Raw genomic sequence first — 288,358 nt, 5'->3', positions numbered from 1 at the left:
GATCAGATTTGCACCCAGAACCTCCCATCTTCAAGGTAGCCTCTTTATCTGCTAAGCCACCTAGCTGCCTTTGTAGTGATCATTCTTTAAAAGTTTGGTAATTTTTTTCTGAGAAAACATCAGGATCAGGAGTTATTTTTTCCTTTCACAACTGTTTTTTTTTCTTCTGAGGTTCAGTTACTTAAGATCCCTAGTTGGTCTTTTGCCAGTGTGAGTATTTTATATTTTAAAAGATATTTCTCTATTTCCTTTGTTTTATCAGTTCCATTACCATGTAACTATGCATAATAGGTTCTCATTATGTTTTTGATTTCTTCTGATTTTGCTATAATTTCATGTTGCTCATATTTTTATTTGATTTTCTACCCTCTTCTTTTTAATCAAATTGCTAAATGTTTAAAATTTTTGAAATTCATTTCCAAAGAACCCACATTTAGTTTTATTTATCACTTTTATGGTTTTTAAACATTTTCATTTTTTTTAGTTTTAAATATTTCTTCTCATGATTACTTTAGGTCTTTTTAATTTTTTTCTTCCAATTAAAAAAATCCATATCCAGTTCATTAGTTCTTTCCTTTTCTATTTCTTAATATATTATGTTTGTGGGTATATGAGCTTTAGCTGCATCTTAGAAATTTTGGTATATGGTTTCATTATTATCATTTTCTTTATATAATTATTACTTATTTCTATGAATGGTTCTTTGACCTACTCATTATTTAGAATTTTATTAAGTTTCCATTTATATCTTTTTTTTGTTTGTGATTCCAGAATTGATGCTTATTTTTAAAAATTGTATTATGATCTATAAAAGAATTATAATTTCTGCCTTTCAACATTTGTTTGCAATATCTCTGTGCTATAATACATGGTCATATTTTGAGTCAAACTTCCATAGGGTGATAAAAAATTTGTTCTTTAGCAGTATCGTTTAAAATATGCCATGAATCTTTTAGATTTGGTTTCTTCATCAATTTTTCATTTTATACTTTCTCTTTTTTTTCATCTTCCTGAGACATCCAAAAAAAAAGGGTGACATTGAAATATCCTGTCACAATTGTGGGTTACTATTTCTTTCTTCTTGTAGTTCAGTTTGCTTTATGAATTTAGATGTTTTTGGTATTTGGAAAGCATAAGTTTAATATTAATAGTGGCTTCTTATCTATGGTTCTTTTCAGTATAATGTAGTTTGCTTGCTTACCAAGTTTATATTTTAATGTTTTTCCTTGTTTTATGACATGATTATAATCCCTGCTTTTCTGAATTCATTTGATGCTTACTAAATTTTATCACAGGCCTTCATTTTTATTCAGTGTATCTTTGTTTTTATAATTAATTTCTTGTAAGCAGGTGGTGGAGTTTTGTTTTCTTATGCAATCTCTCTATTTCATTTTATTGGATTGTTGAATCCATTTGAATTTAAAGGCATGAAAATTAATTTTATATTTTCTTACTTTTGCCTTTAATATTGCTTTTTTCCCCAAATAGGATTTTTCTTATCTTTTTTTTTACATAGACAATCTGTTATTTCTATTTAGTTATTTTAGTTTAACCAATTTTAAGACAATTGTATTCCCACTTGACACTCTTCTCCATATCCTCAAGCCCCATCCCCATCTTATTTGTTATTCCTTTTCTAGTTTTGTGTCTTCTCTTCCCTTATTAGATTGCAAGCTCCTTAAAGTCAAGACCTTCTTATTTTTTGGTATTCATATCCACAGTGTTTATCATAGTATCTAACTTTAGAAGGCACTTAATGCATGTTTATTAACTGGATAATGACTAATTTGGGAGTTTTGCTTATTAGTTCCTTTCTATTGCTTGCTTTTATCCAGTTATTTAATTTTGCTCCATTTCCTCCTTCTTAGTTAAATAGCTGAGTAGAATCCCCTTTTCTTCTCCTCCCCTTCAACTTCCTTTTTTTGGTTATTTCCTATTTCATTTTCTGTGCATTTTTCTAAAAAGGATTCCTTTCCCTCATTCTCTTCACTATTTAGTTTCCATTTCTGTCTATTCTAGACTGTTATTCTTAAATTCATAATGTATGTACTTATTTCAGCATTTATCCTCTTTATTTCTCATAGAATTAAAACTTTTGAAATATCTATTTTGGGTTTCTTCTTCTAAAGAGTTTCTATTGTTGTCTTTTGAATCTTGTGACTTCTTTTTCACTTTGTACTTCCCTCTTGGAAATAACAAATTGGGGCACTGGGTGGCTCAGTGGATTGAAAACCGGGCCTGGAGAGGGGAGGTTCTGGATTCAAATGTGGCTTCAGATACATCTTAGCTGGGTGATCCTGGGCAAGTCATTTAACCGCTATTGCCTAGCCATTACCATTCTTCTATCTTGATAGAAGGTAAAGGTTTTTTTGTTTGTTTGTTTTGTTTTTAAAGAAATGACAAACCACTAGTTGATAGAGAGGATATTGCCCCATCCTAGACATTTTTAATGCCCCGAATGTGAGGCTCATCACTTACCTTTAGTCTTCTTTCTTGGTCGTTATTTTTCCTAGTTTAGTGACTTGCTCAAGGTCATGCAGTTAGCAAGTTGAAGAATGGAGTTTAGAATTCAGATCCTTAGATTCCAAATTCAGTGTTCTTGATGCACTTAGTACAAGAGAGCTGTTCCCAAGGAGACGTGGTATTTAAGAATTAAATGGGGAAGTAAAGGCTTGCTAGTGGTTATAAAGTCACAGATTAAGATCTTTGGCATCATCTCATCTAAGCTCCCTTTTGTTACAATTGAGGAAGCTGATAGGCTGGCTAAGGTCACTCTGATGATAAGTATCAGAACTGGGATGTGAGCCCAGAATAGCTAAATTCGAAACCAGAACTCACTGTCACACTGCTATTAGGGTTCAAAGCAGGTAACAGAAAGTGGTTTTCAGAGGACCATCTTTCCCCATCTGTAAAATGGGTGGTCATTATCAGAGGACCAAATTTCCTATTAATCGATTAACGTTGTCCTCATGTTCAAGCGAGGTTATCTACACAAAGCAATTTATACATCTCAGAATACTGTATTAATGCCAGCTATCACCACCATCATCATCGGTCAACCAACTGACCAATCAAAATGTATCATTTTGGGCTCTGAAATTCTATTCTGAAATCTGTACAAGGAATGGAAACATAACCAGATGATGATACAGACTGACTCACATGCAATCAATAATCATCACTTAAATGTCTACTGTATGTTGGTACTAGGCTAGGAATACCAGGGATTCAGAGCCAAAGTGACACAATTGGGGGTGGCTCAGTGGATAGAGGATCAGGACTAGAGACAGGTTCAAATCTGGCCTCAGACACTTCCCAGCTGTGTGACCCTGGGCAAGTCACTTAACCCCCATTGACTAACCCTTACTACTCTTCTGTCTTAGAACCAATACACAGTATTGATTCTAAATGGAAGATAAGGGGGTTATACAAAAAAGTGATGCAGTCCCTGCCCTTGAGGAGCTTACATTCTATTTGATGAAGAGTAATCTGTAAAATGAGACTCTTGGGGTGGAATTTGATCAAACTCTGCAAAGAGAGGAGGGAATTGCATTAAGCCTCAAAGACCAGTCCAAGGAGGGGATTCTGGGATCTGGCACTAACCCAGAGTTAGTGTGACCAATGGACTGAGATGCTGGAGCTAGAGTGATCAGAGCACACTGATCCTGACAGTGTCACTGTGGAAAGAGATTCCTTAGAAAGTCCCAGCTTGTCTCTATAAAGCAATTCCTTGTGACTCCTAAAGGAGCTCATCTGGACCAGGCTCTAAAACAAGATTTTATTTTATTTATTTTTTTCACCCCACACCTTCAGTCTTGGAATCAGTACTGTGCATTGGAAAGTGTAAGGACTAGGCAATGAGGATTAAGTGACTTGCCCAGGGTCACCTAGCTAGGAAGTATCTGAGGCCAGATTTGACTCTAGGACTTTTTGTCTCCAAGCCTGCCTCTCTTTCCACTGAGCCATCTAGCTGTACCTGAAACAAGACTTTAAATAGGACTTCTTTTTTTTAAGTTTGATTAATTAATTAAGAATATTTTTCTATGGTTACATGATCCATGTTCTTTCCCTTCCCTCCTTCCACCCCCTCCTATAGCCAATGTGCTATTCCATTGGGTTTTACATGTGTCATTGATCAAGACCTATTTCTATATTATTGATATTTGGACTAGGATGGTCATGTAGAGTCTACATCCCCAATCATATCCCCATTGACCCATGTGATCAAGCAGTTTTTTTTTTCTGCATTTCTGCTCCCACAGTTCTTTCTCTGAATGTGGATTTTGTTCTTTCTTATAAGTCCCTCAGAATTATCCTGGATCACTGCATTGCTGCTAGTAGAGAAGTTCATTACATTTGATTGTGCCACAGTATATCTGTCTCTGTGTACAACATTCTCTTGGTTCTCCTCCTCTCACTCTGCATCACTTGCTGGAGGTTGTTCCAGTTCACAAGGAGTTCCTCCAGTTCATTGTTCCTTTTAGCACAATAGTATTCCATCACCAGCGTATACCACAATTTGTTCAGCCATTCCCCAATTGGAGGGCATCCCCTCATTTCCAATTTTTTGTCACCACAAACAGCACATTAACCAGAACTTCTAAGGGAAGTCCAAGTGGGAGGAGTAGAAATTCACAGACTCCCTATCATCATATTTAATAGAAGTCCTTCACTTTTGTAACAGTTCTTGCCTTGGGATGTTGGCTGTGCTGATTTCTGTCATCATCCTGGGGCTTCCAATTTGTTCTTGTAAACAATCTGGTGATGCTCATAGAGCTAACTAGCTGTTTTGGTGTTTGGTGTTGGGTACAATCAAAATTGTGTAGCACAAAGAAAAACTATATGAATCAAGATGAGAAAATAATATAAGAAGTAGTCAAGACAAATTCTTAATAATAGAGTGGAGTGAAATTACTATTGTGCTTGCTAGCTTCCTCTTTCAACTGATCATTTTCACTAACTAGATGCTAAGCTCAGTTGTAAATTTTTTTGTTCATTAAATTTTAGTGCCCTGGAGCAAAGCTCAGATGCTCTGCCTTAGTTAAGCCTCTGGACATGTATCCTTGGCCTTAGGGATTTCTCCTTTCCTAGTTCCTACAACTCATTGATTTTTAATTCTGGCTTTAGACACCAGGTCCCTTTTGCCTTTTTGGTTCCTGAGATTGGTTGTCTTTCTAATTTAGAGATTTGTAGCAACAAATGCTTCATTATATATTTCTAATGCTGCCACAACATCCTACAACTTGAATCTAGTGGGCATTTCCTCTAGTCTTCACTATGTCCAGATGAAAAGACCATACAAGAGAAAAGAATGATAATGCATGGATAGTGGAAAGAATCTGGGTCACAGAAGAATCTTTTGTGGTTGTTGTTCAGTCATGTCTGACTCTTCATGAACCCCTTTGGAGTTTTCTTGGCAAGATACTGGAGTGAGGTTTGCCATTTCATTCTCCAGCTCATTTTACAGATGAGGAAACTGAGGCAAACATGGTAAAGTGACTTGCTCAAGGGTTGCACAATAGGTAGGTATCTGAGGATGGATTTGAACTCATCTTCCTGACTCCAAGCCTGCCACGCAATCTATTGTGCCACCGAACTGTCTGAGTCCTGACTCTAACATTTACTAATTTTGTGAGCACAGGTAAGTGACTTCACCTTCTTTATTAATTGCTTTAGAGCTAGAATGGTGCTTTGAAATCATCTAGTCCAATCTCCTAATTTTACATAGGAGGAAACTGAGATGTAAAGGGATTAAGGGACTTGTCCAGGGTCATACAGGTAGTAAGTGATAGTAGCAAGGCTTGAACCCAGGTCTTTTGAATCCAAAGCTAGTGATTTTCTCATGGTGCTCTAACACACTCTTCACTGAACCTCAGTCTTCCAAGCTGTATATAGGGATGTAATACTTTCTGTATCTCCCATAATCACTACATTAAGACATCCTGATGTTTTTGATAGAAGCGTCTTGGCTTCATGAAGACCTTTGTTCAAATCTTATCTCTGACACTAACTGTGCTGCTATGGGAAAAATCACCTAACTTCTCTGTGCCTCTGGTTCCTCATCCACAAAATGGGAATAATAATACCTGTGCCACCTCACTGGGTTGTTGTGAGGTTCAAGTGAGATGATGTGCATGAATAATAAATGGCTACTGTTATATTGAAGAGACCTATAAGCATTAAAGCTCTTTACAAATCTCCGAATGCTATATAACTGTCAGTTATCACCATCACCATCAATCAACCAACCTAATTAATTAGCAGTAATTAAGATACCATAGAAAGACGAGTAATTTAAAAATTATTGGTATCATTTTGACAGCATCGTCATTTCCAAATATACGCCTCCCCTTCCTCTACCCAGAGAGCCTTCCCTTATAGCAAACAATAAAAAATAGAGAGGAAAAAGAACCAATAAAAAGAACCAGCTCCTCAAAATATTATTTTTAATTAACAAGAAGAGTGCTGTAGGTAATGGGATGTCAGTAGTCTACCTAGCCCAGACTGAGTGGTGGCTGAGATTTACAGGTAATTTAATCTTTCATTAAAGTTGCTCAGTCATAGATTGGCCCTCGGGAGCTTCCCAGAAGCCCATCCCATAACTTCTAGCTCCTTCATGGTCTCCCCAAAGAGTGATGCTTTTTGCTATTAAGTTCATTGTTCCCCCAAGACAATATGGACTTTGCCCACTTGAGAGCTGGGCACTCCATCTCCTGTCTCCGGCATTTTCAACGTCCATCCTCTATAGGAGGAATTCTATGACTTCTCTGGTTTCCTTCACATCCCAGCTAAAACTCTGACCTCCTGGAGAACAGAGACACTCTTTTGTCTTTCTTTCTAGACCTGGGGCTTAGTGCAATCCATGACACACATGAGGAGAGAGAGCATTCGAGGCTCTGAGAACAGCCAGAGAAAATGCCCAGAGTTGGGAGATGGAGTGACTTGTTGGGGAAACAGCAGAGCAGTGTCTCTGGATCGAAGAGTATATATTGGGGAAACAGATGAAAGAAGACCTGGAAAGATAGGAGGGAGTTGCGTTATGAAGGGCTTTGAATACCAAACTGCAGATTTTATATGTGATCTTGGAGGTGATGGGCAACCCCTGGAGTTTAGTGGGTCACGTGGTCAGATCTAGGCTTTAGGAAAGTCACTTTGATGGCTGAGTGGAGAATGGATTGGAGTGGGGAGAGACTAGAGGAAGGCAGACTGACCAGTAGCTATTGCAATAATCCAGGTGTGAAATGATGGGGGCCAGGACCAGAGCGTGGTCATGTCAGAGTTGAGAATGGGGGATGTTCAAGAGACGTTGCAATGACTGCAAGCCTTGGTGACGGAGTGGATATGGTGGGGTGAGAGCTAGGGAGGAGCTAAGGAAGTCTAGATTGTGAGCTGGCATGACTTGACGGATGATGTTGCTCTGGACAATATTATGGAAGTGAGGAAGTGGGGAGGGCTTAGGGGTAAAGAGAATGAGATCGATTTTGAATGCGTCTATCAGATTAAGTGTTCCGTACTTATTGGCTATGTACTGAATTTCTTCATTGGGTTACAATCCTAAAATCAATCTCAGCTAAACAGGAAGCCTCTTAACTGGCTTATGGAGAAATAGGGAGGAAGTAGCATACAACGGGTTTATAGATGGAAAAATGTTGACCTGGTTTTCAAAAGAAGGGATGAGAATGGAGTCCATAAACTCTAGGCCAGTGAGTCAGACCTCAGGCCCTGGCAACATTCTCAAAGGGGTTGTTAAAGAGGTGGTTAATGAACATCTAGAAGATGGAATTGTCATCCCAAATAGCCAGCATCAGGAAGGGTTTAGCTTCATTTCCTTTTTGGATAGGATTTTGGGTCTGCTAGATGAGGGAAACACTAGTGACAGACAGTAGCTTACTTCTGTTTTCCGAAAACATTCTCTAACATTTCTCAGGCTATTCTTGTGGGGAGAAATAGGGCTAGATGATTGCACATGAAGGTGGATTTGTGGCAGGCTGAATGACTAGACCCAAAGAACCGTCAGTGTTGACATGGAAGGGAGTTCTCCAGCTGAGTACCTCAGAGACCTGTCCTTGAGGCTGAGCTCCTTCACATTCCATCAGTGAACTGGATAAAAGCACTTGTCAAATATGCAGATGACACAAAGTTGAAAGGGAAAGGAGAGAATGCTAACCCAGTGGATGGCAACATCTGGCTAGGTCACTGGATCATGAATGTAGTTTGAAAGGACCTTAGAGGTCATCAAATCCCACCTTCTCATTTTATGGAAGAGGAATGAGATTTAGAGAGTTTAAGTAACCTGCTCACAGTCACATGGGGAGTTTCTAAGGATGGTATATGAATGCAGGCCTTCCTGATTTCAAGTTTGGCGCTCTATCGATTATATTATACTGCCTCTAGACTGCTGAGTGAAAGCTCATTGGATAAAATTGAATAGGAAGAAGAACTAATTCTTATACTTGGGTTAAACAAACAAACAAAGAACATTTAAGATATGTAAGATGTGGGAGCCAGCAGTCTGCCTGTCGGTTGGTCTATCTATCCATCTATCTATCTATCTATCTATCTATCTATCTATCTATCTATCTATCTATCTCTCTCTCTCTCTCTATGTCTCTATCTATCTATCTATCTATCTATCTATCTATCTATCTATCTATCTATCCAACTCTATCTCTCTCTCTCTCTCTCTCTATGTCTCTATCTATCTATCTATCCATCTCTCTCTCTCTCTCTCTATGCCTCTATGTCTCTATCTATCCATCTCTATCTATCTATCTATCTATCTATCTATCTATCTATCTATCTATCTATCTATGTCTCTATCTATCTATGTCTCTATCTATGTCTCTATCTATGTCTCTATCTATCTATCTATCTCTATCTATGTCTCTATCTATCTCTCTCTCTCTCTCTCTATGCCTCTATGTCTCTATCTATCCATCTCTATCTATCTATCTATCTATCTATCTATCTATCTATCTATCTATCTATCTATCTATCTATCTATCCACCCATCCATCTATCTATCCATCCATCTATCTATCCATCCATCTATATATCTATCCATCTATCTATCTATCTATCTATCTATCTATCTATCTATCTATCTATCTATCTATCCATCCATCTAGCTATGTTTGTCTTAGTAGATCAGAAACACAATATGTCAATATTATTACACCAAAGTTAAGAAAACAAATGTAATCTAGGAGCATTAAGCAATGTAATATCTAGAACTAGCAACGTGATTTTTTTTTTGTGTGTGTGTGTGCTCAGCTCTAGTCACCACATTTTGGGAAGGACATTGATAATTTGGTGATTGTCCAAATGACACAATCAAGGCAGAGAATGATTGCTACATGAGAATCAATTAAACCTACTAGGGATGCTTAATCTGGAGAAGAGATGATTGTTGGGTTCTGATTGACTTTGAGTATTTAAATGACTATGAAATTGAAGAAGGAATAGACATGATCTGCTTGGCTCCAGAAAGCAGAAATTGGAGCAATGGGTTAAAAAATATGTAAAGAGGGAGAGTAGGGTCTGGTGTCCTCCACTGGTAACCATCAATACTGGGATAAAAACAGGAAATGTCTTCTTCATGTTAGATAGGAGACCTATGGTAAATTTTTGGAAGAACTTGGACAAGAGTTATATAGGATGGGCAGGCATGGATGGCTTAAGACTTGGGTCACTTGGGAAAGGGAACTCCTGAATAAATGACATCCCAGATTCATTTGAGTATCCCATAAGAATAGGAAGAAAAAAATTTCTGAAGAATTAGTATGGTCCAAAATTAAGGCGTGCTGCCTCTGAGTTAGACTGGATGGCCCCTGAGATCACCTATAGCTTTGAGGCTTGGTAAGGCTGTGATTCTGAGGGTAGAATTGGTCAACATGAACTTGGTTAGAGTGATTTCACGAATATATTCAGGGGAAAGTGCTTATCCAAAAGGGGGTGATCTCAAAAATGTGGGTTTGAAACAATGGCTTGGCTGCTTCATACCTAAGTGTTTTTGAGCAAGTCCCTTTGTAGGTTTGCTCCTCAGTTTCCCCAGCATGGCTTTGATGACCTGTAAGTCCCCTTCTGGCATAGAATTCTATTACTGTATGATTTGCTCAATTTTCTGCTTGTGTCTTGGTGCTCGACATTCAGCCTTCAGCTCAGATTTTGGCTTGATCCTAGAGTTACACTTTCTTGCTGCACTGGCCACAGCTGTGGTCATACAACAGCAGAGAGTGACAAAATGGGGGAATCCCCTGAAGAAGGCTTTGTTGGCTTGGCCTTACTTTTGGAAGGGAGGAACTGGATGTCTGGACATGTGGTTTCCCTAGAAGCTGTCTGAGTTCCTTAGGAACTCAGAATAACCTCATGGTTTCTGCTCTGCTGGATTCTCATACATTTCGATTGGCATCCTGGCTGGCCTCCTCTGGACACTCCCCAGAAGGACCTTCCTAAAAGGCACCACCTGGAAAGAAACATACTTCTCCACATGAACTTCCCAAGATTGAGGAAAGCAGGGGGGTTTCCTTTTTCTGAAAGCAGTCTAATATCTTGGCCTGATAGTGCTGGGCAAATGAGAAACATGCATGAGAAGCTCAGACAGGATCACAGCTTAAGAGTTGGAGGGATGTTAAAGGTCATTCATCATCACCAGTCTCATTCATTTGGACACTGGCTTCTGCTTCTAGCCCAAGGTCTCGAACACAGCAAGGGATTGATACATACTGGTTTAATTTGGATAGGCAGAACTTTTGGCTTGCCCTAGTCAGTGCTTAGTAGAGTGCCTGGCACTTAGTAGGTGCTTACTACTTTGGTACTACATTATATTGTGGTGTGTATTGTAAATATCAATTTCTTTGAAGACCAAAAAGGGGGATGGATGGGAATGATCAAATTGTAAAGAAATCAGTTGGTTTGTCCTAGGCTGGACCTGACATAAACAAGCAAAGAAATGAATGAATGAATGACTAAATTAATTAGGTAATGCTTGTTGATTTGCTATAATGGTTCAGGCTCAGGATTGATGCTCATAGATGCTCATAGACCCTCCATATATAACAGAAAACATTAACTTAATGACAGCATGAAGAAGACCCCCATAGAAGTGGATTTTTCTACAGAGATATATTTAACACACACATAAACACACATCATCTCTGTATATATGTGGTGTGATAAGGTCAGGTCTTGTAAAAAGCCAAGCCATTGAGTCATTCACTCAAACACAGCTGAAGGAAGTCATTCGTTGGCTAACAAGGGGAGGAAGACCACACTTCCAGTGCCAAAGGGCAGTCCAGGAGCTCAGAGCAGACTTGTTCCAGTGGAGGAACAAAAAAAGGAGGATGATTTGTGCCAGAAAGGGAGGAGATGGGCCTTAACCCCACTGAAGAGGTTTTGCTCAGTGGGAATAACTTCAGATTTTGTCAGAAAGAGGGGACACTGATCGGGGGAGAAGAACAGAAGCAGAATAATGATCGGCGGTTCTGAAAACCAAGAAGGAGCTGACTTGGTGAAACTGCAACCCTTAGCAAAATTAATCGGCATTAAAGCAATCCAGGAGCCTCTCCCATTTGTGGGGTATGTTCAGGAGATCCCTGCCAACAGAGAGTTGCAAATACCGTAGTGTACCAATAATAAAAGTTTATGGTGGAAGAGGGATTTGTCCACAATGCAAAATGTCATGGGTTGTTGCCCATGAGTCTCTTTAAACTCTCCCCCTTTTCAATGCTTTGTTAATTTTCCTGCTTTAATCAGGATGAAAACTTTTAGATGATTTTCTTTCTCTCTATCTGTCTCTCTGTCTCTGTCTCTGTCTGTCTGCCTCTCCCTCTCCCCCCTCCAATCTCTGTTTTGAAATTTCTGCAGGCATACTTTAAGGGCAAGCTCTGAAGGCTCGTGCCCTCCTTAGAGTTACGGCCAGCAGCTGCTGCTTTTTTCTGCTCAGCTGTTCTGCCTCCTTGGTTGTGATCATCAGTTAACTTAGCATTTAACACTGAACCCAGGAAACTGCAGGTTGCTGCCAAGTGAGGCAGGCCCACTTCAGCAGTCGAGGAGACACACTAGGGAGGACAGTTGATGTTTGAACCTCTGATGCTTTATTAGGCCCACAGTGGATATCCAGACCTTTAAACTGCAAACTAAGGGCATGGGAGGTTTTCTTGCAGTAAGTCCAGGACCCTGACTTCTTCAGAACATTCCTAGACTGCAAGCCCCATGAGGCCAGGGGCCCTGTTTCATCTAAACTCTAGCTTAATCAGTATGTGCCTGAATGCACCCTTTTCCTTCAGATTGGGTTGACACAACTCCCTACAGCTGTTGAAAGCAGAGACAAACACACTTAAAACTTTCGCTGTCTTGGGGGAAACATTCTCTGCCCCCAGAAGCACTCACTGAAATCTTTAGGCTCAAAGCACTCATCAACTGTTTTTTTTTTTTTCTCTGTGAGAGTCAGTTCTTGACTCAAAGGAGTCATAGCCCATTTCCTTCTCATAGGAAAAAACAAAGTTAGAAGCACAAGCTCTGGGGTCTGCGATGGAAGGGCAGAGGATGGAGAAGAGAAAGAGGCTGGGGAACTCAGTCTACAGAGAGGAAAAACAGGGTTCTCTCCCTAAAGAATCTCAAGATGGAGGCGATGCCAGTAACTGAGGATACCTAAAACCATTTCAACCCAAATCAATACACGAAGAAATGGAGGAAGCAATAATTCACTCCAAATACATATTAAACACATATTATGCATGTAATGAATGAAACAACATTTACTGAGCATTTCTTCTGTGTATTTTCAGCTCAGCACAATGCTTGGCACATAGTAAGCATTTCATTAATATTTCTTGATTTATTTCTTGATTGCCACACCTTGTGCTAAGATCCAGGGTACCAACACAGAATCTAGATGGTCTCTGCTCTTGAGGAACCTTCATTATAATAGTTGAGGCAATGACAGCAAAAGGAGTGGTGGATAGGAAGGTGCTAAGTCATGTGGATGGAGAGAGGAGCCATGGGGCATTGCACTGGCACCCCCTTTCCAGAAGCAATGGGATGGCTGATTTCTGAGCAATAGGTGGAAAGGGGAAAGGCAGAAAATAGCCCAGTACAGAGGATAACTATGGTTTCAGGAAGGAGATAGCCAAGGGCTGGAGGGGTTTAGCTCTTGCAAGACATGGTGTCTACAAGGCTTATTGGGAGGATGGAACAGCAACAGATGGCAGAGTGCTTGACATCGAGGGCACAAAGACAAAAATGGGAAGAGTCCCTGTCCTCAAGGAGATTACAGTTTCCAGGAATATCATTATACAGGGATAGATCTCTTTCATAATCATTCCCTGATTGATTGAATTGAGAATTAATTTAAATGGAAAACCCTAAATTAAGAAAATCCAATTCTTCCAGTTGTTGAGCCACATCTAACCCACCCTTGAAGATTGAGTGTGAATACAATCTCTCTTTTTGGGGGGTACCATTAGACATAAAAGGTAGTAGTGGATTCAGAGCCAGCCTCCAAGGTAGAAAGACCCAAGTTCAAATCCCATTTCTGATCCATAACATTGTTATTATACTGTTGGATAAATCTAACTTTTCAGTGTTCTAGGATGTCTCTTTCAGTCTAAAAATGGCAGAGAAATCCTTAGCTAGCACTAGTTGAAGGAAGGTCTTCTTTTGAGAGTTCCCCTCTACAAAGGAAATCATATATCTAGTCTTTAATCTCCATTGCCAGTCATCTGAATCCCTCATTGTTTCCCTCTCCCTCCATACCATTCTTGCTCTTTGTTTTCTTTTTCCTATCTTTTTAAAACTCTTACCTTCTGTCTTTGAATCAATTCTAGGTATCAGTTCCAAGGCACTTGGGGTTAAGTGACTTGCTTAGGGTCATGCATCTAGAAAGTATCTGAAGTCAAATTTGAACCTAGGACTTTCCTAGGTGCTCTGTCTCTCTAGGTCTGACTCTCTGTCCCACTCTCTTTTTTCTATAACTTGATTCAACAACCAGATACTAGTCAAGTAGCTAGAATGTGTTCATCTTTCTTCTGACCCCTACTCTTTGACATTTTTGGTTGTGGGTGGTCTTCAGGGTCCAACATGAGAGTTGCCAAATGTCTAATGATAATTGAAATGGTTGACAACAAGGGTCTGAATTTTGAGGGGAAGACCAAGAATGTCTCAATTATTTATCGGGATAGAAACCAGAGTTGTGATTTCATGGCTCAAGGGAACTCCCAGGGGAGGAGAATTCCTCTACTATTATAGGGTGGCACCTTCTATGCAATTGATAGCCCTAGAAAATTGCCTCTAGCACTGGATGCTACTTGTCCAGGGTCCCCCACGTGATATGCGTCAGAAATGGCACCCAAATCCTTTTTGGCTTTGAGGCTGGTTCTTTATCCAATCCACCATGCTTCTCTCAGTAGAATGCTCTTAAATCTGCCTGGGTTGAGTTGCTCATATACCATGTTGGTTGGGTGCTAAATGAGGCGCCACAAAAGACATTGGGCTTTGTTGATTGGATGGTGGTGGTGGGGCTTTGGGGGGGAAAAGAGGCCCATTGCCATTCTTAAGAGGAAGACAAGTATTCTCCAGAGCTCAGTACTTGGAAAAATCTCATCCTTTGGCAGTAAATGTGCTCTTGGTTTTCCTAATATGTTTGTTTTTAAAATTGATCTCTCCCTGCTCAGGGTAATTAAAACCCTACCGTGCTTCCATTCCCCAGATAAACAGAGGCGGGCACATTCACCATCTCCCGCAGCTGGGCATGAAGTTTTGTTTATGGATGGTACCTAAGATAAAATCACATCGATAGAGGGAGGCGGGAAGCTCTAAGCTAATGGAGGAGTGAATGTGTGTACACCTCTGTCTTCGGTCTGCTTTATTTACTGAAAACACTAAGAGTTGACCCGATCCAGGGCCCTCATAAACAATCTCAGATGTTCCATTGGTAAACAGCACTTTACATTCATGCTGAATATGCAGGAGAATTGTGGGTCCAGAGAATGCAGAATATTATTCAGTGGCTTGCAATTCAGGTAACCATTTATTATGACCATAATAACTGAATTAATAATATGTGGAAAAAAATTCTACAAGTCTTCTGGATTAATGTACTATCTCGGTGGAGTGTTTGCTGCATAGGATTGGAGAATTAAGCAGCGTGATTCCCATGGTAACAGGTTTTCTAGCTTTCTGGAGCATGTGTGTGTGTGTTTACTGGTTGTGTAAGGACACACCTATCACTTTTCTCATGTCTAGACAGAGCCAGTAAGTCCTTGGGGCCTTACCAGTCAGAAGTGGGCTAAGTACGGCTGGTCAGCATCGGCATGGATGTGACTGGTTGGTTTTGTAATCAACACACGAAACCAAGACCAGAAGATGTTCAGTATGGCAAGGACGATGGGATCGATATGGAAACTGACATGGCCTGGAGGTCATCAGGACATTTGGAGGCCAAGTAGCCGGTCAGTCAGATTAGGAGGATATTATAGGCTCACAGATTGTAGGATGGATCAATCAATGAATGTAAACCATTTAAGGCCTTATTATATGCTAATTTTGGGGATACAAATAGAAAGTGGGACTATTGTTTTTTTTTTCTCTCTCTCTGAGAGTCAGTTTATGACTCAAAGGAATTGTAGCCCATTTCTTTTCCAAAGGGGGTGGGGGAACAAAGTTAGAAGCATAAGCTCTGGGGTCTCCAGTGGAAGGGTAGAAGGATAGGAAGAAAAAGAGACCAGGGAATTCCATCTGCAGAGAGGATATAAGGCGTTCTCTCCCCAAAGAATTTCAAGAAGGAGGGGATGCCAATAACCAAGGATACCGAAAAACATTCCAATTCAAATCAAGGCAACAGGAAATGGAGGAATCCTTAATTCAATCCAATCCAGCAAACTCTTATTACACATATGCTAGGTCTGATATGAATGAAACAGTATTTATCGAGCATCTCTTCTAGATAAGTATCTGCTGGGCACAATGCCAGGCACATAGTAGGCATTTTGTGAATGCTTCTTGAGTTATTGATGGCCACACCGTGGTAAGAGCTGGTCCCTGTTTCCAATGATCTCCCATTCTAATCATGGGGCACAGTATATAGATAAGGGAGAAAGGAAAGGCTCAGGGCTCCTTTGGGAGCAGTAGTGGACCCAGTGGAAACCCAGGAGTCCTATGGGTGAATCCCCAGAGGAAGATGAAGATGTCAGTCCTGCATCTCACTATATGTATTAACATTGGTGACTTACACAGCTGGATGACTCTTCCCACCTGACGACCCAGTGGGGTCTGAGGATAAGAGAAGGGGCAAATGGAATGAATCAGGATCACTTAGGACAATTCTTTGGCCTATTTAGGGTCATGGATCAACAGGTAGAAGGAATTTCCAAGACCAATTGCCTCTTTTGGAGTTAAAGAAACGGAGGCAGGGACAGCTAGATAGCAGGACCTGGGTTCAAATGTGACCTCAGATATTTCCTAGCTGTGTGACCACAACCCAAATTGCCTAGCCCTTACTACCCTTCTGCCTTGGAACGGATATTTAGTATTGATTTTAATACAGAAGGTAAAGGTTAAAAAAAAGAAACTGAGGCAATGGAGGTTAAGTGCTTTGTCCAAGGCCTCATAGCAGCAAAGGTGGGATTTCAGCCCTGAGCATTGAACACCAGAACCAGCACACTTTCCATTCTGACACAATGTCTTTATTGAAGGTCAGAAGCAGGCAGAGGATCAGATGTTGAGGTCAGCAGACCCCAGGGAGAAGAGGCCCAGGCAGAAGGTTTGAGGCTGGGCAGCTGGGCAGGGAACTGGACAAGGAGACTGGACAAGCCTTGTGGGGCATAGAGCAAAGGAAGGGGCTTCATGGTGTGCTAGGGGTGCCCAAGCCTGGGTCTCATTGCTCAGCCAGACACCGATTTCAGGTGAAAACAAGCCCGGGACTGCCAAAGTGATACCTGATAATCACTGTGTGTTGAAATTGCATTCTTGGGAGCAGGGTCAGCCTTGCATGCCAATCTACGTGGTTTGATTGCAGACGCTCCAGGTCGGCTCCACGTCTCGTAAAATTCCTGTCTTTCCCTGCTGGCTGATGTCTGAGAAATGTTATAGTTAGAACACGATGCCTTTAGCTGGAGGCGAGCCTGAGGCTTGGAGGTGGAATGCCTGGACTCCGGTGCCAGTTCTGACACTTATCAGATGAGTGGCCATGGGCAAGTCACTGCATGCTTCTGACCATAAGTTTGTTCATCAGTAAAATGGAGATGGTCATGGTAAGCAGATGGAGAGCCAACCTTCTAGCAGGTTATGTGTTGGCTATATCACCCTGAGGAAGTTACTTAGTCTTTCAATGTCCTAATGTAGCATTATGAGGGGGCTAGATGACATGGTGGATAGAATACTGGACTTGGAGTCAGGAAGACCTGAATTCAAATCCTGATTCAGACTCTCACTAGTTGAGGCATCTCAGTAAATCTCATGACTTCTCTAAGACTCTTGACTTCCTCCTTTGTAAAATGGGGATGATGGTAGCCACTCCCTCATAAGACTATTGTGAGGATAAAGCAAGAGAATATATAGAAAGTGGTCTTCAAACCATGAAACAACAAACAAGTGCTAGTTATTATTATTCTTATCTAAGACTTTAAGTTATAGATAAATTCTCTAACTACGTTGGTAAAGGGAGGCTCCATACTGGGAGTTCCCCATGCCAATAAAATCATAGGATTCAAATTCAAGTCCTTCTGATTTCAAGTCCAGCATGATCTTCTGAGCCAGCTAGCTGCCTGGGAATTCCCATAGCCAATGCATATGTTGTAGAGCACCTGCTTTGGGGATAAAAATAGCACCTACCTCCTAGGGGTGCTAATAGGACCATATGAGACAACTTAGATAAAATGATTTATCAGTCATAAAGTGCTATCTAAATGTCAGCCATTACCATTATTCTTACTCTTGTCATCATCATCATTGAAAGTCCTTTTCAACTCTACGAGAAGTTCCCCTTCGTTTCCGCCATACATTCAGGCAGGCCTGGGAAACATCACGTATGTCTCTGTGTGCTTCAGCTTTGTCCGAGCTGTCATGCTGAAGGATGGCATATTCAGGCATTTGGACATAGATATGATTTGGGCTTTGGACGGGGTCTGCAGTTAGATATCCAGCTCCCTCTGAATGCCTCTGCTCCAGCCAAACAAGGCCTCCCCCAGCTTTTCCATCAGTAAATCTTTTTCTTGAGTTACATGTTTTTCTTGCTTGGCTTGGAAGCCTGCCATTGCTTCTAGGCTGGGACACAGTGGGCAGGCAGACCCTAGGATTCCATGCCCAAAGGGACCCTCAAAATCAAGGAAACTTTGGCATTCGGCTGGACCTTGAGGTCTCCTCAGCCTGATCCGTAGCAGAATCTGAATCCCAAAGCTCTGCAATAAGAGAGAGAGACTCCAGTGCCTTCCGTGACAGCCCATTCCATTTTTAATTGTTTAGAGGTTTATTCTAATGCCAAGCCTAAATTTATCTCTCTGTGCCTTCCACCAACATTTCTGCTACTACAGTCAGGGACCAAAGAGAACCAGTTTCATTAACTTCCATGGGATAATCATCCAGACACTAAAGACAATAATCCTCTCCTTTCTGAATTGTCTTTTCCCTGGGCTAAGCATCCCTGATTCTTTCAACAAATCATCCTGTGGAATAAACTCAAGCTCTTTCACCAATTTGACTATTTCTCCTCTGGACTATCTTTGGCTTTTCAATATCTTTTCTGAAATATGGTGCCCAGAAGTAGCCCCAGACACTTTGTTTTTCCTAATGCAGACTAATATCTCATTAACTTTTTCAGCTGCCATCACTCACCATTGACTTATATTGAGCTTTAGCCCTACTTCTCCTATCTTTGACTTGTGAAGTTGATTTTTTGAACCCAAGTAGAAGACTTTACATTTATCACTATTAAATTTTATCTTCTTTAGATTCAGCCCATTGCTATAACCTAACTGGATCTCTTTTTCTGATCCCAATGCTGTCAAAATATTATCTAAGCCTCACAGCGTTGCCACCAGCAAATCTGGCAAGCCTGGAAAATTTTGCTTTCATCCAAATCACTCATGAAAATATTAAACAGCAGCTCACTTTATCTCTCGGTGCCTCCTTTTATTATTCTGTAAAGTCAGATCGTGGGAAAGGGTGGGATTGAAGGGCTACTCCAACTCTCTCATTCCACGACAGAGCCAACAACTTACAGTAAGACCCAAAGTTGTTGTTTAGAGCCAGAGCACAGCCTAGAGATATCCGGGCAAGACTGTTTCAGGGCTGTGTTGTGCAGGGCATCAGAGGGAGATGCTCATTGGAGGTTGAGGGACTAGATTCTATCAGGTCCTGAGTTCTTTCCCTATAAGGAAGAAGTGCTCTTATTTGGATGTTTTGTTCAATTGTTTCAATTGTGTCCAACTCTGTGACCCCACTTGGGTTTTTTTTGGCAAAGATATTGTCATCATTTGCCGTTTCCTGCTCCAGCTCATTTTATGTATGAGGAAACTAAGGCAAACAGGTTGCAAAGGTTACACAATGAGTAAACATCTGAGGATGGATTTGAACTCAAGTTTTCCTGATTCCAAGCCTGGTACTCTATCCGCTGTGCCACTGAGCTGCCTGAGTCCTGACTCTAACAAACATTTATTAAAGTGACTTTACTCCTTTATTAACTGCTTTAGAATCAAAATGGAGCTTTAATGTTGTAAATGTCTGAGGCTGGATTTCAACTCAGATCTTCCTGACTTTAGTCCCAATACTCGGTCCACTGTATCACCCAATACCTTCTTCTTTGGGTGTTGCATTAAAGCTTTTAAGTTATCATGGTATCATTTGCCAGGTGTCCCACAAGTCTTAGTGCAGATTTAAATGATCAAAGCTTAAAACCATTATTAAAAACAAAGTATTTGAACTCTGTAAACTATTAAAGCTAAAGACTGTATAAGGAGTTTTGGGACAACCTGTGTACACAGACAGGGATTTGAAAAAAAATAATCCTAACAGGATGAGATTCAAAACATTCTGAACTTGAATCTGGGGTATGGTCTCCACATGGCAGCCTTGGGGTCCAAAGGGAAGTAAATGGCTTGAGAACAGCTCTGGATTTCACGAATGGAGACACACAGGGTACTTTAGCTAAGTGGAAGGCCGTGGAAACTGTGTCGTTATAATAGTCCATCTTGACCTGGGAGAAGAGACAGCTAAATGTACTTTGCTCCTTTTGTCGTCAAGGTGGGGGACTCTCAGTATGGGATTGTCTGTCTTTTGTACTTCCATCTCCTGGGCCTAGCACAGTGTTTGACCCACAGGAGGTGCTCACCAAATACGAATGGATTGATTGTTGAGATTCTGACAAACACTCAAGGGATCTATGGGACAGGACAGTCCACCTCAGGTCTGTCTGGTGTTCCACGAGTCCTGGGCTTACGGAAATTTATAAGTGAATTTGCAGACAAGAGCAGGATTATATGTCACCTTCCCAGAACTTGTTATGGATTTTTTTAGTAGAAACAATGATATTGATGGAGGATTGGTCCCCATATGAGGACACAGGAACTTATTTACTCTAGAATAAATCTAGATACTCCTCAAAAGTCCTCCGTAGTCTGCCTCTAATCTTCTTGGAACTCATATTAGTCTTCTTCAGATACTATGTTCTAGCCTAATAAAATTGGAAATTATTGCTTGGTTCCATGATTTAGCCTAAGCTGTGTTCTCTGTCTAAAATTTGTTCCCTCCTCATTTTCCCCTCTTAGAATCTTTAGCTTCCTTCCATTGCTGCTCAGGGATCGACTTCCTACAAGAATACTTTCCCTTTCCTGATTGCTCTCGTTATTAGTACTCTTGTCCCTTCTTGAAATAGCTTTGTATAATTTTGCATTTTCTCGTCTATGACGGTGTTAATAGGGATCCTTGACCTAGAGCTGATGGAAAAGATCTCAGAGGCCATCTGGCACAGCTCTCTCATTTCACAGTTGAAAAAATTGGAGTACCCAAAGGGGAAATGGTTTAGCCATGATCAAACTGGTAGTTGACACTCAGAGGCAGGATCTGAACCCAGGTTCTCTGGCTCATGAATCAATGTTCTTCTTTTTGTGATACCATGCAGCTTCCCAGCAGTATTATAATAATAATGCTTGTTGATGATGGTGATATCTAACATTTATCTAGCACTTGAAAGTTAGTAAAGTATTTTCTACATCTGCTCTCATTTGATCCTCACAACAACCCTGGGAAATAGGTATTTTTTATTATCCTTTATTATTTATATATTGTTTCATTTATTTTTTTATTTACCTCATTTTACAGATAAGGAAAATAAGGCCCAGAGAGTTAGTCAGTCAGTCAATAAGCATTTAGAGAGTGCCTACCATGTTTTAGGCACTGTGTTAAGCTCTAGGGATTAAAGGTCAGAAACAATCCCTGCCCTCAAGAAACTCACATTCTGGTGGGAACAAACCATGCAAACAACTAGATACAAATAAACTCTGGAAAGGATCCCTTGGAGATAGTCAATAGAGGGAAGGCACTGACTTTAGGAGGAGGTTGGAAAAAACTCTTTGTAGAAGGTGGACTTCTAACTACAACTTGAAGAAAGCCAGCAGATCGAGGAGATAGAAATGAGAAAGGGGCAAATTCTAGGCTTGGGGGACAGCCAGGGAAAATGGCGGAAATGGGTGATGAGGTGTTGTATTCAAGGAACAATCACAAATCACTGGCTCATAAGCCTCAGTTTCCTTATCTGTAGAACCAAAGGGTTAGCTTGGCCCTTCCATCTCTAAGTCTCTGAAGCTACTCTCCTATGATGTGGTTCTAATCATAACTCTTTTACTCCCTGTGTGACCTTGGACAAATCCTTTCCCAATTGTGGGCTTGAGTTTCCTTCTCTATAAAATGAGTAGGACTGGAGGGAGGGTCAGATTAGATGTCCTCCATGATTTTGGGGGGCTCTAAGTTACAGGAACCTGACTGTGACATTTCTCCCAAGGCTTTGTCTCCATCCTTTAGTCCTCAAAGACCGAATCTTTGGGGGTCTCTTCAGAGAAAGTTGACGTCTCAAAATTTGTGGTTTACAGTGAGATCAAATGCTGAAACTGTGACCTGAGCCCAGAGAAAGATTACGCCATGTTAGGTCATATCAGAGAGACGATGCCCAGAGTGTCTATGTATGTCTATGTAGGGGAGTGGCAGGCAGGCAGGCAGGCAGGCAGGCAGGCACACACTCATCAGCAAAAACTACTCTAATGGGATGTTCTTTCTGTAATTCGATGTGAGGACTTGGGGTCCTGAGAACTGGCGGCTCAAAGGAGCCCGTCCTTCAATAAGACTTCAGTGCGGGCAAGTTGAACGCATCTCTGTGCCCAGGCTTCAGGGGAGCAAGCTCAGAGCTGGCCATACAGGGTGGGCAGGGACTCCCCTGACAAGCCATTTGGGCTGCCTCAGTGATCCATTGCAGCTGGCAAAGGAGTCCAAGAACCAGAGGAGAGAGGATGGAGTTAAGGATTGCAAAATAGAAGGAAGGGCCATAAGAGATTGACCCTAATGAGGACACGGGATTCTTTTGGAAACCACTGAGCTGTCTTGCAAAATCCTCATTACGAAGAATGAGCTCCTTCAGATTGGAGGGGGGATGTGGGGTGGCCTGGGGGGCAGGAGCTCAGGGACCATAGCAGGGAGAGAAGGAAGCAATGTTGCAGGGGCTGGAACTCAGGGAAGAGGAGGGACAGAGGTGGGGTAGTATGGTGGGCAAGGAGCTCAGGGACCATTGCAGGAAAAGAAGGAAGCAATGATGGAAGGGCTGAATCGCAGGGGGGAAGAGGGATAGGGATGAGGTGACTTGATGGGCAGGAGCTCAGGGACCGTAGTGGGAGAGAGGAGGAAGCAATGTTGGAAGGACTGGAATTCAAATGGTGCAAGCTGGGGGGAGTCACACCAAATGCTCCTCTTAAAAATGATCAAACCTTTTCATGAGATGGAGCTTCCATCATGGTATAGACAAAGGAACTGTTTTTCAGGGTTCTGGTGGAGATGGCCTAATTGACATCGATAAGGAAAAGGGCAATTTAATTGGCATTGAAGGGCAGCATGGCTTCCAAGAATGGGCATGGTAGAGCTCATTTGAGGTGGGGAAATTTAAGGGTAGGGAATATTCTTTTTGACTTTGTGTGCATGTCCGGGATTACTTGGAGTGAGACTCTACTTGGGGTGACCCAAACAATTCAGAAGTAGGAAGGGACGGAAAGGAGAGGAGGATGAACCTGAGAATTGTTGACTGAGGCAATCACATGAGAAGGATACCATGAGAGAGGGGAGATTGGGGTAGTGATGGTAATGGGGGGAATATGCTGGCTAGCAGGGAGTGAAGAAAGCTCCGAACTCTAATTAGAGGTTCAAATCTCAGCGCTATCACTTGCTAGCTAGCTGGACGATCTTATTGATCTCTGGGAATCTTTTCTGGTTCTCGAATTATGCTCTTATATTCCCATGAAATAACATAACATAGAAGAAGAAACAGGAAAGCAAAGAGGGTGGAGAGAGAAGGTACCACCTGGCTCAGGAGCATGATGGAGAAATGCAGAGAAGTACAGCTGGTTTGGAAATGAAAAGCTGACCTTCCTGGGCTATCTCCTTAAATGGAGGTTCTGGATGAAGAGGTTTCTTCCTTCTAAGCAGAGACAGGGAGGGGATCTGGGTGTGTGTGGGGGTAATGATGGGATATGAATTTTATTGGTTTATTGGCCCATTTTACAGTTGAAGAAACTGAGGCCCTTGAGACAAGCAATTTGTCCCAAATACTCTAGCTAGTTATTGGCAGAGATAGGACTGGGACTTGGGATCCTGGGATCTATAGTGGAAAGGGGCTGTAGAGATTGTTGGAGGTATAATGAGCAATTCTGATCCCTGGGGTGTCTAGCATGAATATTGTCATCAAGTCATCTTTTAAGAGACAAATTCAGTGGGTGAAGGTCTTAGGGAGAGATGTTGGCCCTTGGGAACCTTTCAGGGGCTTAGACCCAAGGACAGAGAGGAAACCTCTGGCACCAGAGGGAAGAACAGGTAGGAGAATGACAACGACGTGAAACTGTGCAGAGTGAAATGGGCAGAAGCAAGAGGACTTTACATTCAGCCACAGAAATGTTGTTTGAAGAATGACTTGTGTATGTCCACCTCCAGGCAAAGAAATGAGAAATAGAAATAAGTAAGACACAGTTTTTGTTGTATATTCCTCCTCTAACAGTGGGAGGGGAATGAGTAAACTGAGTCTTGTAATGTAACAAACAAATAAGTGAGTTAATGAAAAAATAAAGCAATATCTATTTCCATGTTGTCACTTTGTGAAAGAGGACACATCACTTACACTAGAGAAAAATCATGGAGGGGGAAAAAAAGTTAAGAATTTGTACTTTAAAAAAAAAGGAAAGAAAGAAAGAAAAAGAGCAGCTAGAAGCCAGCCCAGATAGCTTAAGGGATAGAACAGGAGGGGCAGGAAAAAAAAGCTTCCTATCCTGACTAATTTTTGCTCATTAGGGGATAAGATAAATTGTTTTTAACCTGTCAAAAGAGCCTAAGTGCTATCAATCCCTTCTAAAATTTAGCGTCCTGGGACAAATTCCTAGTTGTCTCACCCTAGTTGTGTCTCTAAAGAACACCTAGCTTAACCCTGTCATTTCACAGATGAATAAACCATAAAGCCAGGAGGAGAAAAAACCCTTGCCCAAGGTCCTTGCCACATATTCTTCCCTACAATGCCTGCTCTAACTCCCAGCCTGGTGCTTGGACCACTCTGGAAGGCACCTTCCCTAAATCCTGGCTCTGCTTTCATGATGGCCCCCCAAGAAGGCACGAGAGCCAACAATCATCAGGTCAGGGACCACATTCGTCCTTCCAGACAAATAACATCCTCTCTGCTTCTGCCAGCCAGATAGCACAGCCTCAGATCCCGCTTGGCTGATTCATCTCTGAGAGTTGCTGTTGCTACATGCTGCTATTTTTGCAATTAACCTTTTAAACTAAAACTTCATTATTTTCTAGGCAAATCTAGTATTTAAATTTCTCAAGCTTTTCAAGCGTGTCATTGAAACAATTTATTCTGTTACATCGTTATCCTTTGGACTACTGAATCTTGTCTGATGGGGTGGAAAGAACTTTGGCCCTGGGACCAGAAGACCTGAATTCGCATCCTGATTCTTCACTGTGACTCAACTTTTGGGTTCCTCATCTGTAAAATGGGGATTGTTGATTCCTTCAGTGTACCTCCCTTATAGCATTATTTGAGATACATGAGAGTTCACAAAAGCATTTTGCAAACTTTTAAATATTATATTCTCATTCTCACCTTCCTTGTTATTAGCACTCCAAAAGCCTTTCTTTGATATTAACTTTAGGTTTTGATAAAATAGTGATTTTTTACAATATATTTCTTTAAGTATCCCCCCCTCTATTTCCTGCAGTATTCTTCCCCTCCCATTCCCACAGTGCCCTTCTTTATAACAAAAATTAAAAACAAACAAAAAAAAGTTTAGCAAAATGGACTAATATGTGAAAAAAAAGTCTGACATTCAATACTATGTTCCACACGCCTAGACCCTTCCCTCTGCCGTTCCAGCTGCTTCTCTGGCCCCACTCCTTGGCCAACCCTAAGCCTTGCCACCAATCTCTTCCCTGGGCAGCTTCCTTACCAGAAACCGAAATCTGCTTTCCGGTGACATCACCCGTCTCCACTTGGCACTGCTCCGCAATGGGAACTGGCCTCCCAATTGGGCGGCCTCTCCTCCGAGGCTCCCAAGGAATTTATGAGCCGAGGTTATCCTGGTGCACCCCATTTGGTGTCTGCCAGCCCATTTGGGCTCACTTTTAATTGAAGCATGTTGTTGGATAAATTGTACTTAACTTCGCCTTGTAATTGTGCCGAGCCTCTGGTGAGCCCTGAGTTTATATTTAATAGGACATTTTATTAGGCCTGATACCGTTGGCTGAATCCATTCTGTCCTGCAGCTGGTGCCGGGCACTGGAGATAATGAAGTCCATTAGAGACTCTTCGGGAGCATCCCTGCCTCGGCCGCCAAAATGGACCGCCCATTTGTTGAGGGGATGCCACGGTGGCGCGGACCGTTGGGGCTGGGACTGAGTCCTGCAGATTCTCAGCTCTTAAGATGGGGCTGCTTTCTGGTGTGAATATCTTTTTAAGGGTACAAGGGCATTTTCACCCCAAAGCCACGTCTGAAGGAAGAGGGGAAGCCTCCATCTTTTCTCCTTCTTCCTTGGAAATGACCATCAGCTTCTCCCTGGCTCTGTTATAAAGCGGGCTATCTAGCCTCCTAATTGTATGTGTGTATAGTGCCCATTAGTGCTCCTGAGACTTATTCATTGATCAAGAGACAATTACCAGGAGCTTGCAAATCAAGATCCCCCTCCTGGTCCTCCAGTGTTTCCCAAGATTTGCGTCATGGGCCACATACGGTATTTATTCACCTCCTGACGCGGCTCTAAAAAATGTCTATTATGAGTCTTAATCATCAATTTCTTTTTTTTTTTTGTACTCTGCTTAAAAAAATGAATGAAGGCTGCCCCCCGCCCTCATTTTTTGGTTAAAAAACTTTTAAAAAACACAACAGCCTCCTTTCGCTGGGTCACACACTGGACTGCCATTTTAATAGTCCTTTTTGGGGGATGGAGGAATTGCCACTTTTGAACTGTGCCATAAAGTCATTTTTTGCCTTCTGTCCTTGTGAATATGTATTTTATTCTCTTGTATATTAAATATAGTTGTAGAATTATTATAAATATGATATATTATTATAATTAAATATATTATATTACATTACTTATAATCTAACTTGTGTTAAAATTATATTGATTTAATTTATATTTTAAAAATATATTTATATTTATAAATTTATATCATTTCAAATTTCTCTTATTATATTAAAAATTCAAGCAGATTTCCCATTCACTTTAGATATATTTATATGTGTGCCTGTAGTCTACCTCGATGGAATGTAAGCTCTCTGAGGGCAGGGCTTATTTCATTATTGGTATGGTAGCCTTATTATTTGCACATTAGCAGGCACTTGTAATAAATGGTGGTTGATCAACTGGGGCCTGGGAACTGGAGCAATCGTGTTTGAAAAAAGCTTCCCTTTTGTTTTAAATGAAACGGTATGATCGAGGTATGTTCGTGCCTTCATCTTCTTTATTTTTAAATTGAACGTACATTCTTCATATACCTGGTATTTATATTTTTTCTTTTATTCTCTCACCTCTCCATGGAACAATAAAGAAAAAAATAAGATTCTCACAATAAATATGCAGAATCAAGCAAAACACGTTCCCACATGGACTCTATCCAAAACGCCATACCGTGGCTTCAACGCGGGGCAGCTAAACATTCAATTGAACCCAATGTTTGAAAAGCATTTTTTTCTTACTTTAATATTTCTTATTTTAAGAGAATCTAGTCTAAGGGGTAGACTCATAGGATTATAGACTCTAAAGCTGGAGGGGACCTTAGAGATCATGTAGTCTGCCTAGCCCATTTTATAGATGAGGTAAATGAGGTTTGATGAGATGAGGCGAGATGAGTTGTCCAAACTAGAAGGTACCTTGAATTGAATTCAGTTTGATTCAGTTCATTTCAATAATCATTTGTTAAATATCTACTATGAACAAGGCAAGAATTGGCATTTGCATAGTCATAGAAAGCCTACCTTGAAGACAGACATCTGTCAATCAATTATGTTTATATCAAATTATATAAATTACGTAAAATAGATTTAATATATAACCCATTAATATTTTCATTATCTTATTTGTTAAATATTGCTATTTTTATTATTATAATAATTACAATAAGTATTTAGTATTATTCATTCATATATTTATTTTATTCATTTATTCTATTATGAATTAATAAAATAATAAATAAATAATACTATATCATTATTATATTTATTTATTATATTGTATTTATTTATATATAATATAATATATAATAGTTATTATTATAATTAAATCTCTCCTCTTTTCTAGGCACTCTGCCAGGGGCTGGAGATATACAGATTAAAAATATAGTCCCTGTCCTCAAGGAGTTTACTGAAGAAATGAGCAAAGACAAAATGACTTCAGGGAATGAAGAGGTAAAGGAAGATTGGAACTGAAAGAACATTGCTTTGGCACCTGAAGTCTTGGGTTTGAATCCCAGCCCTACCTCTAGCTGCATGGCTTTGGGGAATTTCCCCCCCAAAGAAGAGGCTGGGCCGCAGGACCTTGAGCACATATTCCACTGGGGGTCTGGTCTATTGTCATTACATGGTAGAAAGCAGCTTCTTTGACTGGCAAAAATGGTGGAGCTGGAATGGGAGAGGCAGGTGCCTTCAAAAAGTCCCGAGTTGGCTTGGGATTAGGTGGGTTCAAACTTTGCTTTGGATTTGACTTCTTATTTTATGCTATCATGTGAGAGATGATGCTGTAGGAGAAGAGGCTGTGGGCTCTCACCCTCCAAGGCCAACACCTGGCCTCAATTCTTGGTCATAATGGTGTTCTTTTTCGCTTGGATGAAGGAAATCAGGAGCCTACAGCCTTGGGAGTTTCAAAAGGTCAGGAGATCCGCTACCCGAGGGCTGGGTTCACAGATGTTAAGTCCAAACTGGGCTTTGTAGCTGGACCAGCATCAACACCAATGGAAGCTGAGCCAAGGACTCACCTGGCCTTGATACAACATTTGGACATCAACTTTATGAAACTAATACTATGCAGAGAGTGTGCTAAGTGTGAGCCCACTTTCCCCAGGGACTGAGAGAGTATAGGTGAAAGTGTGCCCCTGAGTGGTTGGGGGGGGTGCTGGAAATATTAATCCTTCTGTTATTTATTCATCTTCAAAGTAGATTGAGATTAATTGGCAATGTGGACCCGGAGTGCAAGTTACTTACTGATGGCTAACAATGGAAAGAGCACAATCTATGGGAGCTTAAGCCAGTGGCACCAGAGAAGAGGCACTCCAGCCCCTCAGGGCATCTTCTATCTCTGAAGGATATATATGAGATGATGAGTACAGAAACTCTGCTACAAATCCATTCTCAGAAAATCACACCAGGCTAAAAACCCTCTTCCTATATTTGGAAGATTCCATAACTCCCTGCCAACCCTCTTCTCCCCCTCCCCATATTCAGGCAACCAACGAAAGTTAGTTGAAGCTCCTAGAGTAAGACGAAGTTATGTCCCTCATTAGACTATAAACTCCTTGAGGGAAGGGACTGACTTTTGCCTTTTTTTTGTAACTTCAGCACTTAGCATGGTGTCTGGCACGCAGGAAATACTTAATAAATGTTTATTTTATTTTATTTTATTTTATTTTTTATTAAAAAACCTTTTCCTTCTGTCATAAAATCAATACTAAACATTGGTTCCAAGGCAGAAGAGTGGTAAAGGCTAGGCATTTGGGATACAGTAATTTGCCCAGGGTCATACAGCTAGGAAGTATTTGAGGTCAGATTTGAATCCAGGACCTCCCATCTCTAGACCTGGCTCTCTGTCCACTGAGCCACCTAGCTGACCCATAAATGTTTATTGATTGATGATTTATATTTAAACATTTAACTAACTCTCTTATATGGCACTAACCATAGGGTATTGGGTCCAGATAACTACCTGACATGGGGTCAAAAATTTTTGTTGACTCCACAATTGTGAATCTGTAGTCTGCAAATTCATTATGGGGATTCTTCCCCCATTTACCTCTCCAAAAATTAAAAATGAAAATGAAAAATAAGCACTAAGTGGGGGATAAGCAGACGAAGCTCCCTTTATTCCCTAAATGCTCCCTTTTCAAATGAACAAAAGATTAGAGGAAATAGGCATGATCTTCATTTGCTTAATTTATATTAATTCATCAATAAATATATCAAAAAGTTTTATTAAGCATTTACTATATCCCAGGCTGGTCTTAATAGTGGAGTTACAAAGAAAGAGGAAAAACATACTTTTTTGAACCTTTAAGTTTCATCAGGGCAGAGGAGTGGTAAGGGTTGGGTTAAGTGACTTACCCAGGATCACACTGCTAGAAAGTATCCAAGGTGAGATTTGATCCCAGGACCTCTCATCTCTAGTTCTGGCTATGAATCCATTGAACCACTTAGACATCCAGGGAAAAACAGATCTTGCCCTCAAACAGCTTACATGGGAATGAACTAGACAACATATATAAATAAGACGCCTGCAAAATAATGTGCAGAGTAGATGGAAGGCAACCTTAGAGGGCAGAGTTCTAATTTCTGGGGAGAAATGGGAGAGGCTCTTCCCTTGGTGGTGTTTGATCTGAATCTGGAAGGAAGCCTGCCTTGATTGGACATCCCTGCCAGTGGCTTTTATGTAGCCTTTTGGCTTTCACTTATAGCTTTGTTCTCTTTAAATTTGATTAGCAGGGGTATGGGCGAAGTCTGCAGCTAGGATATTGGTGGTTTTGTTGTTGTTGGAAAGTTCAGAAAGGATGAATGAATGGGGAGCTTTCAGGGTTTGTGCTTGGGAGAAGGGAGAAGGCATATTAGATTCATGTTATATTTTCATGTTGGGGAGCAAAGGGGTACACATGCAGCAGTCCTGGGTGCGGGGAGGGAGTGTGTGTCTGTATCTGGGGTTATGTAGCTATGTACATGGGGGCAGTATAGGGAGCAGGGTAGAAAACAAGTTCAGTTCAGTCTGGAAGGTCTGCATAGGAATATGATTGGTGTCTCTACTTATCCTTCCCTCTGGGTACACAATCCAGTTCAGATATGGTGTACCATGCTGGGCTTCAAGATCTTTTGCCATGTCTTTGAGAGACTCCCAGTTCCACTGACTTTGTCTCATGTGAATGACTCTATTCAGCCCATCTCAGGAGGCTTTTCTGGGTTTCCCCAATCTGAATGAGCTAAATAGTTTTATATTATTTCCTCAGTATATTGAAAAAGAAAAAAACAAACAGGGCAGTAACAAGGGCAAGGCAAGAGGGGCTGTTTCCTAGGGTGCCAAAATTTAGAGGGCACTGATAAAACACCTGTATTTGAAAAGGTAGAAATACTGAAATTAACACCCAGTTTTCAGGAATAATTGCTTAAATAGGAAGTGATCAGATGACATACTTCCCCCTAATCAATCAATCAATCAATCAATCATCAATCAATCAATTAATAAACATTTAGTACGTTCCTTCTATAGGCTAGGAACTAGTAATGCGATAAATACAACAAATTACAATATAAAATAAATGTACAATAAAGTACAAATAAAATACAAAAAAATACAAAAATAGTACTACAAAGAGAGAAATAAAATAGTCATTGCCCTTAAGGGATAGGATTATTAGATCATAGATCTAGAGCTGGGAGGGACCTTACACATGTTCTGGACCATAGGAGGAAAGTGATGCCTGGAGGGGTGGCATAACTTACCAATGCCACATAGGTAGTAAAAAGTGGGTGGGCTAGGATCTGAATGGAGGTCATGAATATAAGTTCAGCAATCTTTCCAATGGATCATGCTGCTTTCATTCTATTGATGGCAAGTAAGTAATTATATAAATTATACACAAGTTAAATTGAAGGCAGTGGAGAAGGAGGGATGTACTAGCATCTGGAGGATCAGGGAGGGCTTCATGGAGAAGGTGACTTTTGAGATGCTCTCTGGTGGCCACCAATGGCTGTTTTGTCACCTAGCCAGGCAGGCAGGTCACTAAAATATTTACGTAACCAATTATCTCAGGGATGACTGGAGATTTCCATCAACCAAGGGAGATTTTATTTGAAGCCATTTGCCTTGATTCTGCCCTGATCCTTTTACTGAGAGAGTCCAGAATAGTTTGACAGCTTCAACTTTTCAAATTAAATTTTTAATATCTTTTGGCATCTTGTTTTTGATTTCAGCTCAGCACAGGCTGTTTTCTTAGAGTCACACAAACACCAGAAATGAGCTTTTGTTATGTAGATGCAGCTGAGCTGGAGCTTTTCCAACATTCCCCCATTCCTTCTTTCCCCTTTCTTTCTTGGAACAAGAATGTTCCTTATGGGTGATTTTTGTCAGAGTTCTCACCTTGCTTTGTAGGACTGTGTATTTGCAATATGGCACAGTAGAAAAGCATTGGCTTTCGAGTGGAAAATCCTGGATTCAAATCCAGGATCTGTTGTTTAGTGTCAGTACCATCTTGAACAGGCGACTTGGCTTTTCTGAGACTTAAGTTACCCAGCTTTAAAATGAAGACACCTATCTAGATGGCCTACCAGTTTCCATCGAAACATTTCGAGGGTCTCCGAATCTTGATTTTTAGGCCTGATGGTGCTTAGCAAGGTCTCAGGGCTTAGGGTGATTCCTAGAAGTTATACATCTGATCATTGTCTTTCTCCTCACCAATCTGGATTATATGAAAACGAAGCTCAAGGACACCCCTGAAGGGGGACAATGAGACCCCAAAGAGAAGTCAGATCAGGATGGAAATAGGGAAGAGCCAGCTCCATGGGAGAGGGGAGACGGAATCATAAAAACTCAGAGCTAGTTGGTGGCCATCTGCTCAAACTCATACCTGAATTAGAGCGCACTGACTATGGGCCATTTTGTTTTTTAGTACCCACTGGTTGGAAGATATTGCCATTTGGGGGGTCAATTCCAGTGGGAGAGGGTTGGAAAGAGATAGGAAACAACACATAGGAATTGAGTGATTTTCCCACCCCAAGGAGAGAGTTTCCGTGTCCTCTTTTGTTTAATACAAGAATTAAGTTAGGCTCTTATGACCCTCTTGGACCACTGATATTTTTCCCTAGCATTTAATGCCTGATTTAAGGGTAACATCATTTAATTCACTCCACTAAAGCACACACACACAAATCCTTCCATTTTCTAAGTGAATCTTAAAGGAGGAATGGTTTTATTTTGAGCTCGTCCCTCTGTGATCAGAGATTATTCCGAAAGGCTCCATAGCTTACTTTAATTGGGTAATTGGGATGTTTCCAGATGAAATTCAACTTGTATTTTTGAAATGCTTTGAAGTTGGGGTTGCCATGGTGCCCGGAGCCCTCTCTCCCTCCCACTAAACATTAATAATGGACTTCTGTTTATTTGGAGTTTCAGGTTACCCCACCCAACATCCTGGGGAAAGGAAGGTGTGAACGTGAGTGTGCTGGTGCGGGGGTTGGTGTCATTGAAGAGGAGACTGGTCTTGGCTGCCATGAAGGCCCCAGACTCAACTGACCAGAAGTTCAGTCAGCACTGATGGGGCTCATCATTGAAGAGGAGACTGGTCTTGGCCACTGTGAAGTCCCCAGACTCAACTGACCAGAAGTTCAGCCAGCACTGATGGGGGCTCATCATTGAAGAGGAGACTGGTCTTGGCTGCCCTGAAGACCCCACGCTCAACTCACCAGAAGTTCAGCCAGCACTGATGGGGGCTCATCATTGAAGAGGAGACTGATCTTGGCCGCTGTGAAGTCCCCAGACTCAACTGACCAGAAGTTCAGCCAGCACTGATGGGGGCTCATCATTGAAGAGGAGACTGGTCTTGGCTGCCCTGAAGACCCCACGCTCAACTGACCAGAAGTTCAGCCAACACTGATGGGGGCTCATGGGCCAGCGGTTTGAATAAGTGCTGATCAAAAGGTGGGCTTCAGCCTGAGGCCAGCTTCCAGGGACCCAAGCTCCAGGGAACCCAGGCTCCATTGGTTTTCTCCATCCAGTCCTTGGAATTAGTGGTACCGTTTGATGACAATCTCATTGATTTCGAGCTAGATGAGATGTCAGAAGTCATTTTGTCCAAACTATATATTTTCCAGTTGAGGAAACCAAGGCCAGGGACAGTTACTTGTCCAAGCACACATTTATGTAGCACTTTCCCAGCAACAAAGTATTTTATATTTGAGCCTCTAAACAACCCAGTGAAGGACAATTATGATGGTAGCCATCTTATAGGAAGAGAAACAGAGAATTTAAGTGACTTGCCTAAGGTCGCACATTTGTTTGAAGTAGGATTTGAACTCAGGCCTTCCTGATTCCCAACTGAATGCTCTCTCACAGATCCCAGCTATCCCCTTGATGGGCCACCCATCTCCTTAGGCTATTAGGCCCAATCTTCTCCTGGTAGTGGGTAAATATGTGTTTGGCAGGGAGAATTTTCCTTGTTTCAAGAAATAACAAGGCCTGTAATTGTTGTTATTATTGCTGGTATCATTAATTCTTACATGAGCTCCCTCTTCCAAATCAGTTTTCAAGAGAATGAGCATTATTTTTCTCCGACATTGTCTGTAAACATTTGGGTACACAACGTTTGTTATAAAATGTGAACCGTCTCCCCCACATGCAATAGATCTGGCTCCATTAAAAGCTTTTCTAGCTCCTCTTTAGTCGTGTCAATATTTACCTTGGACCAGTCTTTATGTCCCTTTGTTTATAAGACTAGAATTCTCCAAGACAAACTGATTATTCCTGGCTTTGGGGTCCGGATTGCAATTTAAACACACTGAATATTAATGGCAAGAGGACGAAGTCGACCAGACCACTTCCTGTGGGCCACTTTCTGATGGATTCAAAATCCTTCTCTGTTCTTATCAGGCTTCCCGTGTGCTTCTAGCCAGAGAGGTTTCCCTGCCCCACTCCCAACCTCCCCTAATATTTTTGCTGGATATTTTTTAAAGGGGGAGAGGCGATATTGAAGATCTTTATTATTATTATTTTTTAAACCTTCACCTTCCATCTTGGAATCAATACTGGGTATTGGTTCCAAGGCAGATGAGTGGTCAGGGCTAGATAATGGGGCTTAAATGACCTGCCCAAGGTCACACAACTGGGAAGTGTCCAAGGTCAGATTTGAACCCAGGACCTCCCATCTTTGGTCGTGACTCTCCATCCACCGAGCCACCCAGCTGCCCCCTGAAGATTTTTAAAACTTCACAGATCCAGAGTCGAGTGAGAGCTGCTGGCCTTGGAGTCAAGAGGTCCTGGGTTCATAATCTGCTGGAGAAATTTACTGCATGGATTATAGCTACATCATGGAACATCTTTGGGTCTTCCTTTCTTTACCTGTAAAATGAGTGGGTGTGGGAAGGAGCTTCAAATAGCACATATGATCATTGATGAAGCTTGAAAGGACCTTAGAGCTTGTCACATCCAGCCCTTGAAGAAGCGAGTCATTACTCCATATTTGTGCCCCTACATAGGCATGGGCACAGACACACACACACACACAAAGACTGAGATTGATCATGAGAAAAGATTTCAGAGATCACCTTGTCCTGTCCCTTCATTTTACAGATGGAGAAACTGAGGCTTAGAAATCTGTTGAGGATTGACTCTCGCTCATGCAGGTACCAAGTGGTAGAGTCAAGATTTGGACCTGGATCCTCTCCGCGCCTCCTCTCTACCCTGCTGGCTCTCACGTTCTCAGGGATCTAGCCTTGCCTCTTTTTGCCTTATTAAGTCCCCCAGTCCCCCCAGGCTTTGGCAAGGCTCCGTTCCATTGTCTCTGGCCTCAGATGCCTTCTGCCATGAGACTTTTTTTCCTCCCTCCAAGTCCTTACCCACATTCTTTCAACATCTTAATTGTTTCATCTCCAGGGGGGAGGGTGCCTCGTGGAATTCCTCCATACTGCTAGACTCCCTCTGCTGGAGTCTTCGGTCCTAAGTTTCTGATCTTTGGATCTACCAGTTAGCTGAGGCAGTGGAAAGAAGGCTAGATTAAAGTCAGAGGATGTGGCTCTGCTACTAATGACCTCCATGATCTTGAGGAAAACCACTCACCCTTTATGGATCACGGTTTTCTCATCTATAAAATGGGAGGAGTTGGACCCGATAATCTTGGAAATCTCTTCTAAATCTCATGATCTTGGGGTGCGTGTGTGTGTGTGTGTGTGTGTGTGTGTGTGTGTGTGTGTGTGTGTGGGCACAGAGCCATGGCTCACTTCCTATAAGGTCTCTTATCCAACAATTCCAAGCACTGGAACCAAGCCAGATGGAGGCAAAAGAGACTCGAGCATCCTAAAAAGTGGTCACCAAAGCACATGTATTTTACTCAGGATCCTTGCCCAGGAATGGGGAGGATTTGCATTCAGCCATTGGCACTGTCCAGCCCAGTTTCCTGGCACCCATTGGCATAAGAACTGGTCAGAAGCCACAGTTCTGCCCTGTTATCATGGGACAAAAGGAGGAAAATTGATCTGTGTCAGGTTACTGACTACAAGACTTGAAGATATCAGAGGGCAGAGATTGTCATTGATGAATTATAAATCTGACAGGTCTGCACATCAGTCTAACAGCTAACTTGGCCAACTTCCTTTTCCCTGGATGTGATATTCTATTTCCTGCCTCGGTGCTTTTGCAAAGGCTGTGCTCCTTGCCTGGAACATCCTCTCTACTTCACTGTGCCTCTTAGAACTTTCCAGGGCCATCTCCTAGGTGGATGAGAACCCTTTCCTGATTGCCCCAATTGGGAATGCTTCCCCTCAGCCTAACAATTTCATATTTATTTTGTATATTGTGATATTTACTGTTTATTGTATTTCTTTTTTACATGTTGTTTCATTCTAGCAGTCCTTGAGAGCTAGGATTGTTTCATGTTTGTTTTCATATCCCCAACAACTATTAGAGTTCTTATTGAATGAATGAATTAATGGTTAGCATTTTAAATTTAAATAAAATTTATTTATTTTAAAAAAATTAAAAAAATTAAATTTAAATAAAAAATACATTATTATATTTTAATCTAAAAGTAGGACTTGCAGGTGGAATCATTCTCATTTTATTATTTTTATTTTTTAAACCCCTACCTTCCATCTTGGAGGAGTCAATACTGTATATTGGCTCCAAGGTAGAAGAGTGGTAAGGTTTAGGCAATGGGGGTTAAGTGACTTGACCAGGGTCACACAGCTGGGAAGTGCCTGAGGCCAGATTTGAACCTAGGACCTTCCTTCTCTAGGTTTGGCTCTCAATCCACTGAGCTACCCAGCTGCCCCCAAATCATTCTAATTTTAAAGATGAGGGAATAGGTTCAGATGGTATCAGTGATTACCCAGGGTTCTGTAGCCTAAAGGTGTCAGAGACAGGGTTCAAAACCGAGTCTCCCTGACTCCAAGTCCACATATTTGTAAAATCAATAAATGAGTGAATAACCATAGCCTCGTAGCCGAGTTAACCAGTCTAGACACACGTGCATGTGAGTGCTTCCCAAATGTTCTTTGGTGGTCATTGTCTGCTCCTTTCCCAAGTAAGGTCTCCGTAGAAGAAAAGCCAAGGTACCATGCTGGGCACCAAAGCATAACCAAAGGACATATCCCTTTACCAAGTTCTGTGAGGGCTTGAGCTTCCCAACTCCAGTCTACCATCCAATCCAATCTAGTCCAACAAGGATCTAAAAAATCATTTTCTATGTGCCAGGTGCTATGCTTTAGAGATAAAGTCAAAAACCCAAACCCAGTCCTGATCCTGCCCTCAAGGTGCTCCCATTATTGAAGGGATACAACATATAACATGAAGAGAAATATAGAACTAATCCATTGATAAAAAGGGAGAGAACACTACCACCAGGGGGATGAAGAAAGGCCCCACGTAGGAGGTGGCATTGATTTGAACCGTGAAGGAAACAGAGTTCTGAGGAGCTGAGGTGAGGTAGGGGGCATTCTGGTCCTCCCGCCATGTGCAGAGGAAGGATGGTGGCATGTCAGTTTCCCAGTGGGCACATCAGTTAACTGCTAAATGAAGCTCCCCATTGAGTTTGTTTATGGCAATCAATCAGATCATCAATTTCTTGCCTGCACTCTAAGAATGGCACTTCTGTTAATAATGGAAGGAGGTGGTAGAAATTCACAGCTGTGGAGTCTGAGAATAGAGGGCATCTCTATTTTTCAACAGTGCCGTCTTAGAAACCCCATCATAAGTAGATCAAATAAATTGGATTACATTTTTTCATAGGAACAATGTTATAATTAGTCTTGCATTTCTGATCAAAGGCTTATTAGCATGACATAAATCATGGCTATGATGAATGATTAGAGAGAGAGTTAGTGTAGCATAGTAGACAGCATGCTGAACTTGGAGTCAAGAAGACCTGAGATCAAATCCTTCTTCTGAAACCAATTAGTCATGTGACGTTGGGCCAATCATCTCTCCAAGCCTTAGTTTTCTCATCTGTAAAATGGAGGGTTAGACGTGATGACCTCTAAGGTCCCTTCCAACTCTATCTCTATGATCCTAGGAATCAAGATCTAGAAATCTCAGTCATCAGCTAAAATACTAATATTTTTCAATACTTGTAAAATGAATGCAAAAGTGCTATATCCACTGATTGTTTGGAGAAGCTAAAAAGACTCTAAAAAGTGGAGATGGCACCTAATATGTCAGTGAATCCATGATTGAACCAGATACGGATATTCCAACCATCGGGATAGACTTTCTCATCCTGTGTGGTCCTCCTCTCTGGCTGCCCATGGATCCATCGTGGATGATGCACCAATGTGAGGCCGCCTGGGTACCTCTAAGCACTTTATACCTTTGAGAGCTGTCTGGGGTGTACAGAGGTTAAGTGACTTCCTCAGCATCTCATAGCCTGAAAATGTGGGAGGGGAGACTCAAATCCAGGTCTTTCTGACTCCAAGATCACTTCTTTCTTCACTGTGTCACATTGTCTCTCCTACACTTTGCTTCTTCATAGTCCATATTTACTTATCTTTGCCAGCAGTTATAACAATGGTCTTTTTGGGTGCAGAGTTTTAAAGCCTGCCCCCCACCCCCTTTTTAAAAAAAAAAAGCCCTCACCTTCCATCTTGGAATCAATATTGTGTATTGGTTCCAAGGCAGAAGAGAGGTAAGGGCTAGGCGATGGGGGTCAAGTGACTTGCCCAGGGTCACCCAGCTGGGAAGTGTCTGAGGCCAGATTTGAATCCAGGACCTCCCGTCTCTAGGCTTGGCTCTCCATCCACTGAGCCACCCAGCTGCCTCTAAAGCCTGCCTTTTTAAAGAACCAGAAAGAGAGAATGAGTTCTAAAGTTACTTGATTGACTTTTTTTTTAAACCTTTACTTTCTGTTTTAGAATACTAAATATCTGTTCTAAGGCAGAAGATCAATAAGAGCTACACAACTGAGATTAAATTACTGGCACAAGATCACACAGTCTGGAAGTGTCAGAGATCACAATTGAACCCAAGTCCTCCCAACTTCAGGCCTGGAGCTCTCTACACTGTACAATCTGCCTGTCCCCTTCATTGCCTTTTGAACTGGACAGAGCCCTGGATTTGACAAGAAGACCTGACTTTAAATTCCTTCTCTGCTCCTTGTCTAACTTTGGGCAAATCAATTCACTTTTCCAAACCTCAGTTTCCTTATTTGTCAAATGAGGGTATTCAATTCAACTGGTTGATCTTGAAGGTCCCTTTTAATTCTAGATCCGAAGTGGTTTCTTTTTGCTTTTTTTTTTTGTGGGAGTGAGTGGAAGAGCTACGCTTGTCTGATTTGCCTGAAGTTGAATGCATTCGGGAGTAGAGTGTCAGCTCCCAGAGGGCAAGGGAGCCCTTCCATCTTTGTTTTTGCCTCTCATCTCCTAGTGCATAAACTCGCTTACCCAGAGTGGATGATTGCTCACTATTTGTGGACTTTACTGAATTGATACTCAAAGCATGCACAGCTAGCAACCTTCCAATGAATAACTTCTGCTTGCAATTGAAAATTCCACGTCCTTCACTCCCTTCTTGCAGCGGCCCTTCACATTCCTTTAATGCTATTTTTCTCCGCTGCAGGTTGGCCTTACCTAATGTACAAAGAAATTGTGCTGTATATTTTCATGTAATTTGATTTTGGAATTCAGCCTGAAACAGGCGAAGCCAGTGAGAAGTAGCTCTTGCTGATACAGCATCAAGGGAGAGGAGGCATGAAAATGCAAGGTTGCGGAAGGCAGACACCGGCTTACATGAAAACTGCAATGAGGCAGAATTGAACCAAACTGGCCATTAACGAGTTGGTTTTTTTTTAATCGAGAGAGGGAGGGATGCAGATTACTTCAATAATGTAGAAGTCCACAAAGCTTGCTCTTGCAGTTTCCTCTATGATAATTCAGTAGATATCTTATTTTCTTATTTCCTGCCTCAGTTTACCCCACTTAATGACCCCTGCCCTCCCATTTCCTAGAATTGTTCCAGTTGATTGTAAACTCCTTGAGGACAGGGTCTCTTTCCTATTGTACTCATCTTCTCAGTATCTGGAATATTTTGGTCCTGACATGATTTGACTGGTGTAGTGAATTCCCAGCACCCAAATTCCCTCTACTATTCAATCAATCAAAAATAATTTGTTGTCCTTGCTCAATCTTATCGTACTCTCTGTGACTATTTGGGGTTTTCATGGCAAAGATACTGGAGTGGTTGACTGCTTCCTTCTCTAGGTCATTTACAGATGAAGAAACTAAAGCAAATAGGGTTAAGTGACTTGCCCAAGGTCATCCAACTAGTAAGTGGCTTAGGCTAGATTTGAACTCAGGAAGATGAGTCTTCCTGACTCTGGCCAGGTGCTCCATTGCACCACCTAGCTGCTCTTAAAAAAAAAAAAAAACTACTAAGGGGGGCAGCTGGGTGGCTCAGTGGATTGAGAGCCAGTCCTAGAGACAGGAGGTTCTAGGTTCAAATCTGGCCTCAGACACTTCCCAGCTGTGTGACCCAATGGGAAAGTCACTTGACCCCCATTGCCTAGCCCTTACCACTCTTCTGCCTTGGAGCCAATACACAGTATTGACTCCAAGACGGAAGGTAAGGGTTTAAAAAAAAAAACAAAACTACTAAATACTTATTATGTTCCAAATGTTCAATGGATATAAGGAAAGATAAACACAGTCTCTGCCCTCAAGGAACTCATATTTGAACCCTATGGAAACAACAGGCAAATAGCTGTGTACTTACTTATTAGCTAGATGCAGAATCAGTGAGAGAGAAGCTTAGTAGGGAAGGCACCGAAGAAGGTCAGATTGGAGTTTGAGGCTTAAAAGAAGGCAGCTGCAGATTGGCTACTATTCTAGGATTTGTAGGTTTAGAGGATTCTGGGAGACATTGAGAAGTGGAGTGACTTGTCCAAAGTCACACAGTCAGCAGGTCTTGGCATTAGGTCTCTCTTGGTTTGAGGTTGGACCTTTTTCTACTCTATCTGATGTCTTTTGACTTTGTACAAAGCAAGTGCTTAATAAAATGCTTCTTGGATTGGAGTGGATGCATAAGCATGTAATCTTGACCTGTTCCAGATCAGACGTTCCGTCAAGGCAGATACTATCTGCCCTAATGACTATCCTAACCCTGTTTGGCCCGAGTGCCTGCTGTATAAAGGTTCAGCTTTGGAGACTCTCATTGGAGACACCCCATTGGAGAATTCTTTAGTGTTGACCCCTTTAGTGAATCCTTCTATGTCGTTTTGTTTAGAATTGAATTGAAGTGGGAAAAGCTGATCGTTTCAAGCTTGTAACTCTTGCTCTTTTGGAGCACTAGGAACTGCATCAATTTGGCAAGTTAATTGAACTTATCCTTTTACTTCCTCTTGGATAGCGGGTCCTCCAGTTGGATTAAAGTCAAAGAAGTGAGTGGCAGATTCCAGGTTGGGCCATACCACTGGAAGCTGTCACACTACCCTGAGAGTTGTCAGACTGCCTGGAATGGCTAGCTACCACTGACCCTTTCACCATTCCATGGAAGACAACTAGCTCCCATATGGTGCAGGTAAGAGCCACGATGAGGATTTGGAAAGTTGAGCTGAGAAGAGCGAAGATCCCTAGTGAATGCCTTTCTCGCCAACGGAATTGGCCAACCTAGCTCTGAGTAAGACTCCTTCCTTGGATCAGAGTTGGTCCTAGAACAAGAGTCCTGTTCTGTGGACCTAGCTCATACAGGTCGCACTCAGTGGTTAGAATTGCACGTCTAGGAGAATGAGAAAACCAGTTGGTGACCAGGAGTTAACAACTATGACAAGAAACCTTCCCGGAAATGTCTGAAAGTCATTAAGGAGTAAATGCAATTTCATTTGAGGAGATTATTTAAAAAATTAAATGTTATTGTGTTTTCATCTTCTAAAGTAAAACAGACTTCCTCATTAGGCATGTCAAAAACTTTCAACATTTCCTCAGAAGCAGCCATCCACCAGGAGGTGGCTGGCAGGTCTTATGAGTTCACAGGAGTCACAGTTGATCATTGTGTTGATCAGAGTTCCCATGTCTTTTACAGTTGTCTTTACGATATTGTCGTGATGATATAAATTGTTCTCCTGGTTCTGCTCATCTGGCTATGCATCAGTTCATACAAATCCAACTATGTTTCTCTGAAACTATCCCTTTCGCCAGAGTGAACACAATAGTCTTCATCATATTTATAAACCATAACTTGCTCAGCCGTTTCCCCATTAAGAAACATTCTTCCCCCCCTTAATTTCCATTTTTTTTTTGCCACTGCAGAAAAAGCCATAACTACTTTTGTTCATATGAGTCCTTCCGTCTTTCTTTGGAATTCTTTGGACTTCTCTCAGAATTCTTTTGAACTTTGGAGGGATAGACCCAGTTATTGGTTTCTCTGGATCAAATGGTAGGCCCAGTTTGATAGTTTTGGGGGCAGAATTCCAAACTGCTTTCCAGAATGGTTGGACCAGTTCCCAACTTCACCAACCATGCATTCATATTTTATTGCATTTTATTTAGATTGTTTTTCTACAGACTCTCCAGCATTTGCCATTTTCCTTTTCGGTTAAGTTTGTTCTAATGGGTGTGAGGTGAAACTGGAGAAATTCATTTAGATCCTCCATATTTTTAAGTGTCTACACTTATTAACGTTATGCTAAGGATCGGCAGAAATAAAGAAAAACTAACGACATTGGTTCCTGCCTTCAGGGAGCTTACATTTTGCTGAAAGAAAGAATGGGTGCAAGGTTAAGTGAGTACAAAATCTATCGAAAGTGAGTGCAAAATAACGTTGGGTGTTTGATATCTGACATTGATAACCATGTCAGAAACGTCCTCCTCTAGAGGGTGGCACCTGAGCTGGGCACTGACCAGGGCTAGAGTATCCAAGACATGAGGAGCAGGAGGGAAAGAGGGGCAACTCTGAGATTTTGCACAAACACAAAGCAAGAATGGAAATGCCGGGCACAGGGAATCTAACGACAACATCTGGAAGGCATGGACTATGTTTGCCTGCATTTAGAGTAGGAAAGTGGAATCCTCCAAGGAAGTTTCAGTGATGCTCCCTGTATGAACAGACTGTAGCTTAGAGGACTGACACATGTCAGAAGGCATTTCCTACATAAAATGAAATTGGGATGGACGAGGGCCGTTCTCTACTTCCCACTGAGACAGGCATTAATCTGTCTGATAAAAACTACATTTCCTATGAAGTGGGTCAAGATTTCCAGTTCCCTTGAGACGCCATGTTGGCAGAGCAGGAATTGTCATAGGATCATAGTTTTAGAGTTTGAAGAGAACTCAGAAGTCATCTTGTTCTTCCCCTTTCGTTTTACAGATGAGGAAACGGAGCCCAAGGGAGGTGATGGACTTGGCCACGATCAAGTAGGAGTAAGTGTTGGACTGAGATTTGAGCCAGATGACGAGAGATGGACTCCTTGTGGCCAAGAGCAGGTGAGCAGAGAGAGTGTCAGCAGAGCTGGGAGGAACTGAGGTAGCCGAACCTGAAGGGAAGACAGATCTAAAGCCCACAGAGGGCTTTAAATGCCATTGATTTATCCCTAATGGCAGGAATGAACCAATGACAATTCTTGGACAAGGGTGACATAATTGGATGTATGCCATAGGAAGAGTAAATTGTCAACTGTGTGGAGGAGGTGGGATAGGAAAGGAGACATGTGGCAAGCATGGAGACCAATTAGAAGATTTCTGCAATAGCCCAGGGGTAAAGCAAGGAGGGCTTGAAATAGAGAAGTGGCCATGTAGGTGAAAAGAAAGAGTGTAATAGTATTAAGAGACAGTGAAAGTAGAATGACAAGAATTAATAACTGATTAGAGATGGGGGATTTGAACACAAAGCCTGGGATACTCATGTCCTATTGCTTCAGACAGAGGAAGCATATTGTGGAAGGGAATGATAGGTGAAGGTAGGATGAATTGTCTGCAATTTGTCTAACATAATGTTCTGTCCTGCTAGCTCTTTAATTGTTTTGCCTCCTTCTCACTGTTATATATATCCAGGTTGCTATGAACTCTACCCAGCCCACCAGTCTCATATTTTGCAGCCGACTTTAATACATCTCCTCCTGGTCATTGCAGAGTCTCAGAAGAACCAAATGATATGGAGTCTTAGTCGAATTAGTAGGTGCCGCCCTTCCTCCTTTCCCTTCCTATATTGATAGCTAGCTGAAAGAGCAGATTACATGAAGATGCTGCAGACCCACTATACAAGAGCAGTGGGTTTGGGGACACCCCATCAGGCATGAGAAGGACCCTGAAAACCACTTGGCTGAATTGGGCCAACGTCTCCGAATCCTGGTTCCATCACTCTTCCTGTGGTATCATATTGCCTCCACTTAGTTTCAGTGTCTTAAATTTCTGGGACACTGGAAAGTGGCCATGAGGAGTTACCCTACTCTTGGCTTTTCTCAAGAAGTGTGGTATGGTGTACCTGGCTAGGATGAAGTCCTTGAGGCAAAGTATTTGTTTCAGTTCCCCTCTTTGCATCTCTATTTCCTCCTCTTTGAGAGGGTTGGACACGATCATCTTTAAGGGAGGCAGTGCAACTCAGTGGAAGAGGTTGGGTTTGGTTTTGAGGATCTTTGAGCATGCACCAAAGAGTGAGATCACGGATGTAGAAGTGGAAGCAGCCCTATGTGTATTCTGGTCCAATCCCTTCATTCAGTAGATGAGCCCCGAGGCCCCAAGATCTTGGGGAACTTGCTCAGGGTATAATCAACCTCAGAGGCAGAATTTGGCTTTAAGTCTCTGACTTCAGAGCCAATAACCTTTCCACTGTTCCACATGCTAGTTCAAATACTGGCTTTGGCACTTACTGCCTTTGTGGCCTTAGATAACTCACTTCCTCATTCTAGAATTCTATTTCCCATCTGTAAAAAGGAGGTGAGGGTGAACTGGAGGGTTTCCAAGGTTCATTCTAGTGCCAATCCTTTGATCCTATGGTCTTTTCCAATTCTAACATTAGCATCATAGATGAGAGCTAAAAAGTCCATTTCATTGATGAAGAAACTAAGGCTCCCAGAGATTAAATGACTTTTCTTTTTTACCATTTTTGACTCTACTTCTTCCAATTCTGTCAAGGTAATGGGACACCTCAGGGATGGAGTAAGAATCTGAACAGAGAAGCCCCTGGGCTTTGGGAGGCTGTTTCATCTTCAGTCTAACATCCCCTTTGTAAACAATGTCAGCTTTAATAAACATCTTTACCTTCAGTCGTGTTGGCTTCAGGATAATAAGACAACCCTCAAATGTGGTGGAGGTAAATTGCTCATTAACAATTCATTTCAGTTGGTTAAAGAGAGTCATTTTAACTTCCTTTAATTGACTCTGCAGCCATAAAGATGCCTCTTTTACATTATGTCCCTTCTCCCCTCCAGGATATTAATCAACCCCCAGGAAAGGCAAAAACAAAAACAACCCCCCCCCCCCAACTCTTCTTAGCCAATAGCGTGGAAGAATTCCAGCCTGAATATAGTCTTCTGCCCCCACAATGGAAATCCTAAATCTTGGCTGGAATCATCCAATAGGTATTTATTTTGGGCCCCACATGACACAGGATCAAGAATTCCACTGGCCACAGAGACAAATTTCTTACATTGGACCCTTGAAAAAATAGGCTTGGGTGACTTGATCGATTTTTCCTTCCTCTCCTTTTTTTTAGCATCTTTTTGTGGCAGGATATGGGTGACAGAAGGTACTGTGGGTGGATTTTTAAACAGATAATCCCTAGTAGAATATAATCTGTCCCTTAGAAGATAGATTATATTTATTCAGCTTGGCCCCAGAGGTCCGAAAAAGGAACAATGGGGGAAAAATTGCAAGAAGGTAAATTTGGGGTTGATGCCAGGAGAAATTTCATTAACAACAACTGGTGCCAGCTACCCTGAAGTGGTGTGGACTGCTTCGGGAAATAAGGCCTCACTGGAGGTCTTTGAAGGAAGTCCAGTGGAACCCTTGTTGGGGACACTTCTGGTTATAGGTTAGACCAAACGAGGTCTCCTTTAACAGTGAAATCCTGTGATTCCTTGGGGACAGGAGATGTGTCATTTCTGCCTGTGTATTCCCAACGTTCGGTGCATAGTAGACCCTTAATAAAGGTTGGACTGAATTGTAGTGTTAATTCCAGTTCTTGCCCTCTGTTAATTATCTCCACTTTTTCTGTACGGTGATGTATGGGTATTCCAGGAGCTCTAGAACCTCTGGTGTGAGGGCTTGTTAAGCCCCTTTTGGGGCTGTTCATTCTTTGGTGTCCACCTTTCACCCAATTCTCACTAGTGGCTCCAAGAAGATGTAGCCTGAACAGTGGCCACATCCCAATATCCATCTTGGCAGATGGGCTAAACCATGCCGAGGGTCACTGACAGGCCTCAAACGCAGTGACTTGGGGAGATGTCTACTCCACGAATAGAAAGACTTGCCTTGGCAGATGAGGATAATTCTTTCCAATGGCCTTGAAGGCAGCTGAAACAGGTGCTGTAGAGCACTTGGAACTTGGTCAGACACTGAAGAAGCCAATACCAGGCCATCAGCAGCCATCCTGACTTCTGTCTCATCACTAGATTTTGATGACTCTGGAAGAGAGAGTGAGGCTGATGACTGAGCAACTCTGGCTCATGTAAATCCATTTCACGAACTAGTCAAGACATCATCCTGTGATGGCAAAGTCCTCTTCAAAAACCATCGACAAACAACAATTTATCCTTTAGGTAGTTTGCCTGATATATATTTGTTTTCTCATTGTCTCCTCCGTTAGACTGTAAGCTCCTTGTGGGACTGTCTTTCACTCCTTTGGTATTCCCAGTTTAGCACAGTGTTTGGCACTTAGTGGGTGCTTAATAAAGTTGATCCATTGGAAATTTTGACTGTGCTCAAGAAGCTCTGTTTCCCCTACCTCCTCGGTGGTTGCGATTTAATGGTTTAAAAGGAAAGGCTTCAGATGTAGGACCTAGACCCAAGCAGCCTAGGAACAGATTGGGAGGGATGGAAGGAGTCTTGAACTTCTCGGCTTTCTTCTGGATTGCCTTCTCCAAGCCTGACTCAGTGAGTATGTTTATCTAAGTTGATTTTTCCCATTCTTTATCTTAAATTTTTAAATCTACCTATTTGTCAAGAGTTATAAAATCGATTTGTGTTGGATGTTTTTTCTCTAATTCATTTCTTCTGCTGTCCAGCTACACCAATCAGCCATCTTTGAAATGGAAGATCTTTCCTGACAATAACCATGTTGGAAGTTTTTGATATATTGAAATTACAAATTGAGCCTGATTCTTACCTCATTACTTTACCTTTCCTTAAAATTCCCTCCAATTAAATGGAAGCCAAAGAAAACGGACATTTCTAAATAAATGTCTGGGGCTGTTTAATTGGGGAAAAGAATGGATGGATGGGAAAAAGGGATCCTCCTTCTTCTGGTAGTGAGCACAATAGGCTGGTCAGAAGACCTGGTTTCAAATCTTGATTCTGTGTAAGCTTGGGCAAACCACTTTAATCTCTTTTCCTTTCTGGGACTTGGTCTTCTTATCTACAAAATAGAAGGCTGTAAGGGATGCTCTCTAAAGTTGTGTGCTAGCCCGGAGTCAAATGAAACAATGTGTTTCTTGCATGGATCCAATGGATGGATGGCTCAAAGAAGACAGTGTTAGGACTAGAGTCCAGAAGATGAGTTCAAATTCAGCTTCAGATACTTCCTAGTTGTGTGACCTTGGGAAAATCCCTTAATGTTTCTCTGACTTGGTTTCTTCATTTGTAAAATGTGGGACTCAATGGCCCTTAAGATCCTTTCAGGCTCCAATTCTTTGATACTACTATAGTCCTGCTACATTTGTGTCACTCTAGAGGGCTCCCTGTATGTACACATATAGTAATGACCCTATAATAGCTAGCATTTAAATAAAGACTTAGGTTTACTTTGCATGTGTTGTCTCATTTGATTTAACAACCATGGGAGGTAGGGTACTATTATTAGTCTCATCTTATAGTTGAGGAAAGAGACAGAGAACCACTAAGTGCCTTGCCTAGTGTCACACTGCTAGTATGTGTCTGAGGCAGAATTCAAACTCAGATCTTCCTGACTCCAAATTCATTGCATCCTAGCCACCTGTAGAAGAGTTGGTTTGGAACCTGAACAAGGGGCATGAAGGGAGACGAGAATGCATCCTGGCCTCTTCCAGGACCATTGCTAGAGATCACGAGCAGCCAAAGGCTTCTGGGTACTCCTCCTTCATAGCTTCCCTGTTAGTACCACTGTGAGGATTGGGACAAAGGGGATTGGCCATTGATCCAGGAAGAATCTGCTCAATAGAAGCCTTTTGGAGCTCTCTTTCCATCTGCCAGGCATGGACTGATTTCAAGACTCTCCTTACTTTGGACTTTCCGTGAGAGTAGGGAAGCAAGTCAGCAACCAGAAGAGTTCAGAAGAGGAACAAGGGTGGCTACCACTTCCTCTTGGCGCAGTCACCGATGATTTCCTGAAGCAGAGGGGAGAAAAAGGATCAGAACATCTGTAGGAAAGATGGGTCCATCGAAGCAAGCAGAGCAGAGACAAAACCCAGAGTCGATACTCTTTTTGCTGTCTCATGGACCTTCTCATTGGATGTCTTCAAGCAAATGCCAGATAGCCACCAGGTAGGAAAGTGGATTTCTTTTGGGGTGGTAGTGGTAGTGGACGTGGTCGTGGTAATGGGCTAGGTTTGATGGCTACTGAGATTCTTTCAGACTGCAGATTCTGTGAAAGATCAGTGTGCCTTCTAGAGCCTGGGAATGAATAGTACCTGGATTTGCCCTTTCCCTTCTCCCACTCTTGATGACAGGATTAAAAACATTTGTCGCATTTTTCAAAACTACCGTCTCCCAATTAAGTTCGGAAAATACTGTGAGTTGGTTGTACCTGTCTTCACGTTCCACTGAAGTGGGAGAATAGTGCAAATAACCTCCCAGGGGCATGTTTTCTTTCAGGCAAAGGAAGTGAGTATGCAATTTCATAAATGAATAACGTGCTGTACTAACATTTATTATTACATTTGTTAACCCCTTTTTAATTTCTTCCATCTTAGAATCAATGCTGTGTATTGGTTCCAAGGCAGAAGAGTGGTAAGGGCTAGGCAATGGGGGTGAAGTGACTTGCCCAGGTTCACACAGCTAGGAAGTATCTGGGGCCAGATTTGAACCCAGGACCTCCCATCTCTAGGCCTGGCTCTCAATCCACTGTTGCCCCAACTTGTTTTAATTTTGATGGATTGGAGGAAGGTTGTAGAAGAGGAAATGAATCTGGTTCACCGTGTACCATTTAAGGCACATTTTGGACAGAAGAAAGAGAGAGAAGATTCTGTGAAGGACAACCTTTGAGAAGAAATAATCCATATTTAGTTGTCAGAAAGGAGAGAATTGAAAAAAGAAGTCCCTTTTTCTCCTGCTGGTGGAAAACAGTTCAAGTTATTTCTCAATGTCATTTAATTCATTTTCAGATGCTATACATTATGCATTGAGACTGCACAAGATGAACCAGAGAACTCCTTGGGTATCAAAATACTTCAATAAAGGAAATGCGCTCTTTAGCACATCTGGCGTCTTGATTCTTTAATGAGATCGCTTTATACTTGAGTTAAGTAACCTGTTTGGAGTGGAGTGTAGCAGAAATTGCCAGGTCTGCAGCTAGAGGACCTGGGTTTGAATCACAGCTCTGAAACTCACTAGCTGTATGATCTTAGGCTAGTCACATCCTTTCTGAGACTTGAGTTCTCTTCTGTAAAATGATGGAACTTGTTTATTTGGCTTCTGAGATACTTTTGGATCTACATCTAGATATGTTATTCTATGATCCCAAGTCACATAATTTCCCTGGCCTCAGTTTACTCACCTGTAAAATGAGGAGGATGGAATAAATAACCTGTACAGTCTCCTTTTGCTCTAAACTTGGGATCTCATGATCTCATGATTTTGTATAAGAAGACCCAGGTGGGGGAGTTCCTAGGTGGTTCAGTGGATTGGAAGCCAGGCCCAGAGATGGTAGGTCCTGGGTTCAAATCTTGATTCAGACACTTCCCAGCTGTGTGACCCTGGTGAAGTCACTTAATCCCTATTGCCTATCCCTTGCTACTCTTCTGCTTTGGAACCAACACACAGTATTGATTCTAAGATGGAAGGTAAGGTAAGGTGGTGTTGCAGGAGATGGTCTGTATTTGTTGTCTCAAAATGATAGAAGGCTATAGATGGGAAAAGTCTGGAGTCATACTGTTCTCATTCAATCATTACGAACCTCATGGCTGAGAACTCTGTTAGCCCAAGTGAGGAAGCAAATTCCCAAGCTTTAAGAGGAGGCACTTAAATGCCAGTGAAACCAAATGAATGAGCAAAGCCTTTATCACTTTGTACAAAAACTCTATGCTAATCCGAGGGATCCAACTAGGAAAGTGAGGTGTTTCCTGCCCGCAAGGAGCTTCCCTTCTATTGGGGAAGAGAACTGAAGTGAAATCAACAAGTGATCAAGAGCCATAGGACTCAACAGAGTGTTGGATCTGGAAGTAGAAGGGCTCTTAGTGGGCATCACACCCAACTCCCTTATTTTCCAGATGAGGAAACTGAAGTGTAGACAAAGGAAATGGTTTGCTTTAAGTCACACAGGTAGCAAAGAAGAGGCCTGGAATCTACGCCAGGTCTTTGGAATCCCTTTCTAGCATGTATTCAACTCCATAATATTATTGCCTCTTTCCACAATAGTTATTCAAAGGAATTACTCCAGGTTCTGACTGTGAAACACCACTCAGCAGTATGTGGTCTGTGGCTGATGTTCCACATGCCAAAACATCTGGTTGAAAAAAATTCAACTGGTTGTCCAGATGTTTTCATCTGGCTCATGCCAGTCCTCTGTAGACTAAACATCTGGTGGGTTGGCTAGGATGCTTCTTCCTTTTCATCTTCTATTTTTCATTCATTGGGTAGAGACAAGAGGAATGGATTATTGTTCATTTCTCTTATGTAACAGCTCAGAAATCATGCCTATCTGGGGAAATATCCTTTGGTCTTGCCTGGGCATGGTACAGGTAGAATGAAAAAAAATGATGATAACTCATATTTTGCCAGTGTTTGACAGTTTATGGAAACCTTTCTATGGAGCAGCCCAATGAGGTAGACATTACATGGACAAACCCCATTTTAGAGATGAGGAAAATGAGTCTTATGGATAGGAAGTCATTTGCCTTTATTCATTATGAGTTAGTAAATGGCCGCCCAACAAGTTTTAATGGAAAGAGCCTTGTGTTTAGAGGCAGAGGGCTCAGATTTGAACCTCAATTCTGCTATATATTCCATGTGTGACCTCAGGCCTCAGTTTCCCCATTCATAAAATGAAATGGTTAGAACTGGATAACCTCGAAGTCCCCTTCCATTTCTAAATCCAAAGATCCTGATTCACTAAATTCAGCATCTTCATCAGTATTTGTCACTTCAAATTTTCCAACCTCATATTAGACATCTACTATGTGCCCATGGCATGAGATAGAAAGAGCAAGAGCAAGAAGAGTTCCCATGACTTATATTCTATGGGGTGAATAGCAGGCCCACATAATAGAGACTAATAATTTTTCTAGGCAGGGCACGAAGGACTCTTATGGGAAGTGGCATTTGAAGTGAACTTGAAGGGAGTTAGGGGTCTCAAGAATTAGCTACTGGGCCTGGGGTCAAGGAAAACTTGAGTTCAAATCCAGCCTCCAGCACTTAGAAGCTCTATGACTTGGGGCAAACCTCTCTCAGGCTCAGATTCCTCATCTATAAAATGGGGAAAATAATAGCTCCTACCTGATAGGGTGGTTGTGAGGAGCAAAAGAAACGAAGCAACATAGATGCAGTGCTTTACAAATCTTAAAAGATTATATATTTGCTAGCAGAGAGGCAGAGGGGAGGATGAAGAGCATTCCAGGCATGGGGGAAGAGTCTGGACAAAGACACGGATGTGGGAAATGGAACACTGAGTGTGGGGGAATAGCAGATGAACTTCAAAATGAATGTCTGAAGAGGAGTCAGGTGTAATCAAACTAACTATGGAGCCACCATTACTGTTATCAGCCATGGAAGACCATCTAAGCTTCTCCATTATTCAATTCTTTTCAAGTGTTGAAAAGTCCTGAGTGTGGCCGCTGGTTGCCTGGCCAACCACAAAGCTGAGTCCCAGCCCCCACATTCCTCAGGGTTGGGGTTCATTCGGCGATTCATGCTTTATGAGGGTGAATTCAGCGTAATATCACTATCGAGGTGTCTACATCCCCAACAACTGTGTTGCATTAACTTTATGGTGTGGTTGGATGTCTGAATCATGGCGGCTGGGATGGGAATTTGTAGATATGGAGCTCCTGAAGGCTGGCTGCTTCCTCCTTCCCCCTCCTTCCCCTCAACTGTAATTTGAGGCTAGGCTGGCGTGTGTATGCCTGAGGTGAACATGACCCCAAGCAGAACAGGATCTGGAGACTCAAGTGTGTATTGGGGGAGGGAGGAAGGAGAAAAGGAAGTAACAATAACAAAGATAAAAACAACTGTTACAGTAATAGCTGACCTTGGGAGAGTGCTGTAAGATTTATAAAGATGAATGTATCAGCCAATAGAATTTCCAAATAATCTGCAAATGTAAAGAGGACAAGTTAGAAGCCTTTCCGAAGAGATCAGGAGTGAAACAAGGATGCCTGTTATCACCAATGGTATTCGATATTGTATTAGAAATGCCAGCAATAGCCATAAGAGGAGAAAAAGGAATCAGAACGGGCAAAGAGGTAATAAAACCATCTCTTTTCACAGAGGATATGATGGTATATATGGAAAATCTGGAAATTCAACTAAAAAAATTAGCTGAAACTATCAATGATTTTGGCAAAGTAGCAGGACATAAAACAAACCAATAGAAATCATCACACTTTCTATATATTTTATATATTCTATGTATTTTGTATATTACCAACAATATAATTATATACCAACAATATAAGTATATACCAGTATACCAATAATATAATTACAATATAATTATACATATTACCAACAAAAGCCTGCAAGAAGAGATAGTAAGAGATAATTTATTTAAAATAACCATAGATAGAATAGAATGCCTAGGAGTATACCTGCCAAAATAAATCCAGGAACTACATTAACATAAATTATGAAACCCTTTTTATGCAAATAAAATCAGATTTAAATAATTGAAAAATATTAATTCATTATGGGTGGGCAGAGCCAATATAATTAAAATGATGATCCTACCCAATCTACTTATTCAGTGACATCCCAATTAAATTACCAGAAAATTATTTTATTGAACTAGAAAAAATAATAAAATTCATTTGGAAGAACAAAAAGTCAAGAATATCAAAGGAATTAATGAAAAAAATAAAGAAAGGAGGTATAGCAGAACCAAATAATCTGGTAACAGCTAAGAAATAGAAAAGTAGATACCCAACAAACAATAGTAAAAGATTATAGCAGCTATGTGTTTAACAAATGTAAAGATTCAAGTTTTTTGGGGACATAGCTAGGTGACTCAGTGGTTTGAGAGCCAGGCCTAAAAATGGGAGGTCCAGAGTTCAAATCTGATCTCAGACAGTTCCTAGTTGCATGACCCTGGGCAAGTCACTTAACCCTCATTGCCTAGCCCTTAACACTTTTCTGCCTTGGAACCAACACACAGTATTGATGCTAAAGTGGAAGGTAAGGGTTGAAAAAAAAAGATTCAAGCTTTTGGGATAATTAAATTGTTGGGGAAACTGGAAAGTAGTCTGACAGAAACTTGGTATAGACAAATATCTTACACCATTTACCAAGATATTATAAAATATATATATACATGACCTAGACATGAAGGGTGATATTATAGACAAATTAAAAGAATAGGGCATACAATATCTGTCAGACATATGGATAGGGGAAGAATTTAAACATAAACAAGAGATAGAAAGCATTGTGAGATGTAAAATTTATAATTTTGATTACATTAAAGTAAAAAAAAAAGATTTTGTAAAGGTAAAATGAATGTAGCCACAATTAGAAGAAAAGCATACAATTGGGAAAAATTTTATAAACAGTTTCTTGGATAGAGATTTTATATCTAAAATATATAGATAATTTTGTCAAATTTATAAGAATATGGGCCATCCCCCAACTGATAAATGGTTAAAGGATATGAAAAGAGAGTTTTTGGATGAAAAAAATCAAAGCCAAATATAATTACATGAAAAAATGCTCTAAATCATTATTGAATAGAGAAATACAACCCAAAACAACTCTGAGCCCACCTACCAGATTGGCTAAAATGATAAAAAGCTGAAATGACAAATGTTGGCGAGGATGTGGAAAAATGGGGAAACCAATACATTGTTGTTGGAATTGCAAACTATTCCAACTATTTTGGAGATCAATCAGGAATTATGCTCAAAACATTACCATTCTGTTTATATATACCCTTTGACCTTATAATTCCACTGTCAGGTCCATTTCCTAAGGTGATCAGGGAAAAAGAAAAAATTGCTATATATCCTGAAAATATTCATAGCAGTTCTCTTTGGGTGGCAAAGAACTAGAACCTGGGGGATGCTCATCAAATGGGGAATGGCTAAAAAAGTTGTGGCATATGGTTGTGATGGAATAGTACTATGCTGTGAGAAATGACCAGCAGGTTAATCTTAAACAAACAATAAAAAAAAAACAAAGAAAAACAAAAAATGGAAAGATCTACATGAAATTATGAAGACTGAAATGAGCAGAACCAAGAGAATGTTAAATACCTCAATAGAAATATTGTTCGAAAAGTGACTTGTGTATATCCATCTCCAGAGATAGAACTGAGAAATAGAAACAAGCAAGAAATAGTTTTATATATACACGTATATCTTTTGGTCAAATGATGCCTTCTTTAGTGTGGGTGGGGAGGGGAGGGATGTACCTGAAGCTTTTAATGTAACAAAGAAATTAATTAATTCATTAAAAAAGACATATGAAGTGATGCAAAACAAAGTGAGCAGAATTAGGATAATGTTGTACACAGTGACACAATAATGAATGATGATCATTTATGAATGACTTAACTATTATCAGCAATGCAAGGATCCAAGACAACTCCAAGTGTTTCATGATTAAAAAAGCTATCCATCCATCACAGAAGGAACTGATGGAGTCTGAATGCAGACTGAAGCATACCATTCTTCATTTTATTTCCTTCATGAATTTTTTCTTGTATAAGAGATATGTGCCTTTTACAACATGATGAACATGGAATTATGTATTGGCTGATAGCACATGCATAACCTCGATCATATTGGCCGCTCCTTGGGGAGAGGGGAGTGGAGGGAGGGAGAGAGAGAACTTGGATCTCCAAATGTCAGAAAACGATTATTAAAAATTGTATCAGCATGTAACCTGGAAAAACAAAATTAAAAAAATTAAAAAACCAAACCAAACCATTCCTCCTCCTCAGTCTTCTTACTTTGGATCCTGACTCTCTTTAGTCTTCTCACTCTGGAAATTTCTCCCCTCCTTCCCTGACTTTGGCTTTCTTTTATGGGTTGTCATCCCTATAGATGGGGATTTAAGCTCCTGGAGGGCAGTAATTGTCATTCTTTCTGCTTGTATTCGTATTGCCAGGGCTCAGCACAATCCAAGGAACATAGTAGGTGCTTTATAAAAGCTTGCTGACTTGGCTTGTTTCTGCATACTCTGATTCTATGACATTTTGATTTTCTAAGCTGGATCAGCGGTGTTTATGGATATTGACCAACGTGGACTCATGGCTATATTTATTGTTGACATCAATCATCCAATATCTGTGCTCACAACAAAGTACATCTACGAAAGAGTCTCTTTCTCTTTCCCCTACTGTGCTGGTTTTGAATGGACTTGGGATTTTGTAAGTATAAGGAGGTCCGTGGAAGGGGGCCATTTCTTTCTCCATCTGCCATGTTCTCTCTCCAAATGTACTTATTGAAAATAAAGACTGGGGGCAGCTGGGAGGCTCAGTGGATGGAGAGCCAGGTCTAGAGATGGGAGGTCCTGGGTTCAAATTTGACTTCAGACACTTCCTAGTTATGTGACCCTGATCAAGTCACTTAACCCCCATTGCCTAGCCCTCACCACTCTTCTGCCTTGGAACCAATATATAGTATTAATTCTAAGACAGAAGGTAAGGGTTTAAAAAAAAGAAAAGAAAGACTAAATTTGAGTTAAAATTCTCAAATAGAGAACAACTATTGTTTACGTCTCTGTTGTCAATTATAATAATTTTTTTTTTACTTGAGGTCTCTCTTTTTAAACACTGACAAAACTAGGAGAGAATGGCCCTGGGAATCGCTTACTCTCATTTTCTGCAAGGGGTGCATCTTTGTCAGTATAGCCAGAGAGGTCAGGATGGCTTTGGGGCTTCAGGTAAGCCCTGGCTGTCTTTATTAGAAAGCTGTAAGCAGGTCCCTAATGAATGAATTTGTAAATATAAACATGTGTAGGTCTATATGTATATAATATCTGATTTGGGCAGCGAGGTAGTGCAGTGGATAGAGAACTGAGTCTGGAGTCAGGAAAACTCATCTTCTTGGGTTCAAATCCAGCTTCGGACACTTACTAGGTACAATACCCTGGGCATACCATTTAGCCCCACTTGCCTCAGTTTCCTCATCTGTAAAATGAGCTGGAGAAGGAAATGACAAACCAATCTGATATCTTTATAAAGAAAATTCCAAATGGGGTCACAAAGAGTCAGACATCACTGAAAAATGACTCAACGAGAACATCTCATGTGGGGGGTTTTGCATTTAAGTACGACCCACTGTTAGGTTTTTTTAGGAGCTGGAATAGTAGATAGTATATTGGAACCAGTGGATCAATGACCAAAGTTTGACCATTACTCGCTATATGACTATGAGCAAGTCACTTAACCTTCTTCATCTTCCCTTATCTGTTAAAATAGAGCTATTGTAGAGCTTCAGATCTTCCAATTTAGAAAATAGACATTAATGCCAGCTTCAGACAGGGATGACAGCATCACAGATTTTGAGCCAGAAGGGAGTGTGGAAGCCACTGGCTATAGAGCATTTTCTGAACTTCTCTGAGCCTCAGTTTCCTCACTGTAAAATGGGTACGGTGATGCTTGCAGCCCCTGCCCCACCGAGCTGTTACCAGGATTCAATGAGATCACGTCTATCAGGGGCTCAGAAAACTTGAGAGGGCCATATACCTGCCAGCTCTTATTATCAAAATCCGGGATTCTAATTGGAAAATAAATCTGGCACCACTTACGGGAAGGCAACCACTCTGAGTTATATTTCTTGAGTAGGTCTGGATGTCATAGTCTTGGATCCAGTTGGGGGAGCTAAGGACAAGTCATGTTCCTTCATTCCAAATGTCTTGGCTATAACAAGTTCAATCCAAGTTCTTGCTTTATCCTAATCCATCAAGTTGAATAAAGATTTCAAAGGGACCCACAAACTTAATGAAAAATAATAGCATTCACTATTCCGGCAGATAAGATAAGATAAGAGGAGAGACATCACCTGCTTCCTTCCAGATGCCTGGGAAGGGGATCAAATGGAGGTACTAGAATGGCAGGTGCCCTTATTCCTTGCTCCGAAGATGTTCATTCTTTGTCTAGTTTTCACGAAGACCATTTATATCCTTTCTGTAATCTAATAGGGCAAGAACAGAGGGTTTTTAAGATTCATTTGAGGTTGAGCTGGATTGTTGTTCTGCCCATTTTTACTGTTCGTGCCTCTTTTTTTTTAACCCTCACCTTCTGTCTTAGAATCAATCCTGTGTATTCATTCCAAGGTAGAAGAGTGGCAAGAGAGGGGTCAAGTGACTCGCCCAGGGTCACACAGCTAGAAAGTGTCTGAGGCCAGCTTTGAACCTAGAACATCTGGTCTCTAGGCTTGGCGCTCAATCCACTGAGCCACCAAACTGCCCCCTAACTGTTTGTGTCTTGAATGGTGCCATGGAATGAATACTAGGCTTGGTGCCAGAGATCTTGACTTGTTTGACCATTGAACAAACCATTTCCCTTCTGACCACCTCAGTGTCAATATCTCTAAAAAGGGAGATTGGATCAGATGACTTCTTAGGCTATTTCCAGATCTTGATTGACCAGAGGGAGACAGGAAAACAGACGGCTAGTCCCAAGCTGCTGTGACTTTCTTGCATGTTTTCTCTGCACTTTGGGATTTCTTTGCCGAGGTGAATTTCCTGGTATGGAAAACTCTTCCACCAACATGAATTAATTGCTTTTCGAGAGTGGCCTCATTTGCTGAGAAGTTGGGAATTGCTCAGGGTCAAGAAAGCAATCAAATGTCAAAGGCAGGAATTGAACCCAGGTCTTTGTGACTCTAAGACCTACCCTTTATCCATTACTCTGATGCTCATAGCCCTATCTGGACAACCTTTAATGATTCCCCCCTCCCTTGATGTGCCGTGCGAGTGCTATTCACTTGGGGAACACTTAGCAGAGCCCTAGAGGAGCTCCCTCCATTGTTACAGTTTGATAGTCGACGTTGCTCCCCCCAAAGATTCCGTCTTTCTTTAGGGTTAGTTGTTAGGCCTTGTTAAGCTGCAGAATGTTCGGTGCTTGTGGAAATCAATTACACCTTTTTCAATTACTCCCTTCTCTTGCGGAAGCGGCATGTTTATAGAAAGATGCAAATTCCTCGTCCGGGAGATTGATTCTGGTGAGGAACTGGGGGAACGATGGAGAGAGCCAGAGCACAAGATGGAAGGCAATTTGCTCTTTAAAATTAAATTTGTTCATCATTTCCACTTCCTATCGAAGAGCACTTTCCCAAGTCTGTAGAACAGCTATATTCTCTTTTCTGAGTTCGTTAGATATTTGTATCTCTTTCTAATACAATTCAGCTCCACTGAGTGAGTGCCTACCTACTGTGTGCTAAGCACTGGCAGATGGTTTTTGCTTGTGATGATTTTTTTCTCTACAAAATATATTAAAAAATAAACAATTGGGTATAAATACATAACAATTTTTGTTGTTATTCAATTGTGGCTGATGCTTTGTGACCCCATTTGGGGTTTCCTTGGTAAAGATATTGGAATGGTTTGTCATTTCCTTTTCCAGCTCATTTTACAGGTGAGAAAACTGAGGCAAAAATTGCCCAGGGTCATGGAGCTAGGAAATGTTTTGAGGTCAGATTTGAACTTAGGACCTTCCATCTCTAGGCCTGACTCTCATTCTATTGAACCACCTAGCTGCCCCCTTCCCATTCAGTTTCAAATCCAATGCATCTCATCCCCTCTTTTCCAACTTAGAAACTGATTTCTGTAGGCTCTCTCAAGTCTGTTTGTTTGGACTGATCTCAGTTTAGTGAGAGCTCTGGGTTGAGGTGAATTCCCTCCATTAATGCAAATGGACACCATCTGGGTAATATCTGGCCTTAAGAGAGTTGCCTGGGGACAGTTGTCCAGTTTCACTCACCTGATAGACATTGGAGGTGGGTCTTGAACTCAGGACTCTAAATTTTACTCTGTCTACTACTGTGCTGTCCATCTTGGGCATCTTTACATTTGTGGGTTATATGGCGACCATGAATGGGCCCTGCCTTTTCATCCTCAGCAAATCGATGTTTGAAGATGGAATGGTTTATTATCCAATGAAAGATCAATTTCTCCATAGTTCTTGAAAAATTAAGTTGTTGGGAGGGGGAATCAATAAGAGATCCTATCACTATGGAGTTTAAGGAAACATCTTGAGCTGCACTCTGCATTCTTGAAATGTTCAGAGAGCATGGAAGTGCTCTACCAAGATGACCAAATGGTTTCAACCAAAGGTATCAGGAACATGAGGAACAGGCTCTATTTTGGCAGGACCCCCCAGCAATCACTACAAGCTGGAAGGACACACAGAAGCACATCTTCCAGGGCCATTAGGCACAAAGTCACAGAATGGAAGAATATCAGAGTTAGAAGGTCATCTAGTCCCATCTACAACCAAAGAAGGGTACTCTAGGGAATCATCAATGTGAGGTTTCCTTTCAGCTGACACAACTGACATTTCCAGCCTTTATTAGAAGACCTCTCACAAAGAGGGAGGGATCCATTCCTCCCCAAGTGACCTATTTCACTTGGAGACAGTTTTGATTATTTTATTTCATTATTTACTTTTTAAAAATGCTCACCTTCCATCTTGGAATCAATATTGTGCATTGCTTCTAAGGCAGAAGAGTAGTAAGGGCTAGGCAATGGGGGTTAAATGATTTGCCCAGGGTCACATAGCTGGGAAGTGCCTGAGACCAGATTTGAACCCAGGACCTCTCATATCTGGGCCTGGCTCTCAATCCCCTGAGTTACCCAGCTTCCCCCAGATTTTATTATTTTAATAACCCTTACTATCTGTCTTGAGTTTATACTAAGAATAAATGTTAAGACAGAAGAGTGGTAAGGGCTAGGCAATTTGGGTTAAATTCCTTGCCCAGGGTCACACAGCTAGCTGAGGCCACATTTGAACTCAGGTCCTCCCAACTTGATCCATTGTGATACCTAATGGTCTTATTTTTATTTAATGTTAATGTGGTTGTGTGGAGGAGAATTCTGTCCTATGCCTAGGTTAGTTGATGACGTCAGAGAAAGGCGGAAGAGTTGTTAATGTGTTATATAAAATGCAAAGAAGTGTTAATGCCTGTCACTTCTTTTTACTAGTTATGAAGTTTTCCCGGATGTAATTAGAAGGGCGGATTGCTATAGACCAGTTGAATATTGGACACTTCCCTGGTGGCCTTTAAAATGCTAAACTTGCCAATTCTGGAGACAGTTGTAGAAGGAAGCACCTTTGTGGAGTTCGACCACTGCCCCCGTGATGGCAAGAGGAGGGAATTTTTCCTTCTCTGCCATAATGCCTTGCTGTGGTGTCTTATAGTGGTGCTAATTTCCTTATAGAAGACATCTTATGGGGGGAGGTAGTGGGAGACAGAGAGAGAAAGTGAGATATTACGATACACATAGAGAGAAAGAGAGACACACAGAGACAGAGGTAGTGATAGGAAGAGAAGAATGTGGTTTCAAAGAGCATGACTTCCAGCGGTAGAGAAGAAAGTCAATGAATAAGAAGACATCTGCACTCTATAGTAATTCCAAAGGCATGAATTTCAATGGCCCCATGAACTCTTTATGTGTATGCCTCTCCACTGATGAATTCTCTACATGAGCCTGCTCTTCCCATAAACACTGTGTATATTGGTAAGAGATTATATTTGAGGTTTATGTGGCGCCATTTTGGAAGTGATATTGTGAGTTTGCCATCTTAGTAAATGCCTTTGTGTTGAGCTAATTGTGTCTGTTGGCTGATTATTAAATGTAAGTGTATCAGTGAGGGCTCATAAACTATCATTTTAGGGGCATTGACTCCTAAAGTATCTTTGTACCTAAGAGTGGTCACCTCAACGGGGACGCATCCTTCTGCGTTATTGCAAATTGGTGGGGAAACACTTGTGGAGAGCTTCATTAGGAAGTTTTTTCCGACACTGAGCTTTTTGCAACAACCACCTATGGCATATTGTCCTGCTCTTGGCAGCAAGTCAAGTAAGTCAAATAATTCCTATGCTACCTGACAGCCCTTCAATTATTTGAAGACAGGTGTCATGTCACCCCTAAAGTGAAGGGGTTAGACTTGACTTTTCTGGTACTTTTCCATTTTGACAGTTTGGAATTGTTGATATTGTTTTTTTTTCTTCATAAAACTAGAACTCTTTTATTTTGAATATTTTTAACTGAAATCTTTCTTTTTTCAATTTAATTTAAATTGTATTTTTTCCAATTACATGTAAACACACATTTTTAACAGTTGTTTTTTTTTAATTTGAGTTCCAAATTCTCTCTCTCCCTTCTTCCATCATGTCATTTGCAAAGAGTGGTGGTTTTCTTTCTTCATTGCCTATTTTTACTCCTCCAATTTCTTTTTCTCATCTTATTGCAATGGTTGGCATTTCTAGAATAATATTGAATGATAGAGGTGATAATGGGTGTCCTTACTTCACCCCTGATCTTATTGGAAAGGCTTCTAGCTTATCTCCAATACAGATAATGCCTGATGATGGTTTTAGATAGATACTACTCATCATTTTAAGGAAAGATCCATTCATACCTTTGCTTTTCAATGTGTTTTAATAGGAATAAGTGTTGTATTTTGCCAAAAGCTTTTTCTGCATCTATTGAGATAATCTTGAATTTTGTTAGTTTTGTTATTGATATGGTCAATTAAAAAGTTTTCTTTCTTTTTTTTTTTTAACCCTTACCTTCTGTCTTGGAGTCAATACTGTGTATTGGCTCCAAGGCAGAAGAGTGGTAAGGGCTAGGCAATGGGGGTCAAGTGACTTGCCCAGGGTCACACAACTGGGTAGTGTCTGAGGTCAGATTTGAACCTAGGACCTCCCGTCTCTAGGCCTGGCTCTTGATCCACTGAGCTACCCAGCTGTCCCCCATTCTAAAGATTTTAAAGCAAATGCTTGCTGAGAAATGGCTGGTCCCCTATAGTACCTGTGTCTTATCTCCCCAATGGATCTACAAGTCCTTTGAGGGAGGTGACTATGTTTAATGCTTTTGCTGTTTCCTCCCAGGGCAAAGAGCATGCCCTACCTGGATGTTTCTGGGGAAAATCTTTTGTAGACATAGGACAAGGAGGTCTTATCATTTATTGTGGAATGTCAGCACTGGAGTCCCTTAGAAGTCATCTGGTCCAATGCCTTTATTTTACAGATGAAAAAACTAAAGTAGCTTATTCTTGAGGTCATATGTCTAGTAAATAGTTCACGGAGAACTTGAACCCAGGTTTCCCAAATATTTCCATTTGACTTTAAAGTGTTGCTATTTTTTAAGAAGTACCTTCATGATGGTGATGATGATGTAGGCTTATGAGCATGACTGAAAAGGACAGTTATTGATAGTTACCAATTACACCTTCAGTCCCCAAGGAAGGACAAGGTCACACAGTCCACCCATGGGCCATCTCTGGACTTTTGAAAATATTGTTCCATTTGTCTTTTGCCCTCCCATTGAGAGACGTGCACATTTAAGTCAGGAAAACTTACATGTCTGGATCTATAGTATTCTCATATGCATCATCTTGCTTTTTGGAAAAGGCAATCATCTGATAAGTTATGCCCATTAAATCCTCACTCTAAGCCATCTACAGCCCTAATATGCAGGTTCCAGCTCATCCTTGTTGTTGTGGTCGCCATTGTTTTTGATGAAGATGGCTCAGGTGAGGCTCTCACTATAAACACACAAGGTTCTCCAACAAGGCCAGAACAATCAGTGAGTGTAGGAAGCACATCAATTCAGTTGCTAGGGAGGTCATGAGGTAAAGATCCCTCCTATGATTTTAGATGTTGAAGTTGCAGTTTAGTAGATGTACCAGAAGAAAGCATGAATGATTCAGCATAGAATCCAGCAGAGAGAATGAATAGCAATGAAGTCCAGCTCTTCTGAGGAAGCAACTGACTGTTTAGTGACACCCCTAGAAGGCAGACTGGGCTCTGGGTGGCAGAGCAAATATCAGTGGTGAAGGTGTTTCCGTGTGAGGTCAGCTTAGAAGAATGGACTTTCTTGGCTATGTTCCCAAGCTAAGTCTAGCCCTGAGACATGTTCCCTCTTAAAACTTGGAGTGTGGTAAGTGGAAGTGCCGATGGAGACGGGAGGCAGGGAAGGGAATCTTTTTGCCTTTTTTTTTTTATTGAGCTATCTAATTATAGTTCTTTTACTCTGAACTAATATATTCAGACTAGTCACTGGAAAGTCAAATCCTGAAGTGGAAGCTTAAATCCACTGGCCTCATAATGAGAAGGCAGGACTCATGGGAAAAGACCCTGATGTTGGGAAAGATTGAAGACAAAAGGAGAAGAGGACAGCAGGGGCTGAGATGGACAGAGTGTCATGGAAACAATGAATGTGAATTTGGACTGCCTTTAGGGGACAGTGAATAGAAGGGCTTGGCTTGCTATGGTCCATGGAGTGACAAAGAGTTGGACATGACTGAACCACAACCGCAATAATATATCATCTGTTTGGCTGGTAAAAGGAACATATCAATGGGGGCTTCAGAGATCCGCTTTTAGTAGCTCCTGTCCCACAATGAGCCTCACCTGGAGGGAGGTAGGGCCTGGCACTCTATTTGCAACAACATCAATGCTTTTCCTTTTAAGTACTACCCAGAGGTTGGTATTATTTGAACCAGAAAGTTGCTGCTGCTGAAGCCGGGGCCCCCTTCTGGCTATCTTTCCAGTTCCCTGGAATAAATAGAGTCAAGGCTATCTTAAGAGAAACCCAGAGACAAAGAGCCCAATTAGGAAAGAATCTAATCTGTAAAACCAGGGGCTAATCAGCTTGCCAGAGGACTCTTTTTTCCTCGAAAATTCCATTTTAATTAAACTATTTTAAATTATGTTCGACATTTCAATTATTCCATGGCACTAATGGTTAATTTTCACAGCTCCACAAAGCAGAATTTGTATTTAAGACTTCTCTCATCTCTATTGAGGTTGGCCTTCAATAACCACTTACGTATTGCTTCCTCTTATGTGTATACATTTCTCTATATATAGGTCATGTATTCTCTGGAGAGGGTAACAAGATTAGAAATAACAAACACAGTGCAGAAGGCATTAGACTGCGCAGAAATGCATTATATAATTTCAGGAAATGGGCTTCATACATGTAAGGTCTAAACAAGACAACTCAGTGGCTCAGAATGGGGGAAGAGTTCACGAAGAGTTGGTGGTCCGGTTTCAGTGATGGGTTCAAAATTCATTGAAGAAGTCAATAGAGAGAAAATTATTTTTGTTTTCTATCTTTTTTTTTAGTTTTAAAAAAAAGTTTCTGCTCTGGATTGTCAAAAACATACCCTCCAATATTTATATTTGACATAATTTCCTGCAATCTCCTATATAAAGGTTTCTACTTTAGCCGCCCACGTGAACCAGGAGAGCGACCAATTGGGACTAATGCTCACAACAATAATAAAATAAAAGGGACAAGGGCAAGAGTTTTCCATTAAACAAAGAGCATGGGCTGCTCTCAAGATGGTCTTTTTTCTGGGCTTTTGATGCTTTCTCTGAAGTTTAGCTGGCTCCCAGACCTGGGCATCCTCAGGCTTGTTTTAGTTTCTCGATTCGTACGTTGAAGGTCTCTTCCTGCAACTGTAGCTTCTCGTTTATCTCCGTCTGTGAAGACAATCAGAGAAAAATGGGGTGATGATGGAGCTATCACTGCCTGCACATTGTCTCTGTGGCCAGGACATGCTCTAGCGCCGAAAGACAGACATTAGCGCAGGCACACCTTCCTGTTTTGCAGACATTACGGTGTTTCAGCCTGGAGTGATGTGATAAAGCTTTATCATCGTTCTATGCCCGGTCCTGATGTAGAGTGTGTTTGCTAGCAACAGGAAGTGGCATTTGGACGGCCATTTTTCATATCACCTTCGGTTGGGAGATAGGATAATTTATCTATGTTTTCAGACGGACTTTACCAATAAACACCCAATCAGGATAACTGCACCAGCCTTTATTAATGTGACCCCTTCATCCCACCCCGCCGCCCCAATAGCACTGGATTATTATTATTGGGGAAGTTTTTGGTGGTGCTTGTTTTCAAGGCAATGCTTTTTTCATCTGGATCCCAGAAAGTCAGGGCTACCTGGGAATGGGCTGTGCCAATAAGTCTAGGGATTTCCTTGTAATGGTCACAATTAAGAATATTCCTTCTCTGCTGGGGCTCTGGGAATTCTGCCACTTTTCTGTACATGATTAGTTAGGGAACGATGAGTGAATGCCAACAGGTTTTAGTGGATGGCTAGATGGCTGGGTTTGTGGTTGCTTCTGGCTCCTGGTGGTGGCGAGGTGAGTACACACATCCCCCAAACACTTCTACCTCTGGAGCATCCTGAAAAACACTTTTTTATTAGTAGAAATATATAATTGTGGCCACACCAGTCTTGGTCTGGGGGAAGAGATGAGAAGGCACAACTTCCTCCTTTCTTTGAAGAGGGGAGGAACTATGGGTAAAGCATTTTGCCCACATTGTGAGAAGCATTCTGCAGGATGTTTTTGCTTAACTATTATTAATTGATACAGGGGATGATGCATTGGGTATGTGTGTGTGGGGAAATATCAGGTGGTTTGTCTGTGATATAAAACCAAAAAGTACCAACAAAGCAAATTTCAAAATGCATTATTTATCCCAAACCATAAAAACCATTTGTTGCATATTTATTATTAATAATAAATAATGTGGTCAAAATAGGTAAATCTGTGTAGAGAGGCAAGCCTGAACCAATGTGGTGCACCAACATGGCTCCCTCAGAACAGCGCATAGGTTTCCCTCCATCTTCAAATAGAAAATAAAATAAAACCGTCAATGACCTGAGAAATGCTTTTAAAACTTGGTATGTTAATATCTGGCAGGTCGCTTGGGCTTTCCAGAGTCACTGATGTCTTGTAAGACTTTTATTGGGTCAATTTCAACGGGAGGAATGCTCGTGTCAGATATTGGATTCGCTTTTATAAGTTTGGCAGAATCCTTTGGGTTTCTCGTCCCATCACATTCCAGTTTGCCCCCAAGACAAGATTTCAAGTTTTGTTCATGATTAGATGAGATATGGATAGCTTTATTTGAATCTCATGAAATTTTGTTTTTGTCTTTGAACCATTCCTACTTCCTACTTTCCGTGTTTTGTTTTGTTTTTAATTTTTTTTGATAGGGATTAAGAGAGGGGAGAAGGGACATGAGTTCAGGGGAAGAGATGTGAAATGTAGAAGAATCGACAAGTAGCCCGTCAAAGGAAAATAACCCACCTGCCCTCCCATGGAACAATGACTTTTCTTTCTCAGAGACTCCCAACACTGGTGGCCAACTGAGATGCTCAGGGCACTTACTACCTTTTGAGATATTTATATTGTAATTTACTTGGGATGTAGTTAAAGGAATTGGGGGTGAACCCGTAATGAACTAATGAATGCAAAGTGTTTAGCTAACTTAATGTACTGTATAAACACTGGATATTTTGTAATTATTGTTTTTATTTAAAGTAACTTCAGTTTGAAAGAGTAATATATCTCGATGACTTATATGGACCCTTAGAGCAGTTACTGTGAAATTGACCCTCCAAAGGGCTTCCCCATCCCAATTCCGGCTATGATCGATTTCCCTCTTCACATTTAATTAACTTCTTCCAGTTTACCCCACAATCTCATATCCCTTCCACTAATGAAAATCCTATTGTCCCAAACCCTATTTCAATCAGTTTGCTAATGCTCCCACGTCACCTGGGAGAGGATGCATTTCTTACTCAGCGTTATTTTGGAGGAACACAGCTGTGAATAAGGATGTTATCTGCCTTGGAGAAGAGGCTATGAAGTTGCCTAGAACACTGTTGTGTGTGCTTACAAGACTCCATGGCAATGTGCTTTTTTAGAGAGGTAATATTTCTAGTCTCTGGGACGAGCTTATCATAGGATTAGAAATGTAGAACTGGAAGGGACTTCTAGGACTGTCTAGCCCTCATTTTATAGACAAGGAAACTGATGACTAGATAGTTTGGTTAAGTGGACTTGCCCAAGGTCACACAGAGAGGAAGTGGCAGAGTTGGGTTTGGAACCAGGGTCCTCTGGCCCCATATCAAAGTGAGAAGGGAAGAGAAGGGAAGGGAAGAAAAGGAAAGGGAAGGGAAGGGAAGGGAAGGGAAAGGAAGGGAAGGGAAGGGAAGGGAAAGGAAGGGAAGGGAAGGGAAGGGAAGGGAAAGGAAGGGAAGGGAAGGGAAGGGAAGGAAAGGGAAGGGAAGGGAAGGAAAGGGAAGGGAAGGGAAGGGAAGGGAAGGGAAGGGAAGGGAAGGGAAGGAAAGGGAAGGGAAGGGAAGGAAAGGGAAGGGAAGGGAAGGGAAGGGAAGGGAAGGGAAGGGAAGGGAAGGGAAGGGAAGGGAAGGGAAGGGAAGGGAAGGGAAGGAAAGGGAAGGGAAGGGAAGGGAAGGGAAAGGGAAAGGAAGGGGGAAAAGTGAAGGGAAGGAACTGATTTATAAAGGAAGCATATTGAGAAAGATAGAAGAGCTGGAACTAGAATCTGTGAATCCTGGGTCTAATTTAACTACTTTTGAGGCTATGGGTGGTAAGTTATCAAGTTCTTCTCCTGAGTCAAAACCAGGACTTTTGATGCCTGGGTAAGTTTTAGGAAATGCTTCTATGACACACTTAAAGAATAAGATGGCGCAGGACTCATGACAAGTGCCCTCAAATCAATATTTTTAAAACCAATTCATTTGGAGTGGGAGGTGGGAGGGACACCAAGAATCCAAAGCACAGGCCAGTGTGTTGTGAAGGAGGCAAGGGTTTGGAGAACTCTTCTGGGATGTGGCTGAGGAGAAGCCATCATGATTTGGTAGCTTCTCATTTTCAGTTTTCTTCCTAAGTATGCATTTTTTCTACTGACATTTTTGAAGGAGTGCAAGGATGAGGGCGGATTGTGCCCTGAGACAAAGACCCAGTCACCCCACCCAAGTTATGGCTCTATTCCTCTTGAAGTTATTCCGAGTGAATATTTCACTAATAGGTAATACAAAGACATCTAGGTCAGAGTGTAGATATTGTACAAGTGAAGAGAGTTATGAAAATTGAAGTCAGAGGATGTGAGTTCAATTCTTCACTCTATCATCTCCAACCTTATGACTGTAGGCAAACTTTTTAAAAATCTGTTTCCTAATAACAGGGACCATCACTTTCTAAGAACTACGCCACAAGCAGCATGACTGGGCTTTGTTTTAGAGGCTCTTCTTATTTTAGGAAGAGAAAGAGAAAGCTTTGTCTTACATAACTGAGAAACCTGCAGCATTTCTTTCCCAGGGACTGTGGGTGAGTGAAGGTGCTAATGACATTGGGATTTATTTCTTAGCCTAGAAATGAGAATAGAGCTGAAAAGACCCATGGTCTTCAAATTACTGGCTTCCCTTAAGCTTTTCAAGTTTGCCTGGGCCAACAGTCAAAATGCATACAAGATTAGAGAATCATTATTAATATTGTCTCAGAAATGGAATTTCCTTTTAAATGTGAGCTAAAAAAGGTTTTCTCTATTAAGTGTGGCTTTTATTATGCATCCTGGAGCCAAAAATAATTCCTGTGGGAAGGATCATCTAAAATTAAAGTGCAAGTCAATGAGAAAATAATTTAATTTGCTTAAAAAAAAGATTTACACTAAATTTTCAAGACTTCACCGATTGTATAAAGTAAGGTATGCCAATAATTAATTCTAAGGGCTTTGAAAAAGGACACTTTAAAGAATATTGCCAGTGGTGATTGCTGGGAGAACCATTCAGACATAAGGGTAAATAATACTGCCAATGCTACCAGTAACAATAAGTTTTTCCTGAGTGCTCTTTTTCTTTGAGATCTATAAATATCCTCTATAGAATAAGATGGGACTAGTTTCCATTGGTCCCCCAGGAGGTGGATTAATGTGTTCAAGAAGTATCCTGTGCTGACCACTGACACGTGGCTCCTGCTTGGTAGAGTTATTTGATATTAAGATGATCAGAAGATTTTTTAAAACTTTTAATTATCTTCCATCTTAGAATCAGTACGATATATTGGTTCTAAGGCAGAAGAGTAGTAAGGAATAGGCAAGGCAGTTAAAGTGACTTGCCCAAGACCACACAGCTAGGAAATGTCTTAGGCCACATTTGAACCCAGGACCTCCCCTCGTCAGGCCTTGTTCTTTATCTACTGAGTCACCTGGCTGCCTCCTGGAAGATGGGTTTTAGGAGGAAGAAATAGCATCCATCTGAAGCAACCAAGGAGATTTCAGTAGGCAGACTGGAATGACCCATCTTGGAACTCAACCAAAACATAAGAGTAAATATTGAAAAAATGCCATGCCATGAGAGAATCCAAACTCCAAAGTTATTTGGGAATGAATCTGGGGGGCTTAGGGGATTTGTGGAGAGAGTTTAGGAAGGGGAATGGTGAACTCATTTGCAGTGATTGAATCAAGGGATTCCCTCTTGGGGTCTTCATTTCTCCTGCTTTTAACTGGATTGCATGCTAGTTGCCTCCTAGTTCCATAGAAATTTGCAACTAACAAGAAGATGAAGGCAGAGGGAACCTGTGGACCATGATATCTCAGCATCATAGATTTCAAGCTTGAAGGGACTTCATAGGCCATCTAGCCCAATTCCTTATTTTAAAGATGAGGAAACTGAGGCCCAGGGAGGTTAAGACTTGCTCAAGAACACATAGTAAAGGTCTAACAAAAGATTGGAACCCTGGCCTTCCAGGTTTGGAGTCCCATTTCCTTTATCGCTGCTGTCCCTGGAGGTGTTTGTTATGTCAATAGCTCATTCAATCTTCTTTTTACTGTTCTCATTTTATATTTAATGGAGTGCAGAAAGAAATACTCTAAGGACGATCTGTTAGTCTGCTTCCATGTTTAATGTTCAGTGTACTTTGTAAAGATGGGAAAATGGCGCCCTTTGGTTGTTGAGTAAAGTACTGAGATGTAAGCTCATACTATTATTATTATGATTACCATCATTATCTGGAAGTTGGCAGTTTGCTTGGTCATACTCAGTGCCCAGGACATATAGAAATTAGTCTGTTCCCCCCAAAGATCATCTTCGTTCACCTCTAGTCCCACTCCTTACTCAGCTTAATTATCTTTGACCCATTGACTAGATGGCGCAGCCAAGGGATGTTGGCTTTGGGCCAAAGAGGCGACAACATCTAAGAGCTGAACAAGAGCCCTCATTTTCCTCTGTGGCTCAGTGTGGCAAAGGTATCGGGCTCCTCTCTTGTCACCAAAGGACCACTAAAGATGTCTGGCTAACTCCTGGTAGTGCAGCCTTGGCAGATGTGTGTTTTCATTTTGGGGGGCCTCACAAACAATTCCATTAATGTCTAGGATCAGCCCTGGTGATAATTCCAGAGGATTGAGAGGAGCCTCCAGGGGCCAGGGTTATACATAAACTATATTTAGAAGAAATGTTATCAAATCTAAAGAGGAGATACGTTCTGAACCCCTGGCTTCATGCAGCTGCCCTCTGCCCTCCAACCTAGTAACTGCTTATTACATTCATCAGATGGCTCACAATAAAGGGCTTTGTATAAAAACATGTTCTTCCACTATTTCTGGTAAACACTAAACACCCCTTATTAAGCTGAGGACTTTGGCTCCTTCTGCTGGCACGGAATCACTGCCTGCTCGTGTAAATAGTGCAATAACATCTGATGATTGAATAAGTCACAAAGAGAGCTTATGCCAGGCTGATCTCCGACTTGTCCCAAATTAGTTGTTTGTTCAGGGTGCCTTTTACATACCGGCTCTCGTGTTCTGATGATTAACTAAGGCTCCCCCTGCAATGCATTCATGTCTTTTCTGCATGCACCATTTAGTAGGACCAGCTTCTAGGAGAATCTTGAATGTGGTCAAAGTAGCCAATGGAGTGAATCTGTAGCCTTCAAGGCTACAGATTGCTACAAAGCCCGGTGGGAGAGGCGTTCCATAAGATGAAGTGAGGCCACTTGTCACTTGGGAAAGTGGGGGAAATATGAGAAGCTGTAACTGTGCGGATGAATCTGCAGCAGAGGTAACGTGAGCGCCTGCCTGCCTCCTTGTTGCTTTGAATTCTTCTTCTGAGATCCTCCTGATAATGGAGAATGAGAAGGAAACCAACTTTCTGGGAACGAGTGGGTGTCTCGTGACAAACACAGCCTGAGTTTCATCTGGCTTCTTTGGCATTCAGTATTTTTTTGGAATGACCCTGGGAGTGTGGGGAGCTCCTGATGAAGAAAGCTACTTCTACCAGGTCAGCCTTTTAAATGCCATTTACAGTCTTGGACTTGACTGCAGACACTGAGAAATGAAAAGACTTGACCTTGGCCATTCATGTCTTCTGGTCTCCAAATTTGGCTCTCTTGCCATTAAAACAAGCTACCTTTTTTAGATCTTTGGATAACACTTAAATTATACTACGTGGCTCATCAGTGTAATGGGAAAAGGGACAAGGACCTTGCTGTGTTATGTGTTTTAGAGCCTCAACTGTAAATAAGTCATACCACACTTGGAACTATTAGGGAATCTATTTTTGTGATCTTTCTGAGTCTTAGATGACTAATCGCAGAGCTATGTAGAGCTGTGGGTCTGAATTCCACGGCCATCCTGGCCGCAATTGTCGGTAGGGTTAATACTCATTCAGGCTGAAGCTGGTCAATTGATAAATAGAAATGCATGCACTGCCCCGGCTAAGTACCTGAATGCTGCTTATGACTTCATCCGTGATCTGGCCCAACATCGTCTTGACCTCTTCGATGGTGAAATTGCTCAATGGATCCACTTCTGTGCTTTCACTTTCTGCCTGGGATTCTTCTGAGGCGTCTTGTTCCATTTCCTAGGACATGCAAAGTAAATAGCACTGAGACAAGCCTTGTTGGAACTCTCCAGGACACACAGGCAACTCCAATGTAATTTTTGGTACATTTCTGCAAGAAATCATGCCAACCAATTCACTAGATTCTGTGAAGATAAAGACGGAGGCAAAGAGAGTACAGATATCTTAAAGGGATAGAATAGGAATGGAGATTGAATCACTGACAAACCGATCCTGTGGGGCTCCCTGCTGTCCAATCTATGCTGGTCCCAGTCCCAATGACATCTATCATTACAGCATGGAGAACTTAGAGGTGAGAGTGACTTGTGAAGATAGCTTATTCAACCTTCTCCATTTTCATTTTCATGGAAGAGACAACCAAGTCTGTGGAATGACTCCTTTCTCTCTCTCTCTCTCTCTCTCTCTCTCTCTCTCTCTCTCTCTCTCTCTCTCTCTCTCTCTCTCTCTCTCTCAATGTGTTTTTCTCTGCCTCTGTCTCTGACTGTCTATCTAACAATATCAGTGGTCAGATTGTTCCTCTGGTGTTTACACTGCTATATCCTCTCCTTCTCTGCTTGCCTTCTATGCTGCTCCCATTTTCAGCCACCTCTAAAGGTTTTCCCCCAACTGGCAGAATTTCTAGTCTGTTTAGTCCCTATAATCAGTCCTCTATTGATCATAGTTGGTTCTTACCCCCCAATTTCCCATCCCACCTTTGGACTTGCTCATCTCATGACTGGAATGCTGTCCCTTTTGAACTTCCAAATCTTCCCTCCAGACTCAGTGTATGCTTCATTTTCTACGAGACGGTTTTCCTAGTCCCTCCCCACAAAAGTCACTTCCCCTCTCAGATGACCTTCCCCATAAATCTTGTTGTATATGGTTATTTGCATGTTGTCTTCTCAATTAGAATGTGAGCTCCTTGAGGTCAGAGAGCTGGTTTATGCCTTTCTTTGTATCTTCAGTGCCTAGCAGAATGGCTGGTATATAGGAAGTGCACAATACATTTTCCTTTGCTAATTTGTACCCCATTCTAAAGAAGGCTGAGGATAGGTGAGTGTCAGATAACAAAAAGAACTTAAAAGGTTTACCTCAAATTTGAGATCTGGTTTTGCTGATGGCACTATGAATGCTGAATATATCTCACATTCTATGCCTTCTTCAAGAGGACATGGGTATTGGATCTCTGTTGACTTGACAAGTTCAACCACTTTCTGTAAGAAGAAAAGGAGGCATCATGAGACAGTCTTTGATAATGGACCTCAGTGTCCCCAGGATATCAGAATTTCTTGTCTATCATTCTTTCAATCCCACTTCTTTTGGAAAATCTTTCCTAATGACTCTCTTCTTTTTCTAGTTCCATTTACATGCACTATTTGTGCTCCTCAAAGGAATTTGGCCTGATTATCCACACAAGAAAGACCAAGTGGATGAATAAGGTCTAATGCCTGAATTTTGAGATGCATTTGGATAGTTGCCTTAAGGAGCTCCTCCATCAATATGGGACATTGGGCTTTGAGTTGAACAGGAGGGAAAGAGTAGGATGGACTATTTTTAGGAAATTCAGAGCTCCTAATGGACCTTAAGTTTACCTAGAAACAAAAGTCCATCTTAAATAAATGAAATTTAAATTAAATTAAAAACATTAAATATGTTACTACTCTCCTGGATACTATGTCCACCTTTGTCAATGGCAAGCAACTTTATGCTATATTCCAGACTTCCTTATTTGCTTAATGTTCTTTATGGACTAGCCTCCTCTTCCCTGCAGTTGTTGGCTCCTCATGGGCAGAGATCGGGTTTCAGACTCCTAGAGCTCCTACAGGGTTTACTTAGCACTAAGTTAGACAGAATTCAGGAGCTGGTTAACAATGTCCTAAATCAAAGTCTGTGTTATGGGTTGAGTGATCCTGCCAAGCAGGCATTGACTTTTCCCCTTGGAGCTCACACCAGGCTTGGATTTGCACTCTCTAATATACTCATCATTTAATACTGTGCATTATGGCTGTCTTCACCGGAATTTTATCTTCCTATAAGCTCCCTTTGTGTCTAAGAGGTTTCTGTCTCCCTCAGCATTGCTCGTGGTGTTCTGAGTACAGCAAGTGCTTAAAAATACTGTTGAAAAAAATGAATTCTAGATATTGAACTAAATTCGATTGAACTTGTCTTCATGAAGCAGCCACTACGATGGGCATTGTGCTAAGTCTTGGGGCTACAAAAACAGAACCCAAACAGCCCCTGCATTCGGGGACTTTAATTTTCTGGACAGAAATGAATGCGGGTGTTATCAATTGAGAGCGATGTTCTTTCAGGGTGTGTCTAAAGGGAGGCAGATTATATATGGCGCCCAATCGCTTTTTTGGTACACTTTATACTAGGCACAAACTATACATTGAAACTGCACAATAATGGCTGACATAATAGCTGGTCTTTATAACACACTTTAAGATTGCCAAAGCATTTAGAAACATTCTCTCATCTGATCCTCACAACAACCCGGGGAGGTAGGTGCTAGGATGAACCCCATTTTACAGATGAAGAGACTCAGGCAAGAAGACTTGCCCAGGAACACACAGCGAATAAGTGTCTGAGGACAAATTGGAACTCCGGTCTTCCAGGTGGCATCTCTGTCACTGTAGCCGCTGTGCCACCCAGATGCCAAAGAGCCCTTGAAGGTTCACTGAGCTCTCCATTCATGAACTCACTTTCTTGTCACAACAGCTCAGGATAGGAAAGGCTCCAAGTCTTGCTGTTCCCATTCTCTGGATGAGGCAACTGGAGCTGAGAGAAGCAGATGACTGGTTGGTGCTCCCATAGCTAGCCAGGGGCCAAATCCTGATCTTACTGGGTTTACGTGCATTTATGGCTTCATTCAACATATGCTACAGTGTTGTAGATCATCCACAGAAGACCCAGAGCTCAACAGAGATGATTCCAGCTCCTGATATTCATCTCCATGAATACGTGTATTTGTTGTGTATATACACTCACGTACACATACTACATATAATTATATGTAAATATATATATATTACTTATAATATGTATATACGGTGTATTTGCAATATAAAATACATATGATATGGGTATACTATTTATATGAAATATACATATGTTATATTTAATAATTATATATAAAATGCTTATATAATGCTAATATGTAACATTTATGTACTATGTATATGACAGAATATATAATTGATATAATATATAATCAGTATCTAGAAAATATTTATATATAATTATAAGCATATATGTAATATGCAATTCATATACATACATGTAATGTATGTATATAAATAATATGTAATACATATATGTATATAAATATTATATAATACATATACTATTATACATATAATATGTGTATAAATACTATGTAATATATAATATATAGTAATTATATATAAGAGCTTATATATAATTACTATATATGATATTTATGTACTGAATATGTATACATATTTATGTACACAGTATACAATATACATATTAGATATAATTATGTATAAAATAGAATCATTACACAGATAATTATAATATAATATTTAAATACTGTATATTATAGGAATGTGTATATTATACAACATATTCATATGTTTAATTATTACATATAATATACATACCACATGTGTATATATGTTGATATACATAATATATAATATACGCATAATAATTACACAGAAAATATTTATATTTAATACTTATATAAATATTTATATACCATATGTCTTTATAGATCCATATATACAATAAATAATATATAATGCTATATATAAAATAATTATATATAATATGCATGTGTGTGTAGAAGGTCACACAGGTAGTGATAGAGCTGAGATGATTAATAATGATAACAACAGCTGGCCCTGATATAGGGCTAATTTAAGGCTTGCAAAGTACTTGACTTCTCATCTAATTTGACTCTCACAACAATCCTGCCAGGAAGATGCTATTATTTTCACCATTTTATAGCTGAGGAAACTGAGGCAAATAGAGGCAAAATGGTTCGCGCAGAGTCATAGAGGGAGTAAGTGTCTGAGGCAGGATTTGAATTCTGACTCTAAGACTACCTCTCTGATCCTAAATCATTTAGGTTCCAAGTGTGATAACTCTAAGTTAAGTACTCTTTCCTTGGAAAATGGAGGCTTAGAGAGATTGACTTGTCCAAGATCACAAGTTCACTTCTTAGATGAGATTAGAACTCCAGGGAAATGAGCTTTTCTGTATACCACAGGATATCAGTATATATCTATATATCTATATATCTATATCTATATCTATATCTATATCTATATCTATATCTATCATCCTAGAGACAACAGAAATGACAAATAAAAAGGAAATAATTCCTTTAGTCCTTACCGTTCTTCTACCTTGGAACTAATGTACAGTATTGATTCCAAGATGGAAAGTAAGGGTTTTTAATATATATATATTTGAATTGTATCATTGATTCTATCATATGAGGGCAGGAGACAAAATAAGGTCTGAACGTTTTATAAAAAATATTTTAAATGATTATCTTATTGATTTTTTTTTTAGTCAGTCAGTTAGCATTTTTTAAGTGCCAAGCATTGATTAAAGAAAAATACTCCTGGTCATATGATTGCCCCAAACTTTCCTTGTAATTAAGAAATCCAGTTTAGCAAAGCCTTGCCTGCCTGACAATGCATGTCTGATTCTGCCCCTAAAGTCACCACTTTCACCCTCTCAGTGTCCCAAAGTCAAGAAGCCTCTCTGCCGTGATCAGAATTCTAATTCAGTCCATTCCATCTCCCCATCCTCCTTGATATTACTGCAGCCTGTGGGTATCTGGTGTCTTAGCTGAGATTTAGGAAGAAGTTGATGGATTTGTGCTGATCGTGCATGAGGCATGAGCTCATAAAGGTCTTCCCTAACTTCTCCGGATTCTTCGGTCTTCCTTTCTGGGGCACAAAAATGCATCACAACCTTCACAGGCCACTTTGTTCAGCTCCTTCCTGAACTCTGCCTCTAGGCTTTGATCTGCAAGCTTTTCAGCACACTCTATAAAGCCTTTATTTCCATTTACCTATGGCAACTCTGACCCTTGTCTCCCCTTCTTTCCTTTCTTTAACTACTACAGAAAAAGAGGTGGTTAGACAGTCTGGTCACCTGGAAATGCCTATGAAACCTTAGGAAGTGTTTTTATGAGGGAGCATGCTGGGGAAAGGAAAACCGTGTGTGCCTAACATGGTAGGTACTTGTCTATAAAGAAGGTACGAGAGAAGAGAAGGGGAAGGATTGAGAGAGAAAAAGGCATTGAGTTGGGTTGGAAAAGAGCAGCTTATTGTGTTTTCTGCAAGCTCTGAAAACAAAGTGCAAAAGATAAATGGAGAAGTAGAGTTTGGGGCTTGTCTGCCTTCTAGCTGGGAGACCACAGGCGAGTCCATTGATCTAGTCTGAAAACTGGCCATAATGATGTCTATGACACATGCCTCCAGGTTGTCATGAGGCTCAGATGGGATCGTGTGTCAAAACACTTTGCAAATGTTAAGATGTGATTCAGGTCAACAGTGATTAGAATTATTCAATAAACTAGGTCATGCTCTTGGGGAATGTTTCCTGTTTGTAGCCCACTTTTATTTCCTATATTATTTACTTATCAATTTTGTATTTATTACATATTAGCATGAAATTAAACATATTGTCCCTTGGAGGTGATCTTGGAAAGCCTGGAGGAAGAGGCCTGCCATTCAAGTTATCCTTCAAGATGGCGGGATGTTTCATCATCGAGTCCCCTAATCTATCTCTTCAATAGGTGGGAGTTCTGCCATTGTATTGGAAGACATACTGCTGGTGATCTGATTCTACCATCTCCTTTTCCTACTCTTTGTCTGCTGAGGCACCAGCAAATGCTTTGGGCAAATTCGTGCTTGCCCTCACACTCTTAGTTCTTTGATGATGATGAGTCTAAGTGAATCCATTCATCTTAACTAGTCCAGGTGAGCCCCTTTCCACAAGGTTTCCAAGGTCTCTGGGTTAGTGGGTGAGCACATAAACAGTGGATTATTTGCTAGATGGGTGCATTTTTTAGACAAGAGAAATGAGGCTCTCTAAGAGATGAAATAATTTACTTTTGGTCACCCAGCTAGGAGTCAGGAGAACCCAGGTTAGGAAGAGATCTTGAGGGAAAGATACTGAGTTCTACTTTGGACATAATGTTGAGTTTGGCATGCCCATGGGGTAGCAGTTTGAAATGCCCAAAAAGTTAGTTGGTGATTAGAGATTGGAGGTCAGGAGAGAGGTTAGGGCTGGATAAATAGACTTGAGAATCATCTTCATAGAAAGGAAAGAATCTAGGAAAGAAGGAAGGAAAATAATAAGCATTTGTTAAGGACTATGTGCCAGGCACTATGCTAAGTGCTGAAGATAGAAATACAGTCAAAACGAAAGACCACTCCTGACCTCAAAGAGCTTACATTTTAATGGGTGAAGACTACATGTAAATAGGAGCTGAAAGTGGAGGTGGAGAAGCAGGTACTCATGAGGTATGGGGAGGTGGACAGGTCATGGTTTTGAAAGGCCAGAGAAGGCAGGAACCAGGGAGGGATGGGAAGAAGGTAAGCTGGCTTGTGCCCTTCCACAAAGTAGTGGTTCCAGTAGGAACTCACCAAATGGTGAAGGTGGGGTGGAAGTCCATGGGGAATGGAATGGGGGAGTTCCATGGCGAGAGTGTCCTAGGTGCTAAGGAAAATTCCAGCTATAAGAGGGCATAATTTTAAGGTCCAAGTGAGACTTTATAGAGGGAGAAGAAGGCTCAAGATGGAGGCCTGAAAGATATCCACAGTAATTGGGTAAGACCTAGAAGATGATCCAGCAAAAGAGAGTTAAAAAGAGCCTTCAGGTAGGAGGGAAACCAGGGAAGAGCAGAGTCTTGAAAAACTGGAGAGATGAGATGATCAAGAAGAAGGTGCTGCACAGTATCAAAGGCTGTAGAGAGGTCAAGGAAAAAGGCCATTGGATCTGGTGATTAAAGGATCACCTTGGAAAAAAGTTTTGGTGAAATGAAGAGGTTGGAAGCTAAATTGAAGAGCATGAATGGAAGAGCAGGAGGAAAGGAAATCAAGGCAGTCAGTGTAGACCCCTTTCTCAAGGAGTTTAGCCTTTTATGGGAAACAAGATGTGGGATGACAACTAGCAGGGATGATCAGATTAAATCGTTTTTGTTTGTTTTTAAGAACAAAGAAAATGTGGACATGTTTATAGGCAGCCAATAGAGAAGGAGAGATTCAAGGTGGGTAAAATAGTGGCGATGCAGAGAGGGGCAATCTGCTGGAGAAGATGGGTTGGAATGGGATCCCAATGGCATGTAGAGAGATTTGCCTTCACAAGAAGGGCTCCCTCCTCATCTCAACTTCTCGGGGTAGGGGTGGAGGAGGAGCCAGTGGAGGAAAAACATCTGAGTAATGTATGAGATGAGACAGGAGGGAGAAGGAGGAAGGGAGAGCTCTTGGCAAACGGCCTTATTTTTCTTTCTTTTTTTGGTGACATGTGAAAGCAAAGTCCATAGCTGAGAGTGGGGGCAGAAGACACCCATGGAAGGTCTGAGGAGAAAAAAAAAGGTTTGGAAATGATGCCTCATTGGAAGTGATTCAATTATTGTTTGGTCATTTTCAGTTGTGTCTGACTCTTTGTGACCCCATCTGGAGTTTTCTTGGCAAAGATACTGGAGTCATTTGCCGCTTCCTTCTTTGAATCATTTTCCAGATTAAACAACTGAGACCAAGAGGGTTAAGTGACTTGCCCAGGGTCACACACTAGTAAGTATGTGAGGCTGAATATGAACTCAGGAAGCTGAGTCTTTCTGACTCCAGACCTGGCCCTCTAGGCATCATGGCACCACGTAGCTATCTAGTGATTTAATGAGGAAAGATGTCCAAGGACAGACTTGCCACAGTGAGAGTCCAGTTGAGATTATGCTGCGTGAATTCATAGTGGATCCCATTATTAACACAGTTTCATGATTTTCAGTAGCCTGTGAAGATTGGCAAAAGCCAATGAATAATGGAAATAATCCAAGGTTGGGTCTTGGAAAGGCACAATCAGTGATACAATAAAGGGGAAGACAGGGGGATTGCCCCAGTCCTCCAATGGGTATCCAGTGCTGTTACAGGAATAGATGGTAGTTGCCTAATAGGCCATTAGATTTCGGTCTCTGTGCTTTTATGTGTCTGGGGATTTCCCACGGTGGCCAAGCCCACATGAATGGGCAGCCTGGATCTTCCTGAATCAATATGGCTGACATATCTGCAAGGGAGAACCCTACCGTCCCCGAGTGGCTTGGAGATGTCCCTTCTAGGTAGGCTCTGAGAACCCAGGGCCACTGCAGAGGAGTTTTCTAGGTCCATTAGTTACATTATACTGATTTCCCATGAACCATTGCATTGACCAAATTAAGGTTTAAACAACAATAATAACAACAATAAAACACTAAAGGAAAATTGTGCCTTAATTATAAACTAGTCTTCCCATGGATTCTTTTCATTAATACTTTACATGACATGTATTTTAAAGGCCAACAAAATATCTCCCAAGTGTTATTATGAATTGTTAAAAGCTGCATTAAAAAAATTCAGAGAAAATTAGAACCAATGAATTGTGGTGAGAGCCCAAAGCCAGCAAATGTCTTTAAATGAAGCTGTCTGATGCAATACTTTCCTTTCAAAAATACAATTAGGCCTTTGTATTTTTTTTTAACAAAACCTCATGTTTTATAATATCATTGGTTCTGTAATAAAACCTATTTAAAACAGAGACAAAGGAGGAGGGGAGGAGAGGAGAAGGGACAAAGAGGGGAAAGAGAGAAGGGGGTGGAAGGGGGGAGAGAGGGGGGAGTGGGGGAGCATTATTGAGTTTCTTTCCCTGAAAGAAAAGTTTTCACTTCCTCAAGTCAGAGCAGTGGAAAACAAATAAAACTATTTCTATAACTATTTTCGAGCCCTACTGTTGGATTCTCATTGTTTCAAAGATTTTCCTCTAAAATATTGTAACGTGTTCAAAGGATTTGGCTGCATCTTTTTTCTTTTGGTATAAGAGAGAGGAAAAAAAATGCAAACCAAAGAAAGAAAGGCTAAAACACGTTCATAAAACCCCCAACATGTGCTGGCCCATATACTTCGCACCACGGTCGGGCGCCCCAGCCCCCACCCTTCTGGGCTAGGTCCCCTTCTGGCCCCCCCTCCAATTTCCAGAGGAGAAAACAGAGGGAGGGAATTTAAGTCACTTGCCTGAGGCCTAATGCGGAGATTAAAAATCAGAAGTTCCTGATTAGGTACATCCATTTGGCCCAGTGATTTGCTTTTCTGCCTGACTTTCAAATACCCTCGAAATATGACTTTGAACAAAAAGCAATAAAATGTGTTTCTCCCCTTCCCCCCTTTCGATTTTTTTTTTGCTTGTGCATGCATGCACACAAATGGATATAATAAAAACAATCGCCCCGGTTCCTGGGCCTCCTGTCCCCCCACTTTTTTTTGGGGTGGGGGGAGAGGGATTGATCATGAGCAGGCCATTTTGACCAAGGTGAGCCCATTAAAAAAAAAAAGCTCTCATAAAGAAAAGAATAGATTTATAAACAGAATAATGGACTGCTAAGTGGGCATATAATAAATAACAGCTACAGATGTGGTCAGTGGAAAATTAGTTTTGCATAATATGCCCACGTACCCTCCCCCAGATGTTATCTGTTACTTGAAAACAAACTCTCTCCCATTTGGTTCCATCAAAGTCATCTGTTATGGGCACATTTATTGGGGGGGGAGGGGATATTTTTAAGGGCCAAAATGGCGACCGTAGCGTTGGCCCAATGGTATTATGACATTAAAAAAAAAGAACCAAATCCAGTTAGAGGTTTCAAGTGTCAAATAAATGCCTCTTTGGCATATCTTAATATTCCTGGTACCAAATGTCACAGCTCCAAATAGGATGGAGATGAAAAAATGAAATATTTACTCAGGCTTCCTCTCAAGGCTGCCTTTCTGTAGGTAGCAGGAAATGGACTTCTTTCCTAAAGGGGACCATGCCAGGGTCTTTGAATTCAGCTGAGGCCAAGGGCCGGGTCAGTATGGGCTGCCCCACTCGTCTGCGGACCTTCGAGGCTGCCCTGGTCTTGTTTCCGATGTTGGGGGGCCTAAAAAGTGGAATGGAAGCAGGTTTGGCCCTTCTTCCATCCTGCTTTGCTTTTCCTTTTCAGCGTTCGTCTCTTCCTTGGCATCTGCAGCAGAGACCTTCATCCCCATGAATCCTGCCTGGGATTTTTGGGGAGAGGACAAGAGGAGCTCTTTGGGGATAGCAATCGCCCCGGTAAATTCTGTAATGAAGACAACTACATGGCTTGCATGATCATCCCATAAATGGTCCATCCTTTGGCTGAGGGGATTGGGGGGAGGAATTTCTTTGGAATGACAACTTTCCCCATTTAGGGCCTTCTCCAAAGGTGAGTATTTTTGGAAGTGAGCTAAATCTGTTTGGCTGTCTTTATGATTTGGGCTCAGGAACAAAATAGAACCGAGGCTTAAAAAGGAAATGGAGCGGGCCTTGGGAGTTTGAACAACTGAAAAATTCTAGCTCGGAGGAGACAGAGGCTTCCGATGTAAGAGCTCAGGAATGGGAGATAAATGCAGAAAGAGAAAGAAAGATGAGAAAAGAAGGCGGGGATCACGTTTTTCTTCTTAATCTCTTCCCAGCAAGTCTGGATGTCTTTTTTTTCCTTTTTTTGGAAGGAAGACTGTGTCCACTCAGAAGCATAATGGAAGGAATTATTTATTTGGTCCTGAAAGATGCTTTTTCCCCCCTTTGGAACCCTAAGAAATCCTTTTAGCGAGTATATTCGTGGTACCGAGGGACCCCAATGTGTGCAATAGCCAATGGTACCGGCATCTGAATGCCACCTGCAACCGACCATAAGGTCTGTTAATGCCACATTGAGGCCATAAATTTAAAATGAAAAGAGGAAACGTAAAAGGGAAGGTTATCAGAACCACTTGCACAAGGCGGGCCAGCCCACGCCGAGGAGTTTTCTTTGGGGCTCAGCTATTAAATTTGTTGTGCTGAACGTGTGCAATATTAAATGTGCTCGAGACACCACTTTTTTTGCATTTCTCTACTTGAAAATTAATCTGAAACGGCAACATATTAGAAAAAAAAAACCCTTCTTGCTTCCTAGGCAGTGTTTACATTTTCAAAGAGTTCAGAACGTTGCCAGGTTCCTGCACTGTACGAAGAAGAGAAGGAATAAATAGCCGACTTCTATTTTTATCTCGAGCCCTTTGGTGGAGTTTGGACATTTCTGACTTAATAGGCCTTTGAGAGGATCACACACACACACACACACACACACACACACACACACACACACACACACAGCACCTGAACAACGTACAATAACACTGAAGAACAAGTTTAGGCAGGAAATGAAGGACACCCATTCCAGCTGAAACTGCAGAAGGAATTTATGTTGGCAGCCAATGGTGAACCAATTTAGAGTCTGGCGAGGACACCTGGGTTAACACCTTTTACACACACACACACACACACACACACACACACACACACACACACACACACACACACACAACCCCAAGTCTTTATGGGGCCAATCCTCTGAATCAGCAGCTTAACTTTTCCATTTCCAGTCCACGTCCAAAGACGTTCTCTTTCTTCTCTTCCGTGTTTTGTTTCCTCCTTTCTGAAATTAAAGTAGCTGAGCTCCCTCGCTAGAACCCAAGACGAAGTCCCCGAGAGAGCCAAGAAGAAGCTCTTTTAAAGGTCCAGGGCGTCCTGCAGGCTCTGGGGCACTGCGGAGCCATGAATGATGGAAGAGACACTGAAGAGACGTCAACGTGTGTCCTCTTCCTATGACTTGATTTCTGTTTGTTTCCCCATTAGAGGGAGGCTTGGACCGAAGGAGAGCAGATCTTCATGGCTTTGGAGCGGAAAGCTTCCAATGGTGAATCATGGAGAAAGATCACACTTTTGTCTTTAACAAAGAAGGTTTTATTGATGCCTTTTTATACCATCAAGATGTTTCCAGATAGGAGCCACCCCCACGCTCCCACCCTCGCCTCATGAACTCTTTGTAACAAAGAAAACCACTTAAGCAAAACCAGTTGACAAAATAAACACCCCTGTGACATTTAATCAATCCACGTGAATTTATTAAGCCCTTACTATGTGCCAGGCAGAGCCCTGGCTATGGAATCAGGAAGCCTCATCTTCTGGAGTTTATATACAATCTCAGATACCTAATAGCTGTGTGAGCCTGGCGAAGTCACTTTGCCCTGGTTGCCTCAGTTTCCTTCTCTGTCAAATGAGCTGGAGAAGGAAATGGCAAATTAGTTGTGTGACCCTGAGCGAGTCACTTCACCCTGGTTGCCTCAATTTTCTCCTCTGTCAAATGAGCTGGAGAAGGAAATGTTAAACTAGCTGTATGAGTCTGGCCAAGCCACTTTGCCCTGGTTGCCTCAGTTTCCTCCTCTGTCAAATGAGCTGGAGAAGGAAATGACAAACTAGCTGTGTGACCCTGAGCAAGTCACTTCACTCTGGTTGCCTCAGTTTCCTTCTCTGTCAAATGAGCTGGAGAAGGAAATGGCAAATTAGTTGTGTGACCCTGAGCAAGTCACTTCACCCTGGTTGCCTCAATTTTCTCCTTTGTCAAATGAGCTGGAGAAGGAAATGTTAAACTAGCTGTGTGAGTCTGGCCAAGTCACTTTGCCCTGGTTGCCTCAGTTTCCTCATCTGTAAAATGAACCAGAGAAGGAAGTGGTGAACTCATCCAGGATCTTTGCCAAGAAAATAGCAAAGAGCAGGATACAACTGAAGAATAACCAATGCTTTGTGCCACATATCGTGCTAGGTGCTAGGGATACGAAGCCCAAACCAAATCAGTTCCTTCTGTCAAGAGCTTATTATCTGAGGAATCAACATGTACACATAGAAGTAGATATAGAGCACATATAAAGTAACATAAAGCTGAAGCATATATATTGGGTGTCCCAACAGGAGTGGGACAGCTTTAGGATGAAAACTGCCCTAAGACTTTTGGAACAGTATATGTGGGTGTGTGTATGATAATTATACATATGCATGTATGTGTGTGCATAGATAGTCTACGTATAAATAGTATATATATTCTTGTAATTGAGAAAATGAAATGTAGAAAATAGTTATATATTTATATCAATAAATACAAAGTATAGATAGATAGTCTACATATAAATTCACAGTATATATAGTCTATGGATAGTGTAGTCTATATAAAATATACCTAAATACTATTTATGTTCTACACAGAAGAATCTTTATATTCAATGCATAATACTATATATAGACTATTGAAATATATTTGAATTGTATATATGTAAATTATACATACTCTATAATATATAAATGTCTATGAACAGAATATAAATTTAATGTTAAATATGTTTATAATTTGTATAAATATGCTATAATATGCAATATATAAACCATTTAAATAGTATAATGTTTAAACAGCGTATATACAAACCCTCCAACTTTGTTACTTTGTTTTCTTTTATATTTAAATATATATTTGCTGTGCCCTTTAAATATTTATTTATTAAGTATATAAAGTACATATACTTTATAAACATATATAAATATCTGTTAATTCAATCTATATTTACTCTAGCCTATATATATAACAAATAAGCATATATATCCCATATATATATACACATAAAATATTTAAAATATTCATTACATAGCCATGTGTCACATACATAGTACATATACATATTTATTACATAAAGTAAGATATTTATTACATAGTCATAATGTATCACATAGATAGTACATATACATATTTATTACATAAAATAAAATATTTATTGCATAGTCATAATGTGTCACATACATAGTACATTACATAAAACAAAATATTTATTACAGTCATAATATGTCACATGCATAGTAGATCTACATATTTATTACATAAAATAAAATATTTATTGGATAGTCATAATGTGTCACATACATAGTACATTACATAAAACAAAATATTTATGACATAATCATAATGTGTCACATACATAGTACATTACATAAAACAAAATATTTATTACAGTCATAATGTGTCATATACATAGTACATATACATATTTATTACATAAAGTAAAATATTTATTGCATAGTCATAATGTGTCATATTCATAGTACATATACATATTTATTACATAAAATAAAATATTTATTACATAGTCATCATGTGTCACATACATAGTACATTACATAAAACAAAATATTTATGACATAATCATAATGTATCACATACATAGTACATATACATATTTATTACATAAAGTAAAATATTTATTACATAGTCATAATATATCACATAGATAGTACATATACATATTTATTACATAAAATAAAATATTTATTGCATAGTCATAATGGGTCACATACATAGTACATATACATATTTATTACATAAAATAAAACATTTATTGCATAGTCATAATGTGTCATATACATAGTACATATACATATTTATTACATAAAGTAAAATATTTATTACATAGTCATAATGTATCACATAGATAGTACATATACATATTTATTACATAAAATAAAATATTTATTGCATAGTCATAATGTGTCATATACATAGTACATATACATATTTATTACATAAAGTAAAATATTTATTACATAGTCATAATGTATCACATAGATAGTACATATACATATTTATTACATAAAATAAAATATTGTATAGTCATCATGTGTCACATACATAGTACATTACATAAAACAAAATATTTATTAGTCACAATATGTCACATGCATAGTATATATACATATTTATTACATAAAATAAAATATTTATTGCATAGTCATAATGTGTCATACATAGTACATTACATAAAACAAAATATTTATTATAGTCATAATATGCCACATGCATAGTAGATATACATATTTATCACATAAAATATTCATTACATATTACATATATTTATTTCTATAGACATGAAGAGATAATTTATACAGAGAAAAGTGTGGGAGATGATATGGATTCAAATATGCAAGAAGACAAAGTCTCCACCAGTTCATTTCTTCCTTGACATGGGATATGAGATGATCCATGATTGTTTTCTCTGCTGGACCAATACTTGAGCCTCCCGTTGGTTCTGATGGGATCCAGGGAATGGGGTGGATGATCAGCACCAATTCTGTGGCCACTCCAAATCTCTAGCCCTCTAGTGTATTTCATGTCTGGGCTCTGGTTCCCAAACTGGTCCTTGTTGCCTTTCATCTGGGTGCCACGACCTGCCAGGTTGGGTGCTATTTGACTTACTGTAGTCATTGGGCGCCATGCTCCGCTGGTTCTGCCGACTCCGCTTTGCCTCAGTTCGTACCAGATGTCACTTTCTTACGCTTCTTATCCGCCTGGAACCAGAAGATGAACTCGCAGATTTTGTACGTATTCTGAACGTCCCTCTGTGCGCTCGTGCTGTCTCTCGTGTTAAAAGGTAAGATCCTCGAGGGCAGGACTAGGTCTGCATCGATCTGTGTATGTCTAGCTGCTCGTCAATGTCCTGGACTCAGTCACTGCTTCCTTATTGATAATATTGATTCTCCGAGGGTCAGGCATCTGGAGGCTGTAACGGGAGCCTGTGAGGCAGAACATGAGAGCCACACGGAGCAATCCCTATGCAGAGTGACCTGCAGGAAGCAGGATCTCAGCTGATAGCCACGTGGAGTGGACAGGCCACCCCCCAGGACAACGTGAGGCTCTCTTGGGGGGTAGCCTCTAAGGGAACAGTCCAGAGACTGGGGCAGGAGCCTGCTTTGTCCTTTCAGGGTAGCTTCCTTTTGCTAACTAATTATTCATGCTAACTGGATGATAAGTGGCATCATTCCTCTTACTACTAGAGCCCACCGAATTTCTTGCCTTGGAGCGAAGCCCCTGCTTTCCCACTCTAATTATATGGCTCTAGGGAAAGTTCAGGTTTTAGTTCTAAATTCTAAAACTAAATTAACCATTTAGTTTAGAAACTAAATGGTTAATATTAAAACAAACAAACAAAAACAGTTAAGAAAACTGAGGCTCAGAAGTATTGCCTTTAATATGAGTTTCTGTGGTTGAATGTAAGAGCTTTGATGACAGAGATGGTTTCATTTTTGTCTTTTTTTGTTCTAGACAGACAATGTGATATGGTGGATCAGGGAGCTGGCTTTAGAGTTTGGAAGGCCTGAGTTCAAGTCCTGATAATGACATCTGCAAGCTGTGGCAAGTCATTTGGCATCTCAGTTTCTAGGCCACTCTGATGATAAATTGTGGAGAATCATGGGGCAGCTAAGGAGCTCCATAGTGTCGGAATCGGGAAGACTCATCTGCATGGGTGCAAATCTCGCTTGGACACATAGTGGCTGTGTGACCCTGGGCAAGTCACTTAACTCTGTTTGCCTCAGTTTCATCATCATGAATGATTGGAGTGGAGGAAGGAAATGGCAAACCATTCCTGGATCTTTGCCAAGAAAACCTGAAACAGGGTCATGAAGAGTCAGACACAACTGACTTAATGGTGGCTTAATAACCACCACATCCAGGAAACTAAATCACAGAGAAAATACCAACTAGCATTGAATGGTGGAAGGAATTTCTTCATTCAGGAGTTCCATATGCAGTAGGAATGAAAGCACAGTTCTTATCCCTATCCTATGTTTGCCCATGGTATTGGGCACATAGTAGGTGCTTAATGAATAACTGTTGGATCGAGTTAAATCTAGAAGCAGAAAACATAGTTGTTGTTATGAGGTAAAGAGCACAATGAGAACCACTTAGAAAATCCTGGTTGCTTTGGAAAGACTATTCCATCGAGTCAGTAGGTTTATACTTCCAATGGTGGACCAGAGTATGAAATTAAAGGCATTTCAAAGAACTTTAAGTACAGAACTCTCGGCATGAAATAGAACCCAAGTCTATTTAAGTGAGCACTTATGAAAATTTGAACCCTGAGTAAATGCTCCATGGGGTTTCTTTTTAAGGACTAGGAAATCAATTATTGGTACATTATATTAGTTGAGTTGGACAAAGATTTGCTCGTGGCATTTCTGATTTCAGACATCATCAGATTGCTTCATTCCCCCTGGATGTTTGTCAAGTAAAACTTTTCAAATGTTTAATTTGTCTTTTTTCACAGAATCTCAGAGTTGGAAGGGAGCGCAATGGCGATCTCATCCAACCCACACCTGAAAAAGAATCCACATTACAAATGCTCATATAACCCTGGCTCGTGGACCCCCTCCCCTACCATGGGTAGAATCTCTTCCAAGGCAGCCCATTCCACTTTTGGATAACTCTAATGGCTATGACCTTTTCCCTTCATATCAAGCTCAAATCAGTCTCACTGAAAATTCCATTCGCTGTTCCTAGTTCTCCCTTCTGAGGACAAACAGATTAAACTTCATTCGCCTTTGGGAAGGTGACAGCCCTTCCAATATATGAACCCAACTCTTGCACTCACCATAGTTTTTGTGGCTGCCATATTGCATTGTTGGGTCATGTTGAGTTTGCAGACCTTCAAGAGAACTAACTTCTAGTAATGCTTTCCTTCTTATTTCTTAATCATAGCCTATTACCAGTATAAGAAATGAAACGACTTGCTCAGGGGACAGTTTTAAGCTTTGAAAAAGAGTCTCCAAGGTCTTGAGAAAGAAGCATGAGAAATCACGGTCACTCAGCACAAAAAGTTGGGATCGGAAAGTCTTGGGTTTCCTTCTCTGTTCTTCTTCTGACTTGCTAATCCTTTTAGTGACTCAATTTTGCAGGATGTAATACGGGAAAGCAGTGAACCACACATGTCATTAGCCTGACTTCAAAGTATGACATCTGGAGTGCATTTCTTGCACTGTTTACACGGCAGAGAGGGGTTAACCTGCAAGGAAGGAAAGAGAAAAGGGGGAAGGAAAAGTATCCTGGCTCTGGCTACTTGGAGACTGGTTCTGTTTACAAATAAAAACCCTTTTAGTGATGAGCCCAAGCATTTTTCATGGGCTAGCAGATCTTCAGAGAAGTCAAGGCAATATTATGTGGCCTGTTCTTTTGGACCCCTGGTGCCTATTTTAAGGAATGAGACATAAAAATTGTGCTGACAAATATAGATTCTTGAAAAAAAATCCAGGAAATGATAAATCAGTCAGTAACCCTTAGCATCAAGGACATCATCGACCACTGAAATGCAGCCATTTACTTTACTAAACCTCAATCCTAATTTTTAACGGGAGAGTGAGTTTGTAGAAGCCATGATGTTTACATATTGGCTATTTTATTCATCATTTGTGTGTTTCCTTTTTCTGCAGTTAGCCCATAAATTATTACAAGGAAACTTGCTGTCACGCCTATAAATATTTTCCCTCAGCGCTGTGCGTTTTTAATATCCTCTAACTGCTTCTGCAGCCGGTGTCCAACTCTGAGTCTTTCTTTACTGGGTGGACAGGGCAGCATTCTGGGGCTCCTTCATCAACTGTCGCCAGTTCCCTCATCTGCGCTCCTTCCAACAGCTCCCACAGGAAGTAGCCAAGCCCTTCCTCCCAAGGGACAGTGCCAAGCACCTTCTCGTCCCACGCACTGTACGTGTCATTGCTTTCAGGGACCTCCCAAGCTCACAGGGGCCTCCATTTGCCAAGATGGAGCCCAGCTGGCTGAAGGCAAGTTTTTGAACTTCGAACTTATTGTGAACACAATGAGGTTCCCTTGCTTGAGATGGGCTACAAAGATACTTAGAGAGAGACTAATAAATATTCCAAGTTTGTGGTCATCTATGCTGCCAACCCAATTTTAAAGCTTCCATACAAAAGAATTCCAGGTTGTCCCAAATCTACCATCATCCTAGGACCATGCCAAACAGCTCTACAGTTCCAGTTTTATTTAACCCGATTTCTAGTCACCTTTTCTCCTAAGCAATCAAACTCACCTACCAGTTACTCTGCCCTTGTATAATATTTCACTTCCTAATTCCATGCTTTTACATTCCTTTGTTCTCTGCTTCCCAGAATCCCCAGCTTCGGTCAAAGACCAGTTGAGATGCTATCTCTTCTATCTATGAAGCTTTTTTGGAGCCTCCAAGTGGTCAGGGCTCTCTCATTCTTGAAATTAGTCTGTAACACCTTCTACATAATTTATGTTTACTTATCATTATTCCTGTGGCAACAGGGCATTGTGGAAAGAGCTCTGGATCATGTCAAGGGACTGGTTCCAGTGGCGGCTCTGAGGTTTGTTGCCTTTGTGATCTGGGGCAGCTTCTTGACTTCTCTGAGCTCTGAGCTTCCTCATCTGAAAAATGAATGTTAGTTGGACTATACAATGCTTGAAGACCCTTTCACATATGTTCCTCTGTTATATTATGGTGTAAGAGGGAAGTAAGCACTTGGAGGGCAGGAACAGTTTGAGTCTTTTGTGTCATAAGAGCATAAGGAATATTGGTTGGCTCAAATTGGTGTGAATCATGAGGGGATTCTAATTTCCTTTGGCCCAAAATTCCTTTTGTTTTTAAAAGTAAAAAATGCAAGGAAGCACACTAGAAGAAACATCTAAATAATAAACACAATGTTTTGGAAAGAATTAAAATAATTATGGAAAGAGCTTTGGACTGCAAATCAAGAGAGATGACTTTTAGCCCTGGTTGTGCCTTAGTTTCCTCATTTGTCAAATAAAGAGTTATGACTTTATGGTTTCAAGGGTCCCTTCTGGCGCTAAAATTGTTCATGAGCATTAAAATGGATTTTTCTCTTTACTAAATGATCTGACATTCAGAGGATTATAATTTAGAACTGGGTAGTGCCTCAAAGGTGATTTAGTGTAACTTCTTTATTTAAAGATGAGGAAACAAGGGCCCACAGAGGTGAAGAGATTTGCTCAAGGTCCCATAGGTAGCAAATGGTGCCCAGGGTCTTTGACTTCCAATTAATTACTCTTAACTATAGTATCAGTGTCTACCTCCTGATAGTTACAGGTTAATATAGATGATGACGACAATAATAATAGCTAGCATTTAGACTGTAAGCTCCTTGAGGACAGGGACTGTTTTTTGCTTCTTCCTGTATGCCCAGTGCTTAGCACAGTGCAGGCACATAGTAGGTTCTTAATACATGTTAAATGAGTTGTATTTATTGATTGAATTCCAAAAGAATTTATAAGTTATCTGTTTTGTTTCTCACAACAACCCTGTGAGAGGGAATTATTTATCTAGATTACAGATGAGGAAAAGGAGGCAGAAAGAGGTTAAATGATTTTCTCAGTCACACAGCTTGCTAGAAAGTATCAGAACTAAGATTAGAACTCAGATCTTCCTAATTCCAAGGCCAATGAGCCACCAAGATGCCTAAATCCAAATGACTAGAATTCACTCTTAATAGCAATTTCAGTTCTAGGTAAGCTTAAGGTTTGTAAAAGTCATTCTTCACAAAGACACTGTGAAATCGGTAGTGTGAGGATCACTGTAGTCATTTGACCATCAGATCCTCCTCATTGATGGAGAGAATAATGCTGTCACTCTAGGCTCCTGTTTGAGGGACAGAAGTGGTTCCAGAGTTTGGACAGATATTTTTCCCTTCCTACTATAAGAGAGGCCATGCATGATTCCAGCCTCTCCTTGCGATCAAATCCAGGGAGAGAGAAAAGACTTTGGAAGCAGCGACATGTAAGGGAGAGCTGGGTCCTCCGTCCCTCTCGGACATATAGCTCGTCTCCTTAGATTTAGGGGGAGCCTGGAGAGTCTTTCTCTCTGTTGGTTGAATGAGGTCTCAGTTTGTTTCCAGCTAAAGGATGCTGGAATCTTTTAATTTGGGTGACTTCTCTGTTTTCTCTTTGCTATTGCTTGGATAAATGAGGTTATTGCTAATAACTATTTGTGATAGTCTCATATATAAATGGCATTTGGTGAGGTTTCAAGTCTTCAAATATAAACTTGGAGTATTCATTCTTCTTTAAGGGAAAGAGATTAAAGGTGCAGCTTGAACCTAAGGGGGAAAATGCACTCCTATAGACTAGCAATATTTAAGCGAGCCAGTGGTACAATTCTAGTCAGGTACCCCATTCCAGAGGAGAATAGTGTGTTCTGTCTTGGGGCCCCTTCTGCTCCCCTCCAGGAAAGAATCAAAATTCTCTTGGGAGGTATTATCTATGAAAGCTTCTCCATGAGCCCCATTTAGACCAAGCCAGGTAGGTAGACATACACATGACATTGGCAGCATACTTCCTACAGAGATAAGAAAACTTAAGACATATTGTGGCTGAGTGACTTCTTCAGGGTCCTAAGTAGGATTTGAATGCAGTCTTTTGACCTTCTCTTTGGCACCCTATCCACTGGACAATGGCTGCCTTGGGCACCTCAAGATAAATCTAGAAGACACATCTCCATCATCATTTGACAATTCCTTCTAGGGCCAAGTACAACTGGGGATTCTACTTGCATCATATGTCTTGTTTACAGTGTATGAAATTGAAACTTTAAGAGTTTGGGTGATTGATCCTTGCTCAGAATCAATGGTGTAACAGGTGGGATTTGAACCTAAGTCCTTCCAAGTGCATCTCCAACATTATATGCCCAAAGTCCCCATGACTCCCACCCTAGACTTAGGGATCGATCCAATCTTTGATGGGGATAGAGAAAAGGATGGAATAAAGACTCTCAGATCCAGAGGGCAGGTTACCCCTATTGAGTTAACTTGACCATCAATTCCTTTATTCCTTGTCATGGAAGACCTTGTCTTGATTCTGAGTCTTAGTAAGTTTAGAATTTCTAGATTTGGGAGTTGAAATGGATGGTGGAAACCAGTGATTCATTCCCTCAAGAGGAATCTTGAGATTTGAAGAGGTCACAAATGATTGAGCTGGATCAAGCTAAGTCTGCCTCCTTGACTTATTCCTCCATTTTGCAGCTTTGACTTGGATACCCTGCCTATATCCAGATTCTGGGTGACTGGAGCCCAGGGCTGAATCACAACCTTTGGGGTTAGGTCTCCTGAGGAAGTCAGAGCTGCTAGGCACCAAATATACGTCTTCCTGGCCCTCTGCCTGCCGCTCACTGCCAGACTGATCCTAGAGGGGCCAACAGAGAAAATAATTATGTGCCTACAAGATACATACATGTATGTGTATGCATACATATATACACATATATGCACAAACATACGTGCATACATATATACACATATCTGTCTGTCTTATTCCCTTCTGATATCTCCCATCTATTTTAGCAGCTTAAGGGGACCAGGAAAGTCCTTCTGCAGGTGATATTTGACCTCCCTGAAGGAAGCCTTAGACACCAAGACTTGGAGATGACAAATGGAGTATCGGACTTGGTGAACTGCAAGTAGAGCAGTGTCAAAGAGTTTATGGGGGCTAGTAGAGTGCAAGATGGTTAGGAAAGTAGGAAGGGATCAGTTTAAAGACTTTTAAATAGCCAATAGAGGACTTTGTATTTGATGTTAGAGGTTATCAGGAGCCTTGAGTAGGGGAGCCAGGTGACATATTTAGACCTGAGCCTTAGGAAAATCACTTTGTTGTCTTAAGTAGAGGATGGATCGGAGTGGGAGAATACTTGAGGCAGAGAGAATAACTGAAGGACCTACAAAAAAGGGGGAAAGTGCTGTATATGGAGTCCTGGAACTAGATTCCATTCCCAGTTCTGACAATTTCTGCATTCATCCACTCATTTTTTCTTTTGAAAAAAAAAATTTAACATTCATTTCTTAAAAATTTGAGTTCAAAATTCTCCCACCCACCAGCCCCTTCCCAACACACTGAGCAGGCAAGCAATATGGTATCAATTAAAAAGGTCAAGTCATGCAAGCATTTCCATATTAACCATATTTCAAGAAAAAATGCAAGACAAATAAAGAATATGAAAGAAGCCTGCTTCAATCTGCACTCAGAGTTCATCAGTTCTCTCTGTAGAAGTGAAAAACATTTCCCATCCCGAGTCCTTTGGATCATTGTCTTGATTAGAGTCCTTCACATTTGATGCCCATGGCAACATTGCTATTACTAATGCATATAGTTCTCCTGGTTTTGCTCACTCCATTTTGCATCAGCGCATATATGTCTTCCAAAGTTTTTCTAAACCATCCCTGTCATTTCTTACAGCAGAATAGTACTCCATTACAATCATATACCCCAGCATGCTTAGCCGTTCCCCAATTTAGGATCATCCCTTCAAATCTCAATTCTTTGATGCCCCAAAATGTTGCTATAAATATTTTTTATTTTCCTTCGATAGCTTTGGGGTACAGACCTAGTAGTAGTGGTATTACCAGATCAAAAAGCATTCACAGTTTTGTACCCCTTTCAGCATAGTTCCAAATTGTTTCCCAGCATGATTAGACCAAAATGGACAATTCTACCAATAAGTATCCCTATTTTTGGTATCCCTATTTTTCCACATCCCTTCCAGCATTTACCTTGTTTTTTTTTTACTATCATCTTCATCAATCTTAAGGGTGGGAAGTGGCCCCCGAGAGTTGTTTTAATTTATATTTCTCAACTTATTAGTGATTTAGAGCATTTTTCCATATGACTATTGACAGCCTTGATTTCTTCTTTTGAAAACTGCCTGTTTATGGCCTTTGACCATTTATCAATTGGGAAATTGCTCTTATTTTCATAAATTTGTCTCAGTTCCCCCAGAAACCTGCTTTCCATTTAATTTTGGGTTGAATTCATAATAGAGAGTTCTTTCATTCTTTTGTGTATGAACCCACAATTTGTGATCCCAGATCTTCAATGCAATGAGAGCTTCAACTAGCATCATGTGTACTTGAAGCACAAAACCTACTTAAGGTTAAGTGGTGATGGGATTTGCCGTCAGTTCAGTTGGTTTGGTGCTAGAGGAAAGAGAAGCAGTGAGAATTTGGGGTTGAGGAAGAACTCTACTAGGGGTATGTATGGCTGCCAAGAAGAAGTAGTTAACATTTAGCAGCTTCCTGTTTAATCAGTTATTCATTGCTAAGAGTGGGGGAGGGAGTAGCTCTAAATTTAGTTTTTCCTATGCTTCTAAAGGCCAAGAAATGTGCCAAGTGCCTTCCTTAACTCCCTAAATTTCATCATCGTGGGGCAAAACTCAGTTTCTTAACCTGTCACTGTTGGGGTGAAGGACTCCTGAGGGACCAAAATATTGCATTTTCTGTCCCCTGTTTCCTATTCCAAATTGCTCAAGGAAGGAGATTCATGGAATGCTGAGCTTTTTTTGAATATGGATATTATCAAAACACTTGGTTTAGTGCAAATCAGAAGAGGGTCCTTGGTTTTTTTAATGGGGGCAGAAACAGGACACAAAAACAGGCCTGGTTTTGGTGACCCAAATTGCCAGTATTGCCTAAATTTGATGCTGTCCTGTTTGTTGCAGTCACAATCACGAATTTTGCTGGAATCATAGTTTTCTTTTGAGGGCAGCATGTACAAAAACAATTAGCAAGTTAGATTTTGATTAAAATGCATCAAGAAAAGGGCCTGTTTGTGTGAACAGATCTCTGGTGATCATCTTTCCATTGTGGGCTGGTCTATGGTTTTCCAAATCCATTTCCATATTTTTAATTAACACACAGTTTTAAAAAATCACACTCTGGGCCATTTAAATCACAAATAGAGATGGGGGGAGCAAATTTACTTTATCAGAAAATTGCTAGAGACCATTTTGGTTCATTTTTATTATTTTTACATTATAATCATTAACATTAAATTATTAACATGCCCATTTGGGACAGAAGCCTGAGGGTAATTTCTCCTAGAATTCCACGACTGCCATCATCTTTGGATCATGTCTGTGGGAAGGAGATACTGGCCTTGCATTTGGCCTTTCTCATTGTCCATCCCACTCCTAGGACTTCTGATGAAGCCGATCCTTTATTTTACATAAAAGAAAAGTGCAGCTATGCAGAATTTCCTCATTGAAGAAAGACATGTCAGCATAAAAGTGACTTATCCTGACCACAGTAGAACATGACTGTTCTGGCCTCATGAATTCCAAGCTGGGACCTTTTGGGTGTTTCTTTTTGAAATGTTTTGTTTTGCATCTTTGTTTTCTAGAATGGGCAAAGAGGGAGTGCTGAATATATTCTGTTTGACTCTAATCATTGCTAAAATAAGATATTATCTGTAAAGCACCCTGGGCTAAGTGCTGCAGATACAAATGAACCAGCAAAAGTGAAAACAGTCCCTGTTCTCAGGGAGCTTACATTCTAAAAGAGAGACAAGATATGGACTTGGAAATATCGAGGGAACAATGCCAGATGCTCTCATATTTTCCAGATGTGATAAGGAAAGGGAACATTCCAATTGTAGGAGGGAGCCCTTGTGGCAACTCGGTGTGGTCCAAGGTCCCGCCATATAACTTTCTGTGAAAGCACAGAACTAAGAGAGTCCAGGAGAGAGGATATGATCATGAAGCCCAGAGAAATTAAATTATTTAGCTCATGTCAGGCAGCAAGTTAACTTAGGTCTCATTAACATTGAAATGGTAATCACAGGATTGATCATTGATAGGGGATTTAAAGATAATTGGAACCAACCATCTTGCTTTGATAGCAACTAAGTGGCACAGTGGAGAGCCCTCTGGGCATGGAGTCAGGAAGACCTGAGTTCAAATTTCATCTCAGACATTGGCTAGTCAATGTCATTTCTGGTACATCACTTAACCTTTCTTGATCTCAAATTTCTCATCTGTAAAATGGGAGCAATAAGAGATGAAGCACTTACTTCATGGGACTGTGAGAATCAAATGAAATGGTGTATGTCAAGCACTTCACAAGCCTTAAAGTGATGTAATAATTGCACTTATTACTTCAGATGGGAAGACTGAGGCCCAGAGAAAGGAAGCAACATGTTCACGGTTATACCATTTGTCAGGCAAAGCACCAGGATTAGAACCCAGCTCTGGCTAATTCTCCTTCCATGACACCATGTTGCTTCCTTGATGTAACAGAAGCAATCAGTGTGGGTTGATGTAGTCACATGATTAATTTTAAGTCTTTTTTCTATCAAATACTTCTCTTGACATATGGAGGATTCAGATCTTAATTTCACTTTCCCTTTGCTCTATTCTGTTTATAACCAAGAGCTCTTTTATTTATGAATTGCTCGTTCTCCTCAATAACAGATTTTTATAAGCATTCATTGTGTTAGGTCTTAAGAAAGAAACACAATCCAGATAAGACACTGTCCCTCTTTTTAAGGGGCTTGAAGGAGCCAATTCTATTCAATTCAGTTAACATCTATTAAGTCCTTTTTTATATTTAAGGCATCAAGTTACAGTTTGATGAATACATAGACAAAATGAAAAAATGATCCCTGCCCTCCTAGAGCTTATGTTCTACTGGGGACGAAGCCAAAATAGAAAACTATTCTATACAAAGATGACATGATCAGGGCATTAGGCATGGAAAAGAATAAAGTGCATGGAGAGAGAGCACCATTGAGAGGAGTTCATTGGCCTCTTCCTCTCTTTTTAGCTGCAAATATCGACACCAGGATTGTGGGACCCATGGCTTTAGCTGTAACACGTAACTGTTGTTGTTGAGTTATGTCTGATTCTGTGACTCTTCTGTCCTCTGCTAACTCTCAAAGTTGGCCCAAACTCATGCTCCTTGTTTCCATGACACTGTACATCTCATCTTCTGCTGTTCCCTTCTCCTTTGGCCTTTGATCTTTCCCAACATCACGATCTTCTCCAATGAGTCCTCCCTTCTCATTCTCTGGCCAAGGTACTTAAGCTTCATATCATAGTATGTAATATATATTAGCCCAAAGGGCTTGGTGGGAATGTAGAAATCTGACTCAATCCAAGTAGTTACATTACTGTTATAACTCTAGTCCTCATGACTCAAATAGTCTACTAGCTTCAAAGAATCACAGCTTCCAAATTGTGTTGGGCACTTTGACCATCACTCCTTATGGCAAAGGCAAGATGTCTATATCTGGGACTTAAGCTCATTAGTCTAAGGAGTAATAATCAATCCTGATCATGGAGATCTCAGGAATGAGTGGCTCAGTCACCCTTATCTGGTCTTGGCACAACTAGAAACTGATAAGTGGCCAAGCAAATAGGAGAACTGGTCCAGGCTAACTTGGCCAAGGGCACTTAGAAGTGTTTGGAAATGGAATCTGGCCATTAGCTAACCAAGGGAGAGATGAGAAAAGCAGAAAAGACAAATATTTAAGTATAGTTGGGTAGTGGAATATAAAATAAATTGATGCTAAGCAAAACGAATATAACATCCATATATCACTCATATTTGAATTCCTTTGGGTGACTGGATCCAGTGTAGGGGTATTATAGGAGAGGACTCAAGTTCCTAGGTAGATTCCACTAACAGATTGGGCAGGATCCCTAAATTATAAGATCAGAGGTCCATTGATTTAGGGCCATCAGGGCCATCAAACTCTACACTCTCATTTTCACAGGACATTGAGTATGGGAGAAGTTAGGGTCCCACAGCTAATAAGTGTCTAAGGCAATATTTGAGCTCAGTTCTCCTAGTCTTCAAGCCTAGCACTCAATCCTTTGCTTTGCCTCCCTGCCAAAGCAAATATACAGCATTTAATTGGAGTAGAACAGCAAGTTAATAATAGGAAAAAGCTTGTAACAGAGTAATTTTACACGTGCTTACCATACCCAACTGGATACAAGTATCCACAAGTCTTTTCTTTGAGCAACACCCCACAGAATTCTTGCTATCCAAGCAAAGTTTATGGCCCCCTTATCCTAATCTAATTTTAAGAGATAATAGCACATCCATGATTAGTGAAAAGGAGCTGGGAGTTGAGACATGTTTTGAGTCCTACACCTTCCATTGATTAATTCTGTGAACTTTATGAACTGATATTTATCAGATTTTAGGTGCCCCTCACCCTTTCCTCATCCCTTTTCTACTTTGTTTCCTTATCTAAAGAATGTAGAAGTGACCCAAGATGACCTCTAAAGGACCTTCCATACTCTTGGTCTAATTTTAGAGTACTTCAAAGTTCACCATAACTCATCAAAATCTGTTAAGCACATGCAAGATACAAATAATGTATAAAACATCCCTGTCCTCAAGAAGCTTACATGATAGAGTAGGCAGAGATCTTCCCTCAAAACTATGTGTTGTAAATTCATTTTACTGATAAGTCCGCTGAAACCAAAGGGATTGCTTTCAAGTAAAGAATACCATCGAAAGGATCTTTTCCCAATTGATAGGCACCCTGTCAATTCAATTTCCTATTCTTTGCCATCAAAAAAAAAAGAACTGCTATTTCCAAGTGTTTTATGTTTTCTACAATTATTATTTTGTACATGCATGTCCTTTTCCTTTTTCATTGGTCTCTTTTAGGGTACAGACCTGGTAGTATTGCTGGATCAAAGAGCATGCAGTTTTATATCCCTTTCCTCATAAATCAAAGTCACTTTGCAGAATGGTTGCATCAGTTCACAATTAGTATCCCAATTTTTCCATATTCCTTTCAACATTTGTAAGGCCCCTTTTCTATAATATTAGTCAATTTGATCATTGTGAGGTTGCACCTCAAAGGGATTTTAATTTAGATTTCTCTAATCAATAGTTACTTAGAGCATCTTTTTACGTAACTATAAATAACTTTGATTTCTTCTTCTTAAAACTGCATCCTTTGATCATATCAATTGGAGAATAACTTATACAAATACATTTGGCTCAGTTCTCTACATGTTTGAAAAATGGAAACCATTATCAGAGAGACTTACTATAAAACATTTCCCCCCACCTTTTCTTTCTAAATCATGTATATTTTTTTTACTTTATCTTGGTACATGGTGTGAGATGCTGGTTTATACTTAGTTCCTGCCAAACTGCTTTCCAGTTTGCCCTGCAATTTTTATTAAATAGGAAGTTTTTGTTACAAAAACCCAGATCTTTGCATTTATCAATCACTAGACTATTATGGTCATTACTACTATGTATTGTGAATCTAAACTATTCCACTCATCCAACGCTATTTTTTAGCCAGTTCAAGATTGTTTTGATGATTATAATTTTGTAATATAATTTGAAATCTATAATTGTTAGGCACTTTCCTTTACTCTTTTCTCCATAGATTCCTTTGATATTCTTGACTTTTTTCTCCAGATGAATTTTATTATTATTTTTTCTAGTTATACAAAAATATCTGTAGTTTCAGTGGCATGGCACTGAATAAGTAAATTAAATTAGGTAGAACTGTCATTCTTATTATATTGGCATGGCCTACTCACGAGCAATTACCATTTTCTCAATTGTTTTTATCTGACTTTGTATGAAAAGTGTTTTGTAATTATGTTCATATAGTTCCTTGGTTTTTCTTAGCAAGTGGACTCCCAAGTGTTTTATGTTGTCTACAATTATTATAAATGGATTTCTCTGTCTATCTCTCACTGTTGGATTTTATTGGTAATATATAGAAATACTGATGATTTAGGTGCCCTTATTTAATAGCCTGCAACTTTGCTGAAGTTGTTAATTACTTCAGCTAGTTTTTTAGTTGACTCTGTAGGCTTCTCTGAGTAAACTCTCAGGTCATACGCAGAGTGATAGTTTTGTTTCCTCATTGCTCATTTTAATTCCTTTAAGGTCTTTTACATCTCTTATTGCTAAAGCTACCATTTCTGATATAATGTTGAATTTTGGCAGTGATAATGGGTGTTCTTATTTCACCCCTGATCTTATTGGAAAGACTTTTAGCTTATTCAAATCATTACAGATAATGTTTGATGATGGCTTTAGATAGGTACTACTTATCATTTTAAGGAAAGCTCTATTTATTCCTATGCTTTCTAGAGTTTAATTGGAATGAAGGTTGTATTTTGTTAAAAGCTTTTTCTGCATCTACTGAGACAACCATGTGATTTTTTTGATTTTGTCATTAGTATGATCAATTAATCAACCCTGGATAAATTCCACCTGTTCATAGTGTATAATTCTTGTGATATATTGCTGTAGTCTCCTTGCAATTATCATATTTCAAATTCTTGCATCAATATTCATTAGGGCAATTGACCTATAGTTTCCTTTCTCTGTCTTTGTTCTTTTTGGTGAAGGGATCAGCACCATACTCATGAATCCTGATCCTGGAGTTTTTTTCTTAGTGAGTTCAGTGATGGACTTTTCCATTTATTTTCTAAGATCACGTTATTTAAATATTCTATTTCCTCTTCTATTATCTGAGTAATTCATATATATGTATATATTTGTAAATATACATTCATTTCACTTAGATTGTCAAGTTTTTTGGATATAACGGCAAAACAGCTCTTAGTAATTGTTTTAATTTCTTCTTTATTGGTGGTGAATTTCCCCTTTCACTTTGATACAGGCAATTTGGTTTTCCTCTTTTTAAAAATCAAATTCACCAATGGTTTATCTGTTTCATTTGTAAAAACATAACTAGTTCCTAGTTTTATTTGTTAGTTTATTGATTTTCTTGCTTTTAGTTTTACTAATCTCACCTTTGATTTTCAAGATTTCCAATTTGGTGCTTAATTAAGGATTTTTATTTTGCTTTCTTCCTATTTTTTTAGTTGTATGCCCAATGTATTCATTTGTTTTTTCTCTTTTTATATCTTTAATTGATGTAAACATTTAGAGACATAAATCTTCCCTTAAGTACTGCTTTGGCTCTATCCACAAATTTTGGTATGTTATATCATTGTTGTTCTCTTTAATTAAATGATTGTTTCTATGATCTGTTCTTTTCACCCACTCATTCCTTAGGATTAGATTATATAGTTTCCAGTTAATTTTAATTTGTTTCTATGACTCTTTACAATGTAATTTTTATTGTATTATGATATGAAAATGATACATTTCATATTTTTGCCTTTCTGTATTTGGTTGTGAGGATTTTGTACCTTCGTTCATGGTTAATTTTTGTATAGGTGCCATTGACTGCTGAGAAAAACATACATTCCTTTCTTTTCCCATTCAGTTTTCTCCAGAAGCCTATCATTTCTAACTTTTCTAAAATTCTATTTGTCTCCTTAAATTCTTTCTAGTTTATTTTTTTGGTTAGATTTATGTAGTTCTGAGGAGAAAGTTGAAGTCTCTCACTATTATAGTTTTATTTTCTGTTTCCTTCTAAATAACTTTATCTTAAAATATTCTCTGCTTCTTCAATTGAGGGGATACCATCCCAAGCTTCAGACTCCAACATTAGACTTGAGGTATTATTTTAAAGGAGTTTGGAGAAGAATTTGAGAGAGTTCGGGTGAGTTGTTGCTTTTATTCTATCATCTTGGCACCATCTCCCCTCAAGGAAGCCCCAATCTGATTGTTGATCATACCCACAGTGCACATAGGTGTGGTTAGGAAACTTCTTGCTCTCCCTCAGTGTCTCTTGTCCCATAGCAACCTGAGGTTTGGAGCAGTCACTCTTCAGAGGATAGGCACTGTGCTGTGACCAATAAATAACACAACAGTCTCCCCTCTTTGGGTTTGGTTGGGGTAGAGTGATTGGCACAGGGTGAACAGGCGTGGGTGGGCTATGAGATTCCTCTCAAGTCTCATTACATTATCTTTTCCCTTTGAACCTGGTCCTCTTCCAATCTTCCGTATTATCGCAATTCTTCCAGTCACCTCGGCTTGCAATCTCTATGCCAACTTTGATTCTTCATTCTCCCTCATCCCACACATCCAATCAGTTGCCAACTCTTGTCATTTTTATTCCTACAACATTTTTCAATCTGTCACCATCTTTCTATTGAGACTAGTTCAACACATTCTTACCACTCATCTGGTCTAGGGTGATAGCTCTCTAATTGGAATCTCTTCCCTCCAGTCTCTTCCTACTCCAATTCGTCCTAAGCTCAACTGCCAGAAGGATTTTCCTAAACTACAAGTCTGATCACATCCCACTTCTGCTCTATAAACTCCTGTGGCTCCCTATGGATTCTATGATCAAATATTATTTCATACTGATGAATTCCTTTGTTGATTTTAATTTTATATAATTGATATAATATGTACAATTATTAGTATAGAAGTACATATATAATTTATAAATGTAAAGTTAGATGTGTGTAGTAGTACACTTATAAATATATAGAAGGGTTGGTGCTCAAAACAACCACAGGTCTAGAGACATGATGTGAGTTGCTTAACTAATGTTACCTGTCTAGTAAGTGGTCAAGGCATGACTTAAGATCAGTGAAAAATCAAAGATATTGAGCTGTTATTTAGAATTTCTATTGCTACAAGTGAGAAGAAGCATGCTCATATGGATAGTGGGTTGATCTAAAAGTCAAGAAGTCCTGGGTTCAAATTCTGATTCCGTCACACTAATTATTTGTTCTTAATCAATTCATTGCACCTTGTAGTGACCCAAGGAACTCTCAAAACTGTAATAATAGGCTGTAATTGAAAGGAAGGAACCATTAAAATATTAGGTTTATGGAGCAATAACACTTTGAGGTACTAATTAGATTTATGAAGGTTCTATGATCATTACCCTTTTATAATATGTAAACAACAGAATATTTATTATTGCTAGCAGTTTTTAAAAATCCTTCTATTAACATGATAATAGTAATAACAGCTATTACTTACATAATTCTTACTATATGCTAGGCACTGTGCTAAGTGCTTTACAATTATCATCTCATTTGAACCTTACAAGAACCCTGGGAAGAAGGTGCTATTACTGCCTCCATTCTGCAGATGAGAAAACTGAGGTAGGTAGAGAGGGAAAGTGACTTGCTTAAGATCACAAAGCTAGTAAGTGTCTGAGGCTGGATTTGAACTTGTGTCTCCCTTGTTCCAGAGCCAGAGCTTGTGCACTACAGTGCCACCTAGCTGCCCTATGAATGTCTTTGTAGATCACCCAGGTTTTCTTTCTGAATGAAGGAGTGCAATCATGGCCTCTGATAATAAACATAGATAATGCATCTTTGCACAGCATTTTGATACTCTGGTCTTTGTCTCACATGCACATCAATGACTAATATGGAAGCACGTTTCAAATGTTCAACCCTGATCAAATTGTTTACCATCTCCAGGAGGGGGAGGGAAGGAGACAATCTGTATTTCATAATTTCATAAAATATATTGAAAATGGTTATTGTATGAAATTGGAGAAATAAAATATCTGTAAAGAAAAAAAACAGTCTAGGACAGTATGTTAAAATAGAAATGGGGGCCATTAAATGGTACAAAGGGGCAGCTAGGTGACTCATCTTCATGAGTTCAAATCAGCCCTCAGCTATACTAACTAACTGCATGACTGTGGACAAGTCACTTAACCCTGTTTGCCTTAGTCTCTCATCTGTAAAATGAGCTGAAGAAGGACATGGCAAACCACTCCAGTACCTTTGCCAAGTAAACCCCAAATGGGGTCATGGAAGGTTGGATATGATTGGAAAACAATTGAACAAAGTGATTCATAAAGATACCCATGGGCCCCGCATCAACTCAGAAAGCCACATATATTTGCATATTTCTTTTTTATGCATTCATTAAAATCAGATAGGAATCTGGTTCAGACTACTCTCTGGAGGGGTAGGGGCTACATGAAGCCCTAGAGGCGTCTCTAGTCTAGGTTGTGGGGCTGGCTGGCGAGCTAGCTTACACTCCCTTCATCACCAGTTAGGACAACTCATCCCAGAGCAGGAGTACCAAAGCTGATTGGCGTAAGCCCCCATGGCTTGCTCGCTGGAGGTCTAATGATTCAGAGAGTTCACTAGCAGGGTGTAAGTTAAGGAGATGGTTGATGACTGCGTAGAGGAGAGACTGAAGGCAAGGAGGATGTTTGGGAGACGACTTTGATCGTCTAGACCAGAACTACTAAGTATCTGTATGAGGGAGTGAGGGTTTTAAAAATTAATAATCAATAACTAAGAATTATATTTTAAAAGCTTTATTAATAATAACTAAAATAAAAAAGCTACCTGAACTCAGCCTCGTTGCAAGTTAAAGAAAGGGAGAGGGAGGAGTTACAGCCAATTATATAATGATGATGTGATCACACAAATGTGGAGTTGCAGAAGAGACTAAAGGGAATTTTGGGAAATACTAGGGGATTCCTGGGGGATGAAGTCCAAAGGTTCAAAATTTCCATTCATACAGGAGGTTGTTTTTTAAATACAGGGAAAATTCAAGAGATGTTAGGGGGCTGGCAATGATAAGAATGCGCAATCCAGTGGACATAAAATCATAGGATTATAGATTTAGAACTAAAAAGGACCTTAGAAGCCATCTAGTTTGTCCCTCTTCTCATTTTACAGATGAGGAAACTGAGGCCTAAGGAGGTTCAGTGACTTAATATGTAATAGGTGGCAGAGTCGGGATTGGAACCATAGTCCACCAACTCCAATTCTAATACTCTCTCCATTGTGCCTTAGGGGTGGAGGGAGAAGGAAGAGTCAAAGCTGACTATGGGAGGTTGAGAGACCCAGTGACTGGAAGGATGGAGATGCCATCATCAGACCAACATCAGCAACACCAGACAATAGTTTAGAAGTCCAGCAATAAAAACGACAATAGTCATGCTTTCCTCCTCTTCCCAGAAGCTCTCTTTTTTCTCGAGGAGTTTTTCTTCTGCCTGATTTATTTTGTTTTGGGTAAGTAATGTTAGTTTTGTCGGGGACCCAGAAATGCATTCCTGGAACCAATTCATTCTCTTATCAGATCCCTCTTCCACTGGTGCCCTGGACGTGATTTCCTTCTTTTCCCCCTGGAATCCTTTGGTTATGCTTGTTCTCTCCGTGAACCTCTCCCCACTGCACCAGCATCTGTCAGATCTAATCACCTGCACAAGCACCTTATAAAGATTACCTTATCAGAAAAAAAGTGTCATCCAGTAAGCTGAGGTGTGAGAACCGCAAAGTAAAGGCATGGCGCGCTCACAACTGCTGTGTTAATTTATTATAAATTATGGTTTTTGTTTGCAGAGATAAGGCTCGAGAAGTGTTTCTATTTAAATTCATTTCCTATTATTCAAACATAAATACCCAAGAGCGATGTAGACAGAAGGTTTACAGAATGGGCCTTAAATAGGCCCTGCTCGTGACAGTGGAATTTATTGCCCAGGCTATCGGGACTGGTCATGTCCCACTGTCCTGGGTGCAGGACTAGACAGCACAATTAAGACCAAACATGGGCGCCTTCGAACAGTAGATGGAAACTGCTGATTGTCTGCCCAAGAGCCATGATTTATAGTCTGGGAACGGTGGGAATAATTGCAGAGTATGCTGAGCTGCAACAAAGCTCTAATTCACAGGCCTGACACTGGGAAGGCATAATCTGCCGATCTTGCCTCCGCCATGATGGATGGGAGCTACTTGGGACACATGAGCATGTCCGTTCGATGAGCATGTGCTCTGGATGGCCCTAGCAAAAAATACAAGAGCCCGAGCTTCTCCACCAGGTCCGCCCATGAAGGAAAAGACAAATATTGATAGAATATTGGATCATGGGAGGCAGCTGGGTGGCTCAGTGGACTGAGAGCCAGACCTAGACAGGAGGTCCTGGGTTCCAATCTGGCCTCAGCCACTTACTAGGTGTGTGACCCTGGGCAAGTCACTTGACCCCCATTGCCTAGCCCTTACCACTCTTCTGCCTTGGAGCCAATACACAGTATTGACTCCAAGATGGAAGGTGAGTGTTAAAAAAAAAAAAAGAATATTGGATCATGAAAAATCTAGAAGTGGGTGGGTGGTCAGTTTCCTGGAATGCTCACCCTTCTATCATCAGGCTCCATAAAGTGCGAACACTCTAAATTTAGTTAAAAAAGAAGGTCACCCTCATCTAAAGAGAATTTAAAAATATTAAAACCAATGGGAAGTTTCATAAAATGAAAGACTAACATTCCCACTTGAGCCAAGGGACACGTGGGCAAGGATGATCTGGCTTTTTTCCCAACAGAATCCAGAATGATGGGGTCAGAGGTAGAAGGGGCCCCAGAAGTCATCATTGGGGCCATTTTCTCCTTTACCAGAAGGAGGAGATCTAGAGAGTTGAAATGAACACGGGGGCACAGATTTAGAGCTGGAAGGGACCCTGGAGGTCATTTAATCTGGTCCTCTCATTTTACAGAGGAGAAGTGAAGTGATTTACCCAATGTCCCACAGTGGCAAAGTCAGGGTTTGAACTAGGTCCTCTAACTCCAAGTCCCAAGCTCTTTCTGTAACACCAGAGTGCCTCCCAATGGTGCCATTTTGATATTGTTTTTCTAAGCCCAATGCCAAGGCAAGTAAGCTTGGCTAATATTTTTTTCCCGATGCACAAATAGGTAGGAGGTATCTGGAGGAGACCATCAAAACGATTTCAAGTTGTAATGGAAACTCAGATTTGAACTCTGGTCCCCCCAACTCAGGAGGAAATCAGTCTTTCCATCTCATCCCCTCATAAGTCTTTGATCAGTAAAAACTCAGTAAAAAGGAAGGAGCTGACTCCTATTTTTAAGCAAGAACTTAAAAAAAACCCAACCCACCAATGGACGTGCTATTGCTGTTTCCTGAGATTTCTCCGTGCGCATGTGCAAACGCACTCTAGCACACTTGTTTATTGGGCTGCATTGGGTGAGGGTATTCTCGTGAGCTGGTACAAGGTAGAACCCATGGGCAGGTGCGGCGGGCAGGTACGGCTGGCCAGTCATCCTGGCGGGGAGCCGCCTCACCAGAGAGTCCCGCTTGTAAGAGAGAGGTCTGGGCTCAAGAAGAAGCTGAAAGCGAGGCTTCATTATCTCCAAGATAATGTTTATCAGAAATTATGAACAGTAGAAATACTGTTCCCGGTCAACGGTTATTTTTACTGAAAATGTTTACAGTTGGAGGGACAGAAATAGACCTTTAGTCACCGATTATGGAAAGCGCCCTTGATAGCTAAATATAAAAAGGCCAAATATTAATAACCACTGACATTTAGATGCTGCCTTTCCTCCCAGTGGACCCAGCCAATCGCCCTCATTATGCACACACATATACATCCACGCAGATGAACCCAACAGGATACATAGAAATATCAATGAATATAAAAACATATAAACATACAACATAGACACAACACATGCATGTACACATACCAGAGGTGAAGCACGTATGTTATATCTAGAACATCCCATGTTTACATACCAGCAATACATACATACCACATAAAATGGACATGTAAACACATGCACACAGAATATGGCAGTTATTTCTAGCCCAGTCTGAAAGGAAGGAGCCCCTGGCTTCTCTGCCTAAGGATGGGGTCTGGAGGGAGCAATGTTGCAATTGGGGGTTCTAGGAGGTTCTAGGCTCCTAGCCCTTCTTGCTAGATTTTCACACAGTGTTTGCTGTTTCAGGCTTACATGCTGCTCTTTGATGAGGATTACTTGGTCCCTTACTTAAGTTTTCTTTAGAAGAGGCATAAAGAGAGTGGGGAAAGAGAGATGTGAGTTCTAATTGTGGCAGTCCAGAATGGGGAAGAAAGGGGGCGCTCACTGACCGACGAGTAGCTGAACAGATCCTGAACTGGGAACATCATGGGAGGCTATGGTTCCATGAGAAATGACAAGTACGAGGAATTCAGGGCGACTAGGGAAGCTTCATGTTTCTACATTATTGCTTTGTGAAAAAGCAGAAGATGGTAGAGAATAGTTCCACAGTGCCAACTGGACAATGGGTGGTACAGAGAATAGAATTTGAGGGTGGGATGATGGGTCAGGAAGTCCTGAGTTCAAATCCTGCCTCAGATACTTACTAGTGCTATGGCTGTGGGCATATTATTCAGTTGTATTTGGCAAGGGTATCTTACTGCCTCACTTTTCTCATCTGTCAAATGGGATCAATAACCAAAGCTTTAGTTAAAGGATCAAGTAAGATAACATGTCAAGTGTTGTGTAAATTACAAAGTTTTCTATCAGTGATAACTATTGTATAATAAATAAAAGGAAAATAACACTAAAAGGCAGCTGATCTCCGGTTAAAAGCTGACCTTTAATCCCTTATCAGCTCCTGGTGTTAAATGATAAAATATTCTCCTCCCAGCTTTTCTTGGGAGAATGGCGGGAGATCATGGGCGCCCAGTGTGCTGCATACATTGTTTACCCTTGAAATAAGGGAGGGGGGTTCATTGAGGTGGATCTGTCAAGAAATGTGTGTAGACAGAAGGTAGTAAAAAAATACTAAAACCAACCAAAGGAAGAGAGAGAAGAGGTGAACGTCTGGTGTGCTGGGGAGTCACCCTGTGAGGAATGGGGGCAATTCCAGCTGTTCCCCAGCTTCCGGTACTCGGAGGGCTCCAGGAAGCCCAGGGTGCTGATGGTCCAACGATCATCTCTGCTTTGAGATGAGCCTTTCTTTCTCCAATCTTTTTGGAGCTGGACAGCTGCTGCTGGAGCCATTTATGAAATCCGAGATTGAGGTAACTTGCCTGTGGCCTGCTTAATGGCAATGATTAAAGAAATGTTCTGCTCATTAAAATTTAAGCAATGTGTAAAGGACTTGGTCAGGATAATTTTTAAACGCCTGCGGGTCCACACTGTGCAATGTCCATACTCCGAGACTACAATCAGAACCCTCAATACAGGCTATTCTGAATCTGATTAGGATAATCAGCAAAAATGGAAAAAGACAAAAATTATAAGGAGGAGGAGGAAGAGGAAGACAAGAGCAAGGCAGATGTGCAAAAGATTGGAACCCAAGGCTTGACTCTGCTACTTACTACCTATGAGATCCTGTGCAAGCCACTCCCATTTTCTTCTTCTAAACTATAGCGGTTAAGTGACTTGCCCAGGGTCACATAGCTAGGAAGTGTCTGAGGCCAAATTTGAATCTAGGACCTCCTGTCTCTAGGCATGGTTCTCAAACCACTCTGCTACTGTTAAAATTAAATTAGTATCTCTACTAAAAGTATTATATTTTTAAAGGTTTATTAAAGATTATTAGAAATCAAAGATATAAATCAATAAGCCACGTTTCTAGGGCTGATAAGCCTGTTCAATTTCACTTATTACATCCTGAGAGACGGGTGTGCTTAGAAGCGGAAGCAGAGAGACCCATGTAGGCGTTACAGTCAGTTTAAATACAAATGCTGATCTCACACTCAGGTGAGGACTCAGGTGAGATTATAGGGCATTCTGGGAAGTGACAAGGACTTCTGGGGATTGAAGTCTGGGGTTCAAATCTCCATTTTTACACTACCCAGCTGCCCCCACTCCCATTTTTTTGACACTTGGTCTTCATAACATAGTGGATAGAATGGTAGACATAGAGCCAGAAAGACCTGGATTCAAATGTGGCTGCATTCACTAGTTATGAGAACCTGGGAAAGTCAACCTCTTTGGGACTCAGTTTCCCCATCTATAAAGAATGAAGATAACACCTGTAGCTCCTATCTAATAGGATTGCCCAAAGAACCTTTCCAGCTCTGACATCCAGTCAGTCTACCGTTCATCTAACCTTCTTCCTATCCAAGCTGACCCATCCTTCTAGGGGCAACGAAAGTCCATCTTTCCCATAAAACCTTTCCCTGCTGTTGGATGATGCATGGACCTTTCCATTTTCTAATTTCCTAGTGGTCTTCCTTGAGGGCAGAGCCTATGTCTTACACTAATTCAATACACCTCTTGATTTCTCATTGCACTATTTCCACTGGACTGGAACCAATGACCATATGTTACATTATTATAACTTTGAATAATGTGAATTTGAATACATGCAGCCACTTCAGGGGATCCATTACTCATACTAATTGGGACCTGGTTGCATTGTTGTGAGTATCAAACGAGAGACGGTAAAGCCTAGAAACAATTCTGACAATGACGACGACGGCGGTGGTGGTGGTGGTGGTGTGGGTCATGATGACGGCAATTTCCAGACTTTTCTGGAACAACAAAAGTTCTGTCTGACTTTTTAAATCCCTACTAGAAGAAATGGCGGCGATGAAAAAAAAATCCACCCTACCCTTAGCGTTTTCTTTTAATAATATCTAAATATATTCTATTACATCTGCTTTGCAAAATTTGGCTTGCCGCTTCTGATTCATCCTTCTTGCCCTTGTGGAAACTGACTTGATTAATGTAATTAAACTATTGCTTGTTACTCAAGGCTCCACTAAAAAAATCAGAAATGTGGCCTTATTACTTGACTTCCAACTGGTGGTTTTCCTAGTGTGATTTCTGAGCTGAAATATTCACTGACTTTGTTCCTGAGACAGAAATTGTTTTAGCACATTCTTTTCTCCTGCTGTGCATATGATTAGAGAAGCAAAGGTTAACCAGAGCACTAAATTTTTTCTTTTTGTAAATTTAGTCCATTTTTGTTACTAATATCTTTTAGCTTCTCCCTTTTATTTTTTACCCCAGTTTTATAAGAGATTAGGGGGACTATTTTCCTGGAAATCATCTGAGAATCTGATTCAGAAAAAGATAAGAGCATCTTCTCTGTATCTTCACATTTCTTGTCATGCTGTTGGCTTGTGGCGTCTTTCAAATAGTTGGTGTGTCTACACTGACAGGGCAATCTGATGCAAATCTGACTGTATGGATGCCTCTTCCATGCCCTTGGCTGGCTTTGTCCCATGCCAACAAATTGGAATCTTGGCCGACTGTGGCCGTGAGATAGGAAAATTTTAACATGGAACCATCATTAGCCCTGCTAGAGTGGAACTGAATTTAAATACATTCAGCTATGTTACAAGCATTTATCAAAAGCCTACCAGGGCCAGACACTGTGCAGATATCTGAAATCGCTCTCTGAAGTACAGAGAGAAAAAAAAGGAAGCAGTGCTTGCCCTCGGGGGGCTTCTGTCATGGTGGGAAGAAAGAGCAACACACTCGTGTAAGTAGATACTAAATATTAATTAATTCGCTCAACAAACATTTTTGAAGTATCTTCCGTGTTCCAGATACTGTGACGAGGCACCAAAGATACAGACAAAAATGTAACAATCCCTGTTCTCCCCTAAAAGGGCTGATGTTTTGTGGGGCTGCCCCTTTTGCCCCAAACCACCCCCCTGCCTTATCTCTGGCTTCCTTCAAGTCTTAGCTAAAATCCCATCTTGAACAAGTGGCCTTTCCCTGTCCTCCTTAAAGTCTGAGATGACCTCCACTCCATCTTGCTCTATCTTGTTTGTACAAAGTTTTCTGTCCCATTAGGATGTGAGCTTGTTGAGTTGGTTTCCCTTAAATTCCCAATGCTAGTTCTGTGCCTGGCACATAATAGGCACTTTAATGAATGTTTGATGACTGACTGATTAAATATACTAAGGGAAATTTTGAATAAAGACAGATGAATACAAAGTGTTACAAAGAGATATTTATGGAGATGTGATGGTAGACACCAGGAGTAGGGGACTTGGATTAGGTTTCAGGTATAGGAGGCACTTGAGCATTGAAGGAAGCAAAGGATTCATCAAGTCAGAGGTGAAGAGGGAGGACACTCCAGGAAGGGAGCTCTGTTGGTACAAAGTCATAGACATGGGTCTAGAACAGAAAAGTGGGGCATTTTCTGTAGAATATAATTTGCAATAAGCCTAGAAAGGTGGCCTGGAGGCAGGTCATGAAGACTTTGGATACCTTCAAAGAGAGTTTGTATTTTATCCTAGAGGTATTTGGAGCTTCTTGAGTGAGAGAGCTCTGTAGTTAGATTTTAACTTTTTGTTGTTGTTTATAGTTATTTAGTCATGTCTGATTCTTTGTGATCCCATTTGGGTTTTTCTTGGTAAAGATCCTGGAATGGCTTGCCATTTCCTTCTCCAGCTCATTTTACAGATGAGGAAACGAAGGCATACAGGGTAAGTGATTTGCTCAGGATCATGTGGCTAGTATCTGAGGTTGGATTTTAACGCAGGTCCTCTTGATTACAGGGTTGGCACTCTATCCACTATATACCCTAGTTGTGTGCTTTCAGAACATCATTTGTGGGGAGATGAATTGAAAAGGAGACCAGAGGTAGAGACGTCAAAGAGAGAGCACATCCAATGCTTACACACTTATTTTGTCTGTCCAGAACTGGATGTTTTTGTTGTGCATGGTGCCTGGCATGCAGGAAGTACTGCCTTGTCAATGTGATATGGGCAGTCCTTCCACCCATGTGCCCAGAGGCACTTCTACCTCAGACAAGATGGCTTTGGAGAGTTATGGTCAAGGCTAAGTTCATGAACATCTCCACATCTTGTGAGGCTGGTCCTTGATCATATTCTTCACAGGACCCGAAACTGACTCTGTTTCAGCTTTGTGGGAATGATCAATGCTTCTGTTTGACTGAAACCACACACAAAATGTAGGGTCACCCCCCAAGGCCACTGAGGAATCAGGACTTCTTTAGTATTTGCCCATACCACTCAAAAAAAAAATGGCTGCAATCATCTTGGCTGTTTTCTTCTAGTTTGTACATAGTACTTGAAGGTTGACAAAGTACATTTATTCATTTGAACCTTGAAACCATCTTTTGAGATAGGCTGTAGGCATTATTGGGGCAGCTAGGTGGTGCAGTTGATGGTGCCGGGACTGGAGTCAGGAAGACTAATCTTCATGAGTTCAAATCCAGCCTCAGAGCTGGGTGACCCTGAGAAAGTCACTACATCCTGTCTACCTCAGTTTCTCATCTGAAAAATGAGCTGGAGAAGAAAATGGCAAACCATTCTAATTTCTGTGCCAAGAAAACTCCAAATACGGTCACAAAAAAGTCATACAACTGAAAAATGACGGAACAACAACATACGCCTTATTATCCCATTTTTTTGGTAAGAAGACTAAGGCTAAAGGTTAAGCGACGGATCCTGGCACACAACTGCTAAGTGGCAGCGGTGGCTTTCCTGATTGCAAAGTCAGTTCTCTCTCTCTCCCCTGTATCTGATAGTGTTTACTCAAAACCAACCAACCAACCAAAATCTGCATCTCCTACCCTTTGGTCTTCTGTTCCACCACCTCCCTGTACCTTCCTTTCAATTATTCTCAGCTGTGATGATCAACGCTATTACGGTGGCTTTGGATCAGTACCAGCAGCCCTAACCTTGGGCTTTGGCTTCAAAGGAAGCACAGAACATGGAAGCTGGAAGAGATCTATATTAGAGGTCATCGAGGCCGAGTTCAATTCACAGATGAGGCGACAGAGGATCAGAGAGGTCAGCGCAGGTGTGGATGGTCCTACAGCTAGTTAGTGGCCAGGCTGGGTGGAGAATCTAATACTCCTGACAACATGGGACCAAAACCATCTCTACGATGCTGTACTGTTCTGTCCCTCAGAGTCCAGGATCTCACACTGATACAACAGTGGGACAAATTGGTAGACACGTCCAATAGGCAAACTGAATCTCCCTGTGACATGTTAGATTTATAGACCATAAACTCCGGGAGAGTAGAGGTCAAGCCTTAAATCTTTTCTGTTCTAGATACTGCTTAGTGAACATAGTTTTGGCTGTGTGCCTGGTACACAGTAGGCACTTAATACACGGACATACTTAATATGTATTTATTTCATTAAATTATTATTGAATAAGTGAATGATGAATGAATTGAATATGACTGAATTCTTTCCGATATCTGCTAACTTTTTAACTTCCTGACATATCATTGGTTAATCCTTAGGGCATCTAGATGGCACAGTGGCTAGAGAGCCAGGCCTGCAGTCAGCAAGACTTGAGTTCAAATCTCATGAGATTTTGTGAGGTTTAAACTCAATAATGTGTAGAAAACATTTTGCAACCATTCAAACATAATATAAATGTCAGTTACCATTATTATTCCAGGAAGCAACAGCTTCTTGGGCACATGAATGACAGAAGCGTAGAAGTGGTGCAAACTCGCGGTCCTTTCTTATCGATTTGAGGAAGTATTGGATGGGCCAGGTATAGTAAAAGGCAGCCTCGAATGTTCCCCTGAGGGGAGATGTCACCCTTGTGTGTATCAAAGTCATCCGAGGCTCCATGATAGACGGGACTTTGGAGAGTGCCATGATGGAGACACATCAAGCCCAGTGTTAAACAGGAAGAGAGATTGATAGGTTCAGTGGAGGTGTTTGCCACTAACTTGGGAGAGGGACCATGCAAAGGCCAAAGAAGGGAATGGCATGAGGCTCTTCCCATGCTCCTATGGGTAAGTGATAGTATAGTCATTACCAGCAATCAAATGGAGCACAACAAGTGTTTATTGATCACTGCTTACACACAAGGCCCTGGGTTAGGTGTTGGAGAGATGGAGCATGAACTAATCCCACCCCTCAAGTAGCTTACATTCTACTTGGGAGGAAAAGAACAAAACACAAAGTCCACACACGGGTCTAAATGAACACATATGTGCAATGCATGTATATGTATGCACTATACATGTATTTGCTTTTCTTATATTTACGTAGAGGTCTATATGTGATATAGATCAATATATTATGTTTGGGCAGTTAGGTGGTACAGTGCTGTGCCTGGAGTAAGGAAGACCAGAGTTTAAATCCAGTCTCAGAGACTTCCTAGCTATGTGACCCTGAGCAAGTCAATTAATCCTGCCTGCCTCAGTTTACTCATTTGTAAAATGAGCTGGAGAAGGAACTGGCAAGCCACTGCAGTATCTCTGCCAAACAGAGTTGGATATGCCTGAACAACAACAACATATGTATAAACTGAGTCTTTGTGGCTCCATGATGAGTCAGACATGGTAAAACAACTGAACAATAACAATAAAATACATTATGAATACTACAGATAAGTATTGATGAAGTATTGGCATGCGTGCCTGGCTGGCACTGGGGAAGCTGTGTCATTCCCCCTCTTCCCAGCACCCCAGGACATTTTTTGCATGTCCCACCCCTCTGAATAGCTGTCCAAAGCTTCCCTCTACTCTCTCTGGGGTGATGCGGGGGGGCTCATAGGCAGCTTAAAGTTGCAGTTTGGGCACGTGAACTTGAAAACCTTTGCCAATGCTGATATAGATCAGTATGTTACATGTTATATGTTATTTACATAATATCACATATCATATTATACAATACATGCATTATATTACATAATATATGTTACACATTATATCATACAATACATATATTACATTAGACAATATGCAATCTTACATATTATACAATATGTGATATTACATATTATATAGATCCATATAGATTGATATGGATTGACAGCTCTACATCCTTTCTATATGTCTGTGTAGATACACACAAATACTATATATAGTATAAAGTAATAAAGATGGTACTAATAGCTCATGAAATCAAACATATAGGGAGAGAGGATTGAGCTGTGATATGAAGGAAGCTAGAGATAAAATGAGATTATATGAGAGGCAGTGAGGTGGCTCAGTGGGTAGAGCCCTGGACTTGGGGTTATGAAGACCTGAGTTCAAATCTGCCTTTTAGACTTCCATTTGCCTTAATCTGCAGGAGAAGGAAGAAGAAAACCCCTCCAGTGTCTTTGCCAAGATGCCATTGGTCCGAGGGGTCATGAAGAATTGGACATGACCCAATGACCAGACAACAAGAGCTTACATGAGTCATAGATTATAAATGAACACGGGGAAGCCACTTGTGTGAAGGGGAAGATGGTCCAGCAGGTATAGAAAATGAAGAGTAGAAATAGGTCACTTTGACTCTCCCAGTGTGTGTGTGCGAAGGGGATTCATATAAAAGATATCTGAAAACTGAAGTGGGACTCCATTTGGGAAATGCCAGGAAATACTCTGCAATACTAGCCCGAGGAGTTTATATTTTATCCTTGAGGCAGCTGGGAGTCATTTGAGCAAAAGACGGACATTGACATTTGTTTCAGGATAATAAGAGTAATGAATAATAACAGCTAGCATGTATATGGTGCTTTAAAGTTTACAAAACACTTTACCAATGTTGTATCAATTTATCTCCCAAATAGGTGCTATTATTCCCACCATTTTACAGATGAGGAAACTGAAGCCCACAGAGGTTAAGTGACTTACACAGGGTCACACAGCCAGGAAGCAAAATCAGTTCATCAGCTCAGTAAAATATGTCTTGGAGTGGGAGAAAAATGGAAGCAAGAAGACCAGTTGAGGTAGGGCAGCTGTCCTTTGTGAGGTGGTGATGGCCTGCGGTTTGGTTTTGGCTGTGTGAGTGGGGAGAAGTCCATAGATGTGAGAGGCACAGTGAGGAACATCATTGGACGTTGTACTTGTTGATCCTGGGGCTGAGCCAGAGTGAAGAGCTGGAGATGACTCTACTCAGGCATTGATTGTGAATCTGGGCGAATGGAAAAATGGTGGAATCATCAGCAGAAATTGGCAAGTTTATAGACAAGACAGATTTTCGAGGCTGCGTTGAATATATTGCGGTTGGGATGCCTGTGGGACATCCAGTCGGTGGTATTCAGGAGTCAGTTGGTAATGCAAGATTGGATCTTAGGCTAGAGCTCAGGGCTATATAGATTTGAAATCTATTATCTGCATAGAAATAGTAATTGAATCATTGGAAGTTAATGAGCCAAAAAGGGGGGGGGGAGTATAGAGAGAAGAGAAGAGGGCACCTAATAACAATTAATGTTCTTTAGGGACACACTCAGAGCAAAGTGAAGCAGATTAATCCAACAAGGTGTCAGCCACATTGGGGATTTCATGGAGTCGAAGAAGGTAGTGAAGGGGCAGGGAACATTCCTTTTTTTTTTAATCTTACCTTCTGTCTTAGAACCAGTACTGTGTGTTGTTTCCAAGGCAGAAGAGTGGTAAGGGCTAGGCAATGGGGGTGCAAAGCTGGGAAGTATATGAGACCAGATTTGAACCCACGACCATAATGGAGTTCTGATGAGGCCAGAGGGCACTGGATTGGACTTGGGAAAACTCCCATGCATTGTAAAGTCTCTGAACACCACAAATGGACCCCTGTCTCTTCAACTCCTTGTCTATTACTAGGTATTCAAGAATTATCCACTTACATTGGCCTGCTAAGTGTTATACACCATGCTCTGTCTCCCGATTCCATTAATTTGCACTGGCTGTCCTCCATGCCTGGAAAGCTCTCCTTCCTCATCTCTCACATCTAACTTCTCAGGTTCCCTTCAAGACTCAGTTTAAATCTCACCTTTTGCAGGATACCTTTCCTGATCTCTTTTACCTGAAATTCCTTAAATATTGTGCATATCCATCTATTTTCTCTCTCTCTGCCTCTGTCTCTGTCCCTCCCTCTCTGTCTTTGTTTCTTGCTCTGTCTATGTCTGTCTGTCTCTCTTTTCTCCCTTCCATCTCTTCTACTCTTTTCCCTCCTCCTCCTCCTTCTCCTCTCTCTCTCCCTCCCATCCTCCCATCATTCTACATAGTTATATTTACACATTGCTTGACCTAACAGAATGTGAGGGCAAAGACTAAGGTTTTGCCTTTCCTTGCATCCCCAGTACTGAGCACAGTGCCTGGTACATAAGAAATGCTTGTTGACCTTGGAATTCATTTCTCACTTTTCTTCTAGTTCACACCAATCCTCATTTTGACTGTTTCTACATCAGATTCTGCCTCTCTCTTCTGACCCATGTCCCTGCCTCAGTTTGTCTACTTGATTCCTGACAGATTAAGGCAAGCAGAGGTTAATTGACTTGCCTAAGGTCACACTGTTAGTGAGTGTCTGAAATCCTTTATTTCTCTTCACTATGCAATAAAGACTCCCGTTCTGTATTTCTGACCATAATAAACTGTGCTGAGATTCCTTGGCTACTTCTTTTAGAAGAGCAGAGACTCTCTAAGCAGGGACAAGTTGACTCAGTACAATGGACATTATTAAGCTATGGTCCTCCCATGCCTAGGGGCAGGGCTGCATGGAACAGTATGCTCTCCACAATTGAAAAACAAATGTATGGCAAACATATGCTGCCCTGAATAGACCATACAAATGGATGGGTCAATCATCTATTTATCCCCTAGACATCACTTTGGTGCCGGGATAGACTATAGATGGAATATGAGCAATTGGTCCTTCTCCCTTCCTCTTTGATAACTGCCCCCCCAATATTCAAAATTGATGCAGTTGGGGGCAGCTGGGTAGCTCAGTGGATTAAGAGTCAGCCCTAGAGACGGGAGGTCCTAGGTTCAAATCTGGCCTCAGACACTTCCCAGCTGGGTGACCCTGGGCAAGTCACTTGAGCCCCATTGCCTAGCCCTTACCACTCTTCTGCCTTGGAGCCAATACACAGTATTGACTCCAAGATGGAAGGTGAGCGTTAAAAAAAAAAAATTGATGCAGTCACAGGAAGTAAGGACTTAGAGGTGGTGAGCTAGCTTAAACATGAGGCCACCCTTGGTTGTCTCTTTACAAGTATTAACAAGTTTCTCTAATAAAATTGCAAAACCACTGGCTAGGTGAGATAAGTGGCCATGCTTAGATAGCATTTTATTTTATTTTATTTTATTTCTTTCAACCCTGACCTTCTGACTTAGAATCAATACTATGTATTGGTTCCAAGGCAGAAGAGTGGTAAGGACTAGGCAATAGGAGTTAAGTGACTTGCCCAGGGTCACCCAGCTAGGAAGTGTCTGAGGCCAAATTTGAACCCAGGACCTTCCATCTCTAGGCCTAGTTCTCAATTCACTGAGCTACCCAGCTGCTCCACAGATAACATTTTAAAAGGTGAAGTTTAACTGTTCTGAGATGGTTCAGGCTGGGGATAGCTTTGTGGAAGAATTGTCTAGCTAGTAATATTTTAGGAAGCTTGATTTTGACATGTATTCAGAGATCAGTGGACCTGGGAAGAAACAACTTGTTCCTCCTCCAAGTTAGCCATGGCAATCTGAGGTAGAGGGACTTGCTCAGTAAAAGGCAATCATTTGGCAGCTCTAGTATTCATCAGTTTGGATGAGTTTGGGCTGGAGTCAGCAGCCTACCAAGAGATGTAAACTCTTCAGGCAGTCTGAGATGCAGAGAGGCAATCACTCAAGGTTGGAAGCATCTTTTAGGAGAAGGATCCCTGGCAGCAGAGAAGAGAGCTGACTTTCGATCTAGAGAGAGCCAGCCCCAGTAACTGATAGTAGGGTTGTAGAGGAGAGTCCACCAGGAGAGGGAGGATATAAAGGCTCCCCAGGATAGGAGGTGCCTGAACAAATTGTGGTATACAAATGTGATGGAATGCTTTTATACTGTGTAGGAAATGAGAAAGAAGAGGATTTCAAAGACAATGATGAAATAGATAATTTAAATGATGAAATGGATAATTTCAAAGAGACACGGAAAGACTAGTCTGAATTGATGAAGAATGAAATAAGCAGAATTGGGGAAATAATTTATACAACAATAATACAGTGAAGACAAATAATTTTTAAGGCTATAAGAACAAGGAACAGCATGATAATCACCAATGATTACAAAGGACCAATGAGAAAGCTTGCTATCCTACCTTCACCTTCTGACAGAAAAGTCATCGATTTGGGAGGCAGAATGAAACATATAAAAGAAGGGTGACCATTGAGGGAATTTATTCCCCTTTACTATCCAAAGAAGTTGTTTTTATTATTTTCTTCCATGAGGTTGGGAGTACAGGAAGGAGAGAAAATAGATTTCTGTGAATTAAAAAATAAATAGAATTTTAACTAAACAAGAATTTTCTTGGTCACGTGTATTCTTAGCCTTTGTGCCTCACTACCATTGTAGTGCCTATTCTTTCTACAGAAACTGCATAGATTTGTGAGAGAGGGAGCCATACTTTTTCTACACAGATATACAGATTAGACAGAGTCCTTCTGTGTCACTTGCCAAGTCTGTCCATCTGTCTATCTGTACGCCAGACTTAGGTGCAAGAGAGAGACGACGAACCAGGCCCTCCGCTGAAGAGCAGGCTTTGAAGTTGAGTGGGAAGGTGGGCTGCTTTCTCGGTTTCTGAACTGCCGTTGCTCCCAAAGTCCAACCCTTGAGCATCAATATTTTCTCAGGAATTCCACATGGTAGTGAAACATGGAGTACCTCAGTCTGTGAAGAATTAAAATGAGGGATGGAAAGACACATGGTGGGTCAGAAGCTGGCTATAGCACGCCATTGGTTCTTATCCACATGTGAGTAACATAAGAGACACCCGTGTGATGGACTCTAAAAGGGTGGCTGGACACAAGATGGGAGACAAGAAGACGGGAGATGGCCAGAAGGAGCGGAGCTGTGTTCCATAGTCCTCAGGGCCTAGTTATCATCCTAGGATGGCCCACCTAGTTTTCAAGTGATAGGCTGGGATGGATATATAGTATATAGCCCTACATCAGTGGAAGACTTGAGTAATAGCTCTCCCCCAGACCTGGCTACCAAGAATGCGATCAAGGTGCTTCTCACTCTTCTTCACAACAGTAAGAGTCAATCCTGAGGGTCAAAGATGGTGATATTCCACTGATGCCAAGAGGAAGTTTTGGGGAGGGAAGAACAATTCAGTAGCCCAGATACCTCAATGATGGTGAACCAGGAAGACTGAACTTTGGAATGTCCAAGGACCCAAAGAGAACCTTGCAGTTAGAAGATCACTTCCTTTAGAGCAAGGATCATACATTGACCTTTCTTTGCATCCTGGTGCCTGGCCCATAGCAGGCCTTTAGTAAATGCTTCTTCTTGCTGCTGATAGTGATACCAACATGGGAGAGGATGGGAAAATTAAGAAAAGGCTGCTTCTGTTTTTCAGTAGCAGTTGGAGGAGATACAAGAAGAGAACTGGACTTAACGTGATGGGGTATTAGGGGATCTGCTGGAGAAGCAAGAGGTAGAGGCAGAAAGAAGTCAATTAGAAGATGGGAAGGCAGTGTGGTCCAGGGAAAGAGTACTGAATCAAAGGTTGGTGGTTTTTGTTCAGCCATGCCCAAAATTTTGTGGCCCCATTTGGAGTTTTCTTGGCAAAGATACTGGAGTGGTTTGCCATTGCTTTCTCTGGCTCATTTTACAGATGAGGAAATTGAGAAATATAGGATTGGGTGACTTGCTCATTATTCCACAGCTAGTAAATGTCTGAGACTAGATTTGAATTCATATCTAAAAAAAATTAACCTTCACTTTCCATCTCAGAATCAATACTGTGCATTGGTTCTAAGGCAGAAGAGCAGTAAGAGTTAGGCAATGGGAGTTAAGTGATTTGCCCAGGGTCACAAAGCTAAGAAATGTCTGAGGTCAGATTTGAACCCAGGACCTCCTGTCTCCATGCCTGGCCCTCTATCCACTAAGCGACAGAGATGCCCTTTGGACTCAGGGCTTGACTTTAGGCCTGTAGGGTTTGACTTTATTCACTGTACCATTTAGCTGCCTCATCTCACCTCTCTCCCTTCCAATCTCTATGACCTTGGGGAAGTCACTTTACCTCCACGGGCCTCAGTTTTTCTCCTCTATAAATTGAGGGGGTCAGAGCAGGTGGCTCTGGGGCCCTACATCCTATGCTTTCAGGAAAGGAGAAAGAGCCAGAAAGAAGCCTTTGGCCCCAAGGCTAGAGAAAATCAGGCTCAAAGGAAGCAGAAGAAAAGTCTAAACAGATCAACACAAAGAGTCAGCAGAGCACATACAGTACCATGGATGCTGTGGGAAAAGGAGAAACTGAGTCAGAATGGACAGATTCACCATAGGAGGTGAAAGTGATAGCCTAATCCTGTGTGAGGACTCCAGGGGGCATCGCTCTCAGAGCTGAGGGTCAGCAGGAAGAAGAAGAAGGCAAAAATGGTGTGGGGGTGTGAGGAGAGTGTGTGGACTGTGGAGTCCATACTTGGACTGAAGGTGAGCAAAGAATTAACAGCAGCAGCACAAAGGCCAATGAAGATTTTTGGGAAGGAAGCCCCCCTCATGGACTTGAAACTCCGTTCCCTAGATGCAATGGGAGCAGGGGACGGGAGAAGGCAGGGAAGGGACCCGAGCATGGTAGATCTAGGGCTGGAGTGAGTGAATGTGAGGAGACTTCTACTTCAACTGCCCCATAGCACAGATGAGGAAACTGAGGCTGAGAGAGGTGGGGCGACTTGTCTAAGGAGAGAATATATGTTAAGTAGCTTGCAAAGCTTAAAGCAAGTGCTATATAAATGTGAGCTACTCTTGTCTGGAGATAAATTATTATGAAATCAGGAAAGACTGGGCATTTTATTACATTAAACACAGGAAATATACAAGTGGCGGTTGCTCTTCTTTAATTAGAATGGACGGCCCATCTGAAGGAAAGAAAGTCTGATTGGTGTGTCTATACCTCTCTATGCACTCCTCTGGACACATACACATACCTGTTTCTAAAAACCATATATGTATTTTCCTTATACGAGGCTTTACTCATATATAAAATTCAATTTTATTACTTTCAAGGACACAGAGTAACTGGAACTAATTACTAGCAAAAGGTTACCAAACAGAGGTTCCCCTAGGTCTGCTTTAATGAATTAGAAAATTAATTTGCCATCAACAGTGTCCATTTGAATAAAAACCAGTGGACTAGGAGAACAAACTTGGTTTAAAACAGGCTCTGTATTCTTGTCTATTCTCTTAATTTTCTCAATAGGCCCTTTCCCTTCGGATGGAAAAAGTAAGCAATTAATATCACCCAAATTCTCCATAACTCTAATTCCAAATGACTGTATTTTTAATTAAGCATTAGTAAGAAAATTAACACTAATTGCAATACTGATTGTCTCTCTCTGAAACCTCTTGTGTGCGTGTGTGTGTGTGTGTGAGTGTGAGTGTGTTTGAGCACAAACATTTACAGTTTCTAAAAAGTCAGAAAAGTTTTGAGCTCAAAATTGTACTAAGATTTTAGGACATCATGTATGCATTATGAAATGATATATGTGCACACATACATATATATGCACACAAAATAGTTTTGGGGAAAAGTACTAGATTTTTTACTTATTTAAATAATATTTTATTTCTCCCAAATTACATGGAGAAACAAATTCAATTCATTAAGAATTTTTTTTAGTTCAAATTCTCTCCCTCCCTTTACACCTTCTCTCTCATTCCCTCCCTCATCTCCCCCTACCTCGCCATTTCAGTGGTATATGGTCAGGTGCTTCTTGCACCAGTGTAGACTGGTACTCTCCAATTAAAGGTATCCAAGAGCTGTTTGGTGTATTCAGAGTTTGAGTGACTTGCCCAGAGCTAGGTCACCAGAGCTAGGATTTGAATTTAGAGCTTCTTATTTCTGGTCAACTCTCTAGCCATTACACCAGGATGTCTTCTTTGTTATATTAAGTGGTCACACTTTTATTAATTTTTAAAATAAAATTAAAATTAAATTTAAAAATACTAGTCAATACCCTTGATATACTCATGGTACCATGAGTGAGGATAAGAAAATCTAGAGATATCAAAAAAAAGTCTATCTATCTATCTATCTATCTATCTATCTATCTATCTATCTATCTATCTACTATCCATCTGTTCGTCCGTCTGTCTGTCCGACTGTGTCTGTCTATACACCTTTCCATCTATCTATCTATCTATCTATCTATCTATCTATCTATCTATCTATCTATCTATCTGTCCGTCCGTCCGTCCATCTGTCTGTCCATCTGTCTGACTGTGTCTGTCTGTCTATACACCCTTCTATCTATCTATCTATCTATCTATCTATCTATCTATCTATCTGTCCGTCCGTCCATCTGTCTGTCCATCTGTCTGACTGTGTCTGTCTGTCTATACACCCTTCTATCTATCCATCTATCCATCCATCTATCTATCTATCTATCTATCTATCTATCTATCTATCTATCTATCTATCATCTATCCATCTATCTATCTATCTGTCTGCCTGTCTATCCATCCCTTCCTTTGTCTATACACACACACACACACACACACACACACACACACACACACACACACACACACACACACGAGTGTATAGACAGATAGACATGGCAACTTTCTAGAAACATTTACGTTCCATGACTCTACATTGGGAACTTTCTTGCCCTAACCTCAACTATCTCCCTGCCTGAGCCCAATTAGTACCACTTGCGTGAGAAGCTGTCCCCTCCTTTGAAATCTTGCCATTGACTATGTCCTGTGTTATCCCCTCTCTGGTAGGCTTTGGAGGCATTGGCGAGCTGCCCCCATGTAGCACTGTCAGCCAGGTGCCTGTGCTGCCAATACCCTCCTCCCCACTTAATGACGACTGTAACAAAGGGCTAAGGCTTTCATCATTCAATGGTCTGGCTGATTCTTTTGTGAAACTTCCTGTAAGTCTCTAAATGACTGAAAGCAGCCTGGAACAGGGATTTATAAAGTTAAAAGTGTTTGGATGTTGAAATGTGTCCAAATTTTAAAAAATGCTGGCTTCTGCTTTTCAAGTACTATAAACGTACAATGTATAGTAATGTAAAGTTACAGTGTAACATGAAGCTTTTAAGGATGAAAGTTAATAGGTATAAATGCATGGTCCTACACTTGTATTTTGATGGATCTATGATAACATAAGCCAGCACTTATACTTTTGCGTATGCTATCCCCCTTGATTCTCATAATAATTCTGGGTTGTTATTGTTCTGTTGTGTCTGACTCTATGAACTTGTATAAAGTATTCTTGGCAAAGATACTCGGGTGATTTGCCATTTCCTTCTCTAGTGGATTAAGACAAACAGAGGTTAAGTGACTTGCCCAGGATCCCACAGCTACTCCACTCCTTTAACCCAGAAAATCTACTACTTAGCTTATACTCCAAGAAGCTCAAAGAAAGAAACCAATAGTATAGTTCCTTATCTTCTGTTTTAGAGTCAGTACTATGTATTGGTTCCAAGGCAGAAGAGTGGTAAGAGCTAGGCAATTGGGGTGAAGTGACTTGTCCAGGGTCACATAGCTAGGAAGTGTCTGAGGCAGATTTGAACCCAGGACCTCCTCTTTCTGGGTCTGGCTCTCAACCCACTGAACCACCTAGCTGCCTCTCCCCTACTATATTAATTAAGTAGCATGTTTTGTGACTTGGCAAAGAACTATAGTAGAGAAGATCCCCACCAATTGGAAAATGATTAATGTAATGGAATATTAAAGAGCTGTAAGAAATAAGAAACCTGGTAAGCAAATGAACTGATGCAAAATACAGGAAGCAGAACCATGGGAGAAACATACCCAATGACAGCAACAATGTAAATGGAAAGAATAACAACCAAACACAAAATGAATTGTTATTAAATATAACTGACCAGGCTTGGCTAGGAAGGAGAGATAGGAAGACTTTCCTCCCAATGGAGGTGGGGGACTATGGATAAAACATCTTCCTCCTCCTCTTCCTCCTCCTCTTTTCCTCTTCCTTCTTTTCTCCTCCTTCTCCTCCCCCTTCTCCCACCTCCTCTTTCTTCTCCCCTTCTTCTTCTTCACTTAGAAACTGTAACTCAAAGAGAAACATTCTCTTCTACATTTTTAAATTTTCTGATGTCACTTCAGTTTCTTGAATATTTTCACTTGACATCTAACATAATTTACATTGAAATCATCAGTTATGCCAAAGGAAACGACTTTTAAGAAAATCTGCAACTTTTAAGTTGGGAAGAGCATTTGCCAGGAAGACAGGCGGTCTGAGCAGTAGTCCTGGCTGTGCTACTACCTCAGTAGGAGGCTGGCAGGCTGCCCATCCATTGTGGACCCTGAACTCTACTGTACTTCGACTGCAGAGTACTTCAGTAGGATTAAAGATCATGGAAGGGACTCCAGAGGCCATCATTTTGCAGTGTGGGAAAGTGAGCCCCAAGGAAAGGAAGAGGTTCAAGCAAATTCACACAGGTAGCAAGTAGTAGAGACAGGATTCGAACCCAGGGCCTCCGACTCCAGAACTAGTGCTCTAGCCCCCTCCATATTTCATTGAGATACAAAGGGGGGGGGGAATGTAAGGCATATTCTACGTCTTTCATCAAGGATTTGTAGCCCAGGAGGTCTGTAAGATATTGTACAACTAAAATAAAAGGCAGCAGAATATGTTCCCAGTATGCCTTATGGAGGAACCAAAGGTGATGCTGTAGGAATTCTGGGGAAGGAAAGATCACTTCCACCTGCTATTATTAGAGAAGACTTCCTGGAGGAGGTGACCTTTGAGTTGGGTTTTGAAAGATGATAGGGGATCTAAGCACATATGTGTGAGTATACATACAGACACAGATATGGGGGTATATGTATTTATATGTGTTTGTGAGAGCATGTGTATACACACAGACACATAGAACCCTATGCGTGTATATGGCATGCATACATGTACACACTGGCATGCACTTATATGTACAGCTATCCCTTCCCTATTGCACCCTGAAATCAGGAAAATGTGGGTAAAATTTTTGGACCCTCCCTTTATACTAGAGAAGCCTGCATTTCCCCCTTTTTCTTAATGGGGTGTTTACAGTACCTTATTGTGAAATTGGAGTTAAGTATTTGGCCCAAGGCTCTATGGAGGCCAACGGTAACATTTCTCATTTTGGTGGGTCAGTTCCTGGCTTTCTGGCTCTCTTTGCAAATTTGAACTTTTTACTTATTTTAACTAAAAGAAAAAGAAATTGTATAAACTTGTGGTACTAAGAGATAAAATATGTTGATATTACCTAATACTATTCACATATTTTATGTGTTTCTGAACTTTTCCCCCCGTGTCCTCAGCCAGATAGACATTAGACAGTAATTGTGTTACTGTAAACAAGCCATTTTGCCTCTGGCTTGCCTCAGTTTCCTCAATTATAAAATAGAGATAAGAGCACCTTCATCACAGATTTGTTTCCAGGATCAAATGAGACAAAACACCTAATACAGTCTTTGGCACACAGTAGGCACTATAGACATGCTTATTCCCTTGCTATACACCTATATATGTAAAGATATTTAATGGCATTGTTTTTATTCTATATAGATATCAACATACATGTCTGTGCGTGTTTTTAATGACATCATGGTTTCATTAGATATATACATCTGTGCCTTGGCGGAACAATTCAGAACGTAAGCTTAAGAGGACGAGGAATGTTTTGCTTTTGGCTTTGTACCTCCAGGACTTCACACAATGTCTGATGCATAGTAGGTGCTTAATTAAATGCCTATTAATTGATTTTCCCCCTCTAGATTTGGCTGTACCTTTTGCCTTTTTTGAGGCACTTGTGCAAGCAGAGATGAATAGACAATCCTGTTTCTTTCACAGGAAAAGAGAGTTCAGAACACGGAAGAGCCGACGGTAGCTCCATCTTATGGGACTGGTAATGGATGGCTCCAGACTCTTGTGAAGTGTGTGAAAGCTTTACTCCTCCAGATGTAGTTGTGATTCTCGTAATAACGATTCTCATTCTTCGTAACTGAGGGATGACCCAGTGGGAGCTTTCTTGACTTACTTGGTCTTGATCGAGCTGAGCCTTTACACAATAAATGAATAGAAATATGTAGGCTTCATGGACCGTCTGATCAACCTCTCCCATTCCTGGCTACGCAGACTCTTTTGCCTCTTTATCTGTTCATTTTCTCCAGCAAGAAAACGAAACGAAAAGAAAAAAAAACAACTAGAAAATTAAATAAAATCCACCAACCAACCAACCAAAGAAATGAATGAATGAACAAATAAATAAACAAATGGTGGAATGAATAAATGAATACATATGTAAATAGGAACTTTTAATCCAACCTCCACAGGAGGGCACTGTGGGGTGCCTCTGTTCTAGGTTGTAACTGGAGCTAGGATCAGCTGGATGTCTGGAAGTGTTGAGACCTTTCCCTAGATTAAAAAATCGCAGTCTCTTCAACTCAGATGGGCAGACTTCGTACAGGCTATTCCCTTTGGGGAAGAGTTATGAGAGGTAATTTGGTCTCTCTTCAGGGCCCCCAAACATGGGCATGAATGATCATTCCTTGACCAGTAAATCTGATGAAATGTTGGACTTGAATATCACAAAACCTCCAACGGGGGAAGCTTAAGAGTTCAGAGTCAGCATGAAAAGTCCCTGGAACCTTTTAAGGATGGTGGACCAACAGGAAAAAAGATGGTGGCCCGCCTGACACTAAGAAATACTTTTCTTTCATAGAGGGATACACAAGTCTAGTTTGGTAAGTGCATGGATATAATGAAAGGATATCCACACAAGGACATTTCTCAGGCTGCCTAAATGAGGCAGAGAAGAAGGCAGTTCCAAATTCACTCTTTCCAGAGTGGAAGAGGCAGAGATTTGGGCAAAATGAAGATGAAACTTAGACCCCATGCCCTGATATCCAGGAACATGGAACTAGCTTGGGAATTTCCAAGGAATCAAGATAGTCAACATTTTACATGGCGGGTCAATTGGATGTTTACTGAAATGGATGGATGTAGAGAATTGATTTATTCATTAGTTGTATAATTCTGAACTGCCCTCATTATTCAGCTCTCCTAGTGGATGTCAAAGGCTTTTCTAGAAATTATATCTATGCCTATCTATATCTGTATTATTTAAATCATTTAAATATTATTTTTTAATTAATTAATTAAATTAAATTAAATTAATTAAAATTATTTAAATTATTTAAATAAATAAAAATTATTTAAATTGGTTAAATGAACCAATCACGCACTACTTCCTTTCATGCACTGTACAGTCCAGACAACAGATCTCCTTCTGTTCTCCATACCCCAAAGTCCATTTCCCATCTGTGTGCCTTTGCATAAGCTGCCCCCTATGCCCGGAATCTTCTCTCTTCATCTCCACCTCTTGGAGACCCAGCCTCGTTTGAGGTCTCAGCTCAGGTACCACCTCCTACAAAAGACCTTTCCAAATTCCCTCATTTGTTGGTACTCCTATGCACATATGAACACATATTTAAATATATATAACTGTATATCTTTCTGTCTCTGTCTCTCGTCTTTCCTCCTTCTCTGAGAACATCTTGCATACTGTAATCTCCTGAGGGCAGGGGCAGTCTCTCTTCTGTATTTTTAGCCCTAGTGCCCAGGCTTGGTATATAGTAGATGCTTAATAAGTGCTTTTGGATGATTCCCTGATGAACATTCAATACTGAAATAGTGAAGATGGATATTTAACCAATTTATCTCAATGATCATTGGCTATTTCTCTCCTTTTAACCTCAAAGTCATCAACATACTCCGGACTTTTTAGTCATACTTTGCCAACCTGGATAAGTCACCAATTCTTGGAAGGGTAAATCTTTCCTCTCCAGAGAGGTGTTTGGTGCCATATAAATAGCCCTGGGTTGGGAGCTGGAGATCCTGGGTTTAAGTCTAGCTCTGCTACTCATATGACTTTGGATAAGTCATTTCTTCTCTCTAGACCTCAGATTTTTTTCATCTATAAAAAAGGGTGGTTCAACTTAATGCTATTAAAGGTCCCTAAAAGTTCTAAATCCAGAATTGTATTATAGATATTATGACTATTGTATATAAGCTATGAAGAGAGATAGAGTATGCCCATGTGGGTTTTCTAAGTGTATAGACATGACGAGTAGGTGTCATGGTGCCTACTCATCTCCTTGGGATTTAGGAGGAGAAAGATCATGGGTAGGCTGTTAATTCTTTCCCCTGCCTATCTTCAAGAGAGCCACTGAACTTGAATTGTAGCTTTTCACCCTGTTAAATGGGCAGGAAGGTGGGGGCCCTTGAGTCAGGAGGACCTGGGTTCAAATCCAATCTCAGACACTAACTAGCTGTGTGATTCTGGGCAAGACACTTAACCCCATTAGCCTCAGTTTCTCCATTTATAAAGTGATCTGGAAAAGGAAATGGCAAAGCGTTCTAGTATCTTTGTCAAGAAAACTCCAAATGGCATCATGAAGAGTCAGCCATGGCTCATCAACTAAAGGAGTCCCCTTAAATACTTAAATACTGGTAGTATAGGAGTAAAAGCTCCCAGGGCCATTCTCAAGCACAAGGGTAGCCTTTTGCTACCAGCTAATCCAGCTCAAAGGCTCGGGGGCTGGAGCTGAGGGACTTGTCCCAAATGGCACTGCTGGATCTCGTTCTCAGGGCTGCCGACTCTCTCAGAGCAATGCTCTTTCTTGCTGCCTCCTAGTCCCACTCAATCCTTGGGAGAAAACCCAAATTAGATGAGGTAATAATTATTGGCAATTCCATGTCAGTGAGACAAGTATCTAATTATACATGGGTCTCTATCGTTCATGAGATCTTGCTCTGATTGCATACCCTGTACAAATATACCATTTATGCTAATATTAATTAATGTTTATGCGTACTTGTCTTAATGAAGAGTTGTATTGCTCTACCAAAAACAAAAAAATAAAAGGGGGTGGGGTGGGATCTGTGGCTTGGAAGGCTCCATCTAGCTCAAATGCTTTTGGGGTGGAGGTGTGGTTTTTGGAAAGAGCCCTGGATTTTGAGCTAAAGGATTTAGGTTTCAGCGGTGCTTCTGCCCCTTATTGACCTTGGGCAAGTCATTTAACTTCTTTTGGCTTGCTTTTCACTTTTTGTACTTCAGTCCCAGTGCCTGGGATATGCTTAATGAGTGCTTGATGGGGTGACTGACGGGGTCTGCTTCTAGGGTGGTTCCCTTCCAGCTTTCAATTCGGTGTAGCAAATAGAGGGTTGGTCTTGGAATCAAGAAGACCTGTGGTCAAATCCTGCCTCAGATACTTTCCACCTCTGGGGTTGTGGATACATTTACCCTCCCTGTGGCTTAGTTTACTCATTTGTAAAATGGAGGATGAGGCTGACTCAATGATCTCTAAGGTTCCTTCTAGCTAGAAATCTACCATTCCATGAATAGGTAACCACAATCATCTTTGAACTCTAGCATTGTTATGTCTGGCTCTTGAAAGATATCTTTTACATTGTCTGGGTGCCTTGTAATTCTTATAGGGTAGTTAGGTGGCCCAGTGGATGCAGCAGTGTGAGTCTGGGGCAGGAAGACCAGAATCCAAATACAGCTGTGTGACCTTGGGCAAGTCCCTTCACCTTTGTCTGCTTTACTTTCCTTATCTGCAAAATGGAGGCAATAATAATGGCACCTACCATCAGGAATTGTTTTGAGGGTCAAATGAGATAAGATTTTTAAAGCACTTTGTGCAATGCCTGGCACCTACCATATAAATGTTATTTTATTGTTCAATCATTTCAGTCGTATCTGATTCTTTATGACCCCATCTGGAGTTTTCTTGGCAAAGAGAAGAGAGTGGTTTGCCATTCCCTTCTCCAGCTCATTTTACAAATGAGGAAACTGAGGCAAACTGGGTTACATGACTTGTCCTAGGTCACACAGCTAATAAGTGTCTGAAGCTAGATTTGAACTCAGAAGATGAGTCTTCTTGACCCCAGGCCCACTCTATCTATTGTGCCACGATAACCTTTAAATGTTAGTTATTATTTTTGACAATAATACTAATGTTTAATTTAGATAAAATATAGCTAAATGATTATGTAAAATGTATATGAAAATAATTTGTTTATTACAAAGTTACTGGCCTTGAGAGTTCAGCCTCACACAATCTAAACCACGATGCCATGATCCACCATTTTCAAGGCTCTAGAATTAATATTTAGAACTCTTTTTGGGTAACAGATGCTAATGCAAATTATGCTTACAGGGATTGATAAAACACTTTTCCTTCTTTCTATTAACATTCTCTAATTATACTGTGATTTAAGTAGTTTATATATAGAGAAATGAATGTGGGATAGGAGAAAAGTCGTCGTCCATTAGCATTCCGAGGAAGTGCTCCAACCATCTAATTTTTGCAGCCCAAGAGGCTATTTTTAAATATTACCTGTCAGATATGCAGAATGACTCGGGCTTATTTTGCATCGAGTCATGCTCATGAGGAGCCGGCTTCGAGAGTGTCCCTGATCAACCCAGACGAACGTTATAGAAAATACAGACCAGAAATGGAATGCCAGTTGAATGGGAAAAGCCATGTCTGCTCTCCTTTCTGTCCTCTCCAAATTATTCTCCATCCATGTGAAAATCATTTTATAGAGCTGCTATTTGGAGCGAGCCATGGATGAAAACAGACTTCACTAGCTATTTTCTTTCCCTAGAGAGAAATGCTCTGACTCGGGCTTGCTTGTACTTTCTTTGAACTCGGGGCCTCTTGGAGATGCATTTCAATTAACTTAAAACAATTTTAAATTTGTTTCCTTGGAATATGGAAGGGGAAAAAAGGGTGGAAATAATACTATTGGAATAATTATCTTGCGGAGAAATATGTGATGGCAATCTAGAAGCCTTGTCAGGCAGGCTGTTTGATTCCATTCATCGATTCAACAAATATTTCCTCCCTGTCCCGGCTCTCTGGAACCAGCGTCATCTGAAAGTTTACCGTCTTTGCAAACTCAAAGGAATGGAGCCCCCCCCCACTTCCCCCCACTTCCCTTTCATATCTGTGGGCTCTTTCTTCCCTCAGGAATTTTACGCCGGTAATTTGATAGTCTATGTGTGGGTGCAAATAGCTTTGTTTTTCCCCAGGACCCAGAGGTTCAATCAAGATTCATTAATATAATAATTATAAGTCTACAGGAGAGATAGTGGTGCCTGGCATACAGATTTTCTTTCTGAAATTATCTGATATTTGCATTGTGAAATGTTGTCTATATACTTATATGTTCATGCCGTTTCTCCTGAGAAAATGTAAGCCCTTTGAGGGCAAGTAGTGCTTCATGTTTTTCCTTTCTATTGGCACATTTAATCAATGATTAAAAACAAACAGCCCTTACTCTCTGTCTTAGTAAACACTCTAAGACAGAAGACAAGGGTTAGACAATTGGGGTTAAGGGACTTGACCAGGGTCACACAGCTAGGAAATGTGTGAGGTCATTTTTGAACCCAGGTCCACCTGACTCCAGACCTGGCACTCTCTCTGCTGTGCCACCTAGCTGCCCACATCCAATGCTTACTCATCAACTGATTGATAAGAGAGCTGGTTTTGGAGACAGGAAGTCCTGGGTTTAGATGTGACCCAGTGTCACTTCATCTCTCAATTATTTTCAGTTACAGAGGAATTGTTGATCTGCATTGAGGGAGGGCATTTCCATACCAGGAGCTTCCTACGTCAATAGCGTCACAAGTCTGCACCCCACACCACACACACATTTTTTTCAAAAAATCCACCTACCATAGCACTTTCCCTTCCAAAGTGACCAACGTATCAGCCATCATCATTTTTATGATTACTCTTCTGGTGCTGAGTAGCAGTAACGTACTGACAGTATCGAGTGTCTTAGGTGAGATGGCAGTCAGTCAGCTCCCAAGACTTATGATGACTGGGACGTTCAGAAGTAAATTAACTATTTGAACTATATTTTTTTCTTTTTGGCCCTGCCTCTCCAGAGGTCATTTTTATGACCAGATGACTTTCTGTAAACATAACAAAATGGTCAGAAAGCAGAGATAGATGAACAAAGTAATTACTGTGAATTTTTTTTCTCCATTTGGCAGTTTTGTTTGACTGTTTATAATGAATTGGAAATCAATTTTTGAGCTCCTCGAACATCAGGAGGCGAGAGGTAGAAATTAACATGCTTTGTGAGGAATGGAATCCCATCAGCCTAATCTAATTTATTTTTGTGACAGGTGACAAGGCTGGGAGAGATGGCGAAACAATACATGTACTGTATCTTGACTTTAGAAAGACTTCTGATTTCAAATCATATTATATGTACAACACAAAACTGGAAAAGTATTTTCATTCTAATTTGGGGTTGTGATTCCTTCCCGTTCTCCCCTCTTCCCCCCACCAACCAATTCTTGGTCTAGAATGTGAAAACAGGCTCTCCCACTTCTTATTCTGAAGCCGGGGGAGAAACTCAGACCTTTGCAGAAAGCACAAAGTATTTTTTCCTAATGAATATATTAAATCATTTCCTCTTTAATGAAATGAGAATAACTTGAAGAGTCCGTGAAGCTTGTAATGGGCTTCTTGAATCCTGTAACCCGGGATTGTTGGTCACTGGCTGGAGTAAGAGACCGTAGACAGCACCTAATCGCCTAAGGTTCTTGTATCCTAAATCACTAATTTGCTTGGGCTATTTGTTCACTCCTTGGAAAGCTTTTTCCCTTTCTTTGAACCTCTATGAAATCTCCTTTCCCAAGAAAGCCCAGGGCAAGTCCTACTTCCCCCCCAAGTCTAACTTGAATCGATCAGCCTATGATCATCTCTGACTTCCTATTATCTTGAGGGCAAGCATCATCATGCTTGTTGTGAATCAGTCATTTTTCAGTCTTGTCTGACACCCCATGACTCAATTTGGGGTTTTCTTGGAAGAAATATTGGAGTGGTTCACCATTTCCTTCTCCAGATCATTTTACAGTTGAGAAAACAGAGGCAAATAGGGTTAAGTGACTTGCCCAGGGTCACGCATCTAGTAAATGTCTGAGGCCAGATTTGAACTCGGGAAGATGAGTCTTCTTGATTCTAGGTCCAGTGCTTCCTAGCCACCACCATAGTGCTTTGCATTGAAGCTTTTGCTCATTGCCTTACTTGGGTTATATTTTCTCAACTAGATTATAAATCCCTTGCAGATGCGAATGACATCATACCCATCTTCTTTATCCCTCACCAACCATATAAGAGTGTTTGCCAAGCTTTTTTTAAGCTGTTGCTACCATGTACTGTGCTCAGGATCCAAAGGAAAACCAGGGACTAATAAGGTCTCTTTGGGGGATTCCTTCATCTGTAAGACTCACCTGACCTCAGAAAGGTTTGGAAAATCTTTCCTAAATTTTCTGATCCTGAATTCTAATTGTGCTATGTTGGAAGATAGCTAGACCTACCGGGAGGGGGAGTATTCATTCTACCAGGTTTGACATGAGCACCCTAGATGACGATCTCAAACAAAAGAGAATCTCTGGCATCTGGAGACATCCAGCGTAGGGAAGAAAGGAATTTTGTCGATGGGGAGGTAGGAGAGAAGACATGGTATATGCCTTTAAGTTTGTGAAAAGCTGCACCAAAGCAGAGAGATTAGTCTTGTTTTCCCTTGGACCTACAGCTTTGAACTAGGCACAATGGCAGGCTGTGAGGGAAGAGAGTTAGATCTAGCATCAGAGGCTCTGGGTTCAAATTCTGATATCATCACTGTGTGTGAACTCAGAAAAATCACTTGACATCTTTGGACTTTGGTTTTCTTATCTTATATTAAAATGAAGAGGGTGGTCTCCAATCTCCACTCTAGACACCCTTTGAACTCTCTTCCATCTTTAATCTATGATCCAAATTGGGCCAGAGAAGTAATCAGCTTCCCTAATTTGTGAAGTGCTTAGTAGGTGGTTAATAAATGCTTATTTCTGGGGGCAGCTGGCTAGCTCAGTGGATTGAGAGCCAGGCCTAGAGATGGGAGGTCCTGGGTTCAAATCTGAGTTCAGACACTTCCCAGCTGGGTGATCCTGGGCAAGTCACTTGACCCCCATTGCCTAGCCCTTACCACTCTTCTGCCTTGGAACCAATACACAGTATTGATTCCAAGATGGAAGGTAAGGATTTAAAAAAAAAATGCTTATTTCTCCCTACTTTCTTCTTCTTCCCTGATTGGAATCCTTCAAGCCAAGGCTGAGCATCTTCTTGTTGGGTACCTACTCAATGACCTCTGAAGTCCCGCCCAACCCTTTAAGCCCATGATTTTAAAGAAGTAAGAAGGGACAAAGAGAAGCAACAAAGAATCTTCTCAAGCCATTTTTCTTCCAATTAGACCCAAAACAGAGCGGAGACTTGTATGGACTACAAGACTGAAGGAAGCAGAGTTTCTAAAAATTCTGAATAATGCAGAAAACGATGTTTGGTTTTCAAAAAGAAGATGCATGAAATGCCCGCCCAGAGCAACCAACACAGAGAAGCAGATCCTATTTCTGAGCGAGGCCGCCCTTTCTCTAAAGTTCATTCATTTCCGGAGTCTGTATTTAGGGTCTGGCTTCCCTCACATAAAATCACGTTCTGTCAGAACTTGGAGAAGGCTGGGAGGTTTCTAACTCCTTCAACACCTTGTAGATTATATTCCCATCTGCCTTGTGCTCTGGTTTCTCTTATTCTTCCCCCCTGCTCCCCCCAACTCCCAATTCCATTTTCCCTTGTGTTTCCCTGTCCTGGGCTATATCTAGGCAAAAGATTATTAGTGAATGAGTGACATTGTTGTTTTTCCAAACCGATTAGAGTTGTGTGTGTTTTCAGCCAGAGAAGTCGGAGTGCGAAAACATCGGAGGTCTCTTATGTTCATAAAAGTATCTCGTAAGCATCCGTAGGCAGGGAGTGATGCAGCAAACAGACCTGAGTTCATATCCTGCCTTAGAGACTCAGCTGGGTAACCCCCAGGGCTGTTTGAGGGTCCAAAGTTCTGCTAAGATCTTTAAAAAACATATGAAATGCTATAAAATACCATTTTTATCATCAACATAAATAGTAACAATTTTGTTAATAAGAGAGGGACCACGGTATAGTGAATAGAAAATCTGATCTTAGATTAGGAAGACCCGAGTTCAAGTCTGTCTCTTATATATACTGGCTGTAGGCAAGTGACTATGTCTCAATGTTCTGGACAACTCTCTCTAAGATTGTAAATTTTTTCTTTTAAGTTCTGAACTTTCCTTTAAAAATTTTATTATTTTTTATTTTTAAATTTTATTTTTTATGTATTTTTTCTTTAAGCTTTTTTAATATACATTTTTATATATTTTATTTTTATATATTTTTATATATTATATATATATATATTTAATATATTTTATTTCTTTAAGCTCTTATCTTCTATCTTAGAATTAGTACTGAGTATTGGCTCCTAGGCAAAAAAGTATTAAGGGTTGGGGAATTGAGGTTAAGTGACTTGCTCAGGATCACACAGCTAAGAAGTGTTTTGAGGCCAGATCTGAACCCAGATCGTCCTGACTCCAGATCTGGCTCTCTATCCACTGATCCATGTAGCTGCCCCCAAGACTGCAATTTTTCAGGGCAGGTGCCCATCTGTCCCTGCCAGGGAGCTCCTTCCAATGATAAATTCCTGGGTCTGGTCAAACAAGGATTATAGTAATGAAAGCACCTGGCCAATTTACGTTTCCTTTTGTAAAGAGGAAGAGAAATCAAAACATTATTTTAGGCCATTTTTATTACCTTATAGTCATTCACTGTTTATACTCAACGATGGCAAGTACATAAAGTAGATCAGTGGTCTGCTCAGTAAGATGGATTGTGGTCCATTTACTCTTGGAATCAAGTTTCGTACTCATAGACTCGAACTGATCAGTGACAACTCAGTGCTCCTGATATCGAGGTCATTTATTTGCTGAAAATCAAATAAAGTTTATAGTATTTTTTCTAACAGCATCCTGAGGAGCCTGAATAAGCAGCATCTTGCAGTCACATCTTGATCAAAGGTGGAGCTATCTTATGGGTCTCATTCAATCCGAAGAGGGCCAGCTATTTGGAATCGAATCAGTTAATGGCTAATCCAATTCTAAATTTGTGTTCCGTATAAATTCAAACAGTATGTGTGTTTGTTGGAAATGATCTCTGGGCAGAAGACCTCCAGCACTTGAAAGCTGTATTCCCCTGGAAAAGATTCTGGGGATTTCTTCTGGCTGACTGTCCCAACTGTCTTCTTCCGTAACAATTTGTAGGGATAAAGGGAATGAAAGCAACCATAAATCCGTCCAATTCCAAGTTAACTGTTGCATGTTAAAACATTTGCAACATCTAGCCATTCTGAATTTATGGAAACAAATTTCCAACCCTGAGCCCCATCCAAATTCCTAGAGCACACCAACCATAAAAGGTATACAAATCTTTTGCAAACCCATGTGGAGAAATCTGATAGTCAGAACTCTGAATCCTAACCTCTGCGTGTGGAAGTTCTGGCATTACGGAGGGGATGGTGTAATCAAGGATGAAAAGACGATCAGCCTGGGAAACAGAAGACCTTGGTTCTGTTGCCAGTGAAGCACATGAAAGAGATTTCATAATAAAATAGGGGTTTTCATAACGATAATTCATTTTCGAAGATAAGGAAGTCAGAGGAGTATAACAATAGTAATATATATTTGTGCGGGACTAGAGAAATCCTCCTGGAAGTCAAGTAGATAAAAATTGAAATAGTAATGCTATTGGAGCCTGAGCAAAAAACATTTTGATAGTGAACATTGCTGAGTGCTATCATTCACCTGTCTGTCTGTATCAGGAAAAGGGTTTCATTAAAACGGGGGGGGGGGGGCCGGCTCTGTAGATGAACACTTCCATTAAGTGTGATTTCCTAATCACATTTAGAAATTTATTTGTATTCTCTTTGGGGATAGACCAAACTCCCCGAGTGGGAGCCATTTATGAGCAGGCAATCCACATCAAGACAGTCTCAAGATAATTTCTTTGTGCTTCGGAATCATGGGGTAGTAGGATGAGAAGGGACTGTCAGGCACCAAAGTCCTTGGTCTCACGTAGCAGAGAGAGCCATAGTTTAGATGGTTTCTGTTCTTGTTTCAACTAGGACCTTAAGTTAACATCTTATGAAAAACAATACGACGGGCTGCTCTTATAAGCTTTTAGGCTTATTATTCTTGCTAGAACCTCTGTTGACTTTCCCAAATGGCTGTACCAGGTCTGAATTCTCAACAAGGTGAGATTAAAGATAAAGGAAAATGTTCCAAGCAGATAGAAGACCATATTAAATTATGCTTGTTTTAGCTAGAATTTCACAGAGGCGAAACAAGTAGCTTGAAAAAGTGATGTTCGATGTATGAAAGTGGGGCTGTGATCCATATTCAGATCTTTAACTTAATAGTTCATCTTTAGAACATTCATTCTTTCCTTTGCTTCCCTGAGAGAGAAGGTGGAATTGAAGACTCGTCAGATGCATGAATCCTGACTTGGGTTGACCTCAGTTGATATTGAGCCAGTTGCCTGCTTCTTAGTTGCCGTAGCTTCAGCGTACCTCTTAGCATGGCTTCCTCAAGGGCTCCCCAACGCATCGGTGGTTTTCCTGCTCACCAGCTTTTAAAGAAACGCAAGGTTTTCCCTTCCTGTTTTGTCCTACTTGGGAAATCGTTGTGTGGAGTCTACTATTGCAGCAGCTCTTCTCCGAAGAAAATGCCGCTTCATGAGGTGGTTACAAACCCCCCAAAGTCATCCATTCTTTCCTCCTTCTTTCTGGAGGTTTCCTCATCAACACACAGCCGGCAAACTGACACATGTGAAATCTGGTTTTTGTTCTTCTTTAAAGACTGCTTGAGCTCCGAGCCCAGGCATCCTGAGAAATGTAGTCTTTTTCCTGTCATTCATCCCCATTTTATGCTTTCCCAGGGCTGAAAAAAATCATGGTCCCTACATGTTACACTATATGCTTATGCTCAGCCTTTGGGTTCAGGTAAGAAAGCATGTATTCACTTATGCTTAGGAGAATCTCATGAAAATTAACCTAGATTTATAGCTAAGGTAGTATGAGAACAAAGAAAAGATGCTGGACGCGGATCTAAGAGACACCAGAGTTTAATTCCCACCTCTGGTGCTTATTAGAATTTATAAGCATTACATGTACATTAGAATGTATAACCATGGGAAAGTCTTTCTTGTTCTTTTGAGCTTTAGATTCTTCATTTGAGATAATTTTTGTCTATAGTTTATCCTCACAGGATTATCATGAGGGTCAAGTGATATATTTATATATATATATGTACATATATAATATAGACATCTGATTACTTGTATTTATTTTATTAATATGTTTTCCATTTTTGGTATATATGTAACTTGACTTCCTTACTAGAATGGAAGTCCCTTGAGGGTAGGGACTTATACATATGTTGCTTATTCATTGTATTTTTATTAAATATATATATATATGTATAATATATATAAATTATTATATTCATTATTATATTCATTGTATTTTTATTAAATATATATATGTATAATATATATAAATTATTTTTCAAACTTTATCTAAATTATGATTTTTTACTCTCAGGACACATGCAGTTAGAGTTGATTGAATCTTTTACTAAATGTCTCCTATTTATAAGGAATTGGTGTCATGTGCTTGTACACTGCAAAAAAAAATGGAGAGGCAACATGAGGGTACATAGTTTATAACAAGGGAGAAAAGGGAAGGGGCAATACATTTATTAAGCACCTACTATATGCTAGGCACTTTATGGTATCTCATTTGATCCTCACATCAACCCTGAGAGCTCGTGCAGTCATTATTCCCATCCTCATAGTTGGGGAAACTGAGGCAGACAAAGGCTGAATTACTCAGCTAAGAAGTGTATCAAATAGGATCTGAACTCAGGTCTTCCTAACTTCAGGACTAGTACTCTGCGATCCTGCTGATCAAATATCAGAGCAACATATGTATAATATTTGTATTCTTTCTACTCTTTAATGTGACCCATCTGTCCCCCTGTCTAATGACTTCTCTTCTGGTCCTAGGAGTGTCCAATTTCAGGATAATCACTGACTGAAGAGCTTCGGTACTTTTTTGGTGACCAGTCGTTATTGCCATATCTTCATTCTTTGAACCCCTGAGGATTGGGTTGGGATCCTCAGATCCAGCTGGTCTTCAGCGCCATTTCTGGGTCTGTAGATGACACAGGATGAATGATGCTCTCTTGTCAGGCTTTCTCAATCCCAAAGAGACTCCAGGGCTGGTAAGATGAGACGAATGCTTCTTACATGCCTCTACTGCGCCCTCCCTCCCAAATCACTTCACATTTAATTACTCTGTATTTATTTTATTTATGTTTTCCATTTTTTTGTGCATATGTAACTTGACTTCCTTACTAGAATGGAAGTCCTTTGAGGATAGGGACTATTATATGCATTGTATTTGCGACTCTATAGTATATATTATTTCCTAAATGGTTGTGGATTAGTGATTGGGACAGTGGGACCTTCTCCATCACCTCTAGAGCCTTCTCTTTGCCCAAGTGTAGAGTCATCACGGAGGCCATTTGTTGCTGCAGATTGGCTTTACTTTTTAAAACTTATTTCATGAGGCAGTTAGGTGGCTCAGCAGATAGTCAGCCAGGTCTAGAGATGGAAGGTCCTGGGTTCAAATCTGGATTCAGACACTTCCTAGCTGTGTGACCCTGGGTGCAAGTCACTGAACCCCCATCGCCTAGCCCTGTGTGCTCTTCTGCCTTAGAAGAGATGCTCAGCATTGATTCTTAGACAGAAGGTAAGGGTTTGAAAAACAATGACCAAAAAGCTTATTTCACGCTGCTCTCCATCAGATACTTTCTATTCCATTTCTATTCTCTGACCTGCTGATTTTCCCCCATACAAGCCATTCCAGCGTGCACCTTGTTGTCCGTACGAGGGGTCCCCTATGTCCGGAATGTGCTCTCTTGCCTCCTAGGACTCTTAGCTTTCTTCCAAGCCCAGCTTAGGCACCACCCCATAGATCTGGCCCTTCCTGACTCCTCCAGAACTAGCACTATCTTCTCCTGACACTACCTCGTATGACGTCTTTATTTCGTTTGTATTTGCTTCTCTGATTGCACGGTGTAAACTCGAGTAAAGCACGAGCGTCTGGAGGGCAGGAACCATTTCGTATTTGTCTTTGGATGTCTAGAGCCATACATGGTGCTTTGCAGAGAGAACATTTTCAATACATTTTTTGTTCAGTCATTCGAATCATTCCACAAGATTTATTAAGCCTCTTTTATGCGCCAGACAATGTCCTACGCACTGGGGACACGGAGGCAAACAGGAAATAATTCCTGTCCTCAAGGAGCTTACTGTCTAAGGGTGGAGGCAACATGCACTCATCTAGAGAGAATAGAGCCAAAATACTTAGCGGGCAATTTGAGGAAGAAAGGCGCTACCTTGCCCAAGCTTCTGCTTTTTGTTGAAGGCCATACTCTCCCTAACCTGGCGGGTGTATAACTTTAGTTCCCTTGTCCTCCCTCATCCCACAATATCAAATCAGCTGTCCAGTTGTGCTGTCTCTGCCTTCAGAGCTGTTTCTCCCTCCTTTTAGATTCTTTATGACCCCATTGGGGGTTGTCTGGGCAAAGATCCTGGAATGATTGGCCATTTCTTTCGCCAGCTCATTTTACAGATAAGGAAACAGAGGCAAACAGGGTGAAGTGACTTGCCCAGAGTCACACAGCTAGTAAGTGTGTGGCTGGATTTGAACTCAGGAAGAGGTGTCTTCTTGATGCTAGGTCCAGGTCCTCTGTTGCTCTACCTTGACAGCTTCTCTTCTCTCCAAGCTCCAAGCCTCCACACATGGCTCCAACCTTAATCTGGCTCTTCCAGGTCATCACTTGACTCGATTACTTCAGCTGCCTCCCATTCCCGCTCCCTCCCTCGTGTCTCTTCCCACTCCTTTGCATTCCTGCCAAAGTAATTTTTCCTCAACACAGATGTGACCTGGTGACTTTCCATCTGAATGAACTCCAGTGCCTTCCTGTGATTAAATACAAACCCAGGTTGGCTTAAAGCAAACAAACAAACAAACAACTCTTATCTTCTGTCTTGGAATCAATACTGTGTATTGGTTCCAAGGCAGAAGAGTGGTAAGGGCTAGGCAATGAGGGTTAAGTGACTTGTCCAGGGTCACACAGCTAGGAAGTATCTGAGGCCAGATTGGAACCCAGGACCTTCCATCTCTGGGCATGGCTCTCTGTCCACTGAGCCACCCAGCTGCTCCTGATTCTGTTTCCTTTTCTGTAAAACCTGGTGCCAACCTATCTCTTCAGCATGACTTCCTCTCCTTTACTTAATGATCCAGACAAATTGGCCTCTTTGCTCTCTGGTCCAACTCCCTGCCCTCAAAAGGATTATAATTGGGGGGCAAAAATTAAAACCCTCAGAGCCAATGAGAGATTTCCTTAGAGGGCAGGGCTCTAGCCCTCCAAATATTCTACCCCCCATCCTTTGGCCACATCCACAGAGGAAGAGTCGTTCAAGGCAGAGGGGGTTGTTTCCCATCTCCCTGGTACAGCTAGTCCCCATTTCTGGGATGGTGTGTTCAGCAGTCGTGCAAATCCTTAACTAAGGAAGAGTTGGTAGTTGGTGCCCTCTCCATGCTGACTACCTTGTAAACCCTGCTCGGGGAGCTCTGCCACTCCATATTCATTCGTTCCGCTCCAGCACGGTGAGCGTCATTAGGACCCGGGGCCAGGAGAAGCATGGCGGAGCTCTGAAGGAAATCACTGGCCCTCATCTGCTCCCACGTGCTTCCCTTGGGCTGGCGCACACTTTGGACTTTTGTCCATGGCGCCCATGTGGCCCGTGTAGTTCTCCGGGAAAGCCCGAGTCCCAATCGGGAGGCTTCCTTCTCGGCATGTTGGGTCTCTCTTAATGGACTCTTCACTTCCATGCCTTTCTGTACAATGCGCTTGGCTTGCAAATTCCTGGCCATCTGTCCAACACTCAATGGCCCTTAAGGCTCTGCTCCAATCAGCCCTGAACACTTCGGAAACTTCAGCATGTGGTTGGGGAGCGAAGAGCTCTGGCCAACATCTCCACAAAGCGCTGGGGGTGGGGAGAGCAGAAGGACAGGAGAACAGCAGCTCACAAAATCTGGCTGGAGCCGGCACCTGGGTTGCCTTGTTTGGGACCAGCAAGGGGGTCTTGTAATTTCCCCCCCTAAAAAAGACCTGCTGATCATGTGTTTGTACAACTCTTGTGTCCTCTCCATTGCCAATTATGACAGTATGATTACTCTTTGTTTTTTAAGCCCTTACCTTCTGACTTAATCACTATGGCATATGGGTACCAAGGGGAAGAGTGGTAGGGGGTTAAGTGACTTGCCCAGGGTCACATAGATAGAAGTGTTTAAGGTCAGATTTGAACCCAGGACCTTCCATCTCCAGGCTTAGTTCTCTATCCACTAAGCCACCTAGCTGCTCCAGGACAGTTACTCTTTAAATTGGTGAGTGTTGAGCCTCTAAGAATTCAATTTAGCTTCATTCAAGAAGCACCTATTAAGCATTTATTATGTGCCCAACTCTGGGCTAGATGCTGAGAACAGAGTTCAAAACTGATTGACCTTGGTCCTCAGCTTTTTTCTGCTCAGGAGAAACTACATGTACAGAAGTAGGGGAAAATGCATAGTAATTTGAATTGGGGGGAGTGTGAAAGATTAGGGGAATCACTCAAGGTCTCCTATCTGAGCTACTATTCAAGCTGAGCCTTGAAATGGGGTAGGGGTTCCAAGAGACAGCATTTCAGGTATGGGGCACAGCGTACACAAAAGCGTGGAGGAAGGAGATGGATGCTGCAGGAATCCTAAGCAGGGATCAAAAGAACAGTAAGGAGGCTAAAAGGAAGTGTATGGAGAACATCAAGTGGGCCATCAAGATGGCAGCTCATATTTTAGAGACGAATCATTTCCTCTTCTGATCACATTGCTATTCAATAAATCATCCTCTCCAGGGTGATATTGGCTCAGGATTGGCTGGAGCCCAAGCCAACTGGCTCACAAGCTGATTGTTAAATTCTCAGGATGAACATTTCACCTCCGAAGTTGGCACATGCTACCAGTCAGGACTAGGTTTATTGTTACGTTGATTTTCTAGACTTAAGAAAATGATGGAGAAAATGATAGTTCTGCAGATTAAACTGAAATGTGTGCGGTACAACTTGTTTTGGTTTTACTTACTGTTTGTTGTGATTTTTTGCCGAGAGCCAGTTGTTAAACATTTACCAGAATATCCCTAGAACAGCCCCTGTCTCTGCAGGGTGAGTGGCTGGGAGATCAGTCTGTCGATGACTTGGGAGTTAAGAGGAGTTCAAGCAGGACCAGGGGAATCGCCGGAGGAAAGGCTTGTAGCTGGAGAGGTGATCTTATGCTCGTGCCAGTCTACTATTTCGCTCTACCTCTTGGTACACATTAAGGAGAGATGGGAGGGACACTTTTCTGTTCATCCACATTAAAGAGTTGAGGACATCTCTTTGGTGGGAAGCTTAGTGTGGCGCAGAACGCCCAGGGCCAAGGCTTGGGATGATGCTGATTATAACCCCAGACGTTGCTTTATTTCTGGTCGGTTTGCTTGAAGGGAACAAACGTGAGACTTGCCCTATCCTTAAGTCACCTGACCGATAATGGTGATGATGATGATGATGGGGGTGATGCTGATGGTAGTGGGGAGCGCCCACATTTTTATGTCACTTTATGCTTTGCAAAGCCCTTTCATGGAAACCCTGTGAAGAGTTTATGCTATAATAATTCCCTATTTGATGGACGACAAAATTGGCACTGGGATAAGTCAAGTGACTTGCCCAGGCTCACACAACTAAAAAACGTGTGAGTTGGGATGGAAGCCTTTGTCTTCTAGACATATAGCAATGCGTTTGTGACTTGCATTTCCTCCAAACCTAATGAGCCTGGAATCTCCCCAGTCTCTCAGAGGGCCACCAAACAAAGGACACCTTAGGGTGCTGTGTATCTTTTTCCAAACCCCACCCCAGCACCCCGACCTTTAGTCTAGAATCTCGTCCCATCCCCTAGCCTCAAATCCTACTGAGCTCTGAGAGAGAGGGGTGCAGATTCTATTTGGTGTCAGCTTATTCCTATTGAACTCTGCCTTTTACTACTACCCAATGCCAAGGTTTCTGGGACGTTTCCCACTAGAGGAAATAACTGTTTTGTTTTGTTTTGTCCCCCCATCAGTAAACGTGTCAGACGTTGCCAGTTGCATTGACAACTCCCAACACCACTGGCTTTGCAGATTGTGCAAAGAGAGTTTTGTGGTTGGGAGGGAAATGTCGATTTGGGGAGAGGACCACCTTCTTTCTCCCACCATCTTCTTCTCACTATTTACCACCATCTTCAGACTTATTGGATTCTTCCCTCCCAGAAAGCACAGGCTGAGCTTTCTCCGTCATCCTGAGAGCACAAGGGACGTTTTTAGGAGTTCTGTAAGTCATGAATAATATGATTCTTATCCTGGAGTAACAATTAAATCTTCATTTGTAACAGAACCTTTTGTTTCAGGGGGAAGAACATTGCCTAATCAGATAAACATGAAAGGCATCTCTCCAGAAGCAGCTTGGCATTTTCATAATTCCAGGCAAACTTTTCAAGCTAGCATCAGCAAGGGGAAGAAATCATGCTGAATAAGGAGAGACAAGGGAAAGGAGTGAAACCGTGCGAGGCTGAGCTTCCCCTTTTCAGTGGCAGGAAGTCTACTCGCTGGGGAGGGGAGAGTTGGCCCATATTCTCCCTCTCTCTCATTGGTCGACGGATTTATCCATCTACCGTGCCTCGTACGTATTAATCATTAATACATTGTCTGTCTAATTAGAGAAGTCCCCTCCATCCACATAGATCTCGGAGCATCTATGACCAATCTTACACAGGTTCCTGGGGCTCAGAGAGATTGTGACTTGTCTAAGGTCAAACAGCTAGTAAATATCAAAGCAGAGATTCGAACTCATGAAATCACATCGTCTTTGACTCTGGGTCCGCTGCTCTAACTATGATATTAAATTGTCTCTTATGCATTAGGTGTCTGAGCATTCCTTCATGCCTTCCTTCACTAAATATCTGTAACCTGTATCCAGGCTATGCCTTCTTATGTTCAAATTATGATTCCCTTTGAAAACCAGAGGTAAATAATTATGGCTTGTCTATTTATTGAATATCTTCATAAACATTACAACAAGACACAGGAAGCTTCCTGAGGACAAAGAATGTACCAGCTAATTGGAGGGACAACTTATTCATAAATGAAGCTGCTAAAGGCCATGGTACAGTGCCAAGAACAGAGTCAGAGGATCTGGGTTCCAATCCTAACTTGTGCTTTCTACCTATGTGGCCTTGGGTGAGTCACCGCATTTGGGTTTGATTTGTATTAGAATTTCAGTTTTTTCTTCTCCAAATTAAGGAAGATGAATTAGATTACCTTTAAGGTCTCTTCCTGAATGAAAGACAAAACGTATTAAGCCTTTATTATTTGCAATTCCTTGTGCTTGGGATACAGAAAGAAAAGCAGAGTCAGTTCTTACTTTTCAAGAGCAAATAGTTTACTATGAGGATACCACAGAAAGAGGAAAGGAAGCATCAGCTGCATTTCAGATGGAAACATCCTGTTGTCCTTAGGACAGAGCAGGAAATAGATGGTGCTGTAAAGCCTCTTCCATGAATAAAACTCTCTCAGTTTCTGATGCTAAGCCATTTAACAGTGCCAGGGACTTTGGTGGGGAGAAGTTTCTTAGGAGGGCTGACACACCTACAGAAGCAGTTGTGCTAAGTCCCATCTGCACAAGGGATGCTTCCCTGGATGATGGCAGTGGAGGCTGGGCTGAGAGCAGTCCAGGTCCTCTGGGAGGTATTTCTATTTCTGAGAGGGTCAGGGGCCTGGGCTATTCCTCAGGGCTCCGAGGGGAGGTGGTGGTGGTGATTTGGCTTGCCAGGCACATGTGGCCTCCTGCTCCCCCCTTAGGAAGCCTTGTTGCTTCAGCCTGGCTGCTTTGTCTGCTCCAAATTATCCTGAGCTGACTTGGAAGCAAGTACATGAATGGGCAGTGCAGGCTGTCTACAACCTTGGTGCCCAGTAGAGAGAATGGAAGAAGATGATCAGCATGGATGCAAGTTAGCCATTGGGGCTGAGACCACCTGATGGAAAGACTCTGAGAAGCAATAAAGGCTTGGGGGGGGTGAAGAGGGAGGTCAATGCTCTTTAAAATACTCCGTGCGCCATTTTCTCGGCTGTTTTCTTGGGAAGACATGTGTTTGCCCTTCTGTGACAAGATTTATTCCTGTGGAAGATCATTATTTTTCCTATACTTTGGGGAAGCAGGACCAGAGCAAGGTGTGATAAATGACTAAGCCATCTCCCCCATCCTTTAAATGACAGATCCTAAGGTTGGTGAGTTTCATGTGGCAGGGGGCGCAGGCAGAATGATTTTACCCGAGCAATTTGGGATGTATTTTCCCTGGTAACACCCAGAGAGAGCAAATCAAACTCTCAATTCGCCTTCTTTAATTTTTCCTTCCAGCAGTTTACTAATAGGGTGATCCAACATTTATGGAGCCTTTTGGAGATTTTAGAATAATAATAAAAAAATCATGTTGGGTAAGTTTCCGTTCTTTTGATAAGCACAAAGCTCAAGGGTAAACCGAAGGGAAGAAAGCTATCTTTCTAGTTTCACTTCAATGGTTTGTTCTTTTCCAAAATGTGATCAGACATGCCAATGTGATTTTTTTTTGCTTTTTTCCTCTAAAGGGGCGAGTGTTGACATAAGGCTCATATTCTGCTTACTCAATGACACTGTAGCTTTGCAGTTTCAAGGAGGAAAATAAGATTCATTTATCTATATGGTAATTTTTTTTCTCCAAAGGAACTCAGAGAATGAATACTTTGTCATTAACCCCTATAATCTGTGTGGCATTTGAAATGAAAGAGAAAAAGAAAATGGCCCTTTCTTTTATTTTGCTTTTGGGATAAATGCTCAGAAAATGAACAATTCTATCTGGCTGAATCTTGCTGATTTGGATACACTGGGGATTCTGTAGTTTTTGCTGGACTTAGGGATGACTATCCCTGGCTAGGATGGGTTGCCAAAATATGTTGCTAGGCAAAGTACACACTGTTTAAGCTTCCATGTGTCACTGCATTTCAACTTAATTTAAAATACATGGCGTGGATCATAATCGGATCCCCCTGGGAGCTTGCTAGAGGAAACATGCAGACAGAGAGGTAAACTTCTGAATAAATGAGGTGTGCCGAGCTGGAGACCCAGGAGTGATGCTTTCCCCACCCATCACCTCCTTTCAGTTAAGGAAAGTTTCCAACAAGACTTCATCACATCAGATTGTTTTTCCATCCCAACACAAAAGGTATGCTTGTGGGGGGTTGGGGTTGGTGATGTAGCTACGTAGGATGGGGGAGCAGTGTCAGCATTGTTTGGAGATTTGTGAGGATGCCATTTTATCGATTTAAGATGAACGTGTTAGAGAAAGCAAATGATGGAACTGCACATGGACCAGAATCCTACTGGATTCTAACCCTCAAGAGGATTCTTCCTTTAGGGATGAGTTCTTGGACCTTCATTCCTGTTCTCCAACAGGCATCAACATCTCCTTTGCAGGGCAAAGAATCACCATGGGTTGAGCAGGTAGTCAGTTCTGCTCCTGCCTCTGCATCTGCTACACTGGTGACATGGTAGTGGTGGTGGTGGTGGTGGTGGTCCCTCATTTGTATGTGTGCCATGCCTGCAAAATGGCACATGGCTTCTTACCACCTTGAAGATCAAATCTAGGTTCTATTGTTTGACATTGCCTTCACAGCTTGCCTCTTACGTACCATTCTAACCTTCTTATGCATTACTATTCTTCCTTTTTTGAGGAGGTCCAATGATATCATCAGCCTTGTTCTCTCTTCCACAGTCATTGAAGTCCAGTGGCAAGACGAAATTTGTAATGGTTGGTGATGGTCTTTGTGACTTTCTATGGCCCAGTTAACCTGAGTTTCTTGCTGTTTCTCACCCTTTCTCCCCCATCTCTATTCCTTTTAACTCTATATCCACTATGCCTAGAATGCATTTTCTCTTGACTTTCCTCTCTTTGATTTATTTCCTTCAAAACTCTGCCTGAAGGGATATAATAGTAGTATAGTAGACAGAGTGCCAGGCCGGGAGTTGGGAGAACATGGGTCAAATCTGGCCATGGATACTTCCTAGCTGTGTGACCTTGGGTAAGTCACTTAACTCCAATTGCCTAACCCTTGTCACTCTTCTGTTTTAGAATTGATACCAAGACAGAAGTTAAGGGTTTAAAAAGAGATGAAAAATTGCCTAAGTAGCACCTTCCCATATCACTCCAAGTCCTAGCATCCCCCCTTCCCCCCCCCCCCCCCGATTTACCTTGGATCTATTTAATAGGCAATTTAGGCATGTGCTACCTTCATGGAAGCTCACTGAGGGTAACAATTGCTTCATTTTGGTCTTTTTTTTATCCCCACCACAGACCCTGGAACACAGAAGCATTTAATAATGCTTGTTGACTAATTGATTGATTGCTACAATGAAGCTGCTTAATAGAATTCTTGTGGGTACAGAATAAAGCTAAAATAAAGTCTCCAGATGGGATGTCCAGGGGGCAGTATGTTTGGAGTGGAAGAACACCGGACTTCCTTTGTATAGATTCTGTGCTTTCCTGTTCAAAGTGTCCCAAAAAGCTTGGTGCAATAAGACTTTGGGGACATCCCGTATATGTTCATGTTCTCTCCTGCTCCTTGAAGGCAGAGATAGTCTCATTTTTTTTTTCCTTTGTGCAGTTAGGTCCCAATTAGTGTGAATAATAAATGCCAGGAAGTGGTTACATGTATTCAAATTTGCACTATTTGAAGTTATAATGATGTAAAAATATGATAATTATTTTGAGCCCAATGGAAATCCGCTGTGTGAATTGGAACGATATGCCTGCTTCAGGGAAATTCCTCACTCACATTAATTGGCACCTAACTGTATTCCCATATCGTAGTACATGGCAAAAAGGAGATGCCTAGTAAAACTTTTTGGGTGACTGACTGAAGAAACAGGGTAGCGTTTCTCTAAGCCCTCACTGATCGCATCCCTAAATCCAAACAAAATCTTCTAAGTCTTTTTTGATTATATCTCTGCATGAGTAAGCTGGAAATTTGGAGCATGTGGGAAGGGGTAGAGAATTGGGGGAAGGGATGGGAACAAGCATTTATTAAGCACCAACTGTGTACCAAGCACTGTGCTAAGTCCTTTACAAATATTATCTCATTTGAGATCATTCAATTTCATATGTCTTCCATCTCAAAAAGCTAGAAAGGAGCTAGAAATGGACAAGAAAATACTAGAGAAAGAAGATAGACTTTTTGAGAGATTCCGCCTGTAAATTATCAAGTGACTGAAGACCCTACTTCTCCTTTATTCTACCTTCCTTCTTCCCTATGGAAACATCACAAGATGTCTGACTTTTGGTGGATGGATTAGAAGAGGACCAAAAAAATGAATAATTATCACTTTTGTCACATTTTAGTGTTTACAATGTTCTCTTGAAGCACTAACTCATTTTACCTTTACAACAACTCTGGAAGGTAAATATTATCATCCCCATTTTATGGATGTGGAGCTTGAGGTTCAGAGAAGTTACATTATTTTCCCTGAGTAACACAGTTAATAAATGTTTGAGGAAGGATCTGAACTGAGGTCTTTCTTCCTGATACAGAATTCAGCACTCTACCCACCATAACATCTAGCATTTTGGACCCTGAGGGAAGGAATGAGATCCTCGTTGGAAAGAATGAAGGGAATATAAAAATATTATGTTTAAAATTTTTTCCCTTAGGAACTGGATCCTGGAGACTCTAGGGCCTCTAGAACATTTTGCTTGGGCACCTAGCTCCTAAAAGTTTACAAGTCCCTGATAATTGTCAAAGAGAACTCTCACTGGGTGTCCTTATTATTATTATTATTATTATTATTATTATTATTATTATTATTATTTTAGGAATGGCTAAAGACTTCCAAGGCAGATAGTCTAAACTCAAGCAAGGAGTCTAGACAGGTAACTTCCTTTCACTCTCATTTATGGATGTCTAATCTTAAGGAAACACTGCTTGGCTGTGAGGGATGGGACTGTGTCTTTTTCTTTTCTGTGTCCAGCCACATGGTTTGTACTAGGGTTAGTTCTGACGAGCCTGGACTCTTGAAGAAGAAGGTAGTGGATCTTCGCTGATCTCCCATTCTTTGCCTTGATCAAATCTCCCCCCTGACATCCCAGGGATATTTTACTTCAGATTATACCTAACATCTAGAGTTTTGCCCTAACAGAGAAATTATGAAGCTACTTGGTAGACAATACAAAGCAGGTACGGCACAAGTAATTTAATCCTACACACACAAGAAGCGCTAACCATAAAAGACGTCCAACACACAGGATTCTAAAACCAATGCCAAAATCTGCAAGGAGGCTGATACTTAAATCTCATCAAAACATGAAGTCATTTAAAGGACTTCAAAGTAGGCATTTTGCATTTGGTCTCCCTCGTAGATCATCCAAATAGTCTGCAATAGCCATTTGCCAATAAAATGGCCAGGCTTAAGGCATCCTCTTGGGGGTGGCCATCTTTTTCAATGAAGTCATCGGTCAATGTCCCTCACTGGACCTGGGCTCTTCGAACCTTTTGAACTTTGAAATGCTACTCCAATCTTGGGCAAGCTTCAAGGTATCAAAATCCACCTTGAAGAACCATGACCAGGAAAAGGAGGCACAAAGCCTAAAAGACAACAGAGAACAGGAGAAAGCCTGCCTCGTTGAGTCCCTGATCCTCCTGGGAGTGGGAGGTTAGGGTATGTGTGTAAGGAGAAAGTCGAGCTCCTCCTCTTACCACCCTCGATTTCCATCCTCAGTGAGTCTAGAGGCAGAGCACACCTCTTTCACTCATGGAGATGTTGAAGACAAAGAGACCCAAGCTGAAGCCGTCTCTTCTTTTAATTGGCACAGTCCCTTTCCCTTCTGTTGCTGTCATGACCCAGGGGAAGGACCTGGGAGACATTCAGGGTTTGCCATATCATTCTCAAGCACCAAGTCCTTTCAGTGCTGGGTCACCATGTATCTGAAGGCAACGAGGATGCCCATCATCTCCGAAGGACTCCGATATCCTTGGAGTCCCCACAAGCTCTCTGGAACATCCCTAATGGATCAATTCAGCCTCCATCACAAATACAGACACTTTTGGTGAATGTTCATTATTAGGATTTGTATTAGAATTAAAATTCCATGCAAGGAACTTTCTTGGTAAACAGAAATTTCTCCTCAAACCAAACAGGCAAAAATAACGAGTCTCTATTTTAACACTGCATCTGATAAATGGAGACCTCAGTTTTCAAGAATAAATCTGCGTGTGTGATTTATTAGGTACGCCGTGCCAAGACACATTTTGTCCAGGCCAAAAGAAATTTAGAAAACTCTAGTTCTGTTGGCAAATCCCCGTGAAGAGTTTCATTAGCACTCATGGGAAGGAATTGGGAATTAATTGAGCTGGGCTGGCAAGTCTTAGAGAGCCACAGCATGGTCCTTTGAGAAGGAAAGCTCCGTCCCTTCTCTAGGAAGGTTTGGAAACGCATCAAGCTTCCAATAAGATACAGATCGCTCTCAGAGTAGAGCCATGGACAGAGACTCCCTTCCCCTCGTGCAGTTCAGGACAGGGTAGACATACTCCTCTTACAGAGGGATGAGAGGGAACCTCGGGAAGCTACGGCCACTGACCGAGCATGTCTAGAACACGGAGAATACATTGCTGGGTAATGATAGTATTTGTAAAGCACGGAAGGGGGAAAAGCTGTCTGGGTTGTTTCCTTCCATATGATCCTCATGCAATCCTGAGGGTAGATGCTATTTTCACCTCAGTTTCACAGTTGAAACTGAAGCAGATAGTGGTTAGGACACATTTGAACCCAGGTCTTCCTGACTCTAGACTCAGAGCTCTAGCTACTAAACCACTGAGGTGCTTTTATCTAGAGCTAAAAGGGAAATTAAAGATCATCTAATCCCACATTGTCTGTTTTACAGATGGGGAAACTAAGGCCAAGAGAGATGAAATAAGATGACTTAAAGCCATATGAGTAGAATGAGTTGGATTTGAACCCATGTCTTTGGCTTATGAATATAACATTCTTTCGACTAAAGGCTGCTGATTTTCCTAACTGTTATATCAGCTCATTTTCCCATATAGATACAAATAAGGAAGTCATGTGTGTGTGATGTGTATCAACAATGTGGACTAAAGATTCAAATGTCCTGAGATTTCCTAGATCATCGTTTTATCCAATTTAAATAGACAGAATGCTGTGACCGCATGTGCAACTCACAGAAATCAGGTGGGTTTGCTCTATAGGCATTGCCTTGTAGTACCCCACTGCACCTCCTGGGTTCTGATTCTCCCGGGAGCTCTTAATAGTGCATTTAGACCCAGGCTCCTTGCTGTTAGCACCTCAGAGCCTAAGGATTGCAGGGCGTTGCTTCTGACATCACAAAAGTGTGGAGAGCACAGAAAACATAACTTTGTGGGAATAACTTGGTCATGTAAAATTGAGATTTGAACTCTGGACTTCAATCCCCACAAGTCCTTGCTCCACTTCCCCAAAATGCTTTGTAATCTCATGGAATTTTGAGGTGGGCGAGATGGAGAAGGTACTTAAGCTGATTGCAAAGGCTTTTGAGGCTCTCTTTTGGACTTCCGTTTTGGAGCAGAGGCGTCTCTTCCGTGATGTGAGATTATCTTGTCTAGACTTCTCTGGCCTAGGCACATGTTTTTCCTTATTCTGTATTTTCTTTAATCTTTAATCTTTAATAAACCTCTAAAAATATAATACTCCTTGCAGAGAGAAACTAATTTCTACCTGCCTCAGTCTCCCCCACACAGTCAGCAAACGTTTGTCAAACAATGACCAAGTGCCAGGTGCGATGCTAAGTCTGAGGAATATGAAGAAAGACAAAAACATGCTGCGCTCTCCCCCAGACCTTATATTCTAATTCTATGCAAGCAAGGTACAGTGTAAATGGGAGGTAATCTCAGAAGGAGAAAGGATCAGCAGTGGGGAAAGATGACCTTTTGCAGAAGGTGAGATTTGAGTTGAGTCTTGAAGGATGCCAAGGAAGTCAAGAGGTTCTGGGAGACCGTGCCAAGTGTGCAAGATGGTGGGTGAAATAGTCCAGGGTTGGGAAAGGAGTGCTGTGTGCAAGGAATAGTCAGAGGCCAGTGTCATTGGATCATGGAGAATGTGGAAGAGAGTCAGATAGAAGAAGACTGCTAAGGTAGGAATGGACTAGGTTCTTAAAAGTCAAATAGATGACTTTTTATTGGATCTTAGAGGAGCCAATGTAATTATGGAGTAGCAGGGAGATCATGAATGTCATCTAATCCAACACCACTTATTTTAGAGATGAGGGATCTGTGGTTCAGGTAGAAAGTGGCAGGATTTGAACTTGGGTCCTCCAACTCCATATCCAACATTCTTTCTATTGCACTATGAGAAGCTTGTACAGCAGGAGGAAACATCATTGATGGAAGACTAGCCTGAACTGTGGAGATCCAAAGGCATTATTATAGACCTCTCATCACTGCTGGTATCAGAGAAGATGTCCAGGAATGTAGCTCTTGGAATCCTTGTTGCTGACTTGATAAATCATCATCTACATTCCTACTTCAACAGTTCTTTCTCTGGAGGTGGATAGCATTCCTTTTCATGAGTCCTTGAGAACTGCCCTGACTCATTGTATGCTATTAGTAGCAAAATCTATCACATTTGATCCTTCCCCAGTATTGCAGTTACTATATATATTGATTTCCTGGTTCTACTTATTTCACTCTGCATCAGTTCACGTAAGTCTTTCCAGCTTCTTCTGAAATCATCCTGCTCATCATTCCTTATAGTACAATAAGGTTCTATGATCTCCTTTTGGTTTCTAATTCTTTGCCACCACAAAATAGAGTGGTTATAAATATTGTTGTACGAACAGGTTATTTCCCATTTTTTATCTTTTTGGGATACAGATGCAGTATGGGTATTTCTGGCTATGTATTTTTTAGCCCTTTGGGCATAATTCCAAATTGTCCTCCAGAATGGTTGGACCAGTCCACAATTCTACCAGCAATGCATTAGTGTCCCAATTTTGCCACATCCCTTTCAACATTTATTGTTTTTCTTTATTGTTATATTGGCCAGTCTGATAGGTGGTACCCCAGAGTTGCTTCAATTTGCATCTCCTAATCTCTAAGAGGGATTTAGAGCATTTTTCCATATGATTATTGATAGCTTTGATTTCTTGATCTGAAACCTGCCTATTCATATAATTTGACTTTTATCAATTGGGGAAATGATTATCTTTTTAACTACACATTTCACTATGATGATATCTTTTACTTTGGTCTCTCTTAATTGTTTCTTTTTTTCTAAACCCTTACCTTCTGTCTTAGAGTTAATATGGTATATTGTTTCTAATGCAGAAGAGAAGTAGGAGCTAGGCAATGAGGGCTAAGTGACTTTCCCAGGGTCACACAGCTAGGAAGTGTCTGAGGCCATATTTGAACCCAGGACCTCCCATTTCTGGGCCTGGCTCTCAATCCACTGATCCACCCAACTGCTCCCTTTCTCATTGTTTCTTAGGGACAGCTAGGTCCTGAGTTCAAATCTAGACTTAGACGCTTTTAGAGGGGAAATTGCTCCTTAATATTATATTACAAACCGGCCATTTCTAATGTCAGAAGGCACCACATCAGCTCTGATGATAAAAATCCAAGACTCCTTCTCTGACAGAAGTGGATAATGGGAATATCTTTCTCCTGTTCAGATGGACACCATACTTCTAAACTAACCTCTATTCTTTCCATCCTGCTGCCCAGCTTAATCTCTAGGCTGCCCTTCTTTATAGCATGTGTGACTCTTCTGACTTCCTGTGAACCACAAACCCCCTCTTTCTCTAGGCACCCAATCTATTGGTTAGATCACCAGACTATGCAAATCTCTAGCCATGAATAATGAAAGACATTCCCTCAAAAAGCATTTCTTTGATCTTAACAAAAATTTCTTGGAAAACTCAAGTAGAAATAGTAAAAAAAAAAACAAACACTTGCAAAACACACACAAGAAAGACACATTGCTGTATAAGGAAAAATGATGGAGACAGGTCTCATTTATGTGTCCTCCATTAATATTTACAAGGCAATATTCCTAAATGCTCTTTGGTTAAAGATTTCTTCTTTTGGTCTTCCTTGAATCTTGAATCAACAGGCAGGAAGAGATTTGTCAACTTCATTGAACTTCAGGATTATGCAAGAGATGGATCTCAGTCTCTTGTTACAGAGGACCTACTCCTATAGCCTAAGCTGGGTACCTGGAGGTATAAAGAATCATTGTAGTCCCAAAGCATAGGATCACTGTTGGAAAGGATACCAGAGGTCATTTAATTCATCTTCCTGACAACAGCCTCAATGAATGGGGATGATAAGAGTAAGAGGGCCTGAGTATTTGTTAATGGGATGATTTTTTGGCTTCCATGGTACACTGTAGCCTCAGAAGAAGGCATTGATCTTCTTTCTTTGTTATCTACTCATACTTCTGCCACCCTAAACTTATGCAATTGATTTTTTGAATCCAAGTAATCAGCTTTACATTGTTTCCCTGAAGAAGTTGCACCTTAATAGATTAAATGCAATATTCTATGCAATCAAATTCTGTTTGGCTTCTGACTCTGTCATTTATTATATGAGTTATTCCTCTTGCGTTTATGTCATCTTCATAAATGTGCCATCTCTGCAGTTGTCCAAGTCATTAATAAAAAATGTCTAAGAGCATAGGGTTAAGGACAGATCCCTGGAAAAAGCTACTCCACTCTTGATCTCTCTCGATGTCCATAGAAACCCATTAATGACTTCCCTTTAGAAGTCATTTGACCTCACACAAATTCACTTACCTGTCATTCAGTGTAGCTTACATCCCTCAATCCTAATGATTGAGATGGTATTACAGTCTTTTTAGAGGCACTTTTGACATGAGAACAACCCCAAAAATCATAATAATTAAAGAACCTCCCCCTACTGAAATCTTCTTTAAGCAATAATCATTATCCAAGCATGATCAGAGACTTGCAAGGCTCCATTGGAATATTTCACTTCTCTATGGTATCCTTTTCAGTTAAATCCTCTAAACTTCAGAGAAATGTGCACTTGCTAAAGATCAGTCACCTTGATTTTCAAGGGTTACTTTTATAGTTCTGTGCAGCTTGGAGAAAGTACAAATCTCCTCTTGGTTTCCATTTTAACTATAGTGATAAGATTCTAGAATTATAGATTTAGATCTGTAAGGGACATTGGAGGCCATCTAGTTCAACCCTATAATTTTACAGATGAGGAAACTGAGGTCTATAGAGCAGCTTATACTTCTTTTTAAAAAACCCTCACCTTCCATCTTGGAGTCAATACTCTGTAAGGGCTATGCAATGGGGGTCAAGTGACTTGCCCAGGGTCACATAGCTGGGAAGTACCTGAGGCCAGATTTGAACCTAGCTCCTCCCATCTCTAAGCCTGGCTCTCAATCCACTAAGCTACCCAGTTGCCTCCCTTATACTTTTAAATATCACTTAAGTTGGTTCCCCAGCAATAAAGGCAGGAAGATAGAAGGAAGAAGAGTAAGGAGGGAAGAAAAGGAAGAAAAAGGAAGAAGTAAAAGTATAGTTTGGTACAGGAGATCTCTGTTCAAGTCCAGCTTTGGACATTTATGAGTTATGTGACCACAGATAAATCTCTTCTCTTTGAGACTCAGCTTTCTCTTGCACAAAATGGGGATAATTACACTCATTGTACCCACATGAAACTCACAAGATTATTATGGGGTTCAACTGAGCTAATGTACAACAATATATCTACAAACTGTCAGATATTATTATCATGCAATTAAGCTTTATCTTCATAATGCCCAATTTCTATCTAGACCAGCACTGCTACTACCATCATTTCAGTTAAACAGATGTGATAAAAATGACCATCAAAATGGTGAATGACTATAGCTCTGGAAGGAAATCCATTGTAATTTTGAAACATCTTTTTTTAAAAACGCAGCCTTTCTTTCTGTACCAGGCAACTGCTGATATAAACTACAGTGTACATGACTTTAAAGTAATTGGAACAAACAAAACCAATAGAACTATGATTAGAAGGGAAACAACCAACTGGGAAATATTTTTATATAAAATTTCTCTGATAAAGGTCTAATTTCTCAAATTTATTGAGAACTAAGTCAAACTTAAAAGAATACAAGTCGTCCCCCAATGGACAAATGGTCAAAGGATATGAATAAGCAATTTGTAGATGAAGAAATCCAACCTATCAATAATCATGAAAAAATGTTCTAAGTAACCTTAATTAGAAAAATGTAAATTGAGAACAATTATGAAGTACCACCTCGTATTTATCAGATTTGACAATAAAGAAAAGTAGCGAGTGGTGGAAGGCATGTGGCAAAATTGGACTCCACAACAATGCATTATTGTTGGGGTTGTGAACTGATCCAACCATTCTAGAACTATGCCCAAAGGGCTATAAAACTGTGCATACCCTTTGATCCTGTAATACTACTAAGGTTTGTACACCAAAGAGATTGTAGAAAAGGGAGAAAGGACCTACTTGTCCAAAAATATTTCTAGCAGCTCTTCTTGTGGTGGCAAAGAATAGGGAATTGACGGGATGTCCCTCAGTTGGGAAATGGCTGAACAAATTGTGGTATAAGTTGGTGATGGAATACTACTGTGCTATAAGAAATGATAAGCAGGATGGTTTCAGAAAAAAATTGGAAAAATCTATATGAACTGATGCAGAGCAAAACAGAACCAGGAGAATATTGTACACAATAATGGCAATACTGTATGATGTCAGCTGTGAAAGGCTTAGATGTCCTCAGCAATACCATGATCCAGGTCAATTCTGAAGGATTTGTGACAAAGAATGCTATCCACCTCCAGAGAAAGAATTGCTGGAGTCAGATGCAGATCAAAGCATATTATCATCCACATTAGTTTACTTATGGTTTTGTTTGGGCTTCTGGGTGAGTATTATCTTACAACAATGACCAATATGTAAGTATGTTTTGTATGAAAATACATGGGAGGCAGAATCAAGATGGTGGTGTAGAGGCAGAGAAAGTTCAGACCTCTGAAAACCCTTCCTTACTGATTACAAACTAAATGCTCCTAAGGGACTGAAAATCAAACCTAAAAACAGGACAGAGCCAAGGAACCCTCATGCTGGACTCAACTTAAAAGGCACTCTCCCCAAAAGCCTGAATTCAAGAACATTCGAGTTTAAGGGGAAAGAAGAAGGAAGGTCCCAGGGCCCCTCCCCCACCTAGAGCACTGGGTGGTCAAGGGTGCTGGTCTGGAGGGAGTACATTGCAGGCAAAGCTGTGCCAGGTTCAGAGCATCAAACACAGGCAGTGGGGAAGCAGTTGGAGAAGGAGTATAGAGTAGGCAGCCTAGTTACTGCAGGGGAAACACTCCATATTGCTGTCCCCCTTCCCAAGGTGTTGGCCTCAGGGCACATCCAGTTTTGCAACTCAGCTGGGCTTAATCTCATCAAAGGCCTTCAGACAGCAGGGAAGCTCAATCTCCAACACCTCTCCCCCACAGACTGCCCTGAGAGATTTGCTGACCAAGCTCTAAGGGTTTGAAGGCTGACAGAAAAGCCCCAAACCAGTGATCCAACACAAAATGAGGGGAGCAAAAGCACAGGCAACTATAGGAAGTAAAGAAGGGGTAAATATGAGCAAATAACAAAAAAGAAATTACAATTGACAGCTTCTATCCAGGCAATGAACAAAGAGCAAATGGAACAGAGGAGGCTGAAGGAACAGCAAGCAAAAAAACAGAAACTCCAGCAAATTGTATACAAGCTTTGGAAGAACTCAAAATACAATTCAAAACACAATTAAGGGAGGCTGAGACAACTGGGAAAAGAACTTAAAAAGCAAGACAAGTAATCTGGAAACAGAAAACATCGTCTTGAAAGCCAAAATTAATCAGCTTGAAAATGAGGCAAAGAAGATGAAAGATCAGAAGGAGAAGGATGATTAATAAGCCAGGGATGAAATCCAGTCTTTAAAAACCAAAATAAAACAACTAGAACCAAGTGACTTCACAAGGTAACAGGACACTATAAAACAAAATCAAAAGAATGAAAAAATTGAGGAAAATATGAAGCATCTCATAACATCAATATAAGATTTAGAAAAATGTTCTAGGATAGACAACTTAAGAATCATTGGTCTATTGGAAGAGCATGACAAAAGAAAAAGCCTGGACATCATACAACAGGAAATTATCCAAGAAAATTGCCCTAAAATTCTATAATAAGAGGGAAAAGTGGAGATTGAAAGAATCCACAGATCATTTCCTGTACTTAATCCCCAACTGACAACACCCAGGAATGTTATAGCCAAATTCAAGAACTATGAGACCAAGTAAAAAATATTACAACCTGCTAAGAAGTCATTCAGATACCATGGAACTACAGTGAGTATAACACTGGCTGCATCTATACTAAAGGACCGAAAGGCATGTTATATGATATTCCAGAAAGCAAGGGGACTAGGTCTACAACCAAGAATCAACTACCCAGCAAAACTGACTATATTCTTGCAGGGGAAAGTATGGTCATTTAACAAAATAGAAGAATTCCAAGTATTTGTAAAGAATAGATCTGAACAGAAAATGTGATGCCCAAACACAGAACTCAAGAGAATCATCAAAAGGTAATTAAGAAAGAGAGAAAAAAGAAAAACAAAATGAGACAAACAAAAAAAATTCCACCTTTTTAAAAAAGAGACCCAATAAGTTAAAATGATATGTATCCTTATAAGAAAAGAGGTCATTGGTAACTCCTAAAAATTGTTATTATTACCTGGGTAGCTAGAAGAATTATACTTAGAGGGAACAGTGGCAAACTGTATATGTATATATACAGACATACATATATATATATATATATATATATGCAACTAGAGCTAAAAAGGTTGATACTAAAAGAAATGGGAAAAGAAACAAAATGGAGTAATTTATATGTCACAAAGAAGCACATGGTGGGAGGGGGGGAGAACATTAATACACTGGAAGGGTAAAGAGGTTGAAGATAGGAAATACTCAATTCTTATGTGCATTGAAATTGACTCAAAGAGGGAAGAACAATCAAATACATTGGGGAAGAGAATTGATTTGTGCCCTATAGGGATGTAGAAGTATAACAAATGGACTGGTGGGGAGGGAAGCAGTAAAAGGGAGGGAAAGGATGGGGGTAGTTTAAAAAGACTGTAAAGAAATCAAGAAGGGAATAAGAAGGGAGAGGGGTAGAAAGGGAAGTAAAATAAGGGTGGGAATTAGGGGGACTGATTAAAAACAAAACATTGCTGTAGAAGGAAATAGTGAAAGAAGAAAAGGTAGGTCTAGGAGTGGAAATAAAAATGCTGGGAAATACACAGCTGATAATCATAACTCTGAATGTGAATGGAATGAACTCACCCATAAAATGCAAGCAAATAGCATTGTGGAAACCCTACCCCATACTGTCTACAAGAAACACACGTGAGGAAGGTGGACACACATACGGTAAAAGTAAGAGGATGGAGCCAAATCTACTGGGCATCAATGGATAAAAAGAAGGCAGGAGTTGCAATCATGATATCCGACAAAGCCAAAGTAAAAATAAATCTAGTCAAAAGAGATAGGGAAGGTAATTACATCCTGATAAAAGGCAATATAGACAATGAGGAAATATCAGTACTCAACATGTATGCATCAAATGGCATAGCATCCAAATTTCTAAAGGAGAAACCAGTAGAGCTCAAGGATGAGATCAATAGAAAAACTATACTAGTGCGAGACTTGACCCTTCCTCTATCAGAACTAGATGAATAAAACAAAAAAAATGAGAAAGAGGTAAGAGAAGTGAATGAAATCTTAGAAAAATTAGAGTTAGTATATATGTGGAGAGAAATAAATAGGGACAAAAAGGAATACATCTTCTTTTCAGCAGCACATGGTACATTCACAAAGATTGACCATGTATTAGGACATAAAAACACTTCAAACAAATGCAAAAGAGTAGAACTAATAAATGCAACCTTCTCAGATCACAATGCAATGAAAATAATAATTAGTAAGGGTACATGGAAAGGCAAATAAAAAATTAATTGGAAATTAAACAATACAATTCTCCAAAGAAGGTTAAAGAACAAATTATAGAAACAATTAATAATTTCATTGACAAAAAAAGAAAAAAAATAGACATCTTTTCAAAATCTATGGGATGCATCCAAAGCAGTACTCAGGGGGAAATTTATATCCTTGAGTTCATATATTAAAAAATTAGGAAGGGCAGAGGGCAATGAATTGGGCATGCAAATTAAAAAAACTAGAAAGTGAATAAATTAAAAATCCTCAGATGAAGACTATTAGAGATCCTAAAAATCAAAGGAGAAATTAATAAAATTGAAAGTCAAAGAACTATTGATTTAATGAATAAGACCAAAAGCTGGTACTTTGAAAAAACAAACAAAATATACAAAGTACTGGTTAATCTAATTAAAAAAAGGAAAGCACAAAGCCAAATTGACAGTATCCAAGATGAAAAGGCAGACCTCACCTTTAATGAAGGGGAAATTAAAGCAATCATTAAAAATTATTATGCCCAATTATATGACAATAAATATGACAATCTAGGTGATATGGATGAATATTTACAAAAATATAAATTGCCTAGACTAATAGAAGAAATAGACTACCTAAACAACCCCTTATCAGAAAAGAAATTGAACAATCCATCAAAGAACTCTCTAAGAAAAAATTCCCAGGTTCAGATGGATTCACAAATGAATTCTATCAAATGATCGAAGAACAACTAATCCCAATCTATTTGACAGAATAAGCAAAGAAATAGTTCTACCAAATTCCTTTTACGAAACAAATATAGTACTGATTCCAAAGCCATACAGGTCAAAAACAGAGAAAGAAAACTACAGACCAATATCCTTAATGAATTTAGATGCAAAAATCTTAAATAGGATACTAGCAAAAAGACTCCAGCAAGTCATCACAAGGGTTATTCACTATGACCAGGTAGGATTCCAATGAGGAATGCAAGTATTGTTCAATATTAGGAAAACCATCCACATAATTGACCATATTAACAAGCAAACGAACAAAAATCACATGATTATCTCAATAAATGCAGAAAATCTTTTGACAAAATACAACACTCATTCCTGCTGAAAACACTATAAAGTATAAAAATAGAAGGGCCTTTCCTAAAAATAATAAACAATATTTATCTAAAACTATCAGCCAACATCATCTGCAATGGGGATAAACTAGAAGTCTTCCCAATAAGATCAGGAGTGAAAGAAGGATTCCCATTATCACCTCTATTATTTAACATTGTACTAGAAACACTAGCAGTAGCAATTAGAGAAGAAAAAGAAATTGAAGGTATTAACATTGGCAATGAGGAGACCAAGTTATCACTCTTTGCAGATGGTTTACTTAAAGAATCCTAGAGAATCAACCAAAAAGCTACTCGAAAAAACTCAACAACTTTACAAAGTTGCAGGATACAAAATAAACCCACATAAGTCATCAGCATTTCTATATATCTCCAACACATATCAGCAGCAAGAATTAGAAAGAGAAATTCCATTTGAAATCACCCTAGACAATATAAAATACTTAGGAATCTATCTGCCGAGACAAACACAGTAACTATATGAACACAACTACAAAACACTCTCCACATAATTAAAACTAGATCTAAACAATTAGAAAAACATCGATTGCTCATGGGTAGGATGAGCTAACATAATAAAAATGACAATCCTACACAAATTAATTTACTTATTTACTGCCATACCCATTGAAAAAACTATAACAAAGTTTATTTGGAAGAACAAAAGATCAATGATATCCAGGGAAATAATGAAAAAAAAAGAGATGGAAGGAGACTTTGCAGTCCCAGATCTAAAAATATACTATAAAGCAGTGGTCATCAAATAATTTGGTATTGGCTAAGAGACAGAAAGGAAGATCAGTGGAATAGACCAGGGGTAAGTGACCTCAGCAAGACAGTCTATGATAAAACCAAAGATACCAGTTTTGGGGACCAAAATCCACTATTTGATAAAAACTGCTGGGAAAATTGGAAGATAGTATGGAAGAGATTAGGTTAAGATCAACATTTCATACCCTACACCAAGATGTTAAACTCAGAATGGGTGAATGAATTGAATAAAAAGAAGGAAACTATAAGTAAATTAGGTGAATAGAGAATAGTATACGTGTCAGATCTTTGGGAAAGGATAGATTTTTAAACCAAGCAAGAGCTAGAAAATATCACAAATTGTAAAATAAATAATTTTGATTACATCAAATTAAAAAGATTTTGTACAAAAAAACCCAATGCAACCAAAATTAGAAGGGAAGCAACAAATTGGGAAACAATCTTTATAACAAAAGCCTTTGACAAAGGTCTAATTACTCAAATTTATAAAGAGCTAAATTAATTGTACAAAAATATCAAGCCATTCTCCAATTGGTAATTGGGCAAGGGACATGAATAGGCAATTTTCAGCTAAAGAAATCAAAACTATTAATAAGCACATGAAAAAATGTTCTAAATCTCTTATAATCAGAGAGATTCAAATCGAAACAACTCCGAGGTATCACCTCACACCTAGCAGATTGAGTAACATGACAGCAATGGAAAGAAATGGAGGGGGTGTGGCAATTTGGGACATTAATGCATTGCTGGTGGAGTTGTGAATTGATCCAACCATTCTGGAAGGTAATTTGGAACTATGCCCAAAGTGTACTAAAAGGCTGTCTGCCCTTTGATTCAGCCATACCACTGCTGGGTTTGTACCCCAAAGAGATAATAAGGAAAAAGACTTGTACAAGAACATTCATAGCTGCGCTCTTTGTGGTGGCAAAAAAAAAAAAGAAAAATGAGGGGATGCCCTTCAATTGGGGAATGGCTGAACAAGTTGTGGTATATGTTGGTGATGGAATACTATTGTACTCAAAGGAATAATGAACTGGAGGAATTCCATTGGAACTGGAACAACCTCCAGGAAGTGATGCAGAGTGATAGGAGTAGAACCAGGAGGACATTGTACACAGAGACTGATTCACTGTGGTACAATCAAATGTAATGGACTTCTCCATTAGTGTCAATACAGTGATCATGAACAACTAGGAGGAATCTATGAGAAAGAACACTATACACATTCAGAGGAAAAACTGTGGGAGTAGAAACACAGAAGAAAAACAACTGCTTGAATACATGGGTTGAAGAGATATGGTTGGGAATGTAGACTCTAAATGAACATCCTAATGCAAATACCAACAATATGGAAATAGGTTTTGATTAAGGACACATGTAATGCCCAGTGGAATTACGTGTCATCTACGGGAAGGATGAGGGAAGGGAAGGGAAGGAAAGAATATGACTGTTGTAACCAAGAATAATGTTCTAAATTGACTAAATAAATAACTTACAAAGAAAAAAAAACAAAAGGAAATATATGTATAACCCAGATCAAATTGCTTACCATCTCTGAGAGGGAAGAGAGAAGGTATAGAAGGAGATAATTTGAATCTTATAATTTCAGAAAAATGTATGTTGAAAATTATCATTACATGTAATTGGAAAATAAAATATATTTGAATGAAAAAATAAATTGGAAAAACTTCTGAGCACATACTGGAGAAGAGATAGATTTGTGGGACTGGAGATTTAGAGCTAAAAGGGACCTCAGTAGTCAGCTAGGTCAAACTTATGTTTTAGAGCAAGAAACACTCCTAGAGGGAGGTGACTTATCCAAAGTCATTCAGTAAATGGAAGGACTATAATTAGAATCCAGGACTCTGATAGCAGATGCATCCTGTCTTTCCTCATACCTCACTGTCCCTCCCTCATTTCTAGGAATATGAAAGATGTATGTGTTGTACCTCCCCACCATGTTTTATGTTCCTGCCAAACCAGATTCTTCACTGTTTCCCAGAGATCACACATCGTCTTTTATTGCCATGCCTTTGTACAGGAAGTGAGGTGGTACAGTAGATATAGTAGATAGTCAGGCTTGGCATTAGATGCTTACTAGATAGTCGAATGACCCCAGAGCATCACTTATCCTCTCTCAGTCTTAGTTGCCCCATCTGAAATATAGGGACAATTCTAGCATCCACCTCATAGAGTCATTATAAATATCAAATGAGATAGTTAAGTCCTTTGCAAACCTTAAAATATGATATAAACACTTTGAGGCTTGAATTACTTGCTACTTCCTATGAAAGGCTTTCCTGCCAGTTCTTAGTGCCCTCCAGGATTTTAATTATTTTTTTGGTACATTATTCACATTTGTACATACATGTCCATTCTCCCTCAGGAGAATGCAAGTTTCTTGAGGTTAGGGACTATTTCCAGTTTCTCTCCTTTGGTCTTTGTATGTCTAGCACAGTTCCTGGCATCTCATAAACACTTAATGAATGATGAGTTGGGTTGAATTACAAATGCAAAGGTGGAAGGTAAGCAATGTTAAGCAAGGGAAACAAGCAAGAACATCCCAAAGAAGAGAAGGGCCTTCCGTTACGTGCCCTAGAATTAAGAAAATCTAAATGAAGAGAAGGTCATCTCCATTGAAAAAAAAATCTTCTGTATGTTCAGCCATTTGCCCAGTCCTTGCTCTCATCCATCGGACACGGAGTCACAGAACATTCCAGCTGTAAGGGTCCTCCTCAGAGACTGGTGATCCATCCCATTAATCACGCCTTCCACAATATATCTGACCAGTTTTATTATTCAAACCTAGCACCTTCTATGGCAGCCAATTCCAAACCTTGGACAGCTCTCCTTGGTCAGAAATTCCCCTTGAAGTCAAGTGAATGGTGGTTCTTCTAATATTCCCAGACCTTCCATTTTCATAGAGGAGATGTAGATGTATGAGAGCATCTTCGATTGTCCCTGGGAATCTTGATCATATTCATAGATCTCTCTGCCAGGAACCTGAGTGACTTGTCATTTTTTTATGGGAAGATGGAAGGTGAATGAAATCATCACATTATTTGCAATTCTTCAGGGAGATCGTGTTTCAGAATAGGGCAATAACAATACGTGAAATACATTGCTAATTAAAAGAAGCCCCAAATTCAATGGAGTCTGCCCAGTAGAGAAGTTAGGACAGGGCTGTCAAATTCCAAGAGAAACGAGGTCACTAATCTGTACATAAAGATCCCTGTAGCCAGCATATTGACAGCTTTAAAATGTAACATTATCTAGGTTTTATTAGGTTTGTATTTATTTTGTCAAACATTTCCTGGTAAAAATTTAATCTGCTTTGGGCAGCATTCTAGAGGGTTGTAGGCTTCATTAGCCTGCGGTCATCATGTCTGACACATTTGAGGTAGGAGAGACAAGAGAAAAAAGTCATAGAAACATAGCCCCTGCCCTTAAGGCATTCCCTATCTAGGTTGATTGTTAGAGGAGTCTGCATCACCTACGAACCCCATATATGCACTTAGAGAGAATAGCATGTGATGGCCCAGAAGTGCATGCTACAGGACTTGGGGACATGACCCCAGAGTAAGATATAATCGGTAAGAGTTAGAGTAGACTCGTAGAATGCTACAGATTAAGCAGCCATTAGGGATTGTCTTGTCCAATCAGAATTAACATGAGGTGTTTTGGTTCTGGGTGCCAATACCAAGGAGGATATGTTTCTCCTGGGGGGTGGGTGTGAGAGAGTAAAGAAGGTGATTCCTGTGCTTGAATCCATGCCAATCCCTTGGAGATCTTGGACTGGACAGGATCAGAAGTGGAAGGAAAGGATGCAATGGAAGATGAGCAGAGACAGTGGTATACACCAGCCCATGCCACCCCCCCAACCTCATTGTTAACTGGTTGAGGGCAGGGTCTGTGCCTCATTTCCTGCCCCCCCCACTGCCCTTTGGTCTCTGAGAACTAGGAACAGCACCAAGTATAAACACTCATTATATACTTGTGACTGATTGTGATTATGGTTGATATAGTTCCTGCCAAACAAACAATTCTTTCCCATGCCTCTATCACCCACTCCCACCCTAACCTTGAGCTCTCCCCCTGGAGCCTGGGCTCATAATTCTTATGAGATCTTTAAGCCAATTTCATTTTCCCTTCCTTGGCCATGCCCACTCTCCACGGAAAGTAAGTTCCTACCTCTTGTCTCTTGAATCTCTGATGAGAGCCCATTTCCCTTGTTCCCTGCAGGCTCATCCATCCTCAGCTCAGCCCTGGTCCTCCCTAGTCCTTATCTTTTCTGTGCCTTTCCTGTCTAATCTCCCCTTTGGGAACCTTCCTCTCTAGCTAACCAATCACCATTAAGCCTTGTTTTCTTCCTCTCCCATTCCTTCCATTGTCTGATACTTACTAAAATGTGGCTTTCCACAATTCCAATACTCTCTCTGAGGCTGGCTCCTGACAGAAGTGGCTTCTCAAAGACTCCATCAGAGCCTCCCATTCCCACCATCCCAGCAACTCTGACTCCTTTAAAGTTGACTTCATCCTTTCCAGAGCTTTGTTGCTTTTATCTATGGACTTCCAGATCACTCTGCCCTAAAAGCTGCATCTAGGTGGGACCGTGGATTGCTTGCTTGCTGGAACTAGAGTCAAGAGGACTGAAATTCAAATCCTGCCTCAGACACATCCTGGGCAAGTAACTTCACAAGTCTTTCTTGGCTCATCTGTGAAATGAAGCTAGTAACAGCCCCTATCTCCCAGGGTTGTTGTGAAGATAAATGAGATGATAATATTTGTAAAGTGCTTTGTAAACCTTAAAGTGCTATAAAAACCCTGGCACATAGCCTTCTTCACCACCTCAGTCACCACACCCTTGGCACCTTCAGATGAATTTGACCCAATTTGTAGGGCTTCTTCCCCATCCTCTTTCCTCTATCTTACAAATGTGATAATAGATTAAGAGATGGAAGGGAATGTAGAGGTCATCTACTGCAACCTCATTTCACACAAGAGAAAAAGGGGAAGAGATGGTAATGACAGCATGGTATGGTGGATAGGGCCCTGGATTTGGCATCAGGAAGACCTGAGTTCAAATCTTGATTCTCTCACTTTCCATGTAAGCCTAACTTTTTTTTTTTTTTAGCATCTCTGTGCCTTGGTTTCTTCACACGTAAGATGAGAAAGTTGGATTGGATGACTTCTAAAGTTCTCTTGCAGAACTAAGTCTAGGAGACTATGGTCTTATTAAGTGATTTTTCCAAGACATATTGGTAGTAAGTTGATTTGAACTGAGGTCTTTTGCATCTAAATTTAGGGCTTTTTCCATCGGATCATACTGTTGAGAGGAGTTGAACCTGAAATGGCCAGATTTGGATAGGAAGGGAGAAAACATGAAAATAAAATGGTTCTTCCTGTTAATGAGGAATTTCTTAGGGGTAGTGCCCTAGAGATCTGTAGATGACAATAACAAGGGTCTAGGTAGCCTGGAATACACTTTTAAGGTGGGCTGTTGAGTGACAGTGGCCAAGGAAGACTCTAAAAAAGGCTTTACTTATGAGACGATAAACTGAGATCTGGAAGGGACCTTGAAGTCCATCTAATTCACCCCCAAACCCCACTTTTCAAGAGACAAAATAGGTCCTGAAAAATACAGTAATTTGCCCATAACCCCTAAGGGCAGAACTGGTATTTGAACCCATATCCTTTGATTCCAAATCCTGCCCCGGCCCCCTTTCCTCTCCTCTCCTGCTTTTGTCTGCTGACTGCAGACTGACAACAGACATGCCTGATTTGTTTTTTTCAAACGCTGCACCAACAAATGAATTGCTTACCTTCCACAAAGCTCACAGCAGAGAGGGCTGGCTTTCTCAATGCAGAGCTCCTCTGATACCATTATTCTTTTCCCAAACTACTAGTTGGTTATATTAATACTTGAGTAATCATGACAAGAATTTGCTCTAAGCCTTTAAAGAACCCAGATGCTAATCAGTATGCATTAAGAGATCCAGCTTAATTGGTTCCATCCAGATAAATTACTTACCTCCGTTCCTATCACAATTTCATCCCTGGGAGAGAAGAAGAGAAATTCATACAGCTTATAGTGTTGAAATAAGCTGAAATACAAAATAAATGGGGAACGGCAGTCAATCTCGTTTGTCACGTATACGTCTACAGGTAATGATTATATTAGCAGTCTGTCAAGCTGACCAGGAGAGAGATGTCCAACACTAATGGGTACGGGCCCTTTCCCTTATTGGAGACCAAGTGGTCCACAGGGCTAAGACTTTCCAAGGTTTTTCAATGACACGGGCTTCAAAAATGTCCTCCATCACGTCACTAATTTCATCCAAAAAATCAGGAAGCGAGAATTAGTTAGGACTTCTTTGATAATGGCTTTTAAGTGTGACTGGGGTGGATGGGCTCTCAAATGACAGCATCTCTGAGTAATGGCAACCTACCCCATCACTGGGTCAGATTTACCTCATCTTGAAGTCTAAGAATTGGAAGAAGACACCGACTCTCAGAGTAGGAAGTTGGCTTCTGACCTAGTCCTTTTTAGATTAGAATCGGTTGTACCAATCATGTGACCCCATTTTGGGTGTCGGACTAGTTGGCCATTTCTTTCTCCAGCTCATTTCACAAAAGAGGAATCTGAGGCAAATGGGGTTAAGTGACTTGCCTAACTAGTAAGTATCTGAGGCTGGATTTGAACTCAGGAAGAAGAGTCTTTCTGCTTCCAAGCCCAATGCTCTACTGCACCCCCTGGTTGTCCCTAATCTAAACCTTCTCTGAACAGAAATCCCTTCTATGACATACGTGGTAAGTGGCCATTCTGTGACTTGAAGTCCAACCACTGAATTCTTTTCTGAGGCATCTCGTTCCTGCTCAGGAGAACAGTCATCACTAGATGCTTCTTCCTTACATTAGACCTGGAGGACCTTCTTGCTTCCTTCCATCAAAATATTTCTCTGAACCCTTCTCACTGGGACTGAACAGAGAAAGTCCACTTCCCATCCTTCACCAGAGCTAGCTATGCTCTTTTCCTGGGTTCGAATCTTGTTTCTCTAATTCCAGACAATTCCACTCAGGTCCCTTTAATTCCAAAAATATTTATAAAGCTTCTACTATGAGAATGGCACTAGGGGTGCCCTTTTGTGTAACCTTTTTTTTTCTAAGAACCAATAAGGAATCTCCCCATCAAAGCACCTGCTCCTTGACACAGGTCCAGCTTCCCCGGAAGTGCCCAAGCACAAAACAGCAGAAGCTCCACCAAGAGGATAAACTCAGACAAAAAAAAAATAGTCCCTGCCCTCAGTGAGGTGATTCTCAATTATAAAACTGATCAGTGATGAAATTCAGCCCCCATTTTGTGTCACCATTTAAAAAAAGGTGAACTTGAATATAGTTAAACTAATTTTCTTGGGGTATGTTGGATGAGCGGAGCGAAAAGGAAGGAGTGATTAATGAGTCTGTTTTGTCCCTTCCCTGAAACCTGGCAGCATCCAGAGCTGACGATATCCGACGAGGTGGGGAAGGTCCTCCAAACAAATGAGAGCATTGCCCGGTGCACTGATGATTCTCAGTGACATCTCATTGGAGACTGGGAAGCTGCTGAAATGTGGAGTTCTAATATCCTGTTTGTGGTAATATTTGAATTTCTTTAATTCTCTTCCTGCTGGTTGGGAAAATTAATAGTCTCATAATCTCCAAAAATGCCCGAGAACAAAAAAAAATCTTAGTGGTTTCTGTTTCACTCTGGTGCCTTTTGCTATTTAAGAAAATTGATTTTAATATAACTGAGAAATTAACATTTAAAATGTAGCTACTGAGCATGTATAATAATGGCTTTTGCTGAAAGTTGTAATGGATCAAAGTTTCAATGCATTTGAAATCAATGGAGAAATCCTCAGGCAGCTGGGTTTCTCAGAGCTACATTAGGAGCTGATCTCGCTACTAACATAACCCATTTAATTTAATTTTATTCTCTTCAGCAATCTGTCTGTGAAGGACCTACTATGTGCAAGGCCCTAGGGATAAAGAAGGCAAAAAAAAATAAAAATGCAACTTGTGATCAAGGCAAGGATGTAAGATGTCTTGTGGCTCCGGTACCAGTAAGCAAAGAAGGACAATGCAAATTAGGACATCATCAACACAAAGGAGAAATCCAGAGTATTTTTAAGAAACTGTGAAGGGAGGGGGGTGTCTGGACTTGCTCATGATGTATGAATCTGCATTCACTGTTTTATTGTGTTAATATGTATTAGCATGCAGTTCTTGGCTGCATGGAAGCTGCCTGGCACAAGCAAGATTTTCCATAAGCTCCCCTACTTCTATACCTTGAGGTGAAAGAACAGGGAGACTTAGCTCTTTAGTCAGAGGACAGATTTAAATCCCTCCTCTGATGCTTCTTGTGTGACCTTGGGCAAGTCACTTATCCTCCATGGGTCTCAGTTTCCTCATCTGTAAAATGAAGGGGTTGGAATAGATGGTCTTTAAGGCCCCCTCAAGCTCCCAACCTCTGATCAAGTCTGTATGATTTCATGGGTAAGACTTCAGTCCATAGATGGAAACCACGAATTATGGTGTCCTGAACAATTTAGTAGAGGTAGAATGTCTCTAGCTTCCAATTCCGGGCCCCAGAATGAAAAAAAGCTGTATATTTGAATCGATACTGTTGCTTATTGTCCAGTCATGTCCAACGTTTTGTGTTTCCATTTGGGATTTTCTTGGCAGAGATCCTGGAGTGGTTCCCATGTCTCTCTCTGGCTCATTTTGCAGCTGAGGAAATTGAGGCAGACGGGGTGAAATGATTTGCCCAGGTCACATAGCACAGAAATGTCTGAGGCTAGATTTGAACTCAGCAAGATGAGCCTTCCTGACTCCAGTCCTAACCCTATCCACGGCACCAACAACATTCCTACCAATTCCTGGATCCTTTTGTCACTAGTGAAGTTTACAGTTCTACCTCAAAGAAACAATACCGGGATAACCAGAACCACTCCTGTTCTGATGGCACTTTGAGAAATAGGAAGGACTTTCTTCATAAGATCAGTATTCTCTAGGAGCTTATCCCCATTTCACAGATAAATAAAGCTGGGCTTAGAGGGGGACGAATGACTTGTTCATGGTCATAAAAGCTGGTACTTTACACGGTAAACAACCCTTTGGCGATAGGAGAGACAGCATGGAGCAGGAGAAAGAGCCCCAGGTCTGCTGGATCAGGAAGACCTAGGACTGAATCCAGCCTCAGATTCTTCTGATGGGTGACTCTGCGGGAATCACTTAACCCCTATGGGTCTCAGTTTCCTCATCTGTAAAGTGAAGTCAATGACCTTACTTGCTTCATAGGCTTGTGGCAAAGATCCACTGAGATAATATACCTAAGGCACTTTGGAAATGCTCCCTGTTATTACTATCTTAAAGGCTAATGGGATCCTAAAGCACATGTCAATGTTGGCATTATTTTACAAAAGAGAATGGGATCTTAGGCTGCATTAAAAAGCAGAGGAGTGTAGTAGAAAAAGCACCTGGAGGGAACAGGATTCAGATTCTGATTCTGAGCCTTGAATTCCTCATCTATAAAATGGGAATGGTGGTACCTGCTATACCCATGACCCAGGAATAATGATGATGGTGGTGATGGTGAAGGTGATGATGGGGGCAGCTAGGTGGCTGCAGTGGATAGAAAGCCACACCTGGAGATGGGAAGTCCTGGGTTCAAATTTGACCTCAGATATTTCCTAGCTGTGTCCCTAGAGGCAGACCTGGGAACAAATGGTAAAGGCATATTTCAGCCTTACATTTCCTGTGTAAGAAAGAAAGTCAACGAATTGGGGTTTTCTTTGTAGGCACTCCTTCCAACGAGCCAATTTATAGTCATTTGTAATTTATAGTCTTAGAATATTGCTCACTCTAGGCTCAGAAAGGTTAAGTGGCTGGTCCATGGTCAATGACTTGGTTAACTAAATAGGTTGCAGAGGCAGAATTTGATCCTTGGTCATCCTGGTTCTATTCCCGTGACCCTAGCCATTATAACCCATGGAAATCAGCTGTGCCTGAAATGAACTGGGCTTCCCTGGGAGATTGTAGACTCCACCACTGGAGGGGTTTGAGAAGAGAATAGATGGCTGTTTTCTGGATGAGGGGTCTAGAGGATTTCTTGGTCAGGTGACCTGGTGTCACACTCAAATAGAAATGATCCTTAAGAGTACATTGACTTAGAAAACCATAAATCAACATTATCTATATTACATAGCATTTTTATTTATTTTATTAAACATTTGCCAATTATATTCTTAATCTCATTCTGGCTCTACTTGGCTATGAGTTTAACACCCCTGGATAGCCCCTGAGGTCCCTTTCCTCTCAGAGATTCTGAGGGAAGTACCCTTGAAACAACAGGAGACATTCAAGAAGAGATGAGCTTGGGCACGCGACCTAAAAATATCCCGGTGTATTTTAGCATAAGAGGAACTTTAGAAAATGCCATCTTACCATAATCACATTTTAGAGATGTTAAGTTAGCTGCAACTTTGCATTTCCTGACTTTTGTTTGTTAGGTCGCACATCTCTGTACTTGGATGCACAAAAATAAAAAAGTTGGCATTGTCCAAAGTTGCTCAAAGGCATTATTTTATTGGATAAGCCATTTCCTGAGACCCTTTCTTCAAGGATGTAAAATAAAACTGGGATGGCCTTAGTAAAGGAAGAATACCTCATTTTCAGATAATCGATGATCTCATTGGCTTGTTGCACATTAAAAACATTCATGTCAGGACTGTCCATGGTAGTTGGTCCAATTTCGGCCATGACTTCCCCCAGAAACTTGATGCTGTCTTCCAGGGACATGTGTAGGGCTGAAATGAGATTCAAAGAAGCAAAAAATAAATGATGGATGCTTTCTTGGCTCTCAAGACCTATTCAGAGTGGGGGGAAAGTGCTTTCAGAACTCTTTAAAATGCAGTGTTTCCAAAGACAGAGAGAGCAAATATTGTTGCCTAAATTCTTTCCTTGAAAGCAGTCATCAACCCTAGTAACTGTGTTATTTACGCAAATTGTGGCACAATAATGCCTGAAGCATTTGAGTACAGTTTTGACTTTTCCTTAAAAATTGTTTTTTATTCTCCCTATTTAATAACGTTATTTATACTTTTAAACACCAGGATTGTTTCCAGTGTACCTCACTGTCACTGAATTCTTGGTGGTGGCAGTGGACAGTAGCCTAAACTCAGTCAGGAAGAGAGTATTTAAAATCTGCGGAAGACACCTGCCCTAGGCAAGTCACTTAAACTCCCAGCCTCAGTTTCCTCATCTGTAAATGGGGATCATATTGGTTGGATGTTGTGAGGATTAAATGAAGGGAAATTTCAAACAACAAAGAAATACTTGGTTTTATACGCACAGTCTTCCACCTTTTACCATGCAAAGATAGGCAGGTTTCTGTCAAAGATTTAGACCAAGACGGGACCTCAAAGATCATTTAGATGAACCTCTTCATTTTTACAGAGAGGAAACTCCTAAGAGAGATAGGTGACTTGTGCAGGGTCACATAGCTAGTGTTAGAAGTGGGATTTAAACCAGGGCTTTATTTGCCATCACATGCTTCCCCTTCTGTTTTCCTTGGGAAAAGACTGCTCACTATAAAACATCTGAATTTGTCAGTGTCTTAGCATTGTTTTCATTGACACTATATGGGGATCGCATTTAAATAGCTCTTTAAAGTTTGCAATAAATATTGTATTATTTGATCGTCTCAGGAACTAAGGGAGGTAGTTGTTATTATCCCTATTTTATAGATGAGGAAACTAAGGTAGAGAGGGGTTAAGAGACTTGCCCCAGGATCACAGCTAAAAAGTGTATATATATGTCAGAATTTGAACTGAGGTCTTCCTGACTCCAGGGTCAGTGCCCTTTTTACTGTGGTGCCACCTTGGCTTTGACCCCTTTTCTGCTGTATTGGTTAACATGTCTTCCTATGTTTTACTATCCTCATATGAAGTCATATGAATATGGAACAATAATATTCCATCCATTATAATTTCCTTGGCCATTCTCCAATCAAGGGGAAGCCATTCATTTTGTTTGTTGGAATTAAAAAACTATTAAGAACTATTCCAAGGAATGTTGCTCTGTGTATGTCACTATATACAAGCCCCTTTTCTGTCCTCTACACCTTTTGAGGTATAGATACAATAGTTGGATAGAATTGCCAACGGATTTGAGAATTTTAGTGACTTTTATTGTAAAATCCCTAGCTGCTTTCCATGACTGGACCAACGAATAACTCCAATAACAATGTGTTAGTGTGCCTCTCTGTTGAGTCCCTCCAATACTGGCTTTTTAAAAATCATCTTTTCCAATTTATTAGGTTTGTGATGAAACTATGGAGTGGTTTAATTTGCATGTCTCTTATGGACAAGGTCTACTTTTAAAAGAAAAACAAGTGATTGACTTCTGGTCAAGATGGCGGCGTAGAAGCAGTGAAAGTTCAGACCTTGGAAACCCTTCCTTACCAATCGCAAACAGAGTGCTCCTAGGACACCGAAATTCAAGCTGAACAACAGGATAGACCTGGGGAACCCTCCTCCTGGACCTGGATCAAAAGGTACCGCACCCCAAAAGCCAGAACCCTAAATCACTCAGATCTAAGGGGTAGGCAGAAGGATGGTCCCAGGACCCATCCCCCCAACCCAGAGTGCTGAGCCCATGGCAGCAGCAGGAACCTCAGGGCTCTGAGGACTCACCTTGAAAGCAACCTGAGCCAGTCTCCGGGGCGCCCAACACAGATGGCAGGGAAACATAGAGAGAAGGGAGAAGCCTGTAGCCCCCTGGCTGGGTCCTTCCATCTGAGTCTCAAGGGAGGTCCCAGCTTTAGGGCACCAGCTGAACCCAATCCCATCAGGAGCCCTCAGAGCTACTGAAAGGACAGAAAACTCAGGGCTGGCAAAGGGGTTGCTCCGAAGAGCTTACTTTGAAAGTAACCTGGGCCAGTCTCGGGGAATTCAACACAGACTGTGGAGGAGGAGGTTGGTTTTTTTTTCCTTTTTTTGGCTCTGAGATCATTTGGCCCACACCACCTGAACCCATCCCATCAGGAGCCCTCAGAGCTTCTGAAAGAAGAAAAACCTCAGGGCCGGTGAAAGGCTTACCTTGAAAACAACCCAGGCCAGTCTCCAGACATTCAACACAGATTGTGGAGGAGGAGATTTTTTGCTTCAGGGTTCATTCTGCCCAAACCAGGTGAACCTAATCCCATCAGGAGCCCTCAGAGCCCAGGGAGGCCATGCACCTCCCCCCTTAGAGAACAGGGTCTTCTGAAAAAAACAGAAACCTAGAGGCGAAGTCAAGATGGCAGCTTAGAAGGAGAATAGACCTGGCAGCCTGGCCAGAGCTTTGGAGATCCTCCATATTTGCTCCAGCCTTCCAGGAAGTTTAAAACTCAGAGTAAATCCAGCCCAACTAAGCTGAAATCAATCCCATCAAAAGTCTCCAGAACTCAGGGAAGCCCAGGCTCCCCACCCATCCTCATTGACTGCTGGACTTTAAGCCAATCAAAAGCCTCCAGAGGACAGGAAAGCTCAAACTCCTAAAAACCCTCCCCCAGAGATTACACCAAGAGATCTTCTGTTAAAGCTCCAAGAGGGGAGACCGATAGAAGTCCCCAAAAAAACAAAAAATGAGAGGAACAAGAGTACAGACAAATACGGGGAGTAAAGAAGGGGTGAATATGAACAAACAACAGAAACAGAAGAAAGAAACTACAATAGACAGCTAGTACTCAGCAAATGGAACAGAGGGGGAAGAGATCAGCAAACGATAAACCAGAAATCCCAGCAAATTGGATACAGGCTGTGGAAGAACTCAAAACACAACTAAGAGAGGCTGAAGACAATTGGGAAAAGAACTTAAAAATTAAGATAAGTCATCTGGAAACAGAGGCACTTGAACTAAAACAAGAAAATAGTGTCCTGAAAGCCAAAATCATCCAGCTGGAAAATGAGGCAAAGGAGATGAAAGGTGAGACAAAGGAGATGAAAGACGATCTTCAAAGAAAATCAGACCAGAAGGAAGAAGACGACCAAAAAGCCAGAGATGAAATCCAATCTTTAAGAACCAGAGTAAAACAACTAGAATCAAGTGACCTCACAAGGCATCAGGACACTATAAAACAAAACAAAAAGAGTGAAAAAATTGAGGAAAATGTGAAGCATCTCATTCACAAAACAGACGATTTAGAAAATCGTTCAAGAAGAGACAATTTAAGAATAATTGGACTACCAGAAGACCACGACAAAAGAAAAAGCCTGGACATAATACTAGAGGAAATTATCCAGGAAAACTGTCCTGAGATCCTAGAACAAGAGGGGAAAGTGGAGATTGAAAGAATCCACAGATCACCCCCCTGTATTTAATCCCCAACTGACAACACCAAGAAATGTTATAGCCAAATTAAAAAACAATCATATGAAAGAACAGATATTACAAGCTGCCAAGAAGAAGCCATTCAGATACCATGGAAACATGGTGAGGATAACACAGGATCTGTCTGCATCCACACTGAAGGACTGAAAGGCATGGAATATGATATTCTGGAAAGCAAGGGAACTAGGCCTACAGCCAAGAATAAAATACCCATCAAAACTGACTATATTCTTACAGGGGAAAGTATGGTCATTTAACACAACAGAAGAGTTCCAAGCATTCATAAATAAAAGACCAGACCTGAACAGAAAATTTGAAGTCCAACCACAGAACTCAAGAAAATCATCAAGAGGTAATTAAAAAAGAGGGGAAAAACAACAACAACAACAACAAATTTTTAAGACACTCAATAAGTTAAAATGATATTTATCCCTATAAGAAAAGAGGTCATTGGTAACTCTTAAAAACGATTGTTATTAGCTGGGCAGCTAGAAGAACTACACTCAGAGGGAATAGTGACAAACTGTATAGGATGAAAGGACAAGACATAAATAGGTATATAGATATATGCATGCATAAATACATATACATGTGTATGTATATATATACATGACTAAAGCTAAAAAAGAAAAGAGGTTATGACTAAAAGAAATAGGAAAAGAAACAAATGGGGGTAAATTTATATGTCACAAAGAAGCTCATGGTGGGAGGGGGGAGAACATCGATACACTGGAAGGGTAAAGAGGTTGGAGATAGGAAATACTCAACTCTTACGTACTTTGAAACTGACCTAAAGAGGGAAGAACAATCCAATCCATTGGGGAAGAGAATAGATTTGCGCCCTATAGAAGGGTAGAAGGTAAAGGAAGAAAGGTATATAAAAGAAGAAAGGTAGAAGGGTAAAAAACAGACTGGTGGGGAGGGAAGCAGTACAAGGGAGGGAGAGGGTGGGGGGGAAATTTTAAAAAGACTACAGGGGAAAATAAGGGAGGGAATAAGAAGGGAGGGGGGTAGAAAGGGAAGTACAAGGGGGACTGATTTAAAGTAAATCACTGGACTAAAAGGTAGAGCTGAAGAAGAAAGGTTAGAATTAGGGAAGGATATCAAAATGCCAGGGAGTCCACAAGTGACAGTCATAACTTTGGACATGAATGGGATGAACTCACCCATAAAACGTAGACGAATAGCAGAATGGATTAGAATCCAAAACCCTACCATATGTTGTCTTCAAGAAACACACATGAGGTGGGTAGACACCCACAAAGTCAGAATTAAAGGATGGAGTAAGACCTTCTGGGCCTCAACTGACAGAAAGAAGGCAGGAGTGGCAATCATGATATCTGATAAAACCAAAGCAAAAACAGACCTGATCAAAAGGGATAGGGAAGCTAATTATATTTTGTTAAAAGGGACTTTAGATAATGAGGAAATATCACTAATCAACATGAATGTACCAAATAATATAGGACCCAAATTTCTAATGGAAAAACTAGGAGAATTGAAGGAAGAAATAGACAGTAAAACCATATTAGTGGGAGACTTGAACCAACCATTATCAAATTTAGATAAATCAAATAAAAAATAAATAAGAAAGAGGTAAAAGAAGTGAATGAAATCTTAGAAAAATTAAAATTAATAAACATATGGAGAAAAATAAATAGGGATAAAAAGGAATACACCTTCTTCTCAGCACCACATGGCACATTCACAAAGATTGACCATACATTAGGTCACAGAAACATGGCACACAAATACAGAAAAGCAGAAATAATAAATGCAGCCTTTTCAGATCACAAGGCAATAAAAATAATGTTCAGTAATGGTACATGGAAAACCAAATCAAAAATCAATTGGAAATTAAACAATATGATACTCCAAAATCGTTTAGAGAAGAAATCATAGAAACAATTAATAATTTCATCGAGGAAAATGACAATGGCGAGACATCCTTTCAAACCTTTTGGGATGCAGCCAAAACAGTAATCAGAGGTAAATTCATATCCCTGAGTGCATATATTAACAAACTAGGGAGAGCAGAGATCAATCAATGGGAAATGCAAATAAAAAAACTTGAAAGCGACCATATTAAAAACCCCCAGCAGAAAACCAAACTAGAAATCCTAAAAATTAAGGGAGAAATTAATAAAATCGAAAGTGATAGAACTATTGATTTAATAAACAAGACAAGAAGCTGGTACTTTGAAAAAACAAACAAAATAGACAAAGTACTGGTCAATCTAATTAAAAACCATCCACATAATGGAAAACCATCCACATAATTGACCACATCAACAAGCAAACCAACAAGAACCACATGATTATCTCAATAGATGCAGAAAAAGCCTTTGATAAAATACAACACCCATTCCTTTTAAAAACACTAGAAAGCATAGGAATAGAAGGGTCGTTCCTAAAAATAATAAACAGTATATATCTAAAACCATGAGCTAATATCATCTGCAATGGGGATAAACTAGATGCATTCCCAATAAGATCAGGAGTGAAACAAGGATGTCCATTATCACCTCTACTATTTGACATTGTACTAGAAACACTAGCAGTAGCAATTAGAGAAGAAAAAGAAATTGAAGGCATCAAAATAGGCAAGGAGGAGACCAAGTTATTACTCTTTGCAGATGACATGATGGTCTACTTAAAGAATCCTAGAGATTCAACCAAAAAGCTAATTGAAATAATCAACAACTTTAGCAAAGTTGCAGGATACAAAATAAACCCACATAAGTCATCAGCATTTCTATATATCTCCAACACAGCTCAGCAGCAAAAACTAGAAAGAGAAATCCCATTCAAAATCACCTTAGGCAAAATAAAATACCTAGGAATCTATCTCCTGAGACAAACACAGGAACTATATGAACACAACTACAAAACACTCTCCTCACAACTAAACCTAGACTTGAGCAATTGGAAAAACATTAACTGCTCATGGATAGGATGAGCCAATATAATAAAAATGACCATCCTACCCAAACTTATTTATCTATTTAGTGCCATACCCATGGGACTCCCAAAAAATTTCTTTACTGATTTAGAAAAAACCATAACAAAGTTCATTTGGAATAACAAAAGATCAAGGATATCCAGGGAAATAATGAAATGCAGTCCCAGACCTTAAACTATATTACAAAGCAGCAGTCATCAAAACAATTTGGTACTGGCTAAGAGACAGAAAGGAAGATCAGTGGAATAGACTGGGGGCAAGCGACCTCAGCAAGACAGTATACGATAAACCCAAAGATCCCAGCTTTGGGGACAAAAATCCACTATTCGATAAAAACTGCTGGGAAAATTGGAAGACAGTGTGGGAGAGACTAGGAATTGATCAACACCTCACATCCTACACCAAGATAAATTCAAAATGGGTGAATGACTTAAACATAAAGAAGGAAACCATAAGTAAATTGGGTAAACACAGAATAGTATACATGTCAGACCTTTGGAAGGGGAAAGACTTTAAAACCAAGCAAGACAGAAAGAATCACAAAATGTAAAATAAATAATTTCGACTACATCAAATTAAAAAGCTTTTGTACAAACAAAACCAATATAACTAAAATCAGAACAAAAACAACAAATTGGGAAAAAATCTAAATAAAAAACCTCTGACAAAGGTTTAATTACTCATATTTATAATGAGCTAAATCAATTGTACAAAAAACCAAGCCATTCTCCAATTGATAAATGGGCAAGGGACATGGATAGGCAGTTTTCAGATAAAGAAATCAAAACTATTAATAAGCACATGAAGAAGTGTTCTAAATCTCTTATAATCAGAGAGATGCAAATCAAAGCAACCCTGAGGTATCACCTCACACCTAGCAGATTGGCTAACATAACAGCAAAGGAAAGTGATGAATGCTGGAGAGGATGTGACAAAGTAGGGACATTAATTCATTGCTGGTGGAGTTGTGAACTGATCCAACCATTCTGGAGGGCAATTTGGAACTATGCCCAAAGGGCGATAAAAGAATGTCTACCCTTTGATCCAGCCATAGCACTTCTGGGTTTGTACCCCAAAGAGATAATAAGGAAAAAGACTTGTACAAGAATATTCATAGCTGCACTCTTTGTGGTGGCCCAAAACTGGAAAACGAGTGGATGCCCATCAATTGGGGAATGGCTGAGCAAATTGTTGTATATGTTGGTGATGGAATACTATTGTGCTAAAAGGAATAATAAAGTGGAGGAATTCCATGGAGACTGGAACGACCTCCAGGAAGTGATGCAGAGCGAGAGGAGCAGAACCAGGAGAACATTGTACACAGAGACTAATACACTGTGGTATAATCGACCTTAATGGACTTCTCCATTAGTGGCGGTGTAATGTCCCTGAACAATCTAGGAGAAAAAACACTATTCATAAGCAGAGGACAAACTGTGGGAGTAGAAACACCGAGGAAAAGCAACTGCCTGACTACAGCGGTTGAGGGGACATGACAGAGGAGAGACTCTAAACAAACACTTTAATGCAAATATTAACAACATGGCAATGGGTTCGAATCAAGAACACATGTGATACCCAGTGGAATCACGCGTCGGCTACGGGGGGTGGGGGTGGGAGGAAAAGAAAATGATCTTTGTCTTTAATGAATAATGCATGGAAATGATCAAATAGAATATTATAAAATTTTTTTAAAAAGAAAGAAAAAAAAAGAAAAAGCACATCTCCAAAATTCTCCAGAGATTGGGAGTTTTCTTGCATTTAGACTTTGTTGAAAAATAGATAAGTTAATGCATTCCTGATGAGTTGAATTGAAGATTGCATAGATAGGATGGTGGTAGATGTTCTGACTCAATAGGTTCTAGAAATCTCTAGGTAGTAGATTCAGATTCTAAAATGGCTTACAGGAGAATATATGTCTGCCAAGGGCAGGGATGGTTTCATTTTGGGCCCTTAAATCCCTAGAGCCTAACACATACTGGAGACTTAATCAATGTTTATTGAGAGATTGACAAAGTATCTCCTCCCATTGGGCCTGTCCCAATTATGGGACTATTCCTTGTGATGCCTTCTGCCATTCTCTTCTTCCTCCTCCCATTTGCCCTGGAGTTAATTCAGTTTTAGCTCCTTAGAGATCAGAATTTTGAGCCCGGATAAGTGATAAGATGGTGGGGCTCATTAACTGAAGTATTGTGGTCAAGAGTAAAAGCCAGTTTGGATCCCCAGATGATGAATTCCATGTAGGACACATTGAGTTTTTATGGCTGTTGGCCCATCCAGTCTAAATCTAAGACCACCACTACAAAAACAAACCAAAGGCCATTTAAAGCACAAAAGAGAGTCTATTATTACATTATAGCTAAACTAAAACACAATGTTCTTTGGCATTTAAAAGCCAACTTGAAAAGGTGTTATGTCAAAAACCTTCAATTCAACTTTTTACAAAGATGGCATTGTTACAACTCCCCCCACCGCCATTTCAGTTAGAGAATGGAAAGCGGAGCAAATACATTGAACTTACTTATCCTGGCATGTGGGATATATACTGGATATGGCAGTTATATAAATAAAAACTCAGGCAAAGGGAAAAAAAGGGAAATTGAAAGGCAGAACAATAAGACCAATTCTGTACTTGTTAATTTGGGTTACTTTCTGACTTGGAGGATTTGGAAATTGGACAAAACCAAGAAAGCCCTAATTATAATTTTGTATCCATCCTATCCTCTCAATTCAGACAGATACATGTTTCTTTCTGCATGTGGCGTACCCCCTGAATTTTTGTCCGATGGATCCAGCTTCTTCTAGTTCATTAAAATAACTGGAGTCGGATTCTTTGCACATTTCCATCTCCATATTTAACTCCATTTGATGTCAGTAGGAGTTCTCGGTGAAATGAAAAACCCTGTTGGACAGGAGCAGTTCATAAAACTGTTGATTGAGAAGTTGGAAAAGGGCTACTTTGTGATTGAAATGAGGGATCCTGTGGGCCCAAGGAAAATAGCAAAGTGTTCACTGGCGGTTGATGAGAAGAGATAATGGACAGCCAGCCTAAGCACTTTGGAGCTACTAGAGGAACATGAGGAACGGCCACCCCCCACCCCAAACCCCATCACTTCCTAGTGCAGTGGTTTGGTCCTCCATGGAGGGCTTCTTGGAAAAATGCTCAGTACTTCAGAGATCTGTGATTTTGTTCTTATGGGAAATCCTTTCACTGTTGTCGACTGCATCTTCTCCTCTGTGAAATGGAACCTTTGAAAGTTGCTAAGAATGAAAAATTCATCATTCCACCACTGGTCTGGGGATGAGTCTCCTGACCCTGAGAGAGGCTAGTCCTCTCACTGAGCAAATGATCTATCCATCACTTGGCCCATACTCAAAGCCTTCCCATTTTGGAGAGCCCAACCAATCTCTGTTGGCATGACCTTCAAGACTCAGGTCTCCTCCATATTGGGAAGAGACCTTGCAATAGTCCTTTAGCAAAAGTATGTCCTTATTCTCAGGGGAAAATGTGGGCTCCCTTCCACACTGTGGTATGGGAATGAGACATTTGTTTGATGATGATAATAATAATAAAAATAGAGACAACCTTGAGCCCTCTATGATTTGCAAAGTGCTTTGGGGTTTGTGAAGCATTTTACAAATGATTTCTGGTTTGATCCTGACAGAAAACTTGCGGGGTGAATATAAGCCTTTATAGAATATAAGAAATTATCATTCCCATTCTTACAGATGAAAACACTGAGTCTGAGAGAAGGTAAATGACTTGCCAATGGCCACACAGCTATTCGGTGTCAGAGTGGGATTCAAACCCATGTCCCTCATGAGTACATGGTTGATATTTCATAGTTTTTATATTACATTTGGCAATATCCACACTAAAAATGTATAAGAAAGAACACTGATTCTGTAGTTAGAAGATGTGTTCAAATTCTGTCTCTGATGCTTACTCTGTGTACGATCTTAGGTAAGTCACCCAAATTGGACCTTGGTTTTTCTAACTATAAAATAGGGTATGTGTGTGTGTGTGTGTGTGTGTGTGTGTGTGTGTGTGTGTGTGTGTGTGTGTGTGTAAAATATCAATGCCACATTATTACTTGAATGACTAGGGGAAAGTCATTAAACCTCCCAGGGTCTCAGCATCCCTGTATATGAGAGGTTGGACCAGATGGCCTCTGAGGCTAATTCCAGCTCTAGACCTCTGATCCTATCCACCATAAAAGATGTTTTTTTTTTTTTAATGGAGCAAAAGCTATGTTTTGGATGTAAGATTTATCCTAGGAATTTAGAGTGATTTAAAATACAAAATCCTCAATCTGGCATTTAAAGCTTTTCACAATCTGGTTTCCACCTACTTTTCCAGACATATTTCATACTAACTCACTTCATTCCCATTTCTTCTACTCCAGCTTACCTGCTAACTATACCCTGAACACAAAATTCCAGCCTCCATACCTTTGCACTGGTGGTTCCCGATGGCTAGAATCCTCTTTACTCCTCACTTCCAGTCCAGAAAATCCCCTTTGGGGTGCTGTTAAATCATTTCAGTTGTGTCTGAATCTTCATGACCCCATTTGGGATTTTCTTGGCAAAGATACTGGAGTGCTTTGCTATTTCCTTCTTCAATTTATTTTACAGAGGAAGGGAAATTGAGTCAAATATAATTAAGTGACTTGTCCAGGATCACACAGTTAGTAAGTGTCTCAGAAGGGGATTGAACTCAAGTCTTCCTGACTCCAGGCCTGGTTCCTTATTTACTACCCAAGAGAATCCCTTACTTTCCTTCTAGCCCAGCTCCAAGAGGCCTCTCTTGATCCTTCCTGTTATTAGGATTTTTTCCCACCCCTTGAAGTTATTGTGCATTGCTGTCTCTCTATGGTGCATTAATCCATTATGCACATGTTGTACCTCCTTCCATGTCCCAATTGAATGGAAGCCCTTTAGGGCAAGGTATTGTTTCCTCTAGTAGCTCTCAACATTTAGCCAATTGGTTTGAAAACAGTCACACAAAGACTTTCAATCCAGATCTTAGAGGCATAGATTCAGACCTGGGAGGGGTCTCTGTGGCTGTCTGGTCAGATCCTTTATTTTACAGACAAGGAAACTGAGCCTAGGAAGGTTCAGTGACTTGTCCCAGGTCACAGGGGTAGTAACCCCATATGGAAGGTGTTCATCCTCAGCTTGGTGGAAACCTTCCAAAGATACTACTTGCCTTGTAATAAAGGTCTGCTTTGGCATCATTTTAATTCATTAATCCTCTCTGGATGCCCAGTGATCAGTTGATATGAGTCAATGGAATCAGGTCAAGACTAAGCAGCCTCCCTTTCTAATCCACAAAAGCTGGGCTATCTGTAGCCAAGACCTCATTATATCAGCCCTAAGGCTTTCATGTAGCTCTAATATCAGTTCTCTGTATCTTTCCCTCCAGTATTTTAGTTCAGGTCAAGTTTGGATTTGGCTTGGTTGCCATGTAGATAGATCAATGGAAGGACATCAAGGATGTTGCAATATGAGATTCCTAGACATTTTTGTGGTTCCTTTGAGACCACATTGAAGGTGCAATGCTTCGGTGCTTTCTTGGATGGATCTGTGACCTTATTAGTCATAGCAACCAAAGATGAAATGACTGAGGAAACAAAGGTTTGATCTGAGTGAATCAGTTTATTAAGCAATGCATGCCAATTGACTAACAAATCGGGACCAAGTCCCTTCCTCAGCTTAGGTCTGGATCCTGAATACGAGGGGAGACAGATTTTTATATAGGAAAAACAATTCAATAAGACCAATTAATTAAAAGGAAACAATACAATATTAGGCAATCTGATTTCTAGTTGAAGGAAAGATTAGGAACTTTCCAAGTTGGGAGGGGGAGTGAACAGGGGCAATTCTCTGAATTTAGGTAAAGAAGTTTCCCACTCAAGTGTCTGCCAATGATCGAAGGAACATAGCCACAATAACTGATTGATTAGCATGGCATCACTTTTCAGATAAGACAGGTCACTTTCCATTTAAAAATCATTATGAATATCATTCTTCTATTTATCCAAGCATAGGTTATGTATAAGGAATGTTATAGAAAGACGTACACCCAGGAGAAAACTCCTTACATCATTCTTAGGATCTGACTGTTTCTGGTCAACAAAACCTGGGTCCTTGGTTAAGGGTCTTTAAACAACGGCTACAGGTGGTCCAATTTCTCAGCCATGCAGAGCTTGGTTCAAACAATGCAATAAGGTTTTCTCTCAATTCCCACAAATGAATAAACTACTCACAAGACAGAATTTGCACTAGGCTAGTAATTGAATAGAAAGGGAACTGAGCTAGCTACAGAATTGAGTCATCCAATGGAGTCAGTGGGGTTCACTTATATCTTGTAATTAACCACTTGTCCGAATCCCTTCAATTTCTCTCCCAATGGATCTGCTCCCCACAAGTATCCTCTCTCTCTCTCTTTGGGGGAATCTCAGGAACACTTGAATGGGAGTCAGTCAAGATTGACAGCCATGAATACGTTGTGAAATAACAGGTATAGACCAAATACATATAGACTACAGTCCTGTAGTGGAAGGAAGGACTTAGGTTCAAATGATGCTTCTAATACTGTGTGATGATGGTTGAATCTCTCTCCTCTCTGAGCTGCAGGCTGTAAGTTATAAACAAGTGTGTCTGTGTGTATTTTGTAGGTAAATTTATATACATATGACTTTTCCCTCCAGGAGAATATAAGATTTTTGAGGGTCTTTTGCTTTTGCATCCCCAAGCTCAAGCACACTTAAGTTTGTTTATCTTTTATTTATTCATCCTTTCATTCATTCATCTGATTCATTTATTTTGTCTCTGCCTGTGATTTCATTGGAGTGGAGACTTCCCTGAAGAGGAAATTCCTTCCACCAATGCAGATCACTCTCTAAAGTTTAAAAGTCTCGGTTGTGGGAGTACTAAAAAGTTAACTGGTTTGTCCAGGGTCACATAACTACTGTGGGACAGAAGCATGACTTTCTTAAGGTCACCCTGACTCTGAGGCTGACTGACTTATCACTACACTATACTATGTGACACACAGAGGGCCCTCAATCGATGCTTGTTGAATTCAGTTGACTTGAAGGCAGTTTTTATACTAGGAACTCTCAGGCTTAGGAAAGTCCTGGGTCCTTGGCATAGTGAGGAACAAGAAGGATTGTATCTTGCATCTCTTCTTCCAGAGCCTGTGCCTCCACTGATGGAACTCTGAACAGATGTTGCTGTATCCTGGGTACAAATGATTTTACTAGTCGGTTTCCCCCTTAAGTCTACATCCCCTTCCTTCTTGGAGTAGCTGGCTAAAATCACATTCTTTCCTAGTGACTCTGGCCATGTTGAGATGGAAGGGTTTGAGTATTTTTTGCCTGAAAGGAAAAAAAAATTGGATCCTCTCTCCCCCACTCTGGATTAGCTCTGCATTCATACTTTTTACTCTCCCGTGGTTTTATGAGCAGCTAAATGGATTTTGCTCAAGTCTTCAAAAATCAACTTTGAACTGAGGCCAGTGATATAAAATTTCAACCTAAGAAGAATAATTCTGAGTCAGTTCTAAGCAAAGCAAAGTGAGTTAAAAATGGAAACGCCTTATCCACTTTAGTTAAAATGTTTGTGCAGGAGAAAGAAAGGGGGAAAGGCAGAGGGGCCACACAGACATGCTGAGCTTTTGATGGAGCCTTAGAGGTTATACAGTCCATCCTAAGCCATCTAATGACTTACCCATCTGCATTCTAATGATTTTCATCAGTTTCTCTTATGCATTCCTATATCCTAGAGAAGATAAGCTCCTTGAGAGGAGGGACTCCCCTGCTGCCATTTGTCTTCCCCATGTAGAAGATACAGCAGGTGCCTAATGGTTGTTGGCTCTGTTGGATTAAATTATTTATCTCAGGAGACTCTCTCCCCACCCCAGTCCCCCAGTGCCCCCCCCCCAATCTGGGAAATATGGAACGTGACAGTTTTTCTAATCTCTTCAATCAGATCCAGAAACTTTGCAACTATAGCCTCCTCCAGAATGACATGGGCTAAGAAGAGGGAGCAGGTCTCCAGAACATGGCAGCATTACAGAAATTCTTTTGAGTAGTGGGTTCAAATCCTATCTCCCTGACCAGGTCTATTGGAACCTCTGTTTCTTCATGTATAAAACTGGAATAATTACATTTATACAAACCTAATCTCCAGGGTTATCTTCAGGCTTAAACTACATAATACATGTAAAGTGCTTCAGCACATTCTCTTGATAAATACAAGGTAGTTACAGTGCTATCTACTACCTGGGATGCTTTGAGCAAGTGGCTTCCCTTCTTTAGTCCTCAGTTTTTTTCTTCTGATAAATGGGACTTTGTTCATTCATCTATAAAGTCTCTTCTAGTTTATAGCAATAATGACATTATTATTAATAATAATAGCTAACGTTTGCATAGCACCTCCTATGTGCTGGGCACTATGCTAAGTGCTTGACAAATATTATCTCACCTGGTCCCCACAACAACTGAGGAGAGAGATGCTATTATTATGGTCTTGCTTCCCCATATCAAGACCATTTTATGCTTGAGACTGAACTTCATTTTGATAGCCTCCATTTATATGGCATTTACTACGTGCCATGCACCATGCTGAGCATTTTACAATCATATTTAATCCTTACCACAACCCTGCAAGGTAGGTGCTATTATTATCCCCATTTTATAGATGAAGAAACTGAGGCAAGTAGAGTTAAGTGATCTTACCGAAGCTCATGTATTTAGTCAGTATCTGAAGTACCATTTGATCAGGTCTTCCTGATCCTAGCCCAGAACTCTCCACCATACCACCTAATAGCCTATGATGTGCCTTCTGACTACTTTGCAAACCTTAAAGTACTATATAAATGTGTTTTTGAGGTTGTTATTATTATTGAGGGCTTATGAGTATCTAGGGCCATAGTAGATGACAAAAGGTGACTCAAGAAAGCTGATATATTATAACCAGGTAAAGAAACAAAATCGATCAGCCAACAATCATTGCCTGAATGCCTACTATGTGTCTGGTATGGCGCTAGGAGCTGGGGGTACAAATTGCTTCAGTTACCATGGTACATGGAACACTCCAGAGGGGACAATATCATTTGATTGAAAGCCACAAGAATTTAAGCAAAGACACATGTGAGGGGGTATAGGGTGTAGACCAAGAATTAGAGATGGAGATGACTTGAATCCTTGTGTCTCAGTCAGTGAGGAGAAAGAGTAAGGGATGGGCTGACCACTTACATGAAAAAAGTCAGATTTGCATAATTTGGAATGGCAGATTCTGTCATCTTGTCCAATGTTCCAGAATTTCTATCTGCTTGAATTCTGCTGCTTGCTTAAGTAGATCTCTTTATTTGATTGGCAAACCATTACATCTATTAAATCCTCTGTGTGTGTGTCTCTCTCTGTATCTCTCTGTGTCTCTCTCCTCTCCCTTCTCCCTTCTCTCTCCCTCTCCTTCTCCCTTCTTCCCTCTCCCCCCTCCCTCTCTCTCTCATTTATTACAATGCTCTGTTCCAAAATTGGTCCAACCAAGAGAGGTGTTGCTCGATGTGTGGAGAAAAAAAAAATGCCGCTTGCTCTTGGGAAGATAAGCCAAGTGGTGCATCGATAATAATGTTCAACCCTGAACAGCCCCTTTGTTGTCACATTGCATTATACATCTTTAACTCAAAAGCAAGACTCATGATGCCTCAGGAAGGATTTCTGGTGTTGCTAATTTTATATATGTTCAATTTTTCTCAGCATTCCATGACCTGTTTCTTGATAGCAATTTTTTTTAAAAAGCAAAGCTTCATTACTTCCTAATTTGTTCTTATTACATAAATGAATTCAATGCTGTAGTTCCAAGAACTATTGTCCTTTTCACGGTTTCTATTCTTCTCCCTATTGGCTGGTCAGCAGCCTTCTGAGGATCCTCTTTGCCCCCCAAATATCCTTAGGAAAATAATTTTCATTCTTCTTAACCCATTTTGCTAGTGCTCATTTTTTTTCTTTGCCTCTTCTTTTCAGTGATGTTGTCAAGGAAGAGATTTCCCAGCTGCACAGAACTTCACACTTGGAAGGGACTTCATTCCAATCAGAATTTGACCCAGATTTCTTCCCACAACATTGCTGATCAGTGGTCATTCAGACTACATTTGAGGACCTTCAGGTACGGAGAACTCATCATATTCCCAGGCAGAATATTCTGTGTTTGGATAATTCTAATGGAAGTGAAGTTTTTCCTTCTGTCTGTCTCTACCACTGAATTGGGAGGACTTTGTGAGCAGGGACTGTCCCTTGTCTTTCTTTGTATTCTTCCAGAGACTAACATTTAAAAGCCACTTAATAAATGGTCATTGATTGATTGACTAATTTCCTGACTACATATCAGTCCTTTAAATACTGTCTGACTGTTATGAGTGGCAGCTAGGTGTGTGCCTACACAAGAACTCAGTGGATAGGACATCAGGTCTGGAGTCAGAAAGAATCATCTTCCACAGTTTAGATTTGGTTTCAGATTCTTACTAGCTGTGTGATCCTGGGCAAATCACTTGACCCTGTTTGCCTTAGTTCCTCACCTGTAAAATGAGCTGGAGAAGGAAATGGCAAACCATTCCAGTATCTTTGCCAAAATAACCCCAGGGGGTCATGATAAATGACTGAATTGAAAAAAAAAATCATACAATTCTGAGGGACTTATGAGAAAGAATGTTATCCACATCCAGAGGAAGAACTGTGGGAGTAGAAACAAAGAAGAAAAACAAATGATTGATCCCATGGTTCAGTGGGGATATGATGGGGGATGTAGACTCTAAATGATCACTAGTGCAAATATCAATAATATGGAAATAGGTCTTGATCAATGACACATGTAAAACCCAGTGGAATTGTGCATTGAATATGGGGGGTGGGTGTGGAGGTGGGGAGGAAAAGAACATGAACCATGTAACCATGGAAAAAATTCTAAATTAATTAATTAAATAAAAATTTCAATTAAAAGAAAGAAAAAGAAAAAAAGAAAAAACATCATGATCCCCTAAGTTTTTTCCTTTTCCATTTGACTATCCTCCATTTATTCAAATGAACCCCATATGGCACAGTCTCCAAGCTCCTTGCTATCCTGTTGATAATACTTGAGGCACATTATGCTTGAAGACTGCCTCTTTACAAACTCTGGTGACATGATTTACGGTTGACCTCTTCTAGTTGTTAGTAATGAAAAGGAGTCAGTCATTTTACCTTCCTTCCCTCTTATTTGTTTTCAGAATTAATAAAGGTTATGAAAGATTGACATTCTCCTCTCTAATTAATCAGTGATCATACTGACTAGGCTGAGAAGATGCCTATATTAAAATGTGTGTGTGTATAGACAGATACACACATGTCTATGAGGATCTAAGGACTACTTTGGATAAATCAATATGCCCGACAGTTGCTATTTAAGAAGTCTCTGTCTGTGTCTCTGTCTCTTATATTGTTTCTCACTCTGTTCCTCTGAGGCAGCTTGATGATACAGAAGATTTCTTTGTGTGTGCTCAGGAAGACCAGAGTTCAAATATGACTTCAGATGCTGATTAGTTATATGGTCCTGGGCAAGTCATTTCTTCAATTTTCTCAACTCCAAAATGGAGGTCATGATAGCACCTGCCTCCCAAGGTAATTGTGAAATAATTTGGAAAGCACTTAGCACAGTGCTTGGTACATAGGGGGTGCTTGACAAATGCATATTCCCATTTGTCTCTATTCTTCTTTCCTATAAAATTATGTAATGGGACCCAAATCATCAGGGTTTCTATTGGCCACTGACAAAAAAGGAACCCCAGAAAGAAATATTATTACCTTAATTTTAGGTACTCTAGTCTTATAAAGAGATAATTGGTGGAAGAATGTGAAATCATTCTATTGAAATATTTTTAGAAGGGAAATTGATAGAGAAATGGGACAGATTTGTTATAGCTCTGACTTATTAATATTTTTCTTAAAATGTGTCATTTAGAGCCAAACATAGTACTTCAGATGTGATGTTACAGATGTGGGAAAGCAGAATGGAACTATTGTGTGGCATCTTATGTCTTTCCACCTTCTATTACATTCTCTCTATCTATATAATCTTGTTGGCCTAATTTTAGCAGCTTTTATTTGCCTACACATTTATTAGGTGTGTATCACATATATAAATAGCCAGATTAGTCACTGAGAACTGGTCTTTGTCCCTAGAGAACTGTTGAGCAGGAGAAATATGACAGGAAGCAAAGTAAAAATAGAATTAGGGTTCTAAACAGGCATAGAACTATGCCACACAATAGAAAAGGATGAGTGGGCAAGAAAGGTGGAAAAATGGTCAAAAGATATGGACAAATTTTAAAAGAATTGCAAACTATTAAATTATATGAGTGAATTTCTAAATCAACAATAATAAAAGAAATGCACCTCAAAATAACAATATACCTTCACTTTGCACTTGAAAATTGGTAATGTGAAGATTGGATTTAGCTATCTCCTGATTGTAACAATAAAGATACTTAGCTCTTTCTTTATTGTGAAGGTAAAATTGTAATCTCCTGATTGTAATAATGAAGGTACTTAGCTCTTCCTTCATGGTGAAGCTAGAATTGTAAGCTACAATCTATTTTTAGATTTTTAACTACAAAAAGGTGTTAAGTAACCACAAAAGGTGAATTAACCACAAAAAGGTGTTAAGTAACTACAAAAGGTGAACTTATCAAACAAGGATTTAAGTGACCCAAAAAGATAAAATATAACCAAAGAAGATGAGAACTAAAGAATGGGCAGTTCTGGAAAAAATCTAACCAAAGAAGGTGAGAACTAAAGAATGGGCAGTTCTGGAAAAAAGCGTCTGCTGTGATTGGTAGACGTGAAAATTTAGAGGTGACACAAGAGAAAAAGGTCTTTAAATAGAGAAAAAAAGATGGAAGAGGACAGTCAATCACCTGGGCTTGGAGTGAAGGATCAGTCACTCGGAGCTGAAGGGAAGACAGACATTCAGAGATTCGGACATTCAGGCATGTGGACATTCAGTCACTGGCTCGGAGGAGTGACTGGAAGGCAGACACCCAAACTTATTTTAGACTGTCACCATTGGTGAGTGAAAAGCTGACTTAGTGACCCTGACTTTCTGGAGGTGTGAAGCCTCCAGGAAAGGTCCAACTTCTTGAGACTCTCTTTCCCTGGCTGGGGCTTAGAAATTCTAACTGGTATTAGAAGAAGCCAGAGTTTTTTTCTCCCTCTCTCTCATTCCTTAATATATTCCTTCTATTGTAAATATTGTAAATAAACTACCACAAATTCCATTTACTTTAGTAATTCATTTTGGGATTTAGAAATTAAATCCCTGGTGACCACCTAATTAATATATTCAAAGTCTCAACCACAATTAAATTTAACACTAAAGATGACAAAAAGATTGGCAATTGTCTATGTTGAAGGCCTTTTGGAAATATAAGCACATGAATACATAGTTGGTAGAACTGTGAAATGGTACATTTTGAAAGGCAATTTGAAAAGTGGCTAAAATGTCCACAGCCATTGATCCAGAGATTCTGTTACTAGTCTTATACTCCAATGAAAACACTTATAAGAAGAAATACTTATAGCAGAACTTTTTGTGATAACAAAGAATTAGAAACAAAGTAAATAAGCATCAATTAGGGAATGGCTAAATAAATGTTTGTACATTAATATAATGGAATGATGGAATATTACTGTGCTGTTAAGAAATGATACGAGTGATGAATATAGATAAGCACGCAAAGAGCTATCTAAACTGACGCAGAGATAGAAGCAGAGTCGAGAAAATAATCACACAGTAGCTATAATTAGAAAAAAAAAGGAACAACCACATAGGAAAAAAATGAATATGGCAAAACTACCAAGGACAAGAATGACTCAAAAAAAGAGTAAAAAAAAATCCCATCTCGTCTCTTTGTAGAGCTGGGAGGTTTACAAGTGATGGATACTGCATATATTAGCCACCACAGTTACTATAAATATTTTTGTACAAATAGGTTCTTTCCTTTTGGGTAGGGCTCTTCTTTGGGTCATAGACCTCGTTGTGGTATTTGTTAGGTCAAAGAGTATCCAGTTTTATTGGTATTTGGGCATGATTACAAATTGCTCTCCAGAATAGATGGATATGTTTACAACTCCACCAAACAGTGCATTAATGTTGCAGTTTTCCCATGCTCCCTCCAACATTTATCATTTTCCTTTCCTGTTATATTGGCCAATCCAATAGGTATGAGGTGGTACATCAGAATTATTTTAATTTTTATTTCACTATTGAATAGTGATTTAATGTATTTTTTCATATGAATATAGAAAGATTTGGTTTATTCCTCTGGAAACTGTCTGTTCATGTCTTTTTGAACATTTATCAAATGGGGAATGACTCTCATTCTTTTAAATTTGATTAAGTTCTCTACATATTTGAGAACAAGGCTTTTTTTCAGAGACACTTGCTATAAAAAAATCTTTTCCCTAGCTTTTTCCTCTCTTTCTAATTATGATTGTTTTGGGTTCTGTTTGTGTAAAAATTTAATTTGATAGAGCCAAAACTATTTATTTCACAGATTGTAATGCTGTCATCTCGTTTGGTCCTAAATTTTTTCTCATACATAGATCTGACTGGTGAACTATTCTCCTAATTTGCTTATGGTATTGCTCTTTATGTTTAAATCATGTATCCTTTTTGGTCTTAGTATACAGTGTGAGATGTTGGTATACACCTAGTTTCTGACATTTTTTCTTCTAATCATACTAGCATTTTCTGCAAAAACTTTGATCTCTGGGTTCATAAAACACTAGATTACGATGGTTATTTACTACTTTGTGTTGTGTATCTAATCTATTCCACTGATCCACCACTCTATTTCTTAGCAAGTTTCAGATTATTTTGATGATTTTTGTTTTATAATATAGGTTGAGACCTAATATGACTAGGCTACCTTCCTTCACATTTTTTCCCAATAATTCCCTTGATATTCTTGACCTTTGTTACTACAGATGAATTTTGTTATTTTTTCTAGTTCTATAAAATAATTTTTGATAGTTTTATTGGTCTGGCACTAAGTAAGTAAATTAATATAAGTAGAATTGTCATTTTTATTATAGTCTTGGCCTACCTGTGAGCAATTGACATTTTTCTAATTGTTTAGATCTGACTTTATTTGTGTGAAAAGTATTTTGTAATTGTGTTCATAAAGTTCCTGCAGTTTTCTTGATAGGCAGACTCCCTCCCTATAGTCATTTAAAATGGAATTTATCTTTCTATCTCTTGATACTGGACTTTGATGGTAGTATATAGAAATGCTGATGAGTTATATGAGTTTATTTTATATCCTCCAACTTTGCTAAAATTGCTAATTATTTCAACTATTTTTAGTTGATTCTTTAGGATTCTGTAAACATACCAATATATCATTGCTTATTCTATTTCCTTCAATTTCTTTTTCTTTTTCTTGCTATCACTATCATTTCTAGTAGAATATTTAATAATAGTGGTGATAATGAGCATAGCAGGAGGTTTTCAAAGGAAGAAATCTAAGCTATCGATAATCATATAAAATGTTCTAAATCATTAATAATTAGAGAAATGCAAATTAAAGCAACTCTGAGGTTCTCCTACTCACCAGATTGGCAAAAATAATGAAATGATGAAATAATGAAATAATGAAAAAAAATGAAAGAGGGAAGTGGCAAAGGTTGGAGAGGTTGTGATAAAATAGGCATATGGGTAAGATGATGGTTCTGTGAATTGGTCCTGACTGTCTGGAAAGCAACATGGAACATTACCCAGAAAGTTACCAAACTGTGAATGTCCTTTGTCTCAGCTATACCATTATTAGCTCTATATCCCAAAGAAGTCAAAGAAAGAGAAAAAAGTTATATGTGTACAAAAATATTCGTAGTAGCTCTTTTATTGTGGGAATTCAAAATTAGAAATGAAGGAAGGAATTCTCTATGGGGGAATAGATAAACAAATTGTGCTAAATGAATGTGATGGAATATTATTGTTATAAAACATCATGAAATGGAAAATTTCAGAAGAAATTGAGAAGATCCTCGTAACTGACCCAGAGGGAAGTGAACAGAACTCACAATGATAACAGCATCAGAGTGGGGGGAAGAGACCCTTTCTAAGACTTTATTACTGATCATCACCATGATAAATTATGAGTCCAAAAGAATGAAAATGAAGCAGCCCATTCACCTTCTGAACGAGAGGTGAGAGACTTAAAATTGGGAAAGAAATGTCTATTTCTGGACATGATTAATGTGATAATTTGGTTTGCTAGGCTATGCAGCTACAGAATAACAGCTTTCCTTTTCTTTCTTTCTTTTTCTTTTTTCTTTTTTTTTTGTATATTCAGTTGGAGGGTAGGTCATGAGAGTGACTGATTAATTATAAAATGAAAGAAAAAGGAGCCATTACATGGTTTGTATGTTACCATGCCCTATGCCCCATTACTGTTCTCTCCATGTAGTACTTTACAGAAAATCTCTCTTTAGAATTTTGTGGCTGTTGTTATTCAGTCATTTTTCAGTCATGTCTGATTCTTCCTGCCCCCATTTGGGGTTTGCTTGGCAAAGATGCTGGGGTGGTTTGTCATTTTTGTTCTCCAGCTCATTTTACAGAGGAAGAAATTGAGGCAAACAGGTTTAAGTGACTTGTCCAGGGTCATACAGCTTGTAAGTGTCTGAGGCTAGATTAGAATTCATGAAGGCGAGTTTGTCCAACTTCTGGACTGGCACTCTATCAACTGTGCTATGCAGATGTCTTTTTTAGGAAACAGATGGAAAGGGGTGGAGAAAGAGGGAAAATATTCCTGTCTCCTTCCTGTAGGGGATAGGGTATCCAGGAACCCTAGGGATCAAAGGATCATAGTCTTAAAGCTAAAAGGCACCTTAGAAGGCATCTAATCCAGTCCCCTTATTTTATAGATGAGGAAAGTGGGACTAGCAAGGTTTTTTTCTTTCCTCAGCTATGGGATGTCAGAGGTAGGATTTGAATCTATGTCTTTTTGACTACACTTACTTAAAAGGGGATAGAGACCCAGATGGTACCTGCTAACTGAGTGTCTGGTGCAAGAAGATGGAGAGTGGATGGGACAGAAGTGGCTGTGGTCCTGTGTCTCACTCACTGAGGCCAGTGATGCTCCAGGCTCTGTGAGGAGGACAAGAGGTAAGAATATTTTCTTCCTGCTGAGCTAGTAGGACCTGGGGAGTTCATCAAGTTCATTTCTCTTCCTCAGAACAGTTCTGTACTTAAAAGGGGGATGAGTGTCTGCCCTATTTTAAAAATATCTTCCGGGAAGATGATTCTAAAGCCCTTTCCATCAAGAGGCTCTGGAAAATTTCTTCTTACATAAGCCTAGCCAGGCTAGTCCATTTCACAGGGACCCCAGGGGCACCCAGGCAGAACGCAGCATCTTTTTATTCTGAGATACACTAACAACCCTTCTAAATAATACTTAGATGAGAAAAGCCCAAATGCTGAAAGAAAATGGGCAATTCTGAACCAGGGGCTGGTTGGGAGTTGGGGTACGTATAGAAGTCCGGGAAGAATCCAGTTTTTACACAAAATTAACATCTCTTTGGCAAAGTGATTTTGAAGATGCCTCTTTTTGGCTACACTCAGAGGGAAAATGATATCATTTTCATTAAAGGATTTCAAAAATTAGGAAGTAACTGCTTAAGAACAAAGAATTCTGGAGAGGGGCCAATTTCCAGCTTCTTTGAAGAAAAGGGGGCAGGTCTACTCACTGTTGAGGTTCTGCAGCAACTTGTCTAGCAAAGCCATAAATTTGGACAGCTGGAGAACGGTGAAGTTCTTGTCTTTGGCCCACCAGAATCCGGATGTGAAATAATCAAGCAGAATGGCCTCCTTTAGGGAAGTAGGAAGTTTCTGGAAATTCAAGAATCCTTCCATTTTTCTGCAGCCAAAAGAAAAGGAGAGAAATTAAATCTAGCCCTAGTGGAAGACAGAAACTGCTGCCTCTAAGAAGCGTTTGGGAAGGATGGGGCCCGGTAGGGTTTAGAAGGCGTAGTAATGGTCCTAGGCGAGTGGATTAATTTAGCGCTGCTGCATTCAACACTCTTCCAAGCTTGGTGTGGTTAAAGAATTGGGAGTTCTCATGAGCGTTCCAATCAACATAGGGAGAGCAGAGAAAATGTAATAAACTCCTTAAATGAAGGATGGGTGGGCATGTCAGTTCCTAACCATTTTTGCATGGATGGATGACTTAAACAAAGGCAGCCTATTACGATGGAAAAGAAAGGATGCTGGATTTGGAGTTGAGAGACCTGGTTTCGAATCAGCCTGTGCTCTTCCATCCATCCTGCCGTGCAACCTTGGAAAAGTCACTTAACCTCTGTGGGCCTCCATTTTCTCATCTGTTAAACCATCAGTTTGAACGAGATGCCTTTTACTAGCCCCTTCCAGCATCCCATCTAGGATCCTGTGAATTGAAGACTTGTCTGCACTTAGATTCTCTGGCAATAATCCTCAGCCTTTTTTGAGCACAAAGGCCGGCATAGAGCAAGCCCCTAACAGATGTTTGCTGACGAGTTGAGCTATAATTAGGGTGGGTCTGTGTCTTTGCTTCAGGATAAGACATTGAGAAAGTACCAGGAGCATCATCTGGGGGCCCTTCGCTCTTCTGACTTCCCTGCCTCTATTTCCCCAATATGGAAAGAGCCAGTGGTGGCAGCCTCTTCTCAGGGGGCTCTTCCTTCCCTGCCTACCCCAACCCTCAAGGCAGAAGCAATAGACTCCCTTCAGGGGCCCTTCCTCCTCCTTTAATAGCTTAGAAACCTTGTGGTTCTCTAGAATGTGCTTCTTCAGCCCAGAGCTTACATCATGGGTGAATATACTTGACACTCCCCACACCACACCCCCTCAAATCCTCCCACATACACAGATAGCTGCCACTTGCCCCAGGTGCAGAAACTACTAGTTATCATGAAAACAAGGGGCCTTTTTAAACATCAAAATAACTTCACAGCTCCACACAGGATCCTAGTTGTACAATTAGCATTCATTGATGGAAAAAAAAAAATCCAAGACTAGATTGATTTGGACTGCTTTCAAGCTTGGGGATTACTAATTCTAGACCAAAGAATGCAAAGCCTTGAAGAGAAATCCCTGAATTTGAACAACTGGGAAGATGGTTTGTGTTTTCCTAAGGGAACCACGTTCTTCCCCAGAAGGGCTCCTTGAGAGGGAGGAAGTCATGAGTAGCCTCGGATACCCCATCTCAGACCCAAACTTCATTGCCTCAGCCCATGCCTAGCTTTCCTTTTGCAATCTGACCAGCTCAGCTTAGTTCCATGTTTCAGAGATTTTTATGCATTTAGAGATGGAAGGAAAGTTAAGGAGCCAGTCCCATCCCCTCATTGCAGAGAAGAAGAAATTGCGAATAAGAGAAGTGAAGGCACTTGCGACATAAAGGCTAACTTTTGGATTGTCTCAGACCCAGCAAGGCGTCGTGCCTTGCAAAAGAAATTGGCTAATCAATATTTGTTGAATGGAATGGTAGTGGAAGCCCTTGGACTTCGGATTTTAATTCCAAGGCTCTTCCCATGACCAAATTCCTTTCCTTTGTGGACCTCTGTAGAATAGCAGAAGACACCCTAGGGTCCTCTTTCTCTCAGGAAAACTAGCAGAATGTAGAGCTGTGGTCCATTCCATCTCAATGGATTCCGGGGAGTGCTACATGTTCCCCCAAGGCAATAAGATGCAAATTCCCCAAGATGCTACAGGCAGAGAAGCCTATGGCTCAAGCAGCCTTTCCACCAGTTTCCAAACTTTCTATTATGCAATAATTTGTCCCTTCTAGGACTAAGGCAAGCAGCCAGATCAGATCACCAGGGCCAGTAGCATCTCTGGCATTCATGACTCTGTTGCTTCCTTCCAGCCAATGTAGTAACTAACCATTGAAGAATACACTTCTTTGATTCCTGAATGATGCCTGGGACACACGTCTGTGCTCCCCTTTCCTGGCTTTTTGATAGCTATTTGTGATTTCCTGATAGTAATAATGACTTTTGAGGAATATATGCAAATTTATTTACATCCAGTTCAGTTTGGGGGGGTTCAAACTGCTGACAGATGCAGGTGGTAGTAGAGTCACACTGGTAGATGAAGTCATCTCCTAGAGGATGCACATCAAAGCATCTCCCTCTTGAACATTTATATAAGAAAGATAGAATTAATAAAAAAGCAAAATGAGAAAAAAATCCTATTTTTGATTGAAGAATTACAAATTTGTATGTTTTTTTTTGTGGGGGGCACAATGTAGCATTAATTTTTTTTCCTTATGTGGGCAAGGAGCTTGAGAGGCCTGAATGGAACTGGGTCATTATTTCAGACAGCCATGAAAATGATGGCCGTTGAGTTCTCTCCTTTGTGGGAAAGCTGGTAGATGGCATTCTACTGTCAGAATACTCACTTTTGAACCCCATGTATGTTTTCATTAAGCAAATCGGTGATTTGGTCATCCGAAAGGAAGTCGGAAAGCAGAAGGATCTTTGGAGATTCTGCGGATTCAGGTTCTTCCTATAAGAGAACAGTGGTGAAGATTATTGCAGCGCCCACTTGGACCTAGAGCCTGTTCTGCTAGCAAATAGACCTAATCTGTGTATCCCCAACAAAAGTTATATTAGTTTAGATCTAGTCTTTCAGTAATAGAATAAAAGAACAACCCTTCAAAATATTGTCCATTCTTAGGCTAATTGGAAGAAAAATCTCCTTAATTAGCCTTGGATTTACATGATACTGCTCTTATGAGCCCTTCACTATGAAAGAAGAGATCCTAAATTAAGAATTAAAATAACCCTACTCCTGTGAACCCATGCCTGCAAACCACTGAGCCCCCGCTACATTTCATTTTGTTTATGTATAAACTTCAATGTTTGCTGCTTTTCTCCTGTGACACTTGGGGCTCTTTCTCCTCCACCCCAAGTGTTCCCGTGACCCTTGGGATTATGTGGCTTGAATTCTGCCTTTCATAAGCTGAGAGGAAGACAATGTGACATATTAATTTTGCTTTCTTTCCCTTTTTTTAAGCCTTCATTTTCCATGTTGGAATCAATGCTCCATATTGGTTCCAAGGCAGAAGAGTGGTCAGGGCTAGGCGATGGGGGTCAAGTGACTTGCCCAGGGTCACACTGTAAGGAAATATCTGAGGTCAGGTGTGAACCCAGGCTCTTAATCTACTGAGCCATCCAGCTGCTCCCATTTATATTAATTTTCTAAAAAGGGAGTGCAACAGCTAAGAAGTCCACAAGGTAGTGTTCTCTTGAGTCATGGCAAGCTTGCAGGTTTCTCTGATCTAAGGGCTGCCAGTCTTCCAAAAGGGTTGCATTATCTCTGTTGGCCATCAGATGTCACACAACTTGCAAATACCCACACTGCTCCTCCTCAACCAGAAGCCCATGCTTTGTTGGTGCTGAGCAGTTTGGACTAACCTCACTGGACAGGGTTTCAAGGCAGTCTAAGGGGGGAAACATGAGATAGTTCTCAAAATCTTAAAAACTGAAATCTACCACCTATTGGTCAGTTCATGAGTTCCCACCCTGTCTGGGCTTCCTTCTCTCCGTTCTGTCTCCTCTACAATAACTAGAGCCAACCAGAGAATTAGGATGGTATTCTCACATACTTTATTATGCATTAATCTACTCATCAGCAAGCATTTATTATCCAGCTACTATGTGCCAAGCAATAAAATAGATAATGAATATGCAAATATAAAAGCGAGAGGCTGATGTCTTTAAGGAGCTTTGGTTCTAATGGGAGAATGCATTTAGAGATGAGTAAGTAGAACACACATAAACATAAAACAAATACAAAACTGTTTGGGGAGGGAGAGGCTAACAATTGAGGGGATCAAGAATGGCATCTTGAAGGAGGCACCACTTGAGTTGATTTCATGTCAATGATAATGGAATGTAGTATTATATACTACATATATTACATATATAATATATTATAGAATAAAGTATAGAGGAAATAGATTGAACATCCCTATATGGAGAGATCCAGGTGCAGCCATCTCCTAAACCCTCTCCTGATTGTCTTCCTAGATATTCCAGGATAATTTAGGGAAACCCATCCATCTGCATCTGCAATTCATGGAAATGATTAAGGTCACATCTTTGCTCTGACTCTGTGCCAAGGACACAAGAAAAAAGGCAGAGAAAGGAGGAATCCAATTTTCTCCTGGTTCACAATCCAATCAGTATATATGGAGGGATAATTAGAAGATTAGAGGTTAATGACTTGTCTAGGGTCATACAGCTAATAAGTGAGTGTGGCAGGATTCCAACTCAGGTCTTCCTGACTCAAAGTCCTGGGCTCTACCTACTCTTCCACCTAGTAGCATCCATTATTGACTCTGAATAGCAGTCCTGGTTGAAATATGAAAGTTTCCTTGAAATCTGCCTGTTGGGAAGCCCTTCTCTAATATTTACAAAAGGAAATAGTCTAATGTAATTTGACTAACGTTCTTATTAGAGGAGGAAATCTCTCCCTTTTCTTCCACAAGAAGCTTTTCCCAAGTCCTCTAAATTCTAGTGCCTTCCCTTCCAGAAATCATGTCCCAGTTATCCTGAATATAGCTTCTTTTATACAGATGTGTGTGTATATTGTCTCCTCATTAGGTTGTAAGTTCTATGATGTCAGGGACTCTTGCCTCTTTTTGCATGTCCAGGGCTTAAGAATAGTGCCTGGCACATAGTATGTGCTTATAAATGTTTATTGACTGACTTAACTATAAAAAGCAAGCCTAAGTTAAAAAAAGAATCAAATTTGTAATGGCTCTTTTGTGAAATCTCTTGCCTGTTTGGGGGCGGAGATATATAAGCCAAGCTAGGCTGTTTGTTGTTTATTCAGTCATTTTTAGTTCTGTCGACTCTTCATGACATCATTTGAGGATTTCTTGGCAATGGTATTGAGGTGGTTTGTCATTTCCTTCTCTAGCTCATTTTACAGATGAGAAAACTGAGGTAGAAAAGGTTGAGTGACTTGTTCAGGGTCACAAAGGTAAGATGCTAGAGTGGTTTTTTCCTTCCTTTCTCTGGCTCATTTTACAAATGGGGAAACTGAGGCAAATGGTAGTGACTTGCTGAGGATCACCCAGCTAATAAGTATCTGAGTGCAGATTTGAACTCGGGAAGATGAGTCTTCAGGCTCAGCACTCTATACTCTGTATCACCTAGTTAGGCTAAACTTCATTTTTATTTCATCACCTCATTGGGCTTGGATTGTTTATCCAATAGCAGGACCCACTGGAGCCTAATATCCAAAGATGGCTCATTCACAGAAACTTGTTGCATGTTTCTTGTGAACACTGAAATATGTCACCAGTAGAGATTCCAAAAGTAAGTCCAAACCACAGAATGTTGAAAGTGGATTATAAAACTCACAATTAGATATGCTTTCTCTTGGCTTTATTATGAAATTTTTTTTCTATGAGACTGGGTGAGTTGAGTTTAGAACCAGCATGAAAGAGAAAAAGTGAAAATGTTATTAAAACTATGGATATTATTTTTCATCTGATTTTTGGTTACATAAAACCAAAAAACAAAACCCCTTTGACTCAGCTTGCTTTAGCATGTAATGTTCTAATAGTCCAAATTATAATAAGAAAAAGAACTTTTCTTAAACTTCTTGGAACAGAAAATAATGCTCATTTTCTATTATTTCATAATATTTGATGCTCTAATGATGGAAATGAATTTTCAGTTTGTTTTAGGCCACATCGCCATGAAATACAAAAAGAATACTGAATTTGGGGATGGCCTGGAATCCAGATTCAGTCATTTATTATCTTTGTGATCTTGGGACAGTCACTTCCCTTGGGTTTGGACCTTCATGTCCTCATCTTTATTCAATGCCCTTGAGAGAAGAGGCTGAACTAGAAAACATCTAAGGCCCCTTCTCTCCCTAAATATGACTCCATGAGCCTATAAGCCCATGAACCAGGTTAGAATCCTACTTTTGCATCTTCACTGTGGGACTTCAAGCAAATTACTTTTCTTCTCTGGGCCCCATTTTCTTCATCTGCAAGTAAGTAGAGATGGGGAGAATTGACTGAGATCAACATTAAGGTCTGTCCCAACTCTAAATCTATGCTCCTCTGATTTTATTCTCCATTTTTCCCTACTGAATTCTTACTATCAAGTATTGCTAATATTCTTGTGGACTGTTCTTTGATAAAATCAGAAATAGGATTTTGTTGCTTTTCAAGAAAGAATTTAAAGATAGACAAAATGGTAGGTCCGGTTCTCATGATGGTGATGTGCTACTGGAAATCAATGACAACATGTAGAAATATTAGGAATATGTGATAATTGGGAAACTGACACACAAATGATTGGCTGTGTGGTTTTGGGAAAGTCACTTAACCACTGTTTGCTTCTTCTGTAAAATGGAGATAACAATAGCAATTGGATGGAGAGTCAATAGGACTGATCCATCTATTCATATGTAGCAAAACCAAATGAGTTTATTAAAGTATATTAGGACGTATGTGCTCAGAAATCCCCTGGAAACTTTCTGAGAATGCAAGGACAAAAAATGTCTCATTTCTTGAGCTTTTGGAGATGAGGAACTTCCTGGCCTTTAGATTACGAGCTCCTTGAGATTAGGGACTCTTGTCTTTCTTTGCACTTGAAGCACTTAGCATGCTATTTAGCAATACTAGGTGCATAATAAATGCTTCTTTATTAGCCCAGCCATTTTGGGGGGGAGCTTTAAAATAATGGGATTGACCCCAAGAAGTCTTTTGGCCATCCTCCAACCCCATGAAAGTGGAAAGAGGGTAGGCCCAGTCATTGGATAGAAGAAGAAGCTTTTGGTTGGTAGCCATCCTCATTATAGCTCCCTCTGTGACAAGACGTTAAAGGATAGAGAAGGGTAGCCCTTCCTCATTCTCACATATTTAAATAACTGGGTCTGTACCAGGCACCCTGACTGCCCCAAGATTCTTTTATGGTTTTTCTTCCTTTAGCATCTACTTTGTGAGATTCAAAAGATCATGTAAGGCTTTTGAATGCTGGAGAGAAGTTATGGTATCTGATAGAGTTATGGAAGTTGCAGCAATGGCAGCAAAAGTGGGGGCTGGTACCAAGGGAAACATCTGCCTGGGGAGGAAAACCCCGGAAAGAAGAGTACAGTTGGCATTTGATCAAACTATGCTCATGAAGGCAAAATAAAAAGTGGCTAATAAGCAATATTGCAAAAATGGTTTATGTCCTAATGAAGCTTGAATAGAAATCTCCCAAATGATTATAATACAAGTGATAAGTTACTGAGTTTTGTTCTAATCATTTTGTCATACATACTTTCATTTTTTAAGTTTAGCATTCCATTTCTTTGAGTGGAAATAAACCCATCTCACAACTGATTTTTTTTTGTACACTGATTGTCCTTTTTAAAAAGAAAAAAAATCCTCCTCTTCTCCCCCCTCCCTCAGGGATAAAACATAGACTATAGCCAAAGAAATTATAGAAACGAGCAACTTTTCTCAGGAAACAGAGCTATATAGGGGCATGATTCAATGAAGGTGAGAACTAGGGGGCCTAATATTCCAACTGAGAAGTCAGGCTTCTGCCAGAACTGAATTCTAGGAACCCAAATGGCAGGTGATTGAGAAGTAATGGCACAGGCTGACAGTGCCAATGGCCTCAGCTGAGACATGCCCATTTAGCCATTAAGTGATACATATAACTTGGGCAGATGATGCTAATGGACCATGAGTTGGGCTCTTTGACGCATTCTGGTTGTGTGATCCTGAGCAAGTCAGCCTGGAAAAATAGAAAAAATAAATGGGTTGGACTCAGAAGATTTGGGTTTAGAATCTAATGTGGCCACTACGATTTGGGTAACCTCAGGCCATCAGAGTAGTAGAATGGGTAGGGTACTCCAATGGGACTCAAGAAAATCTGGGTTAAAATCCTCCCACAATTTTATTAGATTTTTGACCCTGGATAGGTCATTTAATTTTTCTGTGCCTCAGTTTTCTCATCTGCAAAATTAAATCATTGTATTTGATGGTCTCTGAGGTCTCTCCCATCTATAATTTGGAAATCATAGGGTCCTAGGATAATTCCCCTTCCCTTTATAGGCCTTGGTTTCCTCATCCCTTCCAGATCCAAACTTCTGATTCTAAGTCACTTACTGTCTCAGTCCTTAGCCATCTCTTAAAGGCATTGTGTTGTATAGACAGGGTAGGAGCTGATCTATATTGGTGGAAAGAGTTTCCTCACTGGGAATTCCATATGCCAATAAAATTATAGGTCCACACTCCAATCCCCACTTCCCCCCAGAAAAAAAAGAGCATTAATGCCTTTTGCCTTTCCATTCCATGTGTAGCATTGTTTCTGGGATTAATGATATTTCAAACATCTGGTCTCTAACAGTAAAATATTATGAAGAAATATTCCCCTAAATCAGCCTGAACATGAAATGATGCCTTTGGAGATATTGTAGCACATACAATTAAAATGAAAACAAGCCCAAGCATATCCAATGGCATAATTAATTCACAGATGTAGAAGGCAGAATTCCAATGTCAGAAAACACAAAGCCAACGCCATTTAAGCCAAGGAAGGGCTAGATGAAATCATTGATGCACATAGGAAATATTACAAATGGCATCAAATCTAAACGACAGATTAATTGAAGGCAAATGTTAGGGAAATGAATGAATGACAAAAGCATTTACTTATACTAAATGCTTTCGATATACCAAGCACTGTGCTAAGCTCTGGGGATTCCAAAATGAAAAGTGAGACGATTCTTGTTCGCAAGGGCTCAGGCAGCTCACTGTCCCAGCATCAGACTTACCCCCAGGAAGATTTAAATTCAAATATCATCTCAGATAATTCCTGGCTGTGCAACCTTAGCTAAGTCATTTAACCTCTTTTTTTCTGCCTCTATTTCCTCCACTGTAAAATGAGAAAATATATAATTAAAAATATATAATAAAACCTCCCTGAAAGAATTGGTGTGGCAATCCAATAAAATGTTATTTGTTCAGTGCTTAGGACAGTGCCTGGCACATAGTAGGCACTTATTAATGATCCCCTCCTCCCGTCAGGGGAAGCTCACATATCTGGAAGAGTTTGGCTGGAAGCATCCTTTGGTCTGGAACATTACAAAGAGGGTGAGTGAAGCCACTGATAAATGGAAATAATTCCAGGAATGATGGCAGAGTAGATTTGATCAGAGCTCCAGGCCTGGTGGTGGAATGGGACTAGGAGGGGTGAGGAGATCGTCAGGGCTCAGGGAATAAAGCAAAGTATGGCTGCAGTCTAAGGAGTCCTTGCCAATCAGGATGAAGGAAAAGAATTGTACAGAAAGCTTCAACAACAACAACAACAAATGTGCTTTGGAGAAAGCTCTTTGGGGAGGTTCCCACTCAGGTCCCATAAATGTCTACTTTTGCTGAATCAGTTATTTTCAGCCATAGTTTGGTGGTGAAAACCATGTTCCTTCTAGCGATCCAAATGGTACGATATCAAATTGGGGGGGAGGGCTTTGACATTGACAAGAGAGACTTTGGGAAACAGTTCCTGAGAAAATTCACTAATATGCTTCTTTCTAGTTGAATACAATTGGTTCTCTTGTTCTCAGAGCTGTCATCCCAGGAGTAAACTACTTTTACTGAAGAAGTAAAAAGCCAGATGGAGAAGTAAACACCTTCTGGGGTGGTCTGCTTGAAGATGGTGGAGTTTTAGTGCTCTAAAGACTCTTGGAGATCAGCCATCATAACTCCTTCATTTTATAGGTAAGGGAGCTGGAGCCCAGAAAACAAAATGGACAATCAATCACTACACATTTATCAAGGGTCTGCCATGCATGGGGCACTGATCTAAGTACTGGGGATAAAAAAAGGGGCAAAAGACAGTCCCTGTCCTTCTGGAGCTTACAGTCTAATGGGGGAGACAACCGACATGGAAACAAATTTATACAAAGTAAGCACCATATGGGATGATTAGGAAATGATAGAGGGAAGGCTTCTTAGAGGGGATGGGATTTTAACTGGGACTTAAAGGAAGCCCAAGAGATCAGTAGGGAGAAAAGAGGAAGGATAGAATTCTAGGCAAGGACAGTCAGAGAGAATGCCCAGAGCTGATAGATGGAAGGGTCTTGCTTGTGGAATAGTTACTCCCTTGCTCAAGAAGCTTCAGAAACTCCCTATTGCTTGTAGGATAAAGTATAAATTCCTCTGCTTGACATTTAAATTCCTTTACAACTTGGCTGCTGCCTATCTTTCTAACCTGATTTCCCATTATGCTCTTCTGGGCCCCCTTTGTTCTAGTTAAAATGGGTAACTTGCTCCCTGTGCCACCCTATGTACAGTTCAGTACATGTACATGTACATGTACTGTTAGTTTACTCTCTTTTCTCATCATTTTTGCCTTCAAGGATTCAAAATTCCCTTCAATGCTCAGTTCAAGTGCCACCACCTCTATGGTTCTTCCACCATTTAAGAGATGCCATTATCATTAAAGTATGTTGAAATGTATTAACTGATCTTTTGAGAAAGAGAAAAAGAGAGAAGAGGAGAGATAGAAAAGAAGAGAGAAAAAGAGATAAGAGAGGAAGGGAGAAAGGGAGAGAAAAAGAGGGAAAGAAAGAGATGGGAGAGAGGAAAGAGAGAAAGAAGAGAGAGAAACAGAAGGGCAGAGAGAGATACAAAAGATATCTGGAAAAATGAAGTTTCCTATAACTATTATGACATGCTTTCATATAAAGCTTGTAATATTTCCCAAATTCCATTTCTTCCTTTTGGACAGTTAGTCTATCATATACACTAGTATTGATTTCTCCTTTCGCTGCCTATTACCCAAATGCTACCTGCCATATTCTGTCTTCTGGATCCTGAATATCCTCATATGAATATACCTTCTTAATATATAGGGCAGTCCTAGGCTGCTGGGTGGCTCAGTGGATGAAGAGCCACTCTTAGAAGACCAGAAGTCCTGGGTTCAAATATAAACTCAGATATTTCCTAGCTGTGTGACCCTGGGCAAGTCATTTAAACCCCAATATCTAGCCTTTACCACTCTTCTGCCTTGGAACCAATACATAGTATTGACTCTAGGACTATCTATACATAAATTCCTTTACCCCCTTTACTTATTTATACTGCTTATCTTGAAATAGGCATGCCCATCTAAAGCCATGATCCAATCATGGATTATACCCCACCAAGTGTCAGTGATACCCATGAGGCCAAATTTCCTTCTAATTCTTGTTGTTGCCTAAACTTGGGGAGGTTGTCTATAGACTTATGAGGTCAGGGTTTATTACTCTCTCCTTTCTTGGTATTTTTCTGCTCTGAACTGTATGTCTAAATTCTTCTTCTTCCTTCTTTGTTGTAGCTATATTATATCATCTAATTTGGGTGATCTATAGACATAGGCAGTAGTCTCTGTTTCCATTATGTTTAGTTTAGCCTTTCATTAGATTTTCAAGACACCCAATAAGTACAGTTTTACCAGCTTTTGCTGGGTCTGCTCCATGTCTGGTGAGGGATCTGTCAGCCCTTTATTTTATACCATCATCTAGAAGTCCAAATCCTATTCTCAAATGCCATCTCTTTAATCAATTGCTCTCTTCCACATCCCTTGTTTTAGTGGTAAACAGAGGGGAAAATATGACCTTTATCCCTATGGGTGTCAGTTTCCTGTCAAAGATGGCATAATCATGGGTGATATTTTTTAGATTGCCTTTGACAACATCATTTGTACCTTTGTGAATCTCTGGAAATCAGAGGATTTTGTGTATTACATTCTTTACTCCGATAAGACAAAACAAACAAAACTAAAAAATCTTTTTCTTGTCATTATCAGGTTGGCAAATAACTACCTCAGTATCATTGAAAAGAGAAATACCAATTCCTAAATCTCCTGCATTTTCTGACCCTCTCTACACTATCTCTCCCCTGATAGCTTTTGTGGCTCTTTCTCTGAATGACAAACAGCTGCTTCCTCAGATCCTTTGATTCTTTCCTCCTCAAGAATATCCTCATACAGGGGATTGAGAGCCAGGCCTAGAGATGGGAGATCCTGGGTTCAAATTTGATCTCAGACACTTCCTAGCTGAGTGACCCTGGGCAAGTCACTTAACCTCACTGCCTAGCCCTTGCCACTCTTCTACCTTGGAGCCAGCACACAATATTGATTCTAAGATGGAAAGTAAAGATTTTTTTCAAAAAGAACCTCATATTCTTTTTAACACCTAAGAGTATACTGTCCCTTTATTTCCATTTCTTTTTTTCTTCTCCCTTTTTCTTCCCTCTGTCTTATACCATCTTGCTCTACAATATCCTGACAAGGGCCAACACTCCTCTCCTCCACCTTAGGCTTTCCTTTGCACACTGAAGCTTCACCCCTTTAGGAACCCTTCACTGTCTTTAACAGCGTGGAGTATAGAGGGGCATGCTTTGAATTCCTTCATCTTTTCATCTGGGAAGGAGATTAGTCTATACTAGGAATAAGGAGAACTGAACGAACATCACGCATTGTGCAAATCAGTCCTTGTACGATTTCTCCTACTGCCCATACTGATTGGTATCTGCAGCTTTGCTTGTTTTTAAACTACTTAAGGGTGTTCGCACCTCATTCCTAAATACCTTTTAGGTTCTTTATGGTGGGTGATCACTTCTTAATAACTCAACATCCCCATTTATCATTCATTCCTCATTTTAAACAGTTTACAGCTGTACTTTGCCTCCCTTTATATCAATCTCCTTTCTGATTTTACCAATTTGTCTCTTCCACAAGTTCCATCTCTGATGTATCTCCCATTTGTCCCATATATCTTTTCTTACTTCTTTCTAACTACCTTCTCCCTACTCATGAGTCTTTTTCTTCCAGTCTCCTTTAATGCTTTAATATTATATTTTGTCACTTTTGATCTTGTTTCTCCTTTGACCCTGAAGAAGAATCTGGTATAATATCCATATCTTGGATTGATCTCCTTCAAATCCCATCAATCCATCTGTCTGCTCTGTCACTTGTCCAAAGATCTCCAAATCACCCACACTATTTTTTGAAACCTTCTTATTCATCTCAAGTCCTTCTCCTAGCACTTTTGTCCATGGACAGAAGTCTAATGATCTTCCTGAATATTTTTCTTAGGAACTATTAAGGGATCCTTGGTTGGAGAGCTCATGATTCAAATTAGTTCTTGATTCAATTCAGTAAGCATTTATTAGACACTGATTGTTGCTCAAGGAATGTGCTAAGTGCAGGAGATACAATTACAAGTATCCTCATCTCTGTTCTTGAGGAGTTTCTGATGTTATAGGAGGGATAAGACACATATCCAAATGTAGGATGTGACTGAGTCAAAGGAAAAACACAGATATCAACTAAAGAAGGTTTGGGAAGGGATAGACCATTTTTAGTTGGGATCAGGGAAAAGTAATGATAGACATGTCAACCTGGTATGGACGTTGTTGTTTCTCTTGAAAAATTTGCAGAGGCAGAGCTATCTATGAAGGTAGCACATTTGGAGCATGGAGGTGATGGACTGAACAAATTTAGGATCTGGAAGAAACCAGGATGAACTCAGAACTCTATTAGCTCAGCCAGATTAAAACACAAAGTGTAAATGTATGCATGTATGCGTGTATTTATTTTAAACATTCTTTTCCTTTTATTAAATTTTGAGTTACAAGTTCTCTCCTTTCCAATCCTCCCATCTATTGAGAAGTCAAACAATATGACATCAATTATAAATGTGAAATCATGCAAAACATATTTCCATATGAGCCATATCCCTCCAGAAATAATTTTTAAAAAGAAGCAAGAAAATTCTACTTCAATTTGCACTCAAAGTTCATCAATTCTCCCTCTAGAGATGGATAGTAGATGAACATTTTTCATCATGGCTCCTTTGGAATTGTCTTGGATCATCTTTTAAAGTTGATCATCATTGCACAACGATCTCTTCTATGTGTTAGTTCAGATAAGTCTTGCCAGGTTTTTTTCTGAACATCCACCCCCTCTTATAGCCCAATAGTATCTCATCAAAGATACATCACATGCCACAACTTGCTCACCCCTTCTCTAATTGATTCCATCAATTTCTAAGTCTTTGCTACCACAGAGGGAACTGCTATATTCTTGTACATATACGTCATTTTCCTTTTTCTTTGATCATTTTAGGGTATAGATCTACTAGTGGTCTTGCTGAATCAAAACTTTTTAAGCATAGTTCTAGATTGTTCTCCAGAAAGCTCAGACCAGTTCATTAATATACCTGTTTTCCCTCATCACCTCTGGAATTTGTCATTTTCCTTTTCTGCCATGTTACCCAATCAATAAATGTGAATCGGTACCTCAGAGTTGTTTTAATTTTTAATTTACATGAGCTTAACATAGTAACATAATGATGACTATCACAAAGATTTTGTATAGATGGGAAGGAAAGGATCTAGATGGTTATTCATGTTCATTTGGTCAAATTTTTCTGCTATTGAGAAGATTTGAAAATTTTTCCATCTTCGGTACTTTTCTATTTTTCAGTTACTTGGAAACTGTACTTTGAATAATCTTATAACTGTGTGGCTTCAAGTCTAACTCTCTGCTTTATATATTTGGTTCCATTTGACTTATTTTTCTTTATTTTATACTATTTCTACTTTTCCCATAAATATATCCATGATTCTTAATAAAGAAAACAGTTTGTTATAAGCTTTTCACATCTTTTTCCATTTTCTTCTTTTTATTATCCTTCCATTTTCATCTCTCCATTCTTCTGGGATGACATGAGTTAAACTTCTGTTAAAAATTATTATGATGCCATTTCTGTTGCCTATTTCCTATCTCTGATTGTCAGTTGCTTGTTTAAATCACTCAGGATTGAGTTGCTTCAATTTACACTATATCCTATTCTGATTATTTTTCTTTCTTCTTGCTTTTTGCTAATTCTGATCTTAGCTCTGACAAGTTCAATGGTCTGACTATATACATAGGCAATTGATTCCTGGATAACTTTCATATACATAACAAATCTTTTCCTGTCTGCTAAAATAGAATCCATTCCAAATTAATTTTGCAATATTATTCTGTGCTCTCCGTGTCTGGCAACAACCAATTTTTTACCCTTGAAAAAACTGCTCATAAAATAAAATCATGAGGCTTTTGTATAATCTGCAAGTCAATCAATCAATAAGTTCCAGGTGCTGGGGACACAAGTACAAAGAATAAAACAACCTCTGCTGTCCAGATTACATTCTAATGGGGGAGATAATAGGTCCATATAAAAAGAAATACAGCACAAGGAGAAAGTGAAAATATACCAAACAGTTAAATACAATATTATTTAGGAGGAAAGGAACTAAATTGGGACAATCAGCAATAGCTCCATTCTTAAGATGGGGCTTGAACATCATCTTAAAGATGGAGAGGTTATATGATAGCCAAAGAGTTCATGAAATGATACTATGATAAAACATATTCTGCAAGTTCTAAGGCCTCTGCTCAAGAGATGGCATCCATATGGCAGAAAATAGCCCATAGTCCAATTTGGCTAGAATTTAAGAAATCTGCAAAGGAGTGATTTAAATAAATCTGGAAAGGTGGGTTGGGGACAGATTGCAGAGGGCTATGAAAGCTGGGTTAATGAGCTTATATTTTATTCCAGAGGATAAAACATAAACTTTAATACTATTCTCCTTCAAGACGAGGGTCAAGTATTTGATTTCTGCAAATTATATGGACATCTCCTCCTTAACGGATTTCTTTAAGGCTGGAGGAAAAGAGAAAGAGAGAGAACAGACTGTGAAATTCTCTATCCCTACCTCTGAACTGATTGCTTTTCAGCTCTACCTTCTGCTCTACTGAAGAAAGAAGAGCATGTATTATATTTTTGTGTTCTTTCCTATTGGCTTGGGCTTGCATCTTGACTTCTAGAACCCAACACTGTGATAATCACACAGTACATCCTTAATAAACAATTGTTGAATTGAACTGAATTGAAATGGCAAAATATTAATAATTCTATTTATGATACTCAGTGCCCACAATAGCCCAAGCCATCTTTCTCTATTCTGTCCTTTAATTACCTTAATTTCTCCTTTCAGAGAGGAGGAGACAGTGGACAATTACTGATGAGTAAAGTGGGGACTGCTTCCCACAGCTCCCTAAGACCTCTCTGGCACTTGGGAAAATTGGGCTAGAAAAATGACATCCTCTTGTCCAGGTCCCAATGGTACTGTCTAATAAACATTAATATATGCTTATAGATAGAAACTATACCAGTGTCTTGAAGACCTAAATCTTCAAATGTTAATAAAAGTAATAATGATAATAATAATCATTATTAAAATACATGAAATTTATAAAGCACTTTAAATGTGCAAAATGTTTTATATACATTGTCTTGTGAGCCTCAAAACAATGCTATAAAGTAGGAAATGGAGTATAAGAGCAGAAAAATAGAGCAAATTTAAGTGTTCATGGGTAAATTGAGCCTTTACAATAAAAATGACCAAGCTATCCAATATTTTAAATTAATATACTTAATTCTGTACCAATAAAATTCCCCAAAGAATATTTTATGGAGATAGAAAAAATAGCAACAAAATTCATATGGAAGAGCAAAAGGTCATGATTCTGAAGATTAATAATGGAGAAAAAGAATAGGAAGAGGGTCTATTAGTACTCAAACAATACTACATAGAAGTTATATTTTTAAGAGGGGGGAGAGAGAAAGAGAGAGACAGAGAGACAGAGAGAGAGAGACAGAGACAGAGACAGAGAGAGACAGAGAGAGAGAGAAAGAGAGAGAGACAGAGAGAGACAGAGAAAGAGAGAGAGAAATCATCAACAGAGTAGATTAGGTACAAATATGAAGAAGTTCAGAAACATAGTAGGATGATGTTTGATAATCCCCAAAAGCCCAGTTCCTGGAGGAAGAAGGCTTCTCTTTTTCATTCCCTTCTTACTTATTTGACACATACCTCTGGGGAAACTGGACATGGACCCACAATATCACATACCAGATGAGCTCAAGATTAGATTAAATGAGTTGATATATGAACTGTATCTTATAAACCTTCAAGTAATATAGAAATGTTAGCTGTTTTTGTTATTATTATTATTCCATAAGAGGTCACACATAAAGAAACTAAAGGAGCAAGGAAGAAATTATTTTTTGAATCTATGGATAAATAAATGTTCAGGACTGAATGTGAGGATCACACAAGATAAAGTAGACAATTTTGATTACATGAAATTTAAAATTTTTGCATAAATAAATATAACATAGAAAAAATTTGAAGGGAAACAAGTAACTGGGAAAAATTTGCACAAATTTCTCTGATAAAGGTTTCATTTCTAAGATATATATGGAAGCAATTTAAATAAAATAAATGTTTAAAAGGCATAGATGGGAAGTTTTCAAAAGAAGAAATTCAAAGAATCAACAACTGTATGAAAAATGCTATCTCTAAATTAAAGAAATGCAAATTTTAAAAACTCTGATATTTGATTCAGACCTATCACACTGGCAAAGATGAAAAAAGAGGAAAATGACAAATGATGAAGGCATTATAGGAAAAGAAGTACACCAAATAGAGTTGTGAATTATTCATTTGGTCATTTTGGAAAGCAATTGGTAACTATGTCCCTAAAATTACTAAAATATGCATATCTTTTTATACAGATATTTTATCACTGGGACTTTACCCCAAAGGAATTAAAGAAAAGGGGAAAGGATCTATCTATATTTGTAAAAATATTTGTAGTAGTAATTTCCATGGTAGCCAAAATTAGAACCTAATAAGGTGCCCTCCTATTGGAGAATGGCTATACAACTTGTGATATATGAATGGAATGAAATATTATTGTGCCATAAGAAATACTGAAATGGGAAGTTTCCAGGGAAACTTAGAAGAACTTTATGAACTAATATTGAATGAATAGTTAGAACTAGAACAGTTTCTATGATAAAAACATTAAAGAGAAAACAATGTTTTGTTTAAAGAGAAAACAAGACTTTGTTGTTTGTCTTTCATTTTTGAAGAGGACTAATAACATCCCAGGGTAGATTTAAGTGGGGTAGAGTTGATCCATTGAAAGTCAACAACTTTGTTCAAATAGAGGTGGATGACTTTGGAGTCTTCTATGTCTGACTAAACTCTAAGCATTCCATAGCACCTGCATCTACCACTTTCATGGTTGTTGCAACAAATTATTTTCATCTGTCCATTCCAACAGGGAAAGTCTTCACATGCTTGGGGTAGACATTCCCCTAACTCATCAATGGGTTTGAAGTCTACTGGTTACTCTCAACCTGGTTTAATCAGCTTGCTGAGATGTCAAAGTAGATAGATTGTTAGACTTGAAATCAAGAAGACTTGGCTTCAGATCCTGTATTAGACACTGGCAGTATGGCAGTGAGTAATTCACTTAAATTTTTGGTATTTCAGTTTTCCCAAAACATACCATATTTCACTTTCTTCTCTGTTTTTCCCTTTTTTGGGATTGGAGATGTCTTCTGTAAGATGAGTCATATGCAAAAATGTTTAACATTATTGCATATGTAAAGTTCCTTTCAGTTTGCTGTCTCACAGATGGATGGTAGTTGGATGGAGTAAGGAAGAGAGGTTGGGAAGGAGGGAGAGAATTTGGAACGCAAAAACATTTCTTGAAAAAACTTAAAAATGTTTTTACATATAATTGGGGAAAAATAAAATAATATTACAAAACATAAAAAGAATATATTACTGTTTTACTGCATTTTAGCAAGTATAAAGAATATAGGAAAATATAGAAACTTATATGAAATGACATAGAATTAAGAAAATAAAAATTATTATATGTGTACTGATAAATAGGTAAATTTTAATGACAACACAATTGAAACAAGATTTAGAAAAATATAGAGGAAAAATGGTTCAGAAAGGAATATGGAGATAAATTGGGATACTTGGTGGTTATTTTATTAAAGTTAAAAGATACATTAAAAACTATAAATGACAAAAAAGGCTAATTGGTTGTAAATGCCATCTAATGTGCTAGAGACTGAGGACAGAAAGACAAAGTATACAGTAACTTGTGTCCATAGAGAATATATATGTGTATATATATTCTAGTTGTGTTAATATTAAATATATAGATCTACCCAAAGTTTAGTTCTAAATCCATTTTTCTTTTTGAGGGTTTAACCCTGATGTTAATAAGAATGGAAGGTAGAATTGAGGAGTTTAGACTGCTGACAGATAACACACCATTTCAAGGCCCATCTCTGAATGTGGATTTTGTGGTTGTGTTTCCATATTGCTTTCTTTCTTTTTTTAAAGGAAAATTAATTTTATTATTTTTTTTCAATTAGCAAGCATATAATTTCTCCCTCCCACTGAAAATGAAAGAAGATGAAGAAGACAAAGAAGAAGATGATGATGATGAAGATGAAGAAGTAGATGAAGAAGAAGAGGGAGAAGAAGAAGAAGAGAAGAAGATGAAGATGATGAAGAAAGAAGAAGAAGAAGAGGAAAGAAGAAGAAAGAAGAAGAAGAAGAAGAAGAAGAAGAAGAAGAAGAAGAAGAAGAAGAAGAAGAAGAAGAAGAAGAAGAAGAAGAAGAAGAAGAAGAAGAAGAAGAAGAAGAAGAAGAGGAAGAAGAGGAAGAGGAAGAGGAAGAGGAAGAAGAAGAGGAAGAAGAAGAGGAAGAAGAAGAAGACTTGTAGCAAATATGCATTGTCAAGCAAAGCATTCCTTGCTTCATTGGCCACATTCTCAAATTTTTGTTTCATTCTGCATAGAGTCCATCCCCTCTCTGTAGAGAGGTCAGTGGTATGATTGGTCATTACAAGTCTTTTCAAGTTATTTTTCTGTATAGTGTTGTTATTATGTGAAATGTTCTCCAGATTCTGCTCAATTGATTCTGCATGAGATGTCTTCCAAATTTTCTCTCAAACCACCCATTGTCATTTCTTCTGGTGCAATAATATTTCATTATATTTATCTTCCATTAATCCACACCACCTCTTCCCATTTTCCAGAGGATAGTGGATTTGATTCATTCATAGCTACCCTTTCTGATGGTGACTACAGGCTATTCCTGACTGAATGACATGGTTAGTTTTTATCACTAAACCCATATTTGCTACCAATGTCATGTGAAAAATCTTAGGCCACTGAAGGCATTTGGCATTTTGCTTTTTCCTTCAAAGCATCTTGATTTGGAAGAAAGGTCCCATTACTGTCATGTGTGATTCCACTGAGTGATATTCCTTCAACTGTACCCATCAATCTGCCTTCATAATTTATTGTAGATGACATCACAATTGGATTGATTAGTGGTCTTTAGAGCTGGAAATAGCAATCAGTAATGGAATGAATCTGAGCTAAAAAGACAACTCCTTCAGCTATCCTGCTTGGCTGCAGATCATGATGGTATTTGGAACCAGAGCTTGTAGTTGAGAGAGGACAGAGGAAGAGGAAGAAGGGGATGAAGAGGAAAAGGCACTTTGTCCTTTTCCCTCTAACCAGTGAAATCCTGGACTGACACAACGGGGGCAGTATATATGCCTGTCATTAGAATGAATGATATGACCCAATGGATTGACTGCTCTGCTCGGGCCCCGATCTTCATTAGAAAGGGGAAAAAACTTGACCTTACAGAGATATCATTCAATAATGACCTTCACGCCTCAGAGTCCAGGTTATAACTTTGTCTCTTCATTTTATGACTAACAAATGAACTGATGAGGTCCTTGATTGCATGCCATAGAGAAGATCCACTAGTGAAGGCTACTTGGTTGTAAAGAAAATCTGAGGACTGTAAGGAGCTCATTAGTTGGATTTGCTCCATATGGAGATGGCAATGGCTTCTTTCTCAGGGTTTTACCTTTACGTCATTTGCTTAAAAAGTCTGTCTGAAAATGAATAATAATGTCCGGCCATCATATGGTACCTAGAGGTTCACAAGAAACTCTACATGGGAAGCAGGATATTCAGAGAAGCGAGTGCTAAATGTACAAGCCAGAAGACCTAGCTCAACCACTTCCTAGCCCTGTGACCTCGGGCAGGTAACTTAACTGCACTGGACCTTGTGAAATGCAAGGTCGTACTAGAATATTGTAGATACACCTAGAAAGGACATTTATGGTCATCTAGTTTAACCCCCTCATTTTAGAGATGAATCATGATATCCTTTTGATTTCCACATCTATGATCCTGTTAATCTTATTTTGGGAAGACCACTTTGGGAATGGGTTCTACAGGTACTGTTATTCCCATTTTACAGATGAAGAAGTTGAGGATCATTGAGGTGACATGACTCCTTAGTAATCACACAGGTATCAAGTGCCAGAGGTGGTTGCTCCTGTCTCTGATGTCAGAAAGCTTCTATATCCTGCTGCCTCCCTGAAATCTATTACGGACTTCCTGGAGATTAGAAATGATCTACCTACATAGAAAAGCACATAAAGGAATAAGAATGTGCCCAAAGAAGGGTATGAGTATATACTTAGACACATGAATACATACCCCAAAATATAATTTATGGTTTAGTCATTTTTTCAGTTGTGTCCTACTCTTTGGGGCCCCATTTGGGGTTTTTTTCCTTTGCAAAGATACTAGACTGGTTTGCTTTTTTTTTTCTTCAGCTCATTTTACATATGAGGAAACTGAGGCAAGCAGGATTAAGTGGCTGGCCCAGGGTCACACAGTTAATAAGTGTCTGAGGCCAGATTTGATGTGAGGAAGATGAGTTTTCCAGACCCCAGGTTCACTGCTCTATCCACTGTGCCACCCACCTCCCTGAGAGCACAATATACAACACATGCCTATAAGAGTTTTCCAACTGTCCCAGGGCTTCTTCTCATGGAGCTTCATTAGGAGCACTCTGGATATGAGACTTATAAATCCAGAATTGGAGGGTCATTGAGACCCACTGCCTCATTATCTAGGGGACGGCACATGGCCTTGAGAATTGAATTGACTTGGCCAAGGTCTTTGGGTGGAAGGGAGCTGCTGTCCCAAGAGGTCACACCACCAGTGAGGATCAGAGGCAAGATTTGCAGCCCAAGTCTGCTTGCTCAAAACAGTCCTGGGAGAGATTTAATGTTTATTATATCCTTGGGCAAGTCATCTAACCTCTGGCTGCCTCAGTTTCCTCATCTGTAAAGTGAGGAAAAAAATAGTACCTATCTCCTAGGGTTGTTTAAAAGTCCAGTTGAGATAATAGAACTGGCACATACTAAATATTTTACAAATGTTAATCATGATTTGCATTATTATTTCTCTCTTACAGATGAGGAAACTAAAGCAAGAAAGTTAAGTGACTTGCCAGGGTCATATAGTTAGTATCTTGGGTTGGATTTGAACTCAGATCTTTTCTGACTTCAAGACCAGTTCTCTAGCTATTGTGCCCTGTAGCTACCTGAAAACAGAAATATACATTTTTAACCCTTATTTTCCCAGTTAGAATCAATATTATGTATTGGTTCAAAGGCAGAAGAGTGGCAAGGACTAGGGCAATGGGGGTTAAGTGACTTGTCAAGGTTCACATAACTAGGAATCATCTGGGTTAAATTTGAACCCAGGACTTCCCATCTCCAAGCCTAACTCTCCATCCACCGAGCCATGTAGCTGCCCCCACAAAATATGTTTTAATGTATCCATATTACTAAAAGCACATTGGAGAGGCAGCATGTTATGGCCTGGATATAAGCCTGGGCATCTGGAACTCTGGGGGAACTGCCAATTTTGCCAGTGACCTGGATGCCTCCATAAGGCATCTAATGATTTGTTATCTTACTTTCTTCATTTGTAATATGCAGATAATGCTTATCTCCTACCCAGGAATGTTGCTTGGATTAACTAAGTTACAAAGAGCTTGGTTACACAGTTGCTGCTAAAATTAGTTCTTACATTGAGAAACAGAAAAGGGAAAGAACTGGTGGACTCAGTTTCTAATTTGGAGTAGGAGAGGGGTAATACCTGGGATAAAGGACACAGCTAGCCTCATTTCAGAGCACAGCCCTGTGTTTATTTGCCCTTGTTCCCTTCAAGTTTATTTCCAGGCCATCTGTGACTTAGCCACACTGTATATTTAGACAAAGTGCACGGCGGAAATATTGATGTACTCAGCAACGAGTGGCAGAGATTCATGTGCCCCGTGAGCAGCCAGGGGCAGAGCAGCAGCCACAGCAGCCCTGGAGAGCTGATGCAGAACAATAAAGAACTCACTTCTCTAAAGGGCTTTAAGGTCTCAGAAGTAGGTTTCCCACAAGAATGTGATCAGTTAATAAGAATTCATATTTCTAGAGAACGTTAAGTTTGCCAAAGCACTTGGCATCTACCTATTATTATTATCATCACTATTATTATTTGATTTTCACAACATCTCTCAGATTTAGCTGTCTAGGGTCACACAGATGGTAAGTTTCAGAAGTAGGATTTTAACTGAGGTTTTCTAAATTCTGAGTCCAATGTCCACCCTGCTCCCTAGTCATCTGAGATCCTTTCTTCCTTCCTTCCTTCCTTCCTTCCTTCCTTCCTTCCTTCCTTCCTTCCTTCCTTCCTTCCTTCCTTCCTTCCTTCCTTCCTTCCTTCCTTCCTTCCTTCCTTCCTTCCTTCCTTCCTTCCTTCCTTCCTTCCTTCCTTCCTTCCTTCCTTCCTTCCTTCTTTCCTTCCTTCCTTCCTTCCTTCTTTCCTTCCTTCCTTCCTTCCTTCCTCCCTCCCTTCCTCTTTCCCTTCCTCCTTCCCTCCCTCCCTCCCTCCCTCTCTCTCTCTTTCTTTCTCTCCATTTTTCTTTCTCTCCATTTTTCTTTCTTTTCTTTTCTTCTTTTTCCTTTCCTTTCCTTTCCTTTCCTTTCCTTTCCTTTCCTTTCCTTTCCTTTCCTTTCCTTTCCTTTCCTTTCCTTTCCTTTCCTTTCCTTTCCTTTCCTTTCCTTTCCTTTCCTTTTTCCTTTCCTTTCCTTTTTCCTTTCCTTTCCTTTTTTTCCCTGGACTTCTCATAATAGAAGTATACGCCTACTCCTGTGACCTGTTTTGATTGGCTAGTTCTTCCCAGAAGGTCAGCCATGTTTTCATTCCTCTCAGCTCTCCTCCTGTTTTTGTAGAATCTCTCTGCCATGCCCCCCCCTTTCTCTCCCTACCCCAACAACTTCCTTTTATCTTTTGTCATCTTTTATTAGAATGTAATTTCCTTGAGGGCAGGGACTTTCTTTTTGCTTACACTGGTATTCCTAGCACTTAGTACTGTACCTGACATATAGTAGGCACTGAATAAATACTTAATTACTTGACACTAGCTTTGTAATCTTGGAAATATCATTTAACCTTTATGAAATCTAGTCAACTTTGTAAGATTTATTTATTAAGTCATAGGTTTGCCATGTGTGATAATGGAGATCTCTTCCCCTCTCCAGGAAATCCCAATCCTGCCTCAGACACTAAGGAGACACTTAGGAGACCTTGGGTACATCATTTAACCCCTCTCAGCTTCAATGGAGACTACAGCGTGTACCTCACAAGATTATTGTGAGATAAGGCATATGAAGCTTAGCACAGTGCCTGACAAGTAATAGATAAATAGTAAGAACTTAATGCTTATTCCTTTTTCTTCCCTCTTCCATTTATTCACATGATAATGTAACTTGGCACTTAGGTTATTATGCTTTGTTGTCATTGCTATTGTTTAGTCCATTTCAGGTGTGACCCCACTTGGAGGTTTTCTCGGCAGAAATACTAGAGTGCTTTGCCATTTCCTTCTTCAGCTCACTTGACTGATGAGGAAACTGAGGCAAACAGCATTAAATTATTTGCCCAGAGTCACATAGTAAGTGTCTGAACCAGACTGAACTCAGGAAGGTGAATCTTTCTGACCCCAAGTCCAGTGCTCTATCCATTAAGCCACCTATCTGCCTCATATTGTGCCTTGGGGTCTGCAAAACACTTAACATGAATTATCTAACTTGAATCTCAGAATATCCCATATGGTAGCTTATCCTAGGTATTATTATTCCCATTTTATTGCTGAAGTAATTGAGATTCTGAGAGATTAAGAGATTTTTCCCAGGGTCAGAGGAGAAGTTGATACCAATCTACTTGTTTGAATTTAGACAAATTATTTTATCTCTCAGGGAATCAGCAACTTTATTTATGAAATGGGGGCTGGACTGGTGATCTCCATGGTTCTTTTCTACTCTAAATTCTAGGACATCTCCTATTAGGTAAATTCACTGGTTCCATTGGATTGAATAGCAAAGTTTTTGCTTCACTCAAAAGGATCAATTTCAATATCAACCCCCTTTCAGTTTAAAAAGTGAATATTTTTGTTTGATTTATTTAAACTGAAATTTGACAAGTATTATGGCAGAGTACATACAAAACTAGCCTCAGCATCAGGAAGACCAGGGTTCAAGACCTGCCTCGACAACTACAGGCTGTGTGACTTAACCTCCTGGTGCCCAGGCAGCTCTTTAAGAGTCTAAGTTTTGTTGTTGAGTCATAGCCATCTCTTCATTACTCCACTTGGGGTTTTCTTGACAAAGACACTGGACTGGTTTGCCATTTTCTTCTCCAGCTCATTTTAAAGATGAAGAAATTGAGGCAAACTTGCCAAGTGTCATAAAACTTGTAAGTGTCTCACATGGGATTTGAACTTGTGACTTCCTGACTCCAGGCTTTGTGCTCTATCCAATGAGTCCCCAGGCTCATTTAAGATTTAAGCTGCATGATCAAATACAAAAGCCTGTTGAGGCATGATACCTGAAGAGAGAGGGGAGCCTTGACAGGATGGTAGCAAATTTTGGCAACAATATCTGGGCAAACATTAGCAGGATCATCTTCTCAGTCTTACTTACACACTAATCTATTGTCCTTCCTCAGCCTGGACATTCCATCTCTTCACCCTTATGCCTTCTTATTGGTCATCCAATGCTCTTCTTTATGGCTTTCAACTCTGAGAATTTCTGGCTTTCTTCAAGATTCAGCTTAAATCCCATCTTCTGGAAGAGGCTTTCTTTCTTTTCTAAGCTGGTACTCACCCTTCTTCCTTGGTCCCTCCAGTTGATGGTGCCTTCCCCTTTCATATGGTCTTCTATCTGCTTTTAATGTGTGTGCCTAGTAATTTACATGTTGTCCCCCCACCCACATTAGAATGCAAGCTGAGATAGCAAAGACTGCTTATGCCTTTTCTTGTATTCCTAGCATTTAGCTTAATGCCTGGCATATAGTAAGTGCTTGCTGATGGCAGAGTAGAGAAAGCACTCAGCTGAACTCTCCTACCATTCTCCTCCAAATAACTTTAATGCCTCAATTTGAATTCTGGAGTGACAGAACCAACAAAAGATCAGAGTGAGATTCTTTCAGCCTAAGACAACATAGGAGGATTTATTTTGCCCAATTATATGCCAGTAAAACTGAAAATCTAAGTGAAATAGATGAATATTTACAAAAATATAAACTGCCCAGATTCGTGGAAGAGGAAAATGAATACTTAAATAAATTTTTCTTAAAAAAACAAATTGAACAAGTCATCAATGAGATTCCTAAGAAAAAATCCCCAAGACCAGATGGAGTCACAAGTGAACTTTACCAAACATTTAAAGAACAATTAATTCCAACACTTGAATTCCAACAGTTGGAAAAAATAGGTAAAGGAGTCCTATCTTATTCCTTTTATGATCCAAATTTAGTTTTGATACCTAAACCAGGGAGAGCCAAAACAGAGAAAGAAAACTATAGATCAATTTTCTTAATGAATATCAGTGCAAAAATTTTAAATAGAATACTATCAAGGAAATTATAACACTTTATCACAAAGATCATATGCTATGATCGGGTGAGATTTCTATCAGTAACCCAGAGCTGATTCAATATTAGAAAAACTATCAGCATAATCAACCATTTCAATAACAAAACAACAAAAATCATATGATTATATCAATATGCAGAAAGAGCTTTTGACAAAATACAATACACATTCCTATTAAATACACTAGAAAATACAGAAATCAATGGAGATTTTCTTCAAATGATACTAGTATCTATCTTAAATCAAGAGCAAGTATTATCTGTTATGAGGATAAGCTTGAAACCTTCTCAATAAGGTCAAGGGTAGGGAGCAAGGGTATTTATTATCATCCCTATCATTCAATATTGTACTAGAAATGCTAGCTAGAGCAATAAGAAATGAAAAAGAAATTGAAGGAATAAAAATAGACAAGGAGGAAATAAAACTATCACTCTTTGCAGATATGATGGTATTTTTAGATAACTTTAGAAAGTTAATTAAACTAGTTGAAAATGAACAACTTCAGCAAAGTTGCAGAATACATAATAAACCCACATAAATCATCTGCATTTTTATATACTACAAAGAAAACCCAGCAGAGGAAGGAAGAAAGAGAAATTCCATTTCAAATAACTGCAGACAATATAAAATACTTGGGATTCTACCTGCCAAGACAAACCCAGGGACATATGAACACAGGTACAAAATGCTTTTTACACAAATATGGACAGATCTAAAGAACTAGAGAAATACTCATTGCTAAGCCAATATAATAAAACTGACAATTCTACCTAAGTTAATTTACTTATTCAGTGTCATAGTAATCAAATCATCAAAGAATTATTTTATAAAGCTAGAAAAATAATAATAAGATTCATCTGGAAGAACAAAAGTTCAAAAATATCAAGGGAATTGATAAAAAAAATGTGAAGGAAGGTGGCCTAGCAGTTCCAGATTCCAAACTATATTACAAATTGGTAATCATCAAAACCATCTGGTATTGGCTAAGAAATAAAGTGATGGATCACTGGAAGAGATTAGATACACAATAGAGAGTAGTAAATGACCAGAGCAATCTAGTGTTTGATAAGCTCCAAATTCTAAGCTTTAGATGCATCATTGGTATTTGACAAAAATTGCTGGGAAAACTGGAAAGCAGTTTGGCAGAAATTAGACACAGACTATATCACAGCACATACCAAGATAAAGTCAAAATAGATAAATGATTTAGACCTAAGATATCTGACATCCTAAGTGAATTAGAGAAATACAGAAAAATGTACACGTAAGTTTTATGGATAATAGAAGTTTTGGCCAACAAGAGATAGAGAATATTAAAGAAAGTAAAGTAGAAAGTTTTGATTATATAAAATTAGAAAATTTTTGTACAAACAAAACTAATGCAGCCAAAATTAGAAGAAAGCAGGAAACTGGGGGAAATATTTATAACAAGGTTCTTTAATGAAAGCCTCTTTTTTTCTCTTTTCTTATATATATATATATATATATAAGAAACTAAGTCAAATTTATAAAAGTAGGAGCTATTCCCCAGGTCAAAAGATATGAATAGGCAGTTTTCAGAAGAAGAAATAAAAGTTATCAATAGTCACATGAAAAAATGTTCTAAATTACCACTGATTAAGGAAATAAAAGTGAAAATATCTCTAAGACAGCATCTTACATATATCAACTTGGCTAACATAACAGAAAAGGAAAGTGACATGCCAGATGGAATATGGAAAATTGGGCCATCAATATATTGCTGGGGGAGTTGAGAACTGGCCCAAACATCCTGGAGAGTAATTAGGAATTATGCCCAAAGGTCGTTAAAACTGTGCATATACCCTTTGGTCCAGCACTACTAGGTCTTTATCCCAAGAAATTTTTTTTAAAAGGAAAAAGATCCCATTTGTACAAAAAAGTTGATAACAGCTTTTTTGTGATGACAAAGAATTGGACATGGAGAAGATGCTCATCAATTTGGGTATTGCTGAACAAATTGTGGCATGTGGTTGTGCTTGAATACTATTATGTCATAAGAAGTGAAGAGCAAGATAAGTTTCAGAAAAACTGGGGAAGACATATTAACTCAAAGTGACATGAATAGCACCAGGAGATCATTGTACACAAGAATAGCAATATTTTAAGGATCGACCATTATGAAAGACTTAGCCACACCAGTCAAGGCAATGAACCAAGGCAATTCCAAAAGACTAATGGTGAAAAAATTCTGTCCACCTCCAGGGAGAGAACTGATGAACTCTGCCTGCAGATTGAAACAGATTTTTTTTACTTCCTTTATTTTTATTGTTTTATTTTGTTTATGCTTTTGTTTGTTTTGCAACATGACTTATATGGAAAATTTTTACGTGACTTCACATGTATAATCATTATGAAATTTTTGCTCTCTCAAGGAAGAAGGATGGAAAGGAGGGAGGGAAAAGATTTGGAACCTAAAATTAAAATAAAAATTGTTAAAAATGAAAACAAATGGCATAGTGAGCAGTTTACTCTTACAAGTTTCATAGGATTTAGAGCAGAAGGGCCTTAGAGACCATCATTTGACTCATGAAGAAACTGAGGCCCAAACCAAAACTTGAACCTATATCTTTTGAGTTTGTGTTCTTTTTGGTACATGGTGACTGCCCTAGGTACTGCACCCCCACCCCCAGTTATAGAGAAATCTTGAGACCCAGAGAGACAAAGACACTTGCCTGAGGTTACACAGATTTTGAGTGTAGAAGGTCCAGCAGGATTCCTAAACCTGTGCTATTGAGCAATCCAGATCCCTCTCTGCGCCTCAGTTCCCCCCCTTTGTAAAAGGGGATAATACTCCTTGTACTACCCAGGTTATCCCAGGTGTGTAGAGGGGAAGTGCTTTATAAGCAGCTGTGTAAAAGTTATTATTGCTATTATTATTTGGACCCTAAACTTCCTGGCTCTCGAACTTCTTTGGAGACTAGACGGTGAAATCCATTTGCAACCAGTGACAAGTCATTTTCTGGTGATGAGTTCTCAGTTTCCTCCTCTTTATAGGGAGGAAACTTACTTTGATCATCAAAGAATTTTAGCTCTAGATTTGATCTATCCTAATTTTTATAAGATATTAGATCCTAGTTTTATTAAAATCATGAAAAATCTCAAAAAGCTTGCAAACTGCACTGAATTGGGAGCCAGACCACCCCTCTTCTGTCCTCCTTCAGATCCTAGCTCTGATATTTACTCTGCTCCTGGGCAAGTCATAAGATCATTGATTTAGAGCTCAGAGAGATATTTGGAGTCATCCAGTCTCTCTCCCCTCACTTTACAGAGTGGGGAATTTAAATAAGTATCTAAGGGAGGATTTGAACCTAGGACTTCCTACCTCCAAGCGCAACACTCGATCCAGATTCAGTATCACTCCACTAGTCTGTAAAATGAGGTCACTGGACAAGATATTCTCTAAGGTTCCTCCCAGTTCTAACCCTTAAATTTATCAGGGCTCTCCGTTCCTCTACTTCATTTGGAAGCGTCAGCATTTCCCTTTCTCCCTCACAAACCCCCTTCTTTCCTCCGCTACAGGTCCAGAGGCTTGGGAGTGGGTGGGTGGGTGAAGACCCTTGGGTCCCTAGAGAGAGAGACCAGGCAGGGAAGGAAAAGAGCGAAGAAGGGAGTCCCTACCTGCATTCTGGTTCAGAGGTAGTCACTGTACTCCAGTTCTCAGGATAAGCGTCCTGACGTTGCCTTGGGAACAGGGCAGCGAGACGGGGAGGAGCTGGGGGCGGGTCTGGAATAGGCTCACCTTTGCCGTTGCAAAGGGTGGGGAGAGAGGACTTAGGAGAAGAGGAGGAGGAGGTGGAGAGAGCTGAAGGAGCTTTTTGGAATCAGGAAGGAGAGAGAAAGGAAGCTGACAGGAACTTGGCTCTCAGTTGCTTTCTCTTTGAAAATGAAAGTCCCTTCCAGTGTTAGCTATCTAAGGCTCCGAGCAGGCGCCCAGCCCTCCCAGGTTGCCCCACTGCTAGCGCCTTCCTCTGTGAGATTGCCTTCCGTCTTCTCTTCTTTTATCTCGTAGGTATCCTCGCTTAGTCAAACCCCTCCTACTTCTGTGGAACTACGTTTCCTCCAGCCCTCAGTACGAGGAGAACCCGCTGGTCAGCATCCTCAGACGAAGAGGCGGATGTGCCTCAGTAGCCAACTCAGTTACTATTTAGGTCTCACTTCCAGCCCCAGGAGCCCCCTACCGGATCCTTCCCAGTGAAACCTTATTCTTCAGTTCTTGGGTTATTTTTGGGCCACTCCACCGAGGGTGGTTCAATGCTCTGCATCCATCTTTCTTAGGGGAGCCCGGAGTCTGATGGCGCTCTTTGAATAAAGATCCGGCCAACGCTAAGGGGGATGGAGGCAGGCCTGGAAGGGGGATAGAGGAGGGATCCGGGACAAGAGAAAGGAAGGCCACGCGTAAATGAGGGGAGTCAGTTTTGGGGGGAGGTGACTAGTGTCTGGGGGGGAGTGAGTGAGGCCGCAGGCGGGCTGCGGGGGGCCTGGCCCAAAGGCCACCCCTGAAGGCCCTAAAGGAAGCCAATTATCCTTTCCCATATATGGGGAAGGCAGGTGCCCACCTAGAAGAGAAATCGCCCCAGCTGAAAGGCTTTGGTCGCCAGAGAGGTTAGCGGAGCAGCGACTCGTGCTGAATCCATTTGGAAGATGTATGTATGCTTTCCCAGATGCCATGGAGAATGCTGGATTCATGCAGGCTGATTTGTTTTTGAAAAGACTTCCTATCACAGGACAGAGCATTGGAGACAACTCTGCCACTCACGGGCCTCAAGTGTTTATTGATATTTGTGCCAAAACAACCCCACTAGTGCCAACCCAACTAGAAGCGTATTACCCTTTCATGCCCTTTATTTACTCTCCAATCCAGCCAAATAGGCCCGCTTGCTGCATAATCCATTTTCAGCCTCTTGGCCTTTTCCCAGGCTGTGACCCTGCCTCTTAGAATCTCTGATTTCCCCCGGTTGCCAGCTCAGATGCCACCTCCTACATGGGATCTTTCCTGATGACCTATCTGTGGAGGCCCATACCTTAAAGTTACTCCTCATTGTCTTCGTATTTATTTTGTATTTCCTTAAATCTACACATTAGGAAGCTCCAGAGTCAGGAAAATTGGTTTCTCTGAGTTAAAATCTGGGCTCAGACACTTATTAGCTGTGTGATCTTGGGCAAGTTACTTAACCCTGCTTGCCTCAGTTTCCTCATCTGGAAAAATGAGCAGGAGAAGGACATGGCAGACCACTTCAGCATCTTTGCCAAGAAAACCTCCAACTGGAGTCACAAAGAGTCAGACATAATTGAAATGACTTAACAACAAATCTATATATGCCCCTGTCTCCTTCACAAAGAATGTAAGTTACTCAAGAGCAAGGGTTTTTCTTCTTTTTTTCCACATTTGTCTTTGCATCCTTAGCAGTTAGCTCAGTGCCAGGCACATAGGAGGTACTTGATAATTGCTTGTTAGCTAGAACTGACCTTTGATTTTATCTAATCCTTATTTTACAAATGAGGAAACTGAGTCACAGCAAGGTGAGGTGCCTCACAGGGGAACCCACAAAGAGCACAATCTGGTCCTCAGACTTTAACTCAGATCATAGAATCATTGATTTTGAGGGGTAAAGGTCCTCAAAATTCATTCTTTAAAAAAAAAAAACTAACCCTTATCTTCTGTCTTGGAATCAATCTGTGTATTGGTTCCAAGGCAGAAGAGTAGGGGTTAAGTGACTTGCCCATGGTCACACAGCTAGGAAATGTCTGAGGTCAGATTTGAACCTAGGACCTCCCATCTCTCTAGGCCTGGCTCTCAATCCACTGAACCACCCAGCTGCCCCCATGAAAAGTCATTCTTCTTTTTATAGAAGACTAGGCTGGGACTTAGACAGAGGAAGTCACTTGCATCAGCAGCAGAGCCAGGATTGAATCCCAGGTCTTTTGACTCCAAATTCCAGGGTCCTGCCACTGCCCAAGACACTTTCTACCATATCTCATTGCCTCTCACTCTCCAGACCTACATTGCTATAAAGATATGGGACTGGCGAGCAATTCTGTTCAACAAAGACGAATATTTTAAAAATGAAGGTTGGAGAAATTTACCCAATTTCTATACTGTACCTTTATGAGAGTTCAGAAAATAACACATTGGAGCCAGATTCAGACAAGAGCTGGATAATTTTCTGATGAATGTTTATGAGCTGGCACATGATATAAAGGCAATGAAAACTCATGCCCTGAGATTTGAGAAACCATTTCTATCCTACTTTTCAGAACCCCTGGAACAGGCACTTGATGTAAGCCTGATTGGGTGGCAGAGTGGATAGAGCAATAGATATGGCATCAGGAGCTTTAAGGTGGATTTTTGTCTCTGTCTCTTTAAGCCTGTGTGACCTCTGGCAAGTCAAGTCCTTCTTTGAGTCGAAAATATCCTTACTTGTAAAAAGTGGGGGTGGGACAGTTTTTTTTCTAGCTTTATCTCTATGATTCTCTGGTTGAGATGAAAAATAATCAATAGATTGTGTCACTAAGAAAGGAAATGGTGTTGATTTCTCAAGAGGTTAATCGACTTGCTTGTGGTTACATAGGTAGTAAATAACAGAGCTAGAATTCAGAACCCATCTTATAGGATCATGGAATTTAAGCTGGAAAAGACCTTGGAAATCATGGCGTCCAATCCTCAAATTGTACAGATATGGAAACTGAGGCCCAAAGAGAGTCCATGACTTGCCTTAGTGTAACATATGTAGAAAATGTCAGAGATGAAATTTAGAGCCAGTTTCCTCTTATTTTCTGAATCCATGTGGAGTGTTCTACTTATGTGATGTGGCCTCAATCTGGTCCAAGCAATTGCACATTATACATTCCATTATTTATGGAAGGTTCAACGGCTGAGAGGGCAACGCAGCAAAGCACTGTGGAGTGCTTAGGGCATGTTGGAGCACAAAAGACAACACGGCCATCCAATGCAGCTGAGGAAGTCTCCAGGTGTAACGACTTTTCGTGCCATTGGACCCAGGCTTCCAACGCCGAGAGAGTGGGACTGTCTCTGTGCATCGACTTTTCCACTTAAATCTCCTTCACGCACAAGTGTTTTTTGTGCACACTCATCTACATCACAGATGAAAGCGCACAAAGACAATTGTCATCCTCGGTTATCGAGAGACTACTACTAAATTTATGGACTGGATTAGAATGGGTGTAAGTCTGGTCATTAACCTACAAGACCAGGTACCTGAGCCTAGAGCTGTCTGGTTGATCATCTCTGAGATTCTCATTGTGGGATACTCCCTAATACTCTTCCTGGCTATGATATCAGAAATTCTGGCAATAAAATAACAATACCTAGGAGGAAATAACCAGCAACAACTTTCCATATCTTTATGTGTTGTGCAGAATGCTAAGAATATTAATGGGTCTTGGTGTTAGAAATGACACAAATGTCTAAAGATGAACTACAAATAGAACCTGTGATTCAAGCAAAAGTGACTTCATCAGTGAGAGTTTTGCAAGTGCTGGAGGAGGGAGACTTTGAGAGACAAAATTCAGACTGAATGAAATTTGCAAATCATCAAAAGTACTATTTACATCTTCCTTTTGGAATTTGGTTAGATGTTAAGCAGATGATTAGTAACAACCCCTCTTAGCTACCTAACTCTGACTATGACAGCAGATCAGTGTATTTCCCTATTGTGTCTTAAGCTCCTAGTTCAGTTCCTGGCACACAGTAAGTGTTTAATAAATGACTGTTGATTGATTCTCTTCATCATGCTCTAATACTCATGCATCTGTGAGGGCATTCATGGAGGCATTTGTTTTTGCCTTTCATTTTTTTTTAAACACTTACCTTCTGTCTTACAATCTACAAAGAATTGCTTCCAAGGCAGAAGACTGGTAAGGCAAGGCAATTTTAGACTAAATGACAAGCCCAGTATAATATTGCTAGGAAATATCTGGGGCTAGATTTGAACCCATGACCTCCTTTCTCCAGTATAGCGTTCAATCCATTGAGCTGTCTAGCTTCCCCAGTCCTTTTTTTTTTTTTAACAGTAGAGGTCATGATCTCCCCAGGCCCTCCCCCATTGTAACCCTTGTCCATGTCCCTCCTTAATACCATCTCTAGGAAGCCCACCTGCTATTGGCAGGAACTTGCCCTAGTCCTTTTTCCATCATGTGGGTACCAACAGAGTCCATAAATTGTCCATTGGCTAGCCCTTAACTCTTATGCACAATATGCATTGACACATTTAAGAGTTTGTCTCAGTTTCCTCAACTGTAAAATGGGGATAAAAATACTACCTATCTCCTAGGACTATTTTGATGATCAAATAAGATATTTCTGAAGCACTCAGCATAGTGCCTGGCACATATGACTTGCTTAATAAATTCTTATTTCCTTTCTACTGTGTTGAATGCTTATTCATGAAATTATTCCCAGATAGATTGAACAGATCTGGGGAAGTAGGCATATGGGTCAGTGGTGATGGCTATTTTCTCAGTGGTCTTCATCTACAATCCAAATGACCAGCATTCTTTCTAGCTCCATCATTGCGTGGTGTAAACATCACTGGCCCTTTGGAAGGATTGCTATATAATAAATATGAAGTCAATTATTGAATCTCTTAGGTTGCAATGTATCTGCTCCACTGAGAATAATCTTAGCCAACAGGCCATGTCTTTGGTTTTTTTGGCTCCTAATTTCCATTAGCTCATCGACAATCATGATAGATGGAAATTGATGCAAAAGTCAACGCTTTTATATCAGAATCAACATGCATTTATGTGTGAGGCATTACAGTAAATGTTGAGGATACAGAAAAAAGTAAGGATAATCCCTTTCCCAAGAAGCTTACGTTCTAGTGGGGAGACAGAATGCAAATAAAAAGTCAGATACGAAATCTGTCCAAATGGGAGATAACTCCCCCCACCCCTTTGAGTATTTGGAGAGTATGGCCTCTGTTTATTTAAGCAATCTTTGAAAGATGAACAACATTGAAAAGATTCATAGAAGTATCACCAAATAGAAAGGCACTTGTAGTTGGGCGTGGGTAAGTGGAGAGAGAGCCAGAAATGCCTTTTCTGGATGAGAGATTGTAAACTGAGTCATGCAGGTAGCAGAGGGCAAGAGGGGATGCATCTAGGCATGAGAAGCAGCCAATGGGATACTGGAGCAATCCCACTCTGCCCTTTTTACTTTTCAAGACTGGATCACTCATCTCAAATAGAAATGGTATTGTCAGGTAGTGGAGGGGGGGGAGGTAGAAAGGAGTGATCATACTGCTACAGCTCAACTTTAAGGGATAATTTTGTGTGTGTTACACATTTACACACTCATGATTATTTGAAAGAATCCCATTATTTCTCACTGTTGCTCCTAAGCCCCTATTAATATGTTTCCTATTTACAGAAAATTAGTCTCAAGGATAGCATTGATTCTTAAACCCAAAACATTTATTAAACAATAAGGTAAAAGATAAAATAACATTTTTTTTTCAATAGAAAGCAAAGCAAAAATAATCAAAATATGATACTCTATCCATAAACCTGGGTCAGAATCCCACACCAATGTAAGTTTCAGTGTTTGTTGGGGAAATGGAAATGCACTTCTCTTTGATTCTGAGCAATGCTAAGCTTTTTTAGCATTCAGACTTTTGGCAGAGTGCTGACAAAGTGTTAAAATATTTGAACAACAATAAAATAACAGAATTACTTTTTTCAAGTGAATAAGCAGCCCTAAATTTGTGGTATATAGTATTCTTGATTTTCTTCCAGGGCACTAAATAGCAATACATCCCTTCCCGAATAGCTCTTTACACAGAAGGATTCTTCTTTCTCCATCCAGTTCCCAGCAACATTTCCTATCCTCCAATAAGTATAACTTGCAGTAAAATAGCTATAAAATCTGTTTTTTTTCTGCTTGATATAGAATAAGTTTTTAATAAATACTTTCCCCTTCCCCATTAAGTAATCAGCTCATTCATTCATTCATTCTCAAGCTATACAGGGTAGTAAAGGACAATACATGAGAATTTTTCCCCTGTCAAATTATAGTTGGTGACAAAAAGAAATGAGCGTTTCCCCACTCAATCAGCTCTCATCAAAACAATGCTTCTCCAGTCACCACAGTTCCCAACAAAGCAGTTGAGAAGTCCCTCTTTCCCTTTGTGACTTGTGTTCTGACTTCTATAAGAAGCTTCTATTATTGAGTTCTGTGTCTTTTGTTGCTACCTTCTTCTGGTTACTCTTGTCTTCTGCTTCTCTAGTCAACAAATGACTTTTCTGGCACAAAGGATGGCTTTCTTGGGTTAGTGACAGATCTTTAAGACAAGAAACTAAAAAAATCCACCTTTCTCTTATGTGTGAATGATCCCCAAGCCCTTATATACTCATTCTACCATCCCCAGTTATTGAATTTAGTGTTTCTAATCTTTAACTTCCAATGTATTTTAATGAAACTATGCAAATTTATTGCTGGAACACAATGTATTATAGTCATCTTTGTCCTCAAGTCAGGATTTTTGCCTCTGGTCCTATTGGAATTTTGGGTGCCTCTGATGTAGGACTTTTACCTGGTGGGCTCTGCTTCTTCTCAAGGTGACTAGACCAGTGTTCCATGTCCAAGTTTTTGGTTTTATTTATTTATTGCTTCTTTCAGTGACCAAAATGTCCATTTAACAAAAGAGCAGGACTTTACAAGGGCATATCTTTAACACTAGGAGTACCCCTCATAGATAAAATCATAGGGTCCACACAAAACAATACAATAAAAAATAAATAGGACAATTCTCTCTGATCAAGTTCTCCAATCAGCATCACCAACTAGATCATCTATTTATCCTGTTCCTTCCTTTGTTCTTGTTGGCTAATGGATAGAGCTTGGCAGGCCCATTAGTGTACAAGGCTTATATATATTCTGTAATCAGTCTGGGGAGCTCTTTGCTTCTTGAATTCAGAGGCTGAAATACAAGCCATGCTGTGTTAGTAGATGTTTATAAAGAGTTGGGAGGAAGAGTTAAGAGCCTCGCTTTCTGAGAAAAGATTATGTGCTTGCCTACTTGTAGGGGAGCTGGGGGAGGAGGGTCAGCTCCAGAGGACTTAACCAGGGTCTTCCTAAGAGAATAGAAGATACACACACTCACTCACATGCACACGCAAATTCATATCTATCAGTACTCTGTGGAACCGCCATGTAGCATGTCTGGAACAAGCTCCTCGGATGCTTCCCATTCAACCCCAGCCCTACTGTACTTTCAGGGCATGCTTTCAGGCTGTTTGTTAGTGTTGGTGGTTGAGTCTGGCTAGATCTCTGGAGAGCTTTAATGAATGTTATTTTTAACAACTCAGATAACTTGAATCCTGGAAAGAAGCGTTTCCGAAATCTCCTCTTTCCATGTGGCTTATCACTCTGGCTCCAAAACACTCAGCAATGCCGGGCTATAAAAATAATTAATTCTTGACAACTCGAGGATAAACATAACAAATGTCAGGCCTTGGCCTAGCAAATCGTCAATATCTATTGACATTTCTTCTTATAGTGTCCATTAACACCACGCCATATTTATTAAGTCTGCCTTCATTACACTGCTCCATTAACTTGGTAATTCCATTCTAATTCCACAGGAATTTTCATAGCTAGATTTAGTTTGGGTTTTGTATTTATATTTTGTGCACATGCCCAGAGGTCCTTGGGCAGTGAGCACATTTTAAATAAATCAAATAAATAATGAATGAAGAAACCTGTTTTATGAATAAGGGGGAAATGAGGAGTGAGATTCAAACCCAGTTTTCCCAGAATCACAGGATTTTAGAGTTGGAAGGGACCTCAATGACCATCTTGTCCGGCTCGTATCTCAATGTGAATGTACATCATATTTGATGAGCAGTAATTCAGATTTGGCTTGAAAACATGTAAGGAAGGAAAACCCACTCCAGGCAGCAGCCCATTCTCCTTTGGGATAGCTTGAATAGTTAAGAAGATTTTTTTTTTCTGAAATGAAGCCTAAATTTACTTCTCAGTATTGCCTCCCTCTCACCCTTCTTCTCCCTCCCAATTCTTCCCCCAGGGTCAACCAGAACATGTCTAATTGTCTCCTAGGTGGCATTTCTTTCAGATACCTGAAGCCAGCTTTCTTGTTCCTGCTAGATCTCGTCTTTCCTACGTTCCACATCCCCATTTCCTTTACCTGCTCCTGATAAGCCCCCAACTAGCTCCTTCCAGCTTCTCAATGTCCTTCTCCCCTAGAACTGAATGTAAAAGTGACTCTAGAAGAGACTTGGACCAAGACAAGTCAAAGGGATTTTCTCTCTCTTACGCCTGGGAGCCATCACTCTTCACAGAGCTCAAGTTTGCCTTAGCCCTTTTGCCTGTCATATCTCTCCTTTGACTCCAAAGGACTTGAAAAAACAATGAGAAGTAATGGTTCATTGAGTGTGTTGTAACAGATCATCGTGGAGGGTGTATATGTGATATATTAATATATATATCTATATATGACATGTGCTTAACAGCAATGACTACAAAACCGACAACTGACTTTTATGCAGCACTTTAGACCCTTGGAAATAATTTATATACATGATACCATTTTGGAATTTATAACAGCCTTTCAAGAGAACTGCTACATGCAATGTCATCCTCATTTGACAGAGAAAGAAACTGAGAATTAGAGACATTAAGGGACTTGTCTATTGGAACACAATTAGCAACAGGCCTGGTTGTTAGCCTGGGTTGGTGCAAAGCTAGAATATACTAGAATATGTTCAGTTCTGGGCACCATTGCTTCTCTGGATGTAGTTGCAGAGGTAGGATTTAATCCTGTGTTTCTCTTGATTCCAATAAAAGAATATTCTTTTTCCACTATATGTTGACCCTGAATATATCCATGTTTTTAATTAATTTTAATTAATATGCAGAAATGTATATATATGTTTATACATACCCATATATTTATCCATAATTTTATTATTATTGTATTTATAATTATCACATAATATAATGTATAAGAATTAGAATCATATAACATCATATATAATATATTATACCATAATATAATGTACTTATAATTATAATTTATAAATAATAAATTATATATATATGTATATAAAATAAAATGTGTGTGAATGTATGTGTGTATGGGGGGGGCAGGTAGCACTGTATAGTTGGTGGAGTTTGGGCTCAGGAAGAGTTAGTTGCAAGTCTTGCTTCTGGCACTCACTAGTTAGATAACCTTGAATAAGTCACTTAACTTTAGTCTTTGTTAGACAAATCTCTAGGATCCTAAGTTAAGAGCAGGAAGGGACCTTAGAGTATGCCTATTCCAATCTTCTCATTTTATAGATGAGGAAACCAAGCCCAGCTAATGGAAGTTACTTGCCGTGCTGAGTTCGCATGGGTAAATGGGTAAATGATAAAGGGAGGATTTGAACTAAGGTCCTCAAACTTCAAAGTCAGTGACGGTTCCTTTGTACTATCCATCTTCTCTCCTTTTAAGTCACAGACAAATTGTAACCTAGGTGGGTAGAGGATGCTCCTAAATAGTCAGTCTTTAAAGTTGATGAGGTCATATATATCCCTCTCAAATTTGCAGAGATGGTATCACTGAATGACTAGAGTAAATTAAGAATTGAATCATTCAAGCAAGGCAGCATGGTGTTGTGAATGGAAAGCCAGCCTCGAGAAGCTCAAATTCTGTCTTTGACATATGTTGACTGTGTTACTTTAGGCAAGTGTTGAGGCCTTTGGTGTCCCAGAGAACCTTATGATTCTAAATTACAGAACAGTTGGGGATCTGAATAGAAGAGGAAGTTTCCTCACTAGCAGTGCCTACTCAGATGAAATCATAAGTCTAGACAAAAAAAAGTCATAAAGGCATTTGTATCACTCATAAAAGCATGGAAATTAACTCAGAGGATCCATCAGTGCTGCCCATGTTCTAAAGTATTTCACTAAAAGCTTGGGTTTTGTGCCACCATAAATACAATTCAGTAGGATGCTTTGTGAAAACATCCAGGTTCAGTGGAGCCACTTAGGAGGTGAGGGAAAGAGAATCACTTCAGGGATAAGCTCAATGTTAAGTCCAAGTAGAAAATCATGAAGACCATGGCCCAGGAGGTAGTACCAGGATGTATGACCAGCTTCTCATGATGTTAATTTAGTAAGGGTCACGGATTTGGAGCTAGGAGGAACTTCAGAGGTCACCTGCTCTACCCCCTTCACTATACAGTCAAGGAGCTTGAGGCCAGAGAGATTCAGTGGGCTTATTTGGCCCAGGTCAATGAGTGAGTGGGTAAAATGGAATTCAAGCTTAGGTCTTCCATTCCATTCCATTCCTTATCCTGTATGCATCCAAGGAACCCCACTACTGCCCTCCTTCCATTATCCCTATAAGCTCTTCCATTGGACCTATCTTCTCCCTCAACCCCACGGGGATGAGTGTCAGATCACTTCTCTCATAATATCTTGGCCCCTCTATATCACTGCCACCCTCTGCCCGCCCATTCCTCAGCCCAATGATTGTTTCCCCCAGGTGAAGATATTCCTAGTTCTGGCTGTAATATATTTGCAAACTAATGCATGCCAGAGTATTTCTCTTGTGATTAATGGTGTAGGTATGAATCACTGAAGAAATGTGTTACATATATTATATGTGATATATTATGTACCTCATGCATGTGTGCATAAATATGTATATAAATGTATTTAGCACCTGTCTCAACATTTATGTCCTTAATCAAGTAATTTGTCTGCATAATTGCCTTCAGTAAAAACTCAAGTGCAGAGGATCAGAGTTCAAAACGCAACTGAGTTGCCTGTTTGTTCTGGGCAGGTCACTTTAAATCCAATTTCTCCATCTGTAAAAGAACTTAGATTATATTTGGAATTCTTGATCTTTTTCTGTACCTTGAACCATTTGACAAGCTGGTCACCTATGGATTTGCATGAGAAAAAATGTGTGTTTTTTAAAAATCATAATTGAAGGAAATGTTAACTTTCAGTTAGAGGCTAGTAAAAATAAATGTAATTTTTCCCTCATTCAAGTTTACAAGCCTCCCTCCCCTTAATCTATCAGAAGACTCCAGATTGAGAAATGCAGGGCCAGGTGATAGATCGAAGTTCCTCAGATTCCTAAATCTGCTCCTATGGTACTTCGACCCTGTGACATCGAAGGCATTTTTAAAGCTTTGGGAACAAATGAGTAAACGCTGACATAATTTATTAATTTCTCAATCTTGACAAATCTGTTTTGAGCTTTGAATAAAAAGGAAAAAAAGATCTTCTCTCTTAAATAAATGCCCTACTGTGTCTAGATCCTAAGTCTCAAGACAACAACTACTTTTTAATATATATAAGCAGGGGCATAAGATGTCACTGAGCTCATAACATCCTGTCTACTGTCACGGGAGTATAAGGATGATATTAGAAATTATTATTGTTAGTTTTCTATTTATTAATTTTACAGGCAGTTGTAGGTTCACCTTCTCTGCAGGTCTTCTGGTGATGGCTGAAGCACCACTTGCCAGGGAGGAAATAGAGACAATTCCCATTCTGGAAAGGATAGTATGCATTGGCCTCTTGGGTCTTCTACTTGGATGTTCTAGGTTCCCGTGATCTCTGAAAGAACCCTGTGCCTCAGATAAAGAGTGACCAACCATCCTAAGTTTCCAGTGAATGACATGAGAGAATTACTTCTAATTCTGCCACAAACTTTCTAGAGACTCCCCCCCTCCCCATCCTATCCAGTCCTGACAGCAGGTGTGTTGTATGTACCTGGCTCTCCCACACAATGTTTACATCTTCTATTCTCCTTGTAGTGGGAACAAATGACACGATTGGGATTCCTTTGAGAGTGTTTTATGCTGGATCTGGGGCCTTCATAGAGAATCAATGGAAATTGCTGGCTCTTTTGGGAAGGGGGTGCTCAACTGAGCAAGTTAAGCCTCCTACACTGTTCTTTGACAAAGAGAAGGAGAATTTAGGCTATAATATCCAACAATTGCCTGGTGATTGTCCACAGGGGCCTACCTGGCCTGAATGGTGTCTAGAAAGACAAAGCAGAAAAAAGCTCAGGCTTCAAAGAAGGCTCTTAAGCCCTGGGTACCTGCTTCCCCTGCCAAAAGAATGAGAGGCTGACAAATGACTCTTGTGAGATCATTCATGAGATCATCCCCTAGCTCACTCCTCTTAGTGTTTCCATCATCTCCAGGACCATTTCCGACACCTCGCTGATTGATCAGGGCTAATGAACTTGTCCCCTTATTCTACTTCATGGTGGCCTTGAGTTCATTTTGGTGTAAATCACAAGATCATAAATCTAGGACTGAAAGAGCACAGGTTTAGAGTGGGAAGAAACCTCAGCAGACATCTAGTCCTACACTCATTCTAGAAATAAGAAAACTCAGGCCCTCAGCTGAAGAAGCTTGTCCAAATTAGCACACATAGGCTCACGGGAGCATAGATTTAGACTGGGAAGGGACATCAGAGACCATTCATTCCAACCTTTTCATTTTTCAGATGAGAAACCAAGGCCCAGAGAGGATAACTGGCTTGCCCATTGACCCTCAGATAGGAAGAAACATTGGTTCATAGACTGAGAGTCAGAAGGGACCTTTGAGATCATTTAAGCCACTCTCCTGTGGGTTTTTAAATCAATATACAATAACCAAAATATTATATTTTATAAAGTTTATTAATAACAACTAGAGTAAAAGCTACCTAAACCACCCAGCCCAGTGGAGAGAGGAGAGAGCAATAGGGAGGAGCAACAGATCTTACATGAACAGGGAAAAGCATTCTGGGTAATGTAGTTTTAGGGGTTCAAGATTAACTATACTCTCCTCATTTAAACATGAGAAATCAATTCTAGAGAGCCTAAATGTCTTATCTAATAGGTCACAGGTGATGCGAGGTTACTCACACTTTAAGGTTAGGGCAATGATGGTGAACATTTTAGAGACTGAGTGCCCAAACTGCACCCTCATGCTGCATGTGAGCTACCCCGGAAAGAAACACTCCCATTGGATGACTGGGCGGAGGGACTGGTGATGTGAAAGATGTCCTCAGGCGTGGTGGAGAGAGAGAGGGGAGTAGCCCCCTCTGGCTTGCATGCCATAGGTTCACCAGGGGATCCTTCTACCTATGAGCTGACTTTTGTGGGAGTAGGCTAAGCCATCTCAAAAGTGGAGTTGGGCAAGCCCATTTCTATTTGAAAGTGAAATCAAAATATCATGGTCAAGATAACCCACTGAGGACATGAATTATTGAAGAGAAAGTAAAAGCTTAATATACATATATATGAATGCAAATTCACATTCCAGTGAATGTGACTGAACTTAAGATATTCAAAATATCCTCAAAATAAAAGGGTATGAAAAGTGAGAGAGACATTCTGTGCAAGCCCTTCAGAATGGTCAGTAAAACAGAACTTTGGGACCTGGAGGTTCTTAGAAAAGGAAAGAAATACAGTGGTCTTGGTGGGGATTCTGTCTCAAGGCAAGCCAACCAATGTAAGTCAATGAGATCAAAGATCTCGGGTGTTTTTCTTCTTTTCTTAGCTGAGTCCAGAGCCCTGTATTTTCCTCAGTGATCCTCCATTTGACCCAAGGGAGCCCCATAACTTTACGGATGCTTCTGTGATGAATTTTAACCCACTTAGAAAAACCATGTGGGTACTGAAAAATGGAAGGTCCTCCATCACTTGCCCTCTGGGCATAGGCGATGACCCCCCCCCCAATAAGCGTCATTCCATCTTGATACGAGGTACATCTTGACGTTATTATTATTATTACTGTTATTTTTGAGAAATTCTGTGTGCTGGCATGGACAGGCTCACGAATCCGTTCTCCACTTGTTTTCTTTTCAATAATGTGGTTTTCATGGTAACATTTTATTTTGGTTTCAGTGCTGGTCAGCATCTGTTTTAAAACCCAGTTCAAAATTGGCACTTGCATTCCAATCGCAAAGGGGCAAATCAGCAGGGATAAGTTATTTCACGGCCTGAAGAAGAATCTTCAAAACCATATAAATAAAAGGAATAGGGAATGAACTTTGAATAAAAGATCCATAAATGAGTCTAGAAGCCTCATTTACACTGTAATGCACACACCAGCATGATGTCATTATCAATTAGCTGGAGTATTTTCTCCCAGCCATCTATGTGGTGTATGGTTCCATTTAGTTTATGGTTATGATTACAGCATGTGTGTTTGCATATGCGGGAGAAACACTAAGGCAGAAATGCCCACTGAAAGCAGTGATAGAGAAAAGACATTTATGCCTGCAGTGAATCAGCCCCACTTTAGTGAATGTGATTTATTGATCGGAGGTAAGGCACGAGACCCAGATCAGCTAGGCTTGTTGAGGAGAAGACACCGGTGGCCTCGCAAACCTGGATTTAGAGGCAGGAAGACCTACATTTGAATCGTGCCACAGGCATTTACTAGCTGGCTAATTCTGGAACTGGAAGAACTAGAGTTCAAATCCAACCCTAGCTATATGATCCTTGGCAACTCTCTTAATTTCTGTCTGCCTCAGTTTCCTCAACTGTAAAATGAGGATAATCATAGTACCTAGATTACAAGGTTTGGGGGAATATAAAATGAAATACCATTTGTATTTTGCAAACTTTACCACGTAAATGCTAGTTATTTATAATAGTAATAATAATGATTGTTATTATTATCACTTAATCTTTCTGGGTCTCAGGTTCCTCACCAGCAAAATGAGAATGCTGGACTCAATAATCTCTAAAGCCCTTTCTAATTTGAAACCTAGGATTCTATGATATTATGGGATAAATATCAGTTGAACAAATAGTAGCTGTTTGAATATGGGTCCCCAGGTAGATCACTAGATTGCAGACACGTTGTTCATTTCCATTGGAGAAGGGCATTTACACAGTGGGAGACCACCAATGATGACATTATGTTTGGATTTTTTGAAAGGGTTGATCTGAGCAGCTTCTTCATTAGACAGAAGAGAATCCAAATATGGGATTTTGTATAGAGTGAACCTTTATGTTAGGAAGACCTGGGTTTGAGGCTGGCCTCTGACCACTTATACAAACTAACCTTATACAAACTAGACAAGTCATGTAACATCTCTGGGCCTCAGTTTCTTTCTCTGTAAAATAAAAGGGTTGGATGAGGTGGCCTCTATGATCCCTTTGGGTTTTCAAACTATGGGTATTTTGGCATTCTGAAAGGTTCTCAAACTAATGGAGCCAACTCGGTTGTTCTACATCTTAGTCTTCACTGATCTCTGCAGAAAGCACTTGCTTTGGAATCAGAGAACTGAGTTCAAATGCTACTTACTATCCGTATGACCTTGGACACCTTGGTTTCTTTGAAACTTGGTTTCCCTCATTTTAAAAATAAGAGACCTGGATTTGATGACTTCTGAGATCTCTGGAGCTCCAGATGCATGACAGAATGATGCTCAGGCCATGATACCTTCTAGTTCTGACACTATCAAGTGAAATTCTCTTCATAGTCTTCCCAGAGCCTCATTTTTCTCATCTATAAAATAGGCATAACAACACTGACAGCATCCTAATCACTAATGACTCCAAGTTATAAACCACCCAAAAGGATGGAGAGAAAAGCATAGGTTGAACAAGAGTAGGGTGCACCATTTTACCTTCAAAGCACTGTTCTGGGAAAGGGGCATCATTCATTTTATCTGTCAGATTAATTCCTGGCCAAGAAGGTGGCCAGGTTCTTGCAATGGGCAAAGGATGACACATAGACAGCTGGTCTGTTCCTTTGTTATTCATACAATTTTAGGAGATATAAAGGGCAGTGCTCAGCAGGCTGGTAGCCCCCTGTGAAAGATTTATGGGAAGAGATCAAGAGATCAATAAGAGTCACCCAGCATGGATAGGCATGGATGAAAGGGTGAGATCCTGAACTGGAACTAGGGTAGAGCCAACAAGGCTTTGTCCTAGAACCCTTAATTTTAGAGGGCACAACAACTTAGCCTACATTCTCCCACAAGTGAATGTAATCACTAACCCCCATATCTCTTTCAACACTATTGTGACTTTAAATGTGATGCTGCTGGTCTTGGGACCCAGTAATGCGACTTCTGTTCTGCTTGGGGCAGGGAAGGATCGCTGATGAGTTCACAGATCCCCTGAAGTGTGAAAGGGCCAAGTGACACAAAGTAGGCAAAATGTCCGAGAAGCCTTCAAAACACCATAGAATCAGCACCAGCTGTTATTAAGTGGCCAAGCTGGGCTTCAATCAAAGGCAAGAGAGATTGCTTTGTGTCAGAGGCAGAACCTGAACTCAGGTCTTCCTGAATTGAAGAGAGTCCAGCCTTCTCTTTGCTATGCCACACTCCATCTTACTAATTCGTGTCTTTTGTCTGGTGTTTAATGGTTTTCACTTCCTGGCTCCTTCCTACATTTCCTATCTTTCTCTTGGCATGCTAAGATCCATTCCACTGGCCTACTCTAGCTCCAAGCTCCCCACTTTTCCATGCCTGATCATTGGCCAGCACCCCAGTGCAATGCCAGTGAAGCTCTCTTTCTCTTCATCTCTGCTTGCTATTTTCCCTGTTTCCTTCAAGACTCAGCTTAAGCACTATTTTAGGTAGGAGACCTTTTGCAACCCCTCTAGCTGCCTGCCCCTGCCCCTCTAGAACTGCTTGTCATATATTCTATAAATATTGTGTATGTATTTATCACTTCACATATTATATCTTCCATTAGAATGTAAGCTTCTTGAGGGCTGAGACGGTTTTTGCTTTTTCCTCAAAACTCTAGCCTATAGCACATCACTTGGCAGTTAGTTGGATGGAACACTGAACTTGGAATCAGGAAGAATCATCTTCACCAGTTCAAATCTTGCCTTGGACTCTTATTATTTATGTGACCCTGGACAAGTCACTAAACCCTGTTGGCCTCAATTTTCTCATTGGCAAAATGACCTAGAGAAGGAAATTACAAATCACTCTAGTATCTTTGCCAAGAAAAGTCCAAATAGAGTCATGAAGAGTCACATACAATTTAAACAATTAAATGACAACATATAAAACAGCAAATAAATTCTTATTTATTAATTAATTGATCAGGTATATTAAGATATCTATAATTCATATAATGCCTTTCCTTTCATTTTTCTTTCTTTTTCTCCCATTTGCCTACTACTTTTAAGCATAGGAGTTTTTCCAGATCATTAAGGGAATTTTCATTCATGTGGTCTCTTTTCATTATTAGAGGAGCACAATTATGATCACAGTAAAACTGTAGCCAATGAAGAAGAGGTCATATGGTAACAAATAATATTTTACTGAATCAGAAATACTTTTAAGCATGTCAACGGTATTAACAAAAATCTTGTTTATTACCTTGGAAATGTACATTTTTTTTTTGTCAAAGGACAGTGAAAAACCATCCTTAGATTTGACTTTGTAAGGTTAGGCTGGCATTTCCATGGACAGCAGCCAAGAACAATCGCAACCACACCAATACCGCCAATAATTACAATAGCTAGCATTTATATAAGGGTTTGTAAAGCCATTGACCTACCTTATTTCACTTGATCCTCACAAAAGCCCTGAAAGGTAGGTGCTATTATTATCCCCATTTTGCACATGAATCACTTGAAGACCCAAAGTGCAGGATTCAAAATTCTATCTTCCTGACCTCAAATCCATCATACTATCTATCATACAGCCTAGATATGCAGAATAATAGCCAATATTTATTTAGAATTTTTAATTTTTGTCAAGTATACTCTCCTCATTATCTCATTTGGTTTCCACAATAAAGAAATACCTTGCCTTTGGATGGTTTAAAGAGAAGTGTGGCTCTTTAGGTGAGGTCCTTCTTACTTCTATCTTTGCATTTCCTCTTACTATTTGCCCTATTCCTTACCTGCAGAACTCTGGTCCCAGTCCTGCCCCTCCTCTGGGGCTTTAACAGATGATAACTGGCATTTATGCAACTCTTTAAAACTCATTTGAACCACACCAAAATCCAGGCAGATGAGTAATGCAGATATTATCCCCACTTTCAAGATAAGGAAACTGAGGCAGGAGGAAGTTAAATGACTTGCTTGGGGACATAGAGCTAGAAAACATTGGAAGCTAGATTTGAACTCAGATCTTCTTGACTTCAGGACCAGTGGTATCTACTGAATAATTAGCTGCCCCATACATATGTTCACATACACACATATATACAAAGACACACATATATATACATATGTACTTTTTATATGTATATGTCATCTGTACATACACACACACACACACACACATAATCACACAGGGAGGAAGTGGTCCCAATTGGAGTTTGATCCTATTTGTGTTGGGAAATCCTCACATGGAAACTCTCTTCTCCAATGTAGTTTAGTGACTTGTCTCTAACTTATAGTCTTCGAGAGTAGCCTAGGGTCCTGAGAGATGATAGAACCGGCCAGTTGTCACAAAGCTCATGTCTTCCAGATAGGGGAGGGTCTAGAGCTGTGATTTCACTGATAGAAGTGACTTCTGGGTGAGGAATCGCCCTCGGCCAATGCTAGTCTATGACCCATCTGCTCTTACAGTGTTGACTGGAGAGTAAGCGATTTGCTCCGGATCAATAGCTGGTGTGTATCAAGAATGGAACTTGAACCCAAGTCTTGTCTTTGAAGCCAGCTTTCTATCCACTAAACCCTCTTTTGGATTCAGCCTTTACGTCCATGTTTTCTGACTCCAAGACTAGCCTGGATTAATAGCAAAATCCTTATGAACATTTTGGTCTCCTCTCTGGAGCTCGACGTCTCTGTGCATCTGTCTCTTTGTTTCGCTCATCATTTCTTTGCCACATTATATTGTTGTTACATTATTGTCATTTTTCATTGTCAGGTTTCGGGTGAGACGTGTTCAGGGCTCTGCTGGAGTTATTTCTAACGGACTTACAAGGAGATTTTTATTAAATTTCTGGTGGGAGCATTTAAACTTTGGAAATCCCCCAATACTAAATATCAGGGCTTGATTTCTCGTGCCTTTGGTTGTCCAGACTTAAGAAAGTGATGGGGAAAATGTGACCAGTGAAAGATTAAACTTAAAAGTGTGCCATACCTCTATCTCCCTCTGAGAGTCTTGGAAAGCATTTACCAGTAACCCCCTGGGTATAATGGAAAGAATGGTGTGTGCTTGGAGCCAAGTGAGACCTGATTCCAATCCAATTTTCAATGATTCCTTGCTGTGTCATGGTGGGCAAATCAGTCAATATCTCTGAGCCTCAATGTTCTCATCCACAAAATGGGGAACAATAATATCTGCTGTAATTACTTTATGGGTTCACCAGGAGTCAAGACGAGATGATGTTTGCAAAGTGATTAAAAAAAATAATCAACCTGCCATTAAGTGTTGTATAAATTTCAGCCATTCCTCAAAAGCCCCATTGAATTTGGCACTTCTCCCAAAGGAGTGTTCCTCGTCTTGTCTATCTATTTTGTCTACTTGCACCCATCAATGTTCCATAGGGAGTCCACCCATGCAACTTTGAGAGGATATTAGTGGAGCACGATGGCTATCTAATCCAACCTCATCATGTTACAAATGAGAAAACTCATGAGAAAACACAGACAGATCAAGTCACATAAGTACTAAACACACCACTGGGATTTGAACCTGGGACCTCTAATTTCAAACCTTATGTTTCCTTCCTTTCACTGCTTTCTCTGTCCTTCAGAGTCCTACCTCTGTCCTGCGTCCTTGTCTTATCTTCACTTTTTTTCTAGCTACAAAGAGTCATCAGGGCAATTTCCCAGTAACAGCTGCCTTGGACCCAGAGCTGCTGAGTCAGTCTGAAAAATGCTTCTCTGACAAAAAAGAGCCCCAGAACCAAACGTGCATTTTCTTCACTATTTCCTATTTTCAAAGATACATTTGTAATCCAAAATCTATTGGCAAAAACAACCCCAGGGGTAGCAAGAAATAAAACTCTTATAGACTCACGTCATCCAAAATAATTTTATTGCAATTGATTGGAAAATCATAGCAAGAAGAAGGAGAAAAATATCTGTTAGATTTCCTGGGCAGAATCATCTTTTTTTTTCCCTGGGTATATTTTCCCACAAAATCATTTATCCTGGGATCAAAAATAGGTGAATGCTGGCTCAGTTCTCTTTTGAGGAGCTTCAAGAAAGCTGTGCTCCATTATTTGTTGCTTGTAACAGCTTTTTTTAAGCTCTAAATTTGAAGGCTCCAAAATGTAATATTACCCAGGAGGCTGTAGATGCTTCTTCTCTGACATGGCTGAAATATAGGATAAGGAGCAAAGGCTATTGTCGATGGAAGGAGTTTAGTTCTTTTTCCCCATCTAGCTCAGAGATTTCAAGATTCCTTGAATTAATCTAATCCCCTTATGTGGAGATGAGGAAGGTTCTATGATAATATGAGGCAGATAGATAATTTAGTAGATAGTATACTGGACTGGCCTTGGAATCAGGAAGACCCCATTTGGATTCCTGCCTCAGACACTTTATGGCTGTATGATTCTTGGCAAATCATTTCATCTCTACCAGACTCAGTTTCTCCATTTATAAAATGGGAACAAAAGTAGCACCTACCTTACAAGGTTGTGGTGATCAAATTAAGTGAGATGTTTATAAGGTTACAACTTTAAAGTGTCATATTAATGTTAGTTCTTTTTATTGAGACTTATTCAGGATCCCACTGCTAGTAGGGAATGAGTTCTCTGTCTTCTGACTCCTTGGCCAATGTCATTTTCAATTTTTCAGACTCACATGAAGTCCTGTTACTGTATGGTCTCTCAAAACTCCCTCTAAGGCTATGGTCCAATACAATTTAATCTCCCTGAGGGCAGGGACTATTTTTTGAGCAGTATGTGTGGTCTTTGTAATTTAATAACTTTATTACCTTGGTCAAGTCTCTTAAAATCTCTAGATCTCAGTTTTCTCATCTATAAAACAAGGGGGCTGGACCGGGTATTTTCTAAAGTTGTTTCTAATTCTAAAACTGTTTTTATGATTTTTCTTACCTGGCACAGTCTGGCATGCAGTAAGTTCTTGATAAATTATTTCAATTGATTTCAAATTCAATTATTGAATCAAATCCTATTGCTGAATGGTTTATCATTTTGTGCTATTTTTGTGACTTGATTATCTTTTCCCTTAAACCTACTCTCCTCCAAACTTTTCTTCCCAGCCATTTTCCCACAGACAACCTAGACTTTTCTCACTCTCACACTCAATATTTTTCATTTTATTATTTAGTTCTTTATTCCTCCAAATGAACTTTTAAATTGTTACTTTATCTAGTTCTGTAAAGACTTCCTTTGTATAACTGGTATAATTCAGGGGCAGCTGGGTGGCTCAGTGGATTGAGAGTCAGCCCTAGAGATGGGAGGTCCTAGGTTCAAATCTGGCCTCAGACACTTCCCAGCTGTGTGACCCTGGGCAAGTCACTTGACCCCCATTGCCTAGCCCTTACCACTCTTCTGCCTTGGAGCCAATACACAGTATTGACTCCAAGATGGAAGCTAAGGGCTTTAAAAAAGAAAAAAATAATAATTGGTATAATTCTTAGGCTGCAAATTATTGAGTTAATACTTTGATTTTTAATTACACTGATATAAAGATGCAGATTTCTATTCCCCTTCTTATATTGGCACAGACTATCCATGGACACTGAATATCCTTCAGTTACGTAAATCAATCTTGATTGTTTTACAGAGTGTTAAAAAACACAATTCCAAAATCATATCTACAGAGATGCAGACTGAATCTTGCTAAATTAGCTCCTAGATGGTATGTGTATTCTTTTAGTTGTTTTGGATGCCAATGAAAAAGATGAAATCTTCTAGGCTTTTAAGTTCAAGAGATCCCCTTTTTAACTAAAAGATATGGAGCAAAAGAGACCAAGATTAAAGCTAAGGCTCATGCACTCTCCTCATGTTCCTCCCTCCTTTAAGTGACTCCTTCTCAGGGGCTTGGCTTGAAGCTTCTCCATTTTTCCAGCAGGCACATTCTTGTTCCTGATGCCAACTGGTTTCCTGGTTTTCCTAGGTCCTATGGGATATGGCTATCTCTAGTCCACAAAATTATATGGGATGTTTCACACTTAGTTTAAAACTCAGGACTGAATAGAGGTATCCAAACTTTGTTCTTTTCTGGTTAAAGCATCATTAAATGGAATAGGGTGATTGTTGAAGCTGTCCAGTGACACCCACATCATCATAGTAGCATTTCTTGGAACTCTATCACACAGCAACAGAATGGAGGCACACTTGCTTTATGCCGTATTTACTGGGAAAGCTTCCAGTGATTTGAAGGAGCTCTTTTTCATTTTGTTTGGCACAATAACTGGCACATAGTAAGTGCTTAGTCTGTCCTTGTTGCAATGTACATTTTTATTTCTTGTCCATCAGTTTTGTTTTTCTCACCATAGAATGTAAGCCCCCTGGAAGGCATAGAAGGTTTCATTTTGGTATTTGTATCTCTAAAACCTAGTGTAATTCCTGACACATAGTAAATGTCTAATAAAACTTGTTGACAGTTGTAAAGTCTTTGGGAGCTTGGATTAAATATCTCTTTAATCTTGGGTCCATAGGTTTGGTAGCCCATTGTCAATATTGGCTGACATTTAGGGTGCCAGAGATAACATTCCAAAATCAGACCTATATCATTGCCATCTTTATTGGACTTTTCCTCCCCGCCCCCTCAAGGTCTGTCTACTCACTATATTTTAGAGATACATTTCATAAACTCCTTCAACTGAATTTCTTGCTTGGGTTGAGAGAAATAGATAATGAGCTGCTATGTTAAGGGGACTGCAATCTGGGGCAGCTAGGTAACTCAGTGGATAGAGCACCATGCCTGGAGATGGGGAATGCTGTGTTCAAATCTAGCCTCAGATACTTTCTAGCCATGTGACCCTGGGTGAGTCACTTAACCCTAGTAACCTAGTCCTTTCTGCACTTCTGCCTTGGAAGTTATTCTTAGCATCTATTCTAAGGCAGAAGGTAAGGGTTTATAAAAAAAAAAAAAAGAGGATTGTAATCAGGATGCTTGGCTTACATTCTTGACTTTTCCCCTTACTAATTTCTCTGAGGGCACCCTGCATGTCAGTCAATATTGACAATGGACTACCAAAACTATGGACCCAAGATTAAAGAGATATTTAATCCAAGCTCCCAAAGACTTTACAACTGTCAACAAGTTTTATTAGACATTTAGACATTATTTATTAGACATTAGACATTAGACTAGGTGGCATCATTGTGCATAGAGTGCTGTGCCTGGAGTCAGGAAGACTCAACTATGAGTTCAAATCTGTCCCCAGACACTAGCTGTATGACCCTGGACAAGTCACTTACTTCTCAATTTCCTCATCTGTAAAATGAGCTGGAGAAGGAAAATGACAAACCACTCTAGTATAAAACTCTAAATGGAGTCATAGTCAGGCATGCCTGAAAATTGACAACAGGCTTTGCTCAGTCTTAAGTTTCTTCATCTGTAAAATGGGGAAAATAAACTTTTATTGCCTCTCCCAGATAATTTCTGTGAGAAGAGCGTTTGTTAACTTTAAAGCATTATTACAATGAATGTCAACATCAGTGTTGGCACTCTATTGCCTGGGAGAGGTGCTTTCTGCCAGAAGTTATTGATTTTTCGGACGTTTGGAGTAGACCTGTCCAGAGTATTTGGCTTTAAAATTTGCTTTTCTTAGTTGTGTAATTAATAGCCTTCAAAAGACGTTCTTCACAGTGACAATAATTTTTGTCCACATTAGAATCTCTTGAGATAGATTTATTTTTATTTTTAAGAATTCTGGCCCCACTCTCAGGTTTCCAGGTAGGCTCACTGGTTTGTGGGCATCTTTTTTCCTATGCCATGACTTCCAGTCCATGGCAGAAGTGCTCCATCAGAAGATTCTTTTACTTCTTGACTTACCTGTAAGCTTCCCTGGTGCAAGGGCCACTTATTAATCAGTTTTGAATGTCCCCTAGCACCTGGTGCTAAGGATTATTCATCACAGGAAGTTACTAAATATTTGTTCAATGAAGAAACAAAGGAATGAATAATTTTGGTAATCAAATGATAATTGTTTCTATTGTTAGTAAATAATGACTCCAATGTATATGGTGCTTTGAGAGGCAACACAGAATGGGGAATAGAGAGCCAGCCTTTGAGTTGAGAAGACCTGTATTTAAGGGTTGCTCAAATGACCCTGGAAAAGTCATTTAACCTATCAATGACTCAGACAACTCTCTGACCCAGGCAGCTAGGGGGTGCCACAGGGTACAAAGTACTGGAGATCTGAGTTCAAATCTAACCTCAGTTACTTCATAGTGGTGTGACCCTGAGTGAGTAAGTCTTTTAAACTCTATTTAAGTTTCTTTATCTAGAAAGTGGTGCTAATAATAACACTTATTTCCCAGGATAGCTATTTAGATCAAATGAGATAAAGTTCTTAGCACATGGTAGATGTTATAGAAAGGCTTATTCCTCCTTTCCCTTCCTTTCATGCCTCCTTCTGTACCAATAACCCACCACCTCTCTCCAGAGAGGCAGGAGGCATGATTCACCAAAGTCCTTTGAGACCATGATTGGTCACTGTATTAAACAGACCTATGAAATCTTGTAAATTGGTTTCCTTCTGCCTCATTGTGGTCATGATGGACCATTCGGGACCATTTATTATCCTACTTCTGCTGGCTTCATTCTGCATCTGTTCATAGGATGATGCCCAGATTTCTCCAAATTCTTCCTGTTTGTCATTTCTCATGAAATGGAAATATACTCATGTACCACAACGTGTTCCGACATTACCCAATGGATCAACACCCTCCCAGCAAGAACGAAGATTCTCACTTCGTGTAGGAACAAACGGTGGCCCAGAAAGTCAGAATGACTTGGAAGAGGGCCCCAGCTGGCTCCCCGCTTTTTCATTTTCCAGTCCCATGTCCCTCCTCCCTCTCATACCTCTTTGTTACTCTACTGTTAATGACCTGTGATTTTAAGTTGCATTGATTTACGTGTTCCATGGGCTCTCTTGCATTGATTGCTGCCTGTTCCATCGTCTTTTCATTCCATTTATTATCCCTTAAGTGAGTACTAGCTGAGGCAAATAGCACTTTGTGGTCGATAGCCAAGAAAATCTCTGCTCTTAATATTGACACCTAATGTTGAGTAGTTGACTTAATTTTGGAGCCCCACACTCATCTAGGACAGGAAAGTATGCCTTCCTGGAGTTGTAGCAGCGCTCTTACACGTTAATATGCCCTGTAAAGACCTACATGTCAATCAGAGCATAACTTCAGTTGTTTCCATACCATGCCAAGCATCTGTTTAAAGGCAGTGGGCTGATGGAAAGCCCACTGGACCAGGAAGACCTTTGTTTCGGATCTTAGCCCTGAGTCCTTTAAACTGTGTGCTCCAAATGGTACAAATGACTGAGATTTGCTTCTAGGAAACTGGATTAGAGAGTATAGAATAAAGGGAAATAATGTTTTCAAAAGGTTATAAGTTTAAAAATTGATTATAGTGAATATTTTAATGGTATTTTCATTCTTTTAGAATCTTTGTTACTTAGCAAAAATGTCGAGTTAAACTGGGAAACCACCTCCCCCTGGTGGCTGAACATCCATTAAGGATATCACCAACATGGCTGCCTTCTCCTTGCCCCTCCCCAAGATGGTAGCCTTCCAGACCTTGGTCCAGGGTATCTGGGGTTTCTTTTCCCACTGGGTGATTTTTCAGAGGTGAAGATGCTATGGGTCAAGGTTAAGATCATCCTTCAATTTTGCCTCAACCTTGCACCAGGAGCCATTTGGTAGTGTTCTCCCCAGGCACCACCATTGATCACTGGTAGCCTTGATGGTGTGTGACCATGGGCAAATTGGGGAGAAGCATTATAATATCAGTCAATAATTGATGAGCATTTATTGATTGCTTACAAATGCAGGTACTCTGCTAAGTCTAGGAATGCAACATCAGAGGAAAAGAAAGATAGTTCCTACTTTCAAGGAGCCTACACTCTAATGGGGGCAGATAACACATAATCGGTAACTCTAAAGGTATGTCTGGAGAAAACCAGAGAGCGAGCAATAAGAAATCATATAATGAATAAGGCACTTGAGACAGGAAGACCTCTGTCCAAATCCTACCTCAAACACTAGCTATCTGTATGACTCTGATCCATTGCTTTAGTCTCTCTGGCCTCAGTTTCTACATTTGTAAAAGAAGGCATTTGGACTTGATGGCCTCTGAGTCCCTCCAGCTTAAAAATTATGATTTCCTGATTTTCAAAAAAGTTGATTCAAATGAATAATATGGAAATAAGTATCACGTGATAATACATGTATAACCCCGTGGGATTGCTTGTCAGCTCCGGGAGGGGGTTGGGAAGAGGGGAGGGAGAGAGCAGGAGTCATGTAACCATGGAAGAATATTTTAAACTAAATAAATTAATTAAAGAACCAAAAAGTCAATTCACTTCAAAATAGCAAAATTGAAGAGTTGGAAGAGACATTGGTGGTGACCTCATTCTATCTGTACATGACAGGAATCTTTACTATAACTTTTCTCATCTATAAAATGGGGATAATATTATCAAAGGTATCTACTCAACCGGGATGTAGCAAATTTAAAATAAAATGATTTTTATTTTATGGCCCTATAGGCTTAATGTAGTAAACAAATGCCAGCTACTGCTATTGTTATGTAAGATTAAAATTAATATCCCAAACCTCCAATTTTTATATTTTATAAAATTTCTTAATAATTAGTGAAAGTAGAGGAAATAAAATGACAAAATAAAAGCCTGAGTTAAGAGAAGTTTTTACCAAATGCATTATGGGGAGAAGAAGGAAAAGGAGGCGGGGTTATAGTCGTTTTATCTCCAAAACATAAGGACATAATGTGAGGACAAAAGTGGGATTCTGGGAAATGGAGTCCTGGGATACAAAATTCTAATGACATAATTATTAGATATTATATGATATCAAGTATATATGTATATATATTAGATTATAATATAAGCTCTAGAAGGGCAGAGAATAAATCCTACTTAAAACTTTGTACTTTCAGCATCTGGCACAAATAATTTGCTCAGAGAAGACACTTAATATAAGTTTTTTTTTTTAATGAATTCTATCATAGCCTTAAAAAACGATCTCCTTCCATTTTGATGCATGTTCTAGATGGGTGACTGGGGCTTTACTGTATGACACCAAATGTCTTATATTCCTTCCCCAGTATAAAGACTGAGCTCAATTAACAAGAAAAAATGGTGAAAGTGGGTTTTCAGGGTCCTGGAATCTCTCCTTGGGAGTCTTGTGGTTTGCAGCCTTGGCTCCCTGCATCCCCCAACCCCTACTCGCCCACAGATGTATTGCTGAGGAATCTCCCTCCCAAACTGAATTAACTTGGAGGCACGCTTTGTAAAGCTTGCCCTGGGTGCTCAGACTGCTAGTTATGGCTCTGTACTAAGGTCACCGGTGAACACTCCAGTTTCTTTGAAGCTTGAACACATCCTTCTGTGAGCAAGGCTCCAGAACTCTGCTGAGCCAGCAGCCCAATTCCAGCAGAGACTGCAGGGATCTTATGTAACAACTTAATTAAAATAACTCCACTCTGTGTTTCCATAAACTGAGTACAAGGCTATTACATTATTTCAGGTCTTTCAAAGATGATTCTCTTAATGTTAATTAGAATATGCAAATCAGCTAAGATACCTGCCTTATTCTTTTTTCCAGTATGTTTTTTTTAAAACTAATTCTTGCTTGTTAATAATCGCAGCTAAATATTTTCTCTTAAGTAAATAACAAACGAGCTTCAGACAGAGCCCAAACCCACCACTTTATGTAGAATGTTATTTTTCTCCCCCTTTCTAAGGCTCACGTTAATTGTTTTGGTTTTTACAGTCTCTAATGAACTGGGTATCTTTCTAAACACCAGGCTTCTTACCAGAAATATTAGGTGCCAGATCAAAATGGCTTTGTGAAAAGATGACAAATCTCAACTTTTGGGGGAGGAGGAGGGACACTATGGGAAATATGGAGTGGCTGGGAAATATTCTTACACTTACTATGATTCAGATATGGACTGAGGCCCAGAAGAGATTTGGATTATTTTTACAGCCCTTGGAATTAGCTCAGTAATGGTTTGTAAAATTATGATTTCATACTGATTATTAGAGATTTCACGTAGTAGAGACTCCAAATCCCATGAGGAAAATTGCTTTGTTTGAGAGAGGGGAGGATGAGAATATGGCAACAATTTTATAAAAGAAGAAAACAAACAGACATTTATTTTGTGTTGTAAAAATGAGAATAAAGCAGTTTCCAATTTGGAATGGAACACTATAGCCTCCTAAGAATTGAAAATAAGTATCACTCAGAGGGCAATGGAGAGGCCCAAGAGGGGTGTGAGCGAGATGCCAACACATTACAACCAAGGAATAACAAAGGAGACTTATAAAGGATGTAATCAAAGAAGCATCAGCAAAAAGGAGATGAACCGGTTTTATGAAGAGAGCAAGGATTAGAAAGAGACAGAGGGAAAAAAGAGAGTCGGAGAAGCAGACAGACAGACAAGCAGACAGATGCTAGATTGATGGATGAGAGAGATAGAGAGAACATTTATCAAATGATTGCTCTTCCAGACTCTGTATGAAGCACATGGATTGAAACAAATACAAGTAAGCAAGATAATAGTGCCTTTAAGGAGTTTATATTCTAAATGAGGAAAGACAATACTTACACAAACAAAACTAAGATAAACACTTAAAGGGGAACTGAGGAATGAGAAGGAAGGAATGTGCATAAGCAATAGCATGGCTGGAAATGTCCTGAAAGAGAAATGGAGGCCTGGATTCAAGCAAGAAAATACTATGGTTGGTCTATCCAAGTCCTGGAGAGAGCTAGGTGTGGTGTCCTAGTCTCAAATGAGGAAGAAGCGGAGATAATGACCTCAGGAGAGATAAGTGCAAACTGCATGGATAATGGTTGAGTAGCCCCTGTGCTCTGTTTGTATCCTGCTTATATCAAAAGGACTTGAGGAAGGATGCCAGCACTTTGGGTGGACTCAATAAGGAGAATTTATGGGAGGATATGGGCAAGAGCATCATAGGATGGGCATTTGAATGACTGGCATCCCTGGAGATTGTTCAGATTCAATGGAAATTTGAAGTGTTTGAATATGGAGGAGGCCATGTGTTCACATGGTTTGTTGAACTGTTGCTCCAGAAAGGTGCATCTGAAATATTAGTTATTTTGGTCCTAAGCAGTGCAAAATTAGATGAAAGAGATGACAAACAAGAAATATGAAGGAGGAGGAGGGGGAAGAGAATAAGAAGAAGGAGAAGGAGAAGTAAGAGAAGGAGAAAGAGATAGCTCCAAGGGAGACTTTGACTTTTGCCTAGAATGGAGGAGGTAAAGGGGACCATGAGGCTGGCCACTTTTCTCTTCTATGAGGAGGTACCAGAATAAAATTATGTGAATTATATTTATCTCCCCACCAATATTTCTGCTCTAATGGCATTCATCCTTGTCTTCTTCTTCTTCTTCTTCTTCTTCTTCTTCTTCTTCTTCTTCTTCTTCTTCTTCTTCTTCTTCTTCTTCTTCTTCTTCTTCTTCTTCTTCTTCTTCTTCTTCTTCTTCTTCTTCTTCTTCTTCTTCTTCTTCTTCTTCTTCTTCTTCTTCTTCTTCTTCTTCTTCTTCTTCTTCTTCTTCTTCTTCTTCTTCTTCTTCTTCTTCTTCTTCTTCTTCTCCTTCTCCTCCTTCTCCTCCTTCTCCTCCTTCTCCTCCTTCTCCTCCTTCTTCTCCTTCTTCTCCTTCTTCTTCTTCTTCTCCTTCTCCTTCTCCTCCTCCTCTTCCTCCTCCTCCTCCTCCTCCTCCTTCTTCTTCATCTTCTTCTTCTTCCTTTTTTGTCATTTTCCTCATCTGATTCTATAAGTGCTCAGGACTAAAATAAAGGTGCCATTATTATATACTGGTGCATTTTATAAGGGGAGACAGGCTAGAACTCACAGAAACTTGTCTTCTAGGTCAGTTGTGAAGATTAATGAGTTAATATTAGAAAGTGCTATAAGGCAGCTATTCACTTACCTAAAACAGCATAAAATTTTTATTTTGCCTTTTATGTTTCCTGAAAATCCCTTCAGTCTGCCACTAGGCTTTCAATGATGCGTGTAAAGAATTTAGGACATCATGATGAATCTTACTCAAGGGCAATCTAGATAGTGCTGGAACTTATGCCATGCTGTTGATATTAGGCAAAATGCAGTCAATGTGATGTGCTGAGTTCAGACAGCCTGAAAATCTTCAGATAAAAGAGTTTATTATGACTTGCACAATTTTTATTTGGAATAGAAATTCTAACAACGAAAGTCAAATTATCCTTACAATTAATCTTTCTTTTTTGGTGAGAGGTGACCCTGGATTTTGGAAACCTATGTCATTAGAGTGCAAACTTGAGCAGGTTCAATCATTCCAGAAAGGCTTTGAGGGTGGTTATGGCAACTTTCTGGGGAACAATTCATCTAAGGATAGGGCTTTCTTGACTCTGTCTTTTCCTTTCTGAGAACTAAGGAAACAAGGGCATTTCTCTAGCATTTCCTTTTACTACATGGAGGCACCAAAACTATCAAGGAAAGAGTGACACTCTAAATGGCTGACCCTTCCAGTTGAATAGGCTCAGGTTAAGGGCCAGTAGCACCACCTGGTGGTTGAATAAGTGGAGAATGATTGTTAATAGCTTAATAGCTAATAATAGATAACATTTATTCATAAAATAGGTGCCTACTATGTGCAAGGCACTGTACACAGTACTTTTTACAAATATCATCTCATTTGAGCTTCACAACAACCCTGTGAGGTAGATGTTAGTATTGTACCCATTTTATAGATGAAGAAATGGAGGCAAACAGAGATTAAGTGACTTGCTCAGGATCACATAGCTAGGAAGTATTTAAGCTTGGATTTGAACTCTAAGGTCAACACTCTTTCCACTATACCACCCTGTAGCCTTGCTTGGTCATAAGGTGACAAAGACTTTGATAATTGGAGAAAGGAATATGGATTTGTATAGGACAGCTAATAAATGTCTGAGATAGATCTGAACACAGGTTTTCCTGACTATAGGTTCAGTGCTTTATCCACTGCATCACTAGCTGCTTATGGTAATTCATTTATATGTAAATTTAGTTTTGAGAAACTACAAAAAGATTATGAAGAATCTCATTTAATGTTTAACTTTATAGTGTGTCATGTTTTAAAGCGTGGAAAAAGGAAAAGGTATAAAAGGGTAAGATTTTGTTGCCCCTGGGCAGAAGGAGTCTCCCGATTGGTGGGAATTGAGAAGAAATGGGTGTGTGTATACAGCTTTCATCTTTTGTAAATTTAATATAAATTGTATCCCTCTTTTCTTTAAATAAAAGGGAAAGTTTTGAAAACCCATTTTGGTCCATATTAGCCCCATCCTTTGACTGGATGCCTAGGCACAAATTTGGAAGGATTCCAGAGGCCTTGTGGCTCCCTTGCATCCTGGAAGAGACTTGCCTCTTGTTCCCTATGACTCCTGGCATCTAGAAGACTGGCCACGTGATCCAGACTGAGGTTGTCTGCCCAATTAGCAAAACCCAGAAGGAGTGACATCATTGGGGGTTTTAACTGAGGGGTTTGAGGAAGTAGAGGTCAGGAGACTCTCTTAGTCAGGAGACTTTCCAGGGTAGGGGGGTACAGCTTGCCAATAGTTTTTGGCTAGGAAGCAACATGTGACCTTTTTGACTTTCCCTGGTGTGGCCACTCTTGGCTAGTGAATAGAGGAAGCCAAAATCTCAGATTAGCTTGGTGTGGCCAAGAGATGATGTGACTATCTCTGTCTCTAACTCCAACCTTTGTGGACTAGAGAGAGAGAAAATATATTGCAAAGCTGGATTTTACAATGAAATCTCATGCAAGAAGGAAATAGAACTTTGGCTGCCAACAGGGGATGGGACTGGAATCTCCAGCTAAGAAAAGCAGGCGAACAGGTGGGAATATACTCTTCTTGACCTTCTGAACTGAGAGGGAAAGGAGCAAATCTCACTGATTTTATCTGGCTATAAATCTCTTGTTAATCTGAAGAGACCCAGATTAGCCATCTTTCTTTATAAGTGGTGGATAGAGAATTTTTCCCTTTGGGCAAGGCAAAAAAACTTGCCACGGGCAAGGTCCAACCTCATTTGCGACTCCAGGGTTTCCCAAAAGGTGACAAAGGATCAGACAAAATAAATAATAAACGGAAGACAGCTTAATCATTAAGGCCATAGGACTACTTTGCATCTGATAGCTGCTCCACCACCCCCATGACTGGCGTTTATTCTTATACCCATTTTCTTGGCACACAGATAGATTACCTAACATGTTCAAAGAGAGATAATTGGAAAAGTGATACATTAACTTTTAACAAATCACTTGATTAACATTCTATATTCTTGTGTTGTGATTACAGACAGAATAAAAGGTTGCACACAAGATAAATGGTATTGTCATAGGTGGCTTAATTTTCTCATTACCCTGTGAGAAGTTTGAGCTTACAAACAACCAAGGAAAATTACTTACTGCTTTTAATAAAATGGAATAATTAATCAACAGTTCTTAAAAGACAATTCAACAATCATATCATTGAAGTTGAGGGGTACTGGGAACACAATTCAAATTTAGACTGATCATTTTTCAAGGTTTTTACTAGGGAGTTTCTGAGTTACTGATTCATGTAATTGAGTCACTGAGGCATATTGAAGCTTGATGTACTTGTACTTACTGTATGGGCCTCTATGATTGATTTGTGTGCTGGCTTCATGAGAATGGGTTTCTGTGAGGGGGAAAGTTTTGGGCTTGGCTTATAGCTGCAGTTTCACTGGGGATTATGTACCTAAGTAAAAGTTAACCCATGATAGTCATTTGGGATAGGGTTTGAGGGTCTGATCTTTTGGTGATGTTTTAGAGAATTAGGGTACAAGTATTTTGATCTTGCATTATTCCTTCTGAGACTAGGGGGAATAATAATCATGTTAATTTCATAGGTAAGGGATATTGATGAGAGATATCATGCAAAGGGGACTGAATGGGCAGTCACATCTTGCCAAGGGCCACTCTGTGGCCTCCTTAGCTACCATACATGACTCTGTCAAGGCATCGTGGCCTGATGGCTCCCAGCAATCCACCCTGAAGATTTTCTTCAAAAGCTGTATTTTTGTCTCAGGAAATTACTCCAACCTGACTCCAAAAAGATCCTAAGGTCTTCTGGGACTTAGGTCTCTAGACCTGAGCTTCAACCTCTTGAAGAAACTTTAGCCGGAAAATAGATTAGTGACTTCCTGTTTCCCTCTTCCCTAACCAATCATTCCAAACCTATCAACTAATAAACAGACCTTATAATTTATAGAAGAATTAGACATCTTTTCTTCAATGTATTAAGAGGATCACAGATAATAATCATTCAAAGAAAAAAATAGTAACAGAAATTGAAGGGGATTTCCTCATACCCTTCAGCTCTCGACATTGAATAACTTCACTGGGACAGCTCTGACTGGGAGGAAAGTAGTGTTTCTCTTTATCTGTTCCCTTCCTCTCAGTTTCCTGTAAAACTTTGGTTCTTGATCCCCCACTAGTATAGTTATGGCACCCCAGATGGGACACCTTTAATAACTAACTAATAAATAATTATAAATCATTATACAGTCTCCAAATAATTTTAATCTTAATTTAAAGACAAGTTTGGACTCACTGAAACAATAAAAAGCTGAGAACACGTAACAAGTAAAGTGATTTGGTAGTCATCCAGAATCTTTAGAGACTCATGTATATTTAATGCTTATACCGAGTAGCAGAAAGGTGAGAGCAAGATTCTTATTGTCTGAATTATGACTAACAGCTCAGGATAAAATAAAGGAAAGAGGCTGTCCAGAAACAGTGAAGAGGCTTAGAAATAGACAAGAGTTGATCTAAAATTTATAAGCTGGTATTTATAGAAGAATATAATAGCAGTTAATGTTAGTTGAAAAATACACATTTTGTACTTAGGGACATATATATCTTTCAAGAATTTGGTGTTTTTTTCTAGCTTCATTACTAGAAAGAAAATTGCTTTATTGATAAATTAAACAATTATAGAATTTATTTTTTAGAAAGCAAAACTTGAGCCTGCTGGGTTAGATTGTTGTCATTCAGTCATTTTCAATCGTGTCTGACTCTTTGTGACTCTATTTGGGGTTTTCTTGGCAAAGATACTGGAGTGATTAGCCATTTCCTTCTCTGGCTCATTTGACAAATTAGGAAAGTGAGGCAAACAGAGTTCATCAGTGATTTGCCCAGGGACTCATAGCTGGTAATTATCTGAGTCCATATTTGAACTTGGGGAAGAGGAATCTTCTTGCCTCTATGCCCAGTACTTTATCCACTGGGCCATCTAGTTGCTTATTAGGTTAGAAACTATCATTTAAAAAGTTAACAATGGCTAATATTGCCTCAGTTGGGCTGCAGGGCTGTTGATCTTTCCAAAAAGAAGGCAATAGTGCTTTTCAGAAGTCTCCATTTAGGCTGCTAGCCTCTTTCCCACCCAAATGCTAAATGTAGGAGGCATATCAAATCAAGTAGTTCTTAGGCTTCGGGACTACTATTTAATCTACCTCATAATGGTACAAGAGGAGAGACTTTGAGTCTTGGGACTGAGTTCTGGTCCTGCCCCTTCATTTCATAGCCCTGTGACTTTAGGCAAGATACTTATCTCATTCTTCCCATTTCTAAAATGAGAGTGTGAGGAAAGATGATCTCCAAGTACAATCTTAGGCCTAACATGACATGAATCTGTGATTAAACCACCCTTATAAAGGAAAAGGAAGAAGGCACAGCTCACTTCTTCTTAGCAGAATAGTGATGCTCTGGAGAGAGACTGCTCCTGGGTGACTTTAACCATGCATTGATGTTTATGCTCTCCTCTATTGTATATATTTTTGCACAGTGCTTTTAATCACCCCAAGAACTAATAATCACTTTGGAGATCTTGTATCTTAGACAATGCTGCAATCTGACAGAGCTCTTAGTCACAGAAATAAATATCTGACAGCTGGGTGATGATGCCTCTTCTATCACGCGATCAGCAAATGCCATGTTCTTGACAACACCTTGCAAACCCTTTCTTATTTGCAGAATTATAGAACCAAACTTCAGTGTTTGAAAGGGCCTCTGAGACTATCTACTTGAATTCACACCTAAATTAGACTTTTTTACAACATTCCTGACAAGCAATCACTTCGCCGTTGCTGAAAGACCTTGAATTCTAGAGAACTCACTTCTGGATAGCTCAAATTGTTAGGAAGAGTTTCCTCATATCAAGATGAAATTGGTCTGTACAGTTTTCACACATTGGTCCCACTCTTGCCATCTGGGGTTAGGGAGACCAAATTTAGCCTCTCTTCAACATGACATTCAATAATTCATTTTGGCAAAGATTTATTAATTATTAATTGTTATATTTTTATTATAATTATTTGTATTTATATATATAATTTAAAAATATTTATATATTATAATATAATTATGTTTTTATAATAATAAAAATATTTATAAAATTAAAAATATTTATATATTTATATGTAATTAATTATAAATTATTAATAATTAAAGATTGTTGTTATTATTTATTATAACCTCCTATATTTCAGACACTGTGCTAAGCACTGGGGATAAAAAAGAGGCAAAAGACAGTTGCTGCCCTCAAGGAGCTTATAATCTAATGGGATAGTGTATTTTAATTTAAAATCTAAGAATTTTTGAATTTTTTTGTTTAAGATTGTATTGTTATAAATATCCAAGACTTTGAAATTTGTTCGAGAAAGATCTTCAAGAAAGAAGCTTTAAACTCCTAAATCCAGAGAATGGATTGTTGCAGAAAGATGCAGAAAACCTACACTACAATAAGAAGATCAAGAATGAACTTTGGATATGGTTAATTGAACTGAACTTTGATTGAACATTTATTGTAAATATACACATTTATGCCAAAATGGACTGCCCCTAATTTGGCTTTCTGTCAATGCGCCCAGCAAAATATTGGTTTTGCTTTCTTTTCTTTTCTATTTCCTCCCTCACTACTCTATTTTTTCTCTTAGAAAATTGAATACTGTATATATCTATAGTTAGAAGTACATTTGTTAAATGATCAATGGGGAGACTAGTCTCCCAATGATCATCAGGGGGGATTGTGAATCTTGAAATTTCTCAGACTTGTGAATGTTAAGAAATTCCCCATTGGGGAATTCTCCATTTGAACAATTCCCTACTGGGAACATTCCCCATTTAAATGTGAGAACTCTACTTGGATCAGAAATGGGAGGACCTCTACTCCACCCACTTAGGACTGCTTTAGGGAAGAAAAACTCCTTGCAGAACAATGAAAGTACTTAAGCCCATACTTATAATGAGGCAAAAAGTTCTTTAAACCATGCCTATTTTTAGAATTAATACAATGGGGTGCTAAGTACCTATTAAAGGTCAGGCAATTTGTAAACTTGCCAGGAGCAAAGAGGTGAAAACTTATTCAGAAGTTTTTTCTGGTACAAACCTACTAAAGGGATTAGTTGACCCAGCAGTGTTTTTAGAATGGGTTGTCCTTTGGAAAACGTCTACGGTGATTGGTAGATGTAAGGACTTAGGGGAGGTGACATAGGAAAAAAGCCCCTATATAAGAAAAAGCAGAATTGCTTGAGGAGAGATCTCTTGAGAGAGGCTCTGGAGAACAGAAGCTCTTGGAGGACAATCTCTAAGGAGGTCTCTCTGGAGCTCCTCTGAATGGACTCTGTCCCTCTGGAGGCTCTTGAGAGAGGCCCTTTGAAACAGTCTCTGGCCGGAAGGCTCTTTGAGTAGGACTCTGGCTAGAACTCTCTCTGAGGAGACTCTGTCACTAGAATCCTTGCTTAGACAGACCTTGTGGTGAGTGATAAAAGACTGACTAACTGATCTCTCTCTCTTAAGACTCAGGTCTAGGCCATGTTGGCTGAAGGCCCTTCATACTTATTTCTTTTTTCTCTCTTTCTCTCTTTTCTTTAATTCCTCATTGTATTATTAATTAAATTCTGTATAAAACCCAGTTGACTTGGGTATTAGAATAATTGGGAATATTTCCCTGGTGACCACCTTATATTTGATTTAAAACCAAGACACTGTAGTGAAACATATTTTCTGCGGTCACTATTTTTACTCACTACAGTTTACAATCTCAACCATTTTAACTCTTACAGTTTATAGCATCTACTTCTTTTAATCACCACATTTTATGACCATAACTATTTTAATTATAACAATAGGCAATATTCAAAGAAATATATACAAATGAAACTAGTCATAGGGTGAATTGGAAATAATTAAGAGGGAAAGCATTGGAGTTAAGAGGCTTTGGGGAAGATTTTCTGAAGAAGAGGGTGGAAAATAAGAGAAAGAAAGGAGTAGAGCATGACTCCTAGATTGCAAGCATGGGTGGTTGGAAGGGTTGTGATGCCATTGAGAGGAACATGAGTGTTAAGAAGAGGAGAGAGCTTTGGGTAAAAATAATGAGTTCCATCTTGGCCATGTTGAGTTTAAGATGTCTTCAAGAGATCTGGTTCAAGATGTTTAACAGACTGTCGGAGGTGTAAGATCAGTGGTTAGGAGTGAGGTTAACGTAATCAATCTTTTTTGAATTAAATTAAATTGAATGAAATTGACATACTTGTGGAAAAATGAGTCACACTGGATGTGACTTTTTAAAAAAAAACCTTACCTTCTGTTTTAGAATACATACTGTGTATTGATTGGGCCAATGCAGAAAAGCTTTAAGGGCTAAGCAATGGGTCCCACAGCCATATTTGAACCCAGGATCTCTTTTCATAAGCTGAGTCACTTAGCTTCCCCCTGCATGTGACATTTTTTAAAAATTAAATTAAATAATAAATTTATTATTTATTAAATAGTAAAATAAAATAAAATTAAAACCCTTACCTTCCATCTTGGAATCAATACTCTGTATTGGTTCCAAGGCAGAAGAGTGGTAAGGGCTAAGGAATGGGGGTCAAGTGACTTGCCCAGGGTCACACAGCTGGGAAGTGTCTGAGGTCAGATTTGAACCTAGGACCTCCCATCTCTATGCCTAGCTCTCAATCCGCTGAGCTACCCAGCTGCCCCCCTGCATGTGATTTTTAACTGAACTTGGGTTCAGAAACAGGAGAATATGATAGGTCAAGCCAGAATTGAGTTGACTTGATTTCATAATGTACTCAACTGCTGTATCCTCATAAAAGTCTTCCTTTGGGGGTCTCATCCTGTCAGGAAGGTCATTTCAAGGCTGTTTCAGCACTATACACATACTGGAAAGATGGAAAAGCAACCAGTACCAGCCTGGCCCAAAGCACGTGTGCAGATGCTTCATGTTGTGTTGTGTTATCCTAAGACAAGTCTAGCAGAGTTCGGATTCTGGGGCTTTCTGACCACCAGGTAGTGATGATATTTGGCTACTGGAAATCCTTTGAGATTGGAGCCAGCATTCTTTCTCTTGTCCTGAGTTCCCCACCCGACACCCCATCCTAAATATAAGTGCAAAGTATGGGAGGGGACGGTGTGTTCTGAGTTTCCACATCTTTCCTGTATTACTTCGTACAGGCTCGTTGGTGAACTGATTAACCTACTATTAGGGATGTTGCTTCTGCTTCAAGGCAAGATTGTACATAAACTCTCTTTGACAACTGGGCATCTGTGCTATTCATTAGGATATTTGAGAAAGAGATTAGGCACCCCTAGCAATATTAGGCAGTGATTTCTTTTCCTTGAATGAGACAATGTCCATATTTTCTAGCAAAGCATCAAGGCTGCTAAATGTTTTGCCCTCCACAGACTATCTTAAAGGGCAAGAAAAAATAGGTTAATAGACAGGAACAAGAATTTCCCAGATTTACACTATATATAGCTCATGACTTAATTAATGTCAGCAGCATCTCTCTTCCTTTCTCCCCCCTCCCCAGCCCATGTCTTTAGAGAAGGTGCTTTGGAATTCTCAGAAGGTTGGTGTACTTTATCAGCTGGGGGCAGGGCAGAAACCATTAGCAAGGATTGTATTTTTAAAAATTATTAAAATAGGGAGGATATTCTTGTACTAGAGAACCAATATTTTCATTTGGGAAAGCGTTTTCCCTTTCCCCCTATTTAAGAAGTCTTCTGGGAAGACCTGAAATGGAGCAGAGAAAAACTGCTTGAGAAATGTGCAGGATGACTATACAAAGTATAAATGAAAACAAAGCTAATGGGAAAATATACTCAGATGAAGTGAAATGGTCAGTCTTGGTCCTGAATAATAACTGATGCTAAAGCACTCCTCTTGCTAAGTAGAAAGGTGGAGGCCTAGGGGCATGGAATGCTGTGTGCTCTATAAATTAGTTTGCTGCTCTTTTTTTTTTTAATCAAAATGTGTAAAATGGAGACTTGAATCCAGTACTTCAATTCCCAGAAGTCCTTGCTCCACTTCCCCAGAATGCTTTGTAATCTCACTGAATTCTCACCTGGGCCGAGAGCAGATTATGATTTATAGGGTCTCCGCCGTAGGCGGGGTCTCTTCTCTTCCTGTCTCTGCTGGCAAGCAGACACGTCTCATGATGTGAGTAAAATTGAATTGGGCCTTTCGGTCCACCTGGCATGTGCCTTTCTTACTTGTATTTTTCTTAAATTCTCAACCTTAAATAAACCTCTAAAAATATAATACTCCTTGCAGAGATAAACTAAATTTCTACTGCCTCAGTTCCCTAAATTTTAATCTTAACAGTTGGCAACCACGAAGGGATGTAGGGTGGAGATTGTAGTTTCCAAGACCTGATTCTGTTATTCCAAGTATCTCCATTGTTATTGATCAGGAAATAGCTAAATCCGATCTTCTAAAGAATGGTCTGAATAGGGTGGAGTAGTTTTGAAATTCACAAATGGAAGGTTCTGTTTAGATAGAGGAATCATGGGAAGTGAATGCAACTGAACCTTTATTTCTCCATTTTAGTTCTCTCCTTTCTGCTCTAGGCCAACATTGATTGCAAATCAGTCACTTTTTTTATGAAGCTAAAACATGGCATCTTTCACATTCTCTAAAGTAATCTGTACCCACCCAAATTATCAAGAGGTTGGCATATTCTCTCTGATATTCAGCTCAAATCTCTCAGTCAAGGAGATATTACTTGTCAGATCCAACAGAGGATCTCCGAGAAGCTTCTTTAGCTGCATTGGAGTCGCACCTATTTATAGGCTAGTTTGGTATTCTGAGGGAAGAAAGGGCCATCTTCACACATTTTACCATTTTCATCATTCATCTTTATTTCCCCAATTTCCCCCAAATTCCTTAAGGCTTTTCCATTTTCTTTCAGTCCTCTTCCCTCCCTTTAATTTTTCTCAGTGTACTACACTATAATTCAGAGAATCATGAGATCATATTATTTAGTGGTGAAAGGAACCCCAGAGACTACCCAGTTAAACACTATTATTTTATAGATGAGGAAACCAAGGCTCAGGGAGCCTAAACCACTTAAAAGGATAAATCTGTGAGCTAGAAGGGATTTTAGGTAGATATAATCTAATACCTTTATTTTACATTTGGAGAAACTGAGGCTCAAACATTAAATGTTGTTAAAATCCAAAGTGATATTGGGAGTAGAGTAAGGTTTTGAATCCAGATCACAGAGGTAGTAAATTAATTATTTATGTCAGTTTCCCAATGACTGATTTGGGACTCTGGATAGTCTGGATAAAAACACAGCTGGGGCATTACTTTATAAGTAGCTTCATTTTCAGGTCCAGGGCTTATCAGTATGTTTATTGACATACTTACAAAGCAGGCATCATTACCCCCTTTGAAATGAGCTGGCAATGGGTTGTCTATACATCTAAGATCAGAAGTGATCCCTCGTCTCCCTTGCTTTGTAAATTGGTCATAAACCTAGAGCTGGAAGAATGGCTTAAAGGCACTAATAGAATGTGATTCTCTCACTTTAAAGATTGGTGAACTGAGTCCCAAAGTAGTTAGGTGATTTGATCAAGGTCAAATGGATTACGAGTGACAGAGACAGCATTGGAACTCAGATCATCTCATTCCTAAACCAAAATTCCTTATGCTGGTCTGGGTTCTCTCTTGAGGCAGAGATTCTCTGCTTCTTTGGGACATTCTCTGAGGGACAGTTAATAACAGAGTGAAAATAAAAGCTCTGCAGACTGGCGAGACCCATAGACGATTGATCAAAATAGTATGACCCTTGGGTCTGGCTTGAAATCAAACGTCAAAAACGAGGGGGAAAAATGGCACCAGAGGGAGACTATTGACATAGAATTTGTAGCCTGTTGGAAAGCAGAATTCTTATTTGAAGGCTTAGTCTCCGGAGATTTCATCCTACTTTAGCATATCCTAATGTTAGATGTATTTAGAGAAATAAGGAAAGTTGGCCTCAGAAGTGGTCCCAAAAAACCCCTATGACTCATACATAAAGTGCTTTGCAAGCTTTCAAATGTTATATAAATGTGAGTTATTATTAATATTTTTTTCACTCCTGCTTAGAATCTAAATTTGTTTGATTGAATTGAGGACAGCCAAAAAAATCATGTCTATTTTGATGGCACCTTAAGACAAAACATAGAGTACTGGAGAGAGTGCCAGCACTAGAGAGCCCCCCCCCCCCCACTCTGATGTGGCTGTGTGACCTTTAGTAAATCATCTAACCTCTCTGAACCTCAGTTTACTCATGGGGAGAACTGGGATAATAATGCCCAAAGCACTTACCTCACAGGGCTGTCATGAGGCTCAAAGGAAATAATGTATGTAAATGGCTTTGTAAACCTTAAAGTGCTCTATAAATATACACGATTATTATTGTAGCTCATGGCCCAGGGACCCCAAACCCCAGTGGACTCATACAGACTGAATTCAATCGTGAGAGCTGACTCAAGAAGGTAATTTTCTCTTTTGGCTCACTTTGTTCCCATCCAAAGCTTACTCTGGGAAATCTCCAAATATAATACAGCTCAGGCATAGGTTGTCTAAGCTTTCTTCAATGTGGCTAACAAAGTGTCTGAGTTCCCATATAAGCAGTCAAGGTAACAATATGTATAGAAGGTACAAAGAAGTCTCCGCAACCCATAAACACACACACAACACATGAGGCGATCATAGAAATTCTCCTCAGAAGGAATTGAAATTGGTGTTGCCATTGGCCAACGCTTTGTCAATTCTCCACTCTTCTACTTTAAGGCTGTTGGGTTTGCAATCCCTTTCCATCAGGATTGGCTTGCATAAATAGCTCTTGCAATAGTGGGAAATGGCAAGGCAGAGAACACTTGCTTTCCTAAATCACACATCTCCTTTATTACTCCTCTAGCCTTGGGGACCAGGTGGACCACCGTCATCTTTCTCAGGAGTTGATCTTTTTCTCCCCATAAGGTCCAATCCCTGGGCTCTCAGACTTGGGAACTTGGGAACTTAGAGAAGCTTGGTTGGGAGTTGGAAGTCCCCAAAGCTAGTGTTATTCAAGAAAAATCTCCCTTCTTTGTTAAGAAGGCTAGATTCGGAGGGTCAGGCCACCGAAGAACTCCTCTGGCTAGAAGAACATATTCTAGAACTCTTAAACTTGGGGTTCAAACCCCAACTTTGCTTCTGCTCCCTTTTATAGCCAGAGATTCTAGGAAGAGACTGCCCAGGAAATAAAAATCTGTCATTCTATCCAGGAGGTTAATATTTAGGAATATTGTTCATGAACTCCCATTTTAGGTAACATGGTCCAAATATGGTAACTTTTGTCATGAACTTCTGCAGATACCCTACCAAAGCTTGGGCAGGGTAAATCCATTCTCAAGAACTCTCTTCTCAGAATGAGCAGCCATGCATCTGCTTCTGAAGAGGGCACCATCAACTGCTCCTTATGTCAACACTGCCCCAGTGGCAAACCAGAAAAAAAGAGAAGAGAAAAACTGAAAAGACTGGGAGTCTGAGAGGAGTCCATTGTTCTCTTTTTTTTTCCATCAAAAAACTTGTTTTTTTTTCCCATTTACACTTGGTTTATTCTTTGATTTAATTGATTAACTTAAGGTAGAGTCCAGGTAAGCTTCACTCAAACATAAATGAGGAAACTGAGTCAAGAAAAGAGAAGAATTTCTTTTTTACCCACAAAGGACACACAGTGACACTCAAGCCTAGAGTTTAGGTCTTTTGGCTTTCATTCAGTACTCTGCATAATATGCTACTAGGTTAGGCCACCCAGCAAAAATCTTTCCTGGGCTAGGAGATTGATGTTGTTGATGTTGATGTTGATGATGATGATGATGATTGAATTTGGAGTTAGAGGCTTTCCTTCCATTTGAACCTTTTTGACCTTTCCCACTGTAATCATTAAAATTTTCTTTGAGATTGTTTCCAACCTCTTTCACCCTTCCATTGTATTGGTCTTTTCCCCCCTCCCTCATGTGCTTCTTTATGAAATATAAAATTACCCCATTTTATTTCTTTCCCATTTCTCTTAGTATTATCCTCTTTTTTATCCCTAGTTATATATATATATATATATAATATATATATATATGTGTGTGTGTGTGTATATATATATATATATATTGAAATTTCATCCCATGAAGTTTGTCACTGTTCCCTCTAAGTATACTTCTTCTAGCTACCCTGATGATAATAACAATTTTAAAGAGTTACCAATATTATCTTTTCTTATAGGAATACAAATCATTTGAACTTATTGAATCCCTTAAAAAAGTTTTTGTTTTTCCTTTCTTAATTACCTTTTGGTGCTTCTCTTGAGTTCTGTGTTTGGGCATCAAATTTTCTGTTTAATTCAGGTCTTTTCTTTATGAATATTTGCAATTCTTATGTTTTATTAAATGACCATACTTTCCCTGCAAGAATATAGTCAATTTTGCTAAGCAGTTGATTCTTGGTTGTTGACCCAGTTCCCTTGTTTTGCAGAATATAATATTCCATGCCCTCTGGTCCTTCAGTGTGGATTCAGCCAGGTCCTGTGTTATCTTAACTGTGGTTCCATGATAACTGAATGGTTTCTTCTTAGAAGTTTGTAGTATCTTTTCCTGGATCTGATCGTTCTTGAATTTGGCTATAACATTCCTGGGTGTTGTCAATTGGGGATTAAATGCAGGAGGTGATCTGTGGATTCTTTCAATCTCCACTTTTCCTTCTTTTTCAAAAATGTAGTGCAAGTTTTCTTGGATAATTTCCTGTAGAATGATGTCCAGGCTTTTCCTTTTGTCATGATCTTCTGGTAGTCCAATAATTCTTAAATTGTCACTTCTATATTTGCTTTCAAGGTCTGTAATTTTATCAATGAAATGTTTCATATTTTCCTCAATTTTTCATTCTTTTGATTTTGTTTTATAGACTCTTGCTGCCTTGTGAAATAATTTGCTTCTAGTTGTTGGATTCTTTTTTAAAGACTAAATTTCATTCCTGGATTTTTGGTCATCCTTCTCCTACTGGTCTATTTTTCTTTGTAGGCCATCTTTCACTTTCTTTGCCTTGTTTTCAAGCTGGTCAATTCTGCCTTTCAAGACACCATTTTCTTGTTTTAGTTCATGCGCCTTTGTTTCCAGATGACTTATTTTGCTTTTTAAGTTCTTATCCCAATTGTCATCAGACACTCTTAATTGTTTTTTGAATTGTGTTTTGAGTTCTTACAAAGGCTGAGTCCAATTCACTGGAGTTTCTGCATTTTTGCTTGGTGTTCCTTGGTCTTCATGTCCATTTACTCTGTGTTTGTTACCTGGACAAAAACTATCAATTGTAACTTTTTTTTTCTTTTTCTGTTGTTTACTCATATTTTTTTAATTCTTCCCTCCCTGTCATTGGCTATAATGTTGCTCTTCTGATTATTCACTGGGTCTGTGGGTTTGGGTTATCCTCTCCTGAAGGGGCTTCTTCTCAGCTCTGGTAATTGACTAGATTAGGCTGATGGAGTATTAATGAGCCCTGAGGTCAGATCTTCCCCAGTTGGCACCAAAAGCTGAAGGTGTAGGTGAAGGTGTGAAGGCTGAAGGGAGCTGGGCTTCCCACCCTATTATCAAGGTATTCTAGCAGGGTTGCGGCTTTTCCCTGGCATCTGAGTCAGCAGTATTCTTATGGCTGTTCTTAGCACAGTCAGTGGGGGAAGTGTGTTGGAGATTGAGCATCCCTGCTCTCTGAAGGCTTCTTATCTCCCCTGTTGATGGACTAGATTAAGCCTGGGTAGAGCTGATCTGCAGAGTTGGATGTGCTCAAAGGGCAAAACCTTGAGAAGTGGAAGCCTACGATGCTGACTGTGGTTAGAACTCTCAGTCTGGCACAGCCGTGGCAGGAAGGTACTCCTTCTGGCTGGAGTCCTAACCCAGAGATTCTAGTGACCACCAGAGACTCAGCACAGTAGGTTGGGGGGGCGGCATCCTTGGACCTTCCTTCTTCCTTTTCCTTAAACAGGAGAATTCAGCCTTCTTTGTGTACCTTTTAAGTCAAATCGAGCAGGAGGGTCCCCCAGCTCTGCCCTATTGTTAGATTTGGTTTTTTGTCCCCTTGACGCACTCTGTTTTTGATTGGTGTGGAAGGATTTTCATTGAGGTCTGGACTTTTGCTGCTTCTCAGTGGCCATCTTATCTCCATTACCCCTTCCACATTGTTCTCTTTTAGAGACCACCACAGAAAGATAGCAAAAAGACAAAGAGCTCAATATCCAAGGCCCATTTTAGCTAATCATAGTGGAGGAAGCCCAAATTATGGAAAATAGTTAGGAGGGGTTAGTTATCCTCTTAAGGAAGCCTAAGCACACATTTCCATGTTTTTATAAAAGGAGAGAGATGATTAAATTGATTGGGTTAGATTCCTATTAATCCCCTCCCTTTTATATTATTATTATTCAGAAGTAATGTCTTACAATCCTGGGATTATAAATTTAGAGCGGAATGTAACCATAAGGACTCAGGGATGATAATGAATGAATAAGCAAATAAATATTTATTAGGTGCATCAAATAATAGGATAAGCAACATCAATACAAGTAGAAAAACGAGATAGTTCTTGCCTTCAGGACACTTACATTCCAAAAGGGGAGAAAGAATTGAATAAAGTTCACTATAACTTCTGAATTCTTTGGTCATGGTGTTCGGATTGCCTATTCTTAAATTATCTTTACTTGATCTATTTCTGAAGTCAATTGTTTTTGCTCTCTTACATTTCCTTCTATTTTTTCAGATCTTTAATTTTGTTTTACTGTTTCTCATTGTCTTGTGAGATAATTGGAATATATTTGGTTCTTTCTAATTTTCAGGGGGTTGTTTCTTGTTCAAGTTTTGGTACCTTTTGTGCAAAGCTCTTAATTTTCTCTCTAATTCTTTCTTCTATGTCTCTCATCTCTTTTCCATTCACCCTTATAATTTAATAATTTAGTTTAATTTGAAACTTCTTAAAATTCTTGTTGCATTTCTTATAGGAATTCTGCTTGTTTGTGCTATGTTTTTCTTTGAGATTTTGCTCATAGATGACTTGAAACCATTCTCTTCTGTTGCATAATAACTTATTATAGTGGGGTTCTTTTAGATTTGTCCATTCTTCTAGCCTATTTCTTGACTTCAGATTTGATGTTAGTACTGGGATCTGCCACACTTCCTTAGGGAAGGTCTAGACTGGTTCGGTTACTTTCTTAAGACATCAAGTATTATACTATTGCAGTCTCAGGAACAGACTGGGGACCATCTAGTGATCCAAAGGTGATCTGATCCCAGAAAAAAAAAAATCTGATTGATTTCCTCTTCCCCCACCCCTCCATCTGAGTTTCTCAAGTTCCTGACTTGGCTCTAGTCTGAGCAATAGTAGACTATTGCTAAACCCAGTTACCATCACCTGATAGTTGCTAATTTAGTGTGCCAGAACTGCAGGTCTTCCTTTGTTCTGCGATTCCTGAACTATTTATTCCTTCACTGGTTTTGGACTAGTCAGGACCTAAGAGAGAGCCACTACTGCTGCTTATTTCTCTCTTGGTACACAGTCTGGGTCTTATGATGCTCTGAATACCACCCTAGATGTCCTAACCATCTTCAGTTCTCCCTACATCTGTGAACTGGATTGTGTGCCACAAAGTTGATAGTTGGCATCTGTTCTATCTTAGCACCCCAGTATAGGTATAAGCTCTTCACTTTACTTGATGTTTGACCTCTTCCTTTCACCAAAGCACTCCTTTGCTCACTCCTGACCAGACTCCTGCCTCATTCTCTAAAGACATCTTTGTCTAATCCTTATAATGACCCCAGCTGGTAAAATGACTCACTGGGATTTTTCCTTGGATTTCCCCATCAGGATTTGGTTTGGTGCATTGCATTTACTAGATCTGTTTGGAGGAGTCACAAGGAGAATCTCAAAATACTTCCCCTTCCAACTCTACCATGTTTGATCCAATTCCATCGAAATACAATTTTTTTTTAAATGTTCCTAGGCCTTGGATTAAGACTCATAATCTAAACAATCCTTTTCACCTTACATCTGAGAGATCTGAATCCCAGAGGGTGGAATTTACTTAACCAAGGTCATAAATCTGGGGAGCCAAAAAAGTTGGAATTGATAATCAGGTCATTGGATTTCCAATCCATTTTTCTTGGCCAGTGTACCACAATGTTAGACTCAGTGACTTTATCTCAGTGATGCTAGAACCCAAGCATGAGTCACAGACTGCTGCTAAAAAAAGAAATATGGAGGCATCCCATTCAATTCTATCCCATCGGTGTTTTTCTTTGGACTTTTCGTTGGCTTTTTTTTCTTTTTTTTGCTTCTCAGCTTTGAGACTTGAGCCAGAGATGCCTCTGGAAACAAAAGGGAACAAGTGGGAGTGAGAGCTTTCTGAGAGAATCATGAGATGAGCTTTGTGCTGTCCACAGCAACAGCTGTGTCTGATTTCTCATCTACAGGAAGGTCAGCCACAGAAAAGGACTGGGGACACTGCATTCAGTTGCTTGCCTTTGTTCTCCCTTCAGCCTTAGAGAAGGGACTGCTCAGAGATTGTGAGTTGTGCTTATCTGGATGTTGTTGGAGATCAATGGTTCAGGTATTAATTGCTGACAACTTGGAAAGCATTTGTCTCTCTTCAAAAAAAAAAGCCAATTCAGCTTTCATTAAATAGCTAAAATCAATTGTTTTTTATAAGACTTTTGAGTGACAACTTTCAACTCTTGGGGCTGACATCTTTAATTTATGGGTTCGTCAGTGTTATTATTTTTTTTTTTTGCAGGAGTGAGAGGAATGTTGATTTTCCTTTAAATGACAGTTTATGATATAGTAGGAAAACAAAAACCACTGACCCTGGAGTCAATGGACCTGTGTTCAAATCTTACCTCTTACATATACTAGCAGTGTGAACAGAGGCAAATCCATTAAATTCCCTGGGTCTCAGTTTCCTCATCTATTAAATAGGGTATTGGAATGAAGTGTTGAATTAGATCACCCCTATGGTCTCTTATAGTTTTAGGTCTTTGAGCCTATGTCCATTTATGATCACAACTTAACCAAGCCCTGTCATGTTTGCCTAGAGGCCAAGCTCTAGATGAGAATGCTAGGGAAGACCCTGAACCTTCTCATAATCTATCTTTGTCAGCAGATTTCTTATCCACTGATATTCTACCTACACTTTCCTAGTGATCAGCTTACTCCCTCTTGCTCTTCCCATTACATTGATAGTGAACCCCAGATTGCTAAAGGATAGACTCTCTTCCATCTAAATTGGCCACTTCCTTATTCCCATCCCCTTCAGGTTTATGCTTGTCTCTTCCAGTGTGCTTGATGGACTTGTTGTTCCATATATAACATTTTCTTTCATTTAAAACTTCTATCTTTCTTGATTGTTGATCTTCTGTCATTTGCTGAAATTTTGTTGTTGTTGCTCATTCATTTCAGTAATGTCTGATTCTTCTTGATTTCATTTGAGGGTTTCTTGATGAAGATATTACAGTGCTTTTGCCCTTTTCTAGCTCACTTTACAAATGAGTAAACTGAGGAAAATGGGGCCAAATAACTTGCCCAAAGTCACACAGCGAGAGTAAGTGTATGAGACTAGATTTGAATGTAGGGAGATGTCTTCTTGATTCTAAGCCCAACACTCTGTCCAGTGCATGCCACCTCTTTTTTAATGCCATGACGTTCTTGGCCATCCTTTCTAGTTCTAGGTGTTCTTTCCCTCATGTAATTCCCCGTTTTGTCTCCCATGAGGTAGAGGTGTCAGAATGTTCCTTATTCCCTATTGCCAGTACTAAGCTCTTTCTTGGCCACCATTACTTAGCAACTTCTCCTCCTTTGATGTTCATAATATCCACATTTATCACCCAATTGAGATCCTGGTGGTTGTTACCTATGGACCATCAGAACATTCTCAGTCCTTCTTTAATGAGTAGAATGTATAGTACACAATTATTCTCTCTTCCCCATCTTCTTCCCTCTTACCTATTGAGATTGAGAAGGAAGGAAATATAGTGAGAAGAAGAATATTGCCTGAGGAAAGTACTTAAGGATGGAGGGATTGCAGGATATACACAATGATTATTCTTCAAATGCTAGAAATTCATAGTTAGACATTCTCCTCAAATCCTAAGGACTCCTTTCATTCCTTGAATGCACTCATCTTCCACCTTAGCTACATACAAAGATGTATATATCCAAGTATCCACACATTTCACTTTCTTTTTTTTATGGGCCATATATGTATTATGCAAAAATCCTCTTCCATATTGGTCACTGATGTAAGAACACACTGATACAAAGCCCCAAAATAAAGCCATAAATACACTGATGTGAAAGATCTGCATCTGAGTCCAACAATTTTTTCCTTGGAGGTAGTTAGCATTCCTCATCAACAATCCTTCAGTATTGTCCCAGATCATTGCATTGCTGAGATTAGCCCAGTCGAAATCTTGTGAAAGAGTTGATCACCATATGATATTGTTGTTACTATGTACAAAGTTCTCTTGGTTCTGTTTGTTTTGCTCTGTATCAGTTCATGCAGATCTTTCCAGATTTTTTCTGACATCATCCTACTTATCAGTTCGAATAACATACATCCCCTCAGTTTCCAATTCTTTGCCAACATAAAAAGAGCTGCTATACACAAGCAGGTCCTTTCCCCCTTTTATGATCTTTTTGGGATGCAGACCCAATAGTGGTAATACAGGATCAAAGGGTATGCTCAATTTTATGACCCTTTCGGCATAGTTCCAAATTGTCCTCCAGAATGGTTGGATCAATTCACAATTCTACTAACAATGCATTAGTTTCCTAATTTTGCCAGATTCCCTCCAACATTTATTACTTTCCTTTAGTGTCATACTGGCCAATCTAATAGGTATGAGATGCTACCTCACCTTTAAAAAAATGTGCATTTCTCTAATCAAGAGTGATTTAGAACATTTTTTCTAATGCTTATTGATAGCTTTGATTTATCCATCCAAATATTGCTTATTCATACTCATTGACCACTTGTCAATTGGTGAATATTTATGTATACTTATGTAATCTTATACATTTGATTTAGTTGTCTATAGATTTGAGAAATTAGACCTTTATCAGAGAAATTTATTATAAAATATTTTCCCAGGTTGTTGTTTCCCTTCTTATTTTGGTTGCATTAGTTTTGTTTGTTCAAAAGCTTTTTAGTTAAATATAATCAAAATTATTCATTTTAAATCTTATAATGCTCTCTATCTCTTGTGTTGTCACAAGTTCTTCCCTTCTCCATAGATTTGCCAGGCAAACTATTCTTTGTTCCCCTAATTTACTTATGGTGTCACTCTTTATATCTAAGTTATGTGCCACTTTTGACCTCATCTTGGTATACGGCAGTGATAGAGAACTTTTCAGAGACTGAGTGCCCAAATTGTACCCTTGTACTGCATGTGAGCAGACAAGGGAAGGAGGAAACATTCCCATTGGGCTGCTGAGCAGAGGGGTGGGTGATTTGAAAAATGTCCTCAGGCATGGTGGAGAGGGGAAAGGGAGCAGCCCCCTCCAGCACTTGTGCCATAGGTTTGTCAATTCAGGTATAGTGTCTGAGATATTAGTCTATAACTTTGTTTCTGCCACATTGTTTGCCAACTTTCCCAGGAGTTTTTGCTAAAAAGTGAGTTCTTATCCCCATAGATTGGGTCTTCGGGTTTATCAGACATTAGGTTGCTAAGATAATTTACCCTTGTATATTGTGTGCTAATCTATTCCACTGATCTACCATTCTATTTCTTAGACAGTACCAGATTTTATTGATGGTTACTGATTTATAGTATAGTTTGAGATCAGATATTGCTAGGCCATCTTCCTTATCTTCCTTCACATTTTTTCCCATTAGTTCCCTTGATATTCTTGACCTTTTGTTCTTTCAGATGAATTTTATTATTTTTTCTTGTCTATAAAATAAATTTTGTTAGTTTGATTGGTGTGGCACTGAATAAATTAATTAATTTAGGTATAATTGTCATGTTTGTTATGATTAGCTCAGCCTACCCATGAGCAATTAATATTTTTCCAGTTATTTAGATCTGACAATTTGTATGAAAAATGTTTTGTAATTGCATTCATAGAATTCCTGTATTTGTTTTGGCAAGCAGCTTTCCAGATATTTTATATTGTCTAGAGTTATTTTAATGAATTTATCTTTCTTTCTCTTGCTGCTGAACTTTGTTGGTAATATATAGAAATGCTGATGATTTATGTGGGTTTATTTTGTACCAGTATATGTTCCAATTTTATGATCGAGAATTGTGACATTCATTTATTCTATCAAAAATTTCATCAATCATTACATATCTCTTTATGGCTCCAACCTTATTCTTCATAATTACCATGATCTCTCCACTCCTCAGTACTTTCACAGACCATAAGTTCTCCTATGACTACATTTCTGTCCCTTCCTAATCTGAATGCCTTGGCGAGCCAGTTGAGATCCATACTATGAATTCTTTGTTGCCTTTTCCTGCATGCCTTGCTAGTCTGCCACCATATGCCTGCTTTCCTCATATTTATGTGCTGCCTAACAGAAATGGATAAGTTCATAGAACCATGCTGATTTTGGATCCATGTGAATTTGTGTCAGCTATTTCAATTGGGTCCTCAGTGCAGCAAGGCAATTCTTCTATTCCCTCTTTACTAATTTTCTATTCACAATAGTAGTTGTTTCAAACCTTGTATTTTCTTCTCAATTATCCCTTGATATCCTCCCCACTTTCTTATCTGAGAAAATCATCTAATATTTTGCTGAAAAATGGGGTTAATAGGCCATAAGAAGTGATGAGCAGGTTAATTAAAAAGAAACATTATATAGAGCTACAAAATTAATACTGGAAAATAAATTGTAAATATTACCTTCAGAGATTGAACTAAAAGGTGAAAATATAAAAGACTTAATTTGTCTGAACATGTCAGTCTCCTGGATGATGCTTTCTGTGATGTGAAGAGGGTGGAGAGAAGTTGGAACACTTGTGAATGGGAATTATGATGTTGATAAGAAGAAACATAAGCGAAACATATAAGAGATTTGTGATTTCACTTAAATATAGTCTTCTTTGGATATGTAAATGCTTGTTTTATAAAATTTGGAGCAAAAAAAATTAGGGTAATTCACCTAGAGATACCTTTTTCTCTTCTACCCCACTATCTCTTCCTTTACTTGAATTTCTGGTGAAGAGGTAATATTTCTCATTTCCAAAGCAAAACCCATATTTTCTAATCAGATTGCTCCCGTTATTATTCTATCTCTGCCTCTCATATTCAATCTCTACCTATTTGTTGGCTCTTCCTTTTCTGTCTACAAGTATGCCCACATCTTTCCCATTCTCAAAAAAACTCTCATGATAGTGCACTATCCCTGCTAACTATCTTGCCCTCTGTCTCTCCTCCCTTTATCAGTCAAAGTCATAGAAAATGTTATCACCAATCTGTGCTTCTATTCCTTTCCTTCAAATGCTTTTCTAAATCTTCTGCAGTCTGGCTTATGTTCTCATTATTCAACTGAATCTGCTCTTTCCAAAGTTACTAATGATCTCTTAATTGCCAAATCTAATTGTCTTTACTCAATCTTCATCCTTCTGGATATCTCTGTAGCATTTGACATTGTGAACCACATTCTCCTGCCTACTCTCTCCTCTCTGGACTGACTCTCTAAGTTATATCCCAATGTGTCTCACTTTGCTTTTTCAGTTTCTTTTCCTGGATCTTTTTTTTTCTTCTTCTTCAAACTATGTCATACCAGTTGACTGCAAGAGTTTTCCAAGGTCCTGTTTTAGACCCTTTTCTCTTTTTACTTGATAATCTCATTGGGTCCCATGGATTATCATCTCTATGAAGATAATTCTTATCTCTTTATTTAATCCTCATGCCTCTCCTGCCTTCCACTTTCTCATCACTAACTGCCTATTGGATGTTAAACTGGATGTACCATGGAAATCTCAAATTCAGCACATTCAAAATAGAATTCATTATTTCCCTCAAATTGTACATTTTTCAAAATTTATCTATTATTGTTGAAGACATGGCTACTCTTCTAATCTTCCATGTTTGTAATTTTTTCTTTTGTTCATTCTTCACATCCATTCAGTTGCCAAATCTTGGCATTTCTTTCTTTATGACCTCTAACTGATATGGTACTTTTTCTCCATTTATATAACTCTAGGTTAAATCTCCATCACTTCTTATATATAACAATACTTAATCAAGCATCCTGTGTCCTCTCCTCCTCCAATTCATCCTTCATATAGTTGTCAAAGTATTTTCTTCCTTTATTCCTTTCATGCCATTGTTACTTCATTTCTTTGTTTCTTCCTTCCTCCGTTCTTCTCTCTCCCTCTTCCTTCCTTCCTTCCTTCCTTCCTTCTTCCTTCCTTCCTTCCTTCCTTCCTTCCTTCCTTCCTTCCTGTCTTTCTTTCTTTCTTTCTTTCTTTCTTTCTTTCTTTCTTTCTTTCTTTCTTTCTTTCTTTCTTTCTTTCTTTCTTTCTTTCTTTCTTTCTTTCTTTCTTTCTTTCTTTCTTTCTTTCTTTCTTTCTTTCTTTCTTTCTTTCTTTCTTTCTTTCTTTCTTTCTTTCTTTCTTTCTTTCTTTCTTTCTTTCTTTCTTTCTTTCTTTTCTTTCTTTCTTTCTTTCTTTCTTTCTTTCTTTCTTTCTTTCTTTCTTTCTTTCTTTCTTTTTCTCTCTCCCTTACCTTCCATTTTAGAGCCAATCAATATTAAATCTTGGTTGCAAGGCAGAAAAGTGGTAAGTACTAAGCAATGGGGATTAAGTGACTTGCCCAGGGTCACACAACTAGGAAGTATCTGGAGTCAAATTTGAGTCCAGGATCTCCTGTCTCTAGGCCTGACTCTCAATCTACTGAGCCACCAAGCTGCACTCCCTCCCAATTCTGTTCTTAAAATGTAGGGCTGATCAGACATCTCCCTACTCTTTAAGTTCTATTGACTCTTTCAGACCCTGAGTTTAAAAGCTCTGATTAAATGTCTCTTATGTGCCAGGCACTGTGCTAAGAGCTGGGAATGCAAAGACAGAAAAAATAGGCCTTCAAGGATCCTGCCTTTGCCTTTGCCTTTGCCTTCAAGGAGCTCACATCCCAATGGGGGAGAAACATGCAAATAACTCGGTATATACAAAATGTATCTCAGTGGAAAATGAGTAGGAGCTCTGGGGACCAGGAACAGCCTCCCTTGTAAGACACAATTTGAGCCTCTTTGCAGAAATAAATAGAGATGAGAAGGCAGAGTGTTGTACACATGGGGAATAGCTAGCCAGTCACTCAATCAATAAACATATATTAAGTGCGTCCCTGTGTGTCAGGGAGCAGCTAGGTAGCTCAGTAGGAAGAGCACTGAGCCTGGAATCAGGAAGAGCTGAGTTCAAATTTGACCTCAAATACTTACTAGCTGTATAACCATGGGCAAGCCATGTAAGCCTGCTGGCCTCAGTTTCCTCATCTGTAAAGGGAGCTAGAGAAGGGCATGGCAAACCCTTTGCCAAGAAAATCCCAAGAGGAGTCACAGAGAGTCAGACACAACTGAAAATGACTGAACTACAACAAACGTGTAAGGGCTGGCCCCTTGTAAGCACTTTCCCAGTGCAAAGGCACATCTAGGTTCCAGTACAAATATTCTTGTTAGCATTTAAAGTTCTGCAGGATCTGAACCCTTCCTCTCTTTCCAATCTTTTAATCCATCACATTGCCCCACTCATTCTGTGGTTCACTCACACCAACCAACTTCCTCTTCCTCACACTTGATGCTCTGTGGGGAGAAAGTGGACCATCCATCTGGTAGCCTTCTATTTTATTTACTTTTCTAGAAAAGTAGGTGTTCATGTTAGTTGCTTCTATCTCCTGGAAGTAGCCACATAGTTCA

General features: G+C 40.0%; 1 protein-coding gene and 1 long non-coding RNA gene across 3 annotated transcripts in view; one reads left to right on the top strand and one right to left on the bottom strand.

Moving 5' to 3' along the window:
* The window catches only part of LOC103095373 (uncharacterized), a 39,974-nt gene extending 5,620 nt beyond the window's left edge, over window positions 1-34,354 (top strand). Inside the window, exons 3-4 of the long non-coding RNA XR_460040.3 lie at window positions 28,033-28,139; window positions 33,097-34,354. This is a non-coding gene — a long non-coding RNA (uncharacterized LOC103095373). The remainder of the gene's footprint in view (window positions 1-28,032; window positions 28,140-33,096) is intronic.
* A 30,420-nt stretch (window positions 34,355-64,774) lies between these two features.
* On the bottom strand, window positions 64,775-233,307 carry CABCOCO1 (ciliary associated calcium binding coiled-coil 1). 2 transcript variants are annotated; one of them, XM_007478275.3, is made up of 8 exons: window positions 232,624-233,307; window positions 204,643-204,749; window positions 201,956-202,125; window positions 177,498-177,639; window positions 172,824-172,896; window positions 73,605-73,727; window positions 72,397-72,534; window positions 64,775-65,332 (listed from the first exon to the last, which is right to left on the bottom strand). In XM_007478275.3, exons 1-8 carry the CDS (start codon window positions 232,627-232,629, stop codon window positions 65,258-65,260), a joined length of 834 nt encoding a protein of 277 aa, XP_007478337.1. In that variant the 5' UTR covers window positions 232,630-233,307; the 3' UTR covers window positions 64,775-65,257. The 2 variants fall into 2 exon arrangements, with proteins under 2 accessions (XP_007478337.1, XP_016283863.1); XM_016428377.2 differs by lacking the exons at window positions 64,775-65,332; window positions 72,397-72,534; window positions 73,605-73,727 and adding an exon at window positions 87,438-94,606 and having other exon boundaries at window positions 232,624-233,276.
* Between the last annotated feature and the right edge of the window lie 55,051 nt (window positions 233,308-288,358).

The sequence above is a fragment of the Monodelphis domestica genome, chromosome 1 (genome assembly GCF_027887165.1).
Source record: "Monodelphis domestica isolate mMonDom1 chromosome 1, mMonDom1.pri, whole genome shotgun sequence".
In the NCBI taxonomy this organism is placed as follows: Eukaryota; Metazoa; Chordata; class Mammalia; order Didelphimorphia; family Didelphidae; genus Monodelphis; species Monodelphis domestica.
This window is presented reverse-complemented; position numbering and strand designations above follow the sequence as displayed.

Bases quoted from the DNA above. Each gene is read 5' to 3' on its own strand.
- CABCOCO1 (XM_007478275.3), bottom strand. The intron at 177,640-201,955 runs GTGAGTAGACCT...ATCTCATTTCAG, and splicing joins GTTGCTGCAGAACCTCAACA to CCCTACACATGTCCCTGGAA. The intron at 72,535-73,604 runs GTAAACCTTTTA...TGCATGTCCTAG, and splicing joins AACCAGATCTCAAATTTGAG to GAAATGGAACAAGACGCCTC.